General features: G+C 48.1%; 2 protein-coding genes and 1 pseudogene across 12 annotated transcripts in view, besides 18 other annotated features; 1 reads left to right on the top strand and 2 right to left on the bottom strand.

Annotated features, from left to right (window-relative positions):
• Positions 1-112,652, top strand: part of ENTHD1 (ENTH domain containing 1) — a 150,717-nt gene extending 38,065 nt beyond the window's left edge. For 4 of the 8 annotated variants that reach the window (XM_006724150.4, XM_011529928.3, NM_152512.4 and 1 more), the window contains 4 exons: positions 19,738-19,856; positions 34,583-34,703; positions 90,087-90,473; positions 111,413-112,652. In XM_006724150.4, the coding sequence (XP_006724213.1) occupies positions 19,738-19,856; positions 34,583-34,703; positions 90,087-90,473; positions 111,413-112,017 (1,232 nt within the window). In that variant the 3' untranslated portion in view covers positions 112,018-112,652. Of the gene's footprint in view, positions 1-19,737; positions 19,857-34,582; positions 34,704-37,517; positions 38,013-88,529; positions 88,644-90,086; positions 90,474-111,412 lie in introns of those variants that run through there. The other 4 variants (XM_011529927.3, XM_011529931.3, XM_006724153.4 and 1 more) reach the window with 4 other exon arrangements.
• Positions 16,337-16,386: an enhancer, noted in NCBI's record as "active region_19073". NCBI's record gives its function as "activates an Ori minimal core promoter by ATAC-STARR-seq in GM12878 lymphoblastoid cells {active_cell/tissue: GM12878}" and the evidence as "EXISTENCE:reporter gene assay evidence [ECO:0000049][PMID:35858748]".
• MTFR2P2 (MTFR2 pseudogene 2) lies at positions 103,670-105,977 on the bottom strand (annotated as a pseudogene).
• Positions 135,538-136,257: an enhancer, noted in NCBI's record as "H3K4me1 hESC enhancer chr22:40115444-40116163 (GRCh37/hg19 assembly coordinates)". NCBI's record gives its function as "activates a minimal SCP1, AML or CMV promoter by ChIP-STARR-seq in naive H9 embryonic stem cells {active_cell/tissue: H9 hESC(naive)}" and the evidence as "EXISTENCE:reporter gene assay evidence [ECO:0000049][PMID:30033119]".
• Positions 136,258-136,978: an enhancer, noted in NCBI's record as "H3K4me1 hESC enhancer chr22:40114723-40115443 (GRCh37/hg19 assembly coordinates)". NCBI's record gives its function as "activates a minimal SCP1, AML or CMV promoter by ChIP-STARR-seq in naive H9 embryonic stem cells {active_cell/tissue: H9 hESC(naive)}" and the evidence as "EXISTENCE:reporter gene assay evidence [ECO:0000049][PMID:30033119]".
• Positions 148,528-149,091: an enhancer, noted in NCBI's record as "H3K4me1 hESC enhancer chr22:40102610-40103173 (GRCh37/hg19 assembly coordinates)". NCBI's record gives its function as "activates a minimal SCP1, AML or CMV promoter by ChIP-STARR-seq in primed H9 embryonic stem cells {active_cell/tissue: H9 hESC(primed)}" and the evidence as "EXISTENCE:reporter gene assay evidence [ECO:0000049][PMID:30033119]".
• Positions 149,092-149,654: an enhancer, noted in NCBI's record as "H3K4me1 hESC enhancer chr22:40102047-40102609 (GRCh37/hg19 assembly coordinates)". NCBI's record gives its function as "activates a minimal SCP1, AML or CMV promoter by ChIP-STARR-seq in primed H9 embryonic stem cells {active_cell/tissue: H9 hESC(primed)}" and the evidence as "EXISTENCE:reporter gene assay evidence [ECO:0000049][PMID:30033119]".
• Positions 149,655-150,219: an enhancer, noted in NCBI's record as "H3K4me1 hESC enhancer chr22:40101482-40102046 (GRCh37/hg19 assembly coordinates)". NCBI's record gives its function as "activates a minimal SCP1, AML or CMV promoter by ChIP-STARR-seq in primed H9 embryonic stem cells {active_cell/tissue: H9 hESC(primed)}" and the evidence as "EXISTENCE:reporter gene assay evidence [ECO:0000049][PMID:30033119]".
• Positions 165,961-284,943, bottom strand: CACNA1I (calcium voltage-gated channel subunit alpha1 I). Of its 4 annotated transcripts, NM_021096.4 has the most exons (37): positions 284,708-284,943; positions 257,434-257,545; positions 255,043-255,176; positions 236,289-236,386; positions 220,972-221,131; positions 214,514-214,829; positions 212,807-212,899; positions 208,815-209,127; positions 207,770-207,874; positions 205,771-206,195; positions 197,393-197,544; positions 196,580-196,765; positions 196,146-196,263; positions 195,844-195,999; positions 195,259-195,352; positions 194,386-194,588; positions 193,261-193,731; positions 192,820-192,920; positions 191,855-191,978; positions 191,537-191,605; positions 190,773-190,957; positions 190,072-190,198; positions 189,690-189,815; positions 187,315-187,404; positions 185,466-185,658; positions 184,742-184,893; positions 183,388-183,497; positions 182,614-182,747; positions 181,663-181,733; positions 178,277-178,355; positions 177,588-177,709; positions 176,251-176,589; positions 175,828-175,974; positions 174,644-174,766; positions 173,035-173,200; positions 171,198-171,394; positions 165,961-169,935 (listed from the first exon to the last, which is right to left on the bottom strand). In NM_021096.4, the coding sequence occupies exons 1-37, from the start codon at positions 284,941-284,943 to the stop codon at positions 169,291-169,293; spliced, it is 6,672 nt and encodes a 2,223-aa protein (NP_066919.2). In that variant the 3' UTR covers positions 165,961-169,290. The 4 variants fall into 4 exon arrangements, with proteins under 4 accessions (NP_066919.2, NP_001003406.1, XP_016884524.1 ...); NM_001003406.2 differs by lacking the exon at positions 207,770-207,874; XM_017029035.3 differs by lacking the exons at positions 205,771-206,195; positions 207,770-207,874; positions 208,815-209,127; ... (5 more) ...; positions 257,434-257,545; positions 284,708-284,943 and having other exon boundaries at positions 171,198-171,397; positions 197,393-202,807.
• Positions 191,379-191,908: an enhancer, noted in NCBI's record as "H3K27ac-H3K4me1 hESC enhancer chr22:40059793-40060322 (GRCh37/hg19 assembly coordinates)". NCBI's record gives its function as "activates a minimal SCP1, AML or CMV promoter by ChIP-STARR-seq in naive H9 embryonic stem cells {active_cell/tissue: H9 hESC(naive)}" and the evidence as "EXISTENCE:reporter gene assay evidence [ECO:0000049][PMID:30033119]".
• Positions 193,119-193,238: a silencer, noted in NCBI's record as "silent region_13763". NCBI's record gives its function as "represses an Ori minimal core promoter by ATAC-STARR-seq in GM12878 lymphoblastoid cells {active_cell/tissue: GM12878}" and the evidence as "EXISTENCE:reporter gene assay evidence [ECO:0000049][PMID:35858748]".
• Positions 199,305-199,806: an enhancer, noted in NCBI's record as "H3K4me1 hESC enhancer chr22:40051895-40052396 (GRCh37/hg19 assembly coordinates)". NCBI's record gives its function as "activates a minimal SCP1, AML or CMV promoter by ChIP-STARR-seq in naive H9 embryonic stem cells {active_cell/tissue: H9 hESC(naive)}" and the evidence as "EXISTENCE:reporter gene assay evidence [ECO:0000049][PMID:30033119]".
• Positions 203,553-204,483: an enhancer, noted in NCBI's record as "H3K4me1 hESC enhancer chr22:40047218-40048148 (GRCh37/hg19 assembly coordinates)". NCBI's record gives its function as "activates a minimal SCP1, AML or CMV promoter by ChIP-STARR-seq in primed H9 embryonic stem cells {active_cell/tissue: H9 hESC(primed)}" and the evidence as "EXISTENCE:reporter gene assay evidence [ECO:0000049][PMID:30033119]".
• Positions 220,111-220,830: an enhancer, noted in NCBI's record as "H3K4me1 hESC enhancer chr22:40030871-40031590 (GRCh37/hg19 assembly coordinates)". NCBI's record gives its function as "activates a minimal SCP1, AML or CMV promoter by ChIP-STARR-seq in primed H9 embryonic stem cells {active_cell/tissue: H9 hESC(primed)}" and the evidence as "EXISTENCE:reporter gene assay evidence [ECO:0000049][PMID:30033119]".
• Positions 227,676-228,224: an enhancer, noted in NCBI's record as "H3K4me1 hESC enhancer chr22:40023477-40024025 (GRCh37/hg19 assembly coordinates)". NCBI's record gives its function as "activates a minimal SCP1, AML or CMV promoter by ChIP-STARR-seq in naive H9 embryonic stem cells {active_cell/tissue: H9 hESC(naive)}" and the evidence as "EXISTENCE:reporter gene assay evidence [ECO:0000049][PMID:30033119]".
• Positions 228,225-228,774: an enhancer, noted in NCBI's record as "H3K4me1 hESC enhancer chr22:40022927-40023476 (GRCh37/hg19 assembly coordinates)". NCBI's record gives its function as "activates a minimal SCP1, AML or CMV promoter by ChIP-STARR-seq in primed H9 embryonic stem cells {active_cell/tissue: H9 hESC(primed)}" and the evidence as "EXISTENCE:reporter gene assay evidence [ECO:0000049][PMID:30033119]".
• Positions 229,198-229,492: an enhancer, noted in NCBI's record as "tiled region #12417; K562 Activating DNase matched - State 5:Enh". NCBI's record gives its function as "activates a minimal TATA promoter and a strong SV40 promoter by Sharpr-MPRA in K562 cells {active_cell/tissue: K562}" and the evidence as "EXISTENCE:reporter gene assay evidence [ECO:0000049][PMID:27701403]".
• Positions 232,481-232,590: an enhancer, noted in NCBI's record as "active region_19072". NCBI's record gives its function as "activates an Ori minimal core promoter by ATAC-STARR-seq in GM12878 lymphoblastoid cells {active_cell/tissue: GM12878}" and the evidence as "EXISTENCE:reporter gene assay evidence [ECO:0000049][PMID:35858748]".
• Positions 232,621-232,720: an enhancer, noted in NCBI's record as "active region_19071". NCBI's record gives its function as "activates an Ori minimal core promoter by ATAC-STARR-seq in GM12878 lymphoblastoid cells {active_cell/tissue: GM12878}" and the evidence as "EXISTENCE:reporter gene assay evidence [ECO:0000049][PMID:35858748]".
• Positions 262,979-263,888: an enhancer, noted in NCBI's record as "H3K4me1 hESC enhancer chr22:39987813-39988722 (GRCh37/hg19 assembly coordinates)". NCBI's record gives its function as "activates a minimal SCP1, AML or CMV promoter by ChIP-STARR-seq in naive H9 embryonic stem cells {active_cell/tissue: H9 hESC(naive)}" and the evidence as "EXISTENCE:reporter gene assay evidence [ECO:0000049][PMID:30033119]".
• Positions 280,423-280,924: an enhancer, noted in NCBI's record as "H3K4me1 hESC enhancer chr22:39970777-39971278 (GRCh37/hg19 assembly coordinates)". NCBI's record gives its function as "activates a minimal SCP1, AML or CMV promoter by ChIP-STARR-seq in primed H9 embryonic stem cells {active_cell/tissue: H9 hESC(primed)}" and the evidence as "EXISTENCE:reporter gene assay evidence [ECO:0000049][PMID:30033119]".

Raw genomic sequence — 285,430 nt, 5'->3', positions numbered from 1 at the left:
CTTGAGCTCCAGCCATCACATCTGCCTTCTAGCCAGGAGAAAGGAAGGGAGATTGAAAATATGAATGTCTCTTCCCTTTTTTTTCTTTCTTCTTTTTTTTTTTTTTAACAAGTCACATATTATTGTTTAGTACTTAGTCCCACTGACACTCCTAGCTACAAAGGAGGTTGAGAAATATCATGTGCCCAGATGAAAGTTAAGAGATTCTGTTATTAAGGAAGATGGAGAGAATAAATGCTCGGGACCACAAATCATTTCTACAATAATGGTAAAGAATACAAGCAAGACACAGATTAAGCATGGTAATACAGAGTTGTCTGACTAAATGGAATAAAAATATAAATTTGAATATGTAAAACAGTAGGGGTAGATAGCTGAGAGTACTCAGAGCAATTCATAAATGAGCTAATAAACTCAGTTTGATATGAGTAGCAACTAGGAACCATTGTAGGCCTTGGAGAACAGAAGGAATGTTTAGCTTAGTCACAGAACTGAGCTTCCTTATTACTGAAAACAGCTATTTGTGGAAGATAATTCTTATTGCTTTGTGTAGAAATGAAGGAGATACAAATTGAACGAAGCTTGTAAGAGACAGTTGTTTCAATCCAGGCATCCAGGACCTGCTCCTAGGGTTATAGAAATGAGGAAACAGTAGTGTTTAAAGATAGACTGTAGAGAGGCAATGGGGGTAAGTGGATGATGTACTGGAGAAGAGAGAAATTGAAATTGACTAACATTTGCATTAGAGAAAATGGAGGCAAGTGATGATATCATACAGGTAAATTTTCATTAGAAGGAGTCTAAAGATGTCTCTAAGTTATTTAGTTACAGTGAAATGTAAAATTGAATGCAGGAAATGTGATTTCCAGCCTTTAGGACCTAGAGCTGAAACAGCTGTGCTTCCCTTCTTTATGGTGAATCAGCAAGGGAAAAGAGGCACTTTAAAGAAGGTGTTATATACACATCACCACTTCTACTTCTTTTTTTTTTTCTTTTCTTGGATGTTTTCCCAAGTTTTAATTCTAGTAGATAGCCTGGGTGGTTTTTGTTTCGATGCTTTTGAAGTTTGAAGGAAGAGATGGACTGAAGGATCATTGCTGCTTGATGGCAAGACAGAACAATACAAAAAGGACAATTATAACTCAGCTCTAAGCATCAGGCCATTTTTGTAGAGGCAACAGTTATTACAAAAATGATCTCCAGAGGCACTACTTACAGCCAGACCAGCAAAACTTTACCTGTGTTGGTCATCTGATCTTCCATAAAGAGCTCTTCACTAGCATCATTCTTTGCAACAGAACTTTACCTGTATTAAGGATTACTCTGGTCTGTGTCAAATGTAATAGCATTCCATATCATGGAAAAATTTCCCTGAAAACTATCATTGCTGTTGAACCAAAATTATACAGTAGGTCCTTGAATAACATCCTTTTGTTCAATGTTGTTATAACTGATGAGAAAAACATCAATTCCCGGCTGAGGTCCCTGTCTGTGTGGAGTTTGCACACTCTCCCCCTGTCTGCCTGGGCTTTCTCCATGTTCTCTGCTTTTCTCCCACTTCCCAAGGATGTGCACGGTGGGTGAATCAGCATGTCTGAATGGTCCCAATCCAAGTGAGTGTGGAGTGGGTGTGAGTGCACCCCACAATGAAGCAGCATCCCTGTCCAGGGATGGTTCCCACCTTGTGCCCTGAGCTTCCAGGATGGGCTCCAGCCACCTGTGACCCTGAAGGGAGCACATGAATCATCTTACTTATTTTTACTAATCTTCCTTAAATGTATGTATAGCTCACATTTATTTCAACATTTAATAATAAAAGTGGGCCAGGCACAGTGGCTCATGCCTGCAATCCCAGCACTTTGGGAGGCCAAGGCAGGCAGATAACCTGAGGCCAGGAGTTCAAGACCAGCCCGGCCAACATGGTGAAACCCCTATCTCTAGTAAAAATACAAAAATTAGCCAGGCATGATGGCAGTTGCCTATAGTCCTAGCTACTCAGGAGGCTAAGGCAGGAGAATTGCTTGAACCTGGGAGGCAGACGTTGCAGTGAGCTGAGATCACGCCACTGTACTCCAGACTGGGTGACACAGCAAGACTCTATCTCAAAAAATAATAATAAGAAGAAGAATAAAAGTGTTTTGGTTTTTTTTGTTGTTGTTTGTTTTGAGACAGAGTCTCACTCTGTCGCCCAGGCTAGAGTGCAGTGGCACGATTGCAGCTCACTGCAATGCCCCTCAGGTTCAAGTGATTCTCCTGCCTCAGCCTCCTAAGTAGCTGGGACCACAGGTGCCTGCCACTACACCCGACTCACTTTTGTATTTTTTTTTAGTAGAGACAGGGTTTCACCATATTGGCCAGGCTGGTCTCGAACTCCTGACCTTGTGATCTGCCTGCCTCGGCCTCCCAAATGTTTTGGTCTTTATTTTTAAGTTTGGTGAAATTTTTGTGACTAGAAATACACTGTAGGAACTTAGTTCTTGTTTATATTAATTAGCCTATGGTAAAATTGGTTTCATTATACATTGTTTCCCTTAAAGTAGCAATTTCCAAGAGACTATGGACATCATTAAATGAGGACTTGCTGTACTGCAAAGTAGTTGTCATGCTTTTATAATAAAAAACAGCAACGTTGATGTTGTTACTTCCTACAAAGAGCTTTGTACTAACAGAGTTGATGTGGAGTCATGCTTGGTTGCCTTGCCACATGTAGATGAGATGGCAGGGCTAATGGTACAAACTGTGGTTGTAACTAAAACATTTGCATTGATAAATGTCAAACAGCTGATCTTTTAAATTTAAAAATAAATATATAAAAATAATTTGTATCTGTACCACCCTAAACCGACCACTGTTAACATCTCAGAATAGTCATGTGTCATATAATGATGTTTCAGTCAATGGTGGACTGCGTGTATGATACTGGTCCCATAAGATTATATTTTTACTGTACCTTTTCTATGTTTAGATATGTTTAGACACACAAATTCTTACCATTGTGTTACAATTGTCCTTGTGTTACAATTGCCTACCACATTCAGTACAGTAATATGCTATACAAGTTCATTGCTTAGGAGCAATAGGCTATACCATATAGCCCAGGTGTATAGTAAGCTCTACCATCTCAATGTGTGTAAGTACACTCTATGATGTTTGTACAACAATGAAATTGCCTAGCAATGCATTTCTCAGAAAGCATCCCTGTTGTTAGGGTATGCATAACTGTTTCTTTTTTATTTTTGTTTCGGAAAACCATTATACTCTTGTAAAAACAATATAGGCTTGTTATATAATTACTCAGAAATAACCATCATTAATATCAGATGATTGCAATTCTAGGCATCTTTTTTGTGAGACAGGCTCTCACTCTGTTGTCCAGGCTGAAGTACAGTGGCACCATCACAGTTCACTGCCACCTTGACCTCCCTGGGCTCAGGTGATTCTCCTACCTCAGCCTCCCAAGTAGCTGGGACTGCAGGCATGCGCCACCACACCGGCTAAATTTGGGTTTTTGGGTTTTTTTTTTTTGGTAGAAACAAAGTTTCACCATGTTGCCCAGGAAGGTCTCAAGCTCCTTGGCTTAAGCAATCTGCTCGCCTCAGCCTCCCACAGTGCTAGGATTACAGGAGTGAGCCATCATGCCTGGACAGCATTTTTAAAAAATCTATACATGCATATAGAGAGATGGATAGCTAGAGAGAAATTATTTTTATAAAAATGGAATTATATGCTGTTTTTTAGTAAAAAATATTAAAGGTCTCCTTCAGGCAATGAGACTAGGAACTCCATTTACTGCACAATAACCAAAGACTGGAAGTGACACACTATTTGCGACACTACTGGCCTCACAAGAAGTATGGGAAGTCTCTAAGTTTCTCTTTTTGAAAAATGTAAAATAAAATAAGAACAGTACATGTGAGCTGAAGTCAGAGTGACTTGGCATTCTGCCTGTGGGAAGCTGCAGGTAACTGTAGGGGTTGAGTTGCTTAAGAGCAGTTGTTAGTAGATCAGAGAATGAGTTTGGGGGCTGTCTTGAGCATTGGGAAGGAAAGCCTTGGGTCACTATGCTGAACCCAGACCCTCAAGGGGACTGAATTGAGAAAGTGTACTCATTTCATAAGTTAAGTCCAATAGGATTTTCACCAGTTTAAGACAAGCAATGAGCTCAAAATCCAATATCACCAAAACAGGAGGAGGTAAGCAGCAAAGAACATACTTAATCCCCCAAAGAGTGTAGATATTGGAAAGGTCAGATACAGAACAGCTGTGTATTTACATAAATAAAGGATATAATCGCATGCATCACCAGTTATCAAGAGATTATTAGGACTGAATGGATGAATTTGAAAAAAGGGAACTTGCAGAAATGAGAAATACTACTGAACTAAAAAAATGTATTTAGTGAGCTAGAAGATATGCCTAAAGAAAATGGAAAATATGAAAGTAATATTAATTAAGCCATATGGAGGATACTGCTACAAAGGAATGACAATTAATTACTGTACCAGAAAGCTTCTCATCTTCTACAGTAGAAGCCTGACGACAGTGACATAGTATCTTAGAAATGCTGAAGGAAAATAACAGCCTATAATTGTGTACCAGCAAGACTATGATTTAAGGGTGAGGGTGAAATAGTTATTTATAGATGAATAAAAAAACGAAGAGAGTTTACAACCATGAGACCTGCATTAAAGGGTATACTTCAAAAAGAGGAAAATTATTCCAGAAAGATAGTTGAAAATTCAAGAGAGAATAATGAATAAATGGTAAACACACACATAAATATAGATACGTATGTATAATAAACATTTGATATATAAATCTAATTTTTGAGTTAAGAAAAAGACAACTAGAATAGTGGGTAGCCACGGTATGTAAGTGGGGGTGGGCAGGTCCAGAGTTGTGTTCTAAAGGTCCTTGTGTTTTTAAGAGAAGGTAATGAATATTCTTTGACTGTAAACTTTTAAAGGTAAACGTGCATGATAAACTTTCAAGAATAAACTTTAAAAGAAGAGAAATAGAGTGCATAAATTCCAGACAAGTAGCAAGAAGAAGTAGAATGAGAAAAAAATAAAATTTTATAAAGGGCAAAAAGCATAAAGTGGAACAAATGGAAATTAAAAAGTAAAATAAATAATAGAAATAAGCCCAGATAGATTAATAATCACAGTAAATAGTAATAGATTAAACTCACCTATTAAAAGGCAGAGACTATCAGATTGGGGAAAGAGAAATCCAGATATATGCTGCAAGCATAAATTCACATAAAGATTGAAAGCAATGTATGGAAAAAGGTAAGTCAGGCATATACAAACTAAAAGAAGGCTGGTGTAGCTACTTAATAACAGGCAAAGGAGACTTTAAAGCCAAGAGCATTAAGGATAATAATAAGATGCTCAATTTCCCAGGAAGATGTAGTATTTCTAAATGTGAATATACCCAGTAAAATAACTTCAAAGTATATAAAGCAAAAGTTGGTAGAACTACAGGAATAAATTGAAATATCTACCATCATAGTAGATAATTTCAAAACATCTTTATTGATAGGTGAAGGACATGAAACTTTTTTTAATATGGATTTTATAATTGATGATATGTGTTATAAAGGAAGTCTTTACATTTCCAAAAATCTGTTTCATAGAGGACACGTTTTCTTACCAAAATACCATTAAATTTGAAGTTAACAAAAAATATAAATAAAAAATTTCCATACATTTGAATGTGGGACTATTTCTTTTAGAATAAGGTGGAAGAAAAGGACATCAGTTCTCCTTGCTACGTCAGCTTTGTAGTGGAGGTCCTAGCCATCACAGTAAAACAAGCAAGAGAAATTAAAAATGTCAGTATCAAAATGGAAGAAACGAGCATCATTTGTAAACGATAGGATTTTCATATAGAAAACTTCGAAAGATCTACAGACATACTAAAAATAGTGAGTTTTAGAAAGATGGCTGGCTATAACATCAAAACATAAAATCAAGTTATATTCTATATATCAGTAACAAATATTAAACATAATTTTTAAGATACCATTTATAATAGCCAAAAATCTTGATTTAGGAATAAGTCTTACAAAAGAAGTACAAAATCTGTACACTGTAGGTTATAATGTTTAATTGAAATACATTAAAGACCTATATAAATGGAAAGATATTCCATGTTTATCAAAATAATAATGTAAACATGTCAGTTCTCTCCAAATTGTCTAGATTTAGTGGAGGGTTTCTCAGCCTTGGTACTATTGATATTTTGAAACAGATCATTCTTTGTTGTGGGAGCTATGCATTGTAGGGTAGTTAGCATCATACCTGGCCTGTACCCACTGGATGCTATTAGCAAACATCCCTTTCTGTTGTATTGAATCAAAAAAGTCTGCAGACATTGCCAAATGTCCCCTGGGGGCCAAATTGTTCCCAGTAGAGAACCGCTGATTCAGTGCAGTTACAATCGAAATCCAAAAAGGGTTTTAAGAGTTGAATTTGATGTACTGATTCCAGAATTTACCTGGAAGAATCAAAAGTTCAAGAGTATCCAAAACATTCCTAAAATAGAGTAAGGTGGAGGGTTTGCCTTTCTAAATAACAAGACTAAAATTTTACTGATCATGACACTGTGGTATGGATGCAGGATAGGTGCATGGACCAATGGAACAAACCATAACCCTAGAAAACAGACCTGGGCCACTATGGAATCAGTAAATGACAGAAGTGGCATTTTTGAATAGTGGAGAAAAACTGAACTGCTCAATAAATAATACTCGGATAATTTTTTATCCATATTGTAAAAATGAAATGAGGTCTCTAACCTGGATGAATTAAGGATTTAAAGGTAAAAAGGCAAAACTTTGAAACGTTTAGAAGAAAATTTAGAATATATTTTTTACATTGAAATAGGGAAATATTTCATAAACAGAAAAAGTGCACATTATTTTTTAAAAGTGTTTATGAATTTGACATTTGTGGTAGGCAGAGTTTTGAGGATAAGCCCCATGACCCTTGCCTATATACAGTCCTCTCCCCTTTGAGCGTGGACAGAACCTGTGAATATGATGAATTACCACCCCCATGATTGTTATATTCTAAGGCAAAAAAGGTATTATGCTGGTAGGCCCTATCTAATCAGATGAGTCCTTTAAAAGCAGAGAGTTGGCCGGGCGCTGTGGCTCATGCCTGTAATCCCAGCACTTTGGGAGGCCAAGGTAGGTGGATCATGAGGTCAGGAGATTGAGACCATCCTGGCCAACATGGTGAAACCCTGTCTCTACTAAAAATACAAAAATTAGCTGGGCATGGTGGTGCATGCCTGTAATCCCAGCTACTCTGGAGGCTGAGGCAGGAGAATCACTTGAACCCAGGAGGCGGAGGTTGCAGTGAGCCAAGATTGTGCCACTGCACTCCAGCCTGGTGACAGAGTGAGACTCCGTCTCAAAAAAAAAAAAAATTAATTAATTAAAAAAAAATAAAAGCAGAGAGTTTTCTCTAGCTGGTGGCCGAAGAGGGAGTCAGAAAGATTCCAAGTGTGATAAGGATTTGAAGCACTATTGTTGGCTTGAAGATGGAGTAATAAGGGATGCAAGTGGCCTCGAAGGTGAGAGTGGCCCCTGGTTGCCAGCCAGCAAGGAAATGGGGACTTTAGTCCCACAGTTGCAAGGAGCAGAATTCTGCCAACAGCTGGATTGAACTTGGAAGTGGATTCTTCCCTAGGGTTTCCAGATGACAGTTCAGCTTGGCCAACGCCTTGACTTTGGCTTTGTGAAACCAGAAACAGAGAACCCATTTAACCTGCCTGCACTTCTGACTACAGAACTGCGAGATAATAAATGGTTGTTGTTTTAGGCCACTAAGTTTGTGGTAATTTGTTATAGCATCATTAGAACAAATGATCTTATAGCACCATTAGAAAACTAATAAAACTGTATTACCTTTTATTTTCTGTGCTTTTGGGGTCATATACAAAAGTTCTTTGCCCAGATCAATATCAAGAAGTTTTTCCCCGTTGGGTGTGGTAGCTCATGCCTTTACAGGTGACTCATGCCTCTCAGCACTTTGGGAGATCAAGGCGGAAGGATTTCTTGAGCCCAGGAATTTGAGACCATCCTGAGCAACACAGCAAGACCCTGTCTTTTTTTTTTTAAGTTTGCTAATCAGCTGACTTTATTTTTTTATTTTTATTTATTATTATTATTATACTTTAAGTTTTAGGGTACACGTGCACAATGTGCAGGTTACATATGTATACATGTGCCATGCTGGTGTGCTGCACCCATTAACTCATCATTTAGCATTAGGTGTATCTCCTAATGCTATCCCTCCCCCCTCCCCCCACCCCACAACAGTCCCCAGAGTGTGATGTTCCCCTTCCTGTGTCCATGTGTTCTCATTGTTCAATTCCCATCTATGAGTGAGAACATGCGGTGTTTGGTTTTTTGTCCTTGCGATAGTTTACTGAGAATGATTATTTCCAATTTCATCCATGTCCCTAACAAAGGACATGAACTCATCATTTTTATGGCTGCATAGTATTCCATGGTGTATATGTGCCACATTTTCTTAATCCAGTCTATCATTGTTGGACATTTGGGTTGGTTCCAAGTCTTTGCTATTGTGAATAGTGACGCAATAAACATACGTGTGCATGTGTCCTTTGGGTATATACCCAGTAATGGGATGGCTGGGTCAAATGGTATTTCTAGTTCTAGATCCCTGAGGAATCGCCACACTGACTTCCACCATGGTTGAACTAGTTTACAGTCCCACCAACAGTGTAAAAGTGTTCCTATTTCTCCACATCCTCTCCAGCACCTGTTGTTTCCTGACTTTTTAATGACTGCCATTCTAACTGGTGTGAGATGGTATCTCATTGTGGTTTTGATTTGCATTTCTCTGATGGCCAGTGATGATGAGCATTTTTTCATGTGTCTTTTGGCTGCATAAATGTCTTCTTTTGAGAAGTGTCTGTTCATATCCTTTGCCCATTTTTTTGATGGGGTTGTTTGTTTTTTTCTTGTAAATTTGTTTGAGTTCATTGTAGGTTCTGGATATTAGCCCTTTGTCAGATGAGTAGGACTTAAACGTTAGACCTAAAACCATAAAAAACCTAGAAGAAAACCTAGGCATTACCATTCAGGACATAGGCATGGGCAAGGACTTCACATCTAAAACACCAAAAGCAATGGCAACAAAAGTCAAAATCGACAAATGGGATCTAATTAAACTAAAGAGCTTCTGCACAGCAAAAGAAACTACCATCAGAGTGAACAGGCAATCTACAAAATGGGAGAAAATTTTCGCAACCTACTCATCTGACCCTGTCTCTTAAGAAAAAAAACAAATTAGCTGGACATGGTGGCATGTGCCTGCAGTCCCAGCTATTCAGGAGGCAGAAATGGGAAGATCGCTTGAGCCTGAGCGGTAGAGGCTGCAGTGAGCTGTGATCACGCCACTGCACTCTAATCTGGGTGACAGACCAAGACCCTGTCTCAAAAAGAAACTTTTCCCTATGTTTTCTTCTAGTAGTTTTACAGATTCAGGTCTGGCATTTTAAATCTTTTATCCATTTTTAGTTGATTTTTATATGTGTGGTGGATTATCCAGTGTTCCCAGCACCACTTATCAAAGAAACTGTCCTTTCCCATTGTGTATTCTTGGTACCTTTGTTGATCAGTTGGCCATAAATGCATGGATTTATTTCTGGGCTCTCTGTTCTGTTCCATTGGAACAGATTATATGTCTGGTTTTGTGTCAGAACCACCCTATTTTGATTACTATAGTTTTGTAGTAGATTTTGAGGGGAAAAAAAAACACCATGTAAAAGTGAAAAAAAAAGCCGCAAAATGGGAAAATTTTCCAACGCATATAACTGACAAAGGATTAGTATCCAGAATATATAAAAAATTCTTGCAGATCAATGAGAAAAGAGTAGCTCAACAGAAAAAGAGGAAGCAAATATGAAAATCATTTCTAGAAAAACAGGAAACATGTAAGGCCAAGAAACATTTTTTAAATGCTTAGCTTTGTATTATGTAGTGACAAGAAACAATTACGAATTTTATGAAAGATATAATTTACAATAACTTCAAAAATGAATGCCATATTGTGAGGAATTTTCCTTCTGTTTCTTGAGCTACATTTTCTTCTGCATTTGGGATCTTTCTTTTATGCATGCCATCTCCCTTTCTTTCCCTTTCATGCTTCTCCTTCCCTCCTTCTCTGCTCGTTTTTCTACCGGAATGTGTTTGTTTAGTTGCCAGGCCATTTCTTCACATCTTGCTGATGCTTAGGCAGCTCTCACTAGGCACTGTCTCTTGAAGGTGGTAGAGTATAACGGTTAAGGGCTCAGGTCCTGGAGCCATACTGTCTGCATTTGAATCCTGACTGGTTGTATGACCTTGGACTGGCTACTTAAGCCCTTGTGCTGTAATTTCACCTTCTGTAAAATGGGGTTAACATGGGCCCTGTGATGGAGTTGTTATAAGAAGTAAATGGGCTAATACAGAGTCAGCACAATAAACTTTGGCTGTTGTTTGTTCAGAAACACTTAGTGATTTCTTGACTCTTCCCGCCATATCTGAGATCAGTTTGTTTTCTCCACCAGGCTGCAGTCTGTGGGCTTTTTTTTTTTTTTTAATCCATTTTTCTGTAGCAGATCTCAGCTGAGGCCATGTATGGTCTTCTTTAGAATACCTGAACTCTGTTCTGTTTTTGAGTCTCTTATACGAGGTCCTGCTCATTCTACCTAGTTGAGGTATGTATCCTATTCCTGTGGGGGAGAGATGCCTTCAAGCTTTAGATCCTTCGCCCAATTCAGTGTCAAACTGTAGCTTTCATGCCCATTGAAGTGTAAGCACCTTTATTTACTCTGTTACACCCATTTTTTTCTCTAGCTATTTTCACCTCTCCTCCGTCATAAGTGGGAAGAAAGCATTCTCCATTCAGTTCTCTTTTTTTCCAGACATGTGGATATTGATGAGAACTCTAAGATTTTTGTCATCTTACCAGTATTGCTTTTGGGGGAGAAGGGATGTCCTAGATCTTGTTTCTTTGCTTGGCCACCAGTTATTTTGATTCTTTTTCTTTTAGAAATTTTAGTTATATCTGTTTCTATGTTAGATTACTATTGACTTTTTTAAAAAAACCTCATTGCGTACTGGGTGATGGGAATTCTGTGTTGCAGTTTCATTTTGCTATCTTAACCCAGGAGTCAGCTACTGAATATTAAAACTTGCTTTTGTAGTGACTGTTTATTTTTCCTTGTCCCTGGAGCTGAGCTTCTAACTTGGTTTGTGAATTTCCCTGTTTCTCATTATTCTTAAGTGAGAACTACTGGCAGTGTCTCAAATTTTATATGCTATTGTTAGCAAAATACTGAAATAAAATTGTCTCAACTCCATTTTTAAGATCTCCAGCAGTAAAGTTGGTTCTTTTTCACTTTTCTTATCTACCTATTTCAAATTTAATTTTAAAAATCTACTTAAACATCTCTGCTTTCTTATTCTTCTCTTTTCACCTTAAAAATGCCTTTCCCCTAGTAATCTCAAAATTCATCTACCAAGAAAGATGTACAGTAATTGTACATCTTTAATCTCAAAATTCATCTACCAAGAAAGATGTACAGTAATTGTACATCTTTAATCTCAAAATTCATCTACCAAGAAAGATGTACAGTAATTGTACACTCCATCTCCTGTGTTTTGAAGCATTTCTCAGGTAAATGGAAGCAGAGCAATAAAGCAGAAACATAGAGATTGTGTCTGTAGTGGATACTGTGGTGTGTCTCCCAGATCCTTGCTTCAAGATCAAGGCACTCTTGAGTTGTGGGAGGGTGTTGGCTGTGGGCTCTCAACTGAATCCTCCTCTGGGAATTCCCAACAGCTGAAGACAGCCTCTTCGTTCAAGGTCATGCCCCCTAGCTAAGGAATCCTACATCAAGGCAGGACAACTGTGAAGAGCCATTCCAGCCTCAAAGCTCCTATAAGGATCAGCTGAGTCCTTTATTGCAAGTGTGCTACAGTTATTGCAACTGTGCTTGCTTGACCCGATCCTTCCTGCCTGCCTCCCTCCTCACTGGTAGTTTTTTTTTTTCTTTTATTATTATACTTTAAGTTTTAGGGTACATGTGCACATTGTGCAGGTTAGTTACATATGTATACATGTGCCACGCTGGTGCGCTGCACCCACTAACTCGTCATCTAGCATTAAGTATATCTCCCAATGCTATCCCTACCCCCTCCCCCCACCCCACAACAGTCCCCAGAGTGTGATGTTCCCCTTCCTGTGTCCATGTGATCTCATTGTTCAATTCCCACCTATGAGTGAGAATATGTGGTGTTTGGTTTTTTGTTCTTGCGATAGTTTACTGAGAATGATTATTTCCAGTTTCATCCATGTCCCTACAAAGGACATGAACTCATCATTTTTTATGGCTGCATAGTATTCCATGGTGTATATGTGCCACATTTTCTTAATCCAGTCTATCATTGTTGGACATTTGGGTTGGTTCCAAGTCTTTACTATTGTGAATAGTGCCGCAGTAAACATACATGTGCATGTGTCTTTATAGCAGCATGATTTATAGTCCTTTGGGTATATACCCAGTAATGGGATGGCTGGGTCAAATGGTATTTCTAGTTCTAGATCCCTGAGGAATTGCCACACTGACTTCCACCATGGTTGAACTAGTTTACAGTCCCACCAACAGTGTAAAAGTGTTCCTATTTCTCCACATCCTCTCCAGCACCTGTTGTTTCCTGACTTTTTAATGATTGCCATTCTAACTGGTGTGAGATGGTATCTCATTGTGGTTTTGATTTGCATTTCTCTGATGGCCAGTGATGATGAGCATTTTTTCATGTGTTTTTTGGCTGCATAAATGTCTTCTTTTGAGAAGTGTCTGTTCATGTCCTTTGCCCACTTTTTGATGGGGTTGTTTGTTTTTTTCTTGTAAATTTGTTTGAGTTCATTGTAGATTCTGGATATTAGCCCTTTGTCAGATGAGTAGGTTGCAAAAATTTTCTCCCATTTTGTAGGTTGCCTGTTCACTCTGATGGTCGTTTCTTTTGCTGTACAGAAGCTCTTTAGTTTAATTAGATCCCATTTGTCAATTTTGTCTTTTGTTGCCATTGCTTTTGGTGTTTTAGACATGAAGTCCTTGCCCATGCCTATGTCCTGAATGGTGCGATCAACTGGAAGAAAGGGTATCAGCAATGGAAGATGAAATGAATGAAATGAAGCGAGAAGGGAAGTCTAGAGAAAAAAGAATAAAAAGAAATGAGCAAAGCCTCCAAGAAATATGGGACTATGTGAAAAGACCAAATCTACGTCTGATTGGTGTACCTGAAAGTGACGGGGAGAATGGAACCAAGTTGGAAAACACTCTGCAGGATATTATCCAGGAGAACTTCCCCAATCTAGCAAGGCAGGCCGACGTTCAGATTCAGGAAATACAGAGAACACCACAAAGATACTCCTCGAGAAGAGCAACTCCAAGACACATAATTGTCAGATTCACCAAAGTTGAAATGAAGGAAAAAATGTTAAGGGCAGCCAGAGAGAAAGGTTGGGTTACCCTCAAAGGGAAGCCCATCAGACTAACAGCAGATCTCTCGGCAGAAACCCTACAAGCCAGAAGAGAGTGGGGGCCAATATTCAACATTCTTAAAGAAAAGAATTTTCAACCCAGAAATTCATATCCAGCCAAACTAAGCTTCATAAGTGAAGGAGAAATAAAATACTTTACAGACAAGCAAATGCTGAGAGATTTTGTCACCACCAGGCCTGCCCTAAAAGAGCTCCTGAAGGAAGCACTAAACATGGAAAGGAACAACCAGTACCAGCCGCTGCAAAATCATGCCAAAATGTAAAGATCATCGAGACTAGGAAGAAACTGCATCAACTAACGAGCAAAATAACCAGCTAACAGCATCATGACAGGATCAAATTCACACATAACAATATTAACTTTAAATGTAAATGGACTAAATGCTCCAATTAAAAGACACAGACTGGCAAATTGGATAAAGAGTCAAGACCCATCAGTGTGCTGTATTCAGGAAACCCATCTCACGTGCAGAGACACACATAGGCTCAAAATAAAAGGATGGAGGAAGAGCTACCAAGCAAATGGAAAACAAAAAAAGGCAGGGGTTGCAATCCTAGTCTCTGATAAAACAGACTTTAAACCAACAAAGATCAAAAGAGACAAAGAAGGCCATTACATAATGGTAAAGGGATCAATTCAACAAGAAGAGCTAACTATCCTAAATATATATGCACCCAATACAGGAGCACCCAGATTCATAAAGCAAGTCCTGAGTGACCTACAAAGAGACTTAGACTCACTGGTAGTTTCTAAGAGCGCTCCCTAATGGCTCTCCCACATGCAAATCTGAGTCTGAGAGTCTGTTTCCTAGGGAACCCAACCTACAATGGCTTTTCCTCTAGATTTAAAATATAGGACAGTAATAATATGTGTACATAAATAGATAATGAGAATAGAGAATAAAGCAAATGGGGCAAAATGTTAACAATTGGTGAATCTGGGATGAAGACCATATGGGCATTCTTTGTACTATTCTTGTTACTTTTCTGTAAGCTTAAAATTATTACAAAATCAAAGTTAAAAAAAATATGACAAATACCAACTACTTTAAGATGCTTAAGTTAGCCAGGCGCGGTGGCTCACACCTGTAATCCCAGCACTTTGGGAGGCCGAGGTGGGTGGATCACGAGGACAGCAGATCGAGACCACGGTGAAACCCTGTCTCTACTAAAAATACAAAAAATTAGCCAGGGGCAGTGGTGGGTGCCTGTAGTCCCAGCTACTCGGGAGGCTGAGGCAGGAGAATGGTGAACCTGGGAGGCGGAGCTTGCAGTGAGCTGAGATCACGCCACTGCACTCCAGCCTGGGCGACAGAGCGAGACTCCGTCTCAAAAAAAAAAAAAGATGCTTAACTATGTGCCAAAACAACGAAATTGGAGTCAAGGTTCCAAATTCACAATTCTGTAAAAGTTAGATATAAATTTAAGCACCATGAGACTTGACTTTTAGATCTTACTAGCTCTTCCTTAGCCCACTGAATATTTTCTATAATGCAATATATCTGTCTGTTACTAAAAATTAATTTTTTAAGCAAATTATTTAATTCACTTACATTACACCTAAAAGGACATGGTTATTATATGCTAAATAATAAATGGAACAATTTGGAAATCTGTTCAACTTATGGAGCGTTGCATTTCCAAAATGTATGGTGCATTGCTAATGCCTGATAATTTGAACGTCAGTTTGATATCTCATCTAAGAAATATCGGAGGGTTCACAAGTTCTGCTTTGTGGTATTATCTGAGTGGTGCGGGCTCAGTGGGATGTACAGCTTCTTTCTAGATAGTTTCCACAAAGTACTTACAACCTTGGTATCGAAGCACTCATCTTTGAATGACTCAATGGCTTCATTTCCTGCAGCATCATTACTTTTTCCTCTGAGGTTTCTCATTCACATACTAGTCTTCACTGGCTTGTGACTTCACAGTGTCAATTGATAAGTAGCTTACAAGACCAAAGGGATCTCATTTCCACTAAGGAACTATAAGGAACTAAATGTATGTTCTCTCCTACTTGCTTGTGAAAATCCAGAAATAAATGTTGTGTAATTACCAAATCTAATTAAGCACACCTCACTTCCAGTGTTATGCTATCTGATACTGAAAGAAAAATTTAATGAGTTTCCATAGACCCACTATATTCTAATTGCTTTCTTTCTTGCCTCATAAGATAGGTTTACTACATTTAGGCTATTCTAGGCCAAAATGCATCTCCAACATGCAAGATATTTTTTCTTTCACATTTCTTGCTATTCTTCAGTTTCTCTCAAAATTTACTTCAAAATTGACCATCTGACATTTTTACTAATCTACTTCTGTAATGTCTAAAACCTAAGACCATATGATTTCCAAGATAATTTAGTTGCTGAATGCCGAGCAAGTGATAATGTAGTTGATTAAATCCAGTGAAAGTAGATAGATGATCTAAGCCCCAAGTCACCACTCTTTGCCAATATTAGCTACAAAATCTCCAAGCCCCAAATAAGCTCATTTTAATTATTCACTTTTATGTGAAGTTAAAACAAAATGAAAAGTTACAACCATAAATGAAAGATTCTTATTTCTTCAGTATCTCTGGCATCTACCATACTTTCTCCCTTTGCCCACGTAGGTCCTTCTGCTCGGAGTAATTTATCTTTGCCTCTACCCTTATTGGAATCCTAGCCGTCCTTCAAAGCCTTGTTCAAATTTTACTTCCTCTTTGTGGTTGTTTTTGATTACTCTGGTGCACATTGTTGTTTTCCTCCTTAGAGTATCTGTTCCTAAAATTAATTAATTCAAGAACGTTTAGCATATAATTGTTCTCTGTTTCCTGTAAGTCTGTATGTTAGACTTATATACCTAGTCAGGCTATAAACTTCTAGAAGGTAAAGACTGTGCCTTATATTACCGCTTTTCAGTATTTTTTTTTGTTTTGCATAACCCCTAAAATGATTTTGAAACACTATGTACCTCCTCACACATTTTTGAGTTGATATATGAAGTTTTATAAGTATAAATAACTGCAAAGGATATAATTCTGGCACGTTGTAAATATTGACATTAAGGACAAAAGAAAAGAAAAAACAAGCAAACTGTTAAGTTATATCCATCTTTTAAATGTATCTAAGGGAATCTAAATACCATTGTGATTGATAACTGTAGTCATTCATTTAAAAAAAAATACATGAAGTCCTTAACTGTTAGAAATTTTACATTATTCCCTTTTCTCTCTGAAGTCATATGTTTATTCTACATTTCTTGCAGAATTTTATTCTAATATAAAATATTTTTATGCTTGGAAATCTTCTCTACATCAAATAGATATAAAATTGAAATTATTTTTCTAAATTTTCTCTGACCAAAGGTTTTAATATTTCTTCTAGATTGACTTATTACAATTATTGTTAGTATGCAGTCAATCAAAACCACATAAATGCATTATAAATTTGTATGAATATTTGTTAAATATAATTTTATTAGAAATATATGGTTTTATGAGATAATTGGAACTGCTCGTTTGCCCACATAGGAGTGTGACTGATTGCTAGCTACAAGCAGGGCTCAGCAGAAATCCTGCCTCTATTTTATTTATATTTGTATAAAGATAAATGCTGAGAAAACTTGTTCACCTAAATCATAGATGGGACAAGAAGGTGCTTTATTATAATAGTGTCAGTCAATTCTATGAATTTCTTCCAAGTAATATGCTGGAAATTATATAGTGATTTATTATAAAATATATTTTTATCTCTTGTTGACTGTTAACTTGATGAAGTCATTTTTCAGTGTTGCTAAAAGCAAAGAATTAGAAACACCCTACTTAGAAAAAGACTTGTTAAACAGTCATAAGGAGTAATTTACTTTCTCAATTTCTGGGAAGAATACCAAAAAAATTCATACTAAAATTTATTAAATAACTATTAATTAAACCTGTTATACTTTAATTTAACCGAATATACTCAGAAAGTGTGAGAAAAATTAAAATATTAATTGCAGTATATCTGTCAATACAATTTTTTGAGAAAATAATTTTATTGTATCATATGCTGTAAATATACTTTCATCAACTCTACAGAACCTCAGATTTGGTTCATTCAATTTTTGGAAAATATTTACCATATAATCTAGGTTGGTAAAGCCAACTCTCATTGTTAAGACAACTAGCCAAATCAGATTTAAAGTTTCCTTCAGAAAATGTCTTACTTTATTCAAATAAATGTATAAACAGATGTTGTCCTGATTGTCTTCACACTCCTGAATCCTTTCCTAAGATGGATGGCAAAGGCATGCAGCCTCATCAGGAGTTTGTTGCATTGGTGACATATGGCACCCCTGCCTCTCATGCTTGCCTGGCTTTACTCTCAGGGGACTCTTCCTTAGGAATAATGCATTCTTTGATAATAGGTGAGGAATGAAAAACACAAGGACATTAAACAAAACTTGTCATCTGTCCTGCTGCCTCGTACTGTAATATATCAGAATACCAAACATGCTGGTGTGGACCAAAATACCTTGTTATTTATGCCATGCTTTCCCATTAAAAGAAATGTCTGGACAGACAGACCATTAGTTTTTTTCTGCTTTGATTAAAGGAGGCTTCCTCTATGTTCGTATTTTTAACTATTATTTGGTGCCTTAGAGGTTCTTATGCTTGGGAAGATATCATAATAAGATGGGTGAAGATATGCCTTTCTTTTGTAAAATGGGAGAAAATTGATTATTAGAGGGAAAGGGGAAAGAACTAGCCTGATACCTCTGCATAGTTGCATTCTCAGGCAGATCAGTTTTTGGTAAGAACATAGGTGGAAGTTGCGGATCTGGAAATTGCTTCCTTTAAAACTATCTATGCCCACCTAGCCCTTGGGAAATCTTTACATATCTCCAGTAGTGTGTATATACCAATTTGAAGGTAGTTTTTCTTATACTTTTTATTGTGCCCAATGATATGCTGAGATAGAGTTGGTACTAATACTTTCAGATTAGACTTTTTAGAGTTGGTACTAATATATAGTAATTAACATAGCAAGGGAAAGATTAGGACTATAAAAATATTGTTTAGCAAAAAGATATAAACAGAAATATCAGTTTATTTTCACTGGTTGTATTAGTACATTCTCAAATTGCTATAAAGGACTACCTGAGACTGGGTAATTGATAAAGAAAAGAGGTTTAATTGGTTTATGGTTCTGCAGGCTGTACAGGAAGCATGGCTGAGGAAGCCTCAGGAAACTTACAATCATAGCGGAAGGCAAAGGGGAAGCAAGAATGTCCTACATGGCTGGAGAAGGAGGAAGAGAGCGAAGCGGGAGGTGCTACACACTTTTAAACAACCAGCTCTCATGAGAATCCACTATCACAAGAACAAGGGGGAAATCTGCCCCATGAACCAATCACCTCCCACCAAGCCCCTCCTCTAACATTGGTGATTACAATATGACATGAGACTTGGGTGGGGACACAAATCCAAACCATATCACAGGTGTATTCTTTTATGTTCAAATCAAAATTTAAAAATTGTGTTGAGTTCTTTTATCTAATAATCTATACATTTCTGATTAGTTTCTCTTAGAACACATCAAATTCACACTGCAGTAATAAAGTTCTTTAAAATATTAATTAAAATAATTACAGTTCTCATTCCTGCTTTGCTAAAATTTTATTTGAATACTTTTCACTTTTTCAAACTCTATTTTCTATACTACATTAAACCTTATTTTTTAGAAAAGATGACTAAGTAATGTTATAACAGAGTTGTTGATGTAGGAAAGGGCTAGAATTTAAATTATTTTTCTAAATTTTCTCTGACCAAAGATTTTAATATTTATTCTAGATTGACTTATCATAATTATTGTTAGTATGCAGTCAATCAAAACCACATAAGTGCATTATAAATTTGTATGAATATTTGTCAAATATAAAGAAAATAATTTTATTTTCTTAAGAATTTAAGTTGTATTTTTAAAATCAGTCTGAACTTCTCACTTATTACAAAGAGACATATTAAAGTGATTAACACTCATAGGTTACCACTGGCAGATGGTTTATATTTAGCAGGAAAAAAAGGTATCTTCAGAAGTGATTAACTTACAAATTGGGAACTAATATAAAAACATAACTGTGTTTTGCCAAAGTAAAATCTTAAGCTTTATATTGTTGACAGGAAATGTGTGCAAGGCAGGATTGAAACAAGAGCATTGCCAAGATGTTCATTTGCCTACAGAAACTATGTTGTCCCAGGAAACACTTCCACTCAAGATTCATGGTTGGAAATCAACAGAGGTAAGTCTATAGTTTCCTATAGCTGCTGTAATAAATCACTGCAAGTTTTGTGCCTTAAAACAAACAAATTTATTATCTTCTGTAGGTTAGAAGCCTGACCCAGGGCTCACTGGGCTAAAATCAAGGTGTCCGTAGGGCTGTGTTCTTTCTGGAGGCCCTAGCGGATGATGTGTTTTTATGTTTTGGGTTTTTTTTAAATTTGTCTTTTGCAGCTTCATGTGTTCCAAGAGAAATTGTGCTTGTCTTTTAACTTTGCTTTTGGTGTCTTTTGTTATTCAAGGCTTTAAATATTAATAAGGTCAAATTATCAAAGTTTTATGGTCTGTGCTATTAAAAAAATCTTGAGAAATTATTTCTTACCCTAATATAATAAAATCTCTTATTTTTTCTTCTAAGTGTTGAGGTCCTTATGTCCTCTAGAATTTTTCTGTATAGTAGAAGATAGAGTCCTTCTTTGTACCCTTGTGGATAGGCAATATTTAATTTGTTGAATAGTCTTTTTCTACCCATTAAAAAGAATTCTTACTATGAAATAATTGTATACTCACAGGAAGTTGCAAAAATAGTACAGAGTCCCGTATGCCCTTCTCTCAGCTTGTGCCACTGTTGGCATGTTGTATGGTTGCAGCACAACATCAAAACCAGAAAACGGATATTGGTATATTAATTAGTACCAACTGGATTGCAGCCCTTATTCATTGTTCAACTTTTCAATTCACTGTTCAGATTTTTAAACTTGTATTTGTGTTTTTGTGTGTGTGGTTCTATGTAATTATATCCCATGTATAGATACGTGTAAACAGAGCCACAATGAAGAGATAGAACTGTTCCATCACCACAAAAGAAGTGCCTCGTGCTACCCACCCCACTCCCAACTCATCCTCTGGCAATAATATTTTCTCCATCTCTGCAGTGTTTGTCATGTCTATAACGTTATATAAATGGAATGAGACAGTATGCAGCCTTTTGAGATGGAATTTTTTCGCTCAGTGTAATGCTCCTGGGGGGCCGACAGGTTGTCACATGAATCAGTAATGCATCCCTTTTTGTTGCTGAGTATGTTCCACTGTCAGGATATACCAGATTTTGTTCAACCATTCATTCATTGAAGAATATTCGGATGTTTCCTTCTTTAGCTATGATGAATAAAGTTGCTGTGAATATTTGTGTACATATTTTTGTGTGAAGTTTTCATATCTCGGGGATAAATGTCAGAGAGTTGTAGGGTTGTACGGTAAGTGTGTGCCAAGTTTTGCAAAAATAGTCAAACTATTTTCCAGAGTGGCTATACCATTTTATATTCCCATGAGCAATGCATAAAAGATCCAGTAGCTCTGCATCCTAACCAACTTTTGGTATTACTGCTATTTTAATTTTAGCTCTTCTAATAGGTCTGTAATGATATCTCATTGTGATTTTAATTTGCATTTTCCAAATGGCTAATGATGTTGAATATCTTTTCATGTGCTTATTTGTGGCATTATAACTTATCTTTGACCTTATTCATATGTTCACATCTTTTATCCATTTTCTAATTGAATTGGTTTTCTTTTTACCATTGAGTTTTGAGTTCTTCACATATTCTGGATATAAGTTCTTTGTCAGATATGTGATCTGTGTATATTTTCTCTCCGTTTGTGGCTTGTGTTTTCTTTTTAACAATATCTTTCACAGAGCAAAATTTTAAGATTTCAATGAAGTCAAATTTTTCAGTTTTTGAAAATCATGCATTTGGTGTCATATCTAAGAACTCTTTGCCTAAACAATGTCACACAGGTTTTCTCCTAAAAGTGTCATGTTTTACGTTTAGGTCTGTGATCTATTTTGAATTAATTTTTGTGTAAGGTGTGAAGTGTATAGATAAAGGGCTTTTAATTTTTTTTTTTTTTTTTTTTTTTGCCCAAGTATATCCAGTTGTTTCAACACTATTTGTTGAAAAGACTTAATTTTACTACAGTATGCGTAAGTGTGGTTTTCTTTTCTTTCCTCTTTCTCACCCATGGGACTTTTCAGTTGGAGGATTTTTCATCTCTATTTAGTCCTGTGAAAGTTATCTCGATTTTTCTTCAATCATTTTCTACTGTTGATTTTCACTTTTTTATCTTTCTTGGACTCTTATTATCTGGATATTAGTAATTCTCTATCTTTATATCTCTTCACTTTTCTTTATAGTTTCTATTTGTTTTCTTTTTTCTGTGAGTTCCTCAATTTGATCTTCCAGCTTAGTAATTTATTCTCAGCTATATCCATTCAATTTTAAATATCATCTATATTCTCTATTTCAACTATTCTATTTTTATATGTAATATTCAGTATTTATGTTTCTTCTTTATATCATGTCTTCCTGTTTCATATTACTTATATCCCTTTTTATTTATCTTGGTATGTTTAGTAAATTTATTTTAAATTCTTGGTCTATGTTTTCTAATATCTGGGCTTCTGATGAAATCAGTGATTCAGTTTTTAATTTTTCTTTTGAAATAGTTATGCTCCTCCAATGGCTGGTTATCTTTAGAGGTAATGGCTGCTTTTTTTAAGTATTGCTAAAGGCTAGAGCTTAATCTGTCTGCTCCCTATCAGCTTAAGTGGGAGGTGAAGGAAATGGACTCGAGAGTGAAGAGTATTTCTTCCCCTTCACCCCCATAAGACCTAAGCTGATCATTTCTCACCCTAAGGATCAATGCCTCAAGTTATGAATTAATTCTTAATACCCCAAGAAGAAGTAGCCTTAGGGGGAGACACTTCTTAAATTGCAAACCACATGCCCACCTGGGGGACAGGAAGAGGAAGGGTGAAGAAGCATCTTCCCAAGCCTACCCCAGTCGCCCCCAGATTTTCTCAGCTCCTTGCCCACTCGGCTTCTGCACAGACTGGAAGGTACTCCTGAGTACAGCTGCCTGAGTCCCAGTAGCTGTGGAGGCCAGTTGCAGGGCAGCAAATGGAGTGTCATTATGATACTTTTCTTCCTATGTTATCTTGTCACTGCAGACTCCCTTCCTTCCGTCCCAGGATAAAGCCAGCACCGACACCCCTACTCACTCTCACACACATTTACCAGTTCAAAAGAGCTCTGTGTCTCCCCGGGGGCCTTTCAGTTTTCTTCTCATTTTGATGTCGTTCCTTTATAGTACCTCCTGGGTTGATCTTGTGAGAGGGAGCCACCAGAACCAGAAGCAGGACTTGCTGTTCTTTCTGCAGTGTTCTGCGACCTTCTCAGACATAGTATCTACTTAACTCCTGTTTGCACTTTCACATGACAACTCACATCTTTAATTTTAGCATATAGCTCTTAAAACATTACTTTTCCTCCATCTCCTTGAACACTTTTTCTGCTTAATTTCCGTTAAATATACATTGGATTACTCTGTCATTTTTAATGGCTTTCAGCAGCTTTTTAAAACTTTTTTTTGTTTCATATCTCCATGCTGCATTGTGATTAGATCATCTTTCAGTTCATTTATTCTCCTTTCGTAGGTGCCCACTTAGAATTTTTCTGTCTAGTGAGGTATTTATTTATTTATTTATTTTAGAAACAGAGTTTCCCTCTGTTGCCCATGCTGGAATGCAGTGGAATGATCATAGCTCACTGTAACCTCAAACTCATGGGTGCAAGCGATCTTCCCACCTCAGCCTCCCAAGCAGCTGGGAGTGCATCACTATGCCTGGCTAATTTTAAAAATATTTTGTAGAGACGAGGTCTTACTATATTGCCGAGGCTAGTCTCGAACTCCTGGCCTCAAGTGATCCTCCCGCCTTGGCCTCCCAAAGCACTGGGATTACAGGCATGAGCCACCACATTCTGCCAGGTTTTTATTTCAATAACTCTATTTTTCATTTAGAGAACCTCTCATTGCTTCTTAAGTATATCCATTTGTACTTATTTCATATCTGCCTGTTTTTATTTCTTGATTTATTCCGGTAAATTAAATGTTATCCTTTTCATTATCTTTTAAGACTACGTGTACTCAGTTTTAAATACTTTCTATATATTTTGTTTGTTTGTTTTGTTTTTTGAGACAGAATTTTGCTCTTGTCACCCAGGCTGGAGTGTAGTGGCATGATCTCGGCTCACTGCAACCTCCGCCTCTGGGGTTCAAGCGATTCTCCTGCCTCAGCCTCCCAAGTAGCTGGGTATACAGACGCCCGCCACTACACCTGGCTAATTTTTTACATTTTTAGTAGAGATGGGGTTTCACCATGTTGGCCAGGCTGGTCTTGAACTCCTGACCTCAGGTGATCCGCCCGCCTTGGCTTCCCAAAGTGTTGGGATTACAGTCATGAGCCACCGTACCTGGCCCCTATATTTCTTTATTATATTGACTTTTTCAGGAGTGAATTTGGTTTTCTTTCTGTGTTTTAGAGTATTGGATTATAAGCTCATCTTGAGTAGCTCAAGTTTTTGTTTTTGTTTCTTAATCTTTCTCTCTGTGTCCTTTCTCCTTCCTGCTTAACAGTCTTTCATTTTGCCTCCTCCTGACACCCAGAACTATTCATCCACATTCAGGACTTACTGGCAGCTTGGGATTGCTTTCTTTTGCTGGTATCAGAGATATTGCAGATCTGGTCCCTAGACCAAAGGATGCTGTATTTTAATTGCTAGAGAGGTTTGTGTTCTCTCACCTATCCGAGTCTAATACTTTTAGAAGCCACAACCCCAGGCTGTGACTGATGACAGGTTATTTCAGCTTCCTTTGTAAGTGGGGATCCTAATACCTGAGCATAATCTCAAGCAGGGATCCATATTCAGCACTCCTATCTTGAATTGACACTGTAGCCTTCAGCAGTTGAGCTCCTGATTTTCTCTGACATTTTCTGTACCCAGAGCCCCAAAGGTCCACAGCTTCAGCCTCTCCTTACCATTATTTGTTTCTGTTCCATGAAGATGTTAATCTTGGTTTTGAGCATGACTGTATCTTTTTAATTTTCACATTTGCATTTTCTCTCTCATTGCTCTATATTTGGAGAAGGGAGACATCCCCAAAGTATGAACATACAGAACCATCTTGGCTAGAAATCCGTTTCACTCATGACTGTGAAATTATCTCATTAATTCGTTTTTCTGTTTGTTGTCTGTTTCTCCCACTAGAAGGAAATCTTCTTGAGTAGAGACCTGTTTAGTCTTTATTCATTGCTGAATCTTCAATTGACAAATTTTTGTCAACTGAAGAAATGAATGAATAATAGACAGTAAATGAACGTTAGCTTCTCTTTTTTTCCTGTGAAAGATGCTTGTTTAGTCTTGTGCTCAGAGTGCTTTTCTTAGTGTTCCCTGCTGGAATTCCTATAAGGAAGGTTGGAATTATTATTATTATTTTTTACTTTCTGTTCCTGATGCCTTTCCCCAACCCAATTAGGTATCGGATTCAATTGTTTTTCTAACAGCTTAGAAAGGTACATAAAATTAAAATTTCGCTGTTCTTTAATTTCGTAATAGCTCACTGACTGAAAAGACAGATTATTTTAGGGGCCGGGCACAGTGGCTCGCACCTGTAATTCCAGCATTTTGGGAGGCCGAGGTGGACGGATCACTTGAGGTCAGGAGTTCAAGACCAGCCTGGCCAACATGGTGAAACCCCATCTCTACTAAAAATACGAAAATTACCGGGCGTGGTGGTGTGTACCTGTAATCCCAGCTACTTGGGAGGCTGAGGCAGGAGAATTGTTTGAACCTGGGAGGCAGAGGTTGCAGTGAGCTAAGATTACACCACTGCACTCCAGCCTGGGTGACAGAGTGAGACTCCATCTCAGGTGTGTGTTTGTGTGTACACACATAGATTGTTTTAAAAGATAAGACAACAGGGCATAGTGATGTGTGTCTGTAGTTCCAGCTACTTGGGAGCCTAAGGCAGGAGGATCACTTGAGCCCAAGGAGTTTGTAACTGTAGATAGTATGCTATGATTACACCTGTGAATAGCCACTGCATTCCAACCTAGGCAACGTAGTGAGACCCCCATCTGTAAAATAAATAAATAAATAAAATTTAAAGATAAGACATTAAGTCAAAAATTATTTTATTTATTTATTTATTTATTTATTTATTTATTTATTGAGACAGAGTCTCTCTATGCCACCCAGGCTGAAGTGCACTGGCATGATCTCGGCTCACTTCAGCCTCTGCCTCCCATGTTCAAGTGATTGTCCTGCCTCAGCCCTCCAAGTAGCTGGTACTATAGGCGCCTGCCACCATGCCCGGCTAATTTTTGTATTTTTAGTAGAGACAGGGTTTCACCAGGCTGATCTTGGCCAGGCTGATCTTGAACCCCTGACCTCAGGCAATCCACCCGCCTTGGCCTACCAAAGTGCTGAGATAACAGGCGTGAGCTACCGTGCCCAGCCAAAATGATTTTAAAATTTGAGATCAGCCTATTTTCTGCTGATGGCTTTTGAGGTAGAAAATAGACTTGAATAATCCTATGTGCTTTGGAATGAAAGAAATAGTCACCTATTTTTTTTTTTTTTGTATCTGTCTTTAAATCCTGATTACTATTGTTTTTTTCTTACTTCAGAGAAACTCAGTGTTATTGATCTACATTACATCTTATTTCAGTGAGAAAAAATGTTGCATTTCTCTCAAAAGAAGTTTAGAAGTTGGATTTTCCTTTTTCAAAGCATCACTGTATTATAACAATATCCCATTATCCTCTTGACAAGCATCTTTTCTTATTACTATTAGGAGCATTTGTTACATTCCAATATGTCCTCTTCAGTAGTCTGCTCTTGTAGCAGAAGACAAAACCTAGTAAGTTGAACAGTAAATCTAATTGTTGTTGTCAAATGTACTACATCTACAGAATGAGAAATAAATGATTGCTTAGGCAGAATGAGGGGCGCTTAAAATATCTCTTAAAAATGTAAGTAGAAACCTCTTTAACTATTCTCATTTTATAAATGAAAGAAAAATTATCTTAAATGCAGTAAACAAAATTCATAACAGAATAGAGCTTTTAAAAGCAGAACAGGGCTTGCCTAAATGTTACTTTTGAAACTAAGGAAAGACTTTAAATTTATGACTGACATGATCTGTTTTCTCTATATATACTGCCCAGGATTTTTATTATTAGATTTGCTAATGAATAAGGCTATTTGCAGCTTTTCATCACCTCAAAAGACCTTACTCTTTTCCTGTTTGAGGAGATTCAACAATGAGGTTGTGATGTTTTTGGTCTCAGTTGTTTCCATAGAAACAGATAGAGATACTATGAATTGGTTCACACAAAATTAAAGCTGACCGAAACCTTCAGTCTAGTTGTGATTTACTAAATTGATAGTGATACACGATAAATATTTGTTTCCTACTGCCTTCATTTGTTATTTTGCTAAATGAAGAGTATACATTTTTATCTTTTGGTTTATTGGGATGCCATTTATTATATTTCCTAAAATTTGATCTCACCAAAGTTGTTAGAGAAATGGAAATTCTACTTATTCTAATTATGTTAATTCATTTTTCTTGTATCTTTTTGCTACATCATTGTTTTATGCTTAAAAGGTTTTTTTTATTTTCATGCTTGTACTCTTGTTACTTCTTTTTAAATTAGAAAGCACTTATTGAAAAGTGTTCAGACAACATCACAGGGTAAAGAGTACAGAGCAGGGTGGCTCCTTACTCCTCCATGCTTCTCAAGTTCCTTTCCCCAGAGGCAACTCCAGCAGTTTCCAGTGATTTTGGGGGGAAATTTTTGTGTCTACACATTTCTTTTACCTGACTGGTCTCATTCAATATGTATTGCTCTGCAACACACTTTGAACTGAACAATATATCATGGACATCTTTCTGTATAATAAATGTAATCATTCAATGTATATTTCAAGATATGCTTTTTTAGTAAACTACATCTTATAGACATTTTTCTATATCAGTACATATTGCTGTGCTGTATTCTTTATCTATATACGTATACACATACATATATATATATAATCTTAGCCATTTCCTATTGGTAATCACTTGGCTCTTTCATGTTTTTGCCTGTTAAAGCAAAGTTGCAATAATAATCCTTGTACATATATTTTTATTATGCTGTCTCAGAAGGGGAATTGCCAAAAGGTTATGCTTATTTTTAATTTTGAAAAATGCTGCCAAATTATCCTCCTAAAAGTTGTACCAGTTTATTGGTACACAGTACTGGTATACAGTTTATATAGTCTATCATCTTGATTCCCCTCATCTTTGCAAATACTGTTATCAAAAGTTTTCATTTTTGTCAATCTGAGAGGAAGAAAATTTTTATTTTAATTTTTTACTGTAACTTTTTATGTGTTTATTGGGCATGTTTGTTTCTTTTTACTGTTAACTCTATTCATGTCCTTTGCTTATTTTCCTTTTTGGTTTCTCATCTTTGTCTTAGCAATTCCTAAGAGCAATTTGTGTATTAGAGAATTAGCCCACTTCCTGGTTCTTTATCTATTTTCCATTTGATTTAAAATTTTTATTTATGACTTTTTTTGCTTTATAGAAATCTTTATAAAATGTTTATAAAATCTTTATTAAATGTTTAAAAAATCTTTACAAAATGTTACCCTGGGCTGACCATACTGGTTCATGCCTGTAATCCCAGCTCTTTGAGAGGCTGAGGCGGGTGGATCACGAGGTCAGAAGATCGAGACCATCCTGGCTAATACGGTGAAACCCCGTCTCTATTAAAAATACAAAAAATTAGCCAGGCGTGGTGGCAGGCGCCTGTAGTCCCAGCTACTTGGGAGGCTGAGGCAGGAGAATGGCGTGAACCTGGGAGCCAGAGCTTGCAGTGAGCCGAGATCGCGCCACTGCACTCCAGCCTGGGTGACAGAGAGAGACTCTGTCTCAAAAAAAAAAAAAAAAAAATTAGTTGGGCATGGTGGCATGCGCTTATAGTCCCAGCCGCCAGGGAGGCTGAAGTGGCAGGACAGCTTGAGCCAAGATTATACCACTGCATTCCAGTCTGGGCAACAGAGCACGACTCTCCCTCAAAATTTAAAAAAAGTCACTCTGATCTTTTTTTTTTTTTTTAACAGACTATTTTTTAGAGCCATCTTAGGTTCACAGCAAAATTGAGTGGAAGCTACGGAGATTTCTCCTTATGTCCTCTACCCCTCCTACAAGTATACCCTTCCCACCCCTACCAACATCCTACATCAGAGTGTCAAATTTTTACAATCAATCAATCTACATTAACATATTGTAATCACCCAAAGTCCAGTTTACATTAAGGTTCACTCAATATTAGCAATATGTGAAATACAGCTAAAGCGGTGGTGAGCGGGAACTTTTCAGCACTTACATTTATAATGTAAACATTTTTTTAAACGCTTACAGTAGAAAAGAGGAAAGGTTTGAAATCAATAATCTAAGTTCTTTCCTCAGGAAACTCAGAAAAGTGAAATAAATGCACAAGGAATAGAAGAAAGGAAATCATAAAGAACAAATTAATGAAATTGAAAACAGGAAAACAACAGAGAAAAAGGAATGATACAAAAAGCCAGTTCTTTGAAAAAAAAGATAAATAAGTAAAAATAATTAAAAAATTTAAAAAACAATAAAAGTTGATAAACCTCTAACAAGACTGGCAAAGACAAAGAGAGAAGACACAAATCACCAGTATCAGGATGAGACAAGAGATAACCACTACAATTGCTTCAGCTCTAAAAGGATAGTAAGGGATTACTATCAACAACTTTATACTTACGGGCCAGGCATGCTCATAATCCCAGCACTTTGGGAGGCCGAGGCAGGCGGATCACTTGAGGCCAGGAGTTTGAGACCAGCCTGGCCAACATGGTGAAACCATGTGTCTATAAAAAATGCAAAATACAAAAATTAGCCAGGCGTGGTGGTGTGCGCCTATAGTCCCAGCTACTCAAGAGGCTGAGGCATGAGAATCACTCGAACCTGGGAGGCAGAGCTTGCAGTGGGCCCAAGTCATGCCACTGCACTCCAGCCTGGGCTACAGAGTGAGTGAGACTCTGTCTCAAAAACAAAACCAAGAACATCTATTTGGTTTGTTTGGTTAGTGGGAGGGAGGAATGAATAAAGCACAGAGGATTTTTAGGGTAGTGAAACTACTATGTCTGATATAAACCAAACAAACCAAATAGATAATCAAAATAGGCAGGCAGAGTGAGACTCTCTCAAAAAGAAAACAAAAAAAAAAACCACAAAAACTTTATAACTTTGACAAATCAAAAGAAATAGAATACTTTCTCAGAAAATGTAAACTACCCAAACTCAATAGTTCTACAATCATTTTAAAAATGAGAGTCTTGATTGCACCACTGTACTCCAGCCTGGGTGACAGAGTGAGACCCTGTCTCAAAAAATAAAAAAATAAAGAAGAATTAACAGCAGTTTTACACAATGTCTTCCAGAAAATGGAACAGGAGGGAAGACTTCCCAATTCATTTTATGAGGCAAGTATTACCCTGATCCCAAGTTTAAACAAAGAAGGTACAGAAAAAGAAAACTACAGACTAATATCTCTCATGAAACTAGATGCAAAAATTCTCAACAAAATATTAGCCAGTTGAATCCAGCAATATATAAAAGCATACAGAAATCAACTGAATGTCTACATACTAACAATGAACATGTGGAAACTTAAATTAAGACAATACCATTTGAAATACTTAGGTATAAATTTAAATACTTAGGCATTAAAATACTGAAGTATAAATTAAAATACTTATGTATAAATCCAAATTGAAATACTTAGGTATAAATTTAACAAAACATGTACAGAGTCCATATGTTGAGAATTATAAAATACTGATGAAGGAAATTAAAGAGGACCCAAATAGAGACCTATCATGTTACATGGATTGGAAGACTCAACATAGTAAAGGTCATAGTACAGATGACCCTAATTATTCTATAGGTTTAATGTAATTCCTATTAAAATCCCAGAAAGGTTTTCTATAGGGGTAGATAATAACCTTGTTCTAAAATTGATATGGAAAGGCACAGGCCCTAGAATAGCTAAAACAATTTTGAAAAGGAAGAACAAAATGGGAGTAATCCTTCTGCCTGATATTAATGCCTGTGTATAGCTACAGTAATCAAGAGAGTGCGGTATTGGTGGAGAGACAAACACTTGGATCGGTGGAACAGAATAGAGAACCCAGAAATAGACACACACAAACATGGCCAACTGATTTTTGACAAAGGTGCAAAGGAAATTCAATGTAGGAGGATTAGCCTTTTCAAAAAATAGTGCTACAGCATTGGACATTCAGACAACCATGAATCTCAACCTAAACCTTGTATAGAAATTCACTCCAAGTTAATCACAGACTTAAATGTAAACTATAAAACTTTTAGAAAATACAGGAGAAAAATCTTTGAGATTTAGAACTGGGGCCGGGTGCGGTGGCTCACCCCTGTAATCCCCGCACTTTGGGAGGCTGAGACGGGCGGATCACTAGGTCAGGAGTTTGAGACCAGCCTGGCCAACACGGTAAAACCCCGTCTCTACTAAAGATACAAAAAATTACCTGGTCGTGGTGGCATGCGCCTGTAATCCCAGCTACTTGGGAGGCTGAGGCAGGAAAATCGTTTGAACCCTGGAGGCGGAGGTTGCAGTGAGCCGAGATCGTGCCGTTGCACTCCAGCCTGGGTGACAAGGCGAGACTCTGTCTCAAAAAAAAAAAAAAAAAAAAAAAAAAGAACTGGACAAAAGCATGATCCCTAAAAGGAAAAATATGATACATTAAACCTCATCAAAACTGAAAATGTTTGCTCTGCAAAAGACCCTGTTAAGAGGATGGAAAGATAATTTACAGACTGGGAAAAAATATTTGTAAACCCCGTATCTGGCAAAGGACTAATATCTGGAGCATTTAAAGAACTGTTAAAACTCACCAGTTTAAAACCAAACAGTCCAATTAGAAAATGGGCACATGTTATGAACAGTCATTTTAACAAATACAGATGGTAAGTAAGCGCACGAAAAGTTGTTCAACGTTATTAGCCTTCAGGAAAATGTAACTTAAACATGCAATGAATATTAAAATGGCTAAAATTAAAAAATAGTGACAACACTAAATGCTAGTGAGAATATGGAGAAATTAAAACACGAATATATTACTGGTAGGAATGCAAAATGGTACAGCTACTCTGGAAAACAGTTTGGTAGTTTTTAATAAATCTAAACGTGGCTACTATATGAACAGCAATTGCTCTCCTAGGAATTTATACCAGAGATATGAACATCTAGGCTGGTACAGTGGCACATGCCTGTAATCCTAGCACTTTGGAATGCCAAGTTTGGGTGGATCGTTTGAGCTCAGCAGTTTGAGACCAGCCTGGGCAACATGGCTAAACATCATTTCTAAAAAAAAAAAATTAAAAAAAATTTAGTCGGGCATGGTGATGCGTACCTGTAGTCCCAGCTACTTGGGAGGCTGAAGTGGGAGGATCACTTGAGCCTGGGAAGTTGAGGCTGCTGTGAGCCAAGATGGCGCCACTGCACTCCAGCCTGGGCGACAGACTGAGACTCTGTCTCAAAAAGAAAAAGAAAATGTATATCATACAAAAACCTGTACACAAATGTTCACAGCAGCTTTATTTGTAATAGCCAAAATCTAGAAACAATCCAGAGGTCCTTTAACAGGTTAAACTATGTTACATCTATATCAAGGGTACTACTCGCAATGAAAAGGAAGAAACTTGAAATGAAATAATTTGGATGAATCTCTAGGAATTATGCAAGGCTAAAAAAGCCAGTCCCAAAAGGTTACATACTGTATGATTCCATTTATATAGCATTCTTCAAATGTCACAACTATAGAAATGAAGGAGAGATTAGGAACAGATTAGTTCTGTTGAGGGAGTGTATGTCTATGAAAGGGCATCAGAAAGGATTCTTGTGATTGTGATAGAAATGTTCTGTATCTTGACTATTTCAATGTCAATATCCTGAGTATGATATTGTACTATAATTTTGCAAGATGTTACCTTTGGAGGAAACACAGTAAAGGTTACATAGGCTCTATTATTTCTTACATGTGGATCTAAAATGAGCTCAAAGTTGAGTTTTTAAAAGGGGCAAATCACTTTGGAAAATGGTTTGGCAGTTTCTAATGAAGTTGAAAATAGACCTGTCCTATAAGCTAGAAATGCTATACTACTACTATGTAGTATCCAGGAATAATGAATGCATTTGTCCACAAAAAGATTTATACAAGAATGTTCATAGTAGCTTTATTCATAATAGATGAACTTTGGAAATAATCCGTATGCAGGAGAATGGATAAACAATTGTGATACATTCACATCTGTTTTTTGTGCAATCTCTCCCTCCTTTCTTATAGGTAGGAAAGGAGGGAGGAACTACACAGTAAAACATGGATGAATCTCATGTACATTATGTTGAGCAATAGGAACCAGACACAAAAGTATACATAGTGTATGATTACATTCATATGAAACTCAAGAACAGACAAAATTCAATAATGGTGATATGATAGAATAGTGGTCATGATGCAGGCTGGTGGGATGGTATCAGCTGGAAAGGAGCTTGAGGAAACTTTCTGGGTGCAGGAAATGTGGTTACTATATAATTGAATACTCATATGATAAAAGTTATCGAGCTCTACATGTAAGGTCTGTGTATTTTACTGTATGTTAATTACAATGGAGAAAAATTATCCCTAGTTCACAGAAAAAAAAAAAGACATACCAGCTAAACCCACTCTATAGACTTGATTTGGATCCTTTTCAAACAAGCTGTAGAAAAACCTGTTTATGACATTTAGGAGAAGTTGGAAATATGAACAGTTTATGGTAATTGATGACATTAGGAGCTATGAAGTTTATCAGTTTGATGCAGTTATTATCAGTTAGAGATTGCTGTCGTCTGAATACTTGTTTTCCTCCCAAATTCTTAGTTGAAATCCTAACACCCAAAGTGATGGTATTAGGAGGCGGGATCTTCGGGAGGTGACTAGGTCATAAGGGCATAGCCCTCATGAATATGATTAGTGCCCTTATAAAAGAAGCCAAGAGAACTCCTTGGTCACCTTCTGCCATGAGAGGTTATAGTGAAGAAATGACTGTCTAGGAGGTGGGGCCTTGCCAGACATCAGATCTGCCAGCACCTTGACTTGCTAACCTCCCAAACTGTAAGGAATAAATTTCTGTTGTTTATAAGCCACTCAGTTGATGGTATTTTGTTATAGTGACCGGAATGGACTAAGGCAGAGATACATAATGAAATAAGGGATTATTCTAGGATTTGCTTCAAAGTGAAACAGGTTGTCACAGATCACAAATGAGGCATGGTAGGGATATAAATGAAACAAGATTAGCCATCAGTTGATTATTGTTTAACCTGCATGATTGGATTGATTATCTTTTGTGTCTACTTTTTACTTGGTGATAAAAAGTTAAAAGTTTTAAATATGAATAAAAGATATATACAGGTGACTTTATGATTGCCAGTGAGACAAGATAATTGGCCTCTGAGATAGTATGCTGTAAGGATGCTGAAGGGTGGTAGGTAAAGGTAGTGCCCTAAGCAAAATCCTTGCTATCTACCGACGGTGTCTTCAGCAAGGTCTGGGGATTCCCGAGGGCACAAAACCTCCCTACACCCAGTAGACAGCCAAGTGATAGATGTATGTTTGAGTTAATTAAATTAGAATGTGTTTATGATGATGTTAGCACATTTAGATACTTTGTAGCTCAATAAATTGTCCATCCAGGGATATTAATTTTTTTCTTCAATTCTCATGTTCTTGTGTTTTCTGTCAGGACCTGATGACATTTTTGGATGATGATCCAGAGCTGCCTTTACTAGCAACACCTCCTTCCATTGTCTCTCCAATCACTTGCTTGTCAGAAGCAGAAGAAGTTTGTAATCTTTCGGGTGCAGGTAAATTGGTTAAGGAATAGGAAGTTTACTTATCAGATTTTATTTTGTGAAGTACAGCAACCGTTGGCTTCTATTTAACTTTGTTAATGAGGGACAGAACTAGCATGGATAAATTCAACCCACAACATGGTCCTATAATCTTGTTTTACCATTTGTTTCAGTGTTTTCTCTCTTCCTGTTTTACTTTTTCCTTTTTCATTGTTTGTTTCAAAAATTGACTACAAGCTTTAACTCTTTTACAAGTAGTTTTAATAGCAGAAAATTAATTTTAGTTCCTGTTTTTTTTCATAAAGAATTTAAATTATGAACTCTTTCAAAAGCAGGCATCAAGTGAAAATGTGAAGAGCTAAGATGCACAGTAGCCACAAATTGGTTAATCATCTCTTGAGTAATTAACATTAGAGAAAGGCACAGTATAAAATTATACAAAACTAGCCTCCAATAAATTACACGATTGAGTTCCAACTGGGCTCTGCGACTACTCTGGATCCTTGAGGATCTGACTGACTCACTGTTGAGTCACTGCATCCTGTCTCTATTCTCCATGAACTCTCAATTTTCAATGCATTCTTCCTCTTGATTTTCTCAGAAAGTAGAATGGAAGATCTTCTGCCACCATGAGAACGAAACGTTCTCATTAGTATCTTTCATCACCTTATAAATCTTTGCTTTTATATTCATACAGGCATCTTTTCCCTTACCACAGAGGTGGCTTTTTATGTTTTGAGTTATATCTTCCCACTCTTCTTGGACCATGCATCTCACATTTTCTCCTTATATAGATCTATAATATCCAGTGTATAAGTGCTATAGTTTATTAGTATGGGTTTATTTTCTTGTTCAAGTTCATATTTATAGAGTTTTCTTACAAAGCCAGTTGTGAGAATGATGAGGATATTTTAATAAACACAAAAACAAGAAATTGGGGGTTATAGTGATGTTTGTATAAGGATGGCATTAGTCACATGGATAATTAGTTATAAGTGGTTATAATTTTTAGAAAGCTTGCTTTGTATTCTTAAACAGATTTAGATCCAGAAGCTTGAAAGAAGAGCATTAAGGAAAATGTTTTGTATTCTGCACCCCCTGACAGTTTTTTCTCCTAAAATTTTAAAAATAGACTTTGTTTTAGAGCAGTTTTAGGTTCACAGCAAATTTGAGCAGAAAGTAAAGAGTTCCCACGTACCCCTGTTCCACACCAGAGTGGTACATTTGTTACAATCAATGAACTTCCATTGCCATATAATCATCTGAAGTCCATGGTTTATATTGGGCTTCCCTTTTGGTGTTATATATTCTGTGGGTTTGGACAAATGTATAATGATGTGTATCCACCATTATAGTATCAGACATAGTAGTTTCACTACCCTAAAAATCCTCTGTGCTCTATTCATCCCTCCCTCCCACTAACCCCTAACAACCAGTGATCTTTTTACTGTCTCCATAGTTTTTCCTTTTCCAGAACATCATATAGTTGGAATCAGATGGTATGTATGATTTTTAGATTTTTTTTTTTTACTTGGTAATTAACACTCTGGGTTCCTCCATATCTTTTCACGGCTTGATAGCTCTTTTCTGTCTTTTTTTTTTCTTTGTTTCTTTTCTTTTTTTGTTTTTGTTTTTGTTTTGAGACAGAGTCTCGCTCTGTCACCCAGGTTGGAGTACAGTGGCGCGATCTCGGCTCACCGCACCTTCCACCTCCCGGGTTCAAGCGATTCTCCTGCCTCAGTCTCCCAAGTAGCTGGGACTACAGGCACCCGCCACCATGCCTGGCTAATTTTTGTATTTTTAGTAGAGTCGGGGTTTCACCGTGTTAGCCAGGATGGTCTTGATCTCCTGACCTTGTGATCCACCCACCTCAGCCTCCCAAAGTGCGGGGATCACAGGCATGAGCCACCATGCCTAGCCGATAGCTCTTTTCTTTTTAGTGCTGAATAGAATGTACCACAGTTTATTTATCCATTCGCCTACTGTAATGCTGAATAGAATGTACCACAGTTTATTTATCCATTCACCTACTGAAGGATATCTTGGTTGCAGTTTTGGCAGTTATGAATAAGCTGCTTTAAACATCTGTGGCAGGTTTTTGTGTGGAGAAAAGTTTTCCCTCCTAACATTTTAATACAAGTGAAATTGAGTATAAATGAGCATAAGAAGCAATCCTAAGGAGGAAAAAAGTAAAAAATGTAGCCGGAGGGGGGATCCCACCATTTTACTTGGCTTGGACCCATCTTAATCAGAGGGGCTTTTTCTATTTTTAAGTCATTCATTTCTGCAATCTTTCCTTTACAGTAGTCTCAGAGATATCTTGCTAAAATGCAGATCTTAGCATTTCACTTCCCAGCTTAAAAGCTTTCAACAGTTCTCCACTGGCAATAGGATAAGTCTAATTTTTAAAATAGTACCAGACAAGTACTTTTCATAGTCTGGTCCCAGCCAGACTATGGGCTTCATCACCTAAAACTGCCAGTACTCACAATGCCCTGTGACATTCCATTGCTTGTGTACTTTCTTCTCTTTAGAATGTCTTTGTTCCAGTTACTTTGACTGTGTAACACATTGCCCTGAAACTTCGTGGCATAATCATTTTTTCTGCTCAAGGATTCTCTGGGTCAGGAATTAGGATAGAGCACAGTGGCGATGGCTTGTCTCTGTTCCATGATGCATATCTAGCCTTAGCCAGGGAACACAAAGGCTGGGGCAGGAATCATCTGAAGGCTTGCTGACTCACGTGTCTAGCAGTTGATGCTGGCTATCGGCTGGAGGCCTCAGTTCCTCTCCATATGAGCCTCTTCATGTGGTCTTTCCATGTAGGCTAGTTTGGGTTTCCTGACAGCATCGTGGCTGTGTTTCAAGGATGAGTATTTTGTGAAAGAAAGGACCAGACAGAAGTTGAATCATCTCAGAAGTCATGCTGTAATACTTCCACCTCATTCTGTTCAACAAGGCAATCACAAAGTCCTGCCCAAGTTTAAGGGGGTGGGGACATAGACCCCCCTACAACCTCTCCATGGAGGAAGGAGTGTCAGTGTCATATTGAAAGAAAGGCATATTGGATGAGACATATGTTGGTATAGTCATCTTTGGAAAATATAATCTGCAACAATCTTCCATCAAATTATAAATCCTTGACAAAATCCTATTTGAATAGCCAGGTCCAATGAAAATGTCACAACTGCTATAAAATCTTTCTGCATGCTAAACTAGTTTCTCCTTTCACTATGTTCCCAGAAGACTTTGCCCATTTCCCCATTATACAGTTTATAATTTTGTATCATAATTATTTAATAAATATTTATTTTAAAATTATATAAGTGAATATACTCTTAATTTAAAAAAATTCAAATACAGAGAAAGTCAAAAGCTCCCTTGACTGTCCCTTACCCCAACACAGTCCCCTCCGCAGAGTGAACTATTACCAGTTTGGTGATTACCTCCCATACCTTTCTGTGTGTATTACATACATACGTGTACCTTTAGAAATATATAGAATTCACTTTGTTTTAAAACCTTATTCTGCATTTTCCTGAAGCTTTTTTTAACTTAAGAATATCACTTGACTATCCTTCGGTGTATGTCAATGTGTAGAGATTTGCCATATTTTTAAAAACTCCTGCAATCCTGGCTATCATAGTTTATTCCCTTGCTGATGACATTTTGATGTTTTTCACTGTTACAAAGAATGCTTCAGTGAATAACCTTGTGCACATATGTGAGTGTTTCTTTAGGATGTGCTCCTAGAAATGGATTCTCTTGGTCATAATTTGTGCCCATTTTCATCGTAATTCATACAGCCAAACAGCCCTTCAGAATATCAGTATCAATTCACAGCCTGGTTTGCAGCCTATTCACTCACATTCTCACCAACACTTGATGTTTTCAAGCCTTATGTTTTTATCACTTGGGTAAAAAGTTGCATTACATAGTAGGTATAATTTGCATATAGCTACATATTGAGTAGATATTTCTATTTCCTCTTCTATGGATTACCTGTTTTTTAACCTATTTTTTATTTTTTTCATTTAAATTGATTTTATAGCTATATATATAGAGATATATATCAGATATATTTCTATATATCTATAGATATATACATAGATATCTGATTCTTTCTCTGCTATTTATGTTGCAAATATCTTTCAGCTTGTGAATTGTCTTTCAACTTTCTTAATGGTGTCTTTGTAGAAGTTTTATGTTTTATTTAGTCATATTTATTCCTCTTTTTCTTCATGGCTTTTAGTTTTTGTGTTTTTAAGGTGGCTTTTCTTATACCAAGTTAATAGAACATATTTGCCCATATTTTATTTTAATTATTCTGTAATCCATGTGCATTTAAAGTATTTGCGAATGGTTTTAGATAAGGGCAATGGGCAGCCAGTTGTCTCAACATTTATTGACTAGGCCATTTTTCTCGACTGCTTTGAAATGACTCTTTAACCTGCACTAAATAGTATCTGTTTAACAACTCTATTCTATTCCATTGGTTCACTTTTCTTGTTCTGGTCTGTTTAATTTTTTGCAACAACTATAACAGCGTACCATAGTGTTAATGTATACTATTTTATTTAACTAGTATTGTCATAATGGTCATTTAGGTTATTTCTGTATTTTTGCTTTTATAAACAATGATGAAATGGCGTTATTTTCCCCTCCCAAATAAAATAGACTTTATATTTTTCCCTGATTTGACACAGATTCTAAAATACATTATTCTGAATTTCTCTTGGTAAATTCTGTCCAGTTCACTAACTTATCCTGTCAACAGATGGTTCTAATTTCCATGTTATGATTTTGGCAACTTCAGCTCAAGACAAAAATAAAGTAGGAGAGTTATTGTGGTACAGAATCCTCAGTTCTCCTTTTCTCCCTTGCCTTTGCCCTCCATAGGCACGTGACGATCTGCTGTTCACACTCTGGCCTGCAGTAGAGAGGTCTTACTCCCTCACACCCCCACTAGCACTAGGGACTTGTCTCACTGACTTGCCCCTATCCTCACCTCCAGAGGAACCTCTCTTTACTCATTATTCCTTGCTTTTCTTTATAGTTTTACTACATGTTTATACTCTACACAATATATATTTCGTTTCACAGGCTCTTGAACTTTATATAAGTAGAGTCATTATGAATTTATTTTTCTGTGACTTTTATCATTCAATATCATTGCTTAAGATTCACCTATTTATTTTCACCGCTGTACAGTATTTCATTGTATGTATATATTATAATGCATTTGTTTATTCTTCTGTGGAATACTATCCTCATTATGTATCAAGTTATTGTATTGTAAACAATGCTGTTTTTGCATTTGTATATTTGTACAAGATTCCTGGTTCTCAGGGACAGGAGTTTCTCTAGGGCATATATTTGGAAGCGAAATTGCCGTACGGTTAGATATGAACATCTTCAAATTTGCTAGGTAATGCCAGATTGTTTTCCAAAGTTCTAGTTGCAGTTGCTGCATGTCCTCACCAATTTTTCCCCTAGAAAAATCCAGTCTATTGGGTGGGTATCATTTGTTCTAAAATGTTTACCTTTGTTTTTTTTTTTTTGAGACGGAGTTTCACTCTTGTTGCCCAGGCTGGAGTCCAATGGCACGATCTTGGCTCACTGCAACCTCTACCTCCCAGATTCAAGCGATTCTCCTGCCTCAGCCTCCCAAGTAGCTGGGATTATAGGCGCGCACCACCACGCCCTGCTAATTTTTGTGTTTTTAATAGAAACGAGGTTTCACCATGCTGGCCAGGCTGGTCTCAAACTCCTGACCTCAGGTGATCCACCCACCTCAGCTGGGATTACAGGCATGAGCCCCTGCACCAGGCCTTAAAATGTATTTCTTATAATGAAATTCAGCATATTTTCATATGTCGACACATTTCATAGGTGTGACTCATTCATGTTTCCTCATCTGACGTGTCCATGTCTGTTGGTCATTTTTCAGTTGGTTGTTTGTCTTTTTCTTAATTGATTTATAGGAGTTCTTTATTCTGGAGCCTAAGTATCACATCTCTTAAACGTTTTTCCAGTTTGTGACTTGTCTTTACACTTTGTATGGAGTTTTTGAATAACAGAAGTTCTGAATTTTAATGAGGTAGATTTTTTTTTCTCTATGGTTTGTACTTTTCATATGTATCTTGTGTTATTTTAAGAAATTCTTATTCAAGACTATAAAGATAATTCTATATAGACTAACATTTTCTTATAGTTTGCTTCCCACAATTAAATATTTAATGCAGCTGGAATTAATTTTGGTGTAAGATTGAGGTAGAAGTCCAATTTTACTTCTAAATGGATAGCCAGCTGTCCCAGAATCATTTATTGAAAAGTCTGTCCTTTCCCAAGTGAACTGCAATGCCATCTGTAACCTAAAGCAGATTTACACATATGCATGGAACTGTTTATAGCCTCTCTATTCTGCTCCGTCAGTGATATGACCAACCCTGCATTGATAAATAGTTTTAATCACGCCACCTTTGTAATAATTCTTGATGACTTTTCTTTCATCAGGAATGTTTTGGCTTTCTTTTTTTTTCCCTGAGACAAGGTCTCACTCTGTCGCCCATGCTGGAATGCAGTGGCACAATTGCGGTTCACTGCAGCCTCAACTTCCTGGGCTCAGGTGATTCTCCCACCTCAGCCTCCCAAGTAGCTGGGACTACAGGCTCACACCACCACACCTGGTTATTTTTTTTTTTTTTTTGTAGAGATGGGGTTTTGCCATGTTGCCTAGGCTGGTCTCGAACTCCTGGACTCAAAGGATCTGCCTGTCTCAGCCTCCCAAAGTGGTGGGATTAGTTTGGGCTATTTTTGACCCTTTGCTTTCACACATGAAAGTTTGTCAAGTTTCTTGAATAAAACCTATTGGAGTTTTGATTGGCTCTACATTGAATCTTTAAGTCAATTCGGAGAAGTGACATTTTTATGATATCCAATCATTCTATTCATTTAATTCTTCCTTAATGTGTTTTTTTAATAGTTTTTCATATAGGTTCTGTATATCTTTCGTTAGGTTTAGTCCTAGGTACTTATGTATTTTCATTGCTACTCTAAAATGTGTCATTTTATAAATTGCATTTTCTGTTTGTTGATGAAAATGAATAGAATTAAGTTTTGTATATTGATTTTGTATCCAGCAGACCTGCTTAATTCTTACCAGTTTTCCCAGTTTATCTGTAGATTCTTCTGGGTTTCTTAGGTTGAAAATCATTTAATCTATAAATAATAATGAACTTATTTCTTAATTTTCAAGCCATACACTGTGTATTTTGTTTTCTTACCATACCATGCTAGGTGGAATGACTTACACAGTGCTGAATGAAAGTGTGATCGTGGACTTCCTAGACTTAATGAGAATGATTTAAACATTTTGTCATTAAGATAGAGGCTTAATGTGTGTTTTTGCAGCTCTCCGTTCCTTAACAGTTTTATCTTGACTATATGTTGAGTTTCTCCATTTTTAGCATTTATATGGATAGTTACAGGTTTTTCTCCTTTAGGCTGTTAATTTCATAAATTAGTTGATTTCCAGATATTAAAATAACCTTGAATTCCTGGAATAAGCTGAATTTGGCTGTGATATATTATCTTTGATATGTATTACTGGATTTGATTTGCTAATATTTTGTTTAGGAGTTTTGCATCTATGTCTATGAGTAAATTAGCTAGGGCTGTTTTTTCTAAAATTCTCTTTGTCATATTCTGATTCTGAGGTCATGCTACACTCACAAAAGAGTTGGAATATATTTGCTCTTTTTTATACTCTGGACTAGTTTGCATAGGGTTGTTTGTAAGGTGCTGTGAAAATAAATAAGGTGTTCTCTAAGTGTACAAACGGTGGTGCTGGCAGAGGGCTGCAGGAAGGGAAGGCGAAGCTGCACCCACAATGTGTCTCTCCCTGTGAAGACAAAGCACTGGGCCGGGCACAGTGTCTCACACCTATAATCCCAGCACTTTGGGAGGCTGAGGTTGGCGGCTCACTTGAGGTCAGGAGTTCAAGACCAGCCTGGCCAACACGGTGAAACCCCACCTTTACTAAAAATACAAAAATTAGCCAGGCATAGTGGTGCACACCTGTAATCCCAGGTACTCGGGAGACTGAGGTGGGAGGATTGCTTGAGCCTGGGAGGCAGAGGTTGCAGTGAGCCGAGATTGTGCCACTGCACTGCAGCCTGGGCGACAGAGCAAGACTCCCATCTCAAACAAAACAAAAAAAAAGACAAAGGGATCCAATGTAATCAACCTGCCACCTGGTAACTGGCTGTTTTCCCTGCTAGTGATGTAGCATTAGCTACCACTCCGGGCATTCTGGATGCTCCGCATCTGTGGCAGCCAGGTCACCTTGGTGAGGAGCAGTCATGTTGTTGAGCCCCTGCCTGTTGAGGTCATCCTTGCTACATGGCCCACTGAAGAACCACTGGAATGACTAGGAAAGAAGATTATTGACAGCCACTAAGTCGAGCATTTTTCCCACCTGATTTTTGAGACCTCTTCCACAGTGAACGTCCCCTAGCAAGCATTTATAGTGAAATAAATATCTTCACATTGTGTGCACATCCTGAAAAGTCCATCCACATGCCTCCTTGTTACTCTTTCTAAGTCCCCGGCCAATACCCATTAGGTATCTTGTCTTCCAGGATGTCCTGTGTGAAGATATACTGTTTCCAATGCTGTCAACTAGGAGGATTCTCCTGCGGTCTTTCAGGAGCACTTCTGAGTGGGCTGTAGTGTTGCAGTTACCCACTTCTGGGTAGCGCTGGCATACTTGACGTATTAGCAATCCTGGCTAATTTCATGTTTAAACCAATCCTATACATACTCCTTTTGATTGACAATAGAGAATTATCCATGAAGCTCTAGCTCTAGGTGTAGGTTGAGGAAGAGGCAGTGAAAGAGTGGGATCATGCTCCATGGAGTATGAGCCACCTGCTTGCATTGTTTACATGGGCTTCAGGACTGGTTTCATCTATGTCGTTTTTTTTTTGTTTGTTTGTTTGTTTGTTTTTGTTTTTGTTTTTTATGAGATGGGGTCTCACTGTGTCGCCCAGGCTGGAGTGCAGTGACTTGATCTCGGCTCACTGCAAGCTGCGCCTCCCGGGTTCACAGCATCCTCCTGCCTCAGCCTCCCGAGTAGCTGGGACTACAGGCGCCCACCACCACACCCGGCTAATTTTTTGTATTTTTAGTAGAGACGGGGTTGCACTGTGTTAGCCAGGATGGTCTGGATCTCCTGACCTTGTGATCTACCTGCCTCAGCCTCCCAAAGTGCTGGGATTACAGGCGTGAGCCATCACACCCAGCCCTCATCTATGTCATTTTGATTTGACAGTGGAATGCTACTGCGTACATCCAGTTTCATCTCTATGGATCAGGTAACACCCATAATGTGAGCTGACAGAGTCACTTGGTGTCCTGTGGTCAAGCATTCAGTCTTTATCAGGGTGTAGTAGCAAGCCAAGTGTTGTTTTTTAGGTGGCTAATAGTTGTAGGCAGAAGAACGCATGACCTTACTCCAAAGCCCTAGTGGTCCACTCCCAGGGGTCTGCTCTGTGATTTTCCTACTGCTGCCTGTCAGAGGCTCCATTGATCACCTGTCTGCCTCAGGCACTTCCCTTACCCTTGGTTCTGCTAAGTTATATGATCCAGGTGTCGGGGCAGCTTATCCAGTGGCCTGGACCTGCTGCAGGGCCTTTTGTTTGCTTTGGTCCTCACTCAAAACTGGCAGTAAATAGAGACAGCAGCATACCCATGGCCTCCAAAGTTTAGAGAGGCCCATGATTATCATGTTTCTTTCCTTATGTTGGGCATTTCAAGATGCAATAACATGTCTCTGACTTTAGAGGGGATATCCTGACATGCTCCAGACCAGTGGATACTCTAAAAACGTCACAGATGTGGCATTCCCTTGAACTTTCCCAGGACTTATTGGCCACCTTCTACATACATGTAGCATCAAGAGTGCTTGCCACTTCTTGCATAAGTCCACTTAGCACTGTATCATCAATGTGATAGCCAGTGTGTTGCTCTGTGGGACAGACATCAAGAGATTTAAGGTCCCTCTTGCCTCTATTGAAGGACATAGCAGAGTTGACACAGCCATAAGGCAAGACAGTAAAGACAGTATACTGTTGTCCCTGTCACATGAAAGTTAACTGATTCTCATTATCTTTATTAATAGGGATTTTAGGAAAGTGTCTAGGTTGACACCTATATACTATAGATGTCTGGGGCTGTGTTGATTTGCCCTAGTAAAGAGCCCACAACTGGAACTATAGCTATGCATGGTACCATCACCTGATTATATTTGCAATAATCTACCGTCATCCTTGACAGTCCACATGGCTTTTCAGAAAAACAGGCAAGTTATACTGGAATGTGGTAAGAATCACTACCCCTACAACTTTGAAATCTTTGATGGTGGCATTAATTTCTGTAATTTCCCCAGAAAGATTTTTAGAGGGGAAGTGGTATAATTATAGCGGTTCTGCCTGATCTCTCTAATACCCTAATAACCTGAACTCCATGGGTGGTGGAAGCAGAGGGGAGAATTTTGCAGGTTACTAAGCAGGTCTGTTCTCACCATACATTCTGAGACCATGGAAATAACTAGAGGTAGGTCTGTGGTTTAGCTGGATTCGGTGTGAGGTAGCTCCTAGGCCAAGACTTCATGTGTCACCTGGTTTCTTAAGTCCCTCCTCTGGCCAGTAGACTATGGTGGCATTGTTAGATCTCCAGAAATTAGTGTCAGTTCAGAGCCAATATCGGATAAGTACTTATCTAAGTACAGTCATTGTTGTGAATAGCTTCAGGTACCTCTAGGGGAGGCTTAGGGGAAGATTTACTGTACACACCTGTGGCTACATTGCAGGATTCATTCTCAAAGGGCTCAGACCTTCCCCTCAAGAAGTTCTTGCTCTGTGAACTGGCCTAGGCTTAGGAGCTGGATAAGAGGCCATGAATCCCCTATAATGACAGTAGTTAGGTTTTCTGTCTATTTATATTAAGCTCACTTAGTAGGCTGCCTATGTATTTTCCACAGGTCCTGTGATTCATTAACCACCACCACACATCCTGAAAGTAAGAAAACAAAAAACAAAAAACAGAAAATGGATACCACGGCATCCCTGTGGCTTACTATGATTATCATGCCTAGCTTGTCTCCAAGAGTTAAGCACTGCTATTTGCTTTTACTGCTCCAGGACCCCAGTATTCCCAGTGAGATCAGGAAACCCAATTCCATTGCACCATCCCTGTTATCCCTGGTCATCTCAGCCTACAGATGACAACCACTACAGAGCTCTTCAGAGATGCTGGTGCCCCATCAAAGTATGCTTTTTAAATGCCTTAGTGAACAGAGTGTCCTCCAAGGCAATTAAAAGGTGGCTGAGCAAATTGTATGTAATAGATCCATCCCGACAGTCCCATCTCATGGAGCTTTTAAGCTCCCTCTCCAGTGTGCCAGAGAAGTGCCCTTTTTCTGAGTCCTACACACATGGCACATTCTCACGCTCTCATTCTTTTCACATCCTGTTGAGATGTTACAGTCTCAGGGAGGCTTTCCTGGACATTTTATTCAAAATCAACACCTTCCCACTGCCAGTGGTGCTCCTCCCTCTTCTCTGCTCATTCACTCTATAGCACTTATCAGCATCTGACTTACTGTGTAACTATGTGTTTGTCTGATTTAGGAAGGAGTAGTGTGACCCAGGAGTCCCCAGACCACTCTCTGATATCCTAGTGAATCTGCCACTAGCACAGCACTGACTTTGGCCTGTGTTCTTTGGCTGCTTCTAGGTATATAGGCTGCTTTTCAAGCCATTGCATACAGTTTTTGTGTGTTGTTCATAAATTGGATGCATTTACAATGTCCTCCATTTTGGGGAAAGTTGCTGCCTGCCTTCACATTTCCTTAAAAGTGTCTTTATATCAATCATCAGAGCATTGCAAAGTGTGCCTCAAATTATAGAACTGACTGTAGAAATTCGAGAGGGTATCAACATAGTAACTGTGTATTATGTGGTTGACATTAAGACATCCAATTAAAACCTTTTTAAACTTAATTCCCCCCTCTTTTTTACTTTAAAAATATGGGAAAGCATGATTCATGCATGAAAAACAGATAAATGAGACTACTAAAGGCTTTCATTGATAAGAATGAATAAATAAAACAAAGCCACACTTGCAGTAGAAGTCAATTAAAAGACCAGAAGGGTGGTAAGTACATTTAAACATGCCATTCTTTATCTGCAGTGGCCAACTTTTTTCATTATTGTGATAATTAAAAGAATATTAAGAGACACTGACTTTTGAACTATTTATGAATTTTAGGTCAAGAAGCCATCCAACCTAAACTTTTTCCCATTACTAATGAGTGTATGTATTATAACAATGTCATACAACCCCTTTGACAGTTCAAATTAGGAGAACGAAGACTAATCTAAACTGAGAGATTCTTGATTAAAATGACCATGACCTCTCAAGTGTGGAAGTTCCAAGTTGACTTTTTATTAGAATGAAACAGCTGTATGTTTCTTTCAAAGGGTAAGTTATTCATCCCACAGAAATTTACTAAATGCCTACTGTGTACTAAGCACTGTGCTAACTGCTAGGTAGTCAATGGTGAACAAGTTCCTGCCTTTATGCAGCTTCCAGTCTAGTGGCTTAACAGACCTAATCAAACAAATGAGGTATCAGGATAGGGAGAGGACACGAACATGTACAGGAGGGCACCTAACCCTGCCTTAGGACAGCAGGGGGCGCTTTCTGGAGAAAGTGATGTCCAAGCTGGAATGAGAGGGATGGGTGATGATAGTAGCAGTAGCCAACACTCATGTTGTGTGTGCTGGGTGTACTTTTAAATGGTCGAGCTCATTTAATCTTCATAACAATCTTATGAGACAGATGAAGAAAGTCCACAAAGAGATTTTTAAAAATTTGCCCTCAGTCACAGAACTAGGAAGTGGCAAAGTCAGCATTTAGACCAAGCTGCTGGTGTAACCCCAGAGCCTACGCTGATGTGTTTCAAACCTTTTGACTGTGACCCACAGTCAGAAATGCCTTTTATGTCATGACCCAGTATATATATACACACACACACACACACACACACACGTACGTATATATATATACACACACACACCCCTAAAACAAGAGTTTCACAGTTTCACAAAACAATGTTTATTGACAGTGTACTCTGATCTATCTTAGTCATTTTACTTTTTAAAAAAATTTAGATGTGACCCACAAAATTTATTTCACTACCCACTAATTGGTCACAACCCACATTTTGAAAAACAGTTCACTGCACTATTTTGCCTACTACGCAGAATGAGCCAAACCAAGTGAGGAGAGAAGAGAATCTCAGGCAGCATGAACAATGTGAGAGGCTGGGGTGGGAGGAACAGGAGGAGTGGGCAAGAGAGACTTGGCCAGTTGGGAGAATGGAAGGAAGTTTAGCAGAGCCTCAGGATGAGGTGGATGGCAGGAGAGGCCTTGAAGAGGTGAGCAAGGTCTTATATGTAAAGGTGACCATATTGCTTCCCGGCCTTTGGGCTAAGATCAGGTGTAGAAGAGGTGGCCATATGTTTATTGTTCAGTCAGGCCACTTTAGAGAGTGAAAGTGAAAAATTATGCCAGGGTAACAGATGTAAACCTGGAGCTTCCCTGGCAAAGTGGCACGTAGGATAAGCCATGTTGAGGAGTTTTTATTGCGTCTGAAAAACAATGGGGAGCCTTTGATGTGTTTTAAGCAAGGACATGATACAGCCAGATCCTTGCTGTAGGAAGATGACTGTGAATGCATTGTAAAGAAAGGACTGGAGGTGAGCAAGTTAGGGAAGCAATCAGGGGTCAAAACAGAATTAGAGACTTAGGACATTCCTAAAATGAAGCTCTGATCAGTCACAATTCTGAGAAGCTCCCTTAGGATAAAGTTCTAACAACTTAGTGTGGCAGGTAAGCTCCTTCCCACATTGGCCTGTGCTCACCCCTGCAGCCTCACCTTTAACCTCCTTTCTTCCCCCAGCCTCTGATGTTCCAGCTTGGTACACTGAACTGCTTCCCCCAAACACCATATTCTCTCATGCTTTGCATACTTCTCAGCAGGGAAAACCCTCCCCTTGCCTCCGTCCTCCATTCCTATTCATTTGTCTGAATCTTGCTCATTCTTGGGATTTAGCTAAGATGTCACTTTTCCCAGAAAGCCTTCACTGGCATTTGGAAGGCAGGGGCTATTGTTCTCCTCCTCTGGGCTCTGAAGACACCCTGTGCCTGCCTCAGATCTGGTGCCGATTCTGCTGGGTTGTCCTTGCCTGTTATTTCCCTCACCATCAAACCAAAGCCACTGTAGTTTTTTGAGAGCAAGGGCTGTGTCTTGTTCATCATTCTAGTTTCTGCCTCTAATCCAGAGCTTAGTACATAGTAAATGCCCCAGTAAATGTCTGTTAGCTGAATAAGTATCATTGGAAATGCCCCTCAATTGAATACAGCCATCCTCTCAGTGCTTTTTGTATTTTTTGCATATACTTTAGAAGTGTCTTCAAAGAAGATTCATCATGGCTTTTTAAAAGAAGAGCAGCATGGCCAGCACACTGGGAGTCCTCTAAGCTCACCAGCGAGGTTCCCCACCAGCAGGGCTGTCTTTTGAAATTTTGTAGAACTTTCCTCATCCCTAGTTGACACTTGATTGTTAACATTAGCTAAAGAGAGTCTATTGAAAAGGAGGAAGTGCTCAAAACACATAGAATTTTAAATAATGTTTAAGGAAATAGTGAGGGAATGCATGTGGGCATTGGCACTGGCCCCGATATTATTTATTTAGGTTTTCCTTTCATACCACTTCAAGTCTGATCTGAAGCCAGGATCTGTCTGTAGTGTGGCAGGAACCCAGAGATGTAGCATTGATTTCCCCCGAGTTTCTAGATGTTGGGGTATTCACTGAAATTAGTAGGTTGTAGAGGGCTACAAGTGAATGAGGAAAGGCTAGAGGGCAGAGAGCAGACTGAGGAGCTGTCTTAGTAGTAACTTAGAAGAGGTGGTTGGAGAAAGGACAGAGGGCCGTCTGGCAGCTGGAAGAGCCCCCCAAAGGCAAGATGGCATCTTATTCATGCTTAGTTGTGGACACAATATTTTCAAGCCATGACCTCAAGTGTGCCCAAAGGAGTAGCTATATGTCTGTAATTCAAAAAAAAACAAACAAACCAAAATCTTAAATTTCCTGTGGCAGAAAATACAACCTTGGTTATTCTGTTTTCTTAGTTACTTCCATCTTAAACTCAGTCAATTCAGGATTTCCTGTTTTCTCCCTCTTGCTCTTGAGAACGACCTCAAAGTTCTGGGGACCTGCTTGGCATCATAACTTTGGGGATGGGGGAAATATCTGGTCCGTGGGTTGTTGGGCATCTCTTCACACTGACTTCTGCTAAGGGGAAACTGATCCCATTGTTTTTAATTGTGCAGCTGTGTTTCTGCCCACATTAATTGATACGTTAGCAGCACTGCCCTGCTTAGCACAGTTAAGCCATGCACTCTGCATCTTCCATGTCCCCAACCTGAGGCCCTTTCACTTCTGCCACCCTCGCTCAGCTAATTCTCTAATGCGCAAAAACTGCTAGTCTCTCACACATCTCACATAGTAAGGGACTTTGAGTGACTGATGCAGATATTCCCTTCCCACACCCTCCCAACTCCTACTTCCGTTCTATTTCTTCCATCCTTCAGCTGTGAGGTGAAGAGGGTTGAGGGAATTCTGCAGTGTTGCTCACTTTTTCAGGCTCCACCTGGGAAACAAATAGAAATCTTCTTCGCCCTCAGAATGAAAGAAGAATGAGGGGGAATTTTTCTCTATTTCATTCACAGAACACTCAGTACCTAGAACAGTGGCTAGCTAATAGTAGGTGCTCAAGAAATACTTGTTGGATAGATGGATGACCAGCCCCTCCCTGGTCTCCCCAGCTCCCAAGACTTAGCCCTTGACAGACTCGAGATGCAAGGCCTCCCTCGCCAGGGACATCCTTGGTGCCCTTGCCAGGATCTGACTCTTGCTGCAGATCTCTATCCTCAGGATTCTCAGTCTGGGCTAGAAGCTTATATGGAGGGGTGGGCATGAGGGGAGGGGGAAGCTCAGCCAGTATACTTCCCAAATCTTTATCTGTTACATACGAGTCTAGTTTTTGTTTGTTTAAGTCTTTCATCTCCTAGACACATCATGTGCCTTCCCCTTGGGCAATAGTGGCTTCATCTTTAGGAGCCTGTGCTTGGGGAAGGGCCTTGGGGATTCAGTGACATGTGGAGTTGTGGGGAGGGAGACCATGTCTGTTAATCCTCCACTTGTTATCCTTTCACCTTTGTACACCCAGTTCCTAACACGGTACCCAGCACATAGTAGACTTTGAATTAATTTTTGTTGAACTGAATATTGGATGAATCAGAAATTGGTAATGTATTGAAGAGAAAAGAGCAAAAGGTTGGGGATGTCCTGAGGTTAAAGAGGGAAATGGGATATTGAGAAGTGCTCAGGATTATCAATTTTTTTTTTTTTTTTTTTTTTGAGACAGAGTCTTTGTCACCCAGGCTGAGTGCAGTAACTCCTAGGGTCAAGTGATCCTCCCACCTTAGCCTCTCAAGTAACTGGGACTAGAGGCATGTGCCACCTCGCCTAGCTAATTTTTTACTTTTTTGTAGAGACAGGGTCTCGCTATGTTGCCCAGGCTGGTCTTGAACTCCTGGACTCAGACAGTCCTCCCACTTCAACCTCCCAAAGTGCTGGGATGACAGGCATGAGCCACTGCACTCAGCCTTTTCTTTTGTTTTGTTTTTCTTTTTCTTTTCTTTTTTTTGAGACAGAGTTTTGCTTTGTCACTCAGGCTAGAGTGCAGTGGTGTGATCATGGGTCACTGCTGCCTCAACCTCTCAGGCTCAAGGGATCTTCTTGCCTCCATCTTCTGAGTAGCTGGGACAACAGATACATCCTACTATGCCCAGCTGATTTTTTTCTATTTTTTATAGAGACAGGGTCTCACTATGTTGTTTACACTGGTCTCATACTCTTGGGCTCAAGTGACCCTCCTGCTTCAGCCTCCCAAAGTGCTAGGATTACAAGCATGAGCCACCGCACCTGACCAGATCATTGATTCTTTGTTGAAACACTTCCATTCAATAAAGCCATATAATTTGTTAATAAAGCCTTCTGTTAATTTTGATACTGATGAGAAGTATTGCTATTATATTTATTGATTGGCAATATAGTAGGTGATCTCTAGACCCCAACTTAGTAAATTAACACCCTAAATTAGAGTCAAAACCCAGACATTGTTCAACTTGCTATAAGCATCAAGTGAAGCATGGTTATCAGCATCTAGGTGTTAATTGTAAAATAGTAAAATTCTGGAAGGAAAGATTGAGAAATTAGATTTTAATTCAGTAGATACTTAATGAGTTTCTCTCAGGCACTGTAATCAGCATGGATTTATGGCAGTAAACATGGCAGACTCTGCCTTCAAGGAGCTTCTGTTCTGGTGAAGATAGATAATAAACAAAACAATTATAGATTGTAACATGTGCTATGAAGGAAATAAACAAGGAGCTTCATGAAGCAATGATGGGAGCAACAACTTTAGTTAGGGTAGTCAGAGAAAGCCTTTATGCAGAGATGTTATGAGGTGAGACGAGAAGGATGAAGAAACCTGGAAAGGAACATTCCAAGCAGAGGGAAGCGCAAATCGAGAGATTCAGTTATGGAGAAAAGGTTAGTTTGCTTCTAGAATTGCAAGGAGGCCGTTGTGGCTAGAACGTAGCAAACGAGGGGATGGTGGTGTGAGAGATCAGAGAAAGACAGGCAGGGGCAATGGCATGTGGGCAGCGGAAGTCTTGTGGGGAGATTTAGACTGAGTTCCGAAGACAGCAGGAACATAAGAAGCAGAGGAGGGATAGAATCTGATTTGTATTTATTTAAACACAAATTGGGGAGGATAAATTGGAGATAGGGGAGGAAGTGCGAGCAGAAGCAGAAAGATAAGGAAGAAGCTATATTGACTATCCAAGTGACCGTGACCGAGGACAAAGGCACTGGCAATGGAAGAAAGTGGGCAGATTTGAGATAGACTTTGGAGTTTGGCCCTGAGGATTTCCTCATGACTGATTGTCAGAGTGATGGAAAGAAAGATGGCTCTTAGTGTTCTGCCTCTGAGAAGTGAGTGTGTGATGGCACTCTGTTGGGGATCAGAGAACAATACCCCAAAGCATGGCACTTGGGTGTGCCAAGTACTTTGAACTGAGGGACATCGGAAGAGCTTCAGAAGCAAAGGCTCTCCTTGCTCTTCTCTTGCCCTTCTTTCTCCTGTTTCCCTTTCTCTCTCAAGGCAGGCCATAGCAACTAGAATTCCTCTTCCCCAAGGTGGGTCATAGAAACTAGAAATACTACTTGAACCTTCCCCTGCCTTTCTGCGTAGGAGCCAGCTATAAAGAAATTCTCTGACCTACCTTGTGTGATAATAGGTTATAAGACCCTCATTCCAGAGGGGTCCTGCCCTGTACTGGGGAGGAAAGAATGTCACACAAAGAGACCAAAAAGAATCTGAACACACAGGCCTTGCTGGGTTTCCCCACCCAGACTATTAGCATCTGACCATTCCCTTTTGTCCAATCACATTTCTACATGGCTGTTAATTCTTCATCCAACCTAAGCTTAAAAACAGACGGTTTTCTCTGAGTCTTGAGTCTTTATCTCTGGAGACTCCCATGTCATATAAAATTGTGATTAAATAAATCTGTTATACTTTCCTCTTGTTAACATGTTTTTGTTACAGGAGTGCTGGCCATGACCCTCATGATGGGGAAGAAGGGTATCACACCTTTTTCACCCTATAGTTCTATTTACTGAGAAAGGGAGGGTGGAGGAGAGAATAGGTTTGGGGATATATGAAGAGCTACATTTTAGATGTCTTGTTACATTTGAGTTGGCTATGAGACACCCATTTAAAATCCTATATTTACTCTTCTGGGAATATTAAACATCAATGCACTAAAATAATTAAATCAGAACTTAGATGATTGTTTTCCCTATTTCTTTAATATGGCTCTCCTTCCTTGAAAAAACAAATTAAAAAAAAATGTTAACTGTGCTTTCTGGATGATGGTTGTATGTCTGCTGTGCAATTTAGAAATCTGAACCTTTCATTACTATTAAAAAAAAAACCACAACAAACCTTGAATGTAGGTCATTAACAAACATGCCCAGTCCCTTACTAAAATTCTGGGAGAAATCTAGTAGTCTTTGCTCATGTTTCTGATTACAGCTCAACATGTTTAAGTTACAGCTTCATTCTTCCTGAAGTTAGCAGTTTTAACAAAATGTAGGCATCTTCCTCTTTACATTACTACCTCCCATACAACAGAATATGATGCTTTAGAGGACTAGGCAAAGTAGACAGTGAATAAGCTTGTTTCTGATGGGTTGATTACGCTCATGCAAATGTTCTTTTTTCCTTTCTAAATATTTTGTAGTATCTCTTTGTATGAGTGTATGTGTCTGTAAGTGTGTAATATGATAGCACTATTGTACAACACAGCCACTCTAGAAGTGCCTTAGAGAGTTTTGCAGCAGATGTTTCTTTTGTATTGTTGGATCCACATGCAATGTGGCCTTAAGATAAGCAAAGGACTACAGCAATTACAAATCTTGATAAGCAAAGGGTTACAGCAATTACTACAGCAATTACAGAGCTCAGCCATGGCTCTTGCCAAGGTCAAATGTTTAGAATAAATACAGATTTAAAAGGTGTTTTGCTTCCTTGTAAGAATTTGACTCATTTAACTTAGGAGTGCTTAGTGCTTAGTAATGATAATTACCATTGCTTTGCTACCTATAAACTTGGAACAGCTTAATTATTCAGAAATAATCACTCAATTGTGATAAGTCTATGATAATCATATCTTAACTGTCATCTCTCTCCCTACTTTGGACCCTTATCATCCCCTGCCCGGGCTGTTAGAATACCTTTGTTAGTGACCTCCTCATCTGAGCCTCACTCCTATCTATCTGATCATGTCACTTCCTCTTCAAACAGCCTTTAATGGCATTTCATTGTCGCCAGGGTAAAAACTATACTACTGACTCCTTACATTTTCAGCAGTGTGGTGGACTAGACAACCTCAAGGTTCTCATGCCATTAAAAAGCAAACCTAGATTCTGGATGAAAGATATCTTTTAATGCATTGCTGCATCCATGGGAGCTAAAGGAAATCTCTAAGGGCGAAACAGAACAAAAATTGCACAAACCAAATAAACCCAAAGCTGAAACCTGATTGGAGCAGGGAGCTATGAATGTAAATGAATCCAAAGGCAGGTTTGCCTGAAGGCAAATGCTATATCAGTAACAAATCAGAAAACTAAGCCTCAAGCCAGTAGCAAGAGAGGAAGGTGGGCCTCAGACTTTTGCATGAAGTTAGAGCATTCAAGGAGGCTAAACTGACTCTAGGTCCCAGGCTCCTGAGAAAAACAAAGATCCTTTCTGGAAGAAAGCATGTGTAGGTTAGACACGCAGGATTCTTGCAGATTAATCTCATCCTGACATGATTGGAAGTTGCCAAAAGAATAAGAGAATAGAGAGGGGCTTCAAAATGGCTGCCTAAAGGCATCTTGGCAATCATCTCTTCCACAAAGAACCAAAATAGTAAGTAGATAATCACACTTCACATAGAACATCAAAATGAAAACACTGGAATTTAACAGAGAAATGACAGGAAACACCTAAGGCATAGGAGCAGAGGGAAGCAAGGCAGCCAGCTTGGCCAGGATTGGCTGGGAGCTTGGAGAGGCTCCCCAGTGTGGAAGTAAGTGAGAAATCCTCATGGCCAACATTCCTAGTATGGACTCCTATAACCTTAGCTACAGGAGAACTCCTCAACCTTGTGGTCCCCAAGACTAGCATAGGGAGCTGCCTAGAGACTGCAATAGATTGCTCCAGAGAGGGAGCTTGTGCTGGCTCCCACATATTCCCTAAGTCCTAAGCAGCTGTAGCACAGTGCCATTTTCAGAGCCCAGCCCCCACCAGACTACATCCTGACCTGGGACCTAACAGCCCCTGCATCTCCACATCCTGGGAGTCCTCCAACCCCCAACTACCCAGAAGGTTGCAGCAGTGTGCCACTGTTGGACCCAGCAGAAGTGACAGGGTCCCCAGTGATAGAGACAGGAGACAACCGAATGCTGCCCAGGTCATTGTGGACAGGAGGCTTGCCTAAACATGCCCACAGTGAAAAATTCTGTCTCTTAACACATGCGCAGTAAGGGAAGTAAATCAGCGTGGAGTGGCTCAGACTAAGAGCTTGCATGCGCACTGGACGAATGGGCTGGAGCCACCAGGAATTCACACCTTACGCTGCAGGGGAGTCTAGCCTCTTCAGCTCGTGTGTGGTGGCCTGGTATTCAATTTTTTTGAGGTGGAAAACCTGCGTGCAGGACCCGTCTTTTTTTGTTGAGACCTTTCTTTTCACTTAATAAATTCCGCCCTCCTCACCTTTCAATGTGTCTGTGTACCTACTTTTTCCTGGTCATGAGACAAGAACCTGGATTTTAGCTGAACTAAGGAGCAAAAAATCCTGCATCACCACCGCTCTAACACACAGTGTCCTGCAGCCCAGGGGAATGGAGGTGCACTAGGGAGGCTGCCCATGGCACAAAACAAGCCATAGTGCATGCTCCTTAGAGCCTGAGAACTACCTGCCTATGGCTGAAACCACTGTGAGCACACCCTCCCCTCCCCGCAATTGCGGTAGGGCCGAGGTATACTTGTGCACATACTAGGGACAGGCTCCCACCATCCACTGCCACCACTGCTGTAGCCACCTGAGCACTCCACTGCAGGGAGCCTGGAGATCACCCCACTACAGCCAGTGCCTGAGTATAAAACCAGAGGGCCTGAGAACAAGCCTGCGTGGCCTAGCACCAGTGACCTCCAGGGCCCAGACACACCACCTAGGGGCCTGGGGATTATCTTGCCCTGTCCATCATAGCTGGCATCTGTGCATTCCCTCTGGGGGCCTGAGGATGAGCCCACCCAGCCTGCCACTATCACCACAGCCAGCACATGCCACCTAGAGTCCTTGGGAGTGGACTGCACACTCCATCACAGCTACTGCTAACATCAATACATACCACTTTGGAGACCAACGGTTGTCCCACCACTGCTACTGCCATCACACACTGCCCAGGGGACGGAGGACTTGCCCACCCATCCAGCTCACCACTGCCACTGCTGGCTCCAGAACAAGCCACGTGGAAGCCCAAGAATAGGCCTGTTTGGACCTGCTTCCGTTAGTGTCTGTTTCTACTGCCCAGGGGCCCAAGGACAGGCACCCTCAGCTTGTTGTTGCCACCACTGGGGCCCAAGGACTGGCTGACTTGACACTCCTGTCCCGAGAAAAAGCTTGCCACAGCCCCCTACTAACAACCACAGCCTAAGCCACTGAGGAAATCACAGACACCACTGATGCTGTTTATAGCCAAAGAAATAATATGGAAGACTACACTACTGCATGCACCCAGAATCAAAGCTAACATGTCCTACCCAACCAACACCATAGATACATCCTCAGAAAGAAGTCTTCACCTACAAAAGCCAATCCAATACTTAACAATACAAAGAAATCAGAAAAACAATTCAGGATATAAATGAGAAATTTACCAGAGATAGATATTATAAAGAACAAAACCAAAATCCTAGAAGTGAAAAATCCAATGAATAAAATAAAAAAGTTATTAAAGAGCTTCAACAATAGACTAGAACAAGCAGAAGAAAGAATTTGGAAGCATGAAGATGTCTTTTGAAATAACCCCATCAGACACACTCAAAAAAAACCTATAATAAAGAATTTTTAAAAAGAACAAACAAAACCTATGTGTCATATGGAACACTATAAAGCAAACAAATATACACATCTGGGATGTTCAAGAAGGTGAAGAGACCAAAGGCATAGAAAACCTATTTAACAAAATAATAGCTGAAAACTTTCTAAGTCTATTAAGAGATTTAGACATCCAGATACAGGATGCTTAGAAATTCACAAATAGATACAACCCCAAAAGGTCTTCTTCATGACACACTATAACCAAACTGTCAAACATCAAAAACAGAGAATTCTAAAAACAAGAGCAAAGCATCTAGTCACATATGAGGGTACTCCTGTCAGACCAACAGCTGATTTATCAGCAGAAACTTTACAGACAAGCAGAGATTGAGTTGATATATTCAGTCCTGAAATAAAAGAAAAAAACTTTCCAGCCAAGAATACTATACCCAGCAAAGTTATCCTTCATAAATGAAGAAGTAGTCTTTCCCAAACAAGCAGAAACTGAGGGAATTCATCACCACTAGACCAACCCTACAAGAAATACTTAAGGGAGTCCTACACCTGGAAGCAAAATGTTGATTTCTACCATCATGAAAACCATGAAAGTATAAAACCCACTGGTAGAAAAGTCACCCAAATGAGGAAGAGAAAGGACTCAAATGCTACCACTACAGAAAACCACCCAACTACAGTGATAAACAATGAGAGAAAGGAACAAAGAATATACAAAGCAACCAGAAAACAATTAACAAAAAGACAAATAAGTCCTCACATTATCAATAATAACCTTGAAGGTAAAAGAATTAAAATTTCTGCTTAAATGATATAGACTGACTGAATGAATGGATGTTTAAAAACCCCAGAACCAACTATATGCTGCCTACGATAAACTCACTTTACCTGTAAAGACATACAGATTTAAGGGGTTGGAAAAAGATATTTCATGCTGATGGAAACCAAAATTGAGCAGGAATACCTATACTAATATCAGATGAAACAGACTTTAAGTCAAAAACAGTAAAAAGAGACAAGGTCATTATGTAACGATAAAGGGATTAATTGAGCAAGAGGATATAACAATTCTAAATATATATGTACCAACACTAGAGTACCCAGATATATAAAGCAAATATTATTAAATCTAAAAGGTGAGATAGGCTCCAATAATAGTTGGAGACTTTAACACCTCCTGCTCTCAGGATTAGACAGATCATCTAGACAGAAAATCAAAAAGAAACGTTGTATTTTAACTACACTTTAGACTAAATGGACCTAACAGCCATCTATAGAACATTTTATCCAACAGCTGCAGAACACAGTCTTCTCATCAGCATGTGGAACATTCTTTAGAACAGATAATAGGCCACAGACATATCTCAACATATTTTTAAAAATCAAAATTGTATGAAATGTCTTTTCAGACCACAATGGAATAAAACTAAAAATCAGTAACAAACTTTGGAAACTAGACAAATACATGGAACTTTAATAACATGCTCCTGAATGATCACTAAATGAATGAAGATATTAGGAAGGAAGTTTAAAACTTTCCTGACACAAATGAAAATAGAAATACAATATACCAGCCAGGCATGGTGGCTCACCTGTAATTCAGCACTTTGGGAAGCCAAAGTAGGAGGATTGCTTGAGCCCAGGAGCTTGAGATCAGTCTGGGCAACAAAGTGAGACCCCACCTCCACCATCTCTACAAAAAAATTTAAAAATTAGCTGGGCATGGTGGTCCCAACTACACGGGAGGCTGAGGCAGGAGGGTTGTTTAAGCCCAGGAGGTTGAGGCTGCAGTGAGCCACGTTCACACCATTGCACTCCAGCCTGGGCCACAGAGCAAGACCCTGTCTCAAAAAAGGAAAAAGAAAAGAAAAGAAAAAGAAAGAAACAGAGCATACCAAAATTAGTGGGACACAGCAAAAGCAGTAGTAAGAGGGGGAAGATTATAGCAGTAAACACCTATATCAATAAAGTAAAAAGACTTCAAACAATCTAACAACATACCTCAAGGAACTAGAAAGGGAAGAACAAACCCAAAAATAGAAGGAAAGAAATAATAAAGATCAGGGCAGAACTAAATGAAATAGAGACTAAAAAATACAGAACGTCAACAAAATGAGAAGTTGGTTGTTTGAAAAGATAAACAAAACCAATAAACTGCTAGCTAGACTAAATAAGAAAATAAAAAAGAAGATCCAAATAACATCAGAAATGAAAAAGGAGACATAACAACTGAGACCACAGAACCATAAAAGATCACCAGAGACTATTACGAACAACTATATGCTGATAAATTGGAAAACCTAGAGGAAATGGATAAATTCCTGATTTACTAAGACTGAATCAGGAAGAAGCCAAAAATATGAACAAACTGATAGTGAGTAACAATATTGAATCAGTAATAAAAAGTCTTCCAGCCAGGCACAGTGTCTCATGCCTGTAATCCCAGCACCTGGGAGGCTGAGTTGGAGGATCACTTGAGCCCAGGAGTTTGAGACCAGCCTGGGCAAGATAACAAGATCTTGTCTCTTAAAAAAAAAAAAAAAATTAGCCAGGCATGGTGGCATGTGCCTGTGGTCCCAACTACTTGGGAGGCTGAAATGGGAGGATTGCTTGAGCCCAGAAGGTCAAGGCTATATAGTGAGCCATGATCACACCACTGTACTCCAGCCTGGGTGACAAAGTGAGACCTTGTCCCAAAAAGAACAAAAAAAGAAAAAAGAAAAAAAAAAGCCTTCTAATAAAGAAAAGCCCAGGACCAGATGGCTTCGCTGCCAAATTCTACCAAACTTATGAAGAACTAACGCCAGTTCTCCTCTCACTATTCCAAAAAACTCAAGAGGAGGAAATTCTCCCTAACTCATTCTAGGAGACAAGCATTACCATGATTCTAAAGCCAGAGAATGACACGACAAAAAGAAAACTACAGGCTAATATACCTGATGAACATAGTTGTAAAAATCCTCAACAAAATACTAGCAAACTGAATCCAACAGCACATCAAAAAGATAATATACCATGATCAAGTAGAATTTATCCCAGGGATGCAAGTGTGATTCAATATACGCAAATCAATAAATATATACCACATCAGTGGAATGAAGGACAAATGCCATATTATTATCTTAATAGATGTCAAAAAAGCGTTTGATAAAATCCAATGACGCTTCATGATAAAAAACTCTGAACAAACTAGGCACAGAAGGAATATACCCCAACATAAGAAAGGCCATATATGACAAACCCACAACCAACATCATACTGAATGGGGAAAAGATAAAAGCCTTTCCTCTAAGAACTGGAACAAGAAAAGGATGCCACTTTTTTTTTTTTTTTTTGAGATGGAGTCTTGCTCTGTTGCCCAGGCTGGAGTGCAGTGGCACGATCTTGGCTCACTGCAAGCTCTGCCTCCCAGGTTCACGCCATTCTCCTGCCTCAGCCTCCTGAGTAGCTGGGACTACAGGCATGTGCCACCACACCTGGCTATTTTTTTTTGTATTTTTAGTAGAGACGGGGTTTCACCATGTTAGCCAGGATGGTCTCGATTTCCTGACCTCGTGATCCATCTGCCTCAGCCTCCCAAAGTGCGGGGATTACAGGCGTGAGCCACTGCGCCCGGCCAAGGATGCCACTTTTACCACTCCTATTCAACATAGTACTGGAAGTCCAAGCCAAAGCAGTCAACCAAAAGAAAGAAAGAAAAGGCATCCAAATTGGAAAAGAAGTAAAATTGTTTGTCTTTGCAGATGACATGATCTTATATTTAGAAAAACCTAAAGACTCTACCAAAAAAACTCTTAGATCTGATAAATTCTATAAAGCTGCAGGATACAAAAATCAACATACAAAAATCAGTAGCATTTCTATACACCAATAATGAAATAGCTTAAAAAGAAATCATGAAGACAATCCCGTTTACCGTAGCTACAAATAAAATAAAATACCTAGGAGTATTTTAACCAAGGCGGTGAAAAACCTCTACAAGGAAAACTACAAAACACTGATGAAAGAAGTTGAAGAGGACACAAACAAATGGAAAGACATCCAACGCTTATAGATTGGAAAAATAAAAATTGTTAAAATGATCATACCACCCATAGCAATTTACAGATTCAATGCAATCTCTCTCAAAATATCAGTGTCATTTTTTACAGAAATGGAAAAGACAATCCTAAAATCACATGAAACCAAACAAGAGTCCAAATAGCCGAAGTGATCCTGAGCAAAGAAAACAAACCAGGAGAGACATTTCACTACCTGACTTCAAAATATATTACAAGGCTGTAGTAACCAAACAGCATGGTATTGGTATAAAAACAGACACATAGACCAATGGAACAGGAGAGAGAACACAGAAATAAATCCATGTATTTACAGCCAACTGATTTTCAACAAAGATGCCAAGAATATACACTGGAGAATGAACACCTTCTTCAATAAATGGTGCTGGGAAAACTGGATATCCATATGCGGAAGGATGAAACTAGACCCCGGATTAAAGAGCTAAATGTAAGACCCAAAATTATAAAACTACTTGAAGAAAACATAGGGGAAACACTTCAAGACATTTGTCTAGGCAAAATTTTTATGGCTAAGACCTCAAAAGCACAGGTAACAAAAACAAAAATAGACAAATGGGATTATGTTAAACTGAAAAGCTTCTACACAGCAAAGGAAACAATGAACAAGGTGAAGAGACAACCTGTTGAATAGGAGAAAATATTTGCAAATTATTAATCTAACAAGGGACTAGGATCTGGAATATTCAAGGAACTCAAACAACAGCAAAAAAAAAAAAAACAACTAATAATCCCATTAAAAAGTGAGCAAGGGACATGATTAGACATTTCTCAAAAGAAGACATACATATAGAGTAATTGGCACCCTTGTAAAAACATTAAAAAGTATAAAAGACATATAAATGGCCAAAAGGTATATGAAAAAAATAGTCAATATCATTGTCATCAGGGAAATGCAAATAAAAACTACAATGAGAAATCATCTCACCCTAGTTTAAATAGCTTTTATCAAAAAGATAGGGAATAATGAATGCTGGCGAGGATGCAGAGAAAGGGGAATCCTCATATACTATTGGTGGAAATGTAAATTAGTACAGCCATTATGGAAAATTATAGGGAGATTTCTCAGAAAACTAAAAATAGGCCTACTATATGATCCAGCAAACCCTCTTCTGGGTATTTATCCAAAAGCAAGAAAATCATTATATCAAAATGATACCTGCACCCCCGTGTTTACTGAAGCATTATTCACAATAGCAAAGCTTTGGAATCAACCTAATTGTCCATCACAGATGACTAGATAAAGAAAACGTGGTATATATACACAATGGGATACTCGGACATTCAAAGAAAAACGATGTAACTACCCAATGGGTTCTTCTTGCCTGCTGCCCAGATAGAGCCAGTTTGTCAAGACAGGGAAATTGCAATAGAGAAAGAGTTTAGTGCACCTCCTGGGCTCAAGCAGTCCTCTCACCTCAGCCTCCCAAAGTGCTGGGATTACAGGCATGAGCCACCGCACCCAGCTGGTAATGGTGCTTTTTTTTTGCCAACTCATTAGCAGGTAAAGGAGATATACCATCAGCACAGATTTGCAATTTTTTTGATCATAAGGCTTAAGATAATTAAAAACAAAAATCACAGATTAAAAAATAACATTATAACATCTAATTTGTGGTATTAGAAAAAGAACTAAAATGCGAGGTAACAATAGCATGTAACTGAGGAGGGAGGAGTAAATTTGTCACAGGAGTCTAAAGTCTCAGAGGTGGGGTGGGAGTGTAAATTAGTCCAATCATTGTGGAAGACAGTGTGGCGATTCCTCAAAGAACTAAAACAGAACTACCATTGGCCCAGCAATCCCACTACTGGATATATACCCAAAGGAATATAAATCATCCTGCCATAAAGACACATGTACACGTATGTTCATTGCAGCACTATTCACAATAGAAAAGACATGGAATCAACCTAAATCCCCATCAGCAGTAGACTGGATAAAGAAAATGTGGTACATATACACCATGGAATACTGTGCAGCCATAAAAAAGAATGAGATCATGTCCTTTGCAGGAACATGGTTGGAGCTGGGGACCATTATCCTTAGCAAACTAATGCAGGAACAGAAAACCAAATACCGCATATTCTCACTTATAAGTGGGAGGTAAATAATGAGAACACATGGACAGAAAGAGAGGAAGAATAGACACTAGGGCCTACTTGAGGGAGGAGGGTGGGAGAAGGGAGAAGTTCAGGAAAAACAAAACAAACAAACAAAAAAACTGAGCATAGTACCCAGGCGACAAAATGATCTGTACACCAAACCCAAGTCACAAGCTTATCTATATAACAAACCTGTGTTCTGAACCAAAAATAAAAGTTAAAATAAAATTACATATATAATTGTGATTTAATTATAATGTTAGGCCAGACATGGTGGCTCATGCCTGTAATCCCAGCACTTTGGGAGGCTGAGGCAGGCAGATTACCTGAGCTCAGGGGTTCAAGAACAGTCTAGGCAACATGGCAAAACCCCGTCTCTAATAAAAATACAAAAAAAATCAGCCAGGCCTGGTGGCACACACCTGTAGTCCCAGCTACTCAGGAGGCTGAGGCATGAGAATTGCTTGAACCCAGGAGGTGGAGGTTGCAGTGAGCTGAGGTCATGCCACTGCACTCCAGTCTAGGTGACAGAGCGAGACTGTTCCCCCCACAAAAAAATTATGATGTTAAAGATATGAAGTCTAATCTTTAATATATCTTCATATATTTTTAATATATCTTTATATATATTTAATATATCTTTATATATAAAATTATGTAGTCTAACTATATAGTCTAAAACTATATATAGTCTAGACTATAGTCTAAATATACTCTAAAACTATATAGTCTAAATATATAGTCTAAAGATATTAGACTTTATATCTTTAAAATTATATATATATATAATATATATAACTTTAGACTCTACCAGGCTATCTATATGTATTAGGATATTAAAATGGGATTCTTTTTCTCTTTTGCTGTGGATACTACTAATAAAATATATATCAGATATCAAATCCACATGTGGAGATTTTTAAAGGAAATGGATGAAAACCTGCCCCATGATTATTGAGCCCTGCCCTCGCCACGTACACACATTCTCACCCACCCACTCACACAGTTTGAAAATATTATAAAGGGACAGTGTGGTGGAAGAGGGAGAATCTAGTGTGAGGAGGTAGGTGATGAGATTTCTTAGGAAGGAGCTATTACCATGTTGTGAGTCTTCACCCAACTCCCTTGTGGGGAAGCAGTGGGAAGACCGCTACTTGCTAATCCCAACCCTAGTGAGAGAGGCTTTGAAATAGGTTCCCTGGAATTGGAGACACCAAGAACTAGTGCCTAACTCATGCCTGGGAGTGTAGTCAGGGTCTGATTCTAACCTGGGAAACAGACGATCTGACCAGTAGCTCTTTGGTGGTGAAGCCACAGAAGCCTGGTGAGTTGGGACTGGCCTGTGCCCCAAGCTGGTCAAAGCAAGGGCTGCACAGATGTGAGTTATGTAGGAGAGAACTGTCATGGTTGTCATAGAGGCTTGTCCAGTAGGGCTGCCTGGAGGGCAGAAAGACCTCAGCAGAAAGATATGAGAGGTCTGAGAAGAAGGTGTCAAAAATAGCCACCTGGAATAGAGGTGCATCCAGCCCAAACCTCAGAGTCATCCCTGACTCAATTCTTTCTCTCCTACCAGCTCTACCTTCGAAACATGTCCAGAATCAGATCACCTCCACTGCAGTTGCAGGATCAAGATATCCTGTCCACCATTGTTGCCTCCATGAATTATTGCAGCAGCCTCCTAACCTGTGACCCTGCTTCTCCCTGTGCTCCATGGAGCCCTCTTCACATAAAAGCCAAAGTGATTTTATGAAAAAGAAGACATACCATGCCATTCCTTTGCTTAAGCACCTCCCAGGGACTTCTCATCTCACACAAGGACATCTTTGATCTGACTGTCAACTGTCTTTCTGACTTCCTCTCCCACCCCTTCTCCTTCTGCACATTCAGCCACAGCCATCTTAGACCTGTTGGTGTTCCTGGAACGTGTCCAGCCCCCTCCTGCCTGTGGGTCTCTGCAGTGACTCTTCCCTCCAACTAGAACACTCTGCCCTCCACTGATCCACATGATTTTCTCTCTCACCTCCTTTGGTTTACTGCTCAAATGACACCTTAACAGTGAGGCCTCCGATCACCCTATATAAAACAGTCACACTGCCCCACCCCTTCCTGCTCATTCCCCACCAGCCTGCTCATTCCCCAGCTTTCCCTATACCCCTTGGCTGCTTTGTTTTCCTCCATAAAACTTGTCACTGCCTAACTGCTTTTATATAAATACTTGTTCAGTTGTTCACATTTGTTCTTCCCCCACTGTAATGTAAGCTTTAAGAGGGCAAAGACTTTGTCTTTTTGTCCACTGTTGTATTTTTAGTACCTAGAGTAATAGTACCTAGAATTAGTACCCAGAATAATTTAGTACCTGAATATGACAAACTGCCTAAGAAATATATTTTGAATGAATGAATGTAAAAAATGAAGGGTGAAGAGGGAAGAGAGGAATCAGTCAATGTTAAATGCCACAGAGATGTCCTGAGGCCTAAGGACTGAACATTTCCCATTGGAGTTACCAATTAAAACATCAGTGATGGCCTAACAGAGGGCAGCTTCAGTTGAAAGGTACGAATGGAAGCCAGATTATGGTGTTTTGAGGAGTTAAGGAAGAAAAAAAATTCAATTGAGAAATTTTTTTCAGTGTATTTGGTGAGGGGAGCAAGAGAAAGATGAAACACAATAATGAAAAGGGCCTATGTATTTAAAATGGAAGAGATAAAAATAGAACTACCGTGTATATATCCAAAGGTATTGAAATCAGTATGTTGAAGAGATACCTGCACTCTTGTGTTCATTGCAACATTATTCACAGTAGTGAAGATATGGAACCAGTCTAGCTGTCCATCAGTAGATGGATAGATAAGAAAATGTGATGCATACATACACAAGCATACCTTGGATGTATTATGGGTTCCATTCCAGACCACCGCAATAAAGCCAACATTGCAATAAAGAGTCACACATATTTTCTGGTCTCCCACTGCATGTAGAAGTTATGTTTACACCATACTACAGTCTACTAATGTGCAGTAGCATTATATGTAAAATACAATGTATACACCTTAATTAAAAAACACTTTGTTGCTAAAAAAGGCTAACAATCATCTGAGCCCTCAGTGAGTTGTAATCTCTTTGCTGGTGGAGGGTCTTTCCTCCATGTTGATGCTGCTGATGGATCAGGATGGTGGCTACTGAAGGTTGGGGGTGGGGGCTGCAGCAATTAAAAAAAATGAGATGATGAAGTTTGCCAGGTCATTTGACTCTTCCTTTCACAAAAGATTTCTCTGTAGCATGCAATGCTGTTTGGTAGCATTTTACATACAGTAGAACTTCTTTCAAAATTGGGGTCAATCCTCTCAAACCCTGACAGTGCTGTATCAACTACATTTATGTAATATTCTGAGTTCCTTGATGACATTGCAACAATGTTCACAGCGTCTTCACTAATAGATTCCATCTCCTAAACCACTTTCTTTGCTCATCCATAAGAAGCAATTCCTCATTCGTTCAAGTTTGATCATGAGATTACAGCAATCCAGTCACATCTTCAGGCTCCACTTTTAATTCTAGTTCTCTTGCTATTTCCACCACATCTGCAGTTTCTTCCTCCACTGAAGTCTTGAGCCCCTCAAAGTCATCCATGAGGGTTGGAATCCACTTCTTCCAAACTCCTGTTAATATTGATAATTTGATCTCCCATAAATCACAAATGTTCTTAATGACATCTAGAATGGTGAATCCTTTTCAGAAGGTTTTTAATTTACTTTGCCCAGATCCATAAGAGGAATCACTGTCTAAGGCAGCTATAACCTTACAAAATATATTTCTTAAATAATAAGACTTGAAAGTCAAAATGACTTTTTGATCCATGGGCTGCAGAATGGACATTGTGTTAGCAGGCATGAAAACAACATTAATCTCCTTGTACATCTCCATCAGAGCTCTTGGGTGACCAGGTGCATTGTCAATGAGCAGTAATATTTTGAAAGGAATCTTAAGGGCCTTAGAATTTTTGGAATGGGAAAGGAGCAATTGGCTTCCACTTAAAGTTACCAGTTGCATCTTTTGCCAACAAAAGCCTGTTTCATCTACATTGAAAATCTGTTGTTTAGTGTAGCCACCATCATCAATTATCTAATCTTCTGGATACCTTGCTATAGTTTCTGTATCAGCACTTGCTGCTTTACCTTGTATTTTTATGTTAGGGAGTTGGTTTCTTTCCTTAAACCTCATGAACCAACTTCTGCTAGCTTCAGACTTTTCTTCTGCAGCTTGCTCATCTCTCTCAACCTTCATAGAATTGAAGAGAGCTAGGGCCTTGCTCTGGATTAGGCTTTGGCTTAAGGGAATGTTGGGGCTGGTTTGATCTATTTGGACCACTCAGACTTTTTCCATATCAACAATAAGGCTGTTTCACTTTCTTATTATTCTTGTGTTTTCTAGAGTAGCACTTTTAATTCCTTCGGGAACTTTTCCATTGCATTCACAGCTTGGCTAAGTGTTGGTACAAGAGGCCTAGCTTTTGGTCTCTCAGCCTTCAATATGCCTTCCTCACTAAGCTTAATTGTTTTTCTCTTTTAATTTAACCTAAGAAACACATGACTCTTCCTTTCACTTGAATACTTAGAGACCACTGTAGGATTATTAATGGCTGAATTTCAATACTGTTGTGTCTCAGGGAATAGGGAGGCTGGAGAAGAGGGAGAGAGAGATGAGGGATGGCTGGTCGGTGGAAACATCAGAACACACACAGCATTTATCGATTAAGTTCACTGTCTTATGTGGGAGAGATTCATGGCACCCCAAAATGATTACTGTAGAAAAATCTAAGGAATCTAAGGTCACTGATCACACATCACCACAACAGATATTATAATAGTGGAAAAGTTTGAAATGTGAGAATTACCAAAATATGACAGAGACATGAAGTGACAAGCTGTTGGAAAAATGGCACTGACAGACTTGCTAGATTCAGGGTTGCCACAGACCTTCAATTTTGTTTTTTGAAAAACCGTAATATCTGAGAAACACAATAAAATGAGGTATGCGTGTGTGTGCACATGCACGTGTGTAATGGAATACTATTCAGTCTTTTTAAAAAAATCCTGTCATTTGTGACAACATGAATAAACCTGGAAGACATTATGCTAAGTGAAATAAGCCAGGCACAGAAAGACAAATAGTGCATGATCTAACTTGTGTGTGGAATCTAAAACAGTCGAGCTCACAGAAGCAGAGAGTAGTGTGGTGGTTGCCAGGGGCTGGGTGGTGAGGGGATTGGAGAGATGTTGGTTAAAGTGTATAAAGTTTCACTTCAGATGAACATGTCCTGGAGATCTATTGTACAGCTGAACTGAAAGATAGGTGCCAAGAAATTATTCAAAAATTTAGCACAGAGATCAAAGAGAGAGAAAATATGGAAGTCAGATTAAGAGAAATGCTGATGGAGTGAGGTCTAACATCATATCTAATCAGAGTTGCAGCCCTCCTTCAAGTCTGAATACCTGCCCCATTCCACGTCAGCCACTCTGCACTTGAAAGTAAAAATGTATTGTAATACTTGAAAATTGCTAAGAGGGTAGATCTTAAATGTTCACCAAAAATGATAAGTATATGAGGTGGTAGATATTCGTTAGTTTGATTTAATCACTTCACGATGTATATACGATCAAAACATCACATTGTACACCGTAAATATATATAATTTGTGTCACATACCTTAAAGATGGGAAGAAATAAAATGGAAGAGACTGAGCATCTCTGTGAGCTAGGGGGAGAAAGCTAATGAGAAAAAGTTGAAGACAGGGAGTAGAATGGACTTGAGTGGGTTTTTTCTGTGACAGATGGCAGGACAGGCCTGGATAGAAAGGAGGTTTCTGAACCTCAGGTCTGAAGGGAAGGAATACTATGGGCGTGGTTCATTTTATAAGCAGTAGGATGAGAAGCTGAAGTGGATCAGTTTAAAAGCCTCTCTTTTCTTGATGAATAGGAAAGAAGGTCATCTACCAAAAGTGAAGAGGGAAAGGTCAAGTTGACAAAAGTACTTGAGACGAGCAGAGAGGGTTTGAAATTGTCTTTGAGAGAAATCAAAGAGCCAAGGCTGAGCCAAAGGATTTATGGGCACTCCTGAGACCCCAGATGACCTAGGCACTATGAAATGACATTGTGAATTTCCTCCAGCACTGGTCAGTCACCCAGTCCCAAGGTGCTAGATGCGAAGATTAAAAATTGGGGAGGGGGTCGGAATAAGTTGAACAAGTTGAACCAGGCTTGGATGTCTCATGTTTGGGGACTGGGAGGTTAGGGGCCTTTCCAAGTTACCCTAAAGAACTCTCATGTTTAACCTATGAGAAAGCCAGCATTTGGACCCGCCATACAGACGGCATGGATGGCCACATTAGCCAAAGAGGCAGCAACAACCAACACAAAGGTGACTACAACCATGGCCAGATGAGAAAGAGAGATAGTTGTCTCTTTTACTCTCCACCCTCTGTTCCAACACCCTAGAGGAGCTGAGCTCAGAGGGTGTGGGGGAAGATCAAAGCAGATCAAAGCCGACTTCCAGATAAGAAAAGGGAAAGAAATAAAAGAGCTGCCCAAGATGAGAGAGCAGCCAGGGTGAAATCACAGAGGTGAGATGGCACCGGATATATCGGGGAACCTTTCAAATACAGAGTGGCTGATGTGGAATGGGGCAGGTACTCAGACTTGAGGAGGGCTGGAACTCTGATTAGATGTGATGTTAGACCTCACTCCATCAGCATTTCTCTTAATTCAGCTTCCATATTTTCTATCTCTTTGAGCTCTGTGCTGTATTTTTTAATCATTTCTTTGCATCTTTCAGTTCACAATTTCCTCTTCAACTGGGGTTAATCTGTTGTCTTAATCCACCATTTTATTTTTTAATTGATATATAATAAATATACACAGTTTCAAGGCACATGTGATAAGTTGATACATTTATATAATTTGTAAAAATCAAATCAGTGTACTTGGGATATCCATCACCTCAAATACTTGTCTTTATGCTAGAACCATTTGAATTCTTCTCTTCTAGCCGTTTTGAAATATACAATAGATTATTGTAAACTATAGTCACTCTACTGATCTATCTAACATGAGGTCTTATTTATTCTATCAAACTGTACATATTTGTGCCCATTAATCAACTTCCCTGCATCCCCACTCCACCCTTCCCAGCCCCTGGTAACTTCCACTCTACTCTCCATCTTCATGAGATCCACTTTTTTAGTTCCCACATATGAGTGAGAACATGAGATATTTGTGTTTCTGTGCCTGGCTTATTTGATGTAAAATGATGACCTACGGTTCCATCCATGTTGCTGCAAATGACAAGATTTCATTCTCTTTTATGGCTGAATATTCTAGTGTGTGTGTGTGTGTGTGTGTGTGTGTGTGTGTGTGTGTATACAGAGAGAGAGAGAGCGCATTTTCTTCATCATTGGTGGGCACTTAGGTTGATTCTATATGTTGGCTGTTGTGAATAGTGCTGCAATAAACATGGGCATGCAAATATCTTTTTGTTGTATTGATTTCCTTTCTTTTGGTTATATACTCAGTAGTAGAATTGCTGGATCATATGGTAGATCTATTTTTAATTTGTTGAGGAACCTCCATACTGTTCTCCATAGTGGCAGTACTGTTTTTACATTCCCACCAACAGTATACGCCAGTTACCCTTTCTCCACATTCTCACCAGCGCTCATTACTGCCCGTCTTTGGATAACAGCCATTTTAACTGGAGTGAGATGATATCTCATTGTAGTTTTGATTTACATTTCTCGAGTGTTTAGTGATGTTGAGCATTTTTTTTCATATACCTGTTGGCCATGTGTCTGTCTTCTTTTGAGAAATGTTTATTAAGATCTTTTGCCCATTTTTAATCATATCTTTTTTTGCTAATGAGTTGTTTGAGCTCCTAATATATTCTGATTATTAATCCCTTGTCAGATGGGTAGTTTGCAAATATTTTGTCCCATTCTGTGGGTTGCCTCTTCACTTTGTTTACTGTTTCCTTTGCTGTGCAGAAGCTTTTTAGCTTGATGTAATTCCATTTGTCTAAATTTGCTTTGGTTGCCTGAGATTTTGTGGTCTTAACACAAAAAATCTTTGCCCAGGCCCATGTCCTAGAGTGTTTCCCCAATGTTTTCTTCAGTAGTTTCATAGTGTCAAGTCTTAGGCTTAAGTCTTTAATCCATTTTCATTTGGTTTTTGTGTATAGCGAGAGATAGGGATCTAATTTCATTCTTTTCCTATAGTTATCCAGTTTTCCCAGCACCACTTATTGGAGAGACTGTCTTTTTTTCATTGTGTGTCTTGGCACCTTTTACAGCCAAAGATGAGTTGGCTGTAAATATGTGGATTTATATCTGGGTTCTCTATTCTGTTCCATTGGTCTGTGCATCTGTTTTTTTATTCACGCTGATTTGGTTACTCTAGTTTTGTAGTAAATTTTAAAGTGAGGTAGTGTGATGCCTTCAGCTTTATTCTTTTTTTCTCAGGACTTCTTTGGCTATTCAGTGTCTCTTGTGATTCCATATAAATTTTAGGATTGTTTTTTCTACTTCTCTGAAGAATGTCATTGATATTTTGATAGGGATTGCATTGAATCCTAAATTGCTTTTGGTACTATCGTCATTGAGCATTGAAAATCTTTCCAATTTTTTAGGTCCTCTTCAATTTCTTTCATCAGTGTTTTGTGGTTTTTCTTGTATAAATCTTCCACTTTTTTGGTTAAATTTATTCCTAGGTATGCTATATTTCTTGTAGCTATTGTAAATGGGATTGCTTTTATGATTTCTTTTTCAGGTTGTGCATTGTTAGCATATATAAGTGCTACTGAATTTTGTATGTTGATTTTACATCCTCCAGCTTTACTAAATTTGTTAATAAGTTCTAACAATTTTTTGTGGAATATTTGGGTTTTTCTAAGTATAAGAGCATGTCATCTGCAAACAAGGCTAATTTCACTTCTTTCTTTCCAATTTGGATGCCCTTTATTTCTTCTGTTACCTAACTGCTCTGGCCAGGACTTCCAATACTATATTGAATATAAGTGGTGAAAGCAGGCATTCTTATCTTGTTCCAGATCTTAGAGGTAAGGCCTTCAATTTTTCCCTGTTCAGTACAATGTTAGCTGTGGGTTTCTTATATATGGCCTTTATTATGTTGAGGTATGTTCCAGGGATGTTAAATGTTATTGAATACTTTTTCTGCATCTATTGATTGAAATAATCATATGGTTTTTGTTCTTCATTCTGTTGATGTGATGCATCATGTTTATTGATTTGTTTATACTGAATCATCCTTACATCATTGAGATGAACCTCACTTATCATGGTGAATGATCTTTTTAATGTGTTGCTGAATTGGGTTTATTAGTATTTTGTTAAGAATTTTTGTATCTATATTCATTAGTGATATTTGCCTGTAGTTTTCTTTTTTGTTGTGTCCTTGTCTGGTTTTGGTATCAGGGTACTGCTGGCCTCATAGAATGAATTTGGAAGTATTCTCTCCTCTTCAGTTTTTTTTTTAAGAGTTTGAGTAGAGTTGCTATTAGTTCTTTTTTACGGTGGAACTCAGCAGTGAAGCCATCAGGTCTTGGGCTTTTCTTTGATGGGAAAATTTTTATTGCGGCTTTGATCTTGTTACTGGTTCTTTTTTTGAGACAGAGTCTCTCTCTGTTGCCCAGGCTGGAGTGCAGTGGCACAATCTCAGCCCATTGCAACTTTTACCTCCCAGGTTTAAGCGATTCTTGTGCCTCAGCCTCCCGGGTAGCTGGGGTTACAGGCATGCACCACCATGCCCAGATAATTTTTGTATTTTTAGTTGAGATGGGGTTTCGCCATGTTGGCCAGACTAGTCTTGAACTCCTGGCCTCAAGTGATCCTCCCACTTCATCCTCTCAAAGTGCTGGGATTACAGGCATCATCCACCATGCCCGGCCAATCTTGTTACTTATTATTGGCTTATTGAGATTTTCTGTTTCTTCATGGTTCAATTTTGGTAGGTTGTATATGTCCAGGAATTTATCCATTTCTTCTGGGTTTTGCAATTTGTTGGCATATTGTTGTTCATAATAGTCTCTAATGATTCTTTGTATTTCTGTAGTCTCTGTTGTTATGTCTATTTTTTGTTTGTTTCTGATGTTATTTGGGTCATCTCTCATTTTCTTTTCTTAGTTTAACCAAAAGTTTGTCAATTTTTTTTTATCTTTTCAAAAAACCAACTTTTTGTTTTATCGATCCTTTGTATTGCTTTTTTAGTCTCTCATTTGTTTAGTTCTCTCTGATCTTTATTATTTTTTCCTCCTACTAATTTTGGGTTTGGGTTTATTCCTGCTTCTCTAGTTCCTTGAGGTGCCTTGTTAGGTTGTTTATTTGAAGTCTTCCTACTTTTTTGATGTAGGCATTTATTGCTATAGACTTCCTTCTTAGCACTGTTTTTGCTGTATCCCATAGATTTTCATATGTTGTATTTCCATTTTCATTTGTTTCAAGAAATTTTTAAATTTCCTTCTTAATTTCTTTCATTGACCCATTGGTTGTTCCGGAGCATGTCGTTTAATTTCCATGTGTTTGTGAACTTTCCAAGGTTCCTTTTGTTATTGATTCCTAGTTGCAGTCCATTGTGGTCCAAAAAGATACTTTATATTAGTTCTACTTTTTTGAATTGGTTAAGACTCATTTTGTGGACTAAGATATGGTTTGTTCTGGACAACGGCCCTTGTGCTGAAGAAAAGAGCTTATGTTCTGGAGCAGTTGGGTAAAATGTTTCATAAATGTCAGTTAGGCCTGTTAGGTCTAGGGTGTAGTTTAACTCTGATGTTTCTTTGTTGATTTTCTGTCTGGATGATCTGTCCATTACTGAGAATAGGGTATTAAAGTCCTCTAATATTATTTGTGTTGCAGTCTGTTGATCCTTTTAGATCTACTGTTTGCTTTTTTTTTTTTGAGATGGAGTCTCGCTCTGTTGCCCAGGCTGGAGTGCAGTGGCGCAATCTCGGCTCACTGCAAGCTCCCCCTCCTGGGTTCACACCATTCTCCTGCCTCAGCCTCCTGAGTAGCTGGGACTACGGGTGCCCACCACCATGCCTGGCTAATTTTTTTGTATTTTTAGTAGAGACGGGGTTTCACTGTGTTAGCCAGCATGGTCTCAATCTCCTGACCTCATGATGTGCCTGCCCTGGCCTCCCAAAGTGCTGGGATTATAGGCGCAAGCCACCGTGCCCGGCCTAATATTTGTTTTTATACTTGGGAGCTTCAGTGTTATAATTGTTATATCCTCTTGCTGAATTGACCCCTTTGATCATTATATAGTGACTGTCTTTGTCTCTTTTTCAGACTTTGGTTTGTAGTCTGTTTTATCTGATATAAGTATAACTACTCCCACTCTTTTTTGGTTTCCAGTTACATGGAGTATCTTTTTCTACCCCTTCACTTTTGGTCTATATGTGTCTTTATAGGTGAAGTAGGTTTCTTATAGGCAACATATAGTTGGGTTTATTTCTTTATCCATTCAGCTATTCTATGCCTTTTAATTGGAGAATTGAGTCCACAGTATTTTTTTTTTTTTTGAGACTAGTCTTGCTCTGTCACCCAGGCTGGAGTGCAGTGGTGTGATCTTGGCTGACTGCAGCCTCTGCCTCCTAGGTTCAAGTGATTCTCCTGGCTCGGCCTCCTGGGTAGCTGGGACTACAGGCGCATGCCATGACACCCAGCTAATTTTTTTTGTATTTTTAGCAGAGACAAGGTTTCACTATGTTGGCCAGGCTGGTCTCGAACTCCTGACCTCAAGTGATCCACCTGCCTTGGCCTCCCAAAGTCCTGGAGTTACAGGCATGAGCCACCACACACAGCCCCCACAGTATTATTATTGTTAAGTAAGGAGTTAGTACTTCTATTTTGTTGCTTGCTTTCTGGTTCTTTTGTAACTTCTATCTTCTTTTGCGGTTAAGTGATTTTCTCTGGTAGTATGTATTAATTCATTGCTTTTCATTTTAAGTGAATCTATTATAGGTTTTTGCCTTGCGGTTACCACAAGGCTTACCAAAAAAAACCCATCTTATAGATATAACAAGTTATTTTAAAGAGATGACAACTTATTTTAGATCACAAAGAAAATAATAGAAACAAAGAAAAAATGAAAAAAACTTTCTACACTTTATCCCCTCCACATTTTGACTTTTGTATGTGTCAATTTACATATTTTATATTACCCATCTCTTAGCAGATGGCAATAGCTATTATTGTCTTTGATAGATTTGTCTTTGGGGATTCATACTAGAGTTAGAAGTGGATTTCACAACACAGTTACAGTATTAGAGTATTCTGGCTTGTCCATGTACTTAATTTTGCCAGTGGGTTTTATACCTTCAAATTTCTTTTTTTTTTTTCTTTCATGTTACTGTCTTTTTTCTTTCAGACTAAATAACTCCCTTTAGCATTTCTTGTAAGACAGGTCTGATGGTAGTGAATTCTCCCAGCTCTTGTTCACCAATTTATTTTAAAATTTCAGTTGTTATTTTTCATTTTTAGAAGTTCTATTTGGATCTTTGTTAAATCTGCTTGGTTTTGTTTTTTGTTTTTGGTTTTGGTTTTGGTTTATTTTTGAGACAGAGTCTTGCTCTGTCGCCCAGGCTAGAGTGCAGTGGCGTGATCTTGGCTCACTGCAACCTCCGCCTCCTGGTTCACTGCAACCTTTGCCTCCCGGGTTCAAGCAGTTCTCCTGCCTCAGCCTCCCAAGTAGCTGGGATTACAGGCACTCACCACCATGCCCGGCCAATTTTTGTGTTTTTAGTAGAGATGGGGTTTCACCATGTTGGCCAGGCTGGTCTCGAACTCCTGACCTCATGATCCACCTGCCTCAGCCTCCCAAAGTGTTAGGATTACAGGCATAAGCCACCACACCTGGCCTGTTTTTATAATCTCTTATACCTTGCACATCTTTCAGAAATACTTTATTTCTCTAACCACATTAAGTATATCTGTAGTTATTTTATCTTCTGTGCTTAATAATTTTAAGGTTTAAAGGCTTCACTGGCCTAATGATTCTGGCTTTTGTATTCTTGGGCACGTTTGTAGTACATGGTCTGTCCTCAAAAATATTTGTTGCATGAATGAAAATATGTGTAAGGCATGGGAATAAAAAAAGCAAGAGAAACATTAGTAGATAAATTATAGTATAGTCCTGTAAGTCATATTATAAAAATATAAGGAAAGAGCTGTAAGAACAAGGACCATACAACTGCCTCTGTCTGGAAGAAGAGAAATGGTATTTGCCATCTTAGGTATTCAGTAAGGTGTTTCCAAAGGGGCATGTTCTCTGGTATACTGTAATATTTAAAGTTTTAATAGGTGTCTTTTTTGCTTATTTTGAATAATAGAACATTTATGTTTCACAAGAAATAATACTTTATCTGAATTTATGATCGAAATGATATTTAAAGGCTTGTTTCAGTGTTGCAGACTTAGACGTGATTTTTACTCTGTGTCGAAGTTTAAAAGTGTATTAGTGGTCTGTATATCTAATAGGGCATATGTCTGAGAGTTATAGTTCTTCATATCACTGTCATATTTACATAGTATACCAGTTCTCTTGATCTCAAATACCCCCCTTCCTAGAATTGGCAGGTTCAAGAGAATGCATCATGCTTGCAGATCATAAATACAGGAGTATCTACGGGGAAGGGAGAGCACCTGGTTTGTTGACATTCCCATCCACTTCCAGTCAGGGCCATGGCAGGAACTCCCTGTAATCCCACTTCTTCAGACTGTTTCATGATACCAATAACCATGACTAAATAGAGTTTGCTGTGTGCCAGGCACCTTTTCAAGCATTCCATATATTTAATTCACGTCAGAATTAAACCTCTGACCCAATTTAGCTTACATTTTCAGTCTTCTATAATCACCTGTAGGGTTTTATTGTCATTGCCTGATGGCCACATACTCTTGTGCCCTCAGGCACCTGCTCATCTTGTTCAGCCTGGCATGCTTTATAAAGCAGGGAGACCATCCACATACCAGAGACCAGGCTCCGTTGAAACTCTCACTAGCGGAAAGACAGGAAACGTTGCAATAGATAAAGATTGCCAGCTTCACAAAGACATTTTCAGCTTTCATTTTTATAACTATAATCTATTGAGGGAAATTATGGTTTTTATAATTGGTGGAACCTTAACTATGGTATAAAATTTAACAATGAGCACCCTCTACCTGTTTTATAATCCATTCATTATAATCCATTTTAATGGCAGGAAAGTCTTTAGCTGACCCACTTATTTTTTTAAAAAGCACCTTTATAGAAGAAGCAAGTTACATGAAAAAAAGCACCTTTACATGTGTCCAGATCTGTATTTGTCCATGAGAAATTAAGCCATTATTTCAAGTTTATATTGAAGTGGTAGTAAATGGTGCTTGCCATATTTCATCACTGTGTTTTAAAACTATGTTTTCTTATTTTAATACTTGAGTATAATATACACTACAATTATATGTCATGATATATGATAAAACTCTCAGGACCTACAACTGTGTACACACACACACACGCACACAATCATAGGGAGATTATAGCTATTCTAACTTGTTATGATTATTTAGGTTTTATGCATGTACTGTAAGAAAAAATATATTAAAATTTTCATGTCAAGCATGTTATTTAAGTTGCACATTCAATATTCATTTTAACTTGGTTGCTTGTCTTTTAAACCAATACATTTAATAAGCAATTTAAGTCACCCCTCTATATTAATTTATAACTGTGGCCTCTTAGCAAAATGGTCTTATTATTACCTTCAGATTCTATTTCCTCTGATTGACTTAATTACTAAAGTAGAAGCTCCTTCAGTTACACATTTTTAAACTACAGAAAGACATATTTTGGCATCCATCTTTTGTCCTGCTTGCCAGCTCTCTGCTTTGTAGCTGTAATTGGATACTATGTATCAGAACAAGGGCAAGATCATAGCAATAACTCTGTTGGAATATAACCCCACTACTAAGATTCACAATAATGAATACAAAATAATATACAATGATTGTAACACCTGAAACAATGCAATGGTATTATTGCAAAATGAAAAAGAGGTAGCAGGGTGGAATGTTCCTATCTGCAGGCAAAATCTCTTAACTCAGTAGCAAATCTGAAGTTCTCTTTCAACAGATTTCATCGTCATCTGCAAACTGGCAAAAGTATTCTTAGTTACTTTAACAGCTTAGCTATTCTCTTTTGTCCTTAGGCTCAAAGCATGGAGGTGTTTTTGTTGTTTTTCCTACTTCAGTCATTTTCATGATAGTCTGTATTTAAATTTGCAGCCTGATGTCTTACATAGGGAACAAACTAAAGGATACCTAAAAGATAACTGTCAAGAATAATCAAGCCAGCTTTAATGAGACTCATGTGTCAAAGTCCCATTTTGCATCAGTCAATTATATTGGCAGGTATAAAAGCACTGTATGATAAAGAATACTGGGTATAGTCTCATAATTCAATACTGGGCTTCCTGTCTAGGAGTCAGCTGGATAGATCCTCGAGAACAAAGCTCTTTGACATTCAGGTTCAAATGGAAAGAAAATGAGAAGGCAGATAAAGCAAGCCAACTACATTAATTCACCTGTACTCCTCTCTGCCTTTTCAGTGGAATTCAGAGAAATTCTCTCCCAGCAAAGGTTGGAAAGTCCTCATGAAACAATCAGTTTAGTGTTTACAGAGTATACATTTACATGTTTGTGTTCAAACATACAAAGACAGTATTTAGCTGGGTGTGGTGGCTCATGCCAGTAATCCCAGCGCTTTTGAAGGCTGAGGCAGGTAGATCACTTGAACCCAGGAGTTCGAGACTACCTGGGCAACATAGCAAGAGCTCGTCTCTACAACTAATTAAAAAAAAAAAATTAACCAGATGTGGTGGCATGTGCCTATGGTCCTCAGCTACTTGGGAGGCTGAGGTGGGAGCCTGGGCAGGCCAGGCTGCAGTAAGCCATGATCGCACCACTGCAGTCCAGCCTGGGTGACAGAATGAGAACCTGCCCCCAACCCCTTAAAAAGAAAAAAAGACAGTATTCATTGCAGTTCTCCATCAAATCTCCTCAAGTTCTTGTGGACTTCAGAAAAGTTTCCACAAATGCTGCATTATATATATTCAAGAAAGCATCTACCCAAAGCCATCTTCCTGGGAGAAGGCAAGCAGCACAGATACAGAGGCCAGCTGTGTGCTGACTCAACTCCATTCCCATTCCCACGGTCCTGCACCTCCAGGAGTAGCACCAGGGACAAATGGAGTGAGCCCGAGGGGAAATCGAGTCTCTTTACGTTATGAACATGTACACATCAAGCTGTTAGAATTGTTAGTAAAGAAAAACCTGGTGCAGCTGATTCTCCCATACTTTTTTTGTTCCTTCTTTTATTCCCCTAGTAAATAACATTGATTTGGGATTTGGGAATCTGGGATTCTAGTTCTAGTTCTGCTCTTTAATCATTGTGTGATCCCGAGCAAGTCACTTGATCTCTGGGATCAAAGGGACTAAATAAAGACCTCTCCTTTCTCTACAGTTGAGTCTTTTAATGACCAAATCATCCAGCTTATGATTCATTGAACACACACTTATCAAGTGAATACAGGTATACTCTGCTAGTTGCCTATGGGTTAAACAAGTTGAATAGGATCTGTGACCTGAGGGGTTTGCAGTACCCTATAGGTGACAGTTCTATAAACATATAAGAAGTTATAAATAATAAATTTGTTTACCCCTGTATTTCCAGAGCTTATAAAAGTGTCTAAGACATCCTTGTACTTAGTATTTGTCAAATGAATGAATAATATTTGAAATAATGAAATCAATGAAAAATGTGAGTATTCACATTGTACTATGTAATAGCAGAGAAAATGGATTCATTTTAACGTGAAGGATAAAATATTTCACTAAGGAGGTTGTGTTTGAATGAGACCTTGAAGAATGAAACCATTTTTGATGGAGAAGAAGGGTGAGGAAGAGGATATTCTAGGCTGAGGGAACAGCATGAGCAAAAACACAGAGGCATGGAAATGTATGTTTTTTTAAGGGACGTGAATCTGGAAGCTGAAAATCAGTTCGATATAAAGAGACGAGGAACATTTCAGACAAAAATATCAGCACGGGTGAAGGCTTAGTGCTGAGAGGGAGCATAGAATTTGAAGACTGAAAGAAGTATAGCTGGATCATACAGCTTTAGAATAGTAGCACAAGATGAGGCAAGAGAGGTAAATGGGGACTAATTTATGCAGAGCCTTGTAAACCATGTTAAATAATTTGAAGAAGTATTGGGGAGAAATAACATCTAACTTTCATTTTAGAAAGGTCACTCTGGCTGGGCTGTGTAGAGTGGACTGAGGGGGTAAGCTGGAGAGACCTCTTAGAAGTTGTGGTAACAACCATAGTTCCAAAATAACCTGAGTGACTGGGAAGCTGATGGTCATATTAACAGAGGTAAAGCAAACACCCAAGGATGAGGAGGCTGGAGGATGATAAGACCTCCCTGAACACAGAAATAGGTAGATATTTAGGGCTAAAAATCAGCAGAGGTCAGGGTTCAGGATTAATATGTGTGAATTACTTGCCCACAGGTGACCATCTAGATCTAGTGTAAGTATAATAATAGATGACATCATCCTGGGAGATTGTAAAGGCAGAAGAGGAAAGTCAAGGACAGACTGTTTACATTTCACAGGAAACAGGGCCAGGAAGAATGTTGAGAAGATTGCCTAGACAGATAGGAGGAGAGCCAGCAAAGTTCGTTGGAGGCATCTGAAGAGGAATGAGTTTCAAAGAAATGGTCTTAAGATTTCAGTTTCATTCTTTCTCATCAATCCTGTCTGTCAAGACGTCTGCCAGCCCTGGTTCTGTCTATGTCTCTAGATTGAGCTCCTCTGCTCTCTGTGTGCACTGTGCACTCGTAACGCTGAATGCTTTGTACCTGCCCTGCCACTACCACACAGCACATTGTGTACAGCCTTCATTTCTTTGCTGAAATTGTTCCCTTTACTTGGAAATTTTTGTGTCCTTCTTCTCTTGACTTTTTTCTCATGCTTTTAGCTTGGTTCAGACATCATTTGTTTGAATCTCTTACACATCTTTATACCTCTAAACCTAAAGCAATGCCTAAATTTGTAGTTGCTTAGTACTTGTTTTGGTATTAAATTAACCTTACAATCTGAATTATTTCATTGGTCTCCTGGTTTTCTTATTTCTATTATCTCCCAACCCCAGAGAATTGCAATGAATGATACAGCAATAATTTTCCTAAAGCATTATATCTGTCAGAATCTGGTCAGGAAACCAAAAAATACACCAGCTATGAGGTTAGCAGCTTTATTGAGGTATAATTACCATTCAATAAACTGTACATGCTTAAAATGTATAAATTTCTTTTTTGACCCATGGGTATTTGAAGTATGTTTTCTAAATTTCCAAATATTTAGGAGTTTCTTCTAAGTACATTGTTATTTCTACATTCAATTCCATTGTGTCCAGAGAACCTAATAGAAGGCTTTGGGCTTTTAAAGCTTATTGAGACTTGGTTTATGGTCCAGCACATGGACCATCTCAGTGAATAGACCATGTGTACCTGCACGCTTGCAAAGAAAATGTGTTTTCTGCCATAGGAGCTTTATAAATGTCTGTTAGGTCAAGGTGGTTGATGTTAAGTCTTCTAGATCCCCGCTGATATTTTGTCTACTTGTTTTATCAATCACTGAGCAAAGGATGTTAAACTCTCTAAATATGACTTAGTTGGATTTGGCCAGTTCTTTAATTCTTGAGGTTCTTTTTTTTTTTTTTTTTTTTTTTTTTTTTGAGATGAGGTCTCACTATGTTGCCCAGGCTGTTCTCAAATTCCTGGGCTCAAGAGATCCACCTGCTTTGGCCTCCCAAAATGCTGGGATTACAGGCATAAGCCACTGCGCCTAGCTAGTTCTTTAATTCCGTCAGATTTTGCTTCATGTATTTGAAAGCACTGTTCTTAGGCATATATACATTTATGTTTGTGTCTTCCAGATGATTGGCCCTTTTGTCATTATGAAATATCCCTTTTTATCTCTACTAATACCATGGTCTCAAAGTGTATTTTATCTGATATTATTATAGCCACTCAGCTTTCTTATACTTATCGTTCCATGGTATATCTTTATAAAGCATTTACTTTCAACCCATTTGCAATTTTGTTTTTATAGGGTGTCTCTTGTATACAGCATATAATTAGATCTTTTTTATCCAGTCTGAAAATTTGTGCCTGTTAATTGCATTTACTGTGGTTATTGAAATGGTTGGCTTTACAACTGCTATTTTTCTATTACTTTCTCCTTGTTTTGTCGGTGTTTGGTTCCTCTGTTCCTACCTACCTTTCTTCTTTTGAGCTAAGTCAATAATTTTTAGAATTCCACTTTACCTATTAGACTTGGTAGTTATACCAAGGGATTAAATTATACACCTTTAGGTATTCACGGTCTATTTAGAGTTAATATTGTGTCACCATTGCAACCATATAGGCCTATTTACCATCTCATCATTTATGCTATAGTCCAGGGGTCCCCAACCCCTGGGCCACGGACTGGTACCAGTCTGTGACCTGTTAGGAACTGGGCCGCACAGCAGGAGGTGAGAAGCAAGTGGGCTAGCATTGCCACCTGAGCTTCGCCTCCTGTCAGATCAGCAGCGGCATTAGATTCTCATAGGAGCACCCTATTATGAACTGCAATGCGAGGGATCTAGGTTGCACACTCCTTATGAGAATCTAATGCCACATGATCTGAGGTAAAACAGTTTCATCCCCAAACCATCCCCACCACACCCTGTTCTGTGGAAAAATTGTCTTCCACAAAACCAGTCCCTGGTGCCAAAAAGCTTGGGGACTGCTGCTATAGTCGTTTAAACTATATTTACATTTGTTATAACACTCCACACATATTGTTACATTTTCTAAACAGTTACATATATTTTATTTTTAAAAAATTAAGAGTAAAAACAATCTTTTACATTCTCCTATATATTTTCCATTTCTAGAACTCTTTATTTCTTCCCAAAGATCCAACTTTCCATCTGGTGTACTTTGTCTTCAACCCGAAGTACTTCCATTAACAATTCTTGTTATAAAGTTTTACGGGCAATTCATTCTCTTAGTTTCTGTTTATCTTACAATGTTTTGATTTTGCCTTCAATTTTGAAGAATATTGTTGCTGGATATAGAATTCTGCATTGACAGTTTTTTTTCAGCATTAAAAAAAATGGTGTCATTCTGCTATCCTCTAGCCTCTGTTGTTTCTGATGAGAAGTCAGTCATCATTCATCTCATTCTTCCCTTATATAGAATGGGTCATCTTTCTCTGGGTACTTTCAAGATTTTCATTTTTATGTTTGATTATCAGCAATTTGACTATGATGATAACAGGTATGGTTTTCTCTGAGTTTTTTTGTTTGTTTGTTTTGTTTTGTTTTGTTTTTTAACCAGATTTCTCCCCTTTCCAGTGCTGTGGTAGCTCTGAATCTTGTTTTCTGGTTCTTCAGGCCAGTTAAGACTGTGGTTTCAGCCCACTTTTAGCCAATTACTGTAGAGCTGGCTGGATTCAGGGTAGCAAGTTGGAAAAACAGCAAACTTCCCCAGCGTTCTCCGCCTTCTAACTCTTCTCCCTCTCCAGTTTCTGCCTATTTTTGGTCCCCCTCCTATGCCTTCAGGTTATTGGTTTCTTTACATTTTTTAATTTTCTGGCTGTTATCTACAGAGGAGTTGGTCCACTTGAAACTACTCTGCCATTATCACAAAAATATGATACAATACACAGAATTTAATACAAAAACATTAAGTATTAAAAACTGAAAGGGCAAAAAAAAAGAGTACAGCTTAAGCACACCTAATCTGAAAATCCAAAATGCTCCAAAATCCAAAAATTGTTTAGCACTACGTGATGCTCAAACATCATGCTCAAAGAAGTGCTAGTTGGAGCATTTCAGATTTGGGATTTTCAGATTAGGGATGATCAGCTGGTAGTATAATGCAAATATTCCAAAGTCTGAAAAAGTCCAAAATCTAAAACAATTCTGGTCCCAAGCAATTCAGATATGGGACACTCAGCCTGTACCAGGATATCATGGGTACAGGCTGATTTACTTGCATCCAAGGATATCATGGGTACAGGCAAATTACTTGCATCCAAGTCTGCCTTTTGGGGTATCCAAACTAAAACATGTTCAAATTGTTGCTGAGCAAATATATTCATGTTCATTCACTTATTGGGAAGCTACAATTTTCTAGACACTGTGAAATCAAACTGGTAACTTATATTATTAGTTATTTTTATGTGTTTATCATACACATACCCATGGTATGATCAAGGTAGCAACTGCAGGGATAAGTCACCAGCCCTAACGCTGGAGGAGTTATTCAAATTTAGAAGCTTGAAGAAGGGGCTCTGTGGGGTGGTGACCCAGGCCTCTTAGGATGGGGTGCTTGTTGGCGGGTGCTAATGTTAAGAGAGTATGATAAGGTTGCTTCTACAAGTGTTGGAAAAATGCAAACTGGCAAGAACGCATTCTTTCTATCTTCTCCACCGATGGAGTGGAGAAGCGTTGCAAGGGTGTTGCAGTCAGGAGCAGAGGACAAACAGGAAGGAGCAAGTCCTCTCTTCCTACTCTAACCTTCCCATCTCCCTCTAGCACCTCTTGTTGGCAGCACCTAACAAAAAGCTAACTGGCAAAGTATGAACACGGTATGTGGTGTCACAGCTCCAGTATCACAAAGCAAGAGTATAGAAGGGTGTGAGTATGAAGCTGACACAGCAGCTCAGTAGCTGCCACAGCCCATCCATTGCCTACTCAGCATCATACACATTCTACACATATTTAACTTTCCGAGCAACAACAACAACCCTCTTTGTCTACCTAACAAGATACAACTATCTTTGAATGAAGATGCTGTCCCCAAAACAAAGCCACAAAGTTCTCAGACCTCTAAGATACCCAGTCCCCAATTCCTAAAACTTTCTGGAGTTATGTTGTGAGAATCAGTTTCCATCACATTGGCTTTCCCCTCTACAGGCATTTAGGTTTTGCTGCTTCTACTCCTCCACAAACTTTTCCTTTTCACAAAATTTGTTGACATTTCTTATCTTTTGTTGTCTCTTCTGTTCTATTTCCCCTCTGGTTGGTGCCTTTTTATTCCACTTCTGTCATTTCAATGGGTTTTGAGAAAGGAGGGGGAGTGATTATATCTTGTAGATGGTACTGTTGATGCTCCACCCCATACTCTCTTGGCCTTCCTCTGAGTACTACTGCAGCCTTGGTGACCAGTTCCATTTACACTGAAAGTACCTGTATCTCTCTTCTTCTCCACCCCGGAGCTTTCTCCAGAGCCCTTAGACTTGTTCATCCTAAGTGCAGGGTAGCCTGGAAGTTGCAGGGATTTAATGCCCAGAGTCAACCCTCAACCAGTGATAGTTAAGAGTTATTGAAAAAATATTCCACCTTCTCATCCCTGGGAGGACAGTTCTGAGGCAACCCAACAGGAGTGGCTCTCATTTTCCCACAACAGTAAATTGCTTGTTCATATACTCTTTATTGACTTTTGTCCCTTCTTTGTTTTAAATTTCCCGGTCCCTCGTTTGTGCTTCTTTAAATCACTGGCCAAATTACTTGCATCCAAGTCTGCCTTTTGGGGTATCCAAACTAAAACATGTTCAAATTGTTGCTGAGCAAATATATTCATGTTCATTCATTTATTGGGAGGCTACAATTTTCTAGACACTGTGAAATCGAACTGGTAACTTACATTATTAATTTTTATGTGTTTATTGTACATACACCGGTGTGTATATGTGTACATATACACAAGTTTGTGTGTGTATATATGTACATATACACAAGTTAGTGTGTGTATATATGTACATATACACAAGTTAGTGTGTATATATGTACATATACACAAGTTAGTGTGTGTATATGTATCTATCTATATATACATAATCCATACTTTGTTTATTGACAATAGGAATTCATCGTTCATTGGCATTAGTTCATCGACAGTAGGAATTGTGACTTCTGCTTGTGCATATCTCCTGCATTTAATACAGTTCAGTACAAACAGTGGGTACTAACAATGATTTCTTGATGGACCATTCCTATTTTTAGGCGTCAAATACAATATACATTGTTATACAGAAAATCAACATATAAAGTTGATATTAAATAATTTATAAATTAAGATATAGTTAAATTTAACAAACATTTGACACCTCCTATATGCAAAAGCATGATGCAGTTATAAAGTCAGAATGCAGGAACTTAATATGATATGTGATAGGCACTAAATAGCATATAATTAAGTGAAAAATGAGTTTATAGAAATATTACCTCAGAGAAGGGAGAGATTAAGATAGAGTGGTAGACATGATTGGAAATAGCTTCTAGAAGTAGTAGTTATTTGAGGAATAGTAGGGTTTAATAGGATTTAAACAGGTGGAGAAGAAGAGGGTATTCCAGGATGGGGAATCAGTGGTGATGGTCAAGAGCCCTGTGTTAACATGGAGAATGAAGCTAAATGGACCTAAATGCTCATGGCGTGTGGAGTGACAGGGAGAATGGCCTGACTGAGGGTTTGTTTCCTGTTGAATAGCAACAGAAAGTAAGCAATGAAGGGCCTTTGAAACCCAAGGAATTTGGACTTTCTCACTGACACAAGAGGCAATTTTTGAAGGATTTTCAAATATAAACTATAAAGTAGTAATTGAATTGGAGAGGAATAATTTGACGCATTGCATAGACAGCAGGGGTGGATGAAGGCTGATGGAAGAGAAACCTGGTACAACTTGCTTTCTAGAATCTTCAAGACTCTTTAGCTTTCTGTATAAGTAAACATTTTTCTCTTTGAAATAATGTACTATCCATTTCAAATCATTATTTTTCATTTGGCTTCTTCTAGGTCATAGTATTTGATTCATTTAAAAAGTTAGCAACTTTAGCAAAAGTCCAAGCAACCAAAAGATTGCAGCCTATTCTTCCCGGGCTATTGGGAAAGGGGGTGGGTAGAAATGGAATGACTTCTGTCTGGTTTGCTTCATTGAATTTTAAGGATTTGTTCATTTGTTTCATTTTAAACTTTTTTACTAAACCTTAAAATGGCAGCCATACAGACAACTTTATGCATCTGAATTTTGAGATTTAGATTAAGTATTGTGAATATTTTCATCAGAAAGTTCTGGTCATTCTGAAATGTCCTAGTTTAATATTGCTAAATTTTAAGATGATCTTATTACATATAGAGCAAAACATTTTTGTCTTGTTTTTCTCACATGTAAAATGAAAGTCAATGGAAAAATATTTAACTAAAATTCACTTTTAATGAATGATTTGATGTAAATGTGGTGATATGCAAAGTCACTTTGAAATACCATAAATCTAGTAATCTAGTACTCAACTAGGAATATATTCGTTTGGGTGTTTTGTTTTGTTTTGTTTTGTTTTTCATAGAAATGGGGTCTCACAATGTTGCCCAGGCTGGTCTCAAACTCCTGGGCTCAAGTGATTTTCCCACCTCAGCCTCCCAGTAGCTGGGACTACAGGCACTGCGCCTGGCTTATATTTGGTATTTTTAACAGACTTTCAATCATCTAAATATAATTCAGTCATATGCAAATTAGGAATATTTTAGGAGAGGTTCTTTTCATCTACCTATTTCCTTTAATCATTATTAAGCAGTTAAACTATATTCAGTTTAGAAAAATGAAGGCGTTACTTTTTCTTTCATCTTTGTGCTTCAGTTTCCCTTGCACCCAATGAGCATTCATTGAACCTGTCCTCTGGGAATGGCACTGTTAGGTGCTGAGACACGAAGATGACTCCTTGCAAGGTCTCCTCAAGGAGACTTTTGTCAGGTAGGGGACAAGATAAATGAGATATGAAGTGTTATAATTACTCACAGAGCTTCAAACAGGACATGTGAAGATAGACAATAATAGGATAGGGTGAGGAAAGAAAAGGGTCAGGGCAAGCTTTAAAGAGAAAGTGATACTTGAATTGAGTTTTAAAAGATGAGAGGATGGAAGAAAAATGGAATTTCTGGTGAAGATAGCAATGTAAGTTTCTTGAACTGTCTTAATTCTGTGGTACATACCAGCAGTATTTTTGCTAAGGCTAACCTCCAACTGCAGATGAAAATGAAAAGGAAGCTTTATAGAGACAAAGAAAAGTTTCTTTTCTTTAATAACTCAGAGCCCAAAAGTGATGAGGATAGCATGTAAATGTGCATTCTGAAGTATTTTATGACATACATTGTGATGTATAATCACTCAATAGTGAATCACACAATTTCTGCGTCCTCTTTTGGGAGCTTCGAAAGATAGCCTCTTCCTTTGGCCCTCTTCTACCTCATCATGCTTCTCGTTTCATGAACACAACCTCATAAAAATAACGGTCTTTCTTTTCGTATCCCGGTTCAGATGGAGCTGTTACAGAGCAAGCCCTGGCGCTGAGGGTGTTCCTAAGAATTTGCATCTAGAAACTCGGACCAGGTCTATAATGCGTAGATTCAATAGACATTCCTGGATCAGGCCCACCTTCAGTTTCAGTTTCTTACAATTCCTTCAGTGTTTTCTATTTGTAATAAATATTGTTTGTTATATTCTAGGGACTATTTTATGTACTTTGGTGATATTAACCACTAGAATGGACAAAGATCTCCAGCCCAGTGGAACTTATATTTTACTAATTGTCAGAACAGCTCTGAAAGATTGTTTCCTTTCTTCCGTATAGACAAAGCATTTATTAAAATTAAGCTTCTACCTAAAGTACTGAGTTTCTTTAATGTGCCTTGCATATAGAAACTGTGTGGAAGAAGACATTCTTTATTTTTGGGGAGAAAGCTTTTCTTTTTCTTTCTTTTTTTTTTTTTTTTTTTTTTTTTTTTTTGTAGCTGAGGGTTCTGTAAGGATAGACCAGTATGATGTGGCATATTTTCCCTAGTTTATCTTGTAAAAAAGATGAAAGTTGGAAAGTACTAAAAATATGGTGGTTTCAGCGACAGATAAGTGGGTGAAGGGAGAAATATTTAAAGACAAGTTATTTGAAGCTTTCCTTGCTTTGTGCTTCAGTGAGGAGAGAGGGAGAAGGCAGCTACCAAAATGACTAAGGCGTCAATTATAGCTTGGGTGTACTTTAAATAGGCAGAATATAGAAGCATAGTAAGAAAGCAGAGGGCTAAATAGGAAAGAATTCTGTTATGACATTAAAAAATCCTATTTATTAAAATTATAACAGATTTGAAATAGAGTATTTTCAGTTTTATTTTTTGATTATAGCTCTTATTTGTTCTTTTATAGATGCTGTGCCTACTCTCTCAGAAAATAGTCCTTCTGGGCAGAGAGATGTGAGTTTGGACAAGAGATCAGATGGTATCTTTACAAATACTGTCACAGAAAACCTCTTGGAAACACCTTTAGAAAAGCAATCAGCTGCAGAAGGTCTTAAAACATTGACAATTTTACCAGCATGTTGGTCAAGTAAAGAGGAGTTTATCAGCCCCGACTTAAGGGTATCAAAGTCAGATTCTACTTTCCATAACCAGGCCTCTGTAGAAACACTCTGTCTCTCTCCCTCATTCAAAATATTTGACCGAGTGAAGGAGATTGTAATCAACAAGGCCTACCAGAAACCAGCACAATCCAGCATTCAGATGGATGATAAAATCCTCAAGACAACCACACGGGGTGAGTCTGCCAAACACACACACACACACACACACACACACACACAACAAAAAACCTCTTTTGAAGCATTATTTTACTTTTCTCTGCTTTCTGTCTCCTTTTTTTGTTCCCTCCTTTCACTCTTCATCATTGATATTAAAATGTACATGCCATACACATACTTCTTAGTTGGGAAAGTCCCCCTTTTATTAAAGGGCTAATAGATAATTCATCACCGTGGGTTCTGAGTCCTTGGTTGAATATAAGATCTGAGCAATTTTGGTGCAGACCAAATTAGAAGGAACTAGTGTGAAGTAAGTGCTTTCTGTTAGACATGTAGGTTACTTATTAAGAGATTATATGAAAAAGAATTGGTTATTATGTGTATTGGTGTATACACACACCCCCACATACACACGGGTGTATGTGTGCCCCTTTAAAAAGGGCTGTGTACTGATTGCACAAAAGGGGCAGGGGATCTTGTCTTTTTTATATTATATATATTTTATATTATAAAGATATAAAAAACCTTAAGAAGATTGCAGTATTGTTTAGACTGGGTAATAAAGGATAAAGCCAGTTGAGATTTCAGGTTATTGGCTCTCAGTTACTAAATCCTCTATTATATAATTATGCTTTCTACTTTAAAGTTTACTAGTAAAATAATAATTTTTATGAATTTTTCAAAGACTAAGTAGTAGTTTTATTGGTTCTTACATATAATAGTGCTAACCAACTCATATAAATATAAAGCTTTTTAAATGTATTTATTTTTATTAGAGACAGGGTCTTGTTCTGTTGCAATCAGTGCAATCATAGCTCACTGCAGCTTCAAACTCCTGGGCTCAAGCAATCCTTCCACCCCTCAGCCTTCCAAATAGCTACGACTACAGGTGCATGCCACCACTCCTGGCTAATTTTATTTTTGTGTGTGTGGAGGTGGGGTCTTGCTATGTTGCCCAGGTTGGTCTTGAACTCCTGGCCTCAAGTGATCCTCCTGCCTCAGCCTCCCAAAGCTCTGGGATCACAGGCATGATCCACTGTGTCTGGCCAATAAAGATTTTAACGTGAATCTTTTAAACAGACTCAAACCCAGATCAAAAGTACATATAAATATAAACAATGGAAGCCACCATGTTGAAGTTAAAGAAATTTATATTGGTATTAGTAAGGTCAATGAGTAACAAAAGATTTTCCTTGGTGCTCTTTCAAGACTTTTTTGATACTGAATAGCCTAAAGGTAGTAAAACTGATTCTCAGTTTTGTCAACCAATTAACTTTTCTTCTGAGACTGCTGATGTGGAAACCTGTTAGTACTGGTTATGATGGCTCTGATGGATTATGTGCCTGGCTGTCGCTGGGAAGTTGATACGTTTGGTTTTTTTATTTCATGAATACCACAAAAAGATCATTGAAAATACTTTTTGGTCGCTGTGAGTGTACCAAGTACACTTAAAATTTAGCGAGAAGTTCCTCTAAAACTGGTTAACAAGGAGAACTTTTTTGTCTGCTTATAATAGATAGTATTGATCTAATTCTACTACCAAAAATAATTATTAAATCTAGGAAATTATTAAAAGCTGGTTTGAAGTCATCATCAAACAACCAAGTAGAAAATACATAATAGGTTAAGATCCCAGGGGGAAGGAAATTGAGATGAGTCCCTCAGTCACCTTAGTTTCCCCACCTTGAGTCATTTGCCAATTCTCAGAGCAAGATAATAGAAGCTGAAGAAAAATCAGAGGCGTAGGCTTTCCGCAGTCTCACTGAGCTTGGGAGACACGGTAGGAGTTTGAGCTTTCAAGGTGTCAGGGACTTGAAGGGCCTGTATTCCAGAGGGAGGGAATCACAGAGAAGAAATCCTAAAACCTTTTTGTCATTTCAAAACATTTGCCTACTGCTAAGCTACATGCGTTCAGGATGAGATGCCAAGAAACTAAATGGGAAGCAGCTTCTAAGAGGCCAGTGAGCTATGCAGAGATTCTGATGATTCTGATGATACAAGGAAACAAATGTTGGAGTTCAGGATATAGCAAATGGGAGGAGCCATGGGAAACACTCCAGGCTTTCCACTGGGACCCCTGATAGCCTACACCCTAGGCCTCAGGACTATACTCTAGGAGTAAGGACAAATGAGAAGTTGAGCAGCCCTCACAAATACTATTAATAAAACCTATTTCACCTAGAGCAAAGTGATTGACTTGTATTCCATCTGCCTTCCAGAAGACAATTCAATCCTTTCCAGAGAGCTCTTAAAATTTTTCATTGAAAATTTTGACTTTCAACAAAAAGTTACCAAGCATACTAGGATATGAAAAAACGGCCAGAAATATAGGAGAAAAGTAGACAACAGAAACAGATCCACAGTAATCTAGATTCTGAATGTATAAGATAGGTAATTTAAAACTATGATTAATATTAATATGATCAAGAAGACAGGAAAGATGAAGAATTTCATCAGAATACTAGTATCTATTTTAAAAATCAAATGGACCTGGTACAGTGACTTGTGCCTGTAATCCCAGCACTTTGGGAGGCTAAGGCAGGGAGAATGCTTTGAGGCTAGGAGTTCAAGATAAGCCTGGGCAACATAGGGAGACCCCATCTCTACAAAAAATATACATATTAGCCAGATGTGGTAGCATGTGCCTGTAGTCCTAGCTACCCTGGAAGCTGAGGCAGGAGGATCACTTGAGCCCAAGAGGTTGAGGCTACAGGGAGCCATTATCATGCCACTGCGCTTTAGCCTGGGTGACACAGTGAGAGCCTGGGTGACACAGTGAGAGCCTGGGTGACACAGTGAGATCCTGTGTCAAAAAAAAAAAAATCAAATGAAAATTGTAGAGCTGAAAAATACAGTAGCTGAAATTAAGATTCTGAGGGTACTCTTCAGTCCTCATAGCCTGGAGTGTCAAAAGAGAGTTCAGTTCTGGCAGGGAAGCTGGAAAGTTATCAATGAAAACCTAAAAGAGGAGACTGAGAAGGGGCAAACCTCATTATTTGTGTATAAACTCTTCCCAAATTCTTGACCGACCACTAAACTATACGTATAGGGGGACCCCAGCGAGTCTGACCAGAAAAGAAAATCCTACTGGAAGCCAAAAGAACTGAGATGAGACCAGCTTTTGCTTACTGGAGTTTGAAAAGGCCAGGCAAGTTATCTTCCAACCAGAACAAAAATCAGTGCTCTTTAGAGGAGTATCACAGAATCCAGACACTTTACAATGTATCATCCAAATGTCCAGTATAAAATTTTAAAAATCACTAGGCATTTGAAGAAATAGGAAAATATGGGTCATAATGAAGATATTAAGAGTCAGTAGAAACTGACCCTTAGATGACCCAGGTGTTGCAATTAGCAGACAAATTCTAAAAGCAGCTATTACAAATCCATTTAAGAACTTAAAGTACTCACAACTAATGAATAGAAAGGAGCATCTCGGCAGGCAAAAAACTGTAAAAAGGAATTAAATGGAAGTTCTGGAGCTGAAAGATAAATAATTGAAATGAAAATTTTACTGGAAGGGCTTAGCAGAAGATTAAAAATGAAAGAAAGAGCAAGTGAATTTGAAAATAGATCAATAGAAATCATCTAATCTGAAAAATGGAAAGAAAAAGATTAAAGAAAAAGAAACAGAGAGACTCAGTCTTGTGAAACAGTGTCAAGCAGTCTGACACTGATGTAATTGGAGTTCTAAAAGGTGAGGAAAAGACATAGGGGTCAGAAAAAATCATTTGAAGAGACAATGCTCAAACCTCTCCAAATGTGTGAAAGAAATAAACTTTCAGATCCAAAATGCCCAATGAATTTCAAACAGAATTAAAGAAAAAAACACTATGTCTAGACACATCATAGTTGGACAGCTGAATTCCAGAGACAAAATCTTGAAAGCAGCAAGCAAAATTATCATATTACATGCAGAGGACCAAGAATATGAATGACACCTGATTTTTCATCATAAGCAGTGTATACCAGGAGACAATGAAAAGTCATCTTTTAAGTGTTAAATGACAAAACCTATTAACCCAGAATTCTATATCTAGCAGAACCAAAAAAATGAAGATGAAAACAGGACTTAATTCAAGTGAATAAAAACTGATCATCGGGGAATCCATACTACAAGAAACACTGAAGGATTATTTTCAGCCTAATGAGAAATTATGCTAGTTACCTGAATCTACAGAAACAAATGATGAGCACTGGAAATTATAAATATGTGGATAAATATAAAATACTATGCATATTTTTCTTCTAATTAAAAAGTACATGTAACTAAAGCAAAACTTATAATACTGTATTTTGGGGTTTAAAACATATGTAGATATATATTGCAACATAGCACCAAGAATGGAAAGTTCATGGAATTATACCATTGAAAGATTTCTATATTTTACATGAAATAGTACAGTATTAACTATGATTAACTCACGATAAGTTAAGCATGCATATTTAATTACGCTTGTAGAAAGAATAGTGGTATAGCCAAAGTCCTACTGAGGAATTAATATGGAATAGTAAAAATATATTCGATCAACACAAAAGAAGAAAGGAGGGACAAAAACAGACAAATAGAAGGCAGATAGCAAAATAGAAGACCTAAATCCAAGCATTTCAATAATTACATTAAATGGAAGTGGAATAAACTTTCCAATTAAGAGGAAGAGACTTTAGATTGGATAGAAAAGCAAGAGTCAACTATATGCTATCTATGAGGGAAGTGCTTTAAATACAAAGACATAAATTGATTGAAAGTAAAACAATTAAAAATATGTACTGTGCAAGCAGCATAATAAAGTGGGAGTAGCTATATTAATACCAGACAAAACTGACTTCAAGACAAGGATTATTACTAAAAAAGAACATTTCATATTGATACATAGGCCAAAACATGAGGGATATACAGCAACTAAATGTGTGTATGTAACTAATAAAAGAACTTCAAAAATACATGAAGCAAAAACTGACAGAATTATAGGGAGAAATTACACAAATCTGCAGTTTTAATTTGAGATTTTATTATTCTCAGCAATTGATAGAACTAGGCATAAAAATCCATGAGTATGTAGAAAGTATGAATAACTATTCAAAAACATTACCCTACTTCAAATCTCTAAATCACAACATCCAATCACTGCAGAATACATTATTTTTCTTTTTTTTAACATTCTTTTTCAAGTGCAAAATGAACATTCACCAAGAAAGAACACATACTGCATCATTAAAAACAAAAACTATTTTGAAATAAAGTGCGGTATGAAAACAAACAAAAAGTAACAATAAATTTCAAAAGATTGAAATCTTAAAAAAGTATGGTCTCTGGCCACAGCAGAATTAAATTAGAAATTGGTAACAATGAAATACATAGAAGAACTCCAAATATTTGGAAATTTAGCAATATGCTTCTAAATAATCTATGAGTCAAAGAAGAAATCTGAAGAGAAATGAGAAAATATTTCAAACAATGATAATGAAAATCAAAAAATGTGAGATGCATTAAAACTAGTAGGAAATTGCTAGAGGGAAAATTACAGCTTTAAATGCTTATATGAGAAAGGAAGAATGCCTTAAAAATCAGTAATAGAAGGTTCTAACTTAAGATGCTTGGAAAAAAGGAACAAATTAAACCTAAAGTCAGTAAAAGGAAGTAAACAACAAAAATAAGAATAAATGAAATAAAAACAGATTAAAGGTGGCTCTTTAAAAAGGTTAAAATTTATAAATCCCTATTAAGACTGATCAAAAAAATAATTACAAATTACCAATTCTAAGAATTAAAGATAGTATATAACTAAAAAACCTATAGATTACCAAAAGATTATGAGAGAGTATTATGAACAACATTATGGCAATAGATTTGATGCCTTAGTTGAAATGGATAAGACAACTGGCTAAAATTGACCTGCGAAGACCTTTGTGTTCGTCAAATAAGCTGGGGAAAAAAGACATATAGATACACACATATACACAAACACACATATACATATATTATCAAAAACACATCACAGAGAAAACCTCAGTCCCCTATAGTCTTACTAGTGAATTCTAAGAAAGAAGTAATGATAATCATGTGCCAATTTTTTCAGAAAGTAGAAAAGGAAGGACTACCCAACTCATTTTATGAAGCTAGCAGAATCTAATGCCAAAATCTGACAAAGACATTTCAAGAAAAGTAAATTATAGACCAATATTCCTCAAAAATTTACACAAATGTAGAAATCCTCAGTAAAATATTAGCAAATCAAATCCAGCAACATAGAAAAATAATAATACATCATGACCAAGTGGGATTTTTCCCCGAATTATAAGGTTGGTTTGACATTTGAAAATCTGTAACTGTAATCTACCATATTAACAGAATCAGATGGAAATGATAAAATTATCTTGATTCATGCAGAAAAGCATTTGGCAAAATTCTACACTCATTTACAATCTTTAAAAAATTTAAGCAAACTATGAATAAGAGGGAACTTCGCTCAAGCTGATAAAGGGTATATATTTTTAAAGGGTATACTTTTTAGGCCAGATATGGTGGCTCACACCTGTAATCCCAGCACTTTGGGAAGCCAAGGCAGGAGGATCAGTTGAGGCCAGGAGTTCAAGATCAGAGTGGTCAACATAGTGAGACCCTGTCTCTACAAAAAATTTAAAACATTAGCCAGGCATGGTGGCATGCGCCTGTAATCCCAGCTGTTCAGGAGGCTGAGGTGGGAAGGTCACTTGAGCCCAAGAGTTTGAGGCTGCAGCGAGCTATGATTGCCCCACTGCACCCCAGCCTGGGCAACAGAGCAAGACACCCATCTCCAAAATAAATAAATAAATAAAATGTTTTTTAAAAAGCCCTAATATGTACTGCTGACATAATTAATGATAAAAGACTGAATGCATTACCACTCAGATCAGCAACAAAGAAAGGATGGCTGCTGTCACCGCTTTTATTCAACATTGTATTAGAGGTCTTAGGCAGTGCAGTTAGGCCAGAAAAATAAATAAAAGGCATATGTATTGGAAAGGAAGAAATAAAATGTTTTTATTCGAAGATGATAGGATTATCTGTGTGGAAGATCTCAAAGAGTCTGTCAAACAGGCTACTAGACCTAGTAGGTGAGTTTAGCAAGATTTCAGGATACATAGTTAGCATAAAAAATGTATTGTCCCAACCTGGACAACTGTATTAGTCTGTTTTCACACTGCTATCAATGACTAAGACTAGGTAATTTATAAAGGAAAGAAGTTTAGTTGACTCACAGTTCCTCATGGCTGGGGAGGCCTCAGGAAACTTAGAATCATGGTGGAAGGAGAAACAGGCACCTTTTTCACAAGGTGGTAGGAGAGAGAGTGCATGAAGGAGGAACTGTCAAACACTTATAAAACCATCAGATCTCGTGAGAATTCACTCACTATCATGAGAACAGCATGGGGGAAACCACCCCATGATCCAGTCACTTCCCTCCCTTGACACGTGGGGAATACAATTCGAGATGAGATTTGAGTGGGAACACAGTCAAACCATATCAACAACATAGGGAGACCCTGTCCCTATTTTAAAATTTTTAAATTTTTTTTTTTGAGATGGAGTTTCACTTTGTCACCCAAGCTGGAGTGCAGTGGGGTGATCTTGGCTCACTGCAACCTCTACCTCCTGGATTCAAGTGATTCTCCTGCCTCAGCCTCCTGAGTAGCTGGGATTACAGGCACGTGCCACCATGCCCAGCTAATTTTTGCATTTTTAGTAGAGATGGGGTTTCGCCATGTTGACCAGGCTGGTCGAACTGCACCTGGCCGAAAATTTTTAATTTTTTTTAAATTTAGCCTGGCATGGTGGTGCACACCTTGTGGTCCCAGCTCCTTGGGAGGCTGAGGTGGGAGGATTTCTTGAGCCCAGGAGTTCAAAGCTGCAGTGAGCTATGATTGCACCACTGGACTCCAGCTTGAGCAACAGAGTGAGACCCTATCTCAAAAAACAAACAACAATAATAAATAATTAGAAATTGAAATTAAAACAGTACCATTTACAGTAGCATTTTTCAAAAACAAAATACTTAACAAAAGACATGTAAGACCTCTGCAGTGAAAACTATGAAACATTTCTGAGAGCAATTAAAGACCTAAATAAGTTGAGAAGATACACAGTGTTCATGGATTGGAAGACTCAGTATTGTTAAGATGTAATTTTTCTCCAAATAGCTCTGCAGATTCAATGCAGTCCCAGAAGGCTTTTTTTTTTTTTTGGTAGAAATTGACAAGCTGAGTCTTACATTTAAATAGAAATACAAAGTGTCTAGAATAGCCAAAACAATCCTGAAAGCAAAAGAACAAAGTTGGAGGACTCCTACTACCTAATTTCAAGTCTTACGGTAAAGCTATAGTAATCAAAATAGTGTGATATTGTCTCTATTGTACATATATTTTTGTATCATTTTTATACTTAGAAGCTTTTATAAATGTTGAAATATTGACCCTCTGATTGAAATTTCTTGAACATCAGGTAAGGTGATTGGTTGAATAATAGAATAATATTTTCCTCCAGTCATTGCTGTGGTACTTAACTTGCTTATGTAATTGCTTAACTATAATATTTTAACATTGATTTGTAAAAATATATGTGTGTGTGACCGGGCACTGTGGCTCATGCCTGTAATCTCAGCACTTTGGGAGGCCAAGGCAGGAGGATCACTTGAGGTCAGGAGTTCAAGACCAGCCTGGTCAACATAGTGAAAGCTTGTGTCTACTAAAAATACAAAAATTAGCCAGGTGTGGTGACATGCCTGTAATCCCAGCTACTCAGGAGGCTGAGGCAGGAGAATCACTTGAACCTGGGAGGCGGAGGTTGCAGTGAGCCCAGATCACGCCACTACACTCCATCCTGGGTGACAGAGTGAGACTCTCTCTGAAAAAGTGTGTGCGTGTGTGTGTGTGTGTGTGTGTGAGAGAGAGAGAGAGAGAGAGAGAGAGAGACAGAGACATTGATAGGTTTAACAACATTTAACAAATTCTTAATAGGGTGAAATACAGTATTTCTCTGTTGATAAATTAAGGCCAAATTATTTCAGAATTGGTCAGAGCATGGCTTGGCTCCATGACGGAGGGCCACAATTTGAAAGTTGCCTAGTTCCACAGAAGAGGCAGCATGAGCCTGATAGGAGAGGATGGCAAAGCTCCCAGTCCTAGAGGGAGATCGGAGAATAAATCGAATGTCCCTTTAAACCTCACCATAAATTCAAGCTAGGCTCCTACTTGGATGAATAGCATAGTTGCTGATAGCACAGGCTCTGGAGTGAGATTGCCTGGGATCATAATCCCAGCCCACCCACTAAATGTGCAACCTTAGGCAAGACACCTGACCTCTTGCAGGTCAGTATCTTCATCTATAGAACAAAGATAATGATGGAACTACCACATTGAGATATTGTGGGGATTTAATAAATTTACAAATGCGAAGTGTGTAGAGTGGAACCTGGTGATAGGATAAGTGTAATGTAAAATTTGCTATTATTATTCAAGTGTACATATTTTTAATTCCGCCTTTAGAACTGCAGAACCTCAGTCCCATCCTAACCCTCAAAATCCTCTCTAGTTGTTTCCAAAAGTACCCAGGAGTTTCTCATTTTATGCTCAGGAACAAGTAAATGCCTATCCTTCCAGAAAGGGCATTCCAAGCAAAGGAATGATGCAGAATTGTAACCAAGCAAAGAGATTCTGGGGAGCTCCAGTTCTCCATCAAGCAGCTGGAGTAGTTTGATCACTAGTATTCCCCAACTTAAACAGTGGACTGATCACCATGTTCTTAAAGCCCTGGGAAGCCTAGCTTCTGCCTCTCTAACCAGCCTGATATTTTCTCAATTTGTCAGATAAACCATCTTGCTTCACCACGGTTGTTCCCTCTGACCAGAACACTCCCGGCCCACCCCTTCCCCTGGTTCACTCCTACTCATCCTTCAGAGGTCAGCTCGAATATCACTTCTTTAAGATTTCCTGACCTCCTAGGGTATTTCAAATCCCCCTAACCATATGCTATCTTAGTACCCTATAATTATCCTCATCACACTGTCATTCTAGTTGACTGCATATGTGCTAAGTTATTTAATATATTAATATTTCTTCCCAACTGAAATGTCATCTTCATGAGAGAAGAGACCGTGTCTGCTGTTTCTTATTGCATCCCCAGCAGCAAACACAGTAGCTTGCACATAGTCAGTATTCAATATTTAATAAGTGAACCAAAGGCAGCTTAGTAAAGCAGAAGTGGAAAATGTGCATGAAGAAGCGGTAGAAGAAAACACTGGAAAATTAAGCCAGACAGATGATAGAAGCTATGTGTGCCAGGTTAAGAAATTTGAACTTTAATTTGAAGACAGTGCTGGTCAGTAAAGGTCTTAAGCTAGGCTAATGACCTTGTTTTAGGAATGTGAAATGCTGATCTGGCCGGTGAAATTGGAGGTGAGGAACACTTCAAAGGCTGTTGTAAAAAACCAGGTGAGAGGTGTTAGACAACAGAGGGTGAGGTAGAGGGAGATAGCCAGGAGCCTTAGGTGGATCACGATCTGAGAGAGGTGAACTAGAGTCAAGAATCCAGAAAGAAAGAGACTCACCCCATCTGGAGGGCCTGTAAGGAAGGAGGAAAAAGGATGTGTCAGATGTGAGGGAAGGGTTTGTTGTTACTGCTTGTTATTTGTAATAAATAAGATGTATTGAGCCTTTGTGTGCCACACACTGTGAGTAATGGCCTCAGTTTCTTCTCATCAGAGGTCACCTGCCAAGCCTGAGGGATGTGGAGTGGTATAGGGACCATGAAGAGAACGCTTAGGTTTAGAACAGACACTGTAGAGAATGGAAGAAGGAGCTGGCAAGATGCTGGGAGAGCGTGATTGGTGCCACCCTAGTGTGCAGAGGCCTGTGGTTTTCTCCAGTGGGACTGAGCAGCCTGGGCACAGGAATGAAAAGGGTGGATATTTAAATCAAAATAGAATTAGGGCAGTGGGTGGCAAACTACAGCCTCTGGGCCAAATCTGGCTCACTGCCTGTTTGGTAAATAAAGTTTTATTAGAATACAACCATGCTAATTTGCTGTTTTTGTGCTGCAACAGGCAGAGTTGAATAATTGCCACAGAGACTATATGTCCCACAAAGCCCAAAATATTTGCTATCTGGTCCTTTACAAAAATGGTTTGCTGACCCCCGGATTACAAGTTAGCAGGTAAGGCAGAATACATGGCAGCAAGGGAGTGGTAAGAAAGTGGTTGAAGGGGTGGAGAATGGGGATCTAGACTGGTTAAGAAAGGAAGCAAAGCCAGGCAGGCGTTGATAGAGTGGGAGAAAATAAGAGGATTTTCGTTGCATCTGTTCTCTCAGTGAGGCCAAAGTATCAATATGTTAAAAAGAATGGGAGAGCTGGAAGTAAGCGAGAAGAAAAGTAATTTTGGAAAACAGGTTTCAGAGGAGGGCAGTACTGAGTGATGACATGTTCTAGGGACTACTCAGAGGAATGGCTGAAGGTCATTGCGGTGAGGAATTCAAGAAACAGTGAGGCCAGGATGGATGGCTAGTCTCCATGGACATTGGCGTCACTCAGGGTGATGGAGAATAGATAAGATAGTGTCTGTGTTCCAGTTTTGTTTTAAGAAGTATTTGTTTATATGAAGGGTCCAGGTCTGGCATTATAACCTTTTCGGAGATAACAAGTTAGGAAAATTAAAAAATTCTTGTATGCTCATATTTTAGTGGATCTCAACTATCAGGAAAGTGAAGGCAGCCACCTAATACACCTTAATATTTGTACCAAACGAGAGGGATGTATTTGCTGCTGCAACCTCATTTGATCTTGATTCTAAATAACTCTGTTCTTGGAACAGCTCATTTCTTCCCCTCAGTTTAAATTTTAAGTTATTTATCTGTAGCTCAAACTATTCTTTCAAGTTATTAGATACTTGATCATGTACACAAGAAAAGGAGGAGGAAGCTAGTAGATTCTTGGAAGCTAGAAATGGTGGCAGTCAGCCTTCAGTATATTCTCATAAGCCACATTTATAGTAAGTATGTTCAGCTACACTGTTCTTGGCTTTCTAATTCTTTTGGAGGAAAAAATTCAGTATTCTACACTTTCTCATATTGGATAGTGGTAGGCATTGTCACTGCCTTCATCCTTTTTTCCTATCCAATTGGCTTTGTTTTTTTACCATGGTCTTCACTAGTACTTGTTCTAGATACCTGTTTTTCAGTCCACCTTTGAAAGTGAAAGAAATCAAACTTGACACACACACACAAGACCCATTAACCATGCACTTTTCCTTTTTGTCTGTAAAAGGCTTCAGAGCCAGAAACTGAGGAAAATGGTAGAAAACAGTTCTGCAAAGTGTCTTGGCAAAGCCTGAGTTACTGGTCAGGCTGGCTTAGAAGCACCGTGCAGAGTAGAGTTGAAGGCAGCCTTCATCATCCCTCCAGGGAGGAAGCCCCAGCAACTCTTGTAGTATACATCTCCTGCCTGCTGTTTCACAGGCAAAAAACCACACCTATTTAATTTTCAAAGCTTATACTTTATAGGTAAGTGAGAAAACTCATCTTTAATCCAATTTTCCCAATTAAAATTTAGCATAAGTGATTAAGAGTTTTCCTAAATCTATTATTTTATGTAGCATATTTATAATGACATTAAATTTCCAAATGTTACACTTTTTAAAAATTGAAATCTAATTAATGTACCATAAAATGCATCCTTTTAAAATGTATGATTTAGTAGCTTTTAGTGTATTCTCAGTTGTGAAATCATCACCACTAATTCAGAAACACTTTCATCACTGGCTAGAAGTCCTACACTCATTAGCAGTCACTCCCCATTCTTCTTTCCCTCTAATTCCCATCAACCACAGATCTTGTTGTCTCTATGTATTTGCCTATTCTAAACATTTCATATAAATGGAATCATGCAATATGTGGCCTTTTGTGTCTGACTTATTTCACTTAGCCTAGTATTTTCAAGATTCATCCATGTTGTAACATATATCAGTACTTCATTGCTTTTTATGGCTAATTCCATTGTAACAAGATATATATAGATACAGATAGATAGAAAAATAGAATATAGTATATAGTATACCAAAAAGTATATAGTATATAGTATACCAAAAAGTATATCTATTTCTCTCTCTCTTCTATAGAGATCTGTCTATCTTCTATAGAGAGAGAGAGAGAGAGAAATAAAGCTTTCTCTCTTCTATAGAGATAGAGAAATAGATATGCTTTTGGCTATTACAAATAATTCTGCCACAAACATTTGTGTAAAATGTTAAATTTTTCTTTTTTAAGGCTCATGTATTATACACTCTACAAAAGAACAGAGTATAAATGTAGTAAAGGACAAAGGAAACAAAAATGACAGACATACACATTTACATAGCAAGTATGGACAAAACTTGTCAAGATTCTTTAAATACTTCTACTTTTAACATTTAACAGTCAAAATCAGTTTCTACAAATAATTTATTGTCTCAGCAAGAAGTTTTAGAAGACTCAACCTATGTGATTCAAACTATGACTGTCTTAATGAAAAAAATTTAATTTTATCCTCTTTGAAAATCTCCAAATTGCTGGAAGCCAAGTAAACCAGATCAATACCAATTTTTAAAAGATTCAAAGGCTTTTAAGCCTATGACTTCTCAGGAAGTCATAATTGCTTAGAAAAATTATTCAAAGTATGTGTTCAGCTTTTAATTATATTAACATGCAAGAAAAAAACATCTGTACATCTAATTATCATCAGTAGCCAGTTGATTGCTGGATCTTCCAAAACCAGAGACAAGTCTTCTTAAGAATCAAGGCTTTTCAGACCTCTCCACTAATACATTGCAGTATGCAGACTTTGTTTAACTTCGTTTAACAGAAGAGAAGATCCTTTGAAGTGTAGTGGAAGACAGGCTGACATATTTCTGTGGTCTCTCCTTCTAAGTGTAGACACAGCTTTTGTTGCTGATACCTTGGTCAACAGCCTTTGTGCTTATCAGTTCTTCCTTAGTTCACTGTCCTTCTGACTGAGAAATGTGATGTCCAAATGTTGAAGTTTCTGGACAAGAAAATGGAGAAGGCTCCTAAGATCTATTTTCTTTCTCAAATGAATCATCTTTTTGAAATGCAAATTTCTGCTTAAGTGCATGAGACGTTAAAGACATCGGATCCCAATATGAATTTTTTATTTTCCTCTTATGAATGGATCTGCCACCAGGTGACTGTTCAATTGCACAGAGCTTCACTTTATTTATGTCCTCTAGAACATCCAACATGTTTAGAACATCTTTATTTCTGTGGCTTTTTGGATGATGACTATACTAGCACCTGGGTGCTGTTTGTTCATTTCAGTAGCTGGATTATCTGAGTCACAAATATTATTAGATCCTAGTTGTATGGGAAGAAAACATGGAAGCTAGAGAGAAGAAAACTGAGGAGGAAGTGGTAGTGGAGGAGGAGAAGAAAGCATTGAACTTGGAAACTGATTTTTATTATGTTAAGGCTTATTATACACTCTACAAAGGAACAGAGTATAAATGTAGTAAAGAACAAATATATATGTGTGACTCCCCACTCAGCTGAACAGCCCGTGATGATGGCATTTGTCCCAAACTAATGGGCCCATCATTCAAGCCAAAGGAACTAGAATTTGTACTGTTTTTCAGTTCCTGCATTTCCAAAATTGCAGGAATCTGAGAGTGAAGAAAAGTTAGCTCATCTTCAAGGGCACCTATTTTTTTTTTAATTGCAGCTTCATTTACAAGCAGATCATTTTTCACTGGTTTGTTGTGTTTTAGAGCAGATGACACTGGATCCCAAACTAGTTGCAAAGGATGGACACATTGCATTTTCTCTTCATTTTTCCATATACTATTTTGAAATCTGAGAAAACTGGCTTCCTCGACATTTGCCACACACAAAATATCAGCAAAAGACAAAACAACAGATTCAGAATTATCAGAGTCTACAGAGTTCAAGAACTGGATCAACTCAAAATTGTGCCTTCAACAAGGTTCTAACAGAAGCATTTTCTCATTAATATGAACAGTATTCCTAGTTGATCCATAGTCTTTATTTTCCCAAATCAGCAAAACCTGATCTATAGGAACACCAGAATATTCACTATGAGAGACACTGATGAAGCAAATACAGAAGCCAATTCAAGGAAGCATTGTCAGTTTCCTGGTACCTTTCTCTAAAAGCTGGCCTTCCGGCAACTACCAGAATGGCAAATGGAGGACATTATGAATCCTGTCTCGGAATCCTCCATTGAAGAGGCACTGATCCTGGTCCAGGAGTACGCAGACATCAACCTGGTGTCTGCTCGCACACCTTAGCTTGCAGGCCACAGGCAGTAACGATGACCTCACTGAGGGGTGTGAGATCAACCCAGTGCCCAGCCCTGGAACCCTTCGCTCAGCCAGGGTAACTCCCTAGGCGGCATGGTTGCCTCCTCCTGTTCCCAGCTAACCTATCACCGGTCCCGAGGACAGGACCCCTCAGTGTTACATTTTAAACCATGGGACAAAATCAGAATATTTTAATTTGTATATAGTTAACTTGACAGACATTGTATATCAGCTAGGAAAACTGAAAGAGGTGAATTGGAGAATGACAAAAACTTCTCTGTTTTACAGTGAACTATTTAAAGTGTTTAGTTGACCAAAGACCTTCTGCCTACAGAAAGATTTATATCTCTAGCTCATAAGAGTTTTTAATTATTTCTAGAAATTTCTCAGTTTATTTTTGCAGCACAGTTCTAAATGCTTTTAAAATGGAAAGTTTTAATATCACGATTAACTGGTCCAATATTATTTATGAGTATAATAAGTTAAAGTTAACACATCAGCATTTGGAATAATTTCATCAGGGCTATCTTCAAGCAAGCCCAACATTAATTGGTGTGCAAATATCACACAATGAGATTTTAAAATACAGCGATTTATTGTAGCTTATTTCGGTTCTGCTGAGTAGACTGTGTGAATGTTAACAAGAGACCCAAATAACTTCTGTAGTGAGCCTGGGCAGGAGAACTAAATGGGCAGTGAGGATGCACCCTGGAGAGCAGCTTGAAGTATGTGTACAGCTGTGGAGTGTTTGGAAACAAAAGTAAATTGGTATGCGGCAATTATAGATGAAGTGGCTTTTTATAAGCAAAAGCATCATGTAGCCTATGACTCAAAGCTGCAAAACTGTAAACAATGATAAGCGATTTCGTCAGCAGTTGTAGTCATAAGGCAAAAGAAAGGTGGCTAAATAGTAGAAAGCAGTGGGTCCCAGACTTTAGCATACCTCAGAAACACCTGGCAGCTTGTTACAACTTAGTTTTCTGGGCCCAACCCCCAAGTTTCTGATTTAGTAGATCTGGGACCCAAGAAATTCATTACTGACAAATTCCCAGGTGATGCTACTGCAGTCACATTTTGAGAACCACTGGCATCAATTTAAATACCAGGTTTTTTAGTCACAGCATATATATGTGACTAACCTAACTGCGTATCTTTAAATATATATGATAACATGGGGGCCAGGCTCAGTGGCTCACACCTGTAATCCCAGCACTTTGGGAGGCCTAGGCAGGCAGATCACGAGGTCAGGAGATTGAGACCATCCTGGTTAACACAGTGAAACCCCGTCTCTACTAAAAACACAAAAAAAAAATAGCCGGGCGTGGTGACGGGCACCTGCAATTCCAGCTACTCGTCAGGTGGAGGCAGAAGAATGGTGTGAACCTGGAGGCAGAGCTTGCAGTGAGCCAAGATCGCGCCACTGCACTCCAGCCTGGGCAACAGAGCGAGACTCCGTCTCAAAAAAAAAAAAGAAAAGAAAATGATATTAATATTTGACTCAAATATTATTTCCGTCTTGGCCTACTTAAAATGTTTCTTATTAAGTTATTCTTTCTGACTAGAAGGAACCCAAATTCTATTTCTAGAGTCTTTTCTTAGTACTTTAACAGATATGTTTTGAGTCCTAGAATCTTTTTTTTTTTTTTTTTGGAGACAGGGTCTCACCCTTTTGCCCAGGTTGGAGCGCCCTGGCATGACCACGGCTCACTGCAGCCTCAAACTCCCAGGCTCAGGTGGTCCTCCCACTTTAGTCTCCCAAGTAGGTGGGACCACAGGTACACACCACCATGCCCAACTAATTTTTGTACTTCTTGTAGAGAAGGGGTTTCGCCATGTTGCTCAGGCTGTTCTCAAATTCCTGGGCCCAAGCTATCCTCCCACCTCGACCTCCCAAAGGGCTGGGATTACAGGTGTGAGCCACCATGCCCAGCCGGGTCCTAGAATCTCATCAAGAATAGATAAGTTCTGTAAAGTGATGCACCGATCTTGCCTCAAATATCCCTACCAAATGGTTATTCAGGCTGTGCATGAGCTCTGAGCATCACTCACCATTATTATTTTCGTGTGTGAAGAACCATGACAATGAGAAAGTTTTTTTTTTAATGAAGTGGGCTAAAATCTGTTTTCTGTAAGTTCTACCTGTTGATCCCAGTTCTAGCTCCTGCAAACTAAGAGTAATGGAAGGTATTATTATTAAGGTTTTCTGATTGTCTTCAAATAATTAGATATAGCCTCTCATCCTTCTACCATCTCTTTTCGGGTAAAGATTAGCATATCCATCAACCATTTATTATAGATAAGATGTCAAGTCCCCTCACTGTCCTGGTTACCTGCCTTCTAAATTTTATACTCAAAATTTAACATAATTCTATAATACAGTAAAAATAATTCTAATGTAATAGAATTGTGTAGAAGTATAGAATTGTGATTAAGATCATATTCTATGACATCAGAGAAACTTGAATTTGAATCCCATCTTTCCCCTTTTCTAGCCTTGTGGTCTTGGGAAAGATTTTTAGCCTCTTTCAGATTCCCTTGCCTCATATTTGAAACGGGGTTATAAAACCTACTCCATCTGGTGCTAAACAAAGAGAATTTAAAAACAACTATTTGAGGGGGCACAGTGGCTCACAGAGGTAATCCCAGCTTCGGGAGGCTGAGGAGTGAGGATCACTTGAGGCCAGGAGTTTGAGACCAGCCTTGCCAATGTAGCAAGAGCCCTTCTCTACAAAAAATTCAAGAAAAGAGCCAGGCATTGGTGGCCCACACCTGTAGTCTCAGCTACTAGGAAGGCTGAGGCGGGAGGATCGCTTGAGCCCAGGTTGAGGCTGCAGTGAGTCATGACTGCACCACTGCACTCCAGTCTGGGTGACAGAGCAAGGTCCTGTTTCTAAAAAAAAGAAAAAACAAAACAAAACAGGCATTTGAAAAGTGGTTAAGTCCTTAGACAGGTGAACAATTAACCATGAATACCCACCTACCTCTGCAACCCATGGCAGAGTCTGAAGATTTGTTTTCTGGAGAGGGCAGATGAAAGGTCTCTGAAATGAGGGATGCTAGGTAGAGTTACAAGTGTGGGCACTGTCACCAAAACCACAGGATTATGTGATGATATGTAAACCACATGCTGAATGCTGCAGCCCCCTCCCCCTGCTGGCCTCCCAGCACCCTGGTAGCTAGACCTTTACCCTCTAGGTAGGAGATAGGATAACTTTTCTCCTAGAACCTAACTGGCCTAGAGGAAAGAACTAAAGATACTGATATTAGTGGTTCCCCAACAAATGACTATTCACTGAAGCTCAAAGTTGACAAGTGCCATACACACACTCAACGTTCCTTTCAACTTTTAATCCTCCACACTTAAACATAAGCGGGCAGCAAGGGGTACCAACATCTGAAAAAAGAAAACTTCTAATATAAAACATTGAAACAAAAACAAAGAAAAATAATTTTGAGGAAACATACACTATGAAGGGAAAGGAAAAGTTTTTCAAAGAAGCTTATTATCCTCAAAGAAATAAGAGAATACAGTATGTGAAACAAGAACAAGACATTACAAAAAGAATTTCTGAAAACCAAAAAAAAGAGCTCTTGGAAATTTAAAAATATAATAGCAGAAATATAAGCAATCAATGAGAGGATTGGAAGCTAAAGTTGATAAAATCTACATTGAAGTAAAGCAGAAAGATGGAGGCGGGGAAAATGGGAAAGAAAAGTAAGAAAATTAGAAGACTAGTCCAAGAGATCTAACATCTGACAAGAGGAGGTTTTGAAAGAGACAACAGAGAAAACACAGAGGAGAAAATAAGTGATTAAATCATTTAGAATAATTTTCTGGGGCTGAAGGAAATAGGTCACATGATTGAGTTGACCTCAGTGAGTGAAAATAGTCTCACTTCAGGGTACATCACTGAGAAGTTTCCAAACCCTCTGAAACAAAGAGGAAATTCTGTAATGCTTCAGAGATAAAACAGGTTACATGCAATGAATAAGAATTCGAATGGCTCCAACCCCTGCACAGCAATACTAGAAACAAGAAGACAGTGAAATGTGGCCTTCAAAATTCTGAAAGAAGGATTTCTGACCTAGAATTCTTTAACCAAACGATCATTAAGCCTAAAAGCAGAGTACAGACATTTTCAGACATGCAGGTTCTCAAAACTTTTACTTCTCATGGCTATCGTCATTAACATGCCCACTACCATCTTTCCACCTTTTTAATCCAAAGATAGTCTGTCTCGATTAGCCTGACCTAGATTCCTAACTGTTCTTGGCTTTTCTTGACCATGTGCTGATGAAGTTCCTGCTTTCCTTTTCATGTCCCTGCTGCTGCATCGGCTGAGAATATATTTCATCCCCAAAAAAGTTTTGTGATTGGAATTTTTCCTGAGAAGTGGAGATAGGCCATGGAAAGCTTTGAAGCAAAAAATAGAAGCTGCCTGCCCTGGCCATAGTTTTTACAGGAGGTCCAATTTAGTTTAGAAGGGACATGAATATGTAAAGCAAAATAAAATAATGTAGAAAAATAAGCCATGTGTTCTCATTAGTAAGCATCAATTTCCCTCTTCTGTGACTTACAATGGAATTTTTTTTTAAGTAGTAAGTTCAGAGTTCGTTGCAAAGAGTTTAGAACTGGATTCCACCAATTTGTATCACATATCATAAGTGAATGTAAATAGATATTCCAGGAAGAAGAGAAAAAAGTTCCATGTTTAAGAAAGCTTGGAAGACACTTGAATAAATTACCGAAGATTTCTCAGAACTTTAAATGCACTGATGGACACTGTTAATCTCCTTTTGGGAGGCACAGTATGCAACTGCCCAGGTGTATTGACTATGAAGCCTGTTTTTACAAAACATCTTCTAACATCTGAAGGAACACAGTGTTTCTCAGAAAAGTTTGGGAAATGATTTAGAATAAAGTGTGGGAGATTTAATATGATTTTGCCAGAAAGGAAGTAAAAACTTTCCCAAATATGTAATTTTATGGAAAAAAAGGCTTAGAATGCTTTTTACTTCACTTAGTTTCTTGGTGAGAAAAAAAATGATTATATACGTGTGCTAAAGTATTCTAGATTTCAGATGTGTTGGACTTCAGTCTTGATTATATTTCACTATAGACAGAAAAATATTTATTTCACTAACTTTTGGGTACTTGTAGTTGGTAGTTCATTTTGCCATAATAATCTCTACAGGAAAAAAAATTAAAAAGTTGAAGGAATCTGTTACAGGTTTCTCACTTTCTACTTTAAATACCAACTTAAAATGCTGGCAGTCAGTAGAATGGGGTTTAATACTTTTCTACTCTCTCTGATTAAGTTTAGTGTAAAAATATGTTGGGCAGGGTTTGAGTCAAGATGAGTCAAGATGAATATTGATAATTCTATTTTAGTTTCATTTCCATGGTATTATTGATATATAATACATCTGTAGATTTTCTTAGTTTCCTGCTTTGGGTTTTTTTAAGCTTATTATGAATAGTTAACATTTAAAATTCTAAGCAGTTTATTTATGTTGAGCCCTTCCAGATAGGCTTTTACATTATAAAATTATTTTAGCTATTACTCTCATTTGTATGTTGCATAAATCTTTTTTCTCTCATTTACACATTTTAGTTTCAACTGCTTCTGAGGGAGCATCTTCCTTTTCTCCTTTATCCATGTCATCTCCTGATTTAGCCTCTCCAGAGAAGTCAGCTCATCTCTTATCACCAATTCTGGCCGGACCTTCCTTCTGGACTCTGTCCCATCAACAGTTGTCTTCTACCTCCTTTAAAGATGAAGATAAGACAGCCAAGCTGCATCACTCCTTTGCTTCTAGGGGCCCAGTGTCTTCTGATGTAGAGGAAAATGATAGCCTCAATCTACTGGGAATTCTTCCAAATAACTCTGATTCTGCTAAAAAGAATATAAGTCACATTTCTAGTAGTCACTGGGGGGAGTTTTCCACCCAAAATGTAGACCAGTTCATCCCTCTGTCCTGTTCTGGTTTTCAGTCAACCAAAGACTTCCCCCAGGAACCTGAAGCAAAGAATTCCATTAGTGTTCTTTTAAGGGAGGTAAAACGTGCGATCGCTAGATTACATGAAGATCTGAGCACAGTGATCCAAGAACTTAATGTCATCAATAACATCTTGATGAGCATGAGTCTGAATAGTTCACAAATAAGCCAGTCTTCCCAGGTCCCCCAGTCTTCTGAGGGGAGCTCAGATCAGATCTAATCATCACAATATCTATTTTTGATAGAACTCGTGTGGTTCCACTTCCCCAAGACTTACGTTAGCATTGTATAAATTCATATTATTATGGCAAAAAAGGGGATGGTTTAATTTTTCCTTGTCAGGTTTATTAGCAAGTATCTTTCAAACTAATACTTTCATTTGGGTGGTTTATTTTTTAAAAGGGAAAGATGTCACCTTTGATAATTTCAGATTTAGATATTAGTTCATTTGAAACAGAAGAGAATTTCATTCTTTCATGCTCTGTACCTCAAATGGGTTAAGCATTAGTGAAAATTGTGGTAAGACCTCAAACTGCAAATGACTATTCAAGAGCTTTTGGATAAGGAGGCAGGAAGAAGCTCTTTATCTTTCAACTGTATGGAGCTTGTTAACAAGCCTCTGAGGTGACCTAGGAGGATTGAGTTTGGGGGTATACATTTCACACATTCTTTTGCAAGTTTTAGGTTCTGCAACCAAGGGCCAGAAATCTTTTCTTTCTTCCAGATGCTAGTGTTAGGAGTTAAATGGAAACAAGAAGGACATGGGGCAAATGTTTTTACTGTCAATGTATATTGCAAGGTGAATTCAAATGCATCCTTTTATTCTACTTCAGAAAATAAATTTGATATTTTTCATCTTCTGTGTATCTTTTTAATTCATTAAGACAGCCTTTCAAATAGAAATGTCTGTTATTTATGGGCAAAACAGTCCGGTTTGGGGATTACAGGCCAGTGATTCCCAACCCTGCTGCACACTGGAATCACCACAGAAGCTTTTCTTTTGTTTTATATTTGTCTGAGAGAATCGTGTAATGGGCTCCATGTGCCCATCACTCAGTTTCAACAATTACCAACTCGAGGCTAAAATAATCCTGATTATTTTGAAGACATACGAAACATTTTAAAAATATACTAATGCCAGGGTCCTGCTCCCAGACAAATTGAAACTGGTTTTCATCATGCAGACTGGATTAAGTGATAAAGGAATTGTCAGTGAAAAGACCTTAAAGCTGGAGGAATTTGGCGTGGTTGAAGAATGGCAAGAAAGCTGGTGTGGCTGGAGTGAAGTGAGCAAAGGGGAGAGTAGACGGAGTTCAAGGTCATGGAGCAAAGATGACAGATGACATAGGTTCTTAAAAACCACTGTTAGAGAGACCTGGTGTGGCAGCTTACATCTGTAATCCCAGCACTTTGGGAGGCCGAGGCAGGTGGATCACGAGGTCAGGAGTTCAAGACCAGCCTGGGCAAGATGGTGAAATCCCGTCTCTACTAAAAATACAAAAAAAAATTAGCCGGGCATGGTGGCGGGCACCTGTAATCCCAGCTACTCGGGAGGCTGAGGCAGAGAATCGCTTGAACTCTGGAGGTGGAGCTTGCAGTGAGCCAAGATTGTGCCACTGCACTCCAGCCACTGGGCAACAGAGTGAGAATCCATCTCAAAAAAAAAAAAAAAATTGTTAGAGATTTTGGCTTCTACTCTGTGAAAATAAAAATTAGGATAGGGGTTTAGGATATAAAATGATATGTGACCTTTGATTCTTTTTTTTTTTTTTTTTTTTTTTTTTTTTTTTGAGATGGAGTCTTGCTTTGTCGCCCAGGCTGGAGTGCAATGGTGCGATCTTGGCTTGCTGCAACCTCTGCCTCCCGGGTTGAAGCAATTCTCCTGCCTCAGCCTCCCGGGTTGAAGCAATTCTCCTGCCTCAGCCTCCCAAGTAGCTGCATTACAGGTGCCCGCCACCACGCCCGGCTAATTTTTGTATTTTTAGTAGTTTCACCATGTTGGGCAGGATGGTCTTGATCCCTTGGCCTCATGATCCACCCGCCTCTGCCTCCCAAAGTGGTAGGATTACAGGTGTGAGCCACTGCGCCCGGCAACTTTGATTCTAAATGATTGCTCTTGCTTTGGCAGGGGAACTGGTACAAGAACATGGGGTGAGGCAGGGAAGCCAATTAGCAGGCTGTGGCAGATATCCAGATGAGAGCTTATGATGGCTCAAAGCAGGGTGGGCATAGTGAGGGTGAGTGAGAAGTTATTAGTTCAGGGATTCACTAATGGATTGGACAAAATATTTATAAGAGAAAGAAGAGTCAATGACAAACTCAAAGTATTGGACCAAGCAACAGAAATTCAAGATGACCTTGCCATCAACTGAGATGAGGAAGGCTATAGGTAAAGAAAATTTAGAGACATTCAATTTTTGATATGTTAATTTCAATTATCTGTTAGATAGCCAAGTAGGCACCTGGATGTGAAAGCCAAGTCTGTGAGGGAGTCTAGATTGGAATGGAGGCAGGCAGTTAGGATTTGGTGGTTATTTAAAACTATGAGATGAAATGAAATGACCAACAGGCTAAGCATGATCATGGAGAGAAGTTGAAGGCCTGAGTCCTAGGCGATTATAACAAAGAGATTAAGGAAAAGTTGAAGAGCCAATGAAGGAAACTGAGAACAAGCCATCACCCAGGTAGAATTAAACAATAGCGCGTTGTGTTTGGAAACCAAGAGTATACAGTTGTACATTGAATATATGCCCTTTACATAGATTCACCAGTTGTTAACATTTTGCCATGTTCACCTTATCTCCCTCTGTTGCTAAACATGTTTATATATGCATTATATCAATAGAGAGACATGTTTTACTGAACTTTGTGAAGGTAAGTTGCAGACATTTTGACACTTCACAACACTTATGGTGAACATACTAATTACATGATCAAGGGTAATTATTATCCAACTTACCTTCCAGTTAATCATTTCTCTCTTCAGCTATGTCTAGTCCATTGTCAAATCATCCCTCAGATTTTAATTAGGTTATTAGATTTTTTATTTCTAGAATTCTACTTGGTTCTTTTAAAATTTGCTACAGTTTTATAAGTCAATGTTTATTGCAGATATTTTCAAGTATATCTTTACTATTAAGAATAGTAACCAAACTAGTATAGAATTCTTACTGGTAAGAATATTAGGCCGGGCACGGTGGTTCATGCCTGTAATCCCAGCACTTTGAAAGGCCGAGGTGGGAGGGTCACTTGAGCCTAGGAGTTCGAGACCAGCCTGGGCAACATAGCTAGACTGTGTCTCTACAAAAAATAGAAAATTTAGCCGGGCATGGTGGCATGTGCCTGTGGTCCCAGCTACTCAGGAGGCTGAGATGGGAGGATTGTTTGGGCCTGAGAGATGGAGGTGGCAGTGAGCTGTGATCGCACCACTGCACTCCAGCCTGGGAGACAGAGTAAAACCCTGTCCAAAAAAAGAAAAATAAAGAATATTAAGTAAACTAGAGAGTATTCTTACCAGCAAACTAGTAATAATCATTTAATATATGTATTTAAGATTAAATAGCTTAAATGTATAGCTGCATCCCACAAAGCCTTTAAAGTTGAAATATAATTCACATACCATAAAATTTACCTTTTTAAGGTATATAATTCAGTGATTTCTACTGTATTCACAAGGTTGCACAGCCATCACCATTATCTAATTCCAGAACATTTAGGTCATCACAAAAAGGTACCTCATCCCCATTAGCAGCTGCTCCCCACACCCCCCTCCTCCAAGCCCCAGCAACCACTCATTTACTGTCTGTTTCCATGAACCTGCTTATTTTGGCTATTTCATACAAATGGAATTATATAATATAGCTTTTTGTGTTTGACTTCGTAGCATACTTTTTTGAGGTTCATTCATGTTTTAGCATGTAGCTTACATTCTTTTTGTGGCTGAGTAATATCCATTGTATGGATATACCACGTTTTGTTTATCCATTCATCAGTTGGTGGACATTTGGGTTGTTTACACTATTTGGCTATTGTGAATAATGGTGCTGTGAACATCTGTGTGAATGTGTTTCACTTCTGTTGGGCATATACCTAGAAGTAGAATTGCTGAGTCATATGGTAATTATGTTTACCTTGCTGAAGAACTGCCAAACTATTTTCCAGAGTGGCTGTACCATTTTACCATGAGTTTTGGTATACAGTATTTTCACTGTCTTTTGGCTCCAAATATATTCTAATTCCTATTATGAAGAAGTAGAGAGGTACATTTCCTAATTTTCATGCATATGGATAAACTAATAACAGCAAAAGTTAGTTTAGATCTTAGTTTTTGTTAATTTGATATCTCTGCTGGTTTGTGCTCATGGTGTTGCATTTCCTTGTGTGCCTGATTATCTTTGACTATGAGCTGGTCATGATACTTGGAAAATTATTTGTATGAATAATACGAGAACCTGCTTTTTATTTCTGCCAAGTGCCTAGTGTACTCCCACATAGGTTAAGTCAATTTAGGTCACGGCTTAAAGTTCTCTAGAATACCTAGGTTAATCCCAGACTTAAATTCCTCATAAGAGTTGGTTTATCTCCAATTCATTCTCACTGCATAGCTATTAGATTTCCCTTTATTGTAAGGAGCATCTCGTGTTAGACTTCCCACCTTTTATGAAGGTGATTTCTGTTCTTTCACCATCAAAATGGAAGTTGGAATTTGTTGGACTCAGCAAATGCCTTTAGGGAAAGGTGGCTTCTGCGATCATTTACCTATCAGGTGCCTGTCTGAGTACCTACTATTGTAAGGCTCGTACCAGGCCCTGAGAATACAAAAGGGAATGCAAATAAACTTCTTTATAAAATAAAATAAGAATTAAATATGAAGACATCTTCCATGGGCTTTCTTCATACATCTGGGAAATCTGCCAGTGGATTCCTAGGGAGTTACTACTGGGATACAGCATCCCCTTTTTGTACTGGCTGTAAAATTTCTTAGCTGTACATTGCTAAGAATGGAGAAGGGAAAAAGCCTCCAGAGATAAGCATTCCTCCCTCCCCATCCCCCTAACCAAAAGTTGCAGCATTGGGTGTCTTGAATACTCAGAGAAACCCCACAAATAACTGAGGCAGCAACAACTATCCCTTTAAGAAACTACCTTACTTACTCTGAGCTCACTACATGCACATGGTAACCTCAGATTTTAACTAGGTTTTAGAGAGCTCATATATTTTAATGCAACCATGCAAACATTTGTTAATTAGTATAATTAACAAGCACTTATTTGAGCCTCTATTTAGCCAATTCCATTAAATGAAGAGAACAAAGTTGGCTTAAATTAAGAGTGGCTGTATTCTGATTGACTTGGTAATTATCTTAGGTTAAAAATACTTCATTAGATGTTATTCTCTTAAGTACTTTGGCACTTGAGGATCCTACTTTATAAGGCGGTTATAAAAATATTTTACAGTTTGCTTACTGTCAAATTACTGGTGTGTTCATTCTTTAAATATGTATTAAGCACCTATGATGAGTAGGCAGTTTGCTAGACACTGAGGACACCATAGTGAGCAGGATGGATGGGTGTGCTTACTGCCTTCGGAGCTAGTTCAGTGGAGACACAGACAGCTAAGTGGGTAGTTACTGTCAATATTTAGGTCCTATAAATTTGAGCACAGCGTGGTGTGGCAGAGCCTGATAAAGCGGGACAACCAGCTCCGATTAGGGCCTCAGGGGATGCTGCGTGGAGGAAATGAAGTCCAAATAGAATCCTGAAGGATAACTAGGAGTCAGTCCAGCAAAATGAGTTAGGGGAGAGAGGGCTTTCTAGGCAGAGAGGACAGCATGTTCAAAAGCTGGGGGCAAGAGAGAACTTGATGAGCTTGAATACAGGATGTACAAAACTAGTGGTGGGTCAGAAATTTGAATCACTGCAGTTTCAGATTTTATGCAGTGACACAGTAGGTGATGGTTAGGTGACCAGTGCAGACTGAATAAAAGAAAAAGACTGAGTGACAAGTAAATGGATCGTATTGAAAAATAGAGTGTCATAGAAATCTGGAGACTGAAGAGCTTCCAAAATCCATTCCAAATGAGTTCATTGTGACAATGGTTTGCCCTGAATATACAAGGAGTCCCTCCTTTTGTGTGCTTTCATTTTAAAGAGAAAGGGAATACTGAGAACAACTGGGTGAATCAGTTACATATTCAATATACTGGGGACTGGTTTTCTAGGTTTTACTTTATTTTTAATAGAGTAGATTCTGAGATGTGATAAAAGGGTTTAGTGTGTAGATTTGAGAGATTTTTATTTCTTGCAGAACACCAAGTAATTTAAGGAGGCCAAGCATATTATTGTTAAGCCAGAAGATATGTGCCACCTTTTATCAGCAGGCAGGCTTAGAAAAGAGAAAATTGGCTCAGAAGAAACTAGGTTTTCAAGATGATTTTGTTTGGTAATTTTGAATTCTGTTTTCTCACTGATGGTGCAGAAAGTTCTCAAAGATATGGTAATTATTGCAGAATTATGGCTTCAGGCATTTGCAGCTATTCAAACAGTAAAATTCCATTATAACATACCACCGTCTACGTGTTCACTAGGGCTGCAGTTGAGAACTTGTCCCCTATACTGTATACTACATCTTTCTTGTAAACACAGAACTCCTATAGCATGGAGGAGGAGACATCCTAGAACTTGAATCACAGAGGGCAAAGATAAAGGAGTATTATTGCATTATGTATGGCAGATGCCACATGGTCAAGCTAAATCATTAAAATACTGCCTGTACGTTTTTTGGTCCAATATCCTGTTGGGTCTGCATAGAGTTCTTAAACAGTTGCACAGTCAGAAATCGGATAAATTATATTTCCTTCACATTTCTGTTCTTATATCATGGTTCATTTATTTAACTGAAAAGCTTTCAGCACATCATAAAGGTGGTAAAAGCAATGTTGAGCAGTATATATCAGCTTGTCTGTTGATAAGATGAGCATTTTTTATTATTCACTATCACTGATTAAATCAACCGTCAATTAAAATTAGCAAATCATCAGTCTATATTGCTGCTGAGGTGACAATATATGAAAAGTCTACTTCGTTTTTACATTTTGGGTCATCTCACAGGTTATTATTCATAAAGATTGTTCTAGTTCTGAATCTAGTAAGATGAGTCCCCCTATAGAATATTTGGGATTTAGAAAGCATTCTAATTGATTTAGCAAAAGCCTCTTGGACAGACTTAGAAGTCTAAGCTATTGGTAGCCTGGAAAATCTACCCCTTCAAAATAAAAGACATGGACTTACAAAGATGAACAGAAAGGCCATTCCAGGAGGAGGGACCGGCAGGTCTAGCAAAGGTGAGACCTGAGCACATCCATCCACGCCTGCCGCAGGCAGGCCAGACTGCCATCCAGGGATGGTGTCTGTGGGAGATGCTTTCTGAGTTCCCAAGGATGGATGAACAGCTTGGAGATATTCTTACTATTAGAAACAGCTTGGAGATATTCTTACTATTAGAAACAAACATCTCTTCAATTTCACTAATATTACTGAATGCAGCCTCTGCTCTAGGTGCTTAAGAGGCATTCGTTAATAAGATACTTTTTTAAAGCCCTGCCCTTGTGGAGCTTGCATTCTCACGGACCGGAGAGAGAAAATCCACAGTAAACACAATAAATAAGTGAGTTATGTAGCATATTATTAGCAACAAACATGTGCCATGAAGATACCAGAGCCGGGAAGGGATAGAAGGGGCTGGGCGACTGGAAGAGGCTTACGGTTTGGTAACACTTGGGCGAAGACCGAAGAAGGTAAAGAGTTTGCCATAAGGATCTCTGGGATGTGTCTTCCAGGTCGGGGGTACAGCTAGCTGGCTTATGGCTGAGAGATTCACAGACTGGCAGGCGGCCAGCATGTGTGGAATGGGATGTGGCAGGAGAGGATGGCAGAGGGGTAAGGGGATGAGGCTTCTAGGCCACCATAAGGCCTATGGTCCCACCCTGCGGGAAAGGGCATATTGGAGCTTTTGAGCAGAAGCGTGATGTGCTCTGTGGAGTGTTTCAAAGGCTCCTACTGGCTCTTGTGTTGAGAACGGACTGCAGAGGCCAAGGCAGGACAGGGAGGACGATTAGGAGACTCCTGGGTGCATGCTATGTGCCATGAGTTATTTTAAAAGTACTTTACATGTATTAACTCACTCAGTCCCCACCACAATCCTTTGAGGTAGGGACTATTATTATACCTATTTTATTTTATTATACGTACTTTATAGGTATAATGCGCCTTTAAAGGAAATTCAGGCACAGAGAGTCTAAGCAACTTGCCTAAGGTCACCCAGCTACTAAGTGGCAAAGCTGGGATTCAGATTCAGATAGCCCACCCTCTTAGCCAAAACAGGGCATGAGAGAGCACACACTGGAAGAATTTTTCACATATAGGTTCAAAGGGATTGAACAAATGGATGGCAGGGTTGGATGAGAATCTTGGATTCTATTTCTGGATTATACGTGTACTACTTTGGACAGATGAATTATTTTGTTCAATTCCTAACAGAATGTGCCTAATAGCTATATCAGTCCCTAAAGCATGTATCGTTGCCAGGATTATCATTAATAAGATTATCATGTTATCTAAATGTCATGAAATAATCACTTGCATTTGTGTAGCAATTTGTAGATATCAAAGCACTTTTGCACACATTTTCTGTTTTGAACCCCACAACAAATCATGAGCTCATCATCTTCCCAGCCTCTCCTCTGCTTTTCTCTTTCTGGTAATGGCACCAGTAGCTCCAGACGCCACTTGGGTCTTTCCTCTTCCTCTCTCCCCAACATCCAGTTCCTGGGCCCTGTTGGTCTGTTCTGTCTTCTCTGGGTCTCATTCCTGCCCGCTCTGTACCACTCACCCGGCTGTCACCCTAGTTTAGGCAAATAATGACCTCACTCCTTTCTACTTCTAGTCCTTTGCCACCATGCTGCATATTACTGCTGGCAATGCTCTTGACGTCTCACCACCAAACAGACCTCCCTCGAGCAACCAGCAAGCCAAGGCCGTGGCTTGACGTAAGCTAGAGGCAGAAGGGTGAGAAAGGAGAGATGGGAAAAAGTTGACAGACATAAGAGAAGTGGAAAAAGTTCCAGGACTCAGAGATTAGTTAAAAATGGGGGTTGGCCCATCAAAAAGTAGGCGAAGGATATGAACAGACACGTCTCAAAAGAAGACATTTATGCAGCCAACAAACATATGAAAAAAGCCTATCATCACTGGTCATTAGAGAAATGCAAATCAAAACCACGATGAGATACCATCTCATGCCAGCCAGAATGGCGATTATTAAAAAGTCAGGATACAACAGATGCTGGCGAGGCTGTGGAGAAATAGAAATGCTTTTACACTGTTGCTGGGAGTGTAAATTACTTCAACCATTGGGGAAGACAGTGTGGCGATTCCTCAAGGATCTAGAACCAGAAATACCATTTGACCCAGCAATCCCATTACTGGGTATATACCCAAAGGATTATAAATTATTCTACTATAAAGACACATGCACACGTATGTTTATTGCAGCACTATTTACAGTAGCAAAGACTTGGAACCAACCCAAATGCCTGTCAATTATACACTGGATAAAGAAACTGTGGCACATGTACACCATGGAATATTATGCAGCCATAAAAAAGAATGAGATCATGTCCTTTGCAAGGACATGGATGAAGCTGGAAGCCATCATTCTCAGCAAACTAACACAGGAACAGAAAACCAAACACCACATGCTCTCACTCATAAGTGGGAGTTGAACAATGAGAACACATGGACACAGGGAGGGGAACATCACACACTGGGGCCTGTTGGGGGGTGGGGAGGGGACAAGGGGAGGGAGAGCATTAGAACAAACACCTAATGCATGCGGGGCTTAAAACCTAAAATACAGGTTGATAGGTGCAGCAAAGCATCATGGCACATGTATACCTACGTAACAAGCCTGCACATTCTGCACATGTATCTCAGAACTTAAGGTAAAAGAAAAAAAAAAGAAAACCTTAAAAATAAAATAAATGTTAAAAATGGGGTTGAAGCCAGGTGCAGTGGGGCCTGTAGTTTTAGCTACTCATGAGACTGAAGCAGGAGGATTGCTTGAGCCCAGGAGTTCAAGGCCACCCTGGACAACATAGTGAGACTCTATCTCTAAATAGGGATGAGCTCCAGAATTCCGGTTTAATAATAATAATAGTAGTTGACACTTAACAAACACTAACAATGTCACGAGCATGTTTTAATCCTCTTAACAACCCTACCGGGAAGGTTAGATCGTCACATTGTATATGAGAAAACAGAGACTAAAATGAGCTAAGGAACTTGTCCAGGGCCACACAGGCAGTAGTCAGGGTCAAAGCCAGACCTTGAACCATGGTCTTGCTTAGAGCTACACACTGCCTCACAGTTGGTGCCATTGGCTGGGCCAGGCAGATGGGAAGAAGGGGAACAGGTCCAGCCGGGCCATCCCTTGCTTCTGCCTTTCCACCCCTGCCCCTCAGTCTCATCCTGCTCTCAGGCTGCCCCAGTCCCACTGCCAGGAGCTGCTGGGCTGCAGCCGCACCCCAGACCCTCTGGATCTTCTTTTGGTGCCTCCCATTTCTGAAGAGTTGTCTGCCTCCACCCACACTTCCCAATCCCTTCCCTGCCCCTTTCATTTCAAGACCCAAATTAGCAGAGGCTGGGACAGGAGTAGAACATTTTTAGAGCTGGTTTGGAGATGAAGAGCCTGTCCCAATTTCTCTTTCTCACCTAATCAAACCTTGAGAATGTCATGGAGCCCCCACACACTTTGATTTTAATTGGGGACTGTTGTCACTGTTTCACCCTGGGGGAGAATTTTCGTTTACTACAATGGGGTCTCTGTCTCTGGAGTATGTAATATGCTCCTGAAAATCACACAGAGCAACCCAGAAATAGCCAACAGAGACTAAAGAAAAAAATATGAATTCAGGGACATAAAGCAATAATATGTCCATACTTTTGAAAAATAAAGTGGGGGCACTTAGTAGTGTCTCTTTAGCGGTTAGTTTCATCATCCCTGTGCTGCCGATGGGCGTCTGCTTTCCCTCCACACGCATTGTGTAGGGGAGTGGCCGGGAGGGCCACCAACCCCAAAGGAGCAGCTTCTGTTCACATAAAACCTGTTCTGTTCCACCTGTGCACGCCCTCGCCACCTCCCCAAAGCCAAAAGTCGGGGGGGAAAATGAGAAACAGCACCTCACTGGATTAAGCCAAATGTGAGGGTAAACACAATGTGAAAAGCACCAATTCCAAGGATAAAGAGAACCAGCAAAAGAGGAAAACAAGCCCGTCACCCCGCGCCAGTAAGAAGGCCAGGTTTAGCCGATCTCACAGGAGAACAGATCTAACTCCTGGGGACCAGCAGCGCCGAGAGCTTCTCTCCATTTCACAAGGTCAGAATGGTAAGTCAGTAGCAGACCCACTGCAGACAGCATCGGCTGGCAGCCGGAAAGCCTTTGGAGAAGGGACCGATGGGACCTCACTGAGAAGCTGATTGGAGGATGACAGAAGCAGGCAGGGGCAGGAGGTTGGTCTTCCTGGCAGGCAGGGAGGCATGGTCTCCAGGGGGCAGGCCCAGCAGGCTCACTGCTTCATTGTCCCCCCTGGGGCTGTCAAGGATCCATTTAGCCACAACTCTCGTGTGTTCATATGTACACGAGGGAGGGACCCTTACAGAGAGGCACAGGAGCTGCACCTCCAGCCCTGTCCATCAGATCCTCGTGTGTGCCCCAAAGTAAATAGGAGCCACCAGAAGCTGTGAGACCTGCAGGGGGATGGGCTTTCCGAACCCTCTCCACAAAGGCTGCCCAGCAGAGGGGGTGGCCTTTCCACTGAGCTCTGCTCCTGACCACGTCTTGTCCTTCCCAGGGGAATTTGTCTGCAGCTCAACAGATGGGTGCCGGTGTACTCACTTGTCTGTGGGGACCACTACTGAGTGTGTTTCTGCCACCTCTGCCTCTAAATTGTCATTGCTGTATTGATAAGGATGGCTGCAATTATCGCCTTAACTAGCCATGGTCCCCGTCAAGGACAGGAATAGTGTGTGGCTTAGGAACAAGGGGTCCCACAGCTCTTACCTGCTGCTTGGCGGGGGTGGGGGTGGCTGCCAAGTGTCATCCAGGGGCCTGTGGCTCTCTGCTTTGTTTTACTGTAGGAAGCTCTGGGAGGAAAAAGTGAACCCACAAGTTAGCGGGATACACTGGTTGTTTGCCTCAGAAGGTGTCCACTGCTCAGTCTGGCCAAGTCCCCTGGGCCTTGTGCTTCCTGACACTTGTGGAGCACTCTACAGTCGGCAAAGCACTTACCACATCTCTGTTTGGCCTCATTGCCCCCTGGAGAGCTAGGCAGAGGAGGAATGGAGGACTCAGAGAGGCTGGGTCACTAGCTTGAGGTCACACAGCTCTGAGCAGTGGGCTGGTGCCTCCCTCAAGATTTCTGATGCGAGCCATGTCTTAGTCATTTGCGCTGCTGTAACAAAAGGCCATTGGCTGGGTGACTTGCAGACAAGAGAAACGTAGCCCTCACAGTTCTAGAAAACTTCTCATTATAGCGTCATGAGGCAGGAAAGAGGGTGAGAGAGCTTTCTGGGGTCTCCTTTATAAAGGCACTAATCCCACATGAGGGCCCCACCCTCGTGACCTAATTACCCCCCAAAGGCCCCACCTCCTAATGTCATCACATTATAGGTTAGAGTTTTGACATCTGAATTTGGGAGGGACACATTCAGTCCATAACAGGAGGCATCCTCTCCCGCTGGTTATACGGCCCCCAGCCCCCTCCCCTAGCACAGGGAAGCATCAGGATTCAGTCAGCTGCCAACAACTCAACATGGAGTCCCTGCCCTTAAAATTGTCACATATATATATATATATATATATATATATATATATATATATACACATATATATTTTTTTTTTTTTTGAGACGGAGTCTCGCTCTGTTACCCAGCATGGAGTGCAGTGGCGTGATCTCGGCTCACTGCAAGCTCCGCCTTCTGGGTTCAGGCCATTCTCCTGCCTCAGCCTCCCGAGTAGCTGGGACTACAGGTGCCTGCCACCACGCCTGGCTAATTTTTTTGTATTTTTTGGTAGAGACGGGGTTTCACCATGTTAGCCAGTATGGTCTCGATCTCCTGACCTTGTGGTCTGCCCGCCTCAGCCTCCCAAAGTGCTAAGATTACAGGCGTGAGCCACCGCGCCCAGCCTCTATATTCTTAATCTCATAGATTAGCTTTGTTTAAGCCATCGACATATTTCATCATCTCTAATATATAGAAATTAGTGTTTTCATGTGGCTCATTAATCTTGGCTTCTTCCTCTAAGAAGGTCAAAGTTATTGGAAATGATGTTACACAAAACCAGGACCCCTCAGAGTCTGCAGATGAGCTGAAGCAGGAGGGTGGTTATCACTGATTTCGTCTAGATGCCTAAATGACAGTCGGTAAGAGGGTGAATTTCAGCGACCAATCTGCTGCGGTCTGTGGTGATGCTGTTCCGCTGTTTACCATTAGAGCATAGCGGTGTTTGCCACGTTCTTAGCATGTGATCATTACCACATGGAAAAATAAACACAGATGCTTCAATATTAATAGACAATCAATTAATTCCTTAAAATTGCAAATGTTAAAGAGTTTGTAAATAACCCTGGGAGTGGGACAGGGTTGGGAGTGAGCACGTGTCTTTCCCGTGATTTCTCTGCGGGAGGAATGCCCAGGTCTCCAGGCCTTGCGGAGTGTTCATCTATACCCTGGGCAACACAGCGGCACTTACAATGTGATACGATAAGAACACGATCTTTACCACAGCTCTTTGGGGGCAGAGGCGGGGGACGGGGGGCGACTTCCGGTGCGAATACTGGTGTTACCAGAAACATCACCAAAGCCCTCGGCCAGAAGCTGAGCTGTTCTGTTTGCTACAGGGCCCTGATTTTGCAGAGGAAGAGGGCTGTCGTCACTGGGAACCAAGATGAGGGGTTCCAACAGCAGAGGGGAACCAAGTGCACCACGATGTCCCCTGTACTAGTTCCCTGGGGCTGCCCTAACAGGGAGCCACAGACTGGGTGACTTAAAATACCAGAAGCTGATGGTCTCCCAGTTCTGGGAGCCTGGGATACAGGCATCAGAAGGCTCAGTTCCCTCTGAGGGCGTCAGGGAGAATGCAGCACAGGCCCCCTTTCTGTTGCCACTCTCCTGGTGGCGGCAGTCCGTGGCGTGCCTTGGCCTGTCCTCTGCCTGGCCGCAGCCTTCTCCCGGTGCCTCTCCACATCATTCCCTAAGCACGTGGCAGTCTCTGCCTCCAAATTTCCCTTTGATAACAGCACGAGGAGATTGACTTAGGGCTCACCCCATGGCCACATCTTCATTTTATTACCCTTATAAAGACCCTGTTTCCAAATAAGGTCACATGCAGAGGCACCTGGGGTTGGGACTCCAGCATATCTTTTCTGAGGAACACAGTTTGACCTGTAACCCTTTTCCCACAGGCAGCCTCTCCTCTACTCAGATGTGAACACACACTTCAACAAAAGCAGGCACCTCCCCCGGGAACTCACTGGGCTTGGCCCAGTTCTGATCCCAGCAGAACTCGGTGTAACCCAAGGCCAGCCCTTCTGTGTGGCCTTGTCACCATGAGGAAACTACACACAGGTGTGGGAGGCACCTGCTTCTGGAAGGCACAGTTCCTGGGATCAGATCGTCCTGGTTTGAGCCCAGGCCCTGACCCTTCCTGGCTCTGCGGCCCTAGACCGTACTCAGCCTTTCCAGGCCTCTGTTCCTTCGACTGCCTCGGAAAGTCATCATACCCACCTTGCCTGGTTATTGTGAGAATTAAAGGAAATCATGCTTACAAGATGCCCTGGACATAGAAGATGCTCAAAAATTATTAGTCTCCTTCTCTCATCTCCATGATTCCCACGTCTTGCATAGTCCTGGGATTTTAGGTTGACCTGACACTGTTCGATGATTCCGCAGCACGTGTATGCTCCTCCAGCTGAATTCGCGGTTCCGTTAATTGACAAGGAGGAGCATCTTTCGGTGCCTGGCTTTTTGGCATACACCAAGGGTACCAAGTCGCTGATGTGCTGCCTTCTTTGAAAAGGATATAGGCCAAACCCCAGCCTGGAACTGACTGACTGTCGCAGCATCTCTCCAGGTCCCACCTTGCGTGGGCCTTTGTGTCTGCCATACAGAAATCAATTGCCCTGCTCCAGGAGCCTGCCTCCCAAGGAGTAGCACTCAGAAGAGAACAGCTGTGCCAGGGCGGCGTCCCTCTGGTCGGGGGCTCTAACAGACTCTCACCTCCCAACCCCCACCTCAGGGCAGATGAGGCTGTCACCTGCTTCAAAATGATGCTTGTTGGGAGGGCTGCCCTTTGCTGGGGTCACCGCCACCTCACTTTTGTAGGTTCAGAAACGCTCACTTTATCAGCCTTTCTGGAGGGGCTCAAGCCCAAAGAGTGTGGATTGGAATAGCCCAGACCCAAAGACCGCTTCATGGGCCAGGGAAGCTTCTAGCTCCAGACTCTCCAGGATCTATTCATTTGTTTATTTAGTCATCCATTCAGTGCACACCGTGGAGGGCTAAGCACTTCCCCATGTTAACTCACTTAATCCTAAATATAATCCAGACAGGTATTGTCAGCCTCCCTCTTACAGATGGGGAAACTGAGGTTTGAAGGTCAAGTGATTTTCCCACATGCCTGCTCTAGTGGTGAGCACAGGATAAAGTCAGGAAGAGCACGGGAGACCAGCGAGAAAAGCCAAAAGCCATGGGAAGAGGAGACTGGGGCGGCGGGGGGTGGTGGCGGGGGGTGGCGGCGGGGGCCGGGCAGACTGAAAACCTGGGGGGCACCAGTTCAGCAGGACAATACGTGAGTGTTTTAGGGACTATGAACTGCTGCCTGGCATCTTCCCACCTCTTTAAGGCATCTCTAGCTAACCACAGATGTGCCCCCCAGAAAGCATGCCCTTCTTAAAATCCTTAAGCCAATGCGTTCCATCAGCTTTTGCGAAGTTATGGTGTGGGAGCAAGCCCGGTCCCCAGCGGCTTAGAGCACTCACGGTTTGTTTCTCACTCGGGGTAAACATCAGCTGCTGTCGGATGAGGCTCTGACTCACACATCTCCATCTTTCCGGGATCCGGGCTGAAGGAGTGGCCACGTTCTCATGGCAGAGGAGAAAGAACACCGGCGGGACCGCACGACAACTTTTACAACTTCTTGCAAGTGTTGCTTCTCTCCTATTTTCTTGGCCAAAGTGAGCCATGTGGCCGAGCCTGCTGTCACTGGGGCAGAAAATAATTGGCAATATAAACTACAGTCACAGGTTATTGATACTGCTGGTCTCCATTTTCTAGTTCACAAAATGGAAAGAATATCAGTTCCCTCTTAATGAGGCACTTACAAAGATTAAATGAAATATGGCCGGCAGCACAGTACATTGTAAATTGACTTACAATTTCCTAGTGCCCAGCACAGGGGCTGGCATAGAGTGGGTGCTCAATAGACATTTGTGGAACTTTATTCATCAACAAATATTTACTGCACACCTGCTCTGTGCCAGGAACTATTCTAGGCTATTCTAGGCTAGCTTTTAGGATCTAATAGAGAACAAGACAAGCAAGATCTCTATTCTCATGGACCTCACGTTCCAGTTAGTGGGAAACAGACAACAGACAGCTAAGAACTTCAGAGAGTGGTAAGAGCTGTCAAGAAAATGAAACAGAATTAATAAGAAACAGGGTAGGGAGTAAAACTAATCTAGCCAGGCACAGTGGCTCATGCCTGTAATCCCAGCACTTTGGGAGCCAAGGCAGACGGATTGCTTGAGCTCAGGGGTTTGAGCCCAGCCTGGGCAACATGGAGAAACCCTATCTTTACAAAAAAAAAATACAAAAATTATCCAGGCCTGGTGGTACATGCCTATAGTCCCAGATACTCAGGAGGCTGAGGCAGGAGGATCACCTGAGGACGGGAGGTCAAGGCTGCAGTGAATCGTGATCATGCCACTGCACTGCAGCCTGGGCAACAGAGTGAGACCCTGTCTCAAAAAAATAAAGACTAATCAAGAAAGACTCCCCCAGATAGGTAACTTTGAGCTGAGATCTGCATGATGAGGAGCCAGTCTTGAAAAGATAAAAGGTAACAACATCCTGGGCAGAAAGGGGATCCTGCGTGCAAAGGCCCTGAGGCCAGGACGAGTTTAGGAAGGCCACTCAGGCAGGGGTGTCCCGAGCACATGGCAGAGCCACAAAGAAGGACGTCGGAGACCAGGAGGAGTTTAAGAAAGTCACTTAGGCAGGGGAGTCCCGAGCACATGGCAGAGCCACACAGAAGGACGTCAGAGAAGCAGGCAGGGAACTTCATCCCTTTTCTAGTCTCTTGCTGTCCTTTCTAGCACATAAATCCTTTAAGGACAAGGTCACCAGAACCTAGCGCAGTGCCTGGAGCATCCCAAAGATCTGGGAAACACCTGCTGGGGAAAGAATTCCATCAGGGTGGGACAATGGCCACACCAGAGACAGAGCTGCCCATCCCCTAGAGGGGGCTTCTGAAGCTCTGACCCATTCTCTCCTTCTCATTCTCCTTCTGAATTCCCTGTCTCCTAGAAACTTCTCTCACTCCATGACATCAGCATCACTTGGTGACATGTTACAATTTCCAAAATTACAGCTGTTTTTATATTACATTGCACAGTGGCTGCTTTCTAACAACCTAGAGAAAAAGCCTCTTTTACAAATAAGCTCTCTCCAAATCACAGTGTGGAATGGGCTACAACTAATTCCATCCATTATACACTGATTGCCTTCAGCTCTGCCTCCAAACCATGGCAGGTGCTGACCTTGGCTGGGTTTCAGGGTGACCTTCACTTTGAGGACATGGATCTTGCTACCCACACACAGTTGAGTCACGTCATAAGCACACCTAACTCCATATGCATACTTCAGTGATACCTGCCTGCAGAAGAGAAGGAGAGAGTGATTTAAATACACCAGTGAACGCATGCCACAGAAAGCCAAACCTGGAGGTGTGACTCAGGGTCCTGCAGGGCCCTGCTGCCTCTCCTGGTGTGAGCATCCCTCCTTCCTCAGTCTGCAAGATCCTTGTGTTTAAAGCTCTGGGAGGTTTGAAGACACCTGTTCTGCAAGGAGACGCATTCAGTGCCCACTTGAAGGACAAGTGGATCTGGCTGGACTGTTGAGAGCCAGGATGGCAGTCTCAGCGTGAGGCTTAAGGGGGCTGGCGGGAAGGGCAGGGAGCCGTCACTATAGCTTACAGCTGAGTCATGTCTGCTATTCGGGCTCACTTCAGAGCAAGTCCCTGAGCCACTTGTGCAGAGACAGGTGGTGGGGAGACAGGAGGAAGCCTCTGTCTTTTAGCTGGGAGTCCAAAGACCTAGACGCTGGCCCTGGCTTGGCATGAGCGAAGGGACCCTGCTGTACATGAGGGCCTGTGAGGGGTGGGCTCAGACCCTCTGTGGGCCCTTCCAACTCTGCCATTTCTGTGATTCTGCAGGGAGGTGTTGGGAAATAGGCAGGAAGATGTAGGCCTGCTGTAGGAAGGTGGAGACCTACAGGTGATCTTTCCCCTGACTGGCTAGTGGGTGGAGAACAGCTCTGGGTCAAAGGAGGCATGGAAGTTTGCCTGCCAGGCCCTCCCCAGCAAAACTGGGAGGAATTAGCATCCACCCCAAAAGGAATCGGCCTATTCCAAACATGCCTTCAAGAGGGTCCGCTTCTGAGGTCTGTTCCGCAGAGGACCAGGCCGGTGACGGTGAAGCCAGCCACCTTCCTGGCTCAGGAGCTCCTCCTCACCCACGGCCTCTGTTAGCATCCCATGTCCTGGAGACGGCGAAAGCAGAGCTGAGGGGACAAGGAGTTGGGGCCAAGCAGGGCCAGGGCCCAGCAGGAACATTAGGAAGTGTCTCAAGCCTCAGGTGGGGTGGGGCACAGTCCTTCCTGCCCGAGTTCTCTTGTTACCAGATGGAAGGTCTTGGCTGTGAGTTGTCCAGGTTCTTGGCATGTTGAACAAAGAATTGAACAAAACACACAAACAATGCAACAAAAGAACAGAGTAAGGAAGGCACAGATGTATCAAAGCCCAAAAGTACAACCCACAGAGCAGGAGCAGGCTGGAGCAAGCGGCTCAAGAGCCACTATTAGGGTTTTATTAAGTCGCAAATGTTTGGTAACACCCCTAGGTGCCCTTTAGAGTCCTCCAATTGGTTACACCCTATGAAGGATTGGCCTGCAACCAATCAGAGGGTGAAGTGGAGACTTCGCTTGCAGCCAATCAGAGGCTGAGGTGGAAACTTCTGCCTTGTTATGACAGGAGGGAGGGTGTGGCCTGTGTGCTGCCCAATCTTGCCTAGAACTGGCTGCACCTGTTGTTCTTTTGCTTCTGCCTTAACCGTTGGTTACCCTAATTCCCTTGTTCTCCTGCCTCTTCTGGGAAAGGGAGTGATGGGAGCAGGCTGGGTGAGGTGAGGGAGAGACAGGCCTACGGTGGCCAGAAATGGCTCCCTGCAGAGGCTGCAAGGCTGGCCCAAGCACCAGGTCAAGAATGCCAAATGATTCCACCAGGGCTGGAAGGGGGCCAGAGACTGCAGAGCCGCATGGCTGGAGGGTGAGCCTGGAGTGAGGGTACACCTGGAGTGAGGGTGCACCCAGCCCAGAGCCCTCCCGAGGGGCTGCTCTTATGGCCATGTGGAGGTGGGTCCAAGCCATGAAAGCAACAGAGAATCCAAGCAGGCAGGGGACTTGGGACAGAACTAGGGTTTCCCAAGCACCTACACTGTGGGAGGCACCATACAGAGGAGATTCAGTTCCATGAGTCATGGACCCACGTGGTCCAGCCTCTGAATAGAGTCACAGATAAGAAGTCCAGTCCAAATTGTCAGAAGTGATAATAAAGGAATTCTCATTCTTACCCTGACTTCTCTTTAGGCAGATGCAGCTGTTCTTTCTGGGCTTTGGAGATCCCTTTGTCCCACCCACACTGCTCCTGGGCTGCCCATTTGCCAAAGCCCCACCACCTCCCAAGTCTCCACCTCGACCTTTAGGCTTCAGCCGCAGCCGTCTTCCTCCTGCTCAGCTGGATTCGGAAGGGCAGGCCTGGAGCCCTGAAGACTGGAGACTGGAGTGAGGCCTCCCAACGCCGGGCCCAGGTGGGCTCCATCATCACATGGGGGCTGGGAGAGTCCAGGGCAGGCAGGTGCAGGCCCTGAGCCAGGGTTACCAGCGGGAGAGGAGAGGGAGGGCAGGAGGCAGAAGGCGGGCACGGTCACCCCTGGCCCATTTGTGAACCTGTAAAGTGCTGCCTTCCCCAGCTATGGTGAGGAAACTAGGTGCAGGGAGGTTAGGAGTGGCCCAAGATCACCCAGCCAGCGAGAGTGAGCATCAGGAATTGAACTCGGGTCTGTCTGAAGCCAAGGGTGTCTTCCTGAAACTTCATTATCTACACGTCCTATCAGAGAAGAGATGCAGAGAGAAGGAAGCTAGAGCTTAAGGGGTGTGTGTGTGTGTGTGTGTGTGTGTGTGTGTCAGGTGGGTGGGGTGGAGGGGAGCATGAGGAAGATGAGACAAGGTCATCAGAAAGGAGAAGGATGCCAGGCACGGTGGCTCACACCTGTAATCCCAGCACTTTGGGAGGCCGAAGCAGGTGGGTCATTTGAGGTCAGGCATTTGAGACCAGCCTGGCCAACATGATGAAACCCTGTCTCTACTGAAAATACAAAAATTAGCTGGGCATGGTGATGCGTGCCTGTGGTCCCAGCTACTCGGGAGGCTAAGGCAAGAGAATCACTTGAACCTGGGAGGCAGAGGTTGCAGAGAGCCGAGATCGTGCCACTGCACTCCAGCCTGGGCCACAGAGTGAGACTCCATCTCAAAAGAAAGATGGAGTTGCTGAGGGAAGGGGAATGAGGTTGAGGGAAAGAGAAAAGAAAGACTTTTGGAAGCATAAACCTCAATGCCAGACATTTAGACCCTGTTAGAGATTGTCAGGATCTTTCTCAGAGATGTTTTTTTAAGCCATGGTAGCCAACCTATGGTATAGCTTTGGCACAGGGCCAGGGACAGCAAAACAGAAACAATCAAATGGGCACCCCACCCTTGAATGTGTTCCCAGAAACCTCCCAACCACCCTGCAGGGCGATGAGGCCCGTGGAATGGTATAAAAACCACAGTGTTCATGTCACAGTTTAAAGACCCAGCACGTTCCATCTGTAGCTGTGCACCATGATGGCTTGCTATCAGGCTCTAGGGCCCAAGTCTACTAAAATTCTGGTGCTTCTGTGGCTTTGGGATTGGATAATGATAGAAACCTTGGCAGAGGAAGGAAAAATGGAAAGACAATCAGCGCACCAGGAACCCAGTGCAGCCCGCACAGCCACAGTGCGGGTCTGCTCCGGGTCTTTTGTCCTGACAGGAAGGGGATGCGTCCGACGGCCACGGCTGATTCTTGGAATGGTGTTGAAGATGGGAGTGACAACAACAATGATGAGACATTCATGGTTTATGTTTGTAATTTACATTTGTGTTTCGTGTGTGTAATTTACATCTGCAGAGGGCTTGATATCTCACAAGGCACATCATACACAATTCCCTCTCCATCCTAACAACCCAGTGAAGCAAGCTGGGAAACTCCCATCGTAGGCACGAGTGCCTGGTTCTCTTTCTCCCAGGGACAAGGCGAAATGGTGCTCCCCACCCCCTGGAAGTTAGGCATGGCCATGTCACTTAAAGGATACGGCTGAAGCCTTTCCGCTACAAGTCACTTGTTGCCTGCCCTGGTGTGGCCCAGGTCCCAGAAGGAGGACCCCCAGAGCAGGGTCCCCAGTTAGCCAGCAGTGGGTATAGCATGAATGTGTGTTACTGCAGCAAAACCCAGCCATACTCATGGGTACAGAAATTATCACCACTTTCAAAATGAGTCAGTGCTTAACCCAAGGCCTCCTAGACACAAGCTTGGAACAGAATCTAGGTCTTTTGCTCCTTAGACTAAAGGCTGGCACTATAATAAGTTGGAAAGGACTTTACCATAGGCAGAGCAAGGATTGAAGCCACATAGGCTCTAACTGTTAAGGCTGATGACCTTGACCTAGGGCAAGCTATCTTAGCCTTTGGGAGTATTGCATTGCTCATCTGAAAAACAGAGGGGCTGGTAACCACGCACAGGGCGGTGGGGGAACTTCAGTCAGAGGACAAGTGCAAAGCCTTCTCTATGGCAGGCATTCCCTAAGTGCTCCGCCCCCGGGGTCCGGGGCTGGCTACTCTCCTGTGCCACGGAGTCTCAGAGGTTAGCATACAGCTCAGGAAGTTTGAAGATGATTTAGGGTTCCCTGAGCATCCTGGCTGAATTGTTCTTCCTTCTGCCCTCTAAGTAGTCTTTATTCCCGTCTGGGCTTGGAATCTGGAAAGTGTCTCCTTTGTATCCAATTAGAACATTTTTCATTTCAAAACGTATTGTTGCCCAGGGACAATGGCATAAAGCAGAGCTTAGCTGGCTCCCGAGAATAGAAGCAGACAGTGAAAGGGCTTCCTGAGAACAGTGGCATCTTTGAGAGTGACTGTCCCTCTTGGCTCTGCACCAACAGAGCTGGCACCCAGGTGTCAGCAGGAGAGCCCTTGTAATTAATTTTTAAATTTGCTATTTTCATGCATTTAGGCATGGGGCTGAAGTTCCAGTTGGTTTTGACCTTTAAAAATGTTACAGGCAATATCAGCCTTTCTCCAATGTGAAGGACACTGACTCGGAGGCTATAAAAACCCCAGCCTTGCAGGCTGGCACCTTCCCTTCTGTTTCCTCTCTTTTCCCTGCATTTCACTTGTCATCTATATAAAGGAAATCCACATACACACAGACTTATTTTTTTTTTTTTGGAATGAGGTGTATGTTTCCATCCCTGCATTTTCCATTCCCAAAGTGGCTGTCACACATTTTTTTATTGTGGTAAAATATACCTCACATAGAATTTACCGTCGTGACCAGTTGTGAGCATGCAGTTCTGTGGTAGTAAGTCCATTCCCATTGATATGCAGCCATCATCACTACCCCTCTGCAGAACCTTCTCATCCTCCCCCACTGAAAGTCTGCACCCGTGAAACACTAACTCTCTGTTCCCCCTGGCCCAGCCCCTGGTAACCCCATCTACTTCTTGTCTGTATGACTTTGACACTCTAGACCCCCTCATCTAAGTGAGTATTTGTATTCCGTGTATTTGTCTTTATTTGTCTGTATTTCCCAGTATTTGTCTTTCCGTGACAGGCATTACATCCTCAAGGTCCATCCAAGGTCGTGGGATGTGTCAGAATGTCCCTCCTTTTTAATGCTGAATGCTATTCTGTCATATGGATATCTCACATATATTTTAAATGGGGAAAGATCCTCAATGGCTATTAGTGAAACACTGGTTTTCCCCTTTAGAAGGTGTTTTCTCCACACATTATTTCATTTGATCCCCAACAAGGTTTGGAGGTAAACGCAATTACCCCAGTTCATATGGGAGGGACCAAGTCTCTGAGAAGCTAAGGGGCTGTCCTGGGCCACATGCCGGGTAAAACAGCAGGGCTCAGACCCATGGCCTCTCACTAGAGCCCTGGTCCTTCCAGCCCCCGTCCCATGACACCCCCGTCTCAAATGTTAAAAACAGAACTTAGCCTTTGTTCAGGCTAATGTTTGCTTGTCCATTTTCTTTCACTCCCCACTTACATCCATTAGTCAGAGGCTTCCAGCAGGGGCTCAGATAAGGTCAGGGTGGAGAGAGAATCTGGTTTCAAAAGAACCCATAGAAAGAGACAGGAAAAAACTCCACCCCAATCCCAGTCCCCTCCAACCACAGTGAACCACTAAGGCTATGCCTTTCGGTCTTTTCTATAAGATAAAATCAAAATGATTGAAAAGGTAAAGAAGGAAATCTCGTATTTGCATTTAAGGCCACTGGTGATGCAAACCGACCCAGATTAGACTATGTCTACGCTGGAACGGAACCAAACCTGCCGGGGGCAGAGCAAACCAGGGAAGTGACAGAGCCATTGGTGGCCGGGCACCGACTGGGGGATGGGGCCACCTGCCAGTCAGTAGGTGGAGCGCCCTGCCAGGAGCCCCATCCAGCATCTCCACTCTTCACAGCAACCCACAAGGGAGGGGAGCTGCCCCCACCCTCCCCATCACACCATCCCCATCACACACTTCACCGCCACATGGCTAGAGGATGTGGCACGAGGAGGTGGGATGGAAGAAGAAAAGTGAAACCAATCTAGAAGTCCAGCTTCAGGGCAGGGGGCTCACAAGGCCCAGATTTGGGCTCCTTCTACTGCTGCCACCATGGTGGTCTTGAGGACCCCTCCTCAGGGACCAAGGCCCCAGAATGTGGCCCACCCTGTGCTCTGTCCTTGGCCACTTTTGGGTAGGAAGTTAGTGACTGCAGGGGCTGTTCTGGGAAGCAGGCAGGTGCCACCTTCTACAAGGCCCAGGAGGACCACCAACAAGCCTGGGCATTTGAACTTTCTCCTATAGGTAAGGGGGCTCCAGGAAATGTCTGTACTGAGGAGAGGCAAGGGGTGTGTCAGTGCCTGCTGGGCAGACCCAGGGGAATAGGGAAGAGAGATGGAGTTGGGGCAGCGGCCCAGGCAGCCCTAGGAATGCTGAATCCATCCCGCCCTGGGCAGGGAGTGTGAGCAGAGATGAAGATCAACACGGAGCGCTTCTTGGGAACAGCCATGCCCTTGGTGGCTGCAGGCCCTCAGAGTGGCAGATTCGTTACAGCCGCAGTGTGCCTGGACTGGAGAGGCTCCACGCACTCTGGTGATAGAAGGCTGACTTCTCACTGCCTGTAAAATACCACAGTGAGGAACTGACGGGCCCTTTTTTTGAGACAGAGTCTCTGTCACCCAGGCTGGAGAGCAGTGGCACAATCACAGTCCACTACAGTCTAGACCTCCCAGGCTCGGGTGATCCTCCCACCCCAGCGTCTCAAGTAGCTGGGACCACAGGCATGCCCCATCAGGCCCAGCTAATTTTTGTATTTTTAGTAGAGACAGGGTTTCACCATGCTGCTGCCCAGGCTGGTCTCAAACTCCTGGTCTCAACTATCCTCCCACCTCGGCCTCCCAAAGTGCTGGGATTACAGGCTGAGCCATGGTGCCCGGCTGGAACTGGGGGCTCTTGAATGAAGCAGAAAGACCTGTCTGGCCTGGTCTCGGTCTTCCAAACGAGCTTCAAGGTATCGTTTACACCATCACTAAAGGCTTACACTTCTGATGCTAGAGATTTCCTTTCCAAGCACCAATCTTCAGAGGTAGCATCCAGCTTGGCTCCCTCTTGCTGGCTGTGTGACCTTAAGCTCTCTGAGCCTTGGTTTTGATACAGAAATTACAAGTTTCCTTAATAAGACCGTCCAAGTTGGCAGCAAAGAGACACTGCTGGCAGGGGTGGGGCACCTCTCCTCCACAGTTCACCTTGGGAGTGGCTGGCTGATCCCAGCCACCATGGGCACGCTGCCCTCAAAGATACACGGTCCCCCATTTTTGGTTTCGTTTTTGTTTTTTGAGACAGAGTTTTGCTCTTGTCGCCCAGCTGGAGTACAATGGTGCAATCTCGGCTCACTGCAACCTCCTTAGCCTCCCAACTAGCTGGGATGACAGGCACCCGCCACTGCGCCCAGCTAATTTTTGTTTTTTTAGTAGAGACAGGGTTTCACCATGTTGGCTAGGCTGGTCTCAAACTGCTGACCTCAGGTGATCCACCCGCCTCAGCCTCCCAAAGTGCTGGGATTACAGGCGTAAGCCACTGTGCCCAGCCCACGGTCCCCTTTTACTGCTGGTGAGAGGTGGACACTTGCCCTTTAGCCCAGAGAGTATGCTGGGATGACACCGTTGTCAAGTAAATATAAGCATCAAGGGTGCCCTCAAGAATGGACCCATGTTTCGCCACACAGCCCAATCTCTGCGGTTGACCAAGGCTGTCCCGCCAAGATGCCGCCCCTGCCTGATTCTGAATCCTAAAGTCATTCCAGAGGCCCCCAAGAGGTCCACAGCATGGCTGATAGCCAGGCCGGCCCCTGTGATCCCATTCACTCACTCACATTCATTTATTGGAGGAATAATCCTGTTCCCAGGCCCTGTTCTATTTGAACACGCTCCTAAGGAAAAGCTGCCCAGAGGTGTTCTTGAGCCAGCTCATGTGGACTCCAGGGTCCGATGGAATTTACCTGGGTGCAGTGACTTCGCCTCGGCAGCTCGAGACTGGCCATGGTAGGATTCTTTACTCCAGGGAAGCTGGTCAACACCACATTCTCCTCAAAGAGCCGGTGGTTAAACCAGTGCACCAATGGTTAATCTGACCGGCCTATCCTATAACTTAGCAATTGCACCACTGGGTGTCTACCTAAGAGAAAAGAGTCCACATATCCAACCAAAGACAAGTGCAAGAATGCTCAGAGCAGCTGTATTCAAAGTCGACAAAGAATGGAAACAAGCCAGATGCCCACCGACAGGAGGAAGGGTGAGCAGTGTTACACCCGCACAATGAAGAGCTCCTCAGAGATAGAGAAATGAGCTATTGATCCACATGACGGCACGGCTGACTCTCGCAGACACTGCACTGAGTGAAAGAAGCCAGGCACAAAAGGCTGCATTGTGTGATTTGCTGCATACAAAGTTCAAGAATAGGCAAAACTAGTATACGGTGAGAGAGACCAAAACGTGGCTACCTCTGGGGAAGGGGCTGGGATTGACTGGGAGGGGCAAGAGGAGGCCTTCTTTCTGGGAGGCTATTCCGTATCTTGAACAAGGGTGTGCGCATATGGAAAAGTTAATCAGGCTGTGTATTTGAGATTTGTTCGCTTTGCACTTCACACTGCTTGCTGCACATATTATATACCTCTATTAAACAGAAAAGACAGTGTGTGCATGTGTGTGCGTGTATTTGTCTGTCTGTCTTCCAGGAAGTCCCTTCCTTCTTCCTAGCTCACTGCCCAGCTCAGTCCCCAGCTCCTAGCAGCTCACATCTTCCTTAAAGTGAAGACCCAGGAAATACCAGCTCCTGAGTTCCAATTCCTGAGTTCCGGCTGTCCGAGGCCTCCCCCGCCCTCCAGCCCTAGACAACGGCCTTTAGAAAGACCCTGCGCGAAAACTGAGTTGACTGTTGAACAAGGCTGTCCCACCAAGACGCTGCCCCTGCCTGATTCTGAATCCTGAAGTCAGTCCAGAGACCCACGAAGAGTCCCCAACATGGCTGATAGCCAGGCCAGCCTCTATGATCACATTCATTCACTCACATCCATTTATTCAAAAGCGCAGGTGAGGCCCCGGGCCAGGGGTGGCATGATGGACGGGCCCAGAGTGAGGTGGGATGTGGCAGCAGCGGTGCGGATGTGGTACCTTCAGGGCTTGGCATCTGGTAGGATCAGGCAGGGGAAGGACTTGGTGACAACTGAGGACCGGAAGGGTGGTCACGCATCTGCCAGAAGTCAGGTGAGGCACAGGCCGTTGTCGGCCTTGGCTGCCTCCGTGGCTGCCCAGCTCTAATTTCCAGCCAAGAGGGGGGAACTGCAGGAGTCAGAACAGTAACAAGGAGAGTTACCCACATTCGACAAGTGAGGAAACCGAGGCTCGGAGTGGGGAAGAAACTTTCCCAGGTTCACCCAGCTAGAAGTTTCAGGCCTGGAATCTGAACCTGCTTATTTTGTCTAGGAGTTGGGAGGCTCTCGGGAGGGCAGGCTGGGGTCTGCAGTAGAGGTCTGCACGGGCCCTGGCGGGGGGGCAGGAAGCGCCAGGACATGGGTCGGGAGCATGGAGAGGCTGGTGTGCCAGGGTCTGACGTGAAAGACTCCACCAGGTCCATCACTGTCTGTATCAGCCCCGGGGACTCCCAAGACTTGGGACAAGCTCAAGACAAGGCAGAGCGAGGAGAGAGCCAGCTGTGTCCCCAGCATCCGGGCCCCTCGCGAGCTGCCGCTGAGACTGCTCCAGGGCCAGGAAGTGGCAGGTCTGGGGCAGCGTCCCAGCTGGGCCCCTGCCTGCTGTGAGACCGTGGGCAAGCCACCTCTTCTTCCTCGTCTGTAAAATGGAGACAGTGACCCCCGTTTGGGTTTGGATTAAGAGATTGGGTTTATAAAACACCAGGCAGTTTTAGGGTGTACGAAAACACAGTAGCAACTCCAGAACTCTTCACTGAATACATTCAATCCAACCAAGCCCCCCCAGCAAAGGAGTATGAAGGTTGACCGCTCCTGCTCAAGCACGTGGCAGCGTCACTGGGGCAGGGATGGGGGGTGGGGGGACAGCCGAAGGAAGGGGACAGCCCCGCAGCGCTTGGACAGAAACTCGCAAAGGCCCTGAAGAATAAGCTGCACTCAGGTTTATACTGCTTTGCAGCTACTTTTATTTTATTTTATTTTGAGACGGAGTCTTGCTCTGTCACCCAGGCTAGAGTGCAGTGGCGCGATCGCGGCTCATGCTTCGCAGCTACTTTTATTAAAAATCATGAATTCTGGTCAGGGACATGGTCGGCCTCAAATCCTAAAAAGCTGCCAGGCACAGTGGCTCACTCCTATTATCCTCGCACTTTGGGAGGCCGAGGCAAGAATATCACATGAGACCAGGAGTGTGAGACAAGCCTGGGCAACAGAGTGAGAACCCCATCTCTATAGAAAATTTTAAAAATAAAAATAAGAGATTTAGCCAGTCGTGACAGTGCTCACCTGTAGTCCCAGCTATTTGGGAGGCTGGGGCGGTAGAACTGCTGGAGTCCAGGAGTTCAAAGCTGCAGTGAGCCATGATCGCACCACTGCAGTCCAGCCTGGGCAGCAGAGCAAGACCCTGCCTCAAAATTAAATAAACGTCACGAATTTACGAAGTTCTTTGAAATGAATCCAGTCCTGCCAGTGTACGCACTGCTCCTCTTCCACAGCAGGGAAGGGGTGGTCTCTGAACAGCTGAGCCCACCCCTAAATGCCCAGCTGAGGAGTGCAGCCCCCAGCCTCTCGGCTACACCCTTTCTAAGCCCACTTCTGTGACCTCATCTACCGGACAGGTGGGGAAATGTCCATGCTTCCCGCGGGCCCAGCTCAGGTCGGGGTCAGTATTTCACAGAAATACAGAGAGAACAGCCAGACCCAGTGCCACCCCTCCATCCTTGTTTCCTCTGGACACCTCCCTTCTCAAGGGCGTGCAGTAATCGAATGCACAATGCCCCATGCCTCTCCCTGGCAAAGACACCTTTAGAGGAAACAATACATCTTTCTACAGCGCCACCACCTCCCAGGTGTACAGGGCATTCCCTTAGGCTCAGGCTGAGCAGGACACAGACCCCACTAAGCAGGCCTGAGTGGGCATCAGGGACGGCCTGCTCTGCGCTGCTCAGTCACAGAGGTGCCGGTGAGGGCTTGTGGCCCCAGAAGCCTCACTGGTATCCACAGTGAGTCTGGGGCTCTCAGCCACCCTGAAGAATAGCGCAGACAGGGACTGTCTACTACTGTACCCTCTGCTACTACCGGCTGGATCACCTGGACTTGCTTGAACCTGAGCTTCCTTGTCTGTAAGATGGGATCATCACCGTGCTCATGGCGCATGATCTTTAGAGGTGTCGGTGAGAGTCAGTGGAAAGGGTCTCGCACCAAGCCAGGTAAGCCAGGGCTATGCCACACACTGCAGCACTCACAGCCTTTATGCTGCTATATTCTGGCTGCCGCGTGAACCTGCAATGATTTCTGTTGCAGTGCCCTGGACTGGGGAACCCAGGCCTCAGCTGAACCCCTGTGGCCATGACCCTGTCTGGCTCTCCCAGGCCCAGACTCAGCCTGGTCCGTCTGTTGCCCTCCCTCAGCCCCTGCCCCAAGTCTCTTCCGGTGGCATCAGCCAGGACCGCCCTCCCACCTGTGGATCCAGCCCCTCACCTCCCCCAGAGCCAGCCTCGGCCCTGCTCTAAACCAGGGTCCTCCTTCCTCTATGTTTGGGGAACACTTTTGAAAGATTGATCACATTTTTAGCAAGCAGCTTGCTCCTTCCGCTGGAAAGGTGCTAAATAAGTTTCGTGTTATTATTTTCTATTTTTAGTCATACTTTTAAAACTGAGACAGAAATAAAAAGGGCAAAAGCAGGAGGCTCGATGATAAGTTGGTCTCCATCTCCAGCCCCACCTCTTCCCCTCAGACAGCCATGGCTGTCCCTTCTGCACGCAGGGAAGGACCCAGCCCACCCGCCCCGCCCCATCCCATTCCCGATTTGTGTTTTACACAGCTGATCCTGTACCTGCTGTTTAGCCAAGCAGCTTGCAGACCTTCTTTTATCAGATGGACTTGATTCTCTCTAAAGGCTTCCTGGAATTCCACTGTGTGAATGCTCCCCGGTGCAGAGTGTCTGGATCCCTTTTTGATGGAACGTCAGTCTGCTTCCGCGCCGTAGTAAATAGTCATTCCGCGGAATACCCTCCTAAAGGTGGAATTGCTGGGTCGAAGGTCACAAGGCCTCCCTGGGTGCCGCATACTAGCTCAGCCCGACACTCTGCGGGGTGTCCTGCACTGGTCCTGCCTGTCCCTGCCCACCTCCAATGCCGGCCTCACAGCCAAGCCCATTCATGTTTTGACTGTCATTCATTCACTCACTCATTCATTCATTCATCATCTCCCCTGGGCCAGGCCCCAGGTGCTGGGGATTCACACAAGACCTAGCCCAGCCTTCAGAAGCCTGCAGCCTGGGGCTGAATCTTCCTCTTCTGTGAAATCTCCTGGGATCACCCCAAGCAGGGCCTCTCCCCCCTCCTCTGGGCTCCCGCTGCAGTGGGTGAATAGCTTATACAGCTTTTCATCTGTGATAGAGACGCACATGGGCACCTTCCAAAGAGACTTTGTTCTACAGCCAGTGACAAGGGTGTGCTCCCTCCCTCCAGGAGACCGCCCCCTGTCCACCACTGATCAGACCAGGACTAATTGGACTCCTGTCCTGGGAAATCGGAGCAGCTGAGTGTCAGGCAGGCAGTGCTGGGCTTGGGAGTTGCAGAGGCGGAGGTAAGAGAAGCTGTAGGGCCCCACACACGACAAAGCTATGGGACAGCCAAAAGGGCCTTGTCAGGGAAGCCTGCCTGTAGTGTGGAGGATGGAGCTGGCAGACAGAAAGGGACCAGGAGAGACCCTCCCTAACTGCAATTAAGTGTTGGGAGATCCCCCTAGAGCCTGATTCAAACTCACCTTATTTAAACGGGCTCGAGAGGGATTTGCTCCTTCCCATCCAACAAACCCTGAGAGCTTCCATCCTCAGCTGGGGAGAGTCTTCAGGGAAGGAAGCCAGGTTCATCCCCTTCTGCATCCTCTGCACCCAGCATGTGGCTGGAAAAAGGGAGGCTCAGAGCAGCAGCCAGTGGGCACTGACCGGGCACTTGCCTGTGCCAGGTGCTAGGCTGGGCATGTCATCCCCGTGAATCCCATCTCAGACCCATGAGGAGGCACCACCATGTGCCCTCTTTGCACTGCAGCTGCTTCTAACATCATATGCTTGACTTCAACACCTCCACTTCCATCACCTCCACTTTCTTCACAACCACTACTCTCACCTCCACTTCCATCACCTCCACCACTGTCACCTCCACTTCCATCACCTCCACCACTGTCACCTCCACTTCCATCATCCCCACTGCTGTCCCCTCCACTTCCATCACCCCCACCACTGTCACCTCCACTTCCATCACCCCCACCACTGTCACCTCCACTTCCATCACCCCCACCACTGTCACCTCCACTGCTATCACCCCCACCCTGTCACCTCCACTTCCAACCCCTCCACTGCTGTGACCTCCACCACTGTCACCTCCACCTCCGTCACCTCCACTGCTGTCACCACCACTGTCCCCTCCATTTCCATCACCTCCACTGCTGTCACCTCCACTTCCATCATCCCCACTGCTGTCATCTCCACCTCCATCACCTCCACTTCCAGCCCCTCCACTGCTATCAAAGCTATGCTCAGCCTGCCTGACCTAGGCTTGAATCCTAAATCCCTCTGTTTCTTGCTTCACAGAAAGGTTTGATTCGCACCAGTAGCATTTCTGAGGAATGGAAGGAATGTAAAAACATATAAGCAAGGCCAATACCAGGGTCTGGAAAGAAGCAGGCTGGGCAGCCCGATGCCACCCATAACACCTGAGCCTGGATGCCCCCTGAGCCTGTAAGGCGGGGGCTGTAAGCACCTTTTCTGCTGCACACAGAGCCTTGCTGGGCCCTTGAGGCTATGGGGTAATGAGGAAGACACGATGGAAACCAGCCTGTTCCAGAATGAGCAGGAAGTTTATTGTCCTTCTGAGGCTCCTGCAGTATGGGCACAGGGAACACTGCGTCTCGAAGGAGCGCACTGTGGCCACAGCTTATATAAGTTAAAGAATAAAAAACTCTCTCCTAGCAAGACATTTCCCACCCTCGCCCCGCTCCCCCCACCCCCTGACGAGCAGGGACACTTCTTGCCAGGCAGGTTTCAAGGCACAGGCGGCCCCGTCCTCATCTTGACGAGGACCATCTGGGTCCTTGCCAGGTCCTCTTCTTAGGCTCCTAGAATCGGGGACCCACTTGTCCAAGCACCTGAGGGATTTCCAGATGGATCCAATCCTGACGCCACTGGGGTCCACCCCAGGTCCTCCCAGTGAGAACATGCAATGAAAAGTAAAATGTTGCGAGTCTGCAGTGAGTGAGCTGAGAGCACGGGGACCCTAAGAGCTGCATGGCTCCCTGCCGTGGATGTGACGTGTCAACCTAACAAACTGGAAGAGGCTTTCTACAAAAAATGAGGTTCATTTGGGAACGGGCGCTACGTGGAAATATGTGTGCCGTGGTAAACTGCATGTGCGTCCAGGGAGGTCAAGGAAGGCAAAGGTTTTTAAAGGAAAATGAAGAGGATTAGGTCATCATTTTAAGATAAGTATCCTTGGCTGCTAGAATCAGGAACAAGGGTGGCACCAATCCAAGGCTGGACAGGCAGCTGCTGGGCCGATGTCCTCCAGGAGCGGTTTTCTGTGTAAGGTTGCAATGGCCTTTGTGCAAAGTGGTGGTTTTTAAAGAGACTTTTATGATAGTTCTTGGTATCAGGCATTCATGCACGAGAACCCTCCCTTTGTAGCCTTCTCTGGCTCTGTTTGTCAGGGTTTTAAACACAAGTGACTCCATTTTTACCCTGACAACTTTCACCAAAGACACGGTGAGGGCAGCTGTGCCTGAGCAGAATCTGGGAGAAAAGGCAGCTGGCTGAGCAGCTTTGGCCTCAGAGCTCTTTGCCCCGGAGCAGAAATCCCAGGTGGCACCTCCATGCCCTCAGGGCAGGGCACCTGTTCTCCAAGGAGAGAGAGAGCAGAGCGGGTGCTGGCAGCTGAGGGGCATGTAACCTGGGTGCCCGGAGGCTGGCCGCCTTCCTTCAGGATCCAGCTTCAGGACCCTGCTGGTTCTGGGCAAGCTTCTCCTCTGTTTTGGGGGCTCCATCTGAGTGGAAGTTTCTGATCTACAGCAGGGTTCCCGGGAGCGGCAGATTCGGGCAATCTCATGGGCTGCAATTTGGGACAGAGCTAGTGTTCTGGAGGAGATGGGACACTGGGGACAGACAAGTCCCAGACAGGCGGTGGCATTACCTAGTGCAGTGAGAGCGGAGAGGGTTTTGCAGCTCGGGGAGGGCTTCCTGCAGAAGGCAATGCCACTGGAGCATCTTAAAAATTAGAAGTCCTTCTAAGACTCATAGGAATTATTTGGCAAAACACAGGAGGTTGGGAGGGGAAGGACATTCGGGCCGCCGGGGTGTGGGGTGGAGGACAGCATGAGACCCAGAGCTGTAGCCAGCATGGCATTTAGAGGGGAGCCAGTTATCATCCCAAAAGACTTAATTCTGGACACCTTCATCCTGAATGTTGAAATCCCAAAGCTATCACTTCTGGAAAAAATAATTTAAAAGTCTTTAAAAGATGTTTATTTACAATTTTAAAAGATTTATTTAAGAAACATATAAAAGCACAACAGAACACTTCACAGGCCAGTTTACACCATAAAACAGGCAATAACACCATACATATTTTTGCAAGCAGAAACACCCAGGTATGCTAATGATGGTCACCGAGGTGCAAAAATTATGAGCAGGCAAAGCTTATTCATAAAGAAATAGGGAAAGTATACATGCACATCACCGAGTATAACAATTATAAGCAGACAAACCGTATTCATAAAGTGAGTCAAAAAGGGACAAGGTACACGCACATCACCAAGGGAGTGTGTGCACTCAGCTTCATAACTGTGGTCATCTGAAATATTACATGACGGACAACCTAAGCCTTTTGATGAAATTGACCAAAAGCCACAATGGGTCGTCACGGCGTGTGCAGGCACCCAAATAGCTGAGATCTCGAAAGATTTTATTTCACAAATGCAGATGTACATAAAGGACATTTCTTCATCTATTGAGGAGGATTCAATGTTTCTGTGTTGAAAACCAGGAAAGCCGATGATCTATATCTCAGGCTGAGGCCAAAAGCCTCAAGGCCCCGGGGCGGGGGGATGCTGGTTAAGTCCTGGAGTCTAAAGGTTAAGAGCCTGGCATTCTGATGTCGAAGGCAGCAGAAGGAAAGGCTGTCCCGGCTCTCGGAGATTCGCCTTCGGCATTTGTTCTCTCCCACCCGCTGGCTGCTTGGATGGTGCCCGCCAACACTGAGGACAGAGCATTCCACCCAGCCTACTCAGACCCACACACGGGTCTCCCCTGGAGACCCCTCACAAACACACCCAACACAGTCCTTCACCCGGTCCTTCCTCCGGGCAAGAGGACGCCTAAAATTCATCCACAAATCTACCCTTGTCAACCTGGCACCCGTACGCATGTCCTGAAGCCACACTTAATTTCCAAATAAAGACAATAGCAAGGTCATAGTTCTGCCTAACACGATGCAATAGCCTGTGACTGTGATTTTCGGGATTTTAGAATTTAAGGATTTTAGACAATCGGGATTTAGACTTTAGGGATTTTGATCTTCAGGGATTTTGACCTTTTGGGATTTTGACATTCAGGATTATGGCATTTGGAATTGTGTCTTTCAGGATTAGGATCCAAATCCCCTTTTGAGAGAAGCTGGAAAGAGCGGGTGGGGGCGGCCGGTGTGAAGGAGCAGGAGCCTCCTTCGGAAAGCTCTGGGGCCACCAAAGGTGAGTGGCTGGGGCTGGACTCATTCACACTGAACATGGATCCGGGGTGTGGGGCGGAGGGTAGGGTGAGGGGGGACCCGTGGGGGCGAGGGCCGACTCAGGACAGTGATCTTGTCAGCAGAGACATTTAGGAGGCAAAGTTCTCTGGATTTGAACTTTGAGCCTCAGCCTACAAGTGGCAATGAGTGGTAATAAAACAGTCAAGGGCGGTCAGGCGCAGTGGCTCATGCCTGTAATCCCAGCACTTTGGGAGGCCTAGGCCGGCAGATTACTTGAGTTTAGGAGTTCAAGACCAGCCTGGCCATCATGATGAAACCCCATCTCTACTAAAAGTACAAAAATTAGCCAGGCGTGGTGGTGCTCGCCTCTAATCCTAGCTACTAGGGAGGGTGAGGGAGGAGAATTGCTTGAATCTGGGAGGTGGAGGTTATAGTGAACCGAGATCTTGCCACTGCACTCCAGCCTGGGCCACAGAGCGAGACTCCATCTTCAAAAAAAAAAAAAAAAAAAAAAAAGAAAAGAAACAGTCAAGGCAAGAGGCCTCAGGAGGCGACCAGGGCCACCATCACACCATCACACTCAGAGCCCAGGGGAGGAAGAGGCCCCACAGCTGTTAAAGCTGGCCATTAATCTAAGAGCATGTGGAATCTTCTTTAATGAGAGCTACAGGCTGTCCCCGGAGGCCTTGCTTCTGGAAGGCAGGGTGCTGTTGCCAGCTCCCGAACAGAAATTCCATTAACATATTATAGCTGCAGTCCTAAGAACCTGCTTTTATGTTCCAAAGACAGAGGATAAATGGCCTTTATCATTTTTATGTGGCTGGTGTCACCGCAGAAGCTGTGCGTGGAAGGATCTGAGCTGTATTTCCTGTGTTTGGACCTTGTTTATTAGGTGTTTCAAGGTCTTTCTCCAGGAAGAAGTTGCATCTGGGCTGAGAAATGGCTCGGCCCATCCCAGAGCTGGATTACACAGGCCTCATTCAACATGGTCCAACTCTATGGGGCCCATGTAGAGACACTCATCACCTCCAGTTAAAACTGCAGGTGAAGCCTGAGCAGGGGGTGCCTGGGCCCATCTGCAGTGACTGCATCCACCCCTGGCCTGAAGCCTCGCTGAGTGTGGAAAGCCAGGCCCCTGGGCTCAGTCAGTGACTCCGCTGAGCAGACAGCCTCTCTCACCAGATGACCAGGTGAGGTGTCGCCAGGGCAGGAAGGCAAGATGCTGCAGGGGGAGCTTGCCCGGCTCTCACTGAGCATCCTGGAGCTGCTCTGCAGTGGGAAGGCAATCACCAGCCAACAGTGACACTGAGGCCTGGAGAAACAGAGTCACAGCCCAATGCCGCAGCCCTAGAGCAGACACGGCCCCTCCAACCAGCATCCTCTCCTCCTCTCAGGCTTTGGTGAGCCTGGGAGGGCCAGGGGCTTGGCCTGATGAGAATTTTTCTTTTTCGTTTTTCTTTATTTTTGAGACAAGGTCTCACTCTGTTGCCCAGGCTGGAGTGCAGTAGCGCAATCATGGCTCACTACAGCCTCAACCTCCTGGGCTCAAGCGATCCTCCCGCCTCAGCTCCCTGAGTAGCTGGGATTACAGGCACATGCCACGACACTGGGCTGACTTTGGTATTTTTTTGTAGAGACAGAGTTTCGCCATGTTGCCTGGGCTGGTCTCGAACCGTTAGGCTCAAGAGACCCGCCCCCCTCGGCCTTCCCAAGTGCTGGCATTACAGGCACGAACCACCGCGCCCTGCCAGATGAGAATCTTAAAGTCACCCCAAACTGGGCAGGTCCTCGCTGGGTTTGAAGCTGGGTGTATTCTGAGACGTCTGTGAAGGTCAGAACCAGAGCCGCAGCGCCGTCTCCAAGTTCCAGACTACTTAGTCAGGGCACAATCCATTTTCTTCATTAAAGAGCAGGTTCCTTGTCCATCTTTCAAACTAATGAGAAATCTTACTTGGGCGTGTTGAGCTGCTCCCTCCCCCGATTTTTTATTACTTTTCCCCAAAGCCTTCCCTGAATACAAATCTACACGGAGTGTGACTGCTCATGAGCTGTGAAGCCGAATTTAAGCCCCGGTCTGCTGAGCGTCACCCCAGGAGTCCAGGGCGGGGTCTGCTGTGTGGGGGCGGGGAGGACGCTCTCACTTTTGTCTATGGCTGCACAGAGATGCCACTCCTGTCTGTCAAGCACCGAGTTTCATGGGGAAATAAGAACCCTACAGATGAATCCTTTGTGTGCCCGAAACACTGCTGTCTGCCAGCGGGAAGGGAGAGACACCACAGCAAGGCTGCTGCAAAGCAGAGTGCCCCAAGGCGGGGTGGGGAGGGACAGGCTCCGGCTGCAGGACCTGGTGGACCACCAGGTCCAAGATGGCCACACTGAGCTGTCCCAGAAGACGCAGATCAGAGCAGGATGTGGCCAGTGTGCGTGGCCCATCAGGGCCTACCCTGGGAGAGCTGTTTTGCATGAGGAGGGGACATCATCCCCGTTGACAGTGCAGGGGCCTCCGCAGGGCCCAGGGAAGCAGCACGCACTGGCCCTCAGAAGGCAGGGGACGGACACCGGCACCTGCACAGGGCTGAGCTGACTCAGTTTTATAGGCTTGGCTCCCTACTCACCTGCCTCCCACCACCACCAAAGTGGGTAACAGCTCCTGCCCCTTTTTCTGGGAGAGGCTGGGGGTGGTGACACCGTTCATTCAAGGTCACGTAACTAAGGACAGAGCCTGTCTGAGCCAGGCAGGGTCTGCACACACAGCACGGCCATCTCAACCCTCTTCCTAGAGAGGTTCACCCGCCCTGCAGACGTCTGGGGAGCGGCAGGATGGACTGGGTCAGAGCAAGGGCCCTGGAGTCAGATAAACCTCGTTCAAACCCACCTGGCAACCGTGTGGCCTTGAGCAAGGCATGGACTTTTCCAGCATCCACCTTCTCACCTGCAAAACAGGGAGAAACGCTTCCTGCCTCCCAGGCCACAAGAGTCCAAGTAGGTGCCCAGGAAAGCCATGCTGCCCAGAGCTGCCCCCTGGGGCCATGCCCACACTCCCGGGGCACCCACACCTCCAGGAAGAGTACCCTGGCCAGCATGGCCTATGCCCACCTAGCTGGCGCTGAGTCAGAACCTGAGTCACGGGGCAGCTTCATCCAGCACAGGAGCTTGCGTGGGCACAGATGGATGGGCCCTGCCTGGGGGTGGCCTCTGCAGGCTGTGGCGGACTTGAGCGGCGTGAAGCCTGGTCATCAGTTTAGGAAATTTCAAACGTCCCACTCACGCTCCTGTGGACAAGGCCCAAGACGCAGCACACTTCCCCAGGGGGGCTTCGGATCCCGGAACATGTCTCAGGGAGCTCACAAAATGCTTTCATGAGCATGGGGAAGTGGTGAGGCCAGCCTTCCTGGTCTTCCAGAACTTTCCCCATAGGTCCTTTGCCAGGCAGGAAGCGGAGCTCCTCTCGAAATTTACTTTGCGGCTCCTGAACAGAAATGGGATTTGCTTCAAGAATCCTAAACAGGCCAAGCGCAGTGGCTCATGCCTGTAATCCCAGCACTTTGGGAGGCCGAGGCGGGCGGATCATGAGGTCAGGAGATCGAGACCATCCTGGCCAACATGCTGAAACCCTGTCTCTACTAAAAATACAAAAATTAGCCGGGTGTGGTGGCACATGCCTATAGTCCCAGCTACTCAGGAGGCTGAGGCAGGAGAATTGCTTGAACCTGGGAGGTGGAGGTTGCAGTGCACCGAGATCGCGCTGCACTCCAGCCTGGGCCACAGAGCGAGACTTTGTCTCAAAAAAAAAAAAAAAAAAAAAAAGAAGATCCTAAACAGAAAGCTGGGCTCTGGAACTGGCCCTTGTGGCGTTGGCATCCCTGCCCTGCACACTGTGGCCTCAGGTGCCCCACTGTGCAATGGGGTCTCAGCCTGCCTGGAGCCCAGGGCCCAGGCCACACCTGCAGCTTTCCTCCTCCAGCCAGTCACTCTTTGGGGCCCCAACCCCTCCTGGCCACTCCGGACCCACAGGCAGCCTGCAGGTGCCCCACTAGAGTGGGAACATAGGCCAACTTCTGACCCACCTGAGTTAGGCAGTCCAGGGACAGCAGGGTGACCGCATAGCCCAAGGTGGCTGCAGACGAATAGTCTTGGGCCAAATCCCATTCTGCCTCCCACGCCTGGTCCAGTCAGGTTCCCCATGATTCAAGATCACGGCCCTATCCCTCGCTGCCAGCGCTGGCTTCCAGCTCATGCAGACTTCACAGCCAAGCCAGCTTTCCTGCTATCCGGCTCTGTTTCAGCCCATTATTCCTCATTACTCCCAAACCACTGTCTACAAAGCCTCTCCCTCCTCCACCTTTGTGCCCTTCAACGGTTTGCAACAGGACTCATTTCTTGGCTAAGGGACAGGCCATCAGTCTTCTTAATCTGGCCTCATAAATCAGCCACCTGAGTACCCCCGGGCGCCTCCACTGCCCGCCCCCACCGAATTCCTGAATCCTCTGGCACCTCTTGGGGCAGCCCCAGGACCCCCAGCTCCCTCCTGGCGGGGGCAGCCATGACCCCAATACACCCAGCACTGTCCTTCTCCCCTCCCCTCCCAGGGCCTGTCCCCCAGGACAGGCTGAGGGCTCACAGCTGCTCTTGCAGGATCCCTGCCAGCAGCCTCAGCAGCTGCCTCCCCTGTCAGCAGGGCCTTCTCCTGGAACGGGACATCTTAAGCTTGTTGGGATCAATTGCCCGTGGCGTTCCAGTTAATCCCCCTGGCAGGCGACTGTCAGCTTTAGCAAGAGGAGGCGCGAGGACTTGTCAGGACATAGCCTTCCCTTAGGGTATGGAGAGCAGAAAGGGGCCAGTGGGGTCTGAAGGGCTTGGGGGGTAGCGGAAGCACCCCAGGGCCCGTGATCCCATCTTTACAAAACGCTCCTGGGCTTTAGCCCCCACTTATCCAGAGCAATGGGCAGGAGGATGAACCAGAGTCCAGCACCTGGCCTGGTGCAGTGGGCACTCAGGAAGGCTGGTAAAAGGCTGTGTGGACCTAGGTGGAAGCTCCAGTGAAGAGAAAAGAGTGTGTGTGTCGGGGGTGGGGCTGTGGGTGTGGGTGTGGGGGGTGTGGGTGTGGGGGGTGTGTGTGTGGGTATGTGGGGGGGTGTGTGTGTTTCCTGGTGGGGGAGAGGGCCTAGAGGTATCCTTAGCCTCTAACGCCGCCCGAAGATCCCCAGCCAGACGTGCCCTTTAAGAATCGTTTGAATCCAGGAGGCGGAGGTTGCAGTGAACTGAGATCGCACCATTGCACTCCAGCCTGGGCAACAAGAGTGAAACTCCATCTCAAAAAAAAAAAAAAAAAAAGATTCACACAGCCAGTCATTCAGCTGCAACTGATTCTGCATCTGCTGCGTTCTTAGCAGACCATGATAGAGACGCAGAGCTTGCCTGCTGAGGTGTTTCTGCCAGAAGGCTTCCTGGAGGAGGGGTGTTAACCCTGCAACAGGCTGAGGAGACGAGGGGGTCATCAGCTACAGCAGCGCTTCTCAGACTGGTCTGGGACCAGCACCTGGGAGCTTGTAGAAACGCTGATTCTCAGCAGGGATCAGCCACTCCTGGGCAGGGCCCAGCACCCAAGTCTTAAGTGACCAGGTGTTTCTGGGGAGACCCACTAGGCTGGGGCATGGGAGACTGGGTCCCAAGGGAACCAGCATCCAGGGAATTCTCTCCTTCGGCCAAGAGTTTGCGGCCTGACAGTGTTCTCTGCACTGTGGTCAAGGGGCTCATAGGTGGACAAAGTGTGTACTCGGAGCACTGGCAAAGCAGAAAACAGTTCTAGAAGAATCTGGTATTTAGTATTTTTCCGGAAAGCATCAACATCAGCATCATGGGAAACGCTAGTATCCTGATGGACGCTCAGTCTCTTTTATCCCCCAAATTAGGCATTAGGACAATTGTTCTAGGAAGTGAATGTGTGTTCAGCTTCTCCCGCACAGTTGACCATTTCTTTGCCCTCTCACTCTTGCCTCTTGGGACCTTCCTTCTGGAAATATTTTCCTTTAGAAATGGCTCAAGGGAGGCTCCAAGCTCACTTGGGATTGTCCGAAGATGCCGACATCTTGTTCTTGAAAGATATTTTTACTCAGTACAAATGCGAGGTGGGCAGTTATTTAACCTGTTCATACTAGTGTTTGGTGACGTTGTTTTCCAGGCCTGTGGTCTCTATTAGTGCGGTCAGGAAGTTGGTCTGCCACCTAGTTGCCATGCATTTGTAGGTAATTAGTCTCCTCAGCAGCTTCTTTTGAAACCGTCTCTTTGCTATTGTATATCACTGTGTTGGGTCCAAGCATGGAGTTTTTGTTTAATCCCTTGCTCATGCTTTATCATGTTCTCTGAACTGAAATTCGTGTCTTTTAACAATTCTGGAAAATCCTCAGCCATTATCTCTTTGAACAGCAAGTCTCGCCCCTCTCCCTCTTAGCGCTTTCTGGAGCTGCGAGCGGATGAGCATTCTCACTTCTCGCTCTGACCTTCCCTCTGAGCTTCCACCTCGCAAGTTCTGTCCTGCGTTGTACCTTCTGGCGGTTGCCTCAGCTCCATCTTCTAGTCCGCTGATTCCTTCCTGCACTGGGTCTATTTGCTGTTCAGCCAATGCACTGAGTTTCTCATTTCACTTATTACATTTTGCATTTCAAGAAGTTCTGTTTGACTCTTTTTTTCATATCTCCCTGAACACTTTTGTAGTCTGTTTTTCCTTGTCTATGCTCTCCATATTTTAAATGTCTTTAGAGATGGAGTCTCACTCTGTTGCCCAGGTTGGAGTGCAATGGCACGATCTTAGCTCACCACAACCTCTGCTTCCTGGATTCAAGTGACTCTCCTGCCTCAGCCTCCCAAGTAGCTGGTATTATAGGCAGGCGCCACCATGTCCAGCTAATTTTTTGTATTATTAGTGGAGATGGGGTTTTGCCATGTTGGCCAGGCTGGTCTTGAACTCCTGACCTCAGGTGATCTGCCCGCCTCAGCCTCCCAAAGTGCTGGGATTACAGGCATGAGCCACTGTTCCCGGCCTAGGATTTTTAAACTTATTTTTATTCTATTTCTGATCATTCAAACGTCAAATCTTTTGATCTAGTTTTACATGTATGGCTTCTTTCAACTGCGACTCACTGTGGAATGTTCTCTCCTAGGTTTTGCAGTTTGAGGCTGTGGGCCTGGCAGTGTTCTGTAGGGACCCGGTAGGACCCTGATGAGGGCTTGCTCTGGCCGTGTGCCCAGGTCCACCAACCCAACACCTCTTTAGGTTAATTTCTTGGCTTGGGGTTTCTGGACCACTCCAAAAATTTGAACCCGATCCCGAGCGATCCGCAGCCTAAACTGACACATTCTTAGGAAGGAATCCTTTTATCCACATTGATTGCAGAGGCCAGGACAAATGAATATCATTGTCATTTTTATTTGCTAGAAGTTTGTTGTTTTAGAGCCCTTACACTGAAGGTACAGCCTTTGAGGACTCCAGCTTGAGATAAGAGTCTTACGTGCCACTCCCAACCTTTTCTCAGCTCAAGATGTAGTGTCTTCTGTTCCCTGCACAAGGTCCCAGGCCCCAGATGTGGGCAAAACGCCTCAGGGCATCCAGAAGTCAGCGTTTGCTTCCTGTCTGGCATCAGTTTCCTCTTCATTTCTGGCTCTCAGAAATTTTCCTTACTCCCTTGCAAACTTAGCTGTGCGTTGAATAAAGAAGTTTGTGGCAACTTGTCCTGGATTTTTAGGGGTTTTGTAGCAGAAGCCCTCCTACCCCACCCCCGCCCCAGAAAGTCTGACTGTAGCAGAACAGGTCTCACTGCTTTACCAAACCATTTCTTCTTCCTCTGGGCTCACAGCTGGACCGCAGAGCCAGACTCCCCTGCACTGAGCACGGCCACGTGTCTGCGTTCTGTCCAGTGGGATGTGGGTGGGAGTGGTGGGCACCATTCCTGAGCCTGGCCCATAAAACCCTCCCACACAATGCTCCATGCCCTTCCCCTTCTTCAGTGGCCTTAGAAGCCTTAGGGTGACGATGGCAGAGCCATGAGATGGGTGTGCTTGTGTCCCTCATCACTGTTCACAGGAGAGCTGCCTGCCATGTCAGGGGTTAACAAGCAGGACGAAAACCCCTGGGACCAAGGGTGTGTCAGCTGGTGGGACAGCACAGTCCACGGGCCCACCATTTGCCAGAATCAAAGCCTCTCTTTGTGATCCCACAGCTTAGTGTCACATGCAGAATCGCTGTCTGGCGTAGGGACGTCAGGATGTTTATCTGGCCTGGCTCTCAGAAGGTGGGACGGCGGGTTACAGAGCCCAAGTGGCCCCTGGCACTGCAAATGGGACACTGGTGCTGAGAAAGATTCCGCCGCTTCTTCCCACCAAGGCAAAGCTCTAGGCAAGGCCCCACACTGGCCACCGAGCTCCAGACAACGCAGCTGTGGTCCTGCTCTCCAGGAATTCCTAGGTAGTCGGGGACACAGGCACACACAAAGGCGGCCCAGGGACAAGAGGACAATGGCCACAGCGCGTCTGAGGACAGGGGCCGTGTTACTCAGGCAACAGCACATTCAGGCCAAGGCTCCAGGGCCTGGGGGAGGACTATGCCTGTGCGGGGACCACATGGTCAATAGCACTGGAGTCAGAGCAGCAGGCGGCCTCCCCTGGGCTGGAACAGGTGGGACTCTAGGAGCAGCCCAGCCTTACCTGGCAGGAGACAGTGCACACTCCAGAGATGGGACGGACCCAGGGCTAGCAGGACTAGAAATTTCATCTCCAAAGCCATCGATGACACCTTGCCTGCAGTCACTGGAGTCCTCAGGCCACCCACTGTGCAAACATGTCATCAAGAAGCCATCAGAGCTCTAATGACTACAAAGAAGCTCTTCTCCCAGGGATGAGGACTGGCTTCCTGCGGCTGGCAACATTCCCACAACAGGCTCTGCAGTGACACAGCAGGCCAGAGGACGGGTGTCAGGACTCCCAGCTGGGAACCCAATGCACGCAGCCTTCTCTGCTCCTCTCAGCAGCCCGCCAGGAGAAGTGCCACCAGCCTGCCGGCTGCCAAGGCTCAGGTGCGGCAGATGGGCCACCACTCACACGGGCTGGAGCCAGGGTTTGAACCCAGCCGTACCCTCTGATTTATGTGTCAGGCTGGCTGGGCTACGGTGCCCGGTTGCTCAGCCAAATGCAAATCTAGATGTTTCTGTGGAGGTATTTTGTGGCTATGACTAACACCTACAATCAGTTAACTGTGAGTAAAAGCAATTACCCCTCGTCACCTGGGTGGGCCTCATCCAATCTGCTGAAGGCCTTCAGAGGAAAAACAGAGGCTTTCCAAAGAACATAGAATCCCACCCAGAGACTGTGACATAGAAATCCTGCCTTAGAGGCCGGGCGCGGTGGCTCACACCTGTAATCCCAGCACTTTGGGAGGCTAAGGCGGGCGGATGTGATGGGCGAGGTGATGGGGAGTGATGGGGAGGTGATGGGGGAGGTGATGGGGAGTGATGGGGAGGTCGTGACGGTGAGTGAAGAAGGAAGAGGTGATGGGGAGGTGAAGGAGGAGGTGATGGGGAATGATGGGGAGGTGAAGGAGGAGGTGATGAGGAGTGATGGGCAGGTGATCGGGGAGGTGATAGAGAGTGATGGGGAAGGTGATGGGGAGTGATGAGGAGGTGACAGCAAGTGAAGGAGGAGGAGGTGATGGGGAGGTGAAGGAGGAGGTGATGGGGAGGTGAAGGAGGAGGTGATGGGGAGGTGAAGGGGAGGTGAAGGAGGAGGTGATGGGGAGGTGAAGGAGGCAGTGATGGGGAGGTGAAGGAGGAGGTGATGGGGAGGTGAAGGAGGAGGTGATGGGGAGGTGAAGGGAAGGTGAAGGGGAGGTGATGGGGAGGTGAAGGGAAGTGAAGGAGGAGGTGATGGGGAGGTGAAGGAGGAGGTGATGGGGAGGTGATGAGGAGTGATGGGAGAGGTGATGAAGGGGAGGCAAAGGAGGCGGTGATGGGGAGGTGATGGGGAGGTGAAGGGGAGGTGAAGGGGAGATGATGGGGAGTGATGGGGGGGTGATGAAGGGGAGGTAAAGGAGGAGGTGATGGGGAGGTGAAGGGGAGGTGATGGGGAGTGATGGGACAGGTGATGAAGGGGAGGTGATGGGGAGTGATGGAGGAGGTGATGGGGGAGGTTTCCCCTACCTTCCATGCTGCCTTGGGAAACGGAGAGCTCCTGGACTGCACCTGTTCAGTGTTTATCCACAGTGACCGGGAGGTTCTTGAGAAAGAAAGTGCCACTCAGAAGCCCATCTGCTCCTCCTCCCCTCCACCCCATGCACCACAGGACATAAATCCCAGATGAAAAAGGAGGCCGGAGCTGGGGTCACACCCAGAGCCACCCATTGCCCCCATCACTGCAGGAGGAGGCCCCAGGGCCTGGGTGCAACCCACAGCCTCCCTGTCCACCTCCCGCGCTTCCTGCAGCCTGGGCCAGCCCTGTGACCTGATGAGGATCTATTTTAGTCGCTACACTGCAGGGCAGAGAAAAATTGCTCCTCTGCACCGTCCCCTTCGGTCACCCCATTTCAGAGCAGAGCCCCTGGGTTTTAGGATCAAAGAGCAGTGGGAAGCTGAGAGCACGGCCTGTCCATTAATCAGCTGTTAAGGACTCCCAGAAGCCCACAGAGGTCTGCAAAGAGTGGTTTATTTTCCCTTACATCCTTAAAACCTGTGGCTCTAGCCAGAAAGAGCGTGGGCGTCAGAGTCCACCGGTCAGGGCTAGTCCTGGTGATGCCCTGTGGGTGGGGTCCCTGGAGAGGTTGCTTCACCTCCCCCAGCCTCCATTCCTCATTCGCAGAAGCAGGAAGGAGAACACCGCTTCAGCAGGCTGGCATGCGGGTGAAGGGCGGTGAAGCCCAGGCACCCACCCCTGCACCCTGTGTCTCTCCCCAGGCCCTGCTTCGGGCTCCTTCCTCCATCTTCACTGTGCCAGGCCCCCAGCCAGAGAGGGGATTTAAAGGAGAATCTGGCTTTGTCCCCGCCTGGAGAAGCTCATGTGGATATAGAACCTGTGACACCTAACACCATTCGGGGGTGCAAGGAGAGCGGGAGTGGTGGTCACAGAGGTGACCCCAGTACCAGGAGCAGCATGGGCCAAGGCCCAGGGGCAAGACAGCCCTGTGCTATTCTCTGAGTCCTTTCCTCCATCTCTCCACTGTGCAAAGCGTGGGATTACAATGCACATTACAAGGGCTGGGAGACTTAGGGAGGCAGTTTCCTGAGCCCCGTGGATACTCCCAGAGATGGGCTCTGAGGCTTTCCTCGCAGGCCAGGGCTGTGGGGGCCTGAACCACCTCCTTCTTTGCAAAGGGACAGCCTGGAGCCACAGCCCAGGGCTGCTGTGAAGTGGTGCATCTTTTCACCAAGTCACTTCTGGATGTGACACAGACTGGACCTCATGAGTGAGGCCCCCAGGGAAACCTCCCAGCCAGGTGGCTGAGCCCCACACCCAGAGGAGGCCAGCCTCAAAGGGAAGACACAGCCAGGAGGGGACAGCGCCTGCCCTTCCTCCGGCCACTGCACCTGCTGTGCACCGGCGCTATAGCACAGCTGGGCAGAGTGAACCGCTGTCACCTGACTTCACCCACATAGCAATTTGTATCTCTGAGACACTGGGAAATTGAGGCACAGGTGGAAATGGCAATCCGTAGGTTAACACAGCTCAATCATTCAGAGCACCTGGACCTGGAGACATCTCAGCTCTGCCACGTCCTTCTTGCATGACCTCTATGCAGTGAATGCCCTGTGCCTCAGTTTCCCCATCTGTAAATTAAGAACCATCACTGCTTCCTTGTGGGTCGTGATCAGGATGGAAGAACACATTAAGAAGCCTCCTCAGATGCCTAGCATGTAAGAAACCTTGATTAGAATTACTACTCAGACCACAGAGCCATTTCATTATTCTTATTTTTGCCATTAAGCATGCTGTGAACATTTGTGAAATAAATGATTTTTCCTGGTGTTTTATGAAATGTTTAGACACACAACAAAATTGAGAAAAAGTGTTTAGTGGGCCGGGCATGCTGGCTCATGCCTGTAATCCCAACACTTTGGGAGGCCAAGGCGGGCGGATCACAAGGTCAGGAGATCGAGACCATCCTGGCTAACATGGTGAAACCCCATTTCTACTAAAAATCCAAAAGATAAAAATAAAAATTAGCCAGGTGTGGTGGCAGGCGCCTGTAGTCCCAGCTACTCAGGAGGCTGAGGAAGGAGAATGATGTGAACCCGGGGTCGGAGCTTGCAGTGAGCCGAGATAGCGCCACTGCACTCCATCCTGGGTGACAGAGTAAGACTCCAACTCAAAAAAAAAAAAATGTTTAGTGATCATTCTTATGCCCATCACTTAGAATTCTACCATTTATGTAGAATAATACTTGCTTTATCATATATCCATCCAGCCATCCCGCTCTCCACTCAGCAATACATCTTATTTTTCAATGCATTTCAAAGAAAATGGAAGACATCAGCACACTTCCTCCAAATGCTGCAGTGTTTATTATTTCTCATGTAACATTTACATACAAGGAAATCTGCAAATCTTGAAAGACACTTTCTGGATGTTGACAAATGCATACCCCTGTGTAACCCAAACCCCATCAAGATGGACATCACTCACCATCATCCCAGCATGAAGCTTCTTCGTGCCTCTCCTCAGTCAACCCTGCCCCTACTCCCAGGAGGCAACCACCGTTCTGAGGGCTTTTTCCCACCATAGATTGATTTTTTCTGTTCTAGAATTCCATATAATATAGGGCATGATTTCATAGCACAGTACGGCGTGTACTTGTATTAGTTTATGCCTGTGAAACAAATTACCCCAAATTAGCAGCTTAAAACAACAACATTTATTATTTCACAGTTTCTGTGGCTGGGAACCAGGACGCAGCTTGACGGGGCCTCTCTGGTGTGGAGTCTCTCCAATGCTGCCATCCACACATGGGCCGGGGCTGGCTGGATGGAGGCTCTGTCCCTTGAGGGCTGTAGACTGAGGGTCTCCGCTCCTTGCTGGGTGTTGGCCAGAGGGTGGCATCTTCGGTTCCTCGGCTCGTGGGCTTCCACAGGGCAGCTCCCACATGGAGCAAGACAGGAGCCAGCATCTTTCTGTCATCCACTCTTGGAGGCAGCATCCCACCACTTATGCCATATTCTACTCATTAGCAGGAAGTGGGTGACCAGGTCCTGCTCACACGCCCAGGAGGGGTCATACCCAGAGCAGGGACAGAGCAGCCACCATTGAGACCCGTCTGAGCAGCTGTCCCTTGCAGTGCTCTGGCTTGGGTGGAGCGCCTCTCACTTGGCGTGTTCCTGAGACGCCCATGGCCTGCCCGTCACAGCTGCGAACAGCACTCCTGGGGCTCCCTCCAAATGCCCACCTGGCTGCAGGAGGGGGCCGCAGTGACAGACCTGTGCCCATGTCCCTCTGCGTGGCTGCCTGGAAACACGCCCCCTCCCTGTGGTTGCAGGCGGCCTGCACCCTGACCTGCAGCCAACCGAAGCCCAGAGGTCCTGACTTTTGCCTCTCCAAGCCTCCCAGGAACATGTGCTTTGTGGGGACACCCCATGTTGATGGGGACACCCCATGTTGAGAACATGTAGAGGGGGTGCCCTGGGGAGCGGAGAGAAGCCCCTGAGCCCTGAGTTCAGCATCAGACCCGGTGCCGCACATAGTCCCTATCTGCCCATTGAGGGTGACCCTGGGCCACAATCACTCAGGGGCTGACAGTGGGACTGCAGCCCTGTCCTGAGTGCGCCCACCTTCGCAGGGGATGCAGGAGGTGAGGATAGGACCAGGAATCTGGCTCTCCTCCTGAGATGGGCAAGCCCCTCCCTCTCAGAGAGGAAATGGACAGGAGGCATGCAAAGTCTGCGCAGAGAGGCAGAGAGGGAGAGACAGAGAGAGGGAGGGAGACACAGAGACAGAGGAAGGGATGAACATAGAGAGATAGATGAGAGACAGACAGAAAAAAGGAGGAAGAGACAGAGAGAGAGGATGGGAGCGGGAGGAAGAGACAGAAAGATTGAGGGAGGGAAAGAGAGAGGGGGAGGAATAAAGGGAGGGAGAGAGTGAGACAGACAAAGAGACAAACAAAGCGAGAGGCAGAGACAGAAAGACAGGAAGAGGCAGAGAATGAGACAGGGAGAGAGAGGTAGGGATGGGTGCGGACAGAGGCAGGGAAGGCTAAGGGCTGGGGACAGTGAAGGAAGAAGTCAGTGCCTGCAGGAGCCCGTCCCTCCCCACGGCCTCCAGGCATGTCCGAGGAGGCACAGAAGCCTCTTCCTGGAGTTCAGGGCCAGCCCTGGAGATGAGGAAGGCCGGGCCCCAGCCCGTGAGCTGCAGGCAGGGTGGTGGGAGCTGCGTATGGCCTGGCAGGTCCCTGCTCAGGAGGGGCCTGGGCCCCGTCCAGCTGGGGAGTGGGTGCAGCAGACCCTTCAGCAGGGCAGGGCGCCTCCCAGCCCAGGAGCTCAGAGAGGCCCGGCCACCTCTCTGCCCCCATCCATCAGCCCGGCTCTTCCTCAGTCTGCCCCTCCAGGCTGTGCCTCCTTGCACTGTGCCAGGGCACTGTACAGGGCCCTGTAGCCGAGCCCTGTGGCCTAAGATGTGCACCCCTCGTGCCAGTGGCCCTGGCTTCTTCCAGACCACAAGTGGCCCTGGGGACCGCTCTGCCCAGGCAGAGCCCCCACAGCCACTCCTCTTGGGCCCCAGACCCTCTCTCCTCCTCCTCGCTGCAAACTCCCTCCTCTCTTTTCCGCACTCTCCAAGTTCTCCTTTGGGCTTCTGGAAACAAAGATCAGGGTGGCTCGAGGACCACACAGCAAGAGTGCGCCAGAAAGAGAGGAGGGGAGATGGAAAGAGGAAGAAACAGGAGGCAAAAACCCCACTGCACATCACCCATCCAAGGGTGAATCCAGCCTCACAAAGAAATGAATCACCGAGGTGGGAATGGGGAGCCTGCCGCCCTGGAGACAGCACGGCAGCTCCTCAGACACTTTAACCTCCTGACCCAGCAACACCACCGCTGGGGACGCACCCAACAGAGGTGAACGCAGGGACTCGGGAGCCATTGGCACGCCCAGGGTCACAGCAGCACTCCTCACAGTAGCCAAAATGTGGAAGCAACCAAGGGCCTCTCAACGGGTGGATCCAAACCCAGTGCGGTGTAGACACGTGACGGGAATCCCACTGCACCTGAAGAAGGGAGAAAAGTCCGACACGCGCCACAGCATGCGTGAACCTCGAGAACCTCAAGAACCTCGAGAACCTCGTGCTAAGTGAAATAAGCAGTCATAAAAGGACAAATACCGTGTGACTCCACTCACACTCGTGGTTCCTGGCATGGTCACACTCATGGAGACAGTGGCACGGTGGCTGCCGGGGACTGGAGAATGGGAGTTCGTGTTTAATGCGTACCAAGGGTTTTGGTTTTGCAAGATGGAGAGTTCTGGGGATGGGCGGTGGTGATGATCACAGAACATTAGGAACATTCTCTTTTTTTAACTTCTGGGATACATGTGCAGAACGTGCAGGCTTGTTACATAGGTATACACGTGCCGTGATGGTTTGCTGCACCCATCAACCCGTTATCTAAATTTTAAGCCCCGCATACATTAGGTATCTGTCCTAATGCTCTCCCTCCCCTTGGACCCCACCCCCTTGACAGGCCCCAGTATGTGATGTCCCACTCCCTGTGTCCATGTGTTCTCACTGCTCAACTCCCACTTATGAGTGAGAACATGCAGTGTTTGGTTTTCTGTTCCTGTGTTTGTTTGCTGAGAATGATGGTTTCCAGCTTCATCCATGTCCCTGCAAAGGACATGAACTTATTCTTTTTTATGGCTTCATCCACGTCCCTGCAAAGGACATGAACTTATTCTTTTATATGGCTTCATAGTATTCCATGGTGTATATGTGCCACATTTTCTTTATCCAGTCTATCACTGATGGGCATTTGGGTTGGTTCCAAGTCTTTGCTATTGTAAATAGTGCTGCAGTAAACATATAAGTGCACGTGTCTTTACAGTAGAATGATTTATAATCCTCTGGGTATATACCCAGTAATGGGATTGCTGGGTCAAATGGTATTTCTGGTTCTAGATCCTTGAGGCATCGCCACACTGGATTCCACAATGGTTGAACTAATTTGTACTCCCACCATCAGTGTAAAAGTGTTCCTATTTCTCCACAGCCTCACCAGCATCTGTTGTTTCCTGACTTTTTAATGATCGCCATTCTGACTGGCATGAGATGGTATCTCATTGTGGTTTTGATTTGCATTTCTTTAATGACCACTGATGATGAGGTTTTTTTCATAAGTTTTCTTTTGAGAAGTGTCTAGGAACATTCCTAATGCCACTGAACTCTACACTTAATAAGAATTAAAATGGTAAATTTTACGTCATTTGTGTATACTTCACCACAGTTTCTTAAAAGGCTAATTTTTTTCAGGGAGGAGCTGAGAGTCAGAGGGTGGGAACAGCCTGGAGTGACAGGGAAGTTTCTCGAGACAGTGACGCCTAAGTGGGGGCTTGAAGGGTGAAGAGCCCAGCAGAGGTGGGAGAAGGGCAGAGCAGGGCAGGTCAGCATGGCTGGTCCATGAAGCCACGCTGGGCAGTGGGTGAGGACTGGAACGCCCAGAGCCCTGCAGGCATCGGGCAGGTCCCGGGAGCCATGGAACCACTGAACTGAGCTGCAGAGGTGGGGTCAGCTGGTGTTTCTCCTTCACCAGGCTCCCAGTGAGAAGGGATTGAAGGGGCAAAGTGGGCGGGCAACCCAAAAGCAGCATCCCAGGAGGACAGGGCAGGGGTGCCAGGCAGGCCATCGGGCAGGGGTGCCGGGCAGGCGATCAGGCAGGGCACGGCCCCTCATGGCCCAGGGAAGTCACCCCCCACTCTCTGACAGGCTTGCCAACTTCACAAAGAAGAATAAGGACAGTCAGTTAAATCTGAATTTCAGATAAGCAACAAATAACTTTTTAGTGTGACTATGTCCCAAATACCGCATGGGACCTGTTCACACTGTAAACGTGTTCCTGGCGTGTTCAATGTTCTCATGTAGCCAGGTGCCCTGGGTCTCATCTGGACGCTGCCCTCTGAGACTCCTGCCTCTCATCTGGAAAGCCGGTGGTCACTGCCTCAGCAAGGCTCTCCCCTCTGGTTCTTCAGGAATCCCCAGCCAGTCCTCCCGGACCACCCAGCCAGGAAGACCCCCACCCCCAGCCCCGGTCACGGTCACTCCACCGGCTCTGCTGCCTTCTTGGCACTTGCAGGCTCTGAAACGGCCCAGCTGTGTGCCTGTCTGTCTGGAATCTTTCTCCCACTCTGAGGTGCGGGCTCCGTGAGCACAGGGACCCATCACCACTGTGTCCCCAGCACCTAGCAGAGGCTGGGCGCGCGTGGGTGTGCAGCCATGATTTACTGAAGATGACACAGATGCCTCCCTGGAGGGGCAGCCTGAGGGGAACAGGAAGATGAGGGTGAGTGGGGCGGGGCCCCGTGCAACTGCTGTTTCTGCCCCACCATTCCCCTCCTGCTGATGACCGGCCCCCTCTCCTCTGAGGCTCAGGCTGGCCTCTGCCCAGGGGACGAAACGCCCCTAGCTCTGTGCAGATGTGGGCCGGCAGATCCGCACCAGCCCGGCCTGGCCCTACCCCCACCCCTCCCGACAGGACCAGCCTCCTCCTCCACAGATTCCCACGGCAGCCTGTTACCATGGTGACAGCAATCGGAGGTCACTGCGCTAGAAACCGGAGGATGCCTCCCTCCTGGAGCACAACAAGAGTCAGAATCTAATTTTCATTATAGCCATAATAGTGGTTTTGCATAATCTTACATATATTAATACCTAACATGCCTGTGTTTATTTGGTTAAAATTCATGAATTCGGGTCTAAATAAAAAGTGCTGATGGCTGAAGTTTTTCATTCTCTTAAAATGTTCTTGTGTTATTTTTTTTTTTTAAAGCCAGTCTCTCTCCTTGGCAGCAACTTGCTTTTAATCCCATTATTAACGGGGAAGAGAGAGGATGACAAATCAGGGTTCTCCTCCCCAGGGGCCGAGCCTCTGGCTGTGGAGGTGGCATGCAGGTGCCCGTCACCCCTAGCCTCTGCCTCGCTGTGTGGCCCAGACCACACCCTGCTGCCATTCCAGGCCTGTTTCCTCAAGTGGAAAAATAAGATAAGGTGTTAGTTGGTCTTTGAAATCCCTTCTGCTTCCAAAACACAGCCACGGAGCTGACATTTGCTGAATCTCAACCTGCACCAGGCTCCGGGTGGGAGGAGTAAACACAGTCCCTGTCCTTGGGTCAGCGCAATCTGATGGGGACTTACTCAAGAAACAGTGCAGGCTGGGCATGGTGGTTCATGCCTGTAATCCCAGCACCCGAGGCGGGTGGATCACCTGAGGTCAAGAGTTCGAGACCAGCTGGCCAATGTGGCAAAACCCTGTCTCTACTAAAAATACAAAACTTAGCCAGGCATGATAGCAGGCGCCTGTAATCCCAGCTACTCAGGAGGCTGAAGCGGGAGAATCGCTTGATCCTTGCAGTGAGCTGAGATCTTGCCACTGCACTCGAGCCTGGGCAACAGAGCGAGACTCCGTCTCAAAAAAAAAAAAAAGAAAGAAAAAGAAATAGACAGTGCCAAACGGTGAACAGATTATTCTTCCCACGTGACCCTCTCGCCCGGGTCCAGCAACTCAGCCACAGCAGCAGAGTATGGGAACCAGGCCTGCCTCCTCCCCAGCTCCACAGGCCCCCAGCCACCCAGCGGCCATGAGAGCACCCTGCCATGAGCATTGTTCTAGGTCCCCGACGCCCCAGGCCCCATGCCTGAAAATGGGGGAGGAGACACTGCCACCCCTCCCTTGAGAGAAGCCTCAGCTTGACACCCACCCCGCTGGGGAAAGAACAGCAGAGACACACGGAGAAATTCTTAAATAGGCTTCTGGGCTTTTATTCAAAACAACACTGGTGGTGGCTGCCGCTTGGTTTCTCTACACCCGGGCCATGGGCCAGCAGGTACCAGCGCCATCAGCAACTAGGAGGGAAGTTCATTCACACCATAGAAACTGTACAGCGACTGAGAGTGCTAGAGTCACGGCGGCGGCCCAGGCCGAGGGCTTTCTGGAGGAGGTGGCCTCTGCCTCCTCAGTAGGCTGCAGCTTGGCCCAGGCTCTGCCAGGAACACTGATTATTGCACAAAGACAAAAAAGAGTATGTGTATCTGGGCTAAAGAGCAGCTTCTAAGACCCCAAGCCCTTACACAACGCAGCAAACGGGGCTGGGGTTGGCCCTGGAAGCGGAAGGCTCTGAGCTGAGGATTTGGGGGAAGACAGCAGACGGGCTTTACACACTTTGTCCTCCTTTAAGGGGCTGCCTGGTGCCGGAGAAGGTAGAGCAGGGGAGAGGAAGAGGATTTGGCCAGACTGGGCCGTCTCTGCACAGATGCCAAGGTGCCTGCCCACCACCGCTCTACGGAGCCCAGCAGACAGCTCAGGGACCTGGGTCCCCACTTTCCCCACAGCCAGGCCCATGTGGGTTAGGGCAAGTTTGTGCTTTTGTGATAGACACAAGCCTGAGGCCATGGCCCCAGACCACAGGGTTGGGGAGGAAGGAAGGGCCCTTTGCCCAACCCTCACCCATGTTGACTTGTCCTGGCCAGTGGATCACAGCTTCCCTGGTTCTCATCTCTGTCACCCACAGGAACAAGGTCAAGTGCCTGGGATCGGCAGGTGGGGCCTCCAGGAGCCTGGGACGGGCCAGGCCATCTCCCAGTGCTCCCTGCAAGGAGCTTCTCTGCCTCTGAGCTCAGCTCTTCCACCTTCTCCACACTCCCTGCTCTGTGGACCCTGGAGCCTTCGCTCATGCCCATCCCTTTGCCTAGAACACCTGCCTCGAGGTGTCTGCTTGCAGAGTCACACGGTTCAGGGTAAGGGGAGGTTTCACGTCAGACCTGCCTAGGACGTGTTCCCTGCTCAGCTGCTCTGAACCCATGTGACAACAGGAAAGGCTGCTCAGTGGAGTCGCAAGATGACCTGAGGCTGCTTGACTGGTGTCTGATCCTGTTAACTTGAAGCCCAACCTTCCACATGGTATTCCCAGGCCACACAGCCCCTCTTCTGGGCTCCAATACACGTGTCCCTCCAGCAACACGCGGACTTGCAAAAAGTCAAGTCTGTCTGCTTCCCTCCAACTGCGAGAGCTCAGGGTCAGCCAGGAGCAGTCAAGCCTGCCCAGCTCCACTTCTTCCCCAGACAAGGTACCTCGTTCCACATAAAACCACCTCTGTGGAAAGGGAGGCAGGGCTGAGGCTCTCTGGAGCGGGCAGTGTTGGGCTTGGACCGAGCCATCCCCACAGGTCTACCTGCCCCCAGGGAGGACTGGGCAGTTCCTTCCGCCACAGGCACCTTGCTCAGCATCACAGCTCTAGGGTGTGGAGTAGGGCCCTCCACACCACCCCAGCTTCTTTGCTGCCAGGGCCCTGAAGCATCCTGGGCTGGCTGCTTCCCCTCTCCAGGGCTCAGTTTCCCGGGTGGGCTTGACAACCCCTCCCGGCCCCCTCTCCCTCAGCCCAAAAGGGAAGGGCGCACCCCACACCCTCACCAGCCCGGCCACAAGCTGAGTTCTTCCAAGTCAGAGTTTGGGAACAAGAACAAGGCCCCCCCTTGGCAGGCCCCCCTGAAGCCCTCGGAGGGGGTCTTAGCAAAGGCAAGGTTATTGCTGAAGTACAGCATCTGCAAACTCGTGGCCCCTGCAGCCTCTCCAGATCACTGCCACCAACATGCTCCCAACCTCCTTCTTCAAACTGACTTCATGAAAGTCACTCCCTTTTTAAAAAGTAGCCTTGACCTAAGCAAAATGTCTGTGAAATCACGGGTTCAATGCATTTTTTTCCCAATAAATAGTGAAATAAATGCGTAACTCTTCAAATCAAACACCCAAGTCTAGAACCCGTTTGGGAAGCACTGCTATAGTGAAAGCTGAGCTGCAGTTAGGGGCAGCGGGGAGGAGAGACAGGGGCTGGCAGGTGGGGTGGGAAGATGTGGCCTCCAGGTGACGCGAAAGGCTGGGCATGGGGATGCGGCTGGACCCAGGGCCCAGGCAGGTGCCCCCACCCCTGCCTAGAATTCGGTCAGAGCTGCTTTGCCTTGAACCTACTGGGGCGGGGGCATAGTTGCTCAGGACGGGGACAGCACAGTGTCCAGGAACAGCCACAGCTCAGCGCCCATATGGGGGATAAAAGGCATTAGTGGCTGAACAACTAACTACCTGAGCCCAGGGGCACCTGCAGGGCAGCTGGAGCCAGCCGAGACCAGGCGGGTACCCTAGCCCCTCCAAGCAAGCCACTGCCGGCTCAGTCTCCCGCACCCTTCCTCTGCAGGCTGCCTCCACTCCTGCTCCACCCACCCCCGCCCTCCTGGGGGTGGAACCCACCCCCTCAGAAGTGCTCAGGAGCTGGGGACCTCACCTGGGGCCAGAGCCCCAGCTCAGCCTTGGAGCTGCTCTCCATCCCCTACCCCAGGCCTAAGGAAACACAGCTACTCACCCCTGATTTTTCTAAAGAGAGACATCTAACCGGTGGACTAAGGGGATGTGTGTGCTCTGGGGTGTCTACGAAAGACTTCACAATAACGAGACAGTCAGGATGACAGGACAGACACCCCGACACGTGGGAGCCACGTGGGATCTTAGCAGCGTTTCTTCTTTAAAGGAAAAAAAACACACACACACCCTGAATTGCACCTCTTCTCCAGGGCCTGGTGCCCTCAGAGGCCTGAGGGTCCTCTCCAAGCTACTCTTAACCAGGGAGGAGACATCAAAAAACACAGCTGGGACGCCCCCGCAGGACATGTGCCCTGGGGTGGGTCTGGCCAGAATCCCAGAGCATCAGACAAAAGCCCCGTCCAGGCCCTGGCCCACCTCCCACCTTTAGCACTTTCTGGAAGTCATAAGCTCTCAGTAAAAAAAATAAATATATATATATATGTCTGTCTATGTGTGTGTGTATACACATATATATATATATATATATATATATGCATATATATATATATATGTATGTATATGCACTGGAAGGGCCACCATGGGCCACGCAGGCCTGGCTAACCCAGACTCCGCTCAGCCCGGCTGTCGGGCGCCTGTGCCCTGCGGGCCCTGCGCGATCCCAGGTGTGGACGAAGTATTGCTGTCTGCTCCTGGCTCCTGAGGTAAAGAAGGTGAGACGGGGCGGGCGGTGGGCGGCCGGGGGCCCCTGCGACCCTCATCTCTTCCTCTTGCTGGCGGCGTCTCCCGGCTCCAGCTCTCCGGGGAGCGGTTGCGGCGGGGGCGCCAAGGGGCCCAGGCCCATGGGCAGCGGTGCCCGGCCGGGGGGGTCCTTGCTGCGGTCCGCGGCCCACGAGGGGCTCCGGGCCAGGCCGTGGGCCAGGGCGGCGGCGTGGGGGCGGCCGGGGGCGGCCAGGCTGCTGGTGCTGCTGAACTTCCTGGCGGGCGTGAGGCCGGGGGCTGGCGGCGGGGGCGGCGGGCAGAAGAGGGAGGTGAGCGAGAGGCTGCTGAGGGTCTCCGAGTGCTCGCTGCCCGCGCCCCCGCCGCCCGCGCCACCGCGGCCCTCCTCGTCCGAGGGGTCCATGGAGTCGTGGTGGGTGCAGCCCGGGCTGGTGGAGCCCCCGCTGCTGTGGCTGCGCTGATGCGCCCGCAGCCCCCGCAGGCTGAAGAGGCCCCGGCCGCGCAGGCTCAGGCGGCGGCGAGCGGCGGGGGACAGGCCGGCCCGGGGTCCTGGAGCAGGCGCGGGCGGCCCCAGGGCACGCCGGGGGCTGTCGCTCAGGGTCAGGCTGTCCTCGAGCGTGGTCTGCAGGCTGCCCGCGGAGCTGCTGGGGCTGGCGTCCAGCGACGTGTCGCTCCCGGTGGCCTGGGGGGAGGTGGGAGCCGTGGAGGCCGCCTGTGTCGGCCCCCACCCCAGCAACCTGGACGCCGCCCTCCCCCGCACAGCAGGCAGCAGGCAGACCCCATCCAAGGAGCTCCCTTCGGAGCAGGGCTTCTCCCCTCCGCACGTCCAGCTTAGGCGGCGTCACCGCAGGGCCTTCACCTGCCCCGAGAGGTCCCCCGAGAGGAGCTAGCATCCGCCTCAAACCCAGGTCAGACCCGGCCCTGCCCGTCACAGAAGGCTCCAGGCTCACTCCAAGGGGAAGCCCTGGGCCCACCGCCCTCCCCCAGGGCACGTGGCACCCCCACCGCACCCCCCATGGTCTGACGCGGCCCCAGCCTTGGCTGCTCCCACTGGTTCCGGTCCCTCCCACTTGCTCCGGCCCCTGGCCCCCACCTCCCGGCCCCGTGGGCCCCCCACCTCCCAGCCCCAGAGCCCCCCACCTCCCAACCCCGGGGCCCCCCACCTGCAGCCCCTCCCCAGGAGCTGTTCTCCCTGCCTGTCCACCATGGAGTAGACTTTACTCTGCAGACATTTATTTTGGTTATCATCCCTCCTGCACCCAGGCAGCTCACTCTCAGCACTAAACAGTGAGCCCGGCAGGCAGGGAGTTTGTGTCCTGCCCGCCAGAGCACACAGCCTGGTGTGACGGGTCAGACAGTCACCCAGTGAATCAACTGCACTCACTGTGGGAGCCGGCCCGGCCCCATTTCCCCACCCCCACAGCGGAGCCCTCAGTGCTTCAGACCTCTGTGTGCCCGTGGGTAGGAGGGCTGTGGCCCTGGCCAATCCAGTACGGGGGACCCTGCAGCCCGAGGCTTCTCATCCACCAGACCCGCCCTCCCACCTCCATTCCTAGTAATCAAGCCCCCACTCACACCCACCCAGAGCACCCAGGGTGTCCTCCCCACTGCCAGCACCCCGCCACCCTGCAAAACCTCCAGTACTCCTCCTCCTCTCCTCCCCTCCCCTCAAGCTAGGGATCACAGGCCTCTTCCAGACCCGCCTTGGGGTCCTCCCCACACTCTGCTGTCCCCAGGACCCAGCCCCGCCCACTCCATCCGCCCCAGTGCCACCTCCCCCTCCAGTCTCAGCGTCACCCCAGCGTTCCCAAACCCCCTTGCACGGTGGTGCCCTCGGCCTTTGGTTGGGTCCTTCCCCTCCCAGTCCCTTGGACTTCCAGGCCTGGCTTAGATCCTGCCCCTTGCCCACAGACCAGTGCTCTAGGGCCTGGGAGGTGTCGGTACCTGCCGGAGGAGGGTACAGTTGACCCTTGGTGACCGCAGAGATGCCCAGGAGCCCTGCAGCGCAATCTTGGGGAGGGTTCCAGTGCCAGTGCCCTTTTCTGGGCCTTTCTGGCTGGCAGACACTGCAGGGTGGAAGAACTCGGCTGGCATGGGCAGGAGAGGGCTGGAGGCATCCGGGGAGAAGGGACTTGGGGGTGCTGCTGGGAAAGGAGAAGACAGAGCTGAGGGAGCACGCTCAGGCCAGGGGGCAGCCCCTGGAAGGTGGCATTGAGCACCAATCTCACTGGGCCAGCAGTGAGGGGCCACCTAATAAACTGACTGTGAGACTGTGGACAAGTCCCCCCTCTCTAAGCCTTCGTTTCCCCATTGTGAGAGCAAGAGAGAAATCCTGAAGCAGCCCTTTTGATTCCAGGGGGCGGGGGCCCTGGGCAAAGACACAGCTTTTGGAGGCAAGCAGACGCGGGCTCAAGCCTAGCTCTCTTCCTCTGTAAAAGGGAACAAGATGCCATCTTGAGGGGCATAAGGAGAAGAAACAGCTGGAAGCTCCCAGCTCAGTACCAAGTACATAGTAGGTGCTCACTAGGATCAGTCACCTCCAGGTCCTGACCCCACCATGGGGCCTGGCCAGGCCTGGGGGCTACTGTGGGACAGCAGGTGGGTTGGGGCGTCCCAGCCCCGGGTCAGGCGCTACACTGGATGGCAGGTCAGTCTGGCCTGGTTGGCTGCACATGGTGAGGGGCAAGGATGGGGGTGGGGGGTCTGAAGGCTGGGGCAGGTCTGGGTGTGGGGGGCGTGGGGGGTAGCAGCAGCCTCTGCCCACAGTCCCCTCCACACCTTGCAGGTTGAGGGTGAGATAATGGAAAAATGTACCCAAGACGGCTGGACAGTCTGAATGTCCTGGCTGGGGTTCCTATGCCATACCATCTTACCATTTAAGGAAAACGTAAATAAATGGTTGGCTAAAGGGAATGAGATTGCATTCCACCGGAATGGCTCTCGGGTCAGCCCTGTGCCCTGAATTCTGGTTTGGGAAGTCTGGGATCTTGGCACCTCAGCCACCCTGGCCAGCTGAGAGCCCATCAGCTCTCAGGAGGGTGCCCAGGAAAGTCACCCCACCCCTGGCTCCTGGGAGGCGTCCCTGAAGGGTACTTGGGGTGGGCTCAGAGTCTTGGGCATCCCTCTTCTGCTGGGCTCCTCATCTCTCTGCCTCCCTCCACAGCCAGTGATGCGAAACCAGGTTCCTGCCACCCTCCATGAGGACCACAACAAAGATGAGCCCATGATGGCAGGCCAGCTTAGTCCCCTGGCCCTGTGCCCAGAGCCCAGCCACAGGCCCAAAGCATAAACAGAACACTGCAGGTAGGGCTGAAGGATAAGTATCAGGAATTCACAAAACGGCTATTGAAGACACCAGGCTTTCCTATGTTTAACATCCCCGTGTATATGAAGATCTGTGGGCTACACACCTCTCAAATTCAGCTCTAGAAAAACACCACAATAATCTGGCAGCTTTCCTTCTGCTTGATGAGAGCCGTGTGTACCCACCTCTTTCCCTTTTCACCATGGCTCCTAGGAAGCTCAGCATGAAGCTTCCTTTAGATGCTTAGGTTTTTGTTATAATTACCTCATCTTTTTGTACTATTTGGCTCTTGATCTTTTATCATTGTTATATCAGGCCTGAGAGTCTATCTCTCATTGTCAGATATCCATCTGGTTCTTTCTGGACTAAATATAATAATCTGGGTAAAAATACTAAGGAAAAAACTCAGCCATCTCCCTCTGAAGCAGATGCCCAAGATGAGGGCTGTGGGGAGCTGGCAGGGCTCCCACCCCTCACCTTGACTGCTGTCATGTTTCAGCCAGGACCGGACAGGGTTGAATGGGATCTCCTCCATCTCACACAGGAAGTTCTCTGGATCCGGCGAGACGGCCGTAGAGGACAAGGGGAAGAAGCATTCGCCCAGGTCTCCCACACGCATGGGCTCAGGTGGGTCCAGCTCACCCTGCAAGGAAAGGGAGGTAGGATGGGGCAGGACTGGGAAGGGGGACAGCTCATGAAGGGTACCTCATGACCTGCTCCACGGCCCCTTGCTTAACTAGGCTACCCTCATGTCTAGTCTGACCTTCCTCTCACCTCCTCTACCTGACCATCTTCCAAAATCCCGTGAAAGGAATCCACCTCCGAATGCCCACTGGATGCCCCAGGCAGTTAGTGACTTCCCCTGGTACAGACCCTGGCCCAGCGAAGAAGCCAGGTCAAGGCTGGCGAAGGCATCAGAAGACAGGCTGAGTGGCCACACGAGTGTCCCATGAGCATGACCTTGGGTGGGTCCCTTCCCTTTGCTGAGCCTGTTTCTGCATCCAAGGAGAGTAACGCCTACCTTCCTAGGCATTCCCTGGCCCCCACATTCCTCAGCCCTGCAGCCCAGAGTGACCCCTTCCCAGAAGAGCCGCCTTAATGCCCCCTCCAAGGCAGATGAACTCGTGCCACCCCGACCTCCAATGACTTGCTGAGTCTGGCACAAAAGACTGCACCCTGCCCAAGTCCAGCTGAGTCCCAGAAACTGTGCATCCTGATATCCTTTGTAGGAGAGCAGTGTAGGGGTGCGGGGAGCTGCAGCAACTGTTACCAATCAGGGAGGGGACCAAAATGACATGGAAGGGACAGGAGGAACTGGCCCCACAGCCTACTCTGAGCTGATGGAGGGCCAGCCTAGGGGGCAGAGGTACCAAGCCCAGGGTATCCCCCAGCTGTCCCTTACACCCCCCACCCCCAGCAGGGCAGGACCACCTTGACCTTGAGATCAGGAGCCCAGGTCTTGAGATCTCACCCCCTAAGACTGCAGGATCAGCAAGAGCCCCCTCCTGGCCTGCAGGCCTCCTCAGACTGACCCCCTGGGGTGGCTTCCTGCTCTGTCATTCCTGGCTGTGTGATGTGAGCATCGCCCCACTTCTTGGAACCATTTCCTCACATGTGAAGTGGGAACAAATCATCCCTGCTGCACAGAGCCGTGCGGCAGACAAACAGGTGGCACGGGCAGAGCGCCTGCACATAGTAGGTGCTTGTGCCTGACGCGACCGCCCCCGCACATAGCAGGTGCTTGTGCCTGACATGACTCCCCCGTTCGCTTCAGCCTCACAGCCCCGCCGGCCAGGGATGACCCCCCGTGGAATGGACCAGAAAATACTCAAAGCAACAAGAAGCAGCCAGTACTGCTGGGTGCCGGGTTGGAGTGCTGGCTGGGCTTGTGGCTGTGTGACCTCAGGCAAATCACTCCACCTCTCTGAGCCCTACTGCCCTCATCTGTCCAACAGGAGATGAAGGCCTAGCACAGTGGGTGCCGTTTACATGGTAGACTGGAAAGACAGGGGGGTCCTGCCTGGGTGGGCAGGGGCCAGGTTTCAAGGACAGACCCGCCTGCTCAGGAGTCCCCAGGGGAGCTGACCTTGCTGTCTTTGCGGCCAGGTGGGCAGGCTGTGGGGTCCTCGAGACTCAGGTCGTCACCCAGCAGGATGGACGAGGACCTGTCTGAGTTCAGGGAGAAGGCCTCCGTCTCAGCCAGCTGCACCTGCAGGAAGAGGGGGTGGCCTCGGGTCACCCAGGTTTGGGATGGGCAGACCTGGGTCCTGGGGCGTGCAGCCACAGGCCTGAGGCTCTGAAGAGAGGCCGAGCAGTGGTCAGAAAGGTCCAGACACCTGCTGGACACGGATGATGTGTCCATCCTGTGCAGGGGCCCAGCCTGGGTGACATGCGATGGTGACACAGTGGCCACCTCCAGTGGAAGCCAGCTCTGAGTGGCCCATCTTGCTACCTGGACCTGAGGGCAGGTGAGTTGCCGTGGGCTGTGAACTCCACAGCTGTCTGCTTGCCCCCAGACCAAGTGCCCGTCAAGACTGGGCTGGACTTGACTCATCTATGGCCCCATGTGGATGACCTGCACAGCGTGTCACAGGCAGGGGACACTGCGGGGCCCAGAGACACCGGAGAATCTGCAGCCACCACAGGGCAGGGATGTGGGGCAGCCCAGTCCTCCAGCTCCTGCTGATGGTTCCTGGGGACCTGCCCTGCAGCCACCTGAGGCTGGGGCCACTCTGGGGGCTGGAACACCCCAGGGAGAGCTCAGGGGCCCACACTGCTGGGGAGAGGGGAGGGGGCTAACTGCGCCTGCTCTGGAGGCAGGCCCATGGGAACCCCTGAGCTGGGTGGGCCTAAGCCCTGAGGTGGAGGCCAGGACAGGGCACCTGGAGGAGGTTGAGTGCCAGGATGATGCCTTGGGGGAAGAGCGGGCAGATGACCCCTCATGTCACAGAAAGGGCAAGCTGTCCTGCAAGTGACACACAGGCTCCCTGCCTGGCACCTGCAGCACACAAGGTGGGGCAGCTGCCCTACCCAAGCACCTACTGTGTGCGGCATGGTGCTGGGGTCGGCAGCTGTGGCCACCACACCACAGGCCCACACCTGGCCCTGACTCAGGGAGCCAATCTGCCCCAGCCATGGAAGCTACGTGTGCCCACGTTGACCCAGCCTGGTCTCTACAGCCCAGAGCCAGGCTCTGCCCTCGGACAGGCCCCCCACCAGGTTTCGTGCTGCCCCTGCCACAAGGGGCCAGGCCTCCCGGGCTGCCATTACCTCTTGCTTGTCGTGGTGACACTTCTTGCAGCCGGCAGGCGAGGAGTAGTGGTGGAAGATGGAGCCCGACAGGTTGTCGATGATGGTCAGCTCCCCCTCCAAGGAGTCCTTGATGATTAAAGAGACGCTGTCCAGCCACAGGTTCTCCTAGGCGGACGGGGACGGGGTGGGGACAGGCGGGATTATCAGCCGGGTCCCGGGGCTGTGGGGTGGGCAGGACACAGCTGCCCTCCCGGTTGGTTCTCTGCGCCCATGGCCTGGGACCGACCCCCTCATCACAGGGTCACCCCTTCTATGGAGCTGAGCAGGGTGGGGCCCAGAAAGACAGAGGTCTCTGTGCAAGGCCTCCCTGGCCCTGCTGCCCATCTGGCCCTGCGGTGCCCCCCCTCTGGCGACCCTCACACCTCTCCAGCCCCTGCCCACCTGGGCAGGCGAGTAGCAGCGCCGGCACAAGCCGCCCTCGGTGTCGCCCCCGCCGCCCGCCCCTCCCGGCCCTCGGCCAGGGGCGCCCGGGGAGCCGGTAGGCAGCCTCGGGCCAGGGCCCAGGCCATGGGCCATCTCCAGCTCGAGCTCGGCATCCATCTCGGCGTCCTCCTGCGCCTCCTTGTTGCTGTCGTCCAGGTGCTTCATGAGCACAGCCACCACCACGTTGATGAGCACGAACTGCGCGGTGAGCACGAAGCTCACGAAGTACAGCGGCGACACAAACTGCAGGCTGCTCAGGCAGCTGCGCTCGTCGTGGGTGCAGTCCCGCAGCGTGTCCTGCGTGGCAGGGAGGGCGGTGAGGATGAGGACGGAGACATCCCAGAGGCTGCTGGAGGCAGAGGCCAGCCCAGGGCCACGCTCGGAGGCAGCAAGACCGAGATTCAACCCCCGAGATGGCCCCGGGCTGCCCTGCCCCACTCTGCCTTGTTGCGGCATCTGCCTGCCTCAGCTTCAGCTAAGTCCCCGCATGGACAGACGGATGGCCCAGCGCCCTCTCCTCCTCTCTTGCTCCTGCCCATGTCACCCTCCCCACAGCTGGCCTGCTTCCCCGGGACAGTCAGGCCTGAGAAGGGGCATCTGGGGCTTCCTTCAGGGGCCCCTGGGGAGTAGGGTGCATTCGTGACCAGGGCCTCCCTGTCCTTCCTTTCTGGTTTTTCAGCTCAACCCCCAACCACAAAGCCCAAGAAGACTCCATCACCTTCCCGCCCTGGGCTGAGGAGATTGGCCGCCTCTCCCAGCACCCTGGCTTCCTGCCCCCTTGCTGGGGGCACTGGGGGCTCTGCAGGGTGGGGGTGGGAGGCAGAACAGGCCTACCTCTGCCCTCTCCACCCTAGGGCCCCGGAACCGAGGCCTTACCCCTGTCCTCTGGGAGCCCCTCCCTGCCCTTCCCAGCCCAGCCCGGGTTGCAGCCCAGGCCAGGGAGCCTCTGCCGGGTGACCTGGTCAGCGTGGAAATCACTAGGGGGCCTGGCCCTGGCCTTCAGGCCTGCCTGGGCCCCAGGTCCCCTCCGGAACTGGGTGGAGTTGTCTACCCTAGAATCTGAGCCCTGATCCCAGGCAACACTGGGGGATGAGGCAGTGTAGACAGGGGGCCTGTTCTGGCTCAGCTCTCCCCACTGTGCTGGTCCTGGGCAGGCCCCTCCACTCCTCCGTGCCCTGCATGCCCCTCCCATGTGTGGTGGGGCCCTGGGTGGGCAGAGCCCTGAGCAGCAGGACCAGCATCCTCACTGTCCCAGCACCTGGCTGATTTCTCCACCCCAGCCCGCCCAGGAGTACCTTCATGATCCCGTTCCAGTTGTCACCCGTGGAGACCTGGAAGAGTGTGAGGAAGGCCATGCCGAAGTTCTCGAAGGTGGCATGCCGGCTCATGCCCTCGCACGGGTTCTCGTCGTTGCAGACTGGAAGCGGGGAGGAGGTCAGCCCTGCCCGATGGCGGAGTGCCTGCGGGGCTCACCCTGACCTGGTGCCTCCCGCCTCGCCTCAGAACCCTCATCACACCCTAGGAGGGGCCTGCAGACTGTGCCCAGCCCACAGATAAACTGAGGCTCGGGGAGATGGCACATGAGCTGGGGCTCAGGTTTGGGTGAGTCTGGCTCTGCTCCCCGCCGAAGAATGGGTTTCTGAGAAAGAGGGTGAAATGGGGTGAGGGCCAGCCCCTCGGGGAACCCTGCTTTCTGGAGCCATCCCGGTGCAGGGCGGAGCTCAGCGAGCGCTCTGTTGCTCTTTCCCCTGCCCTGGCCTCTCCACTTGCTGGGGTGGCGCTGGCTCAGGACAGGCACCAACACCGGGGTAGGGAGGGCAGTTTTCCTGGGAGACCAGACAGCTGAGGGCCCTGCTGTAGGCATCTCCCCAATACAAAGACCCTGATGTGACGGGCTCAGGGGTCTCAGGCCTCCCCCGCCCCCCCAGTTCCTCCTGCAGCCCTGCTGCACCCCCACCACGGGCCTGCTCTGGGAGTCACTCACCCAGCTTCCCAAAGAGCTCCACCCCGAGAGCAGCATAGATGAAGAAGAGCAGCATGAAGAGGAGGCCCAGGTTGCCCACCTGCGGGAGGACAGGTGAGGCCGGGTGGGGCTGGGGAGCGGGTGGGGGCGCACCAGGCCTGGGAAGGGTGGAGGCTGGGGCAGTGGGGTTGGGCAGCCTGTGGGTCAGAGCAGCTGTAACATTCCCCCAGGCTGTGTGTCCACGTCTGCCACCCCTACAGGACCTGGAGGGCAGGCTGGGTCCAGCACAGGGCTCAGAATAACAAGAAAACACTTGTGCCACCTTTACCACAAGCTGTCCCATTTCCAGCACTTAAGGTTCATGAGCTCACTTCCTCCTCACAATAATCCACGAACTATCTTTTATCCCCATTCTTCAGAAGAAGAAGGAGACAGACTGAGAGGTGACATCACTTGTCCAGAGTCGCACAGCTAGTAACTGGTAGGACAAGGGTCCAAACCCAGCAGGCTGGCCCCAGGGTCCATGCACACAATCTATGCTACACGCCTTGAGTGGCTACCAAGGTTGAATGGATGGATGAACGAAGGGAAGGGAGAAGGCAGGAGGTCTCAGCTCTAACACTAGCTCCTCTACGAAACCACCGAAATGCACTTATCCCTGTCACTGTCATCTGCTGGTCTGGGAAATCTTCAAGAGCAGGAACACAGCTGCATGAGGTCAGATTTGCCTCCTTGGGCCAGCATGAGGCCTGGCCATAGAGAGGAGGGAAGGCAGGAATCACGCAGGCCCGTGGGCCCCAGAAGCCTCTGCAAACCCAGCCACCCCCATCCCACAGCTCCTGTGGGAGAAAGCGTCCCAGATTCCAAACCTAGTTCAAATCTATCCATGCATTGGAGACCACCTTTAACTCATGCTATGGATAAGATAAGGCTAAAACACATTCTTGCCCTAGAAATGAAATATCTCTTAGAACCCTCAGAAGGCCTTAGAACCCTCAGAAAACGTTCACGTTAACTGCTGAAAAGTAAACCCCATTAATCACCACTCCTCGAGTTTCTCCGCTCCACTCCAGAGCAGGGTTTCCTGGCCAGCCGTTCTACACTGCTAGTGTCTGACTAATTAAATGATGTTCCCTTCATTAATAAAACAAGCACTTACTGAGCACCCGTGAGGCCAACTGTAAGGCCCTGACCGCTGAGAAGGATCTGGCGTGGTCGCGGCTCTAGGAATTCAGCTTTGTGCCCTGCACAGGCCGGCGGGGGCAGCATCTCTTAACCAGGATTGCCGTCAGCTTTTCTATCTGTCCCCTCCCTGCTGTCAGCATCTCAGAGCCGGCAGGGTTGCAGCAGCCTCCTCACCAGCTTCCCTGCCTCCAGCCTCTCCCTCCAATCCATTCTCCTCCCAGCCAGCAGAGCCACCTTCTCAAAGGCAGCTCGGCTGCAGCCTTCCTTGTCTAGAACCCTCCTGTGGCACCTGCTGCCTGCAAGATAAAGCCCAATTCTGCTGCCCTAGCACTGAAGGTGTGCTGTGACCTGGCCCCCAGGGACCCCCCTCCCAGCCTGATCTTCCAATCCCACACACTCCAGCCACACAGAAAACAGCCCCACAGTGCCTTGGCATATTATTTTCCCTCTGCAGGGAGGACCCTCTATCTTTGCCTGTAAAATGCCTCCTCCCCACCCCTCAAAGCCCAGTCCATGGGTCACCTCCCCTGAGAAGCCTTCTCTGATGCCTCCTCCCTCTTCTTGGGGCAGAGACTGGTGGGAAGAGGCTGAAGTTTCATTTTCCTAGCACTTTACGTAGAATCGAGGAAATGGCCAATGTCCATACAACAACATGAGCAACAGCAAATGGATTTTGAGGGGTAAGCACCATTTCACGGCCAGTGGCACTTGGCACGTGCTTCTTCTCAAGTGCTAATGCACTTGTAATGACTACCTTGGGTCTCCTGCTGGAGGCTGGGATGTCCTGAACATCTCCATGTGCCGTGCCCCATGCCAGCTCCACACTGGATTTGGGAGTCATGATAGAACCGCCCAGGGGTCAGAGCATGGGGAAGGGGAGAGGGAGCAAGGAGGCCAGGGAGGCCGAGCCACACACTCACCATCCCCACCCCTAGCAGCCTCTTAAATGGCACTTCTCATGAACCAGACCTCTTAAGTGCTTCATAAGCTTTAACCATCTGACACCTCACCGCCGCCCTTTGAAATAAGCGCTTGAGGGAGCGATGCTTCACCACCATCCTCATTTCACAGGCAAGGAAACTGAGGCACGAAAAGCTAAGTCGCATGCCCAGGGCCCAGGCTTTGCTCTCAAGCATTATGGCCCAAGCCGGGGCTCCAATCTACTTCCTGTCGGCACAGCCTGCAGCCCAGCATCACCCCCATCTCCCATGGGACAAAGTCCCCTGAAGGGGTTTAGTGTTAGGAAAAACCACGTCTCTGAATGAATGCCCTTGCTTTCCATCCAGACCATGCCACTTTCCCTTTATACCAAGGCTGCTGGGAAGCTCACACCAAATTCAGGAACAGAACTCACCCATGTCCTTAGCCCCGGTCCCCGAAAGAATTAGCTCTGCTTCCACCTTCCCTGGGCCATTAATCTTGTATCCTCATTTTTAATGTGCAGTATCTGTGCCTTGTATTTTAAGGCACCTAAACTTCCTGATGACTCGTTGAGTCATAATGAATAAATGTGCCTGAGGCTCAGCTGAGAGCAGAGGCCACCCTGAGGGGAGGGGGAAGGGGAGCCTCAAGCAGTCAAGACAGCGGGGGAGGGAAGGACTGGGATTGCAGAATTCTCGGGAGGATGAAAAAGATGCCCTCTGTGGCCCTGATCACATCTCCCCTTTCACTAACCGCAGGGTGCGGGTAGAGCAACTTCCCTAACTTCTCAGATCCCCACCTGGGTCAGGGTCTCATGCTGCCCCTCCTGGAATGCCATCTCGGAACTTCTCCATCCACACTGCCACCTCCTTCTGCCAAGCCACCCTTGGAAGTCAAGCTCAAAGGTCCCCTTTCCTAGGCTGCCTTCCCTGATCTCCCCAGGGAGTGTCTGGCACTCTTCTCTCTCTCTGGAGCATGCTGGAGGTCCCTCCCCACATCTCCCTGAAGTATCCATCTCCCTCCACCAGCCTGGGGGCAACCAAGGGCACAATGTGGACCCTCAGTGCGTGCACAGGGCTGGACACAGAGTGGCACTGGCAACCACATGGTGAAACTGGAAGAAAGAGGCATAAAGGGACCCTTCCTGCCTCTCAGCCCCTGGCTCAAAATGCATCCCCAGAGACAGCATCTGCCCTGGCTCTGGCAGATGTGAGGAGAAGGGAAATCAGGGCCTTCATGCCCCAGGGCCCAGCCTGACACCAATGACCCCTAGGAGGGCTGCCAGAAAGAGTGGCTCTTACCTGGGGCAAAGCTTGCACCACCGTGTCCAGCAGGGCCCGCATTCCTGTGGCCATCTTCAACAGCTTCAGCACTGCGGGCGAGACCCAGCCCTGCCCACTCAGCCCCAGGCCGGTGGGGACGTGTGTGTGCACGCATGTGTGCACGTGTGTAAACTTGGGAGAAGAGAACATGAAGGCACGTGCAAGCAGAGTCTGGCTCTCAGATACCACATTACAAGAATGTGGGTGCAGCCACAGGGTGAGTGGGGCATGCACAAAAACATGTGGACACAAGGCGTGGGTGTCACTGTAGAAAAGCCCCCGAGGACGGGGCATACTCATGGAAACTGAGGTCTATGAAGTGTGTGAATGGGTGGGCCATGAACTGTCACGGGCACAAAGGACCAGCGTGAGTGGCCACATCTCTTCTCTTCCCCTCTCGATAAAGAGGACTCTGGCATCACTCGCTGAGTTTCTGGCAGGCAGAAGAGCAAGAGGCACCTGGGCTCGCCCTGAGGCAGGAGGCTTTTAAAAGAAGTGTACGAACTACCTTGAGGGGAGGGAGAAGGATCTCTGAAGACCGTGCGTCCCAGTCACTGTGTTTGAGAAATGCCAGCGAGGAACTGGAGGTGTTTCACATCTTCCCAGTTGGACTGGGTTCCTTGCATCACACTCTGAGACTGGACCCCATGGGTCATGGCGTCATAAGGAAGTGGGAGTGTGTGTCCATGTGTGCTATGCAAAGTTGCCTGTGTGTTGGGGGAGGTGTGTGCACACAGAGGGTGCATGCGTGTGTGTTGGCTGTGTGCCTCCCAGCTCCTTCTCACCCCTGTTCAGCAAGGAGCCCACCATGCCTGCAAACTCCTGCCCCCACCCCTCCCCACCCCACTCCTGTGTGTTCTCATCAGGCAATGAGGAGTCTCATCCCGCCCCTGCTTGTCCCCGTTCCCTGTCCCACCCCTTGCCCCTCACCTCGGGCAATGCGCAGAACCCTCATGATGCGGATGATGGTGGGATTGATGGGCAGGGCCGCATTGATCTCGATCTCCTCCAGGGTGATGCCCATGACTGACAGTAGCACAATGGCCAGGTCCAGCTGGTTCCATCTGCTCAGCCGTGCATGGGAGGGCAGGAGTGGGCATGAGGAGGATCCCTCTGGTTCAGACACACCTTAGTGGGGGGAGCCTCCCAGGTCCTGACCCTTCTATTGTGGCCCATTAGGCTGTGTGGCTGCCCTCCCTTACTAGCCCCTCCTAACGCCACTGGGTCCAGGCCCCTCTCTGCTCCCCATAGCCATCACTCCGTCAAGCAAGGGGCTGATCAGGCTAAATAAATATCTCTGGCCTCCTGCAGGAGAGGAGGCATGGACTATGACTTCCAAGTCTAATCTTGAGCTGGCTGCTCTCTCTGTCTGGCCTTAGGCTAGTCCATCAACTTCTTTGAGCCTCACTATTCCCTTCAAAAAGGAGTATTAGCATGAGGCAGACCCTGCTCTGCCCATAGGGTAGAGACAACGTACCAAAGATGAGCCAAGAAGGGCCAGGTAGAATGCCCTACGCCCATCAGATGATACCATAATTATTTCCTGTTCAGAGCTATAAGCAGCAGCTGGGGTGCCTGTCCATCCGTGCCTAGATGCTTACTGGTTCCCCTCTTCAGGCTGCTCCAGACTTCCCTAAGGGTCAGGACTGCTTCTTCATCCTGCAGTCTACCCTATTACTGCCCTAATCCAGCCTGGCCACTCACCGGTCCTTGAAGAAGCGCCTCAGACCAAATGCCACCAGCTTCAGCACAGCCTCCAGCACAAAGACAGTGGTGAACATATAGTTGCAGTACTTGAGGGCTGTCTCCAGGGACTATGGAGGAACAAAGAGAAGCATGATCCAGGGCACATGACCTGCTCCACAACCTTCCTCCACTCAGAAAGTCTCTGCCTTTTAAGGAGAGAATTTAGTCCATTTACTTTTAGTGTAATTATTTATATGCTGCTTTTATTCTTTCCATCTTAGTGTGTACTATTTATTTTATGCTGCTATTCCTTCTGTTCCCTTTTTCTTATTTATGTGTATCTGGTCGAGTTGGTACCTTTGGAGGCAATATAGGGTATTAATGAAGAGCTACTGAGCCAGACTGCCTACATTTGAATCCTGGCTTAGTGCTCACTCCATATTCACCTTATGATCTTGAGTAAGTCATTTCATCTTAGAAAGCTGGTATGCAAATTAAATGAGCTGATAGTTCGGTGCTGGAAACAGAATAATACTTGGTAAATGTAAGCTATTAATATTCCATTTTTCCTGTTAATTTGGAAGTTGTATAATTATTGTTTCATTCTGCCAATGGTTATCTTTCTTTTTTCTGCATTCATAATATTCCTCTCCCATCATTTGAAATAAGGTATTAATTTCACACCTGGCGGCTCTGCTTCCCTCTTCTTCCCCTCCAACTCCATCAGGGTTTTTAGAATGCACTTGCTCCTCACATGCCCCTCACATACCTGGTCTGCAACAAGCTGGGAAATGGTCATCCTCACCCACCCCCAGTGTTTGCCTGAAATGGTCCTTCCACCCTTTTGCCTCGTCTCCATATACCCAGGTAGTAAAGGAGGCTACATGGTAGGCTTTGAATGCAAATCTAAGTTCCAGACCTGGTTCCACTACCTATGGCTGAGTAATTTGGGCAGCATATTTAACCTCTCTAAGCCTCAGGCTCTTCACCTATAAAATCCAGACAAAGGATTCCCCCTGCCAGCCTTAGGATTGCTGCGAGGATTAAAGAGTTCATATATGTAGCGTGCCTTGCAAAGAGTCAATATTTAACACATCACAGTCATTGCCACCCATGTGCAAGCCACGGTCCAAATCCTGCCTCCCTGACCCACCTTCCCTCTGACCGTTCCCTTCCAGACTCTGAGCTTCCTGAGGGCAAGCTTGTCCGGCACCTCCTCCCACTGCAGTGCCCAGCATAGAGCCCAGCATGGAGGGGCTGCTCACATCCTGCTATCAGCTAACCCCTTCCCCACCCTATCCCTGGGGTGGGGTCCTGCTGAGACCCCACCCTCACCTTGTAACCTTGGGCTGGGAGGCAGACCAGGGCTCACCGTGGGCTGATTGTAGTGCTCCAGGGACATGGTGACCACGTTGAGGCAGATGATGAAGGTGATGAAGATGTCCAGGTAGTGGCTGGTGCACATGGAGTGGATGAGCAGCCGGGTGTGACAATAGGTGGCATAGTAGGGCAGCCGCTGGGCCTCTGCAGGTGGTGCAGGGGGAGTGGCAAAGACCACAGAGGGTTGGGGTCAAGGGAAAGGGCACAGAGCACAAAGGACAGAAAGGTGGAGGAAAGGGAGGGGGCAAAGAGGAAGATGTTGATCCACCCCAGGCCCTGGGATCAGTGTTAGATCTCCTCCACCCAGCCAAAGCACCATGAGAGAAACTGTGGAGAAGGGTGACAAAGAAGGCAGGACATTCATTCTCTCCATCTACCCCAAATGAGCTTGTGGCAGGAGCTCTGGGCCTGCCTGCTGGGAGGGCAGGTTTCCCATGGCCCAGGGCACCCAGGGTCTGCCTTTGCCCTATGCCTGGGCTGAACCCCCAACAGCCTCACTCAGGTTGGCAGTGGTGTCAGCCATTGGACTCTGGATGGACACTGATGGGGCTCAGATCCCCTGGACAGGAAGATGCTGGGAGAAGTGGCTGAGCCCTGGGCACAGGGGCTGTATCTTTTGTTCCCTTCCAGCTCCAAAGGCTCAGGAGGCTGGGGTCAGGCCCAGGCAGAAGGGCTTAGAGCTGGGTGGCCCACGCCCTCCACAGGCACCCACTCACTCCGGCGCTTCTTCTCCAGGCGCCGCAGCCGCTTCTCCTCACGCCGCCGTGCCTCTTCAGCCTCCTGGTGCTGCCGGCACTTGTGGAAGTTCTCCACCACGACACCCACAAACATGTTGAGCACAAAGAAGCTGACGATGAGCAGGAAGGAGATGAAGTACAGCAGCATCCAGGGGTTGTGGTTGGTCACAGGCTGCAGGGGAGTCAGAAAGGGCTGAGGAGGCTGATTGGGCCCTACAGGGCCATGGGGAGGTGCCCATCCTGGCTGAGCCTCCATGGAGTGGGCATGTGTTGAGCCTGCCTCCAGGAAGGTGGCTGTGAGGTCTAAATGAGGCAGCAGGTAAGAAGTAAATACCCTGGGCATGGCACAATATCGTCCTCAGCCAAGAAAGCCACCTCTCCTTCCCTGCTCAGTGGCTGCCTCCTGGAAACATCTGTCTTCTTCCTCTCATTGACCTATCCATTCATTCACCTATGCATGCATCCATCCATCCATCCACCTATCCTCCCACTCACCCACCCATCCATCCACCACCCATCCATCCATCCATCCACCCACCCATCCATCCACTCATCCACCCATCTATCCATTCACCCATCTATGCATCCACCCATCCATCTACCCACCAGCCAGCCAGCCAGCCACCCATTCATTTATCTACCCACCCATCCATCCACCCACCCATCCATTCATCCATCCACCCATCCATCCATTCACCCATCCATGCATCCACCCATCCATCCACCCACCAGCCACTTATTCGCCCATCCAGAAATAAGGCAGAAAACAAGGCGGCCAGCAGAGGGGAGAACTTGGATGCACAGATTCCTTGGTGGAATCCATGTACGCATGTGCATGCATGCACTGGTGGGGGTGAGGAGACAGAGCAGACAAGGAAATAGAGAAAGATGCGTCCAAGTGTTCGCATTCCTCCCACACAATACTGCCACCCCCACGTCCAGCTCCAGAGCCTTACTGGGTGGGACCCATGAAGCCAAGAGCCAGAGGTCCATTACCAGCCTGGGAGTTGCACACAGCCCTGCTTCCACCACTGAGTGGGCCCTGTCTTGAGCTAGAGAATCTTTCTGTTTCTTCTCCCAGTGACCCCCTCAGTCTGGACACAGCCAACCTTGGTCAGCCACACGTCTTGCCTAAAGTCCCCGCCTAGCCCCAGAGGGACCCCTGCTACTCAGGGGTCTCAGAAGCCAAGGCTGAGTCTCCTCCCTGACTTCCTCCACCCAATCCCCCTCCCCAAATCCATCTTCACCCAGCAGCCCTCAGGAAGCTGCACTGACAAGCAGACCTGACAAGCAGGGACACCACTCTTGCTGTAAGTCCCTCACCGGCTCTCTCTGCCCTCAGAATAAACTTTTGCCCCTTGTCATGGCACACCCGGGGGCTTGCAGACCACCTAACACTACCTGCCTCCTCTCCCCACCTCATGCCTCTCTCACTTTCTACTCCTGGCTCCCAACTCCCAATTCCCTAAACACATCACTCTCTCACACTCTGTTCCTCTACCAGCTGGCTCAGCCCCTCTTCTCTGCCTGCACTTGGTTCTCTACCCACCAGGCTCTGCACCCTTCCAGGCAGGGTGCAGCTCAGATGCCTCTTCACACAAAGTGGGGGGGTTTGCCAAAGCAAATGGAACGACGACTTACGCTACCCGAGGAGGGACTGTAATGGTGAAGATTCAGGCCAGGATGTGAGGAGTGGGCTGTGCTGACAGTGGGGAGACACTGGGGCTGTGGAACTCATTGGCACCAGTTTCAAATTCAAACCACTGGGCCCCAAGGACACCATGTTCCTCCCTGCATCAAGGCTTGGCCTGGTCCCAGCTACACCCACCTGCTGGTCCACAGCAACAGCATCCAGTCCATTGTACATGATGTTCACCCAACCATCCTTGGATGCCAGGACAAAGAGGGACATCAGAGCCTGGGAGACATGGGGAGGCGGAATGCAGGGGTGAGGACTGTGAGTGACTCCAGCTGCAGCCACCCCTCCTCAGCTCTCTATTCTTCTGCCCTTGGGAGGCAGAGGGACAAAGAGGTCTTCTCTGTGTGGCAGAGCTGTGCCCTCGTCCAACAAACTTTCCTAAGGACCTACTATGTGCCTGCCACATACTCTTGTAGTTACTGTTATAGAAGAAAAAGTGCTGGACCCACGGTCCTGGGTTTTGGTCTCAGCTCTGAAATTATCCAGCTGTGTGATCTTGGGCAAAAAAAAATTCATGAACTCCTGTCCCCTCACCCACAGAATGGAGCTAACAAATACTTTTCTGGCAGGTGTGCTGGGAGGGCCAGCTGAGGCTCAACCAGACGGTCCCTGCCATCCTTACTCCAGTGGGTAAGACACGCTTGCCCCAGCATCTGAAAACAGGAGCTCGTGAGAGGAGTCAGGAGCCCTGGGTCAGAGCCCAGGCTGTGCCACTCACTGGCTATGTGATTTGGGGCAAGTTCCTTGATGTCTATGGGCCCATTTCCTCATCTGTAAAATGGTAATAACTCCTCTCCCTGGTTTTGAAAAGGAGGTGGTTCCCAGAACACAGCCACCCAAGGCTCCCACAGAGATGGCAGATCAGCATCCTCATGTCCCTTAAGTGAGTTCACATCTGGTTCTGCAGCACCCAGCACAGAACCTTGCACACAGCAGGTGCTCAGTAAAGGTTTTCTGAACTGAACTTGAGCACAGCCTCCTGTGCCATCTTTGCACCAGTAGTTAGTAGGTTCACAAAGGGTCCCATTTCATCTGAAACTGCCCGGAGGTTACATGTCCTACTCAGGAAGCCCTCTCCCCAGGGCAGAGGTGGTCTCACCCCCCTCTGCGCTCCTGCCACTGTGGGCCAGGGCATGGGGTTCTGGAATGAGTCTCTGGCCCTGCACTGGCCCCTCCTTCCCACCATCCAGAGCACAGACCCCTTCCTCTTCCCTTCCCAGGTGGGAATGGTGCCAAAGGTATCCAGAAAGTGTTCAGACCCAGGAGCAGGGAAAGCAGAGGAAGACCCCCTGCCAAGGGCACAGGAGGCTCCTACATTCCAAGGACCTGCCATCACTGTCCCTGTTGACAAATGAGGACACTGGAACAGAGGGTCTGGCACGTGTCTGAGGGCACACGGCTGGTAAGGGCCACTGAGGAGTCAGAGGCTGCAGGCCAGGTTGGAACCCTCCAGGTGGCTCCGAGTACAGAGAACACCCCACGCAGGGTTCCAGGAGAGCCAGGCAGACCCAGAAATGCTCCAAAGGGGCGGAGCTGGCACTGGGGCGGGGCCCATAGGTGAAGGGGGTCAGGAGCACGGGCACAAAAGGCCGCTGGCTGGTTCCCCCTCAACTTCCTAAGACATCTTTTCCCCAGGAGGGCAGGGGTAGTGACTGTCCTGGTTCCTGACACCCTTTCCCTGGGCACTCACTACCCCTCCAAGGCCCTGTGGCTCCCCTCCCAGGTGCCATTGTGGGGCAAGCCCTCCAGTGGGATCTAGCTGGAGGCTGCCCATCAGCCAGTGGGGGACGAGGGCCTGGAGCCTGCTCCTCCCTGTGTGCCCTGGGGCAAGGCACGCCTACGTCTGGACATACCTGGCCTCCTGGGCAGGCCCTCGAGAAATGAGAGCAGGGAAGGGGAGGCAGCCAGCCAAGGGCCCTCACCTGGGGCACTGCCCAGATGGGTCACACCTGGCAGGCCCTCAGGAGAGGAGACCAAGGGGAAAGCAGACACCAGGCAGGGGTCTGCCTGCCGACAGAGCAGAGAGCAGCGGTGGGTGAGGGGAGAGAGTACCACCCCGGGCCAAGGGCTTGATATCCTTTCATCTCGACCGCAGCCTGCCTGGCAGGCTATAACATTCCCATTTCATAGATGAGGAAACTGAGGCTCAGGGAGGCCACACCTACAGAAGGTGGCAGAGCTGGATTCACCTCCAGGACTGCTTGATTCTAAAACTCCTGTCAGGGGTCCCTGGGTCGGGGGTGGGAGCCAAGAACCAATGTTCACAAAGCACCTACTAAGTGCAGGCATTTGCTGGGCACTCTGCACACAGACTCTCTAAGCCTCATCCCACCTGAGAGGTGAGTGCTACCCTTACCCATTTTGCAGAAGAGGAAACTGAGGCTTGGAGAGGAGAAGTCAGTGTCAGTCCTGGCAGTGCAAGACAAGCCAGGTCTGTGATTCCCAGAGCCACTGGCATCCAAGAGAGGGGAGGGTCTGATCAGGGCTAGGACGGTGGTGCTCACCTGGCCCAGGTTGTCGAAGTTGTATTTGTGATGGACCCAGCGGTAGTTGGCGGCCATGCAGTCCGAGCGGTTGGTGATGTTGCGGGTGTCCACGCCCAGACAGTGGTAGAACTTGCCCTTGAAGAGCTGGGGAAAGGGGGTGAGGTTGGTGCTCTCACAGGTGAGGGTTGCAAGTCAGAGAGGAACTCGCCTCTCGATCGCGTTTACTCAGACTGTCTTGTGCTCAGTCATCTGGGCCCATGTCTGTCTCCCTCCCTGGAGGAGAAGCCCACAGCTGGCAAGGCGCATGAGGTTGGAATGTGGAGTCTCTCCCCTGGCTGTCTGAGACTTCCTTTTCCCCAGTCACAGAGCCCAGTCCCTGCCCAGACTGGGCACCCCTCACCTGCACTCCCAGGATGCCAAAGATGATGAAGAAGGCACAGCAGATGAGCACGATGTTGCCGATGGGCTTGAGGGAGGAGATGAGTGTCTCCACCACCAGCTTCAGGCCCGGCGCCCGGCTGATGACACTGACGGCAGGGAGAGGCCAGGCACACATAATCCCTTGGCCAGGCCAGGAGGCAGCCCCTACTCAGCCCAGAGTCACCAGGGCTGAGTATCCCAGGGCATGAGTCCCCAGGGCTCACCAGGGCTGAACACCCTGGGGCATGAGGACAGTCTCCAGGAATGCAGAGAAAGTGGCCAGGCAGCCCAGACACGGGCAGAGCAGGAGGCAAGCTGCACCCAGGCCTCAGATCTACAGCAGCAGCAGGGTACGTGCCCTCACCCCTCACTGTGCCCAGCTCCTCGGGGTCCACACCACACCCTGGTCTAGGGACTGATACCCAGAGATGGCAACGAGCCACTCAGGGACACGCAGAGTGGGCAGCAATACTGGGGTCCAGCTTCAGCCCTGCTCTTCCAGCATACCCCACCCCCAGGGTCTGCAGACCCCTCCCCCGGGAACAGCTCAGGGTGTTTGGCACTCACTATTGGAGGACCGAGTGGGCGGGCGGGGAGGGCGGAGTGAGGGCCCAATTCGACCCGTGGCTTCTCGGTACAGTGCATGACACTTTCCCCCATCCGCCCAGGAGGGGTCCTCACCGCAGGGGGCGTAGGGTGCGCAGGAGCCGCAAGACTCGGAGGACCCCCAAGATCTTGGCTCCCCCGGCTGAGGCCAGGGACACCACGATGTCGATGATGGACACGAAGACAAGAAAGCCATCCAGCACGTTCCAGCTGCTGCGTAGGTACGCCTGCTCGCCGAAGTACAGGCCCAGCGAGACTACCTGGGGCGGGGGTGGGGCCGGGGTCAGGCTGCCGCGGGAGGGGCGGGCAGGTGGGCGGGGCCAACCGGGCTCTATGCAAGGGGGCGGGGCGAGGCCTGATCGGCTTCGGGGAGGGGGCGGGGTCCTGCAAGTGGCGGGGCCGAAGGGAAGGGGAGGGTTCAGGCCGCCCTCTGAGGGCGGTTGATGGGAGGGGACAGGGCAGGGTCAGGGCCCAGCAGGCCGCCCTGTTAGGTTCCCGGTGCCTCTGGCAAATCCAATTGAAAACTGCCCGCCCTGGGAAGCGCCCCAGACGGGATGCTTCCCCTGCGCCCCACACCTCTAGCAGGTGCCTCCATCACACTCAGTGTTCCCTGCACCCATCTGTCTGGTGGGTTTGTGACTCCTGTGAATGGGGACGGGGCTGACCCCCTCTGGGTCGCGGGAGCCCAGCCCCGGGGCTGGCACCCAGAGGGGTGGGCCATGGGGCTACGAGTGAAATGAAGCCGATGGCAGGCGAGTGACAAGCTGAGGCAGGGGCTGACCCAGGGCCAGGGGCCCGAGCTGGGGCTAGCAGGGGTCCCGGGTGAAACCGGGAGCTACCTTCAATGTCATCTCGCCCACGAAGATGGCCGTGAAGATGTAGTTGGACACGGTGAGAAAGATGCGTTCCTGAAAGCATCGGGAGATACCATAGGCTCAGGGGCTCCCAGAGCTGCCCGGCCACTGGCCAGCCGCTGCTTTGGCCAAGGTTCGTAGAGGAGAGGCTGCCACCTCTCAGTTCACGGAGGCTTTCCCCGCCCCAAAGGCAAACTTCCTGTCCTGCCTCCCCACCTCGGTGAGGTCTCCCTGCCCTGCTCAGCCCTGGCGAGCTGTCCCTTGGCCTGGCGCCTGCCCTGCCCAAAGGCTACAGCCACTCACGGTGCTGCCGGCCTCGATCTGAGGCCGCTCCAGGGCGATGGTGATGCAGTTGAGAAAGATGAAGGCCAGGACGACGTAGTCGAAGAGTTTGTGGGCAATAATGGTCTGACACAGGACCCGGAACCTGGGCAGGGTGGGCGGGGGCTGCCTGAGCGTCAGCTGCCTCCCACCCTGGCCAGAAGGAAGGCAGAGGGCCCAGGCAGCAGTGCAGACCACGCTGGCCTCGAGGAAGCAACCCCTATCCTCTCCTCTGGCCAGGTGCCGACTCTACACCTGCTCAGGGTGCCCACCTGGCGCTGCCTCCTCTGACCATACACCCACACCACGAGGTCACCCACCTTTCCCTGGCACTCGAGGCTTACCCAGCCCAGATCCCTGAGCCTGTCAGGAGGATACCACGCTGCCTAGTACCCTCTGCTTCTGCCCCAGGCCTTCCCTCAGGCTGCTCCCTGCCCCTGCACCAGGCTCCTCCTCTTCACAGCCCCTGATGTGCCTACTGGAATGCCACCTGCCTCCAGAGCCCAGCACAAAGGCCTCCTCCTCCAGGAAGCCTTCTGATGTCCCCTCAGATGCAAGCCATACAGGCTACTTGAGAATGGTTCAACCTGGTGCCCAGCACAGGGATGGCCTAGACTAGAGGAGAGCCCAGGAGAGCCTGGCCACCAACATCCGTCTTGCCTAAAGTCCTCGCCTAGCCCCAGAGGGAACCCTGATCCCCAGGGATCTTGGAAGCCAAGGCTGAGACTCTTCCCTGACCTCCTCCAGCCAATCCCACTCCCCAAATCCATCTTCACCCAGCAGCCCTCAGGAGGCTGCACTCTCCCCTGGAGACCCCCACCTCTGGGCCGGGAGGGTCCGCTGTGGTCTGGGAGAGCGCCACCAATGGCCTTGCCTGGCTTGGCAGAGATCCGTCCCTCCCACGTTACCCCTACTCTAACCCTCACCCCAGGCCTGGCCCTGCCCACCTGTTCTCGGGAGAGAAGAGGTAGACAGACCAGTCTTCGCGGACCTCGCACCAGTCGGGCTTATAGACGTCGATCATCTTGCGGACGCGGAAGCACAGGGTCTAGCAAGAGGAGGACGGAGCGCCGGGGGTCAGCGATGCGCAGGGTTGCCGGTCTCCGCCCATGCGGCCATCGCGCCAACTGGGGTCGCAGGGTCACCTCCGAACTCTCTGCCCCCCGGGGGCAGCCAGGGAGGGCTTCTCTCCCAGGAGCCGGCCCAGCTCAGGTGTGGGCAGTTCTGGCCCCACCCCTCCTGCCTCACACCTGAAGCCCTAGCCGCTCCGGCCACGCCCCGGCCACGCCCCCCGTGGGCCCGCCCGCTCGGGCCCCGCCTCCTGGGGCCGCACCCACTTCTGTCCTATCCCACCGCACCAGGTCCCCTTCGGCCCCGCCCCCACTCACGTAGTCGATTTCCTCCTCATCCTCCCCGCGATCCCCGCGGTCGCCCATCTTGGTGAAGACGTCTTTGGCGATGCTGGGCATCCTGCCATTGCAGTCCTCATGCCCGGGGGCCGGGCCTGCCGCCCTCCAGGCGGCCCGGGGGTGGGCGCCCACCGCGGGCACCAGCTCGGCCAGGTCCACCGAGTCCCTGTTGTCGAGGGACAGCGTCCGGCGGTGGTGGCGGTGGCGGTGCGCCAGATGGGGCCCGTGATGAATGTGGTGGGCGTGTGGGGTGTGCAGGGGTGCGGCCCGCGGCGGCCCCTCGTCCGCGGCAACCTCGCAGACCCGGGCGCCGCCGCCGCGCTCCGCAGAGAGCAGGGACTCATGCTCCGCCGACGGCGGCTTGTGCTTGAGGCTGTTCCAGCTGGAGCGACGGCTGGCCCAGGCCGCGCTGCGGCCCCATGGCCCGTAGTAGGAGCTCCGGGAGCTGGACTGGAAGGAGTTCCCGTTCGGGTCAGCGCCCCACAGGCACACCCACGGCTGGGGCACCAGGTGCCCAAAGGCAGCCTGCACCCCCGCTGTGGCTCTAAGACCACCCACCTGGCCAGCGGGTGATGGAATGGGCTTGACCCTAGAGCTCCTCTCCCTGTCCCACCTCACTCCATCCACATCCACAGGGACATGGGGGCACATCCACCCGGAGGTTACATCCCCTCCTGCCACCTCACTTCCCTTGAGGAAGGTACAGCAAGTTAGGGCCATCTTCCCATTTTGCAGGTAAGGAAACTGAGGCTCAGAGAAGGGCAGTAATTTGCTCCTGGTCACACAGCTTGGAAGTGGCAGAAGGTGGATTCAAGCTGCAGTCTGCCTGACTCCAAAGCCCAGCTCTTTTTACCCTACACATTGTTGCTGAGATGAAAATCCAATTCTCTGCACCAGACCCCACTGGCACTAGGCCTTCATTCGTTCCTTATTGCCAGGTCCCACTCTGGCACTGGGCACCCAGGAATGCAACAGACATGGCCCCTGCCTGACTTTGGCTGGGCACCAGAGTCTGAGGCTAGACTGGCAGGTACCTCTCTTCAGGGCCCCTCCACACACACCCCAGCAGGAAGCGCCCGTCCAGAGCTCCCCACAAGGACTCACCAGGGAGCGCTGGTCATAGCTCATCCTCCCTAGAGACATGACACTGCTCTTTCGGGAGCCCAGGGCCACCAGCATGGGGTCCGGCTGCAGTGAGAGTCGGGGGGCAGGTCCCGCAGCCCCAGCAGGACCTAGGTGCCCACCCAGTGGGAGACTGGGGTCCAGGTGCCCATTGGGGGTCATGGGGATTGGGCAGAGCTTGGGATCTGGAGGAGTGAGATGGAGACAGAGGGAGGGACAGATGGCAGACAGGACAGAACAACAGCAAGGGAGCCACGAGACAGACAAACAAGGAAGGAGCAGAAATGGAGAGCTTTTCTAAGGAGGCTTCCTCTACCAGGAAGTCTTCCTGGTTGCACCCCATCACAGTGCCTCCCCTTCGCCCCACCTGCAGGGCTCTTAGCTTTATTTAGGTATGTGTGGACCCCTTGCCTTCTGTGCTCAGAACCAGCCTGACACCTCACTCCCATGCCCACTATGGGAAACAAGGCAGGGACTGTCCGCCCCAGTTACCGAGAAAGACACTGGGCTAGGGTTGGAGGATGCTTGTTCCAAGATGCCCAGTAGTGCCAGGCAGGACCAGAACCTACACCTTGACCTAAGGCCCCAAGGCTCTAACCAAGGGGCCCTGGTATGTGGAGGGATGTGGTGGGCTGCGGCTACCCCTGTGCCTAGAATCCCAGGGGTCCATGGATGTCACTGACCTCTTTTTGAGATTTCACATTTTTTCCAATTATGAACGTAAACAACAAACCATAGATAAGTAGCAGTCCCTGAGCCTGGGCTTGAGGTGGAGTCAGACGCTGTACCCTCTGCCCACCTGGATCTGTGGAGAAGGCTCTGGGCTCTCTAGGTGACAAGCGAGGGCCTGTTTACCTCCGCTGCTGTCCAGGCCTTCCTGGAGCTTATCAAACTCTTCTATGTTGGATGAGCTCTGGTCCTCGTCCGAGTAGGAGCGATTGGCGTCACCCTGGGAGAGCATCCGTCACGTTAGAATGCAGGTCAGTCCAGCTCCTCCCTTCCCAGCTCCCTCTAGAATTTTTCTATGGGTGTTTCCACCGCCATTTTGCAAATGGGAAAACTGAGGTTTGGAAAAGGGAAATGAGATGCTAACAAGAACCTAGGTCACAACCCTACATCTGCCTGACTGCAAGTATCCCCAGAGCCTCAGAGAACGGAGGGAGCAGGGCCCAGAGTCCCTAATCTTGGGGGATTTCGAATCTCAGAGATGGAGAAGCCTAGTCCTACATCCCTGGGGGGGAGCAGGGATGGCAGACGCAGTCTCCATTTGCATGCTTCCTATGATGAAGAGCTCACCACCTCATCAGCAACCCCCTCCTTTAGGGATAGGTTGCCTGCTAGAAGTTTGAATTGCAGCCCTCCCCCATCCAGGCCACCTCTCCCTCGCCCAGTCTTTCGCAGACCCTGTGGGGGTGCTTCCTCTGCCAAGACCACAGTCACCTCCGCCTGGAAGCCCTCCACCAGGATGGCCACCAGCAGGTTGAAGAGCACATAGTTGCCGAAGGTCATGAGGGCGACAAAGTAGAGGGAGGCCCAGGGAGAAGTGGAGGCCATGCCATTGTAGAGAACGACGTTCCAGTCCTCCTGGGTGAGGATCTGTTGGGGAGACACAGTTAGCCCTGGGGTACCCCTAGTCCAGGGCTAGGCTCTACAAGGAGGCATGGGAGTTGTCAGCCCCGCCCCTCCCAGGCCTACTGTCCCATCGCTTCCCCAGCAAACATGAACACGCAGCGGCCACTCACCTGGAACACAGTGACGATGGCCCACAGCAGGGAGTCGAAGTTCTTCCTGTCGGGCACCGTGTCTCCAGTGTCCGTGCGGAGGCTGAACTTGCAGCCAAAAATATGCATCCCAAGGATGCTGGGGAAAGGATGGAAGAGGCTCATCGGACTCACATGCACCAAACTGCCTACTCACCTTGTTTCATTCTCAGTCAACTCAGTAAAATGCAGGGCAGGGGGAGGCGGGGCAGCGTTGGTCCCATTTTACAGAGATGAACACTGAGGCTTAGGGGTTCATGCTTGCTGAAAGCCACAGGGGACTGAGGAACAGTGTCAGGCTTCACACCCAGGTCCAGGTGGCTTTGTCCAGAGAAGCACAGTGGACCACATCCCCCAGGCTCCCGCCCACAGCCCCAGCAGGTGCTGAGGTATGGCCCCCAGCAGGGCAGGCTCACCTGAAGATGAAGATGAAGAGCATGAGCAGCATGCAGAAGGTGGCCACGTTGTCCATGGTCTTCATGAGCACCACGAGCTGGCGCCGCAGGGCAGGCATGAAGCGCACCAGTTTCAGCACGCGCAGCAGCCGGAAGGTCCGCAGCACCGACAGCCCACCGTCCGCCTGCCCCACAATCTCCCAGATGCTGCGGTCCCGCAGGGCAGGCCCAGGGTACAGGTAGGAGGCAGCAGTAGGAGGCCAGGGGGAGAGGAAGACAGAGGGAGAAGGGAAAACAGAGAGACAGAGCTTCCATTCATCCATCCATCTGACAAATATGTTGGATGCTGCTCCACGCCACAAGCTAATCAGGGGCTCTTCACTTGGAGTCCATGGACCACCACCACCCCCACAAGAAGTCTCTGGCTAGAATCCGGAGGTCCATGGATATCACTGTCCTCTTTTTGAGATTTAACGTGTCTTTTGGTTATGAATGTAAACAGGAAGCCACAGAGAATTAGCAGTACCTATGGCTTTGTGGCAATCAAAGTAACTGGTGTCTTCACGTCACGTGACAGCCGATGCAGTTGTTTCCCAATATGATTTATGCCCATCCCTTCCTCGGAATGATAGCAGTCACAGACGCGCTGCTAGATCATGCTGTTTAACTTGACAGAAATATGTTGCTAAATCACAAATGTTTGACTATTTCGATAATTGTTTCAGTGCAACGGGTTTCCACAGCCATCTTATGTCCTTTATATGCTGGCTGGGGTCTTTGCAGTAAATGTCCCCCCGAGGCACTCTGCTGCCGGGTGGGTTGGGGGAGGGGTACCTGATGATGACAATGATGCTGTCGAAGATGTTGTAGGGGTTACGCAGGTAGTCGAAGAGCCCAAATGCAGCCAGCTTCAGGATCATCTCCAGGGCAAACATGCTGGTGAAGACCACATTGCAGATCTCCAGGATGTTGGTCAGCTCCTCCGGCTGTGGGGCATTGGGGTGGGGAATGGAGACCCGGTCAGGCCAGAGGGCAGCTGTGGATCCCCTCTGGACACCCACCCTGGCTGTGTGACCCTGGCAGGTCGGTGTCCTCACCATACCTCCGTCTCCCCACTGCCCCATGCACAAGGCCCCGAGGGCCCCTCTCAACTCTGCTACCTTGGGGTCGTGAGAGGTCTGCTGAGATGGTGAGGGTTGGGGGACCCCACAGCGCTGACCTTCCACAAATTTGGAAATGAGGCTTGTAGCACACTACCAGGGAAGTGTTCTGATACGCATTTTACGGATGAGGAAAAAGAGGCTTGGAGGCCAGCCTGAGGTCACACGGCTAAGATGCAGAGCAAGACAGGAAAGCAGGACAGGCGTCGCTAGACGTCACTAACCCATTTAGTGAGCACTTACCACGTGCCGGGAACCGTTCTATGCATTTTACAGCCATCACTTCACTTAGCCCCTCACAAGAACCCGTCTGCAGACAGGCAAGGACACGGGTTCACAGGACGCCAGTCCCTTGCCTGAGGCCACAGAGCTAACAAGTGGTGTGGCCAGGATTTGAACCCAGGCAGCCTGGCTCCAAGACTCCTGCCCTTAACCCCCGCCCATGCAGAACTTTTCTCTCCCCTTCCCAGCAATGGCCGTCTCAGGACCAAGGGTGGCTGGGGACATCGTGCCCCATGAAAGGACGGTGGACACAATGTACCTGCTGCATGCCAGGCACAGTCCTGCACACAGAGCACCCGTGGTGGCTCTTAGCACTCCCAGCAGCTCTCGGAGGAGGACATTCAGACCCAGGGAGGTTAGAGGACCTGCCCAAAGCCACTAGTTGGTCAGAGGGAGACTAGCTCCCTCCCCCAACAGCTGTGGAGCCTCCCTCTGCTCCCAGAGCTGTTTACCCCTGGTTTTTAACTGATATCCTGCAAATGGCATTGTTCAAAGAACCCCAGTGTTCAAAGCAGGCCACACTAGAGGCCACGACTGGGGGCAGTGGGGGAAGTTGGAGGGGTCCGGGTTTGGTTTGGACATTAAGTGGCTGTGTGGTCCTGGGAAAGTTGCTTCCCCCCTCCTCTGGAGTTTAGTTTCCTTATCCATAAAACCACGGGGTCGAGTGAGGAACCAATTCATCCAAGCCTCTCCTCTAAGGCTCCTACGAGGCCCAGCCCCTTCTCTCCCTGCCACGGCTCCCCTGGGACTGATGAAGTGTCTGGTGTGTGCTCACTGTGGTGCCAGGTCATCCCTGCCTGAATCACAGAGAAAGGAAGCACTGTCGTTGAGACCTGATTTGACGCCCAACACAAGTTAGCCTCTCCGTTTTACAGATGAGGAGACTGAGGCTAGGGAAACTGGGAGGGGGAATGACTTGTTCAGAGCCACCTAGCAAGGATGTGGCAGGGCAAAGGCAGGGCACTGAACCAAGCTGGACTCCAAACTGCTCTCCCGTTACACCACATGGGGACTGCAGCCAAATTCATTCATTCATTCATTCATTCATTCATTCCTGCATGGCTACCACAAATTTGAATGACATGATGTGCTGGGCTCGAGCTACCAGGGTGGGCAGTGGTGAGGGAGTCAGGGCACCGTCCCTGCCTTTGAGAAGCTCGTGCTCTGGGGCCAAAGCCCAGTAAACCAAGTTAACAAACCAAGCCAGTGTGTGCTGACGCCAGGAAAGTGGGGGGTGGCTAGGGGAGCGGTGCTAGTGGGGTCAGGAGGCAGCGACATCTCAGCAGAGACCTAAAAGCTAAGAGAGAGCTGGCGCCAGGGAGCAGAGAAGGGTGTGCAGGTGGAGGACCCAGCTGGCTGGGAGGTGGGAGAGCAGAGGACCGAGAGCAGGAGCCCCTCCATCAGCAACGGGGAGCCGCAAGGACCTGACTCCGACTCCATGTGGGTTAAAAGGAGGATGGAAAAAAAAAATAACAACCCAAGCGCCAGCTTCCAGCCTGATGCCTGGGAAAGCTAATAAAACTGCCAGCTCCTCTCAAGCCCAGATGAAAGGAGAAGGCCCATTTCCATCTGTAATTACATCTGACTCAAGAAGTCGTCCCAAAAGAGGAGTAGGACCCTGAGAGGGACCCTCGGTGGGGAGGACTGAGCCAGGGTCCAGATGCTGCTCAGAGCCAGCAATTTGCCAGCCCAGTAAGCGATGTCCGCGGAGATGAAAGCTGTAGGCGCTGACACTCCGTGATGATGATCAGCTGGCTCCAGCCGCGCGCGCCACGCACACACTCCTACCAGGGATGCAGGGAGCCACTGCCATCCAAAAGGTCACCCCGCGCCTCCTCCTCCCTCACAACAGATGTTCCTCCATTCAGCACACCTGTTAATCTTTTTCTAATGGACCATCCATCACTCATGAAAGCATTTCTCCGGGACAGAGACACACAGACGAATATAGACACAGCAAGTGGGAGCCCAAGGAGGAGGGGACATGGAGAGGGAGGGGCGGAGATGGGCAGAGACAGACAGACAGACAGATAGAGACAAGGGAGTGAGGGGCAAAGGTGGGGCATGGAGAGATGGAGACATGGAGACAGGAAAGCAGGGACACGGATGTGAAGAAGGACCAGGACAACGAAGCAGTGACACCATGGGAACCATAGGTACGGCCAGAAAGAGACACAAAAAGAGCAGGCAGACAGACAGCAGGACAGACAGACAGATGGCAGAAAGCTCGCTGGAGGTGGCAAAGACCACCCAGTGAAGGCAGACATGCTGAAGGGCTGAAAACACCAAGTTCAGCCAGAGGCAGGAGGTAGGGGGCAGCAGTGGGAGCCTGCAAGTCCCTGCCTGATGCGGGTTTGGGTGACACCAGGCTGCCCAGCCTCTGCCATTTCTGTAGGGGTAGATAAGGGTGTGCAGAGGTCAGCTGCCCCCCGGGAAGCCCTCCAGCCCAGCACCATCCCCATCATAATAATGGCAGCTAGCGTTGATTAGGCCCCTCCCATGGGCCGGGTGTGCTGAGCACGCCCCATGCATTATCTCCTCTCAATCTCAAGCCCTGTATTATCACCATTTTACAGACAGGGAGCCTGAGACTCAAAGGGAACTGACTGCCCAGGGTCATGGCCAGGCTGTGTTGAAGTCAGATCTCAACCCTAGGTCTTCTCCCTCTGGCCACATCCCCACCTCCATGGCCCAGGTGCCTTCACCTGCCCCCCTTTTCTGATGAGGCCCCAGTTCAGCACAAATGTGTCATTTGCTTGCAAGCCTTTCCGGGCTCCCCATTGCCCTAAGGATAAAACCAGCTCCAAGGTCCTCCTGAATGAACAGCCCTCCTGGCCTCCTGCACTGTCTGCCCTGCCCCTTGTACACATCCTTCTTGAGGACTCAGGGTCCTTTTGGGGGATACCTATGCTCCTGGTCCCTGTCCCTCTGTCTCGCTGATGAACTCCTAGTCATCCTTCGGGATCCGTCCCCAGTGCCATCACCTCCAGGAAGCCTTCCATGACTGCTGTCCATGTTGGTGTTTCTCTCCCTTGGGCCCCTATAGAGCTGGAATGTCAGCCACTAAGCCACCCCATTCTTCACTTCCCAGAGTCACCCCAGACCTGGATTGGCAGTGACTTGACACGTAAGGGGCTGCTGAAGGAAGAATAAAGCCAGCTTTGATCCAGCCACTGATTCAGAGGCCTTGAATGCAGTCCTCTGGGAGCTGGGGCCAGTAACTATGCCCTGGCCTGGGGTCAGCCCTACCCAGGAGGCTCCCCGCACCCTGCCCTGCTGCCCATGCGCCCCAACCCTCTGTTTTTTGTTCTCCAACTTGGTGGTTAGCCTCCAGCTCCAGGACATGATAAAGCTGCAGGGCAGCCCTGCCCAGCTCAGGGGGAGTCAGGGCCTGCATGGGTGTGTGCAGGAGAGAGAAGCTGAACAGACACTGCTCCTAGGAGCAATGCCTTCCTCCAGTTCAACTGTCCACAGCTGACCTCAATCTCCGGGAGCCCGGCTCTGTCGCTGCTCACCCTGGCACCTTGGGCAAGCCATCTACTTCACTGAGCCTCAGTTTCCCCATCTGCCTGGTGGTGATTAGATGCTCCCCCAGCCTGCCCCACAAGACTGCCAGAGGATCACACCAGGAAGAGCTGTGATGCAGTGATGGCGGTGATGATGAAGGAATCAGGCCTCCCTGGAGAAGCCTGGCCACCCCAGCTGACCTGTCCCACCTGCCCGTCACACAGCCTGGGCTACCCAGGGGGTGGGAATTTCAGCCCCATTTCACCACTTCGTGAGTCACACACAGGCCCCTGCCTGGCCTACACCCTACCTCACCCATCCCCTCCTTCTAGGCCAGGCCCTGCAAGAAACAGCATCTGCTGCCATGAGGAACCTGGATGAGCAAGCTGTTCTCTGGGTAATGCCCCCAAGATTTCAGCAGCAGTGGTCACCCTAAAGGCTTGAGCAACTGCAATCTAACCTGTCATTCAAGCACCCTGTGACCAGGCCTGAGGTCACTCTGCCCCACTTCACAGATGTCACACCCTCGCCTCCTGCCCCTCAGTGTCACAGAGCTCCCTGCCAGCCAGGATGGGGTATGGGGCAAGGCCCCCCATGCTGCCTCCCCTGCAGGAGAAGGGCTGAGGGAGTTCACCCACCCTCTCCTCCTCTCCTTCTCTCCCTGCACCCCCCTTGGAAGCCCTGGGCCACCTCTCTCTGCGAGCGCCACCTCAGACAGGGCTGCTCAAAATAAACATGGGGGCGGATCATTTCCCGCAGAGCAGTGTCTGGGAGCCGAGCGAGCGGAGCAAAAATACCAGCGGGCCCATAGTCAGGCCCTGCGCAGAGCCCAGGAGACCATGGCTGCCCCTGGAGCTGCTTTATAAGGGACATTTCAGAGACTCATCCTCCCCCTCTTACTTTAATTTTTTGAGGCTCCAGACAGAGGATGGTAAATGCACCCAGGGGTGGTGGTGTGAGCTCAGACAAGACTCTGAAGCAGTGACTCATCAGTGAGCACCTACTAAGCGCCAGGTTCTCAATGCAGTCAGCCCTCTTAGCCACTGTGTGGGGGGCTCCGTGCACCCACAATGCAGTCAGCCCTCTTAGCCACCGTGTGGGGGGCTCCGTGCACCCACAATGCAGTCAGCCCTCTTAGCCACCGTGTGGGGGGATCCGTGTACCCATTTACAGATGGGGGGTGCCAGGTGAGGAAGCCAAGTGATGCACTCCCGGCCACCCTGCCAGTCAATAGCAGAACCAGGATTGGTTTGTTTGGCTGATTTGGAATTTTTTGTTTGTTTTGACACATGATCTTGCTCTGTTGTCCAGGCTGGAATACAGTGGCACAATCACCAATCACTGCAGCCTCAAATTCCTGGGTTCAAGCAAACCTCCCACCTCAGCCTCCTGAGAAGCTGGGACTACAGACATGCACCACCACACTTGGTTAATTTGTTTATTTTTTGCAGAGACGGGGTCCCACTCTGTTGCCCAGGCTGGTCTTGAACTGCTGGGCTCAAGTGATCCTCTCGCCACAGCCTCCCAAAGTGCTGGGATTACAGGCATGAGCCACCAAGCCAGGCCAGAACCAGGATTGAAACCCAAACGTTATGTGATCTATTTGCTCTCTGAGCAGTGGCCTTCCAAGGGTACAAGAGGGGCGAGGTAATAATACCTGCCTTGAGGGTGGCTGGACTCACTGGCACCATGCTGGCACAGGGCCTGGCCTGCAGTAGGTGCTCAGTAAATGGTGGCCTGTCCCTGTGAGGGAAAGACATCTGCTTAGTAGATGAGGAAATCAGGTGGGCCCTGTGACCAGGCAGGAGACGCACAGTGGGAACAGCCTCTCTCATCTCTTAGCCTGGTCAGGAAGCCACGTGAAGCCTGCTGCTCCCAGAAGAGGCTCCACCTGGCTGGGCACGGTGGCTCATGCCTGTAATCCCAGCACTTTGGGAGGGTGAGACAGGCAGATCACCTGAGGTCAGGAGTTCAAGACCAGCCTGGCCAACATGGCGAAACCCCGTCTCTACTAAAAATTAGCTGGGAGTGGTGGCACACGCCTGGAGAATTGCTTGAACCTGGGAGGGGGAGGTTGCAGTGAGCCCAGATCACACCAATGCACTCCAGCCTGGACAACAGAGTGAGACTCCATCTCAAAAAAAAAAAAGGCTCCACCAGATCCGAGGTTGGAAAGCTTGATCAGACAGATGTGACAGAAGGAGGGAGAGGCAGATCCTGAGGAGGCTTGGGCAGGGACCGTGGCCTGGCCTGAGGCTGGACCTGCCCTGGCCGTGGTGTTGACATGGATGGGGTGGGTGAAAAGGCAGGGACCAGCTGGACCCTGGCAAAGAGCCCTCTGCAAACAGCCCTGATGTGGAACATCTGCCAATTTCCATGGTGTAAATACTCCCTCCACGGCCAATTTCAAGCTCCCAACTCTTTCATCACTGGCTTGCAAAATTCCTGAGTGTTTGGAAATTGGCCCTCACCAGCTGGCTCCAGCAAGCCCCTGGCAAGGACAGTGCCGGGGCTCGAGGGTAGCAGGGCTGTGCAGGCCCCCTCGATGCTGCCCCACTTGGAGACTGGAGCGAGCCCCACAGCACTCATTCCCTGTGGGGCTTTCTGCAGGAATGCTGCTCCCCTGCAGGCCTGGGTCAGGCACTGACCAGAGGCTGAACTCTAAGCAAGGGGGTCCTGGGGGCCCTGTCTCACCAGCTCTCCCCCTGCAGAGAGCCCTCTCGCTAGCCCTCCCCAGAGACCTTTTTAATTAAGCTGGAATGGCTGGCAAATGAGCAGCTCTGAACAGAGTGTCATGGCAGCCCCGGGAGCCCCATTTAAGTAAATTGAATGGAGCCTGTGCTTGGTGAGCTAACGAAGAGGGAGGTGCGTGTGCGGCCCCATGGGGTGCGGCATGCAGGGCCTCCACAGAAGGAGGGCCGCAGGGCAGCAAACAGAATGTCGAAATCCCAAGCCCTCCCGGGGCGTCAGTCTTGCCACAGAAAGAAGTTGGTTCGAACCTGGCCCCCAGCTGGCGGCGGGACCTCGGGCCAGTGACTTCCCCGCCGTTGGACCTCAGGGTCACCAGCTGCTAGGTGGGAACCTTCGCAGAGCTGGGGAGTGGGTTCAGGGAGTCACCCCATCCAGGGGCTGGTGGATGGCAGGAGCCAGAAAATGGTGTTTTTCCAAATGGGGCAGGACCAGACCTGCCACCCAGGCTGTCAACCCCAGGTGGGGCCTGTGGACTGAGGCATCCTTGCTAACCCCACTGCCCCTCCCTCCCGTGTCCCCACAGAGGCCCTGCTCTCCTCACACACACATCCTCCCCCAGCTCCCACCATCTCCCAGAAGCTGTCCCCTCCCCTATGTACTGTCCCCCTGGGGCCCACCAGCCCTGTGATGGCCCAGGGGCCTGGAGCACACTGTTCAGCTCAGCGCCCACTCCTCCTGTCCTCCCTGCTCCCAGCCCACAGGAGGGACATGCAGAGAGGACACACAGGACAACCACAGGGCCACTCGCCCTCAGCGCCATGGGGCTGTATGGGGTGGAGTCACTGGATGGGACAGGACACCCTGGCCTGGTGAAGGGACGTTGTGACAGAGACAAGGGGCCTTGAGGGTCATGCAAAGGTCTGGATTTTGTCCTGAGGGCAATGAGGAGCAACAGAAGTTTTGAGGCAGGGAAGAGCCCAACAAGACTGGCCCTCTGGAAGAATCACCCCAGCTGTTTGGGGGGGAATGGACAGAAGGGCCCAGGTGGCCAGGCTTGGTGGCACCTCCCTGTAGTCCCAGCTACTTGGGAGGCTGAAGAGGGAGGATCGCTTGATCGTGCCACTGCACTCCAGCCTGGGCAGCAGAGCAAAACTCTGACTCTATCTGTTTTTTAAATTTTTTTTTTTTTTTTAAAGAAGAAAACAGAAGGGCTCAGGTGGAGAGGTGAATAGAAGTCAGATTTGCAGGGACTGGCAGGGGATGCGCTGTGGTTGCCTTGGTATCCAGGCTGAGCAGCTTAGGAGGAAAAGAGCCCCGGAGAGGCCCAGTCCTAGCCAGCTTCACTCGTTCACTCATCATTCATTCGGCAGACACCCAAGCCCTTCCTTCCTCTGAGCTCGGCCCTGGCTGGGCAGTAAGGTCACATGGATGAACTGGACCCAGCTCAGCCCGGCACTTCTAGGTGGACAGACACACAAACCCAGGCAGATGGATGGGGCTGCCCAGGCCTGGGCAGGGTCCTGGGGCCCTCACACCTCTCCCGCAGGCCCGGCCCGGCTGCGCTGCACTGGCCTGCTCGTGGTGCTCGATGCCCATGCTGACGGTGTTGACCAGGATGGCCATCATGATGCCCCGGTTGAAGTACTTGCTGTCCACGATGCCGCGCAGCTTGGCTCGCGTCTCCCGCCACACATCCCCGCACAGCCAGACCGCCCCATCCGCCTGCTCCTCCTCCTCCTCCTCCTTCCCCAGTTCTGAGGAGGCTCCGTCCTCGCTGCTCCGGGCCCCGTCCCCATCCGCCTCGTCCTCGCCACCAGCGGAGCTCCCGGAGCCCGAGCCCTCCTGGCCCGAGTCGGTGCTGCCCAGGCCCGAGGGCCGCCGGCCGTCCTCATGCTGGCAGCAAGGGCAGCTGGCGGGATCGGAAGCCAGCGTGGCGGGGATGGGCTGCACCAGGGTGTGGGGCGTCGCATCCAGGGGGCTATGTTGCGGGCACAGCTCTGAAAAGCAAATGAGAGGGGCATAGAGTCGTTGCCCACACCAGGCCCAATCCACCCTGGGACACATCCCTGAGTGCGCTTGGCTCCCAGGCCCACAGGTCTGCCTGGAACCAGCCGACCCAGCCTGGAAAGGCGGTCAGGGGTGCCTGGGGAAGCGGCTGCAGCTCTCTGAGCTTTGTCTGCCCCTGTTGTAGAAGTTGGGGCAGGAACGCCCACCATGCAGGCTGTAGGAGGATTCTCTCCCTTAAGGCACATGATGGGCCCAGCACGGTGCAGGGCGCGCATCCGTGCTGACCGGCCATCCCTCCTGGCCTAGGCCCTGGGTCAGCATGGAACAGACCCAGAGCCCCAGTCGTGCAGCTTGGGAACTAGATGTGATTCTGAAAGAGTCAGGCCAATGTGGGGGCAGCCCCCGTCAGAGAAGGCCATGGTGGACTTGGTGTTCTCAAGTCTCCTGCCTATACAGCAGGTGGGGAGCGGGGAAGGGGTGAGGTTTGCTTCCCAGGGAGGGGAGGAGGCATGGAGCCCTGGGGCAAGGGCAGACCCTCACTCCAGAAGCCCCTGGGACTTCCCTCCACGCAAGGGGTGGAGGTGGGGGCAGCGGGCAGGAAGGGCCCCTGGGAAGAGGGAACTTCATCCCTTTGCTGCCCCGGAATCACAGGAGACGCCTGGGCTGGCCCTGGACTGAGTTCTGTGATCTGTGAACCATCTCAAAGAGGTGTCAGAGAGGCCTCTCTCTGCTTGGTTTAATGCCTTCTTTGTGTTTTCCTATATATTCCTAGAATAAACACATTTTGCTTGTGTAAGCCAAAAAAGTAACATGAAAGGGAAAGAAAAGCATGTCACGCCTACCCTTCATTTCCACACTTGCCTCCAGATGCCTCCCAAGCCCTGAATAAGCACCCCTGGCTCATTCACACCTCTGGAGTCAGGGCGGGCAGCCAGGAACCCAGGGGTCAGTCCCATCTCACCCCGGAGGACAGGCCCAAAGCCCTTCCCAGCGCCGGCTCACTGCTCCCACCTGGACGTGGGGCGACAGCCAACTCTCGTTTTCCAGGGCAGAGGGGAGGCCCAGGGGCAAGGGGGCAAGAGTGCCAGGAGAGGGGGCTGGGCGGCCGCAGGAAGCCCGTTGGAGTGAACACTTCTCCCCCACGTCCTCCAGCAACACCAGTGCCAGCCTTGCCCGGCCCCAGCTCCTGTGTCCGCATGCCGGGCCTGCCCACGGGCCACCTGGGGCCTCCTCCGAGCCCACGCCTGGATGGCTGGCACCCGAGGACGGGTGGGCGGCAGCTCTGAGCGTGCATTCTTCTGCTTGCCTCCCAAGAATCGATTCCCAGACTGTGAGAGCTGGAAGGACAGGGCTTTCCAGAGCAGGGCCTGGGGTGGCTGACTCCCGCCGTGGACGGCCACGTGCTGGGGGCCCCTGTCCTCACTTTATAGAGGGAGACAGGCCTGCAGAGGGTCGCGGCTGCTCAAGCGCCGTCCCCATGCCTGCCGACTTCCTTCTCAGCACCAACTGGGAGAAGTGGTATTGGGGCTGGGGGCAGGGCCCACCTCCCGTGGCCCTGGCTTGCCTCTTCCCGAGTGATCATTTCCAGGGGAGGCAGGCCCATGCAAAGTCTGGCAATGCCGGCTTCCGAGATGTCTCCCTTCATCTCCCTGACCCTTAGTCTTCCCATCTGAAAAGTGGAGATAATATTACTATCTTCTCCCTTCTCAGGACCGTTTCCTGGAACAGATGAGGCAACCAACAGGGCAGCCCCTTCCAAGCCTAAAAGCATAAACTTGGCCAGGGGCGGTGGCTCATGCCTATAATCCTAGCACTTTGGGAGGCCAAGGCGGGAGGATCACGTGAGCCCAGGAGTTTGAGACCAGCCTGGGCAACATAGGGAGACCCGTCTTTACAAAAAAAAATTAAAAAATTAGCCGGGCATGGTGGTGCATGCCTGTAGTCCCAGCTACTCCGAAGGCTGAGGCAGGAGGATGGCTTAAGCCTAGGAGTTTGAGGTTGCAGTAAGCTGTGTTTGTGTCACTGTACTCCCTGGGTGACCCTGTCTTAACAACAACAACAAAAAACAAAAGTGTAACTCTCACAGCCCCACGACAAGCACAGAGCACAGGGTGGCATGAGTCCCCAACATGCCACAGCTTTGAGGGGCAGGCCCACAGCCCCTTTGTGTCAGGTACCCAGGGTCATTGCTCAGGTGTGCTGGAAAGCAGGGGACAGCAGCAGGAACCCAGAGAAGGGAGTGATGTGGCTGCAGTGGGGGGGAAGAATTTTAGCTTTCCGAGACTGAGGAGAGACACTTGTTCTTTCCTCTCAAGTGTGGCTTCCTCCGAGGCCGATCTGCTATCTCCACACATACACAGGGATCGAGTTCCTCCAGGGCAAAGGCTGAGTTCCCTCAGCCCCAGGCCCGGCCCAGCGCAGGCTCTGACAGGTGCCAGGAGAGGGCAGGCAGAGGTGGGGACAGAGGTCCCTGGGGGCTGTGAAGGAAACACTTGAGCATGAAGTGAAGACCTGGAATTTGGAGGCTGCTGGGCCTGCTGGACGTGCTGGAAAGGAGTGACACTTGGCACGAAGTGCCTGAGTGCCGCGTCGGATGCAGGGCCACTTACGGTAGTGCCGGGGCTCCTTGGCGTGGGGCCCAGGTTTGGCGGGGGCCGGGGCCTCCGGGCCCAGGGCCTGGCGCCGGCTCTGCAGGGCCTGGTAGAGGCCCAGGGCGCGGCGCTTGGCCTTGCGCAGGATGTGGCAGACATACTGGAAGATCTCCTCGTAGCAGTCGCCAGGCTCGGCGTAGCTGGCCACCGTGCTGGAGGACAGGTAGCGCTGCCGCTGCTCCAGCATCAGCCGGTGCTCCCGTTGCTTGGTCTCCGAGAACTGGGTCGCTATGACAACGAGGCACAGGTTGATCATGAAGAAGGAGCCCACCTGTGACCAACGGGAGGAGAGGACAGGGACAGGGACAGGGATGGAGGGGACAGAAGGGTGAGAGAGGCAGAGTCATGGAGTGGGGACAGCAGGGAGACATGGGGAGAGGGAGGCAGAGGGAGATGGGGAGATGGAGATGGAGATGGCGGTACAGAGGCAGAAATGAAGCAAGGAGGAGGGGCAGGGACCAACCGGAGACACAGAGGCCAGAGCAAGGGCAGGTAGAAAGAGACAGTGAGGTACAGAGACGCGATGACAAAGAGAGTAAGACGGGCTCAGAAAAGACAGATGCAAGGGAGGGGAGATGCAGGGGACGAGTGGAAACAGGGAAAGAAAAGGGCAGGGGAGGTGGAGGGGCCCAGAGAGACACAGGCACAGACACAGATGGGGACAGGAAAAGATCGCTGAGGCCTCGCTCCAGGAGAAAGCGACGGCCCAGGCAGCTCCCTGGGCCCGACCGGAATCTGCTTCAAAGCCCAGCTCCCCTCAGACCCCTAGGCCCTGGCCTAGCCCCCATCCGCCTGGGACATCTGCACTGAGCCCAGAGAGGGAGGCCACAGCCCGTCGTGGGCTTCCCAGGCCCTGAGTCCTTGCCCAGCCCTGCCTTCTCTCTGACCAGAATCTGGCCTCAGCTGGGACCCCAGATGAGAAAAGAGAAGCTGCCTTGGGGTTTTCATGTGGCTTTATCTGTGCTTGCATGAAATGAAGGGGGAGAGGCTGCCCTGGTTGGCATTGGGGATCCCATCTCCTTGTGGCCCGAGGGCTCCACGAGTGGGGCTCCTCTCCAGTTTCCAGGCTTTCAGGGCGCAGCCCCCTCCCCAGCATTTGCTGAGCCTGGGAGTGAACTTGGCTGCCGGCCAGCCTGAGCAGATAGCTTTCATCCCCCTTGGAGGTGCCCGCCAGGAGGTTCTCCATGGCTGCAGCCTCATCAGTGATGACTGAGGAGCTAGAGTCTGGGAGGGTTGCTGGCCCAGAGGACTCTGGGAAAATCCCCTGCCTCTCGGGTAAGAAGATGGCATCCCATCCTTGTCTCAGTCACCTTGTCCACAAGCATTTCCTGGGGAGCCTCCCTGCACCAGGCCTGTGTGAGAGTCACAGGAAGAGACAGCTGGGCCCTGCCCTCTGGGACCACACGCTTGTCAGGCTCCTACCCGCCCCTGCCTCTGCAGCTGCTGCCCTGGGCGACCCGGGTGGGCCTCCATCCCCTCCTGGCCTCCACTTCCCCATCTGTAAAATAGGAGGCTCAAACCTGATGAGCCAAGAACTTTTTTAGTCAGAAGGAAGCCAGGTGCGGTGGCTCATGCCTGTAATCCCAGCACTTTGGGAGGCTGAAGTGGGTGGATCACTTGAAGTCAGGAGTTCGAGACCAGCCTGGCCAACATCATGAAATCCTGTCTCTACTAAAAATACAAAAATTAGCCGGGCATGGTGGTGCATGCCTGTAATCCCAGCTACTCAGGAAGCTGAGGTAGGAGAATCACTTGAACCCGGAAGGCAGAGGTTGCAGTGAGCCAAGATCAGGCCATTGCACTCCAGGCTGGGCAACAAGAGCAAGACTCCGTCTTAAAAAAAAGCACTGGGGGCCGGGGGCTGCGGCTCATGCCTGTAATCCCAGTGCTTTGGGAAGCCAAGGCAGGAGGATCACTTGAGTCCAGGAGTTTGAGACCAGCCTGGCAAATATAGCAAGACACTGTCTCAAAAAAAAATTTAAACATTAGCCAGGCATGGTGGTGCATGCCTATAGTCCCAGCTACTCAGGAAGCTGAGGGGGGATGATCGCTTGAGCCCAGGAGATCAAGGCTGCAGCGAGCTATGATTGCACCACAGCACTCCAGCCTGGGCAACAGAGCCAGACCTTGTCTCTAAAATTAAAAAAAAAAAAAAGAAAGAAAATTTAAAGAAGGAGCACTAGGGCCTGGGCTTGAAGGCCAAGGACCCCTCACCTTTCTGGGGTTCAGGGTCCTCACAGGAGGTGACCCTGCAGGTGACATAGCAGTGCATTTGTCCTGACTTTGCTCTCTGGACCCTTCCCAGTGTCTGAAAAAACTCAGCCCTTTCAGCCTCTCGCCAGCACTCATCGTCCTGTGACAGGGCCACCTGAGACCCAATAATAGCAGCAATAATAGTAGCAGGGCACATGTACTGAGTACTCACTGTGTGCCAAGGACATGCAGGCTTCAGGCTCTGTCTCACCTAACCCTCCTGAGAGCCCAGGAGCAAGGTGCTGTCACTGTCCCCCATTTCACAATGAGCTCGGGGAGCATCGTGCTTTACCCCAACTGTACCCTTAGCCACCCTTAACCCCACAGCGAGAGCAGATGGAGCATCCTCCAGCCCCTCCCGGGAACTGGAGACTCCTCTTGCAACCCCAGGGGCTTGTGGCTCCCACACTGCAGGATCCTGGCCAGCTTCAGGGGCTCTGTGAGCCACCCCTGCCCAAGAGGCTCTTTCCCTGCTCACCTCCCTGAGTCTTTAAGGCTCAATTCTGGCATCACCTCCTCCAGGAAGCCTCCCACCTCCCCATCCCTCCTCCAGGCTGGATCGGGAGCCTTCTCTGGGCTCCCTTCTATCATGGCACCTAAGGTGCTGTATGGTCAGACTGCTGTCAGCCCATCTTCCCCACGAGCCTGTGAGCTCCTCGAGGACAGGGGCTGGGCCTTACTCACTGCTCTGTTCCTAGCACTTGGCTCAGGGCCTGGTGCAGTGTGGGTTTCCTGAATGTTCTGGTGAGTGAATATGCAAGGCCATGGATGGCAATGCTGAATAAAATCTGGCCCCTCTCCTTTTACCTGGGGCATCTTCTATAGGTCCAAGGCCCCAGCCTCCCCAAGAAAGCACTGGAGCTTAGACAACAGCAGGTGTCTCAGGTCACCTGCTGGTCTGTTCTGGGGCCCCAGGTCAAGGTCCTGCCAGCCCAGGATGGGGCACTGCCCTGGAGGGCCAAGCGTGCCCTCTCCCACCACCAGGAAGCCAGAGAACCCAACCTCGCAGCAGCAGGGATTCAGCAGCGACTCCTGGGAATGAATCACCTTGACATTTTGGGGACTGTGCTGTGCTGAAGCTGCAGTCAGGCATGACGAGGTGGATGAGCTCACTCTGGGAAGACCATATGGGGGTGCAGGCAAGAGGGGCTGGCCAGGAAGAGGAGGGTGAGCCCACCTCCATCTCCAGGTTACCCCAACAAGGCAGGGCTGCCCAAGAGATGGGAGTCCCTCTGAGAATTCCAGGGAGCTCCACCGGGTCACTATCAGGCGACCTCCCTCCAAACCCTGCTCAGTCTCCGGGCATCTTGTCTTCTCCGTCCAGGAAAACAGGAATGAGCTGGAGCCCTTCTGAAGCTTCCAGTCTGAGGCTGCTCCTTGGACTCAGGTCATGCAAAGAATGTAGCCCAGAGACACGAGGCAGAGAAACAGGAGCAGAGCATCGGTGGGGAAGTAAGTGCCCACACATGAGAAATGACAGCAATCGAAGGTGTTGGATGCTCCCGACAGCCGCCCCTGATGAGCCCCTTCAATCATCTGCTGCCCGGTGGTGCTGAGAAACAGCCCTTCCTGCTCCCTCATCCCGGCTGTCCTGGCTCTGAGGGGCTCCCTAGGGACTCCCAAAGACCCTCCCTCCTCAGGTCCCCTGGTCCATGGGTTCTGAGCACACCTAGGAGCCCAGGCTCCCTGACACTTACTATGATAAGCAGGATGAAGTAGATGAAGTTGTAGAAGGAGTGAGCATCCATCACGTAGTACATGATCTCCACCCAGCCTTCCAGAGTGATCACCTGCAGCGCGCAGAGGAGAGAGAGCCGAGAGGACTGGCCCATCAGAAAGCCCGTAGCCCAGGCAGTGCCCCAGACAGAGGCCCCACTGTGTGCCAGAACGCATCACACATGCTGCCTCGAGTCTGTCTCACAGGGGCTGGACAAGGCACATCACATTATACAGGTGAGGAAACTGAGGCTCAGTGAGGGGAAAGCACTTGCCCACTGTCACACAGCCAGGAAGGGGACGTGCCAGGACTTGAACCTTGGTCCCTCCAGTCTACCACACCAGCGGGAGGGCTGGAAAAGCAGGGAGCCTGCCCCTGCTCCAGCTTATCAGCTGGGCCACCCACCCTCTTTGAGTCTCAGCCGCTTCTTCTGTATGTGGGGAGCCCACCTGGCAGAGCTGGGGTGCAGCTCGGTGGAGCCTGGGAGTGCACACCGCAATGAGGCTGGTGTGACTTTGTCACCCCCCACCCCACCCCAACTCCTTCCCAGACTGGGGGATGGAGCAGCCTTGAGAAAGACAAACCCTGGGTCCTTGTTGGCTTCTGGCAAATGCACAGAGTGGGACCCCCTGAGCGGCCACCCACCCTCCTGGGCAGAGGGTTCCAAAACACAGCTGTTGCCGTCACCTCACACCCTGCATCTCTGAACAAATGACCCTGATGCTCCCCAGGGCAAAGTGCCCAGGGCAGCAGAGGGCAGCACAGGGCAGCAGAGGCAGCGCAGGGCAGCGGAGGCAGCAGAGTTCAGCCCTCCCGCTGCCCCCTCAGGGACTTCTCAGCTCCCCCTCTGTCTGCTCCTGCCCCTTCTTTCTGAGGACAGCAGAAAGGTAACCTCTACCCAGCACTCTGTACACAGGGCTGGCTGCCCTGAGCGTGCCATCTGCTTTATTCTTAACAATGACCCAAGGTGAGGGGGGCTGTTATTACCCCATTTTAAAGATGGGAAAACTGAGGCACAGAGAGGCCAAGCAATACTGGCCAAGGTCCACTGCCCTAGTTCTTTCCCTACACATATCCCAGCCCATCCTCTGCAGAGTATAGGCTGACAGTCAGTGCAGTGGGGCCACGCAACAAGCCCTTTGCACGCCATGAGGCTAGTGCTGCTTTGTGAACCTGTGTGCATTATGTGCACTGGGTGACAAGGCGAGACACATTTCTTTCTGACTCCAGATGAGCTACTTGGCACTCCCTGTACCAGAATTTTGCTCAGGCTGTCCCCACCAGGAATGTCCTCCTACCCCATGATCCTGGCCTTGGTCAGCCAATCCCTCCAACAGAGCTTGAATCCTGCCTCTCCTCTCTGAACAGCCCTCCCTGCTGGGATCCATAGGGCCCAAGGCAGCCTGAGGCTCTGCAAAGAGCTCAGGCTTTGGGGACACCCAGAGCTGGGTTAAGAGCCTATTTTTGCCATTTAATAGTCACATCATCTGTGGTCAATTAGCTTGCTTCCTTTCTTTGAACCTTGGGTTCTCTGTCTATAAAATGGGCATGATAATGCCTATTCTGCCAGCAAGCTGGGCAGGTTTCAGTGAGATGAGGGCTGGCAAATGCCTAGCACAGAGCCCTGCCCACCAGGCAGAGCTGCCCACTCTAGGACCAGGCTGGCCCCAGGCCTGAATGGCCTCACCTGGAAGATGACAATCCAAGCATAACCGATGTTGTCAAAGTTGATGGCACCCTTGTGGGGGTTGGCGCTGCCCGTGCGGCACACATTGTAGTAACGGTTCCAGTTGACACAGAGGCCGCTGGCATTGAGGTCCTGGCGCCCCGCCCCAAAGTCGTAGACGTCGTCCTTGGACAGGCAGCACTCACGGCCCTGCTCCTTGAGCGGGGGGATCTCATGGCAGCCCATTATCCCATTGTCGCCCGACAGGGAGCAGATGAAGGGCATCTCATCATCCTCCTCCGGCTGGTAGTATGGGGGCAAGGCCACATCCCCTTGTCTGTCCACAGGCGAGGGTGGGTAAAAGAGGGAAAGGGGAGGGGTCACTGTCAGGAGGATCAGGAAGGGAGAGGCCATGCAGCATAGCAGGATGGCCTTGTCACTGCCTCCAGGCCTTGGCACATGCTGTTCCCCTGCCTTGGTCACCCTTCCCCACCTCTGTTATGGCCATGAAAACCCCCACTGGCCCACTGTGGTCCCCTTCTCTGGGGAGCCTCACTGTGCCTTGCACACACCTTCATTATGGCTCCTGGGGGAGATGCCCTCAACTCCCTCGGGAGTCTGGACATCTCAGCATCCCCAGGCCACACACACTGTTGGGTTCGCACAGACAGAGCAGGTGGTCAGTAAACAAGCACTGGCTTTTACCGATCTAGCAGATGACAGGTAGATCCTCCATCTGCTCCACCCACTTCCATGTAAGTGATCCTGGGCTGATCACTTCCTCTCTCTAGACTTCGTTTCTTTTTTTTCTTTTTTAGACCGAGTCTCACTCTGTCACCCAGGCTGGAGTGCAGTGGTGAGATCTTGGCTCACTGCAACCTCCACCTCCTGGGTTCAAGCAATTCTCCTGTCTCAGCCTCCTGAGTAGATAGGACTATAGGTGCACACCACCATACCTAGCTAATTTTTGTTTTTTTAGTAGAGATGGGGTTTCACCATATTGGTCAGCCTGTTCTCAAACTCCTGACCTCAGGTGATCCACCCACCTCAGCCTCCCAAAGTGCTGGGATTACAGGTGTGAGCCACCGAGCCGGGCTGCCCTTCTCTGGACTTTGATTTCCTCATCTATAAAACAGACAACAATCCCTACTATGACCATCCAGAAGGGTTAATCTATGCTTCATTGCAATCCTAATCAAAAATCCCAACATTTTGGCCGTGGAGCCTGCCCAGATGGTTCTAGGATTTATTTGGATGGGAAAATAGTCAAGACAAGCTTTAAAAAGGAGAGAGATAAACAGAAACCAGATCTATAAGAGAGCAAAATACTGTACAACTATGATTGTTAATACAGTGTAGCACTGTGACAGGAACAGAAAGGTTAATGGAATGCCATAGAGCACAAAGACAAACCCATGTACAAAGGAGAACTTAGTATATCACAGAGATGGCTTTTCAGACCTGCAGAGAAAGGAGGGACCCATCAGTAAGTGGTGTTAGGATAGTTGCTATCTATTTGGGAAATAATAGTTGGATCCCAACCTCACACCATACACAAAAATAAACTTTTTGAAGACCTGGTATCCAAAAATAGACATATAAATCATCTCATTTTTAATTGTTATATTGATTGCACACTAAAAATAATATTTGAATATATTAGATTAAGTAAGATATATTATAAAACTAAAAACAGTAAACTTCCAGTGGATTAAAAAGCATAAATGCAATGAACATCACCACAAAAACGTTATAAGAAAATATGGAATATTTTTTGTTAACTCAGGATAGGTATAACCATCCTGGCTAAGACAAAAAATCCAAGTTTTGTAAAGGAAAAGTTCGACCAGATTGACTACATACTAATGTAAAATTTCACTGAGACAAAATATACAAAGTAAAAAGACAAGCAACAAATTGGGATAAAGCAGAGGTAGGCAAACTTTTTGTGTAATGGCCTGTATTAGCAAATATTTTTCTGCAGAGCACATGGCCTCTGTCCCAATGACTCAACTTTGCCATTGTAATCTGCAAACAGTTATAGGAAATAGATAAACAAGTGGGGATAGCTGTTTCAATAAAACTTTATTTACCAAAACAGGCCATAGTTTGCTGTTGAATGGGATTAAGTATTCGCAACATACAAAGGAGATAAGAGGTAACTATCTAAAGCAGGGGTCCCCAAACCCCGGGGCCACACAGCAGGAGGTGAGTGTCCAGCAAGGGAGCATTACTGCCTGAGCTCCACCTTCTGTCAGATCAGTGGTAGCATTAGATTCTCATAGGAGCACGAACCCTATTGTGAACTTCACACTCAAGAGATCTAGGTTGTGCACTCCTTATGAGAATCTATTGCCTGATGATCTGAGGTGGAACAGTTTCATCCCAAAACCATCCCCTTGCTCTGGTCCATGGAAAAATTATCTTCCACGAAACTGGTCCCTGGTGCCAAAAAGGTTGGGGACTGCTGATCTAAAGCATATGAAAATCTCCCATAACTTAATAAGGAAAAGGAAAAATAACCCACTAGGGGGAAAAAAAAGACAAAAGATAAGAACAGAAAAATTCACAGAAGAAATAAAAAATGGCCAATATATAGGAAGAAACACTCACCAATGGAACAAAATAACCAAATGCAAACAAAAAATAATGAGATCATTTTACACCTACCCAAATGGCAAACATTTCATGGTTGGTAATATTCAGCATGGGAAAGAATAAGTGTAAACAGACACTCACATACACTGTTGTGGGAGTATACATTGGTACAACCTTCTTAGAGGGCAATTTGGCACATCCATCAATAATCAAAATGTACACATCCAACCCAAATACATATGGTCACCTGAGTCTCATACAGGCACCCCTGCAATTCAGTGGAGAAAGGACAGACTTTTCCACCACTGGTCCTGGGACAGTTGACTATCCACTAAAAATAAATCAATAAATCTTGACCCCAACTGGGGCCAGGCGCAGTGGCTCACGCCTGTAATCCCAGCACTTTGGGAGGCCGAGGTGGGTGGATCGCTTGAGGTCAGGAGTTCGAGACCAGCTTGGCCAACATGGCAAAACCCCATCTCTACTAACAATACAAAAATTAGCCATTTAATAGCGTGGTGGCATGCGTCTGTAATCCCAGCTACTCAGGAGGCTGAGGCAGGAGAATCACTTGAACCTGGGAGGCGGAGGTGGCAGTGAGCTGAGATCATGCCACTGCACTCCAGCCTAGGCGATAGAGTGAGATTTCACCTAAAAAAAAAAAATCTTGACTCCATCTACAAACCATACACAAAGCTAGATTTGGACGTCAGACCTACATGTAAAGGATTTTTCTTTTTAAAAAAGTAAGTTCCTAAAAGAAAGCACTGGAAGATATTTTCACAACCTTTAGAAAAGATTTCTTAAACAGGACACAAAAAACAATGCTAAAAAAATGATTGATAAACTGGACTTCATTACAACTAAGAGATTCATTCATCAAAAGACACCGTTAAGAGAGCAAAATGTAATTCCTTCTTTTTCATGTCTGTGAGTATTCCGCTGAGTGAGTACACTGCCACTTATTTATTCATTCTGCCAATGGTTTGGGGTTGTTTCTGGTTTTTTGGCTCTTATGACTCATAAATATTCTTGTACACATCTTTGGGTATATATAAGCCATCCCTTTTTTGGGTAAATACACAGGAGTGCTGCCAAGTGACAGAGGCAGGATTTGACCCTGAACGCCAGGCTGGGGCTCCGATTTCTAACCCACACGCCACACCGCAGCAGTGGGGTTGCCTCGATCAAGAGTACCCTCCCCACCTACTCCCTGTCCCCCCATCTGCCTGGAGACATTTTTCTTGAATCTTTTAGGTTCAGCTCAAGTTCACATCCTCTGAGAAGCAAGAAGTCCCACTGGTCCTCTGTGAAGCGAGAAGCCCCATTGGTCCCCACCCTGGCTGGTCTTGTACCCGCTCTGGGCTTCCAGGCCCCACTCTGCCAAGCCCAGAGCATCCTGAGGCCTAATTTTCAACACATGCAGTTCCCCAGTGAGACAGTACAGAGGGCAGTGGCCAAGATAAAGGGTCTCTGCATCCCCAGGGCCCAGCATAGGCCCTGGCCCCTGGAAGGGGTCGGTGAGTGTTTGTGGAATGACAGTGTCCTGACACCCACACAGCCAGGGAGAGGCTGGATGCTTGCTGGAAGCCTTGCTGTTGGCCCTGGGTGAGTCCCTTCCCATCTAGGCCTCAGTCCCCATCTGCATAGTGACAGGTTGGGCTGAGGCTTTCAGTGGCCCCATCTCCCACCTGTGCGTGTTACGCCCCAGGAAGGGCCCTTCTCCGCCCTGACGACGGAGCTCTGTCCATCTCACAGGGCCCACTGTGCCAGGAGCTAGAGGCTTCCAGGCAACAGCCCGGCTGGGGAGAGCCCGAAAAGAGGACTTTGAGGAATTCCCCTGCCCAACTGCCTGGTTCCCCAAGATCCTAGCTAGGATCTTCTCAAATTCCAGCTTTCTGATCACCCAGAAGAGATCTTGCTGCCTCTTTGTGAACCCTGGTTACCAACTTCTCTGCTCCCTGCCCTAAACAAGCCTTGTGAGTTAAGGTCTAAGCCTCCCTTATTTCTACAGGAGTCACAGGCCTGGGATGACCCTGGCCTTGCTCTCCACCAGACGTGCGTGAACTTTACTCATCTCCTTTTTCACGCAACACCGACCATCCCCCAGCCCAATAGGGCATGTGAGTTAATAACACCCACCCTAAGAGAATGAAGCCAGGAGCTCAGAGGGAGGCGTGGCAATCACCCAGCATCTTCCCTTAGGGCGTTCTTTCTCCAGGGACATTTCCTTGTATTTATTATTCCCTTCCTGGGGCGGGGATGGGGGTGGACCAGATAAGGTTCCTCTTTAACACAGCCCAAGCACATCCTCAGCATCCTCCCTCCAACTCTCCTTTTGCAGCCGAGACAGGGCTGGGGCCATCTCATGGGGCCTGGGGAAGACCACAGAGGAGGAGACATCAGGGAACGGGACGCAGAGTCTCCAACACGCCAGGCCTAGGAAGAACTGGTTCTCGCTCCCAGCCTGCCTCTGGGTGGTAAATGCACTCACACATCCACTTACTCACTTATTCCTTCAACAATTAGTTGGGAGCACCTGTGCCAAGCCCTGCTCTAGGCCTGGGAGGAGTTAAGCCCCAGGTGCCCCTGCTGTGGTAGAGAACTCACATTTCAGGGGCCTCCAGAGACCTCGGATGAACCGACAGGAGATGATTTCAGAGAGATGAGTCAAGAAGAAAACCCAGCAGGGCTGTGTGATGGCGAGCTTGGGGCTGGGGTGGTGAGGGAGGGCGAGGGAAGGCCTCTAGGAGGAGGTGTCAGGTGGGCTGAGCCCACATAATAAGAAGGGGCTGGCCACAGAAGGATCCAGGGAAAGAGCCCTGTGGGACAGAGGGGCGGAGCTCACACTACCCTGACTTCGAAGCAGCTGCCTCTCCCCAGCCCCACTGCCCCAGGCCCTGCCTCAGGACCTGCCTCTTCTGGGGATGGGCACAAGTGTAGACCCCCTTCCTGAATCCCCACTTGGGGCCTTTACCCACCAAGGTGCCCCTGCTGTGGTCTACCCAGGTACCCTACTGTTCCCCCACAGCGATGGGTGGATGGGCCAGTTCCTACCCAACTTTCACCCTCCAGCTCTGCTACCCTCTCCCCAACCAGGCCGGGAGGGAGAAACTAGCCCTCACCTGTACAGTGTCCCCACGTCCCCACGCTTCCTACAGTCACCTCGGTCCATGATTAACAGACTGAGAGGCACTCACTAGAGGTGTTTGGGATCGGCTCCCAGCCCTGCGCTTCTCAAGGGCAGGGGGCAGGGACCCCCCCCCTTCTGCCGCATCCTGAGCCCCGAGCACAGGCTCAACAAAGGGAAGTGAGAACATGGATGAAGATGCTCTCCTATTTCTGACTCCCTGGGGCCTGGCACTTAGTCGGTGCACGCCATGCATATCTGAAATGAATGCATATTCACATCCAAACACATACACGCAGGTACATGTGTGTGCACACTTATCCCCCACCACTACGGAAGCACGGGTTCTATAGGTGTCCAATTTTTCAGACAACTAAGCCCAGCTCCTCCAAGATCCAGAGCTTGATTTGTGTGTCAATAATCCTCTCTCGGAGGAATGTCTCGCCCCCTGCTTTCATACACAAGCGGCCAAATGGGAGCTCACCCTTCCTGGATGACTCAGCCACCAAGGGGAATGAATGTGCTGTGGGCGGAGAGCCAAGTTCTGTGCCTGCTCTTCAGGTTTTCTGTCTTCTTTTTCCTCCTGGGCATCACTTCTGCTTGTGTCTTAACTTCCCTTTCCCCTCCTACCTGACCTCTCTTTTTTTGCTGCTTCTACCCCATTGGTCCTGATTCCCAATGACCCAGAAGGTTAAAACTGTGTCTTAGTAAGAGTCCCCGGAGCTGCATGGGTGGCAGGGGATGAACTCACATGGTGAAGTTCTCCTCCAGGAAGCAGCGGTTACGCAGCAGGCCCGCCCAGAGCTGCACACCTATGATGCCAAAGATGAAGAAGACAAAGAAGCAGAGCAGCAGGACATTCCCCAGCATGGGCAGTGTGTCCAGGAGCAGGTTCACCAGGATCCGCATACCTGGGAGGGGAAAAGGTGGAGGGATGGTCAGACAGGGAGCAGAGGTCCCAGAGACGAAAGAGTGAGAGCAAGGTTAGAGAAACAGGGAGGGGGAGGGGGATGCATTATCAGGGGCTCCTTGCTGTTCCCATCCTGTTCAGTGGCTGCCAGATACACCCTCTCCTTTTTATCTGCCCCTCCACCGAAAAAGCCATGGAAATGGCTCTGGGCCCTGCTCCACTTACACTAGATTGTGAATGAACAAGCAAGCATTTATGCAGCACCTTTTATGTACCAAGTGTTCTTCTGCGTACTTGCACAAATGTGATCTTCAGTCTTCACAACAACTCTGTGAGGTTGGTACTCTTATTTCTATTTTATAGAGAAGGCAACTGGAGACTCAAAGAACTGAAACTGCTTGCCGTAGGTCACACAGCTCAGAAGCAGCAGGGTCTAGATTTAAACCAGGTGTCTTGACACAAAGTCTAGCTGTCTTTTCACAACCCCCTTGTCCCAGAGGCCTTGGGACTGAGGCTGGTTCACCTTAGTATGCCCAGCACCTGCAGAGTGGTTGTAGTACGTGCCCAATGAATGTGTCCTGAATACCCTTTGTCTCTGAGACAGTCACTGTTCCCCTTGACCATGTCAGGACACAGCAGTACCAGCCAGAACTACCACTCCCACTGCATGATGGAACCAGGCAGAGCCCCCAGAGCCAACTTCAGAAGAGCCAAGCGCCTGCTAACGGGCTCTACAGAGAAGGCCCACACAGGAGTCCATGGCCCCAAAGAAGGTGAAGAGCTGGTGGGGCACCTTTGAGTACACACCCTCCCCCTAAGATCCTGTAGAGTCCATACTGCCCACCTCTCTAGTTTCATACCTCTCTCAATTTGCAGTCTACTGCCTTGCAGTGCCAAATTATTTGAAGTTCCCTAAACATACTGTGAGATTTCACACCTCCATGCTTTTATCCCTGCTGTTCCCTCTTCCTAGAACACCCTTGCTCCTCTCTTCTGCCTGGCAAATCCCTATTCAGCCACCGCAGCCCTGTGAAAGCTCTTTCTGTGAAGGCTTCCAGACTCTTACATCATCCCAGGTAGAGTTCATCCTTCTCTCTTCTGCTCTGGGCAATCTCAGCACCTCTGACCTAGCCTAGGCTGCCACGTACAGTTGTGCAGGTTGTATACTGCACAACCTAGGAGGTTCCATCCATATCAATATCTCGTCTTATTCTAGCCCTAATGTATAGTTGTCTGTTTACTTTCCTATCTCTTCCACTAGGCTATAAGGTTCTGGGGGCAGGGCCCTTGTCTAAGTCACCTCAGTATTCCCAGAACCCAGCAGGTCCTGGCCCAGAAGACAGGCTCACCTAACATTTGTTCAATGACTACTCATGAATGAATGATGTGATAAGTCATGGGGAGGGAGTGGAAGATTGGAGAGAGGAAGATGGAAGGATGGTGACAAGTAGAACAGTGGCCCTGTCCAGATGGTTGTGTATGCTAGGGGTGAGCCTGAGGTGCTTATTAATGAGGATAATTATTTGGAATTTGCGTCACAAACTCTGTGTGCAGTGATTTCCAATCAATAATTAAGGCCCACCCCATCTTCCCTCTCCACAAAACTAGGTCAGCCTCCTCTCAGGAAAGACAGTGGAGCTTGCCTGCAGGCTGCTTCACCCCACCGAGAGCAGGCCAGGGTGAGGCTCAGCTCCCCACCACCCTACACCCCCAAGCAGGGAAGCGAGGCGTGTACAGCAGAGGGAAGGGAGAAATAGAATGGGTGCCCTCATAATCCATCCAAATGGATTCCCTGACTCAAGTAGGCCAACTGCAGGCCTTTCTGGTGCCCCATCGTTCATTCATTCATTCATTCATTCACTCACTCATTCATTCATGAAACACATAGTAAATGCCAGCTGCATGCCAGGCATGGCGTTGGGCACATGGGGAATCCAAAGACAAACAAGACCCATTTTTTACCCCCCCAACCCTCCCCCCACACACACACAGAGCTCACAGCCTGGCAGCAAGGGGACAGGGGACCAAGTGTTGAGCCAAAGGACTGTGTCTGGGGAGTGGGGCCGCTCCGGGCACATTTGCTGAGCTGGACTCCAGGATGCGAAGCCTTGGCCAGCAGAGGGACTGGCATGGGCAAAGGCACTATTCCTGAAGGCGGTTGCAGGGGGCTCTGAGGAGTGTGGGGCTCTGTGCTGGGTGGCTGGGCAAGGAGGTCTGCTGGCATATTTCTAAGCAAGCAGAACCCTCGATCAGCTCTGAGCTTCAAAAAAGAATGGGCGAGCCCCGAGGCCAGGACAGGGGCAGGAGGCAAGCACAGAGGGCCGGTAGCAGCTGGAGAAGAGGCTGGATGAGAAGGGCCTGGAGAAGGCAGCTCCACACGGTCCCAGCCTGGCTGCTTCATTCCCGCTCCTGCTTCTCCCTCGGGCCGGCCTTTGTCGCTCAATTAATTACATCTCCCTTGTTCTCTGGGATATTGAAATTCCAAAAGGCTCCTGCAAACCTATCCGGCTGGCTTCCCTGAATGGCAGCCCCGTCCCTCCTCCCCGACCCGCCTCACTCTGCCCAGCTGGGCCCCAGCGCACTTCACAGCCCTCCCTGGGGCCCAGGGAGTCCCAGGGCCACAGAGCCCTGGCATAATTAGCTAATTAAGGACTTAGAACTACTTTATCCCTTCCTTGCCAGGGAAGAGGGGCCACAGGATTAGGGATTCAGGGAGGACCCCAAGAGACTATGGCTAATCTTCCTTTCATGCCCACAGTCAAGTAATTAGCCAAGACAGGTTGGCCAGTTACACTCTGCCCTCAGTGCCTCTGGAGACTGGCACAGGAGGTGGAGGCAAGGAGAGAAGAGAGAAAAGCAGACAGAGGAGAAAGTGAAACCAGGAGTGACAGAAAGAGAGACAGAAGACAGAGAGAAAGAGCGGAGAGGCTGCCTGCAAGTCACCATCTGCCTCAAACCATCCTTTCTACTTCATCTCCCACCACACCTTCCCCCGGCCAAACCCTCCTCCTCCAGGCAGTCCTCCCTGATTCTCACCCCCAGTTAGTCACGAAGCCCTCCTGCCTCTCATTGCCCCAAGGCGCTCAGTCACTGTCAGGATGGGCTTACCTGGTTCTGTGTTCTTAGTGCACCTTTTCAGGCCTTCTGCCTGGAGCAAGAGCCAGATGGGCCATGATGGGGACAGGCTACAGGCAGCCCCATGAGTGTGATTGAGGGCCCTGGCTCCCCAGCTAAAAAGGGGAAGAGGACCCTGGAGTCCTCAGGACACCTGATGCAGCCCCCAGCCCGGTGAGCGCCCAGAGCACAGACCCAGGACATGAGATCTGGTCCCAGTCCCAGTAGGGTGGCCTTGAGGCAAAGCTTGCCTTCTCTGGGCCCCAGTGGCCTCATCTACAGAGGGGACAGTGGCTCCTGTCCAGCCAGCCCTTCAGGAATACCACGGGGCCAGGACACCTCTGACGGAAGATTCCCTGAAGTCAGAAGCCTCCAACAGCCCATACGCCCCATGGGAAAGTGCAAATCCTTATCCCCCACCTTCCTGGCCCCTGCTCACAGACTCCTCCCGAGTCTGGCCCCACCTCCCTCCATCCTCCCTGCCACACCTGAACCTGCGGCACCAGCCTGACTGGCAGCTCCCAGCATCCCCACTCCCCAGCCCTGCACACACTCTGCCCCCACCCACGACACCTCCTCCACCCTGCCATAGGATCCCGGAACTGCTGTGCTGCACCCAGCCAGAAAGATCCACTTCCAGTGCTGGAAAGCCCACTTTCGGGGCTGCCTCCGTGCCCTTGCACATGCTTGGAGGGCCATCCCTCACCTCCTTTTTGGGGATCTCAGCTGAGCGGTCGCCTTGTCTGGTGTCTCTGCCATGAGTTACTGCTGCCCACCCGCCCTCCATCATAGCCTGTGCCAGTTCCCGGCTCTGCCTCCTCCTCCCCGCTGGAAACCAGGCATGCTCTGCGCCCAAGGCCAAGGCGGCTGCTCTGTGTTCTCCCATCCAGACCAGGACCGGGCACAAAGCAGTCCCTTGAAGGCCGACAGCTTGAATGAGTAAAGGAGCGGTGGGCGAGTGAATGGAGCCACTCAGCAAGTACTGAATGAGGGCTGGCTCCGTGCCGGGCACTGTGCTAGGCTCTAGGGATACATGAGTTGTGAAAAACCAAAACAGAGTTCCCTGTCCTCGTGAGGCTCACATCCCAGGTACGGTAGGGAAAAGCAGGCAATAAATAAATAATAAATAAACCACATGGGTGATACACAAGGTCACGTCCTCGTTCGTTGGGTGAAAAGTGCTATGAAAACAAAACAGAGAAGGGAGAAAGGGTTGGGGGTTTGGCCTGGGGTCGGGTGAACATTAAATAGGGGGCCAGGAAAGGCAGGATGATGCTGAGCAGAGACAGGGAAGGGGTGGCAGAGTCAGCTGAGGGGCTGTCGCTGTCTGGGGGACAGCCCTCAAGTCGGAGGCAGCCTGGACAAAGGCCTAGAGGCGGGAGGGAGTCAAGCACAGCCACAGCCACAGCAAGGAGACCATGCGGCTGGGGGGAAGCTGAGCAGGGATGAGGCTGGGGAGGAGACAGGGCCAGGGGGCTGGAAGACTTGAGCTTCTCCAAAGGGTCATGGAGCAGAAGGGAGACGTGATCTGGGGAAGGGGTGAGAGGATTGCTGGGCTGCTGGGTGGAGAATGGATCGCGGGGGGCCAGGGCAGAGGAGAGAGAGCATCAGCCGCACAGTCTGCAGGATCCTGTGCAGACGCCCCTGTGGACAGCGCCCCGAACGGCATACACATCTCTGAAAGGGGGTCAGGCCTGTGGGCTCCACAGCTGTGTGGTCGCTGCCTCCCGGGGGTCTCACGTGGGACAGAAACCGGAGCGCTGAGTGTGGGGCCCAGGAGAGCTGTGGTTCCCTGCTCTGTGCCCTCACTGTTGAGATGGCCCAGGCCAGACACTGGGCCCTCTCCACCACCCTCACGGCCTGATGATTGGGCCTTCCGTCCCCCTGCTCCTCTCCGTCCTGCCTGGCCCTGCCTGGCCGTCATACATTCATCATTGTGATAAACCGGAAGATGGTGGGGCTGGGCCCAGATAATGATGGCAGTGGAGTGGGGAACATGGTGGATTCTGGAGGTATTTTGGAGGCCAAGCAGAGGGATGGGATATGGATGTAGGAGGAAGAGGGCAGTTGGGGACGACTCCAAGGTTTGGGGCCTGGAGCCACAGAGCGGCCTTCAGCGGGGGTGGGGCTCCATCTGGAGATGTGGAGCTTGGGATGGCCGGGGTACATCCCCATGGAGTCGCTTTGCCAGATCTTGGGGTCTGGAGTTCAGGGGAGAACAGTCTGGCCCGGGAGCGTCATGTGGAGCACCAGGGTGAGGACGGTCTCTAGACAGCACTGAAAGCTAGGGGCTTGGTGGTGGCAGATGGCAGCGGGCAAGTGGATGGAGCTGCTCACCCTTTTTGGGGACCCCTAGGCTAGAGCCTCTGCTTGAGAGAACCTGGGCAGCAGCCAGGCAGAGGCAGCCCCTCAGTGGCAGTGGGGACACCTGAGAGGAGGTGGCAGGAAGAACAGGAAGCACTTCCTGACAGGCATCACCCCTGGAGGTTTGGGGTGTTCTTGGCAGAGGGGAGCTGTCAGCCCAGATCAGTCCAGCCAGGCCAGCTCAAGTAGAAATTGCCAGACGCGTGCCAGCCTCTGCCAGGGCACAGCCCGTGGCCCAGAAGAGTGGAGTCGGGGCGAGGGGAGCCGAGGCTGTGGCCTGGCCACTGGGGGCCACTCTCCCTGGACTGGCCAGGTCAGTAAAGGGGCTGGGCGGCTGGGAGAGGCCGTCTGCTGCTCCTGCCATTGCCGGCGCCAACTAATCAGGAGCACAGTGGGCACCAAGAGGCCTGGCCAGGCAGCAGACAGCCAGCTTGCCGGGGTCACAGCTGCCGGCCCAAGGCCCAGCCAGGGAGGGGCCTGTGGGCTGGTGGAGGGCCTTGGTGCCCACTGCTGAGAAAGGAAGCCAACCTCAGCCAGCCAGCAGCTCACTTCCCCCATCCCAGGAGAGGCCTCAGGTCCCTCCCAGAGCTGGCTGCGCTCACACCCTCGGGGGCTGGCCCGGCTGTCTCACTGAAGGTCCCCCCACCTGCTGTGCCCCAAACCACTCCTAGGCATCCTTCAAGTGTCCTACCACCCCCTCCTCTGGGAAGCCTCCTCCTAGACCAGGTAGGCACCCTTTCCCATCAGCCCCTGCCCCGATCAGATCAGGCGTCCCACTGGCCTGCAGCTGTCAGCCTTTGGGGAAGGGGCTGTGCCTGATCTTGGCCCCACATCTGGCCAGGGTCTCGCCCAGAGAACCCCCGGTGGATTTTACTTTGGATGAATGATGGAATCGATCCATGAGTCAGTTAATCCACACAGTGGCCCAGTCCTTTGATCTGGTGGCCTGTCCAGGACACTCCCTCCCTCCGGATTTGTAGAACAGAATGCAGAACTCGACCTGAGGGAGGGGGAGAGGGAGGCACTGCCTTTGCCCTGCCCCACCCCCAAGCACTTCTCCCTGCAGGGTCCAGGCTGCTCTTTCCTGTTCCCAAATCCAGCGCTCGCCAGATGCTCTGGCCAGATGTTCTCCCACCCACCCAGCCCCACCTCTTCCAGGAAGGGAGCAGCCCTGGGGAAACTGGCCCCCCTCATTTCATCTCCCCATTTCTCTCCCTCCTTCCCTCTCTTCCTTCCCCATGGGGGCTGTCAGGCCTTTCTCCCTCAGGATGAAGTGGGAGCCCCTTGTGGGTGCCTAAAACAGACAGCCCTGAAGTCCAAGGTGTGGCCTGGTGGGGGCTGACAGCCCAGTAGCTTTCCTTCTGCTCTCCCCAAGCCGAGAGTAAACACATGCTTCAGGCGAAAATGCCGACACTTCCACGCCAACTATTTCAAGGTGCATCTCTCAGAACTGTCCAACAAATGCCCCCCAAGGCCCTTCCAAGAAGGAATCCTGAGGCCTTCCTCGCCCCTCTTCAGCAGGGCTGGCCTGACCATGACCCTGGTTGGGCAGGCACCTGGGCAGGAAAGGGCTTGGCCTGGGGCGTGAGGGTTGGCACCCGCTGTGCACTAACCACAGTGCCATCCTGCCCGGCCCCCTTTCAGAGATGTGTGTGCCGTTCGGGGCGCTGTCCACAGGGGCGTCTGCACAGGATCCTGCAGACTGTGCGGCTGATGCTCTCCCTCCTCTGCCCTGGCCCCCCGCCTGCCTCGTGGCTTCAGCCCGAAAGGGGATCAGCACCACGAGACCTGTGCACCCCAACAGTGAAAGGCACTCAGAGGTCTGGAGCAGACCAGGCTGAGGGGGGAGATGGAAGGAGAGAGGGCCTCGAGGTGTCACTGCAGCCCACGGGACCTCTCTCCTTTGACCCTGGAAGTGGGCAGGGGTGTTTCCTGATGTCCTGCAGACACTGGGGACGGGAGTGGGTGTCTGGCGCCTACACGCTAAAAGAACGGAAAGGAGATACTGACACAGAGTGAAAAGCTGTAGGGTCAGGTGAACACGGGTTCAAACCCTAGCTCTGTCCCCAGCCAGCTGTGTGGTCTTGGGCAGACTAGTCAACCCCTCTGCCTGCTTCCCCATCTAGAAAGTAGGTGTCACAATGCCACTAACTTCCTAAAGCTGTAGTGAAGATGAAATGACACTGCCCATGTAAAGCACTGTGATGAGCTTGTCACAAGCACTTGATAAACTTTAGCCACTTATCAGGCGGATCTCAAGGTCCAGAGATCAAGACCATCCTGGCCAACATGGTGAAACCCCGTCTCTACTAAAAATACAAAAATTAGCTGGGTGTGGTGGCACACGCCTGTAGTCCCAGCTACTCAGGAGGCTGAGGCAGGAGAATCGCTTGAACCCAGGAGGCGGAGGTTGCAGTGAGCCGAGATCACGCCACTGCACTCCAGCCTGGCAACAGAGCAAGACTCCGTCTCAAAGAAAAAAAAAAACTTTAGCCACTTATGATTATAATTAACTCCCTAGAAGATGTGAACAACCCTCTCCTTTTCCCGCCACGCAGTCCCCTGCCCACCCACACGATGCCCAGCCCAGGATGACACCTCCACTCCACCTTTGCACATGCCAATCTATCTGCCAGGCACACCCTCTCCAACCCTCAGCTGATGAGTGTCTTCCAAAACCAGCCCCTGAGAAGACGTCCCTGACACTCTACGTCCACCCTCACTACTCCCAGCACCTTATCTAGCAGCAGCACCTGCGGATCGCGTAGGCACACGAGGCTGTGCACGCAGCTCTCTACACCCACGGTGGCATTTCAGCCTTCCTAACCAGATGGACATGGGTATTATTAACTTCTCTTGAGAGCTGGGGAAATAGAGGCACGGAGAGGCACGTGGCTTACTCAGGGTCCCACAGCCAGTGGGTGGAGGCCCTGGGACCAGAACCTGGCCTGACAGCACAGAGCAAACCTCCAGCTGGTTGTGCAGCCGAGGGGATGGCAGCCTTCCCCACAGCATTGTCAGGGACTGTGAGCTCGGGCTCAGGGCTGCCCCTGAGCTCCCCAGGGTCTGCCTCGCCCCTGCGCCACAGCCTGGGTCGGGGGAACTATCACCTCTCTGGCCAGGCCTTGGCAGTGACTGCCCTCGTTTCTTACTGGAGAAAACAGCACTTTTCATATGTAAATGACTCAGGCAGTATGCTTAAGGAAGCAAGGCAGTGCCTTGAGAGATGTACAGGCTGGGGGTGGGGTGGGGCGGGGGCACATTTAGAGATAATTCAGCCCCATCTTGCCAAGGCCCAGAGAGAGGCGGTGACTTAGGAAAGGTCACACAGAGAGGAACCAGAACCCAGACTCCCAACTCCTAATTTGGCGCTTCCTTCCTCCCTCCCCAACCACCTCTCTGCTGTCTTCCTCTCTTTATCCATCAGAGGCTGAGTGGCCTGAACAAGGACCTGCAGGGGTGGGGTGGAGAGACATGTATTTTATACGATTCTGTAAGCAGCACCATGATGTCCATGTCCCCCGCTCATCCTGGACAAAGTTGAGAGCCACGTATTTAATCCAGTTTATCCTCCTGCTTTGTTTGTACGAGTAGGGAAACCGAGGCCCAGAGATGCCAAGGGACTTCTCAGGTCACACAGCAGGCATATGGCAGAGCTAAGACCAGAACTTTTATTCTCTGACCCACACTTGCATCTTCCTGGTTGTTCATGCTGGAGCTTTGCAGCCTTTGCTGTATTTTTAAACCGCAGGCAACCAGCCCACTCCTCATGGCTTTGCAATTAATAACCCGTCATTTGACTGCGCCCATCACCAGCTCTCTAGCTTGCCCTCTAGAAATGAGACTAAAAGCTACGGGCTACTGTTGAAAAGACTGTGTCCCGGCTGGGCACGGTGGCTCACGCTTGTAATCCCAGCACTTTGGGAGACCGAGACGGGTGGATCACAAGGTCAGGAGTTGGAGACCAGCCTGGCCAACACAGTGAAACCCCGTCTCTACTAAAAATACAAAAATTAGCTGGACGTGGTGGTGGGCACCTGTAATCCCAGCTACTCGGGAGACTGAGGCAGGAGAATCTCTTGAACCGGGAGGTGGAGGTTGCAGTGAGCCAAGATCATGCCACTGCACTCCAGCCTGGGTGACAGGGCTAGATGCTGTCTCAAAAAAAAAAAAAAAAAAGACTGTGTCCCAGGGCAGAAGCAGCTCAAACCATAAGTAGGAGAAATGTCTGCAGGAAAATCATATTTTAAAAAAAAGAAAATAAAAAAACCAGGCAACTATGAAATCTCTCTAGGAAGCACTTCTGAGAGCCTGAGCCACCCCTTCCCCACCTCAAGTCACTAATCCCCTGGTGGCTCTGGGCAGGGGACCTGGCACCTGAGGACAAAACTGTCTGTCCCGCGAAATGAGGGTTAGACCAATGGACTTTAAGCCCCACGTGCTCCAACAGCCTGCGGCTCCCGCAGAATCGCCTGTGAGTATCTGCAGGGCCCTTCCAGGGGAACACCAGCTGCTGGAGGGCCAGTGCTCCCAGTAACTCCCCAGTGCTGGTTCTGAGAGAACCAGGCTGTCCTCTGAGAAGCGGAATCAGGCTCAGGGGCGGGAAGCCGACACTCCCCCAACTGCCCAGCGGTGGCCACTAGCAGGAGGAGACCCTGAGGAAAGGCTCGGAGCCCGCTCGGAGCTCCTCTGTAATTGGAGCGCAGGGGGATGTTGGGCACAGGGTCAATCCCTGCCTTCCCAGAGGCCAGGGCAGGCTGGTGCTGGGGACCGGGAGTGTCCTCCACCTCCGGGGAGCAGCTTAATGAACTCCCCACACAGCAGGAGAGGAACCAGGAGGAGCAAAGAGGACCTGGAGGGAGAGGCACAGGCGCCCACACACACGTGCAAGGCGCACGCACGCTCTTCACACACACACACCCTCACAGGCACACACATGCTCGCTACACACACACTCTTCATACACACACCCTCACAGAGACATACACACTCTTCACACACGCGCTCTCACAAACACACCCTCACAGGCACACACATGCACTTCACACACATACCCTCACAGGCACACCCCTTCATGGACACACGCACGTTCAGAGGCGCACACACACCCTTGACACATACACACCCTTTCACACACACCCTCACAGGCACACACACAAACACGTCACACATACACCCTCACAGGCGCACACACACACTTCACACACACACACCCTCACAGGCACACCCCTTTATGGACGCACACACGCTCAGAGGCACACACACACTCTTGACACGTACACACCCTTTCACAGACATACACACCCCCACAGGCACACATAGGCTCATAGACACACGCATGTTCACAGGCACGCATACTTTCATAACACACCTCCTCACAGCACACACACCCTCACAGCCACACACCCCTCACAGGCATACCCCCTCGCAGCACACATACACACACAGGCACACACACACACAGGCACACACACCCTCACAGGCACACACACATCACAGCAAACACTCTCACAGGCACACACACCCTCACAGGCACACACACACAAGCACACATATGCTCAGGCATGAACATATTCATAGGCATACACAGACACCCTCCCAGGCAGACACAGCACACACCCTCACAACACACACACTTTCATAGGCACGCACTCTCACATGTACACACCCTTACATGTGCCCATTCACGTGTGCAGGCTTTCACATTTGCTCACTTGTGCACACACATCCTCAGATGCACACATTGTCACATGCACACACACTCTCCCATGTACTTACATGTGCACACGCACCTCACAGGCACATACTCACCTGTGCACACCCTTCATTGCACACACACTCGTGCACACACGTCCTCACACGTGTTCTCTGGTGGACACACACCCTCACACCCACACACACCCTCACACCCACACACACCCTCACACAGATGTAGAGAAGCCCGCCTGGCAAGAGCGAGGCCTCCGCCCGTGTCCCGTCCCATGCCCCTAAGCCCGCCTGCAGCCTCAGCGGTCCCATCACAGTGCTGCCCCCTGCTGGGCAGACCCTAGACCGGACAAGAGGTTCAGATCAAGATCACGTACAAACATCCCTTGTGTGCGACCCTCTGCAACGTGCACACACCTCTGGAAGGTGGCGGTGCCTGTGGGCTCCGTGGCCTGGAGTGTGACCATGGTCCCATGGCAGCTGCCTGCTGAGGGCAGCCCCCGCCGTCCCCCAGGACAGAAACAAGCAGCACTGTGGGTGGGAGCCAGGAGCGACGTGGCCCTCTGTGCTGGCCCCTGAGAGCTGAGGTCCCTCCCGCCCACCCAGGTGCCCACACCAGACACTCAAGGAGGACCTGGACTGGGCCCAGCAGTCCCTCTCCCACCCACTTGCTGCTCTGCATCCCACCCCCACCCCTGCCCAGTACCGGCCATTCGCTCACACCTGTTCCAGGAGCAGTCCCATGTCCAGCTCACCCCCACTGCCCCCCCCACCGCCCCCCCCACACCGCACTCTGGCCAGGGGTGTTTCTAAAGCAACCACTTGCTAACCTCTTCCTATGCTCCCACTGCCCTCAGGCACATGGTCCATGCCCAGGCCCTGTCCTCTCCAGCCTCATGCCCCACCCCTTGGTCCACCCAGCCTGTAACCCCCAGCTCCTGCAGCTCCCTCCCCAAGCCCTTTACACTCCCTGAACCCCCGCTACTGCCGCCCAGCCCTCCCCCTCCACCTACTCAATCCCCATCCTCCCCTGGGTCTCAACTCAGACATCCCCTTCTCCCGGAGGCCTCCCGACCCCCAGCCCCATTCTCCCTGCCTCCTCATGCCCGGCACAGGAGCATGTATAGCTCTGTGGTCCTGGCACAGTACACAGCTCAGTACACCTGCTGTGTCCATTTCACACGTGTCTTTGGCGCGCCTTCTGTCCGCCAGGCAGAGTTCTGGGTGCTGAGTGTACGGAGGCCACCTTTTGGCTCATTTCCCAGTAAAGTCAGGTGGGGCACATGGGAGAAAATCACACACTGTTGGGGAAGGTGTGCTGGTTTGGCTTGGTCCTTCCTGAACTGCTGTTTGGTCACACTGAATTGCTGTGTGACCCTGGACTAGCCACGACCCTCTCTGGACCTTAGTTTCCTCATTTGTTAAATGTGGGAAAGATGGTTTTGAACTAGGTGATCTTCAAGGAGCCCTCTGGGATTGGAGGGGATGAGGACAGAGAGAAGCTGGCCCTAAAATGGCCTCTCCGCATGTCCCCTCCCTGTGCCCAAGGGGGTCTCCCTAGGGCAGTGGGAAGGGGCCAGGCTGGTAGAGCTGAACTCCCCCTCCCCCTCCCGCACAGCTTTGGTTCCCACTACTCACTTGCCCTACCTCGCCTCCCAAACCCTTCCCCAAGACCCTCACAGTAGCACTGAGGACCCCCAGCGTTTTCTATCGTATTGTGACCTTGAGACCCCAGCCCCCAGGCCCCCTCTGTGCCCTACCCAAGCCAAGCCAGTCCCTCTCAGAACAAAGCAGGATTGGGCCACCCTCCAGGCTCAGAAAGCTCTGCCACCCTCCTGGTCACCTTGCTCCACAGATATTCTGAAGCATGGCCTCTCCTGCCCCGCCAGGCCTGCCCAGACTGACTGATGCATTCTGCAAGCCCGGGGTCAGGCCAGCCCCACAGGGCGCTCAGGATGGATGGACCACAGAGGTTGGCTGGGTGGGGTGGGTGACAGAGCCCCAAGGCCCCAGGGCTAGGAATAAAGGAATGGGGACAGCACTACCTGTGGAGGGGGAGCAGGTGCCAGGAGACCTGTACTCTTTGGCAGATGGGGAAACAGAAGCTCAGGCAGGGAAGAGAAGCAAGGGGTCAGACACAGCCAGGAAATAAACTGGGCTGAGGACAGACAGAACTCTGTTCAGATTCCAGCTCTGCCGCTGAATTGCTGTGTGACTTTGTGTGAGTCACTTAACTTCTCTGAGCCTCCCACAGGTTGTTGAGCCATCAGATGTCAAGTTCCTGGACCATAGGAAGTGGGTAAATGCGTATAAAAGCCCCAGGCAGCCAGGTGCAGTGGCTCATGCCTGTAATCCTAGCACTTTGGGAAGCCAAGGTGGGTGGATCACCTGAGGTCAGGAGTTCGAGACCAGCCTGACCAATATGGTGAAACCTCATCCCTACTAAAAATACAAAAATTAGCCAGGCATGGTGGCACATGCCTGTAGTCCCAGCTACTCATGAGGGTGAGACAGGAGGAGAATTGCTTGAACCTGGGAGGCAGAAGTTGCAGTGAGCCAAGTTCACACCACTGGACTCCAGTCTGGGCAACAGAGCTACGGGCTGTGTCTCAAAAAAAACAAACAAACAAACAAACAAACAACAACAACAAAAAAAAACCAGGAAGGCAGGCAGGGCCCTCATCCTCTCTTTCCCCAGTCTTCACCCCATTCCTAGAAGAGAGCAGTGAGGAGTCAGAAGACCTAACTGACTCCAGCCTTTGCTACTCACTGGCAGTGCGTCCCTGGGCAGGTAACCTCGTGTCTCCAAGTCTTAGTTTTTTCATCTGTAAAATGGCAACAGCTCACCTCCCTCAGAATGACTGTAAGGCTCAAAACAGGTCATGGACATGAAAACTCTACAGGGCTTATGGTTGCAAGATAACCTCTCTTAATACTAGGTGGGTGGGCAGGTGGATGGATGTGTGGGTGGACAGATGGATGGATGGACAGGTGGATGGGTGGATGAGTGGATGGACAGGTGGATGTCTGGCTGACTATACAGATGAATGAATGGACAAATGGAAAGATGGCTAGAAAGATGAGCAGATGTATGTATGTACGTATGGATGGATGGATGGATGGATGGATGGATGGATGGATGGACAGGTGGATGGGTGGACAGGTAGATGGATGGACGGGTGGGTGAATGGATGGATGAGTGGATGGATGGATGGATGGGTGGGTGGATGGATGGGTGGGTGGATGGATGGACAGGTGGATGGGTGGACAGGTAGATGGATGGACAGGTGGGTGGGTGGACAGGTGGGTGGGTGGATGGGTGGGTGGGTGGATGGATGGATGGATGGATGGATGGATGGATGGATGGATAGACAGGTGGATGGGTGGACAGGTAGATGGATGGATGGATGGATGGATGGACGGACGGACGGATGGATGGATGGATGGACAGGTGGATAGGTGGACGGGTGGATGGATGAACCGGTGGCTAGGCATATGGGTGAGTAGGTACATCGATCTGTGGTGGGTGAATGACAGAGCTCGACTTCTAAGTCAGTCAGCACAAGTGAGGGAGTCAGGTTTCATTGCCCCAGTGAAATGCTCTACGACGTCCTCCTTCAAACTAAGCAACTTCTTTTCCTATGGGTGCTTGCCTTGACATCCTATGAAGACCACTCTCCCATAAACTCTTCGTCCCTGAAAAGCCAGACTCCCCAGCATGCTCTCCAGACTCTCCTGGGACTCAGAAGCATTGGGACCACCTGCCAGTGTCTTCAGGCCCATGAGCTCTATGGGAGCAGGGCACATCTGTCTAGATAGACACCGCAGGATCCCTGAGCACACCCGGGCCCTAATCAGTCTTCTCCAAGTGAACGAAGCAGGGTGGGGGGGTGGGCATTGGCTAGGTAGGCCAGGGATGGGTTGGCCAGGGATGGATCAGCCAGGAATGTGTGGACAGGGCGGGGCTGACTCACTGGGCACGCGGTTGATGGCTTTGAGGGGCCTCAGGACGCGCACGGTGCGGATGGCTGACAGGTTGATGTTCTGAAGGTCCAGGGAGTACTCGACCATCCTGCAGAGAAAGGAGAGAGAGTGAGGGATGGTGCTGGAGGCCAGCTGGGGCCAGGGCCCGGGCCACAGCATTCTCCAGCCACCTGCGCACTACTGCCTGGACAGGGCAAGTAAAGACAGCAGTCGGATCTCCAGCTACACCTGGCCAACATGTGGCCTGGGGTTGGTGGCCCTTGTCTCCTCCTCTGTAAATGGCGCCGGTGACAGATGTGGGCAAGGGCTTAGAGCATGAAGGGAGCACAGATGTTGGGCTCCCACTGTGTGCCCAGCGCTGTGCCAGGTGGCTCCTGCCCCAGCGCATCCTCCTGGCCCGTGGCCCATGTCAGCCCCAGCTTCCACAGCAGCCTCTGAAAGTGGGAGGAACATCTCCTGCACCAAACGGCTCCACACCCCACATCCCTTCCATGCTCAACTAGCCCTGCAGCTCTTTGGAGGCAGTTTGCCTCCTTCAGGAAGTCTTCCCAGATCTCCCTCAAGAGGCAGACCTCTGAGGTCCCTTCACGGTGGAAGCACAGCAAACCTCATTTGAGGGCGACTGGGAGATGGGCCCGGCCTGCATTTCCAGGATGACCCCCCCTGCCCCCCATCACCAGACCCTTCCCCTGGCACCTCCCACCCCAGGACTTCAGCACTGCTGCCAGCTCCACCTGTCACCACCCATGTCACCACTGTCAGTAGGAAATGAAGGCTTTTCCTACATGCTGCACAAACCTGTCCGACTGTTGTGAAGCTGCCACCCCCTCCCGCTGCTTGAAGAGTCATTGAGTGAAAGCTCCATTCGTTCCCTGAAATGCCACCACCATCCATCCCCCACCCGCTGGAGCGCATGCACACACACTTCCATACCTGTGTGCACACACGCACAGTCACACACCTGCATACACAGAGTCACGTACATGCACACAACCACACACCCACAGTCACACCCATGCACACAGTCACACACGCACACAACCACACACCCACAAACACACACCTGCACAATCACACACACGCACATAATCACACACCTGCACACACAGTCACACACACAGTCACACACTTGCACACACACACACAGGCACACAACCACACACCTGCACACAGTCACACACCATCACAGTCACACACACGTACACAACCACATACCCACACACACAGTCACACACCTCCAAAAAAAGTCACACATACACACAACCACATACCCACACACCCAGTCACACACCTGCACACAGAGTCACACACATGCAAACAACCACACACCCGCATACACAAGCACAAATACACACACAACTGCACACCTGCACACACACACTCACTCCCTTCTTGGACATCCTCATACATGCACACTCCTACTCAAGCATAAATTCAGATGAGGGGGAGTGACCCAAAAAAGTGACAGAGACCTAGAGCTAGAGACAGAGACCTTGGGGACCTGAGGGGGAGGGAGGAAAGAGGGAGGGGGGAGCTGGCAGAGAGCAGGGAGGGAGGAGGGGGCCAAGGGAAGGAGCAGGAGGAGGGAAGAGGGGGTTGGGGGAGGGGCCGGGAAAGGAGGGGTGCGGTGGGCGGGGGGCAGCAGCTAGGCAGAGAGGGTGAGGGCCGATGGTGACCTGGAAGGGGCAGCGAGGGAGCGGGACTGCATGAGGATTCTGCGCGTGGGTGAGCCCAACTGTCATTTTCACATTTTGTAGAAAGAGCTCTCCAGGCAGCCGGGAGACACGTGTGATGGAGGGGCTGCGGGGGTGGCACACACAGGCACACAAACAGGCGCTGGCACCCGCGGGGCCCAGGACTGCCGAGTCCCATCGCAGGCAGCCAGGCCCAGCTCCAGCCAGCCCTCCCCACCATGCCCCACCCCCACAGACGCAGCCTCTCTTTCTCCTGCCTTGGTTCTCCAGATCCTGTGGGGGGCGGGGTGGGGGGAGTCAGTCCCTAGGGAGAGCTGGGAACCCCCTCAGGCTCAGTTCATGCTTTGCTGGGTGAGCTGGAGATGGGGGCTCCCAGCCCACACCAGACTGAACCCACCCACGTGCTGCCTTCCCAGAGCCCAGAGGGCACACCTGCCCAGCTCTGGCAGGCGCTCATCAAGGACTTGTTCCCGTCCCCATGAAGCCTCGCCATGAAAATAAACAGATGCCTGAAAGATGGATGGGTAGACAGAAAAGCAAGGCTGTTTGAGACCCTACTGGGTGCCGGGCACTGTTCTCTTTACCTGTGGGAACCCATTTCAATCTCCACTCATTTGAGCGCGGGCCCATTATTCTCTCCTGCCACAGCCTCCCTCCATTCCACCCCGGACCAGAGCAAGCCACATCCATGACTGGCTCATTGAGGGAGCCCTTGGGACAACCCCCTGCTGGTCCCTAACTCCCCTCCCCTACACGGCCACCAGGCTCCACCTTCCCCACCCAGTCTAGGACTATTGGCTCTCAGTTAAGTGAGGACACCAACCATGGCCCCTGCCCCAGGATAGGCTGGGGGACAAGACTGCCCTCGTGCACAACTCAGCCCCTTGATGACAAAGAGTGTTTTCTTTTTCTTTTCTTTTTTTTTTTTTTTTTTTTTTTGAGACAGAGTTTCACTCTTGTTGCCCAGGCTGGAGTGCAATGGCACTATCTTAGCTCACCACAACCTACGCCTCCCGGGTTCAAGCGATTCTCCTGCCTCAGCCTCCTGAGTAGCTGGGATTACAGGCATGCACCACCATGCCCAGCTAATTTTGTATTTTTAGTAGAGATGGAGTTTCTCCATGTTGGTCAGGCTGGTCTCGAACTCCCAACCTCAGATGATCCACCCACTTTGGCCTCCCAAAGTGCTGGGATTACAGGCGTGAGCCACCGTGCCCAGCCGACAAAGAGTGTTTTCTTACACTTTGTGTTTCTCTACAACAAGGGGTGGCAGGAAGAGACTGATCCCAGGGTCCTCAATGAGATACAAGTTGTGACTGGATGTCAAAGGGGGGGCCCACGATGACCCAGTTAGTAACTTTAGGATCTGAACACCTCCCAGACCCCAGCCTTGCCACAGGAGGCTGATCAGACACGTGTGCTCTCGGCTACAGACTTGGGCAACCTCCCCGCCATCCGCCCCCATCTTGGAGGGGAACAGAAACAGCCGCTGCCTGGCAGTGCATTTGAAGCTCCCAAACACTCTGAGCTGGTCCAAATAGGGCAGGCCTGGAGCAACACATTGGCCCAGCCCCTTTCCTTCACGCCATACATGACCCTCTGGGTCTTCAGCACGGGAACACACCTGCAGTCTATGTCTGCGGCAAACATTCCCCAAATTCCCCTGAGAATCCACCAGGTGCAGCCCTCAGACCCCGGTGAAAAGCTCCCCCAAGAAAACGTTCCTGTAGAATCTGGTGTCAAGATCTTAGCTCTGAGCTTCCTGGCAACCAAGTCAAAAAAGGAAATGTGATATTACTGAGTTCTTAGCAGCATGAAAGATCTTGACACTGTAGATCCTTCCAGGGAATCCATTTGCTTAAATGTTTCTCCTGGGTCCTAACTCTCACTTCTCCACTTCATGAACCATTTGCGGGTATTCTGCGGTGGCCGCATCTCCTGCCTGGGGGAATAAGAGCATATAAATGCATTCAGTGAAGAAGAAACATAGTAGCTGCACAGTGAAGAATCGTGTAGTTCTCATTCTTCTCTGAGCAGAAGAGGATAGAAAGGAGGACACAGGACAAGGATGGGGAGAGAGGAGGGAAGAGGGAAGAGCACTTAGTTGGGAGGGAGGAATTGTGGGTTTAAGTCTGTGTCCTGGGAACCTCACTGTCTTGACAATGACTCAATGCACCAATTGGCCCAACCTGGGATAGCTTGCTGACAGTTCCACTCTCCCTGTCCTAGCCCGGATCACCCTCCCTCTGTCCCGACAGTGGCACAAGCCTCCCAATTGCCCTCCTGCCCCTTGCTTCCTCCCCTACAGCCCTTCCTCAGTCAGCAGAAATCTCCTAAACTCAGACCTAGCTGTGTCACTCCCACTTAAAACCCTCAGTGACTCCCCATTGCCTTCAGAACAAAGAGACCTTCAAGGGTCTCCATAATGTGGCCTCCGTCCATCTCCCCCGAGTGTCTGCTCACCCTAGGTGCCATGTCAGGCATAAGCACCACGTCTCAATTTTTGCTGAGGGCCACCTGGGATGGAGGAAGCTATCTCCCTCCCCTTCTCCTCTTTCCACCCCAGTGACAGCCAAGACAGCTGGGACTTCCTGCCCACATTCCAAAAAGAGAAGGTAAGGAAGGGCCGCCTTGTGGGCTGACTCCCCTCAGGCCCCAAATAAGACATCGCTTACAGGAGTGAGAAATTAATTCCTAATTACACAGTTACTTTCTCACGCAACTTCAGTGCTAAAAGTCTAAAAAAGAAATCAACAAAACCTCCCCACTACCTCCTGCCAGCTCCTAAGCGCTTAATTAGGTAAGTAATGTTGCTTTAAAGAGAGCACTTCCATCCTGAAGTCGCCCCAGGAGGAGGTGGCTGTCTTCTGGGGAGAGGGGCTCCCGTGTGGTCAGACTGGTAGAGGGGCCATGCAAAGGAGGGCAGGGAGGGTGGACACCATTTCTTCCCAGCACCCTCTACTCCGACCTTATTCCTTGAAGAGCCTCCCTCCCTGGCTCCTGGCTCCTAGCAGAGGTCCAGAGACCCAGGCCTGGTCCACCAGAGGATCCCATGCCCCCAGCTGGGCCACCATGGTTGGTTCAGGATAGGCACGTGATCCCAGGTGAGCCACAAAGGCAGCCCAGCCCTTAAGCCAGGACTGCAGGGAAGAGCCCTTCTCCCTGGCTAAGCAGCAGCCTGCAAACCCGGAGGCCACCTTGGCTCTGTGGTGGCCTGAGAATTTTGCCAACACAAAGGAAGGCTGAAGCAAGAGCTGGAGAGAGGCGGGCTCCTGACCACATGCTTGGAGGACCTCCCTCCAGCTGAGCCCAGATCCCTGACCTACCCTCTGCTCTCCCCGGTTACTTGAGCCAGTGCCTTCCTTTTGGGTTCTAGGTCCTGCTTGTACTGTGTTTCTGTCAACTGGAACTCAGGGTCCCGGTTGGTTTAGAAAGGTTATCTGAGCACTCGCTACCTGCCGCAAGCTTCATACCCCTTCCCTCAAGTACTCCTCTCTCAGCTGGATTACAGCACCCACTGCAGATGAAGAAACTGAGACAGAAGGGGCCCATGTCAGGCCCAGCATGGTGGCTCATGCCTGTAAGCCCAGTACTTTGGGAGGCCAAGGCAGGTGGATCACCTGAAGTCACGAGTTCAAGACCAGCCTGGCTAACATGGCAAAACCCTGTCTCTACTAAAAATACAAAAATAAAAAAAAATTAGCTGGGCATGGTGGCGCACGCCTGTAATCCCAGCTACTCAAGAGGCTGAGGGAAGAGAATCGCTTGAACCCAGGAGGCGGAGGTTGCAGTGAGCTGAGATTGCGCCACTGCACTCCAGCCTGGGTGACAAGAACAAAACTCTGTCTCAAAAAAAAAAAAAGAAGGGATCCATGTCCCACAGACAGGTACCAAGGGACCCAGGAGCTCTGTGTGACCTGCCCCCTCTCCCACTGCATCAGTCACCGGCAAGGCCGGAGCAGGCCAGCGCCTCCGGCTCGGGAGCGTTACCCTCTGCTGACCAGGTAGGTGGAAGGCACAGCGCCCACCACAGCACTAGGACCAGGGCCAGCATCCTCCAAGGCAGTGCTACCCGATGGTCAGAGTACAGAGCTGGGTTCCAATCCCAGCTCGCTGCTTGTGTCCCATGTGACTTTGGGCAAGTCACTGACCTGAAACATGTTCATATACAGATCCAGTACTCAGAACAGGGCCTCACACAAGGAACAGCCAAGAAATGTGAGCTATTATTGTATCGCAGCCTCAACTGTTACCTCAGCTCACACGCGCCCACGAATCACATGAGGCCCTCTCCAGACCCCACCCCCAGGCAGAGATGAGCTCTTCTGCCTGGTGTCCCACTGATCCTCTATGAGGGCACCTCTGGGCACCTGTCCCTGTTCCTCAGAGCAGGGGTTGGCTCAGAGCCCCTGCTGGGTCCCCAGTGCCCAGCCCAGGTTCTGACTTAGAGGTGGATTCCCTGTGTGAGTTTGTCAAACAAATAATTTGAGGGACAAGATCAGAAAAAAAGAAGAAAGAAAAAAAAAGCTTGGAGCTGACAAGAAGCCACAAGAAATGACTGAGATTTAACATCTTTCCAGGAAATACCCCGCCCAGGAGATGATTTCTGTGTGTGGCTGATAAAAATAGGGTGTTTCCTCAATCTTCACAAGGGGCCCACGGGGGCTTTCTTAAAATGTGATTTAAGATGTAGCTAATGGAAGGGAAGCTGAGATGCTGGAAATCACAGATCATCTGTCAGGAGGCAGCTCTGTGATGACTCAGGCTTGTGTTGGTTGGTAACTAGACCACCAGCCATTGCCAATATCCGGGGACCTAGCACACAGTAGGTGTTCTGTGGAGGGATGGAGGGAAGGAGGGAGAGAAGGAGGAAGGAAATAATAGAGAGGATTTGGGAGTAATGACATTAACCCTTGACTGTGGCCAGCACCTCATGATTTATGGGTCATTTCACCCATTGCTATGGTCTGAATATTTATATCCACTTAAAATTCATACATTGAAATTCTATCCCCCAAGGTGATGGTATTAGGGCCTTTGGGGAGGTGATTAGATCATGAAGGCAGGGCCCTCAAGAATGAGATTAGCACCTTTTTAAAACAGGCAAAGGGAAACTCATCTGCCCCTTCACGTGAGGACTCAAGTGAGGACTCAATGAGAAGACTCATCTATGAGGAAGTGGCCCCCACCAGACATTGAATCTGCCAGCACCTTGATCTTGGACTTCCCAACCTCCAGAACTGTGAGAACTAGATTTCTGTTGTTTATGAGGCACCCGGTTTATGGTATTTTGTTAGAGCACCCCAAACAGACTAAGATACCTGTCTTAGTCCATTTTCTGCTGCTATAACAGAAGCAGAAAGACTGGATGATTTATTTTTAAAAAAGAAATTAATTTGGTTTACGATTCTGGAGGCTGGGAAGTCCAACATCAAGGAGCTGCATCTGGCGAGGACTTTCTTGCTGTGTCATCACGTGGCAGAAGGGCAAGAAAGTGTGTGTGAGACAGGGAAGGGGCCAAACTCATCCCTCTCATCAGGAACCCACTCCCACGATAACCATCCCACTCCCACAATAATGGCATTAATCCATCCACGAGGGCTGAGTCCTCATGACCTGGTCACTTCTTAAAGGTCCCACCTCTCAACTCTGTTGCACTTGGCATTAGGTTGCCAACACATGAACTATGGGAGACACATTCAAACAACAGCAACACTCGCAGTTCCTCACACAAACCTATGAGGCCAAAGAACAGAGGTTATTAAGCCCAGTTGACTGACGCTCTGAAACCAACTCAGGCCAAGCTCAGAGTACAGGGGGGATTTGGGGGAAGAATGCTGGGTTGGCCACAAAGCTGAGGGATGGGCTGCAAAGACAGAACCCAGGCAGGTGGGAACCAGGGCAGCTCTGGGAACCTCAGTGGCAGAAGACCTGGACCTTCTCTCTCCAAGCCTCCATTTGGGTTACTTTACTCCAGTGGTTTATTTCTGGGTAGAGTTGCCAGATAAATAGAAGCTTCCCAGTTAAATCTGAGCTTCAGATAAACAATGAATAATTTTAGTGTATGCCTCATGATGTCTGCCTCCCGTGAAACTTAGCTCCATTACTCCAGAGTAGTCTTGGCAGCACGGCAGGTGAGAATGGCTGCTGGGAACCAGAGAGTGGGCTCTGTGTGGTGCAGAGATGCTTTTGGCTCTAACCAGAGCCTGGGGGAAATGTTCCTCTCAGGGGACTCACCTCACTGCTTTCTGAGGGCTAGTGAGGCAAATCAACGGCTTATATTTCAGCCTCTGGAAATGTACAACCCCTTCATGTCATGGGTGAGCACGAGCCCTGGGGGCAGCCAGACCTGAGCAATCCCAGATCTGATCCATAAAGGCTGAGTGTGTCCTGAGGCAGGCTACCAATCTCTCTGACACTCCATTTTCTCATCTGCAAAATGGTGTTAACAATACTAATTTCTGGGGATTGTCAGGATGTAACACCATCATGGGTGTAAAAAAGCCCAACTCAGTCAGTTAATGATAGTTCATGGTAGGCCACCTAAACGGCTTGGTTTCCACCAGCCAGGGCGCCCTTGTGAACTCCAGGAGTAACAAGGCCTGGCCTGGGATCCTCCCTGTCCAGCATCCCTTTCCAGCCTCCCTGACCAGCCTCCCCACCCTCAGCCACGTGATAGGGGCACAGCTGACACATCCTGCCAGGGGTGAGCCTTCACCTCCGTCTGGCCTATAGGAGCTCTGCCCACCCTACCCTCAGTGATTGGCTTAGGGATGAGCACATGCCCCACACCAGCCAATCCAGGCCAAAGAGGCTCAGTTCCCAGGACTGATTGGAACTGCTAGGAAAGGAAAGGTGTGTCTGAACTGGAGGGAGTCGGCACTGAGCCCCGAGCTGCCTGCCACCACCCTGCCACCGTGAAAGCTCCAGGGAGGGAAGTCAGCACAGACTAGCAGAGCTGTGGGATAGGAGCACACACCATCTAGAGACATCTTTCAGGATTCTAGAGCAAGCGGGCCCTGAAGCTGGAGACCTCTTGGCTTTTCAGTAGAGGAAACAGTTGACTCCCTTAAACCAGATTCAGGGTTTCTGTCCCACGTAACAGAGATAGTCCTTCCCGATTCATGATTGACCCGTGTCAGGCACCTCAGCCTGTGGCCAGAGAATCTCTGGTGACTTCCCCCAACATCACACATGGCAGCTACCATCCTGTTTCCATGGAAACGAGCCTCCACAGTGACCATCACCCTCTCTCCCATCCCATCCCATATGCAAATGAGAAAAACACACTAAGGTTCCTATTGGAACCTTCCCCAGTCCACGCCCACCCAACGGCAGCTCAGCTTAAAGAAAATGGCTCCAGATATCCTCTCCCCAGCTCTTTCGTGCCTGGGTGCAACAGACAGGAAACAAACATGTAATGATGCCTCCACGGCTCTGGGGACTTCAGGATGATGACTAGCCTTGGTCCTGCCCTCAGAGCACCCAGTGCATCTGAGCATCCACAGCCGCAGGGCAGACAGACCTGTAAGTCCAGGATAGATCAGAGTGTAAAGTCAATGACAAAACCAGAAGGGTCCCCTGGGCTTCAAGACATTCGGAGGGCTTCCCTTACCCACCAATAGTGCACACAGAGTTGTGCAGGAAGGCCAGCTCCAAAGGCTTCTGGGCATCCAAGTGATTGCCTTCTGATTCCCATGACCACAGCAGGATCTGCTGACAGGCACTGGGCTCTGTGGAGCTTGCCTAGGTTGGTATTGACGTTAGAGATCTCAACAGAGCCCTGCCCCTGCCCAGTCAGCACAGGCAGAGCTCCAGAAGCTCTAACCAGGGCTTGGAGACATGGTAGAGCCACGGCTTTGGCAGAGGGTGGGTGAAGAAACTGAGGCTCAAGGAGAGGAATGTGGCTGACTCGGAGTGCCCCCATGATGGGCGTTCTCTCTCTTGTGATCTTGCCTGAACCCAAGGAACAACTCTTGTTTGATTTAGCCAAGTTCAATGATGCTTTCTGCTTTCCTAGCCTTGCTGCCACTCAGGTGTCCATCAGACCCAGTTCTGGCCAAATGCACTAGGGAAGGGAAGGATCCCGGAAAGAAAATCTCATTTTCCTGATCCAAGTGGACATGCCCTGTCACTCTTCACCCTTCTTTCCTGTCTTTAATTCAGACATGACACCCACGGCTTCACCGGCTGCCTTGTGACCATGAAAGAAAGGCCTGGAAAATCACAAGGATGTCAGCCCCCACACTGCAGAACTATCACCAGTAACCAGAACTTTGTGTTATGTCAGAAAAACACGGATTCAGGATTTGCCTGAGCCACAGTTGGTTGGGTTTTCTATTACTTGCAGCCAAATGCATCCCTGACAAATACACCCAGCAGTCACACTGAACCAGGACCCAATCCTGGTGGAGCTGGTGGAGCTAAGCTCCCTGGGTTCAACTCCTGACTCTGCCCCTTACCAGCCTGTGACCTCAGGCAAGTTACTCCTGTCACTGCCTCATCTGTGAGGTGGAACTGACCACAGCCCTCACAGGGCTTGTCTGACCATTCAACAGGATGATGCACGGTGTGAGCACTCAGCAGTCAGCGTCCTTATTCTTATCACACTCCTGGAGGCATCAGAGAATTAAATTACCTTTGCCTTTTGAAGTCCCACTGATGGGGCACTTTGGAAAAAAGGAACTCTCAGCCAGCAACCTCAGCAGGGACATACCTGCCTGATCTTTCTAGAAAGCCCTAGCCCAGAGCTGAGGAACAATTCTTAGTGGCTTTTTGTTTCCCAAGAGTCTGTAAGAGTCAGGGTGGAGAAGCTGTTCCCAGCATTCCAGAGACCATGTTTCCAGGGTACAATAAATTTTTTTTTTCTCTTTTCTTTTTTTTTGAGACAGGATCTCACTCTGTCACCCAGGCTGCAGTGTAGTGGCGCAATCTTGGCTCACTGCAACCTCCGCCTCCCAGCCTCAAGCAATCCTCCCACCTCAGCCTCCTGAGTAGCTGGGACTACAGACACACACATTTTTTTTTTTTTTAGCTGTGGTTTCACCATGTTGCCCAGGCTGGTCTCAACCTTCTGAGCTCAAGCGATCCATCCACCTCGGCCTGCCAAAGTGCTGGGATTACAGGCAAGAGCCACTGCACTCAGCCCAGGATACAAGTCCTAACCCAGCCTCTCCTTCTCACCCTCTAGCCAAGGTGCTAAGTTACTAATATTACTTTATTAATACTATTAATGATCATAGAAATTCTTTTTTAAAAAATGTTTTAAAGAAATGGGCTCTCGCTATGTTGCCCAGACCGATCTCTAACTCCTGGGCTCAAGATATCCTCCCACCTCAGCCTCCTGAGTAGCTGGAACAATTGACACACACCACTGGACTGGGTGATCACAGAAGTTCTTTTTTAGAGACTGAGACTCTGTCTCCCAGGCTGGAGTGTAGGAGTGCAATCTTGGCTCACTGCAACCTCTCTACCACCCGGTTCAAGCTATTCTCCTGCCGCCCAAACAGCTGGGACTACAGGTGTGCGCCACTGCGCCTGGCTAATTTTTGAATTTGTATTTGTATTTTTTTTTTTTTTTTTTTTTTGGAGATGGAGTTTCACTCTCATTGCCCAGGCTGGAGTGCAGTGGCACGATCTGGGCTCATGGCAACCTCCGCCTCCTGGGTTCAAGCAGTTCTCCTGCCTCAGCCTCCCGCTGGGATTACAGGTGTCTGCCACCACGCCCAGCTAATTTTTTTGTATTTTTAGTAGAGACAGGGTTTCACCATGTTGGTCTCGAACTCCTGACCTCAGGTGACCCCCCCCCGCCTTGGCACCCCAAAGTGCTGGGATTACAGGTGTGAGCCACCGCACCCGGACTAATTTTTGTATTTTTAGTAGACATGGGGTTTCATCATGTTTGCCAGGCTGGTCTCAAACTCCTGACCTCAGGTGATCTGCCTGCCTCAGCCTCCCAAAGTGCTGGGATTATAGGCATGAGCCACAGTGCCTGGCCAATCACAGAACTTCTTACATAGAGTTCCCACTGTTCTGTTCACAAAGTACTTCTACCTGTCATGAAAATTATTCAAATCCTGGACACAGATGCAGAGATGGAGCCCTCCCTATCTCTCTTCCCCTTCCTGCGGTTCCCAGACTGGGAATCATGACCTGTACCTTTCAGTCCTCCTGATTAGAGGCTGCTGTGACAGTCGAATGAGCTGTAATTTCTCCACCAGTGGCCCACAGACCACATCAGGGCCACCTGGGCGTTTGGTTACAATGCAGATTTCTAAGCTCTGCCTGCCTGCTGGCAGTGGATCCCTGAGCTAAGGCCAGAAATCTGCTTTTAAACACATGCCCCAGTGATCCTGCTGCTCCCTGACGTTGGAGGAACATTGAGAAGGGGTGAAAGGATGTGCATGTGTTTGGGGAGTGGGGCAGTTCGCATTCCTGATCTATGCACACCCTGCCCTCAGCTGTTCCATTCTCCACACAGTCAGAAGCTTGCGAAGTCTTTCAGATGTAAGGCGCCTCCTGTTCTCTGTACTCATCCAAGACAGGGCCCACATCAGCCATGTCCTTGGCAAACCTCATTCTGGAGAGATCCCAGTAGCCTCACCCTCCACCCCTGGCTCACCCCCAGAGACCAGACATCAGAATTCTTGGGGAACTTTTAACAGAAGTGCCCAGGCCCCTCCCCACAGGTGGCAATGGCCATTTTGTTTCTGGTTGGGGGAGGAGATAGAATTACCAGCATGATGCACCAAGGGAGATACACAGATAAAGAACGTCTCAAGTTCAGCAAGAATGTGATTGAATAGTTCATGACCTCCTAATGGACAGAGGCAGAAAAGTGTAGCTTAAATGATAAGACAAAGAGTTGGGATTGGCCAGACATAGTGACTCATGCCTGTAATCCCAGCACTTCGGGAGGCCGAGGAGGGTGGATCACTTGAGGTCAGGAGTTCAAGACCAATCTGGCCAACATGGTGAAACCCCGTCTCTACTAAAAATACAAAACTTAGCCGGCATGGCGGCGCATGCCTGTAATCCCAGCTACTCGGGAGGCTGAGGCATGAGAATTGCTTGAACCTAGGAAGCTGAGGTTGTAGTGAGCCGAGATGGCGCCACTGCACTCCAGCCTGGGCAACAGAAAGAGACCCTGTCTCAAAAAAGAATAATAAATAAAAGAGTTGGGTTCAACCAAACACAAATAGAGATGATGACGGGGTCTTTGTCACACACTGGAAGAGTCTAGTGCGGTGCCACAGGACTCACTATCCTGAGCTGTGCGAGTGCAGGAAGTGCATGGAATGAGCGGCTGCCTCAGGACTCCAAGAGGCCACGGTGAGATGAACTCAACAGCAGTAAGTGCAAAGTTTTTCACGTGGGTTTTAAAAATCACCAACTTTTAGTTCCAGGGTGGGAGAGACCTGGTTTGGAGAGTGAACATGACCTGACGGCAAAAGGGAGCATGGCCACTCCCCAGGCCACCGCAATCCCACACTTCACTGAGGCGAGGGCAGCCCATTCTCTCTACCCCATAAGCCATCATTGGGAGGGTGGGATCCCGTTCTCCTGCCAGGGACAGAGACAGCCTGAAGCGAGTCCAGCAGATAAGGGATGAACGCTGTCCTTTGACAAATGGTGGGAAGGCTGGGGACATTTCATCTGGAAGGGGAGACTTGAGGAGGACAGGAACCACCCCCCAACTTCTGAAGGACGGCTATGAGTTTGTCAGTGATACCATCCCTGCAGCCTCTGGACCTTGCCTGTGCAATGAAGCCCTTGCCCTTCTCTGGCCTCATGTCTTAGCACCCACCCCCCAGAAACCCTGGGCTCCAGCATCCCCTGTCACTCACCTTTCCCTTCCTCATGCACCCCCTCAGGCCTCCTGCATGCTTCCCCGCTGCCTGAAACTCCCTTTCCCCCAGCTCTCTGCCTGGCCAGCTCTTACCTACCCCAGGTCTGTCCCTCAGTGTGACATACAGTGACACCCCCCAATCAAAAGCAGGACCCCATTCCATGACCTGATGGCTCTCTATGCTTCCTGACAACAGCATGGATCCCAATTTAGACTTTAGTTGTGGTGATGTGTTTTATTTCTGTTTTCCAAACTGAAAGTTACGTGAAATCACAAAGGGCCTGTCTTGTTCATCTTCATGCCCCCACTGCTCTGCACAAGGCCTGGCATGTAGTAGATGCTCAATAAAGGTCGATTTAGTGAATGAATGAATGAATGAATGAATGGTACCATCCGGTGGGAGCCACAGGAAGATCAGTTTCAGCTCCGTGAAAGAAAGAGCTTTCTAGTGCATTTGGATGTCCTAGTTTGAGACCAGCCGCCTGGTGAGGCACTGTGCTCCCTGCAGGGGCAGCCTGGGAACAGAGGCAGGCCCCAGTCTCAGACACACCTGCCATGAGGGTTACACCAGATGTGGAGATGAAGGCCGTGACCTCTAAGGAACCTTCTAACTCGGAGGTGCTATGTCTGCCTCCACAGCTTGAAGAAAGAGCTAGTAATTAATTTGGGGAAGGGGAGGTAGAGGAAGGGAGCAAATAGGCCGGTTACTCGGGGAACAGAACATTTATAGCACCAGGCCTGGGTGGGATTTGGGGGGTGGGTGGGCAGCTCTGGGGATGGGTCTTGGGTGGGAGGGGGACCGGAGGGCTGGGCTCTGGAGCCAGGGTTGTGACTCCCCATCCTGTCCTCTCCACCCACGCCACCCCTGGGCACAAAGGATGGGAACGACCTTGAGCACGGGGTGGTCCTGTTCACCTGAGTTCCCAAATCCAGCACATAGCTGGGCAGTGAGAGTGCTCATGACTCCAGCAAAAAAGTCAGCTGAGCGTGGTGGCTCACACCTGTATCCCAGCGCTTCAAGAGGCCAAGGTGGGAGGATCACTTGAACCCAGGAGGTCACATAGTGAGAGCTTGTCTCTACAAAAAAATTAAAAAGTAAAAAAAAAAAAAATTAGCCGGGCATGGGGCATGTGCCTGTAGTCCCAGCTACTTGGGAGGCTGAAGTGGGAGGATCACCTGAGTCCAGGGAGGGCGAGGCTGCAGTAAGCTGTGATCGCACCACTGCACTCCAGCCTGGGTGACAGAATGAAACTGCCTCAAAAAAAAGTCTCCTTTGCATCTATCCCTCAGCCAGGACCACCTACATCATTGTGGGACTTGGTGCAAACTGAAGATGCAGGGCCCCTTGTTCATAAATGATTAAGAATTTCAAAATAGTGACAGCAGAGTATGGACCCAAGCGTGGGGCCCTGTGTGACCGCACACATCGCATGTCAGCCCCATGCCCAGCCCTCCCTGATCTCCCAAGGATGCTGGCCTGCAGACCTCGCCTCATCCAGCCCCCATCTCGAGGACCAAGAGAAAATGTCAAACTGAGAGCTCACCACAATGCTGAAGCTAGGCAGCTCTTCACCCTGCTCAGCTTAGAGCCTCATCGTCTTTATTTATAAATATGAGCAGACAGGAAAGAATCGCTAAGCAATACAGAATGCTTCAAGTCAAAAGGGCAGCGTGGGGGTGCCCATGGGAGTCAGTCTGTGGAGCCAGCAGAACAAATGACTTCCCTGAAACAAGAGTTAGGAAAAATTACCCTAGAACTTGGAAATACGGCAAAAGGAGGGCACTATTTCTCGCAATGTCATTTTGAAGCATAATTTAACAGGCCATTTAAAGATTATTTCATTATCCAGGGAGAAAATACCTTTGTTTGCTTCACAATTTCCTGTTCACTAAAGGTCTGGATGCTATGAAATTACATTTTAACTTGTAGATTTTTATCTGGCAGAGATGTATGTGATTTCTGCCCAAAAGATAACTCCAAAGGTTATGGTTTATTACCCTGTAGGTTATTAACCAGTTTTGACTCTAATCTCACTTTCTTCCTACATTCTTTCTCCGATGTCTGTTTTCCTAATTCTGCTGATTACCATCTGCTGAGTCCCTACTCCTTAACGAGCTGGATAAATCTGCCGTATACATTCATTCTAAGATTTGTGTAAGGGTCACTTTTTTTACCTTTTCAGAAATTATACTTTGGTACAGGGTTACTTCCAGAATCGTGAAAAGACTTTTAAGAAGCCTAATTAGTATATAAGGAGATTCAGGTGAATATTGTATTTATAAAACAAGAGCAGGCATCCATAAAACAAGAGCAGGCATCCATAAAACAAGAGCAGGCATCCATAAAACAAGAACAGGCACAAGGTACTCTGAAAAACAAGAAATCCAAAAACAAGAAGTGTTCTTGTGAATTAAAAAGACACTGAGGAAATGAATTATTCCATAGGGGCAGTAAATAGGGGAAAGGACATTGCTGAAAAGCCCACTTGTGATTCAGAAGCCCAAGTCAAAGATTTCTCTCATATTACAAGCAAAATCTGTGAAAGAAAAGGGGAAAGGCATGGACAAAAGATAGAGGACAGAAACATCTATATAACATGAATTCCAGAAGGAGACAGCAGAGAATAATGGGCCATAGTCAAAGAAGAGATGGAAGAACTTTCTTCTGAGATGATGGAAAGCATGAATCTTTTTTTTTTTTTTTGACAGGGTCTTGCTTTGTTGAAGACTAGAGTGCAATGGCACGATCACTGCTCACTGCAGCCTCAACCTCCTGGGCTCAAGGAGCCCAGCCTCCAGCCTCAGCCTCCTGAGTAGCTGGGACTACAGGAGTGCACCACAAACACCTGGCTAATTTTTTATTTTTTGTAGAGATGGGGTCTCACTATGTTGCCCAGGCTGGTCTCAAACTCCTAGGCTCAAGGAATCCTCTTGCCTCGGCCTCCCACAATGCTGGGATTACAGGGGTGAGCCACTGCACCTGGCCAAAAGCACCAGTCTTGAGTTCTCTAAGGTCCCCCTTAGACCTGCCCTAGAGAAAGGTCTGATTGTGAAGGTAAAGAGAAAAGCCCACAAGCTTCTAGTCAGGAAAAAGAAGGTCATCTTCCGAGAAAGAGGAACCAGATCTGTACTGGACTCACCTGCAATACTATAGTGTAGGTTTGAATGGCAGGATGTGTGCAGTGTTCTGACTCTACAATAGCACAAATAACGGTCCACACTCAAAGATCAAAGGAATATATGTTTGGACAGGCAAGATTGAAAAATGACACTATCCAAACACCTTTTCTTTTAAAAAAAAACTACTTAAAGATGTTCTCCAGCCAAACCAGAATAAGAATGAAAACGAAGAACGTGACTAAGAGGAGGATACAGTGCTCAGGAAACCACAGGAAACCAGAGTAGCTTCCGTACAGGTCTCAGTGACTGTTGACAATGTGTTTGTAAAACTGAATACAGTGATTGAGAGAAGATGCTTAGAGGCCAGGTGCGGTGGCTCACACCTGTAATCCCAGCACTTTGGGAGGCTGAGGTGGGAGGAAAGCTTGAACCCAGGAGTTCAAGACCAGCCTGGGCAACATAGTGAGACCCTGTCTCTATAGAAAAGAAAAGAAAAATTAGCCAGGGTTGGTAGCACATGCCTGCAGTCCCAGCTACTCAGGAGGCTGAGGTGGGAGGATCCTTTGAGCCTAGGAAGTCAAGGCTGCAGTGTGTGGTGACTGCATCACCACACTCCAACCTAGGTACAGAGTGAGACCCCATCTCAAAAAAAGAAGGAAGGAAGGAAGGGAGGGAGGGAGGGAGGGCGAAAGAAAGAGAGAGAGAAGGAAGGAAGGAGGGAAGGAAGGAAGGAGGGAAGGAAGGAAGGAAGGAAGGGAGGGAGGGTGAAAGAAAGAGAGAGAGAAGGAAGGAAGGAAGGAAGGCAGGAAGGAAGGAAGGAGGGAGGGAGGGAGGGAGGGAGGGTGAAAGAAAGAGAGAGAAGGAAGGAAGGAAGGAAGGAGGGAGGGAGGGAGGGAGGGAAGGAAGGAAGGAGAGAAAGCGAGAGAGCAAGCAAGCTTAGAAGAGGTGTAACTTTTTTAAAACCCTAGTGAAACGAATCACCTCACTTCAGAACACATCTGTGGAATTTAGCAGATACCTGATGGGATTCTCACACCCTGACTGTCCGTCTCAGCCATGCGTCTACTGAATCAAAAAGGTCACACCTCCTCAATAGCATTCTACACACGAGGTCACACACATACACACATACACTGACACACACACTCACACACCCTCTCTCACACACACACGTACAGCCTCCAGCCTTTTTCTCTCTCCTCTGCCCTAATAATGACCCACTCTTGGGCATGGTTAATGTCTCCTCATCCTTCAGCTCTCCCGTGTCACCTCCTCAGGAAGCCCTCAAGCCCCCAAGTCCCCAGCTTGGCTCAGTCGGGCTGCTGTGTTAAATGCTCTCAGCAAACCACATGCTTTGCCCAGCGCCCTGGTCCCCGTGTGTGAAGGCACGCCCACTGGCGTAGCAGGTGGGTGCCTCCCCGAGACAGGAGTAGGAAGGACAAGGCCTGTGTCTGGCTTGCTCTCCTCCTTGCCCCCAGCAGCTAGGGCGGCGCCAACACTGGGGAGCAAGTTGTTCAGTCCCTGGTTGATGGATGAATGCATGGATGGGTTTGACCCAGGAAAGCAGGCACAAGACCCAGAGCAGGGTCACAGACGCTCCAGATGGGCTCAGCTGTAACCAGGCCTGTCCCTGACGGCAGCTTGTGTCTCGGTAGAAATAACCACAGTCTGGAGTCAGACAGTGCTTGAGTCTGTGCTCGGTCTCTGGCGTGATGAGAGATCCAGGATAGCAATCCTAACAGCTAGCATTTATTGGGTGCTCATTTTGACGCAGCTACTATTATTATTCCCCTTTTCAGATGAGGAAATGAAAGCTTAGAGAGCGTCAGTGGCTCTCTCAAGGTCGTATCATTAATTAGCATAAACTCACCCAGTATCCGCTGGCAGTGCTGGAGGACGCACAACTTAGGAAGGGAGGAAAGAATGTCTGTCTGTCCATCATTCCTCCCAGCCCAGGGGTCCAGGAGGGTCCCACGCATCACCGTGATTCCCCTTCATCGCCATCAGCAAGAAGCCCTGGATTCTCTCAATTATGCCTGGTGTGCACCAGAGGCTAGGACCTGCCTGGCGGGCGCTACCTACCCTGCCATGACGATGAAGAAATCCAGGCGGTTCCATGTGTCCCCGAGGTAGCACTTCTTGCCAAAAATCCCCAGGGCCACCATCTTGAGCACCATCTCCATGGCAAAGAAGATAAAGATGAAGTCATCAAAGACCTGCAGGGGCAGGAGGAGGGAAGCAAGGGACAGGGTGAGGTTGCAGAGCAGGGCCCAGGGGTTGCAGCCACAGTGTGAGGTGGGGACACCACATGGATGCAAGGGGCCTGGGAAACACCCGGAAACTCCTCCTGGGCAGGAGGAGAACCTCAGTGATCCCAGTCCAATGCAGTCATTTCATAGATGAGGAGACTGTGGCCCAGAGACGGGAATGAGTTTGCCCAAGGTCATACAGCCCGTTCTATCTGTTCCCTAAGCCTGGGAACAGATAGAAGAGCCCCAGGTGGGGGTGGGGTGAGGGGCCGTCCCATATTCTCCCTAATAATTACCAAGCACTGGCTACACACTTGACCCCCATTCTCTCTCCTAATTCTCCCAAGGACCCCATGGGTAGTCCCATTTTACAGATGAGGAAACAGAGACTCAGAGAGGTTAAGCAACTTGCCCCACAGGTCACACAGCAGATAAGTGGCAGAACCAGGATTGAAACTCCGGTGGGTCTCACCCCAAAGCCCCCATGGAAGCAGCTGTCTCAAAGTAGCCCCCAGGCACAGGCCTCAGTGTTGCCTTTCTCTGCCCACAAAGGAGGCTATGAGATTATGCTTCCTGAGGGCGGGGACTGGGTGGAATTCCTGTTTCCAGGATTAGTGAGGGCTGCAGCCAACTCAATTCAACAAACAGGTGCCACATACCTACTGTGTGCCAGGGCTAGGCCAGTGGTGAGGACACAGAGGTGCTTGTTCGGTGAACTCACCATGAGGCTAACCAGGCCTGGGGCCCGGGGCTGCTGAGGAGCTTGTTACCCACTCGGACCCCAGACCCACCCAGAAATTCTGCTTCAGCAGGTCTGAGATGGGGTCAGGGGTCTGGATTTTTTTTTTTTTTTTTTTTTTTTTTTTTTGAGACGGAGTCTCGCTCTGTCGCCCAGGCTGGAGTGCAGTGGCGGGATCTCGGCTCACTGCAAGCTCCGCCTCCCGGGTTCACGCCATTCTCCTGCCTCAGCCTCCCAAGTAGCTGGGACTACAGGCGCCCGCCACTACGCCCGGCTAATTTTTTGTATTTTTAGTAGAGACGGGGTTTCACCATTTTAGCCGGGATGGTCTCGATCTCCTGACCTCGTGATCCGCCCGCCTCGGCCTCCCAAAGTGCTGGGATTACAGGCATGAGCCACCGCGCCCGGCCAGGGGTCTGGATTTTTACCAAGTGCCCGGGGAGACTCTGGCCCAGTGCTGCCTGGGAGCTACTGAGTCCTATAGAAACCCAAGAGGCAGAGGCTGGGCACAGTGGCTCACGCCTGTAATCCCAGCACTTTGGGAGGCCGAGGCAGGCAGATCACGAGGTCAGGAGATTGAGACCATCCTGGCTAACATGGTGAAACCCCGTCTCTACTAAAAATACAAAAAATTAGCCAGGCGTGGTGGCGGGCGCCTGTAGTCCCAGCTGCTCAGGAGGCTGAGGTGGGAGAATGGCATGAACCCGGGAGGTGGAGCTTGCAGTGAACCGAGATCGCGCCACTGCACTCCAGCCTGGGGCGACACAGTGAGACTCTGTCTCAAAAAAAAAAAAAAAAAAAAAAAACCCAAGAGGCAGAAAGCAATGCCTCCCGGGAGGAATCTGGCTTTCCCAGGGAGTTGCACCGAGTGTTTCCACATCTGTAAAATGGGTACAACCCTAACATCTGTGCTACCCGTATACATGCTCTGCACAGGGTTATGTCAGGTACCAAAGGTCAAGCCCCACCCCAGGACCTCAGGAGATAACAGAATGTAAAACCAGAGGCCCGCTCCTAAAGGGCATCTAGGGCAGGGTGTGAACTTGGCCTCTAGTCCAAGAGCACGGGGGACGAAGTGCAGGTTGTAGGCAGAGGAGAGTCGGGGTCACTGTTCTTTGCAGGTGTGCATGTGGCGGGTGCAGGAGAAGGCTGGTGGGGGCACCCGGGTAGGAGAAGATTGAGGCCTGGACTAAGGTAGAGGCTTCAAGGTGGAGAGGAGAGATAAAGGGAAGAGAGGATCCGAAGGGTAATAGGTAAGACCAGGTGGGAGTGAGGAAGGGTCAGCCAAGTGAGTGCGGCTGGTGGTGGCTGAGTGCGGCAGCGCTTGGTAGTGCAGCGCAGGATGGGGAAGGGCACGGAGCGGGGCGGGGCATGGAGTGGGCGGGGCAAGGCCAGGACATGGGGCGGGGGTGTGGAGTGGGCGGGGCATAGGCCGGGTCCTGGAGGATGAGGGCAGGGCGGGGCGGGGCGGGGCGGCCGGCTCACCTGCAGGATCTTGCAGCGGTCGGACAGGCAGTCCATGTCGTCGCACGGCTGGTACATGCCAAGTGTCACGCAGTTCAGCAGGATCACCAGCATGCTGACACATTCAAACCACGTGCACACCAAGTCAAGGACAAAGCAGCAGGTGGGATCGCCCGTGGGGGCTGGGGTGCACCCTAGAGTGTAATACCCGCAACCCACCACACACACAGGCATACACCCCATTCCTCATTCTTCTCCCTCTGGGTGCCATCCCTGAAACAGCTCAAAGCCCGTGGTGCCAGTCTGCCCCCATCACAACAGACATGGCCATATGCGCCAAACCCACCAGGCCCCCAGCTGCAGGACCCCACTCCTTGCCCCAGCCTGAGAGCTCCCCTCAGGCCCAGGGAAGGGAGAGGTTCCCGGAAGCCTGGCTGTCAGGGAACTCTGGGCTGTCCCAGCCTCTCCACCCCAACTACCACCCTCTGACTGTCACTGCCTCCCTTCTCTGACCACCTTTCCCTCCCCTGACCCATGTTCCCTCCGTCTCTGCCAAGGTCTGGGTCTGGAGCCCGCAGAGGGCCCTCCAGTGGGGCTGAGATTGGCTGGATGGCCCCGTCCTTCTCTCCTTGCCCACTGCCAGGGTTAGGGCTCAGGTAGGGCTCATCACCTAACTCCAAAACACCCGCACCAAGCCCAGCCCTGGCCTGCACCACATGGGGTGGGGCTGGGCCCCTCAGTCCTGGACAGGCAGAAAGTCTCCTGCTGCGGAGGGAATCCAGAGCTGGCCATGAACCTGGCCTTGGGCAGGGCCTCTGGGCACAGCTTGCAGCTGGGGTGAATGGGCTCCCCTCCTGCACCTGGCCAGGCTGCTCTCCTCACCACTGCTGAGAGCCCCTCCATGAATGCCCTCCTCCCTCCCTCCCAGGCCAACTCCTACCCATCCTTAGAACACAGCCCGCAGTGTCCAGTCCCGCCACTGTCTATCCTCCCAGTCACAGGACCAGGGAGGTCAGGCCTCAAGGAGCTCAGGGCTGTGTCACTTCCAGCCCCCGCCTGTCATACCAGTAAGAAATCCGAAGCCTGCTCAGATCTCCCCAACGGGATCTCCAGTTGACTGAGTCCTGGGGCCTTCGAAAATCTGTGCCTACTTGAAAAGAGGCAGTCCAGGATGAAATGGACTTGAGCCACACATAGTATGATGAAGTCAGACACCCAGGTGAACTTCCAGACCATGCAGCCTGACTGAACTTAACAGGCAATGACTGGAGTCGGGAGTAGGTTCTCCTTCTGTAAGAGGAGAGATGCTGATGGAACTCACCACACCCCACCTATGCAACCCCCTTTCCTCCCCCAGAAACTGAGTGTCAGGAGACAGAAAGGGGCTCTCATGCAGTAAAAGCAGCAAACAAGACCACGAAGCCAGGAGACCTGCATTTGAACTCGTCCCAGCACTGACTGGCTCTGCGGTCTTCGGCAAGCCCCTCCTTGTCTCTGAACCTAGAGGTCCTCCACCGGATGACCAGGAGCCTCCCCATCGGCCCCCTGGGTCTGCCCTGGCCCCTCCAAACCACCCTTCCTGCAGCAGCAGTGGGCAGTTAAAAACATCAGCAAGACCACCTCCCTCCCCAGCACAAAACCCTGCCCCTGCTCCTGGGCTCTCTCAGCACAAACTTTGAAGCCCTTGCCTGGCCTGCAGGGCCCCACTCTGACACCCCATCTCCCTGGGCCCTAATACCCCATCTCCCTCTGCCCTGCCCCCCCATCTCTCTCCACCCTGCCCCCCATCTCTCTCCATCCTGCTCCCCCATCTCTCTCCGCCCTGCCCCCCGATCTCCCTCCGCCCTGCCCCCCCATCTCCCTCCGCCCTGCCCCCCCATCTCTCTCCGCCCTGCTCCCCCATCTCTCTCCGCCCTGCTCCCCCATCTCTCTCCGCCCTGCTCCCCCATCTCCCTCCGCCCTGCCCCCCATCTCCCTCCGTCCTGCTCCCCCATCTCCCTCCGCCCTGCCCATCTCCCTCCGCCCTGCCCCCCATCTCCCTCCACCCTGCTCCCCCATCTCTCTCCGCCATCTCTCTCCGCCCTGCCCCCCCATCTCCCTCCGCCCTGCCCCCCCATCTCTCTCCACCCTGCTCCCCCATCTCTCTCCGCCCTGCCCTGGCTCACTCTGCTCTGACCTCACTGGCTCCTGCCGCTCCTCAGACACACAGTGAGTGACATCAGGACACTCCACCTCAGGGCCTTTGCATGTGCTGTTCCCACTTCAAGGGCTGAGCTTCTAGCATCATGTTCACCTCCTCTGAGAAGTCTCCACCCAACCTCATCACCCCCAGCTGCCGCACGCCCTCTTCACGCCCTGCCACTGTCTTGCTGACATGCTCATTGTCTCTGCCACTGCTCTAATCTACATTCCAAAGGGGACAGGGACTTTACACTCACGGCCTAACATCTAGTAGGTGTTCAATGAACATCTGTCGGATGAATAAATACAGTTGTCCCTCATTATCTGCCGTGTCAGTTACCCATGGTCCACTGTGGCCCAAAATTAGGTATGAGTGCGGTACAATAAGAGATTCTGAGAGAGAGAAAGAGGGAGACCGCATGACCACATTCATATAACTTTGATTATCGTACGTGATTCTAATTTTTTTTTTTTTTTGAGATGGAGTTTCACTTTTATTGCCCAGGCTGGAGTGCAATGGCAAGATCCCAGCTCACTGCAACCTCTGCCTCCTGGGTTCAAGTGTTTCTCCTGCCTCAGCCTCCCAAGTAGCTGGGATTACAGGCGCCTGCCACTATGCCCGGCTAATTTTTTGTATTTTTAGTAGAGACGGGTTTTCACCGTGTTGGCCAGGCTGGTCTTGAACTCCTGACCTCAGGTGATCCACCCGCCTCGGCCTCCCAAAGTGCTGGGATTACAGGCATGAGCCATTGTGCCTGGCCTAATTGTTTTATTTTATTTTATTTTTTATTTTTGTTTATTTATTTATTTATTTTGAGACGGAGTCTTGCTCTGTCGCCAGGCTGAAGTGCAGTGGCGTGATCTCGGCTCACTGCAACCTCCGTCTCCCAGGTTCAGGCAATTCCCTTGCCTCAACCTCCTGAGCAGCTGGGACTACAGGCGCCCGCCACCACGCCCGGCTAATTTTTTTGTATTTTAGTAGAGATAGGGTTTCACCATGTTGGCCAAGATGGTCTCGATCTCCTGACTTTGTGATCCGCCTGCCTCGGCCTCCCAAAGTGCTGGGATTATAGGCATGAGCCACCGCGCCTGGCGTGATTGTTCTATTTTATTATTGGTTGCTACTCATCTCTTACAATGCCTGATTTATAAATTAAACTTTATCCAGGTATGCAGGTATAGGAAAAAAACATAGTAAATATAGGGTTCAGTGCTATTTGTGGCTTCAGGCATCCACTGGGGGTCTTGGAATGTGTCCCTTGTGGGTAAGGGGGGGTGCTACTGTAAATCTCTAGGGGCCCTGCCCACTCCAACATCCGGGGACTCAGGAGTGTCTCCAAGCAAACCCCTCACCCCTCCATTTCAAAGCCCTTGCCCTTAGCTGGGATGTAGCCACACCAGCCAAACCCTCAGCAGGACCCCACCCAGAGAGGAGTGGGAGAGGTGACCTGGTTTCCATGGCAACAGCCTCCCTCCCATCCCCAGCCCTGCCCACTTTGGGATGCTGCCTACTCGTGGCCTCTTCTCAGCTCCTCCTGGCCCCAGCCCTGCTCCTTCCCGTCCCCTCACCCCACTGCCACTCTCCCGCCATAGCCTGTAATTAATTTCAGTCGCTGCCAGGGCCCCCTTCGAGCCTGAGCCTGGCTCCAGCAGCAGCTTCATCATTAATTAACTTTTTTGAAGTTCGAACATTCTAATTACCAAAGAACATCCCCCATCCCCCTCGCCTTTCCCCTCTTCCTGTCGTGCGCTCTCTCCTTCCAGCCCCATCCTCTGCTCCCTCTGCCCCTCCTGCCAGTTTCAGGCTCAAAGTGCACTTAGTGGCGTCTCCCAGGAGCCCGGTGCCCCTGCTGCCTCCTCAACAAGGCCCTGAGCAGTGGAGGTCAGCAGGCCCATTTTACAGATAAGGAAGGCTGAGACATGGGGAAATCAGGGGCCTCTCCTGGGTTTCACAGCTAGGAATTACTGGCACAGAGATTCACACCAGGCCTGCTGGACTCCAAGGCCAGCGCTCTCCTCTGTGAAGTACGGCCTGTCTCTGCCCATGGCTCTCCTCCCTCCCCTGAGGCCTCTCAGCCCATCTTCAGTGTGTCTCCCCAGGACCCTGACCCAGCATCCTCGGTATCCCCCAGCTCTGGTCTCTGCCCCTCCAATCTGCCCCACACGATAACCAGGCACTTGCTGTGTGCCCAACACAACTTGAACATTTTCCAAATGTTATCTCATTTAATCCTCACAGCTCTTTTATAAGCCCCATTTACAAATAAGGAAACCAAGACACAAAAGGGAAACAGATTGGCCCAAGGTCACCAGCTGGAAAAGAGCAGAGCTGAGACACAAAACCTCAGGCTGGAGGCTTTTCCTGCCTCCAAGCTGTTTTGCCACTGCCAGGCTAATCTGCCTGAAACACACTCTCCAGATGCCTCTCTCCTGCTCAAGAACCTCCCATGGCTCCCCATCACCCTCCCAAGCCTGGTACGCAAGGTAGACTCTCGCCTCAGTGAATCCTTGCAGTCTTATCACTCACTGGCCTCAGCACTCGCTTTCTCCAAACACGCCTTCTGCCTACACTTTCCCTTTCCTCCACCTCTCCAGCAGGCAGACTGTTTCAGAGCCCAGTTCGCAGGTCACCTCTTCTTGAAGCTTCCCCGGATGTGCCTCTTGCCCCTCACAAGGTGGTGGCTCAGCCTCCTCTCCAGAAGCACTCCCACCTGCCCTGGCTAGCACGTACCACAGTGATGAATTTGGCAGTACCTCTGACGACTGTGTACCAGACACCCTAGGGACATGACCTCAGCTCTCACAATCCCCTGGGGATGGAAAAGGAACAAGCCTGGAGAGCTGACACCACTCACACAAGGTCACCCAGTCCCCGAGCAGCCCAGATTGTCTGATTCACAGCAGTGCTGGTGGCCGCTGCACAGCACTGCCTCTGTGGCCCATCTAACTCGCCCACTGCACTGGGTCCCCGCAGGAGGCAGATGGAGTGGCTTTCATCCCTGGGCTGCTCAGCTTCAGAAATTCAGCAATGGATGGTCTCAGCCCTTGCCCAGAGGTGCCCGGGGAAATCCCAGATGGCAAAGCTTGGGCCCCTTCCAAGAGCCCAGGAGGCTTAGAAGTCAGGCCAGAACTGGCATCACTGCCCGCGGTTCCTGACACACTCCCCACTGGCTCAGGGATCAAAAGCACCAGCCCTCCTTGAAGTTAAACCAGACAGTGCAGTGTGGGGTAGGAGGGTGGCGGGGGGAGTCAAGGTCTCCGGCTTGAGCCACTCTGCAGCCTGGCCTGACGCCTCATGCTTCCACCATGAGTCACAAGTGTTGAGGAACTCTCTGAGAACACAGGCAAGCGAAGCCGTGAGGTTCGGGGACAACCTGAGGGAAGCTGGAGACCCAAGGGGGAGCACAGGATTTCTGGGTGACAGAGGGGGCAGGGCTGGAGTGCTAGTGCCACGACGGCAGGACGTCTTCAATGGCTCCCAACTGCCTCTCACAGCGAGGCTTGAAGCCCTGCGACGGGCATCCAAGGCCCAGCTGCCTCGCCTACTTCACCCCTCAGGCCCTCACTGCAGTCGGGGTGACCTTTGCCACAGAGCAGCCCTGCCAGCGTCGTTAGAGAGCAACGGCTCCAATCCCTCATTGCACTGATGGAAAACAGGGGCAGAAATCTGTCCCAGCTCCACAGCAAGCCCAGAGCTGAAGTGACACTTAGACAACAGACTCACCACCCACGGGGGTCCCCAAGCCACAGTCGATTTTTCAAACTCACACGGAAACCCTCCGCGTTTCCCCACACACTCGGCACAGCCACAGTACCATCACTTTAAGCTGGTTAGATCCCTGACGGGCAGCCCTGAGCGCCTTTGAGGAACACAGATGGAGAAACAGATCAATGGTGATGCAATCAATCGAGTTTCCTTGGCAGGCAAAGCCGTCCCAAGCACACAGGCCTCGGGGAGAAAATCACTCAGGGTCTTTGGGTGCTGCTGCAGAGCCCCCCAGCGCCTCAGCACAGCCTGGGCCCTCAGCCCCACTTCCTACCCACGTCCCCGCACCACACCTCTCAAAGTCTTCAGAACTGGGGTCTCAGAGCTGAGCAGGGGGAATGAATGTGCTTATATTGTGTGCCTGTTGTGTGCCAGGCGCCAGCCTGCCGGTGGTAATAATGGTGACAATCGCGAACACTTCTTCAGTGCCCCTGAGTGTCTGTTTGCCAAGGAGCCTCCAAATCAAACAGCATGCATGGCCAAGCGCGGTGGCTTATGCCTGTGATCCCAGCACTTTGGGGGGCCAAGGCGGGCAGATCACCTGAGGTCAGGAGTTCAAGACCAGCCCGGCCAACACAGTGAAACCCTGTCTCTACTAAAAATACAAAAAATTAGCTGGGCATGGTGGCAGGCGCCTGTAATCCCAGCTACTTGGGAGGTTGAGGTGGAAGAATCGCTTGAACCCGGGAGGTGGAGGTTTCAGTGAGCTGAGATTGCACCACTGCACTCCAGCGTGGGTGACAGAGTGAAACTCCATCTCAAAAACAAAAAAAAAGAAAAGAAAAGAAGAGATGCTAGTACAGCCCCTGTGATAGATATCTGTCCTGCAGCATACTGAATCTTCGCCCACAGCCTTTTGTAAAGAATCCAGGCCAGGCCGGGTGCCGTGGCTCACATCTGTAATCCCAGCACTTTGGGAGGCCGGGGTGAGCAGATCACTTGAGGTCAGGAGTTCAAGACCAGCCTGGCCAACATGGTGAAACCCCGTCTCTACTAAAAATACAAAAATTAACTGGGCGTGGTGGCGGGCATCTGTAATCCCAGCTACTCAGGAGGCTGAGGCAGGAGGATCGCTTGAACCCGGGAGGTGAGGAGGTTGCAGTGAGCTGAGATCGCGCCATTGCACTCCAGCCTGGGCAACGAGAGTGAAACTCCGTCTCAGAAAAAAAAAAAAAAAAGAATCCAGGCCAGATGCAGTGGCTCACATCTGTAATCCCAGCACTTTGGGAGGGCAAGGCAGGAGGATCACTTGACCCAGGAGTTTGAGACCAGCCTGGGCAACATAGTGAGACCTCATATCTGCAAAAAAAAAAAAAAATTTTTTAATTAGCCAGCTGTGGTGGTGCGCGCCTGTAGTCTGCTACTTAGAAGGTTGAGATGGGAGGATCACTTAAGCCCAGGAGCTGAAGGTCGCTGTGAGCCAAGATCAAGCCACTTCACTCCAGCCTGAGCGACAGAGCGAGATCCTATCTCAAAAAATAAAAATCAAAAAGAATCTGTCAACCAATTCAGGCCTAGCAATGAGCAGGGTCACCCTGCAACATCAGCAGAGTTCTCCCAAACTGGCTGATACTACCGTTATCCCCACTTCACAGGAAAGGAAACTAAGGCCACAGGAGGTGGTTCCAGGGTCACTCCCATGGTATGTGGCAGGGGCAGGATCTGCACTGCCTCTCACTGGCTGCAAATCCCATGTTCTCATCCACACATCCTGCCATCACCTGGTTCAGTGTCTGCGATGTGAGGGACCCCCAACTGAGATGGGTTTAATGGAATATTTGCTCTTTCCTCCCCACCCACATCGTCTCTCTCTGAGGCTCCCAGCCAGGCAGAGGGAAGCGGAGGCTGGGTCAGTGGTGAGCCCAGCCGGCAGCCCGTCTGGCTGTGTCCCTGCTGGGGACCCAGGCCTGTGTTGTATGCAGTGGGGTCAGGAAGAGAGATGCTCCAGCCCCTGCTGTGGTTCAGAAGGAAAGCTCTACCTGCAGGAAGAAGGGGAGGGGAAGCCAGCAAGGGCATGTTTGCCTCAAGGTCCCCCAGCCAGGAGGATCAAAACCCAGCTAAGCCAGATCATAACCACACCACACCCTAGCCACCAAGGCCTGAGAAGGTCAGGATGTGGACTAAGGGGACAGGGTCACCAGGGAAGCCACTATGCTGGGGCTCCCTCAAACCTGCCAGTTCCCAGCTAGAAGAGCAACCGTGTGGAGGGGCAGTGCCCGGCGCCCGGGCAGGCCCTGCAGGGCAGCCTCCTCTCCAGGAGCCGAGCCAGAGGCCTGCATGGTTACCATGGCGACCACCACCCTCCTTCTGCAGGCCCAGGCGACACTCAGTTTCTGTGATTCGGGGGGCTCTGGGAGGCTGGTGGGGGCGGGAGTGCTGGGTTTGGCGGGGGTGGCCAAGTTTGTTTTTATTTTTGTCAAATCTAAAATCTGATCCACTTCCCAGGGTGCGTTTCAGTTGTCTAAATAAATCAGGTGGAGAAAAGGGGCTGGGGGCTCCATCCTCCTGGATCGGGGAGGTAGGGAAGGTGGACCAGCACCTACACCGAGTGTCCCTCCCCTGCTGGTCCCCAGTGAACCCAAAGGAGGGGGAGCTCAGGCCTCAGGCCCTCCAGGCCTGAGGTTCCAGATCCCAGTTCTTGGGCCAGCTCCATGCTCCTCTGAGGCCAGGCCTACAAGCATCCAAGGACCACCTGCTGTATACGTGGCCTGTGCCTCAGGGTGCTGAGATGAACCAGGCTCAGCTCCTTCCTGGAAGGTGCCCGTGTGCATCCCTGTTCCAGGACCACCCGTGATGTGTGACGGTGTAGCATGTGTTCGAGCAACAGTGGCCACCAATTTGAACATCAGCTGTTTCAGAGCCTGGGGTTTTGGGAGGACACTCATTCACACATTCATTCGTTCATTCGTTTATTCAATGAATAATAAACAGGCAGCAACCACTCTGGAAGGCTGCTCAGCAGCTTCTACTAAAACCAAACATATGCCCACGCTAGGACCCAGCGGGGCCACTCCTGGGTGCATACCCAGGAGAAATGCTCACACACCCCACAAAAAGCCACGTCCCAGAACAGGCACGTCTGTGTTATCGGTAACAGCCCCAACCTGGGACAACCTAGGTGTTCATCAACAGAAGAATGGGGTAGGGTGGTGGTTTTCAACCAGGGATGATTTTGTCCCCCAAGGGACATTTGGCCGTGTCTGGAGACATTTTTGGTTGTCACACTTGAGGGGATAGGACACCGGCATCTAGTGGGTAGAGACCAGGAATGCAGCTAAAACACCCTACAACGTACAGGACAGCCCCACAACAAAGAATCATCCAGCTCAAAATGTCACCAGTGCCATGCATGAGAAGCCCGCATGGAGTACTACTTAGCCATGAAAAGGACAGGCAACTGAAACACACAACAGCATGGAGGGATCTCTGCTGGGAAACAGAAGCCAGACGCAGCAGAGCAAACAACGCGTAACTCCAATTACATGAAGTTAAGAGCCAGGAGAAGCCAATCTACAGTGAAGAAGGTCAGAAGAGCAGTAACGTTGGGGAGTACCCAAGGCAGGTGGGGGACAGGGAAGCTTCCAGGACTGGAGATGTTCTTCTTGACCTGAGTGGTGGCCCCAGGAGAGGACTTATATGAAAATGCCTTGAAGGCCGGGCGCAGTGGCTCACGCCTGTAATCCCAGCACTTTGGGAGGCTGAGGCAGGCGGATCACGAGGTCAGGAGATCGAGACCATCTTGGCTAACGCGGTGAAACCCCATCTCTACTAAAAATACAAAAAATAAGCCGGGCGTGGTGGTGGGCGCCTGTAGTCCCAGCTACTCGGGAGGCTGAGGCAGGAGAATGGCGTGAACTCAGAAGGTGGAGCTTGCAGTGAGCCGAGATCACGCCACTGCACTCCAGCCTGGGCGACAGAGTGAGACTCTGCCTCAAAAAAAAAAAAAAAAAAGAAAGAAAGAAAGAAAGAAAACGCCTTGAACTGCACATTAGGATTTGTGAGCTCAACTTGTACATTTAACCTCAATAAAAAATGGAACAGCTGAGTTTGCCGGCATGTACCTGTGGTCCCAGTTACTTAGAAGGCTGAGGCAGGAGGATCACTTAAGCCCAGAAGTTCAAGGCTGCAGTGAGTTATGACGGTGCCACTGCACTCCAGCCTGGGTGACAGAGCAAGACTTTGTCTCAAAAAAAAAAAAAAAAAAAAAATGAAGAGCAACTGCTTTAAGGAAAAACAAAAATGCAACTATTAAAAATCCACAATCAGCCAGCACAGTGTCTTACCTGTAATCCCAGCACTTTGGGAGGCCAAGGCAGGCAGATCACATGAGGCCAGGAATTCAAGACCAGCCTGGCCAATATGGTGAAACCCTGTCTCTACTAAAAATAGAAAAATTATCCAGGCATGGTGGCACATGCCTGTAGTCCCAGCTACTCCAGAAGCTGAGGCAGGAGAACTGCTTGAACCCAGGAGGCAGAGGTTGCAGTGAGCCGAGATCACACCATTGCACTCCAGCCTGGGTGACAGAGCAAGACTCTGTCTCAAAAAATAATAATAATTATAAATCAAATAAAATAAAATAAACCACAGGCACCTGCTAGGGCACCTGCTATTGCCAAACCCCACAGGAACCTTTACAACAACCTGCAGGAATGGGCATCATCTCTGTTCCTTAGCCTTGCCCAAGGACACAGTCAGTGAGGGACAGAGCCAGGATTTGAACCTCATACCCTCCTGTCTTCTAATTCTCCTTTAAACCTCATTCCACCTGTGGCCACAGCTGCCTCGGGAGACAGGCATGGCAGACATTATTACACCCCACTTTATGGCCATGAAAATGAAGGCCCAGAGAAGACAGCACTTGCCCGAGATGACACAGTGATTGAGCTGAGACAGAAAGCTGCTCCATAAAATGAAGAGACCTGCCAGGCAGATGGTCCCAGGCCTCCCTCCGCTTACATGCCTCCAGCGACAAGGAACTCCCCACATGACAAATGGCATGATTGGTTCTGCTTATAAGCTATGCCATCTCAGTGCATTGAGATCCTTTTCAGGAGGGGGCAAGGGAGTGAGCCCTTCCTTGTTCCTACGCCAGCCCCACTTCTTGGAATCCCCGTTGTATAAGAACTCATTGTATTTGGCCAAAGTCTCTGATTCCCAAATACCTAGCAAGCTTCAGTACCCAGTGCAGACAGCAGAGTAGGGGAGGCAATGGCAGGAAACAGAGGCTGCCAGCTGGGATGAGAAGCCAAGGTGGAAGGTCCACAGGAAGGATGCTCCAGCCGAAGAGATTTGCCAGACACAGCTGCTTCCATCACAGCTGAAGAGAAGGGCCAGGCAGGTCCCTGGGGGCCAGGGTCCCACTGTCTGTGGGCTGATCCAGCCTCGGGAGCCCAACCACACAGAAAGTATGCAGGCAGGAAGGCTTCCTTGACTCCTGGGCAGGGGCTGCAGATGCCTCCTCTGGGACCTCACCGTGCCTCTGATGCCTCCCTTCTCCCAAGCAGCCATTGAACTGAGAGGGTGAGGGCTCGACCAGTGTGGATTACATTCTTCTCCAGCCTCCCTGGGGACCTGTCCTCTGCCGCGTGTCTCCCCTGCCTGCCCCTGAACACACGTCTGTGTTCATGTGTGCATTCCCAAGGAGAGCTGCTGCCTCTCATGCACCTGCACCCCTTATACACGTGTGCACACAGATGCAGCAGGCATTCTCACTCGCATGTGCCAGCAGCACTGGGCATGACTGACTCCTCTTCTAGAACAGGGGTTCTTAACCTTTTCTGTGCCACAAGCCCCTTTTCAGAATAAAGTTTTTATTTATTTATTTATTTATTTATTTATTTTAGAGACGGAGTCTAATTCTGTCACCCAGGCTGGATTGCAGTAGCACTATCTTGGCTCACTGCAACCTCCACCTCCCAGGTTCAAGTGATTCTCCTGCCTCCACTTCCCAAGTGTCTGGGACTACAGGCATGTGCCACCATGTCCAGCTAATTTTTGTATTTTTAGTAGAGAAGGGGTTTCATTATATGTTGGCCAGGCTGGTCTGGAACTCCTGACCTCAAGTGATTCACCCACCTTGGCCTCCCCAAGTGCTGGAATTACAAGCATAAGCCACAACACCCAGCCAGAATAAAGTTTTTAAATGCTATTTTTTTTTGAGATGGAGTCTTGCTCTGTCGCCAGACTAGAGTACAATGGCACGATCTCGGCTCACTGCAACTTCTGACTCCCTGGTTCAAGCGATTCTCCTGCCTCAGCCCCCTGAGTAGCTGGGATTACAGGCACATGCCACCATGCCTGGCTAATTTTTGTATTTTTAGTAGAGACGGGGTTTCACCATGTTGGCCAGGAGAGTCTCAATCTCCTGACCTCGTGATCCACCCACCTCGGCCTCCAAAGTGCTGGGATTACAGGCGTGAGCCACCGCGCCAGGTCAAATGCATTTTTTTAAATATTGAAGTGTAGGATTAGTAAACCAGGTGCAGTGGTGCACTATAGCCCCAGCTACTGGGGAGGCTGAGGCTGGTGGATCACTTGAGCCCAGAAGTTCAAAGCCAGCCTGGGCAGCATAGTGAGACCGCATTGCAAAAAAAAAAAAAAAAAAAACTTTAAAAGTTTTTTTTTTTTTTTTTTTAAGTTTACAGCTGGGCATGGTAGCTCACGCCTATAATCTCACCCAGCACTTTGGGAGGCCGAGGTGGGCAGATCACTCGAGGCTAGCAGTTCAAGACCAGCCTGGTCAACGTGGTGAAACTCCATCTCTACTAAATACAAAATTTATCTGGGCGTGGTGGCTCAGACCTGTAATCCCAGCTACTTGGAAGGCTGAGGCAGGAGAATCGCTTAAAATCGGGAGGAAGAGGCTGCAGTGAGCCAAGATCGCGCCACTGCACTCCAGCCTGGGTGACAGAGGGAGACTCAGTCTCAAAAAAAAAAAAAAAAAAAAAGAAAGAAAGAAAGAAAGAAAAAAAGCCCGGGCCCAGTGGCTCACACTTGTAATCCCAGCACTTTGGGAGGCCAAGGCGGGTGGATCACCTGAGGTCAGGAGTTCAAGACCAGCCTGACCAACATGGTGAAACCCTGTCTCTACTAAAATGCAAAAAAAAATTATCCGGGCACAGTGGCACATGCCTGTAATCCCAGCTACTTGTGAGGCTGAGGCAGGAGAATCGCTTGAACCCAGGAGGCAGAGGTTGCGGTGAGCCGAGATTGCACCACTGCGCTCCAGCCTGAGCAACAAAAGCGAAACTCTATCTCAAAAAGAAATAAAAATAAAAAGCATAGAACTAGAAAGGAAGGTAGTTATGTTAAAGTAGTTATCAAAATATTTTTAAAACAAATTTTTGATAAAGAAACATATATTATTTGTTATCAACACAGTAAGTAGCAAGCTCCAGTGCTGGGCTGGACGCTAAGTGACACTGCCTCAAAGTGATGGCCGTGATGATATTCTCAGAGCTCTACAAGGACCATGATGTGACATGGAAATATTGGTGATTGCTATGGGTGACAGCCACAGAAGTTGCTAATAATACCAGTGTGGTTTGTTTCCTCCATCCATAACAGAAAGAAATGCTAAACTTCAGTCAGGGGTCAGTCAAAACAAATATGCAACTTGTGCCCATGCAAGCTCATGAACCCCAGGTTCAGACCCCTGCTCTAGAAACTCTCTTCCCCTTGGGCTCCAGGAGATGCCACAAGCCCCTAGACTTGTCTTCCTCCCACTTTGTGGTTCTGTCACTTAAATGCTGGGCTCCTCCAGCCCCCAGCCCTCTGGTCTCCCATCTCCTCTCCTGGACTCCATATCCACTTCCACAGCCTAAATGACTATGGCTGAGCAGGTCCCAAGTCTGTCCCAGCCCCAGGAACCCTGACTGCTGAGCACCAGGCCTCCCAGATATAGTGCTGGGAAGTCTCTGGGAACCTCAGATTCATCACGTCCAGAAGAGATGTATCATATTCTTCCCAGACCACTAAATTCTCCCCCAGCATGTCCCACCTCCATGAAGGATGCACCCCCATCACCAGTCCTGGAAGTTTTCCAGACTAGAACTCTCTGGAACCTCCCTTCCCCTCGCCCCACATCTATCTCGGAGATCTGTCCATTTCACCACCTAAACCCTTCCTTTCTGCCCACTCCTCAATGCCCCATTGCCCCAGGCAGGCTGCATTCTCTCCTTCCTGAACAGCCTTCTCCTGTAGCCTCATATCCTCTGATACATCCCCCACCTCCATGGCAGCCAGAGAGCCCTTTCAAAACCAAAAGCCTTCTGTGGCTCCCCACTGCCTTCTTTCCAAAGTCCTTGGCTTGGCATACAAGGCCCTCTGTGACAGCACTCTTGGTCTCCCTCCAGCCTCATCTCAGGCCATACAACCTCTACCTCCAACCTTGCCTGCCAGGATGCACTTCATCAAAAGCTGTGCTGCACACCTACTATGTGCAGGGCCAGTGGCCAAGGTCTAGGGAAGAAACAGGCACTCTTGGAACATGGAACCCATCTTCAAGGAGCTCATAGTCCAGCAGAAGGTGAGGAGAATAAGCCAGATACAAAAGGCCTTGTGAGTGGTTCAAAGGATGAGTGATCGTGCCCAATATGGGTTTTTTCTGGGCATTCAGCAGACAGTAGAATGGATGAGAAATGTGGAAGGATAATCAACAAGCATCTGCCAAACAAATGAATGGATAGATGAGTGGATGGATTGATGGTTGTGTAAATAGGGTTTTGGGTAGTGGGGTCAATGTTGATTAAATAAGTAATTGTTAGGAAGATGTGTGGATAAATGCATGAATGTAAAGGTTGAGTGGAGGGATGGGTGGATAAGCAGACGAATGCATGAAGAGATGGAAAGATAGGTAAATGGATGAATGGCTGGATGGATGGGTGGGCGGGTGGATGGATGGATAGATGGATGGATGGCTAAATGGGTGGATGAATGGATGGATGGATGGATGGATGGATGGATGGATAGATGGTTGGATGGTTGGCTGGATGGATGGATGGTTGGATAGATGAATGTATGGTTGGTTGAATGGATGAGTGGTTGGAGGGTTGGAAGGGTGAATGGATGGACAGTTGGATTGATGAATGAATGGATGGATGGATGGATGGATTGTTGGATGGATGGATGGATGGATTGTTGGATAGATGGATGGATGGAGAGATGGATGCATGCATGGATGGCTGGATGGATGGATGGAGAGATGGATGCATGCATGGATGGACAGTTGGATGGATGAATGGACGGATTGTTGGATGGATGGATGGATGGATGGATGGATGGATGGATGGATGGATGGATGGTTGGGTGCTTGGATGGAAAGACAGATGGATGGATGGGTGGGTGGATGGATGGAGGGATGGATGGATTGTTGGATGGATGGATAGTTGGATGCTTGGATGGATGGATGGTTAGATGGATGAATGGATGGTTAGATAGATTAATGGATGGATGGATGGATAGATGGATGGTTGGATGAACGGATGGAGTGATGAAGCAAAGAAGGGTGGGTGGGGAGTAAAGATGGGTGAGTGAGTGTATGGGGGAAAGATGGGTGGGTGGGTGTATGGGGGAAAGATGGGTGGGGGGGTGTATGGGGGAAGATGGGTGAGTGGGAGTATGGGAAGGTAGTTGGGAATGTGACATTTCAGTAAATGTTAGCTCCAGGGTTCTAATCCAAGTCTATGTGACTGTACCATCTCCTCCTCCTCCTTCAGGGATCCCCACTCTCAGTCTTGGTGCCCTCCCTCCAAGGCCCTCGACTCCATACTGTTCTACACTTTCAGAGCTTCAAGAGATCTCAGAGACTGCCTGGGCTGGGTTTTTCAGACTGAGTGCCACTGAATAATTCTTTGTCACTGGGGCTGGATAATTCTTTGCTGTGGGACTCTATCCTCTATCCTGTGCACTGTAGTGTACTTGGCCTTTACCCACTAGAAACCAGTAGCACATCCTCCCCACGTTGGAGCAACCAAAACCATCTCCAGACATTATGAAGTGTCCCCTGGCAGGCAAAGTCACCCCGATTGAAAACCACTGATATAGCCCACCCCACCCCAATTTTATGGATAAGGAAACTGAGACCCAGAGAGGAGGGGTTACTTGCCTGAGGTCAAGCTTGTACTTGGTGAAGCCCAAACTGTACCTTGGGGAGAGTCAATCCATAATCATCCTTTCACTGTGACATGTGTGTGGGGCTGGGAGCCTCCCCCACTGCTCCACTGGGAAAAGCCAGGTATAGTCCTCAGCACCCCCTGCTCTGTCCACCTCCACCTCGGCCCTCTTCCCACGGCTCTGCACAACAAGCCTTCACATTCGCACAGCACATCTCAGCCAACCAAGCCTTCTCCTCCTGCTTGGAAGTGCACTCAGAGAGGCCAGATAGCTTGCTCAGCATCACACAGGATAAGCACCGGTGTCAGGATTTGAACTTGGGGAAGAAGAGGAAGACTAGAGAGCAAAGCATGGCTCCACTCGGCAGATGAGGATAGAAATGTGAAAGGTGGTCCTACAGGAGAGCTGGAGACAGATTAGCAGAAGACATCCTGGCTGATTAAAAAGACTTATTGATTTCTCTCCAAGGAAAATAAATGAGGCTATTTGTCTCTCAATGGGACCATGAGGCAGTTTGAGGGAGGCAGCAGGGCAGAAGCCCAGGTAGGATGGACCAGTAAAAATCCAATCATGTCTTAAATTCCCTGGCAGGGGCTGGCCCTTCAACAGCCGGCCAGCTTGCTTTCTAGTTCTCCTTCAATTATGAGACTTCCCATCCCATCAGGTCTCCCATCCAAGCCCCCACCAGGCTGGGTGGCCCAGGACAGGCACTTCGCCTCTCTGTCAAACGGGTGACTCAGGGCCGGCTCAGCTGCTGGGAGCAGGAACGGCACCCAGCATACAAAAGGCCCCTCATCCACACCGGTGCCTCCCCTCGCAGTCTTCCGTTCTGCCCTCCAGAATCTGGACCCCAAATGTCCTTCCATCCTCATGCACATCCTCTCCCAGCCCACACACCAGGCTATTAGCAACCTGGTGACCCTAAACTCAGCTCTGAGCCCTTGATCAGGCTGCTTCCTCAGCCAGGAGGCCATGCCCCATCCCACTTCTCTGCCTCCCCACTTCTCCCCTCCCGCTCTCTCCTGCCCTAGCTCTGAGGCTTCCTTCTTCATGGGAGGAGGCTCCTGTGGCATCCCCACTCAGAACAAGCTGGCTGCCCTGTTCTCCTGTCACTCATGCCCCCCAGAGGTTCCCTCTACCCAGCCTAGGCTCCACTTTCCTTCACAAGAGTGTGATTCGGGTGTGGCTCTGCCTCCTCCATCAGGCTGGGGACTCCTTAGGGTCACCACCGGGTGCCCAGGCCTGGTGTACTGCGGTCCCACATGACATGGCTGAACAGGCCTGGGGGCGCCTCCACTCAAGCCCAGACCAGTGTCCAACACATAGCTGGGCTCCAACACTTGTCGAATGAATGGGTGATCAATCCATCCATCGGTATCCATTGTAGGGGCCTCTTACCTGGTTTCTATGCCTCAGTCTTTCCCTCAAGCATCCTCCAGTCTGCTTTGGGAGTCACCATTCTAATAAGTGAATTTGCCCAAGTCCCACCCCTGCTAGACACCCACCCGTGGCCCACAAGACCAAGTGTAAGCTCTAACCTGGCATTTGACACCCTGCCATCCAGCCCCTGCCCCACATGGTTCCAGCCTCACTAAACCCCTCCCTGTGCCCTACCGTGTTCCCTCTGCCTGGAAAACCCTCCCTGAACTGTTCTGGAAAATTCCTATTTATACAGCAAGACCCAGGCTGAATAGCCCCTCCCCTAGGCAGGCTTCACCAGTGCCCCCAGGTTGGATCAGGGACAGCCTTGCAGTTCTCTTTACACGAAAACCTCCATGCCAGGGTACCTGAGGTTGCCCTGGGGGTCAGGCTCCTCCAATGCCTGCTGGGCCCACCCTGCTGGTCAGTGAAAGTGCAGCCTCCGCTCTGGCCCGGCTGAGCATCCCTGGGAATGGTGCCTGAGGCTGACTTTTATTTCTGAGAAAAACAACTTTCTCCACAGCAGTTGGAGGGAAACGGACAATTTCCCAGACATGTGTTGCTGCTTCCAGTAATGCTGGCCTCCCGTCTGGACAGCCCATTAGGCCAGGACTGAAGGCGGAAGGGACACCTCCCCCTCTAAAGAGCCCCTTCCCCAGAGATATGGCTTTGATGTGTGTCTCCTCCAAATCTCCTGTGAAACATGATCCCCAATGCTGGAGGTGGAGCCTAGAGGGAGGTGTTTGGGTCATGGGGTGGATCTCTCCTGAGGGGCTCAGTGTCCTCCCCTGGATAACAAGTGAGTTCTCTATTAGTTCATGTAAGAGCTGGTTGTTTAAAAGAGCTTAAAAGAGGCTGGGCATGGTGGCTCAGACCTGTAATCCCAGCACTTTGGGAGGCCGAGGCTGGTGGATCGCTTGAGGTCAGAAGTTCCAGACCAGCTTGCCCAACATGGCAAAACCCCATCTCTACTAAAAATACAAAAAACTTAGCCAGGCATGGTGGTGGGCGCCTGTAATCCCAGCTACTCAGGAGGCTGAGGCAGGAGAATCGCTTGAATCTGGAAGGCAGAGGTTGCAGTGAGCAGAGATCGCGCCATGGCACTCCAGCCTGGGTGACAAGAGCGAAACTCTGTCTCAAAAAAAAAAAAAAAGAGCTTGAAAGAGCCTTGCACCACTCCCTCTCTCTCCATGCAACACACCTTCTCCCCTTTGCCCTTCCACCATGAGTAAAAGCTTCCTGAGGTCCTGACCAGAAACAGATGCTGGCATCACACTTCTTGTACAGCCTGCAGAACCATGAGCCAAATAAACCTCTCTTCTTTATAAACTACCCACCCTCGGGTATTCTTACACAGCAATGCAAACAGACAGATACAGCCAGCCATAAGCGGGCTAGGGTAGGGATGGCTCTTACCTGACAGTCTGGGTCCTGAGCTTGCCTTCTCTGGCTTTGCTGATGACTCAGTGTGTGGCCCTAGGCATGGCATGCTCCCTTCCCGGGCCTCAGTCTCCCCAGCCATGGTTGGAGAGTTGGCACTCGCTGCCCTGTACCCTCTTAGGAGTGCTCAGAGAGTCTGATGGGTCATGGTAGGTGGGGAAGAGCTCTGTGAACTGGAGAGTGCCTGAAGCTTGGCAGCGCCAGGCCTGTGCTGGGCATTGGAGACATGGTAACGTCAGAGGCGTAAGCCCTGTCTTCCAGGGTGTCATAGCCCAGTGCAGGGGACAAAGCTAGCAGCAAACAACTACTGGGAGGACAGAAGGGCAGGGCCCACGTAGGGCTGAGGAGGCTAGTGAGGAAAAGGGAAGACTTCCTGCCGATGGTGCCTGGAAGTTGGGCTTGTGGGGCTGGTGGGGTTGAGAACCACGGCGATGGGGAAGGGCATCACAGGTGGTGCCCAGCAGGAGCAAAGGCAGAGGAGGGGAAAGGCTGGGAAGCCTCAGCAGCTGGCTGGGGCTTCAAAACAGAGCACTGGACCCCAAGGGAAAGAACGGGAAGAATAGGGCTGGAGGATAATAGGCAGATGGTGGAGACCTCGAGTCCAGGCTCAGTTAGCCGATTCCCAGGAGCTACGGGGAGTGAGGAAAGAATCAGCACACAAATGAAGGGAGGCAGGGAGCAGTGGAGCAGGGCTGGGACAGCAGCCCCTCCGGGTACACAGCACTTGACAGCAGACAAACCCCCAAGGAGGAAGGCGAACTGGGGAGGAGAGGGGGAGCCCAGGGGAGAGGTGACTGCCAAGGTCACACGGTTTTGGGTACCTGGCCCAGTGCTCTCTCTGCAGAGCAGGGGAGGAGGAGGGAGGGTGGTACCAGTCGTCACGTGGGGCAAGGTCCCAGGAGCTGCCTGTGTAGACAAGAAGAGATGGAAGAACCCAACCCCAGACACTCCCAGTAGCCCCACCAGAAAGGACTGGGGGCAGGGAGGATGGAGATTAGATTAAGGGAGGACTTCCTAATAGTTCAGAGCTCCCAGAGAGTCCCAGAGGCCTTTATCCAGAGGCCTGAGGCCCTGTCTGGAGCAGAACTGAGAGGTGGCCTGCTCAGAGGCAGGGGCAGGGGCTAAGTGACCAGGGCAGGGACAGCAGGCGATGGGAGGAGGTCTTCTGCAGAGATGGCGCCATTCCTCTCCCAACACACTTACAGCTCTCCAGGCCCCACTCCCCACCTTCCCGCCCTCCCACCTCCAGGAGCCAACAATTTCCCACCCTGGCCAAGCCCTAGGCGTCTCCGCCCATTGCAGGCTCAGGACCCTGTCAGCGACTCCGTCAGCTCCAGTGTACACACAGCTGCCACTCAGCACTTAGTTTGTCCATGCTTGCCCCAGAATTCTCATTGGATCCCCCTTAATATCCCCAACTGGGGGTCACTGTGGCCCCCATTTCACAGATGAGCAAACAGACGCTCAGCAAGGGCAAGGAACTTGGCCAAGGCCACTGGTCTAAGAAGCCAGGAGCAGATCTTCCTTCACCTGGCAACCAAGCCACCGACCCTGGGGTCACCTCTGAGTCTCCATCTCCTAACGCCAACCCTAAAGGAGCCAGGGCTGCACCAAGCCCCCTCTCCAGGCCCTCAGCCGGCACGCTGGTCCACCGTCGTTTCTCGCCATCGTCCCACAGGCGCCTCTCGACGGGTCTCCTGGCTGCACAGCCAGAGCAGTTTTCCTCCTGTACAAAAAGACCAGAGCTGTGCTCCGCGCAGTCCAGGTTCACAGCTCACACTCAGGAAATGCTCGGTGGATGTACTAATGACTGGGAGAACAATGGATGAACACGAGCCATCCCCTCCTTCGACAGCCTCAACCCTCGTCACGCGCAGCACAAGACTGGGCTTCGAGGGGCCATGAGGAGACCGGGCGCCCTGGCCTCTTCTTGCCCAGTGCCAGATGAAACCAGTGGATGCGAGAGGCAGGGGTCTCCACCAGGTGCATGGGCAGAACCAGATGGCCGCTTAGAAGCACAGACATTGGCTGGACGCAGTGGCTCCCGCCTGTAATCCCAGCACTTTGGGAGGCCGAGCTGCGCAGATTACCTGAAGTCAGGAGTTCAAGACCAGCCTGGCTAAAATGGTGAAACCCCGTCTCTTATTAAAAATTCAAAAATTAGCCCGGCATGGTGGTGCGCTTCTGTAATTCCAGCTACTCAGGAGGCTGGTGAAACCACGTCTCTACTAAAAACACAAAAATTAGCTGGGTGTGGTGGTGAGTGCCTGTAATCCCAGCTACTCAGGAGGCTGAGGCAGGAGAATAACTTGAAACTGGGAGGCGAAGGTTGCAGTGAGCCGAGATCGCACCACTGCACTCCAGCCTGGGCGACAGTGCGAGACTTGGTCTCAAAAAAAAAGAAGAAGAAGAAGAAGCACAGACATCCAGACCCCAGCACTGGCAGGCAGAGAGCTGGAGCCAGACAGGGGAGCAGAAGCAGACAGAAGTCGGCAGAGGGGCAAGGCGCGGTCAGGAGAGAACCAGGAACACGAAGGCACAGAGGCGGGGGCCCACCCACGAGGAGGGCGGCCGGGAAATGGGTGCCCTGGACAGCCCCTTCCAGACCTGGTGCCCAACTTTCCCCATCCCACAGACAGGGAGACGAGGGCGCAAAGGGTTATTGGGCAGCTGGCCTCTCCTGCCTCCCCGCAGGCTGGCGCCCTCCCCTTTCCCGAGCAGAGAGGCGGCCTTCACAGCCGACTGGCTTCCGCACTATGCATCACTGCTTCCCACCACAGCAGAAGCGCCACTGCCCCACTGCCTGGAAACGGGAAGCTCCTCTCTGCCCTGGTGGAGTGTGGAGAACCTGGTGTTTCTCCAGACTCTGCAGGTGGCAATGTTGTCCTGAATAAAAGCCAGGACTGGGGAGGCACAGAAATCGGGGTTTTGATGCCAGCTCCGCCACAGCCTGGCTGTGCAACCCTGGATAAAAGTGACTCAACCTCTTTGAGCTTCACTTTCCTCATCTGTAAAATGGGGCTATGAGAGCCCCTATCCCCACGGGTGGTTATGAGGGTTAAAGCTGACAAAATGCTTTCAGCAATCAGCATCAGCTCTCATCCTGCACATTTTTGTGCTGGACACACCGCTGGGTGCTTTACAGGAACCATCGCTAATCATCTTTAATCAACCCATTAAAGAGATAAGAAAACTGAGGCTCAGAGAGGGGGAAAAGGAAGTGAGTGCAACCCACTCTGGCCCTTCACTCATATGCAGCCAGCTATGCTCCTAAGAAAGGCTCTGAAGGCCAGGCACATTGGCTCACCCCTGTAATCCCAGCACTTTGGGAGGCCGAGGCGGGCAGATCACTTGAGGTCAGGAGTTCAAGACCAGCCTGGCTGAAATGGTGAAACCCCATCTCTTATTAAAAATTCAAAATTAGCCCGGCATGGTGGTGCGCTTCTGTAATTCCAGCTACTCAGGAGGCTGAGGTGGGAGAATCACTTGAACCCAGGAGGCAGAGGTTGCAGTGAGCCAAGATCATGCCATTGCACTCCATCCTGGGTGACAGAGAGAGACTCTGTCTCAAAAAAAAAAAATGAAAGAAAAGAAAGAAAGGCTCTGAAAGTCTAATCTAGGGTGGAAAATAATAATAGGTTTCAGGCTGATGGCTCCCCATAGCTGCCAGAGGTGCCCTGCTGGAGAATGCCGGCAGGCTCGATTAGCAATGTCTGCACTGATGGGGGGCATGGCCACTAGCAGCAGAACAAGCTCAAATCCACCTAAGTTAACAGAGATTGGGTCTGATGTTCCTTGGAAACAATGTCCTCTGAAGGTGTTATGTTCTATCTAAAGACCTGTCCCCAATGTCTAATTGAATCTACAGCAAGCAGAGTGTTGACTCAGCAGTACGTGAGGGCCCTGTTCAGGGTTCAGGCACAGGTAATCAGAGTGATAACCACACATATGGTGGCTTTTCCAGTTCCCAAACTCCACTGTCACACTGTCCTGCTCTGTCCTCAGTGCAATCAACCCTGTGGAGTGGGTATTACCACCCGTGTTTGACAGGTGGGGAAACTGGGGCTCGGAAATGTTAAGAAACTGACCCATGGTCACACAGCAAGAGACAGAACCAGCCTCTGGGTCTGTGTGATTCAGGTGCCCAGCGCTTTCCACGGTGCCACACGCCACCTCCCCGTGATTCAAGTAGCACAATGTATCCCCTGACATTTCGAATCCAGAGGCCTTGCAGCTGCATCTGCAGCTGACAGCCCATGCCCACGGCCCAGGCCAGGCAGGGAGCGGTGCTGACATATGGGCGAGTGGCCCTTTCCCACCCCACCTTGCAGGCTCCACAAGGGTCCCAGCAGCCTGCTGGCTCTCCAGTGAGTCAGGCGGTGACTCAGGGCCTAGCTCCGGGCTGGAAGAGGAGCTGAGTCAGGGAGCACCAGGCTTCAAAGAGCAGCTGGCTCTGGGCCAGGGCCCCTCAGCACCAGGACATGAGCTCAGGACAGGCTGTCTGGGGGACCCTCCCATGCTGCCCTCCCCTTCCCGGGCCTGGCCATCATGACAGCAGCTCCCACCAGCCTGACTCTGATGCTACGCACCCACCACCCCTTTGGGTTCTCAGTGGGGGAAAGAGTCGCCCTTTGCAGGGTCTAGACATGTGAAAGGTCATTTATGGTAGTCACAATGATTGAAGGACACTACTACTATTGAATATGCAAGACAGACAAGACTACAAAGCACCGTCAACCCCCAAATGCCAATGGTGTCCCATTGAGGAGTACAAGCTTAAGCACTGCCCCAGGCCCCCTCCCACAGAGCACAAGAGGGAGTGAAGTTTCCAGCCAGGAAAGAATCCTAGAGGCTTCAGCCCCTGCCCCACCCACACACGCACCCCATCCCAAGCCCCTAAAGCCCACCCTGAGCTCCCCACGACTGAGTCTCTGCTCCAGGGGACAGCCCTATGGACAGCCACGTCTCCTGGGTCTCTGTTTGTGGAACCCTCCTTGGCCCCTCTCCCACCTGACCCAATTCAGCTATGAACTCTCAGGCCAGCAGCGGCTGCAGCCACCGGGTCCAGAATCCTCCAACTCGTAGGCACACAGCATCACAGCCACCAAGTCTTAGGCTCACACACTCTTTGAAACACAGAATTTTGCAGCCTTTGAATGACAGAAGCTTAGAATTTCAGTGTCGCTGAGCCTTAAATCTTAACTTTGAACCCTTAGACTGTCGCAGAAGTTTTCAGTCTGAGTGTCCCAGAGCTGACACCTTTAAAGTTGCTGTGCTTTTGAGTCGCCACATCTCTGGCCTGAAGAGAGTCCGTATCCCACCAGTTAAGGCCGAGACCTGAACCACCTCTATCCCAGTCCAGCCTCAGCAGCCCTGGCCATGGGGATGCCGGGGGAACCCTCGCTCTGCGCAGCTCCCGGGACTGAAAAGTCCCTCCTGATGGAGGGGGGCTGCTTTCTGCCCCACCCCTTGGACCCAGGGCTCTCTCCAAGACAGACAAGAGGCAGGCCCAGCTCCTCCCGAAACCAGTACTCCTCTCCCTCCTGGGCCAGCCCCACTGTTGTCTCCAACCCCAGGCCACAACCCACATGACCTGAGGATGGAGGTGAGAGGGGTGGTGAAAACCAAGGAGACAGTGGCCCCAAGGACTCTGTTTGCCCAACAGGCCAGAAATATGGAAAACTGGGTGGGTTCCCAGGGGCTGGCTCACTCAGTGGTCAGGCGTCAGGGTGCCTGAGATCAAGGCAGCCCCCATGGCGTGTGTGGCTAACACCCTGGGCTCCCAGGGCTGGAAGGGGTGATTCGTCTGCCGTCTCCTTTTTAGGTGGAGGTGCTGAGGCTCAGAGAGAGGAGACTGCCCAGGGTCACACACATGGCAGACAGGACTTGACCACCCCCATCTAGGGGCCTCTCCGTGACACGTGGGCAGCACCCCAGCCAGCCCAGCCAGAGCCCATCAGAGACGCAGCTGGGTCAGACTCCCAGGCCAAGTCCTCTGAGCCATGCCCCTGCCTCCAGCCCAGAGCAGTATTGCCCATCCAGACCCCCTAAGGTTCAAAGAAGCAAAGTGACTTACTCATGGTCACACAGCACCCAAGTGACAGAGCCAGAATCAACTCTTGTCATCTCACCCAGGAAAGGCCCCTGAGACATTGTGAAATTGTCCCCCTGGTCCTCCTACCAGCCTTTCTCTTCCTAAAGGCCCAAAATTCCTGCGGCCGCCCCCTTCTCAGGCCTGGCACTCCTCTGTTCACATGCCACAAGCCCCTGAGGTTTCCCCAGTGCTTTGTATTAAAACTAGCCACGTAGGCTGGGCACAGTGGCTCACACCTGTAATCCCAGCACTTTGGGAGGCCGAGGCAGGCGGTTCACGAGTCAGGAGTTCGAGACCAGCCTGACCAACATGGTGAAACCCCATCTCTACTAAAAATACAAAAATTAGTAGGGCATGGCGGTGGGTGCCTGTAGTCCCAGCTACTCGGGAGGCTGAGGCAGGAGAATTGCTTGAACCTGGGAGGCGGAGGTTGCAGTGAGCCGAGATCGCGCCACTGCACTCCAGCCTGGGTGACAGAGCGAGACTCCATCTAAAAAAAAAAACTAGCCAAATGGGTGGTCCCTGCTTCCCTCTTCCCCGGGCACTCCCTGGGACAGACACCAGCTCTGCCTCTTTGTCCTCAGTGTCCCAGGGCAGATGTCAGTGAGTGCTGGGTGAACTAATTACCGAGCAGACCCTCTCACCAAGCCTGAGACGCTGTGAGCCGTCCCCCAGAAGGAGCAGGGAGGCTCTTAGCCCCCACCCAGCAAGGAACACCCAGTTCTGCATCCCACTCCAGCAGAGACCCGCTGGTTTCCAAAAGTTAGGGGGATCCAGGGCCCACGATCACCTCAGCCCCCTACAGAAGGGAAGCCTGGCAGTCCTGCAGCCAGTCTCAACATCCCAGCCTGCATCTGGCATCCCTGGATTCCAGGGCAGGACTCAGGCCTGCACCTGACCCACCAGCTCCCCGCACCCTGCCCTGTGTGGCCACAAGCACCAGAACCTCGAGCCACATATGGGCATTTTTTGGTGGGACCCTCAAACCACAAGGCCACCATGGCTTGGGTCCCCAAGCCTCCTCCTCAGTGGTCCCCAGCCCCCACTTCACCCTGCAAGCCAGTGCCACACAGTCCTTCCAGAGCACAGATCTCTCCAGACCCTGCTTCAAATCCTGCCCTTGGAGCACAGTCCCATCCCTCATGCAGCCTCCAAGGCCCTGCAGGGCTCCCGCCACACCTGCAGCCTCACCTCACTCCTCTCTGCCCCTCAGGGCTCCAACACTGCCTGCAACTCCTCCCTTCTCCAGGCTTCGCTCCTGCCATGCCCTCCTCCTGCCTCCCACTACCCTCTCTACCCAACCAACGCTCTTCCTTATTGAGGAGTCAGCTCTGGCATTGCCCATGTACACCCAGCAAACACTGCCAGAGCACCCACGATGTGCCAAGCACTGTGCCAGGTGCTAGGGTCCCCATCCCAGTCATCTGACAGTACCCCAGGGGAGGCAAATGTTAGATTCAGAATTCCACAGTTAGATGTGACAGTTAGATATGAAGCAGAGGAGGAATCCCAGAGGGCTTCCCTGAGGAGGTGATGCTTAAGCTGGGATTTTAAGGATGTAGCAAAGGATTTGGCCAGGTCCAGGGGGAAGGGAAAAGCTTTTCAGACAGGGGGAAGAGCCAGTGAGAGGACCCTGAGGCTCAGAAGAGCACAGGGGGGAAGCCAAGTGGTGGGAAGTGAGGCTGGGTGGAACACACAGGCCCTGATGGGTTGGATTAGGACTTTGCTCTGCACCTCCAGGACCATAGCAAATCATGACAGTCTTAAGCAGGGGGAACATGAGCCCACTGGAGGCAGCAAGTGGAGGCAGGAGGCCTGGGAAGAGGCTGCTCGGAGGCACAGTAAGGAGAATGAGTCCTGCCCTGTGTGTTGGGATCGGCTGCCCCGCTGCCCACGCCCACAGTTCCTGATCACGGCTCCCATCCTCTGTATGGTCACGGCCCATCAGGTGGCTCCAGAGTCTGACTGATCTGCATTCCCAGCCCAGCACAGGTCTGGGGCCCACACTCAAGGACTTTCTGAGCCAGCCAGCCACTGGACTGACCCCACAGCCACCAGCAACTTCCAGAACCTTCACATCAGCAGAACACCAGGTCCTCATCCATTTGAGGTCTCCCCAGACCCACCCTCTGAGCTCGCTCACCACCACCAAGGCCCAGTGGCCTCACCGCAGACCTCAGGTCTCCCAGCCGGAGCAAGGTGTGAGCAGCAGGACTCAATCCAGCCCCCCACCCTTCAGCCCCTGCAGGGCCCCGATCAGCCGAGGCTGCGGAGGATATGGGTTGCACACCATCTTGATGCACCAGTTCCGGGGGCTGGTGGTCTGTCGCAGGCAGAAGAAGGCAATAGGCGCCAGGTCTGGGTGTGGGACATGAGGATCAGCTCCATCCAGAGGCTCCTCCAGGCCTGGCGGGGAGGATGGGGGGCTCCGGGGTCCGGGCTGCTCCGTGGTGACTCCTGGCTCAGCGGCTGGGGCTGCTGCAGATGAGGAGGGCGGGGAGGCGCTCTCAGCCATGTCCACACTGAGCTGGGAGCCCTGGGGAAGACAGAGAGGGTGGCACGTGGTGGGGACAGGCCTGGTACATGCTCCCCAACCTGCCTCTCCACCAATAAGTGGACGGATGCAGCTCTGACAGCCCCACCTGAGCCCCACAGGCCCCTCACCCTCACTCTTGCATGAGGATTACGAAACAGCTGAGGGCCCAGCTGCACCCAACTTGGAATCTGCTTCCAAGCTGGGTGATCATGGGGCAAGTCTGCTCACCCTGGCTGAGCCTCAGTTTTGGCAAACGAAGATAGTGGGGAGAATAAAGCCTTCTTAGAATATAATTGTGATATTAACTCTTTTTTTTTTGTCTATTGGCAATTTTCTGTATTTGAAATCTTTCATTATTTAAGAGAAAAAATGTTTAAGTAATTATAGACAGAAAAGAAAGACGGAAGGGAGGGAGAGAGGGAGAGAGGGAGGGAGGGAGGGAAGAAAGGAAGGAAGGAAGGAAGGA

Source organism: Homo sapiens, chromosome 22 (assembly GCF_000001405.40).
Source record: "Homo sapiens chromosome 22, GRCh38.p14 Primary Assembly".
Taxonomy (NCBI): Eukaryota; Metazoa; Chordata; class Mammalia; order Primates; family Hominidae; genus Homo; species Homo sapiens.
The sequence above is the reverse complement of the archived record's forward strand: the minus strand, read 5'-3'. Positions and strand labels throughout refer to the sequence as shown.

Coding starts and splice junctions, on each gene's coding strand:
- CACNA1I (NM_021096.4), bottom strand. CDS start 284,943: ATGGCTGAGAGCGCCTCCCCGCCCTCCTCATCTGCAGCAGCCCCAGCC. Junction 206,196..207,769: donor AAATGATCACTCGGGAAGAG/GCAAGCCAGGGC, acceptor TTTGCTTTTCAG/AGCTGTGCCCGCAACATAGC. Junction 181,734..182,613: donor GGTTCTGCGCATTGCCCGAG/GTGAGGGGCAAG, acceptor TCTCGCCCGCAG/TGCTGAAGCTGTTGAAGATG.